Source organism: Rhipicephalus microplus, chromosome 10 (genome assembly GCF_043290135.1).
Source record: "Rhipicephalus microplus isolate Deutch F79 chromosome 10, USDA_Rmic, whole genome shotgun sequence".
Classification (NCBI taxonomy): Eukaryota; Metazoa; Arthropoda; class Arachnida; order Ixodida; family Ixodidae; genus Rhipicephalus; species Rhipicephalus microplus.
The window spans coordinates 102,374,365-102,662,722 of record NC_134709.1 but is presented as its reverse complement, the minus strand read 5'-3'; the positions used below and the strand labels follow the sequence as shown (position 1 = coordinate 102,662,722).

At 46.6% G+C, this 288,358-nt stretch overlaps 1 protein-coding gene across 4 annotated transcripts; it reads left to right on the top strand.

The window, feature by feature from the left end:
* The first annotated feature begins 83,404 nt into the window (after nucleotides 1-83,404).
* On the top strand, nucleotides 83,405-286,845 carry LOC119181414 (ELAV like RNA binding protein found in neurons). Of its 4 annotated transcripts, none has more exons than XM_075875967.1 (6): nucleotides 83,405-83,608; nucleotides 190,520-190,750; nucleotides 243,730-243,753; nucleotides 248,942-249,045; nucleotides 277,655-278,040; nucleotides 286,112-286,845. In XM_075875967.1, exons 1-6 carry the CDS (start codon nucleotides 83,551-83,553, stop codon nucleotides 286,434-286,436), a joined length of 1,128 nt encoding a protein of 375 aa, XP_075732082.1. In that variant the 5' UTR covers nucleotides 83,405-83,550; the 3' UTR covers nucleotides 286,437-286,845. The 4 variants fall into 4 exon arrangements, with proteins under 4 accessions (XP_075732082.1, XP_075732081.1, XP_037288541.1 ...); XM_037432644.2 differs by lacking the exon at nucleotides 83,405-83,608 and adding an exon at nucleotides 131,006-131,470; XM_075875966.1 differs by lacking the exon at nucleotides 243,730-243,753 and having other exon boundaries at nucleotides 83,454-83,608.
* The last annotated feature ends 1,513 nt before the right edge of the window (nucleotides 286,846-288,358 follow it).

Here is a 288,358-nt window from a genome sequence, read left to right as displayed (position 1 = left end):
CACACGTCGGCCCTGTGTCCCAGACAACTACACTCGTAGCGCATATCGATATGTTTCTTGTAAAGAGTGCACCTTATCACCATCCCGCCGTAGTTCATGTAACGAGGCACGTAGTAGCCGTCGAAAAAGATTATCACGTTGGTCGTATTTCCTATGCGCTTGGCAAGCAGGACGTTCGGGTTGCGGTGGTTAACCAGACTTCTCACGACGTCCGCCGGCTTTTCGTCTAGCGATATGCCCCTAATGAGGCCTTTGGACGTGTTCTCCGGAGCCACTCTGTAGGCATTCGCTTCGAACTCGCGGTCGCCAATTCGCAGCTTGCAAATGCCTCCATATCGTCTAGCGCGATCTTCTGACGGCGTGCTTACCACAATAACGTTTTGTCGCTCATTGAGACAGACGCTGTCCTCCTCGGCTACCTCGCGCCCCACCCCTGCAGCGTTGCGTAAGCAGCAGTGGACGCGGTCCTTCTGGTAGTGGGATACGTTGAAGCCATCCCGGGGTCGCACGATGATCTTGTAGTCATCCATCGGCAGGTTGGGCATTCGGCTCGTCATGGTGATCTTCGGCACGTACTGCGTCGCTTTCTGTATAAACGCCGCCTTCTCGGTAGACGCTGGCGTTGCTTGCTGGTTCTTCGCCGGGTCGGCGTCTCCACCCGCCTTCTTGGTGTTTCGTTTGATCTCGCACCATCCCTGCTCTTTTCCGAACTCCGTCGGCGATATCTCCTCCCCTTCGACTTGCACGAATTCCATTTCGGGTGCCGGCGCAGCGGATCGGGCACCCGCTTGCTCCGACGACTTGTCAGGCCTACCATGCCTTGTCTACTGGCTTGACTGTCGTGCCAGCGTGGTGGTTCGGGCAATCTTCGAAAAGTGACCGAAACACGGGCTCACCTGCACAAATGGTATCGGGAGAGACCGCAGGACTTTCGCAGTCACTTGGGAATACTCTGAACTGAATGGCTGGAAAGAAATTGCCGAAAACCATAGAAAATCTGCGGAGCCGATGCGACGCGCGTCCGCACACCGTGGCCCCCTCCACGTCGCGACGAGCCTGTAAACCAAGGAGGTTTAAAAATATTCCTGGAGTGGAAATTCTTGTCCACGAGTAAAGCCCTGCCAACCATACTGTAACGCTTCGGCAGCCATCTTACTAGGGGCATGATGACCTGTTGGCCTTTCAGCGATTGAGAAGGAGCGTTTTCCTCGCACACCCAACGAGTTTAACGTAGCAACCTTTTCGAGTCAAATAGTGCTCAAAGTGCGTCCTTGTGTTGCTAGTTTTTTTTAGTAAGCCTCGAATTCAGAGCAAACATTATTCGAGATTAAATCACCGATACAAAGCTCTGCGGATCGTTTCTTCAGAAACAGCTATCTTTTAATTGATAACTAACTTCGCCTTTACAGCGACAAATCAAAGCCATTTGATGTTGTAGTGGCCACCACCAGAAAATAGCATGTATCTGAGATCTTTGAAGGGCAAAAGCTGGCTTCACTACTGCTGGCAAAACAATGCTGGAGCTTCCCCTCCAGCAATTTTTTAAAACCTCCTTAGTGTAAACCCCGCAAGAGGGATGCCTGGAGTAGAGTGGGGAAGCGAGCGCTAACTAGAAGACGCGGCCAGCGTGCACGTTGTGAGGCGTGAAAGGAGGGAGCGTAGGAAAGAAGGGAGAGTGAGTGGGGAAGCACATGCCCAGCAAGGATGGTCACGCCGCGCACTGGATTGAGCTCGACCTCAAAACACTTCGCATCTAGAAGATAAATTGGTTTTTATTTTAAATGCGAAGCATTTCTTAGCGAACTTCTGCGACTTTGAGCGTATGTATCTATATATCTAGCCGTCTACGACTTTTAGCTCTCCTGGTCGTTTCGATAATGGTATCAATACCAAACATGGTACGACATAAAATGACTCTATGAAAAACATATTGGACAAGTCGTAATATGGAAATCATGATATGTATGCTATGAATGTCATGATTTACTTCTCGTGGTCCTGCAGCTCTTGCGGTGGTTTCGTTCACATGGCATGTTGCAAAAGTGGTATGGCATGGTATGACTGCATGGCGAACACAAGTGACAAACCCTAACACGAAAATATTATATGCGTGTCATGTAACAACCTGACTACATGCCACGCTCATGATGCGCTCGCGGCTGTTTCGCTAGCGTCACATATACCAAATTTGGTATTACAGTACGTGAATGAATGACGAACGTATGTGACTGGTGCAAACATGATAAGCATCAGATACGTGTCATGTAACAACGTGACTACATGCCACGCTCATGATGTGCTCGCGGCCGTTTTGCCAGCTTCACTTATACCTAATTTGGTAATACAGGACGTTAATGGATAGCGAAGGTATGATACTGGTGCAAACATGATAAATATGAGATACATGTCATGTAACAATATGACTACATAACACGCTCATGATGCGCTCGCGGCCATTTTACTAGCGTCACATATACCAAATGTGGTAAAACAGTACAGGAATTAATGACGAAGGTATGTGACTGGTGCGAACATGATAATCAAGAGATGCGTGTCATGTAACAACATGACTACATACCACGCTCATGATGCGCTGGTACCATTTCACTAGCTTCACTTATACCAAATTTGGTATTACGTGACGCCAATTTGATGACGAAGGTGTGTGAGTGGTGCAAACATGATAATCATGAGATGCGTGTCATGTGAGAACATGACTACATAGCCACAGTCAAGGTGCCAATACATTTAGACGTGACGCGGTGCACGTGCTCGCCGGCGTTCATTTCGTCGCGTCACGCCGGCGTTGCCACGCCGGGCGCCAGTCCTGCCATATGCTCACAGGCGCGCGCCGCACTGCGTTGCTTTGACGCATGCGCGTTTCAGCGCGTCCGGCGTCTCTCCGTTACGAAAAGAGGGAGACGCAGTGTTCTCTGGATAACGCGCATCGGTGCAAAATGCTGCATCGTGCCGGTAGCCGTCGGGCCGCACCGACAAACGCTGGTCGCGCCTGGCGTCAGACTACAAGGCCGCGTTCACACTAAGCATTCCGGCCGCCGAAAGTGCTCCGAATCCGGTTCAGCGGCGGCGAGATCCGCCGAAAGGCCCCTCTCCGCGCCGATCGCTCTCGGGCCGATTTTTCCCGCATTGTTATAGTTTAAAAAAAATATTAAACTATAAACAAGAGCAAACATAGTACCATCAAATTATTAAAGATTACAAGACATGTAAATTTGATGTTAGGCAATACACTGAATGTATGTGTATGTGTGAATGTATGAGTGATCCCAGCAATGAGATAAATGAACTTGTTTTAGTTTATATTTTGAACTTTGGCTTTTGGCAGGCATGTGAGAGTCGTGCTCCTTACATGTACCTCGAAAACTAAGGAGTGTTAACAACGACATTAAACTGTAATAGCCCTTAATCATCTATACGGAGGTGTGAAAGGCGCACCATATATCGTACATCGCGTAGGAGACAAGTACAGAGGTTCTGCTTCCGTATATATTGTAACGAAGTTTCACTGACCTTTACAGTGCATTTAGGAACATACCCTGACAAGGTTTCTAAGAGGAATTGAAGAAGTTGACGTTCGTGTGTGAGATTTGATGTGCCTTGATACCGGCTCAGTGTTCTTACCCCATAACATTGAATTTCCCTTCATTGCCTAAAAAAGCAGTTCACGTGAATTTAGAAATACAGCGTTGTTAAAGACGTTCCCTGTTTTCTTGACTAAATTGCCGTGGCTCTAGTTAGGAATGCCAGTGTCTGGAAGAGCTGAGGTTGAAAAAAAGAATGCTTAGAGAGCCACCAATACAGCAAGCTACTGCGTGCTTTTGCAGTGGGAGACTGCAAACATTGCAGTGCTTTATACACGGCTATAGATACATATTACTGTTTTTTTCCATTTCCTAGAATCATCTTGCCGAAAAAAGATACCCGGAAAGTAGACGCTATTCTCAGGAAGATAATCTTCTTCCTTCACGGCGATAATCCTCTTTGCTGCGGGTTCTCACACGAGGGTTCATTCTAGCCGCACTCGCAGTTTCGTACCCTTATTCATCGGAGCTCAGACTTCCTACACGGCATTTTGGTTCACTCGCGAGAAATTGTGGCGAGGCGTTCTAAGCCGGCTGATAGAAATAGCGAGGTTTGGGGGGGGGGGGGGGGAGAAACGACGCCAGAGCAAAGAAATCGATACGCTATTCAAGCAACTTGAGCACTAAGGAGTTGCGCCCGAATACGAGATACTACGCGCTCGGACTTTGCAGATGCGCAGATCTTGCTTCTCTAAGTCTTTTCACGGAGTGATGAACGATGACAAGCTTCATCTTTGTGAGCTAGTGTCTAGTGTTGAAAGTACCATGTAACGGGTAAATTCTCTACCAGAATGCTCGTGGTATGCTTACCAAGACGTATGAGTTTTTCGCTAATGTTCTGTCGTCTTTTTAACCTATTATCCCTATTTCTGAAGCCTGTCTGGGCCCTGAAATTTCCTCATGTGACTCCCCCCCCCTTTACCCTCTTCCGCAGTGACCGAAATTTGAGTGCAATCAAACAGAAAGGGTGTGGCGTGCTGATTTTCATTGACAGTTCACTGAATTCTGTTAGACGGAAAGACCTGGATTCTTAAAAAAAATGATCTAGTTACAAATCAGCTTGCAAAGCCGAGGTGAATTGTTGATTGGATGTTTCTATTTACGAATCAACATTTCGCCTGCCTTGATTATTGGTGTCATCTCTTCCATTGAACATGTGATTTTGTCTAATAGTGGCCACAGAAGTATTTCTCTTGATGACTTCACTGTGCCCGAAATAGACTGGAGCACACCTACTTTTTCTCTCTGTAATCATTTAATTTAAAAAAAATGTAGCCTGCACTTGGATAAATTGGCGTTGTATTTTCTACTACAACCTAACATAGTCGGCCATTGCAGAGACGTTTTAGACCTCTGTTTGGGAAATGATCAACCCGCTGAAGTTTCACGCTCCAACATCGCTCTTGCTCATCCTGACAAATGCCACACATCATTTATTGCGAGATTATTCATATGCCCTGAAACTGTGAGCTACAACGCTGATATTAACCCATATCCAAGATTTTCTCCAAAAATAGTTGACTACACGGGCTTTTATTAATACTTGTCAGCAATTATTTGGCCACAGGTTACTGACAAAACAAATGTTGATGATAAAGTTGAGAAGTTTATGGAACTTGTATGAACAGCATGAGTAAGTTTATACAGAAGCATGTGCCTAAACGTCGTGGACCCTCCCACTGGTTTTCCCCTGAACTTATAAGTGCAACGAAATACAAAGATCGCGCACAAAACGTCCGAATGTTCTCCCTTCAGCAAGTGGGAGAAAGATGTGAGCTCTTTCAAGACGCTCTCCATACACCTTTATAAATGGGACAACAGTAAATATACTGCATTCTTAGCAAAATATGGTTCTGGCTGGCCAGCTGAGTTTTGAAAGTATGTCCGCGAATGGTCTAGTGAAAGGAAGGAGTCCTTCAGACTCACTGTAAAAAATCGAGAATCGGGGACTGTTTCTGCTATACAACAATAATCGTTATCTACTTGAAGCACTTTCCTTGCGCTATCACCACTGTTCCGGTAGTTCCTAATCGCGAACGGCCAATGCCGCCTAGAAGAATGTTTTCAGGCCTGCTCAGTGCTACCATGACGTCACTCGTCTTCCTGTAGCGAGCGCGTGTCCGTGAGGCTGTGCATCCATTGCCACCATCATCTCCCTTTAAAAAAAAGCGTCTGCAGCAAGTTCCACGTGCTTAAAATCTTCATTCTGCCTTTCGCGCCAGAAAGACGTTGGTTTATTTATTTTATAACGCTTGAAAACATTTGAAGATTTATTTGTATAAGCCTCTTCTTCTACAAAAAGGTTCAATAATTTGCGATATCGAACGTGTCGTTGATCTGTAAAAGCAAAATTTATTAGACCACCAATGTCAAAAAATAAATAAGGTAAATTTTATTCATTCTTTACTTACACGCACACGCACGCAATATGTATGCCATGCAGAGAAACTGGTCATACTCATTTGAAAGGTTTCTGCAGTTTTTGTTGTTGTTTTTTTACTCTTTCAAACATCTGTCTTCATAGACTCGTAGCGATTCAGGAGAGTGCGTGGTGTGGCGTTTCTCTTGTGCTCTTGCCCGTCTCGCATACTACCAAAAAAAAAGAACACCAATATCACTAAATAAAGATAGCTTATATAAGAACATGGTATTGACCGAGTGTCGAGATGACATGATGAATCGCTCCTATAACTTAGAACCCAGGGGAGATGTTTATACTGGGTCTAGATTAAACCGTGTAGTCCCGTGGGCGCTTCTAATGCACGGCCGGTTCTTTTTTTGGTATATTTGGTTGCGGTTCTCAAATATTGTAGCTTAAAGTGGAGCTCACACACCTGAAAACTGCTAAGGAAGCACTTTACCGTAAGCGTCTACACACATATATATTTAAAAGAAACATTATTCGTTGAGGTGCTAGCAAGACTGGCGCTAAATTATGATACCACAATGAAGTGGTTGGAGCACTGTCAAGAAAATACTATGAAGAAAACCGATGCACAACGCAATTCGACAGCACTCCTTCCATTGTTCTCAACGAAATAAACAGAAGTATTACAAGAAGTCCACTGCACTAATCGCCAATAGAAAAATGTATACCGACCCTGAAAAAAAAACGCCTTTTCTGAAAACGTACTGCTACGCGCGTTTATTATTTTAATGCCAGGGCTTACTTTAACAAGTCCGAAACATATATGACACCTTTGTTTTAGAGCAAGAACAGAACGTGGTGAAGATGGTGCCTTTAGAACGACTTAGATATGTGTGATACGGACACACGTACGTATCTTCGGATTGCGAAGAAAATGGATGTTGATGTCAGCTTCACGAACGACACGCTGTCATTGCGTTATTCGGTTGTCCTTAGAAGTTAGCCGAAAACACTCGCGATTTCGGTCCCTTTACCGTGACAATTTGCCACGTAGCTTCACCAACCATTCGGATTTGCAGCCTTATAGATTGCCAATATTCAGTGAAGAAAGTGAATCACATATCCATGCTGCAGTTATTCACGGACCATGAAAAACACGGCTTTCTCCAGTCGCCAACAAACACACCAGCACGCCACGAAAACGTTCGTCAGGCTTGGCACTCCATGTCTGTCGTGCGATGACCGCAGGCAAAGGTACGTCTGTGCAGCGAAACGCACTGGTCTAAGTGGAGTGGCGTCAGAGCCCACTCGAGAAACAGCGAGCAGGCCTGATATTGTCTACGTGGCGTTGGAACGGTGCACGCGTTATCAATGTCACGACATAGCATTCCCAATAGGAAAGTGGTCAGCGCCGGGTTTTCATGAAGGACAGCGCGAGCAAGTCAGATGACGATTATTGTTGTGTAGCAAAACTACAAACCGAGTACTTGATTTTTTCTTACAGTGTAATGGACTCAGATGGTGTCGAGGTGCATGCCGTCGGTGACTGTTTTGCGGCGCATTTTTTAATCTTTTCATAAGACCCCAGACTCTAGGACTCGGGCAGGACAACAACACAATGCAGTTAGCACATCTAGTGGTCTGTAGCGGGATAAAAAGCTCATATTTTTATGCATTAGGTGATTGAAACCATCCTTATTGTGTGAACCAGATGGCATTGCTTCCGACATACTGAATGATTATGATAGTATATTTTCCCCAGTACTAACTGCAATATTTCGTAATTATCTTAAAGTTTCTCCATTTCCTAGCATGTGCAAAACTACGCGTTTTTTTTTTTGTATTTAAGTCGGGCTGCCAAAGATGTTCCTAAGTATCGCCCGATTTTTCTACTGTGTACCACTTCAAAGCTTTTTCAGCTTATTCTTCACGAAATATTCTATGTAAGCGTGAATAAATTCATTGAATCCCAATCAACACGGGTTTCTCCTTGCCCGCTCAACTACCGCAAGTCTTCCCAGTCTGAGTGCACGACGCAAATCTCCCCACCTATTTTTCAGAGATGACAGGCCGACGTTGCGTACTCTGACTTGAGCAAAGTTTTAGATGCGGAAGCATCTTATACTCGCGCCTTGTAGTGCGCCGTCCGCGCCGTCCGCACCGCTTCTCGAACATTCGACAGCTGACGCGCGCGCATGCGCCGTCGCGCCGTCGCCCACCATCTGTGCCGCGCGCGCTTCTCCTTCGAGAACATTCGACAGCTGACAGCGCATGCGCCGTCGCGCCGTCGCCATCTGTGCCACGCGCGCGCTTCTCCTTCGAGAACATTCAAGAGCTGACAGTGCATGCGCCGTCGCGCTGTATATATACTCAAGGTCGGCGCTCGCTCGCTCAGTTGCCGCTCGTCGGTTGGTTTGTACGGCGCGTCGACGTCCAAGGTCGCGGTGAAATGAATTCCAACGAATCCACAAACACAATGATCGACGTCCCTTCGACCAGCGCCGTCCTTGCGCATACGTGTGTACGTGTTCACTCATTTAACACCCCCTCCTACAACCACGTTAATCAATTTAGCCATCGACCCAAGTAAGTCGCAATTTAACACCCCATTTCACAACCACGTTAACCAATTTAGCCATCGACCCAAGTAAGTCGCACTTTAACACCCCGTTAACCAATTATATGCTCCGCATCCTCCTCAGTGTTCCCCCGAGGGAAGCTGCGGGCAATTTTTTTTCACGTAGTCAGCCACTCAATGTCTTAGGTTAAACTTGTAAACTTTCATGTTGACTCCTATGTTGTGAATTTTCTACACAACGGTCTGCTTAATATATCATGTTATGTTGCCGTAAATGCCCAAACGTCTTTCTTGTACAAAGTGACTAGCGGAGCACCTCAAAGATTGTGGTTAGGCCCACTCTTATTTTTCTTTTACGTCAACGATGTTTTTTTGCAATTCGTTATTCTTGTTTCCCCCTAATGCCCATTTCATAGAAATTCATTCAGTCAACGAATGTCACTTGCTGTGGATTTGTGTTGTTTTTCCGTATGGTGGGTCCGAGTAGGGTCGAACCTGGCTTGTTTGCGTGGCAAGCGGATATTGCCGATCGATCGGTGAGTCAGCAAAAACACTTTTCAGAATAACTAAATGAGTAAATTAATGAGCATATCTCGCAAAACATTCAACATGCCATTTCCAAACTTTGTCGGTACCATGCCTTTACGTAAGGTGCCTCTGTTCAGTGATCTTGGTGTTCTTTTTGATAGTGCCGCGAGGCGTATTGCGGATAGTGTTGCGCATGCCGAGACCGACAGCCCGCGGCCTTATCGTGGTCCAGGATGCACCGCGACTCATCTGCGAAGATCATGGCCCGCACGTCGACCATTCGTTGATAACGAGATAGCGCCAGATGCTACGGCGACTGTATCTCGGATGGTGAACGCGCCTTGCGTTCCAGTGGGACATTTCTGTTACCCGACGGCCGTCGAACGCGCCTTGCGTTCCAGTGGGACATTTCTGTTACCCGACGGCCGTCGAACGCGCTGTTCGCCTCCCGCTAAGCCGGTGTGTCTTTTTTGCTTTAGTGGGCGCAAGTCCGCCAAATAAACGGATCTCCTTCTATTTCTACTAACCTCCCGGTCTCCTGTCTTCGGGCTACCCTCACTCTTACGTGACATCTGGTGGAGGTGCGGGGGATGCACAAAAACGACCTTAAAACAGCCACTGCAGAGAACGAGGACGCTGAAGACACAGATACTCAAAGCAGTCGCCGCCTCCGAAACCTGCCACCTGAGCTGGGACCGCTACCGGACCCCACGCGACCACGAAAGGACGCTTCCACAGCCACCATGAGCACCCCGCAATCACCTACCCCTGTCATGCTGCAGCAGCCGCGGGTGCCCCCAAATTTTCATGGTTATGCCGCTGAAGACCCAGAAGAATGGCTCGACCAATTTGAGCGCTTGGCTACCATAAACAGGTGGGATGAAGAAATGAAGCTGTGATACGTTTACTTTTCCCTGGACGGCCCCGCTAAAGCGTGGTATGAAAACCATGAGACCACACTGACCACCTGGGAATTTCTGAAGAGTGAGTTGCTCAGGACCTTCACCAGCATCACGCGAGAAGAAAGGGCCCAGCTGCTGCTAGATACGAGGACCCAACAGCCCAATGAGACCCTAAACGTGTACGTCGAAGAAATGAAACGTCTTTTTAGGCGAGCGGACCAAGACATGACCGAAGACAAAAAGGTCGGATACCTAATGCGAGGGGTGAAGGAGTCGCTTTTCGCCGGTCTCATAAGAAACCCTCCTAAAACAGTCGCCGAATTTACTGAAGAAGCGCACACCATAGAAAGGACCCTGGACGCCCGGACTCGGCAATACAACCGCCCGTTTCAGCTCAGCTCGCTCTACTCGGACTCGGAACCGATTCGAGGTGGGCTAACCACCAACGATCTGCGGGAAGCTATTCGAGAAGTGGTTAAGGAAGAACTACGCCGATTGCTACCTCCTACCCCCCATGCCCCCCCAAGGAGCATCTCTCTGGACATAGTGCGTGATGAAGTCCAGCAGGCGCTTGGCTCTTCATCAGCGACGACTCGAACAGAGGCCGAAGCAATGACTTACGCCGCTGCAGTGAACACTAGGCCACCCCGACGAAACGAGCCCAATCCTCGACGATACGCTGCAGCCCCAAGTTGCCGTCCGCCCTTACCCGCCCACCCTACATACGAGAGACGCCCGAGCCAAAGAAAATGCGACACCTGGAGAACTCCCGACGACCGCCCCTATGCTTTAACTGCGGTGAGGCCGGCCACATTCTTCGACACTGCCCCTACAGGCGGATGGGACTGCATGGCTTCTCATATGAGACACCACGGCCACGCCCCGGACAACGACCTCCGGCAATCGAAGACTACTTGCGCCAAACAGAGTACTTGTCCAGCCGTTCTCCATCACCGCCATCCCCACGCTTCACGTCACCGAACCGCAGCAACAACGAACGAAGAAGGTCCCCAAGCCCCCGTAGGGGAAACTAAAACCAGCAACCTTTGGAGGTGAGGTTGCTTCAAGAGGAAAAGCTGAAGACCCTCCACCGACGACCATATAAGACAACAGCACATCATCTACGACGACGACAACGCACAACAACCCAAGCCGCGAGACGAAGCAAAACGAAGCAACAAGACGAAGCCGTGACCCGAACCCAAAACCAACGCGCAACTCCAGCCCACGTGCCACCGATTTTGAAGTATCTATCGACGGCCACCTGGTAACTGCCTTGATTGACACAGGAGCTGACTACTCGGTCATCAGCGGGCCTATGACAGCACAACTGAAGAAGGTTAAGACGGCTTGGGACGGCCCGCAGATCCGCACAGCGGGAGGCCACCTCCTCACCCCATCGGGGCGATGTACTGCAAGGGTGACATTCGATGGTCACACATACCTTGCCACTTTCTTGGTGCTCCCACAGTGCTCCCGTGACGTCATTCTCGGCATGGACTTCTTGACTCAACATCACGCGGTTATTGACCTGGCGTCCAGATCCATCAAACTTTCCTCGGATGAAGCCATAAATTCATACTCGGCACCACATAATCGCGCAGCCCTCCGTGTGCTCGAGAATGACGTGAGCGTCCCACCCCGATCAACGACCCTAATCTCCGTAACCACTGGTACTACCGAAAATGCTCATGGCGTCGTCGGAGGTAACATACAGCTTTTGCTTGGCCGTGATATCGCAATCGCAAGAGGCATTGCGGACTTCCGGAATGGACAGGGCCCAGTGCTGCTAACAAATTTCAGCCAAGAACACCGTCACCTGCCAAAGGCACGACCATTGCCTTTCTCGATGAAATCACGGAAGTCAGTGACACCCTCGCCTTCTCGAATCCAGCGACCATCACCCCACAGACCCAGAACTCGCAGCTGTCATTCGACATTAACCCTTCCTTGCCTCAATGCAAGCAGCAACTGCTCCAGAACCTCCTTCGACGTTATGACAACTGTTTCGCCACTTCTTCACAGGTCCGACACACTTCTCTGGCAAAGCATCGAATCATAACACAAGAAGACATCCGCCCTCTCCATCAAAGCCCTTATCGTGTGTCGGCACGTGAACGTAAGGCCATCTGAGAGCAAGTTGAGGAAATGTTACACGACGATGTAATTCAGCCATCGAAAAGCCCATTGGCGGCACCAGTCATCCTTGTCAAAAAGAAATACGGAAGTCTTCGGTTTTGTGTCGATTACCGACGGTTGAATAGTGTAACCAAGAAGGACGTGTACCCTTTACCAAGGATCGACGATACCCTAGATCGTCTTAGTGATGCAAGGTACTTCTCGTCCATTGATCTGAAGACAGGGTAATGGCAAATTCAGGTTGATGAAACAGACCGAGAAAAGACCGCCTTCATCACGCCGGATGAATTGTATGACTTCAAAGTGGTGCCATTTGGACTTTGTTCCGCTCCAGCAACCTTCCAGCGTCTAATGGACACAGTACTGGCAGGTCTCAAGTGGCAAATATGTCTCGTATACCTGGACGATGTGGTTGTCTTCGCCTCCAACTTTAGCGACCACCTGAAAAGGCTCCGGACGGTACTGGTTGCAATTAAGTCATCAGGGCTAATACTGAAGCAAGAAAAATGCCATTTTGCCTATGAAGAACTACAGTTCCTTGGCCATGTTATAAGCAAAGATGGCGTAAGACCAGGTCCCGAGAAGACAGCCGCTATCGCACAGTTTTCTCACCCGCAAGATAACAGAGCAGTGCGCCGATTCTTAGGACTGTGTGCCTATTACCGACGCTTCATCAAGAACTTCTCACACATTGCGGCCCCTTTGACGCAGCTCACCAAGTCGGACGCCCCTTTCGAATGGAAAGCTGAGCAACGTGAGGCATTCAAAGAACTTCAACAACGTTTACAGTCGCCGCCTGTGCTGGGTCACTTTGATGAAAATGCCGAAACTGAGATACATACAGACGCCAGCAGCATCGGCTTAGGGGCCGTTCTCGTTCAGAAGCACAAGGGCTGTGAGCGCGTCATCGCGTATGCAAGCCGCTCACTGTCGAAAGCGGAAGTGAACTATTCCACGTCTGAGAAGGAGTGTCTTGCAATAGTATGGGCCACCTCCAAATTCCGCCCATACTTATATGGCAGACCCTTCAAGGTCGTAACGGACCATCATGCGTTGTGCTGGTTGGCCAGTTTGAAAGACCCTTCTGGCTGCCTCGCTCGATGGAGCCTACGGTTTCAGGAGTTTGACGTGAAGGTAGTCTACACATCTGGTCGTAAGCACTCCGACGCAGACTGCCTCTCAAGAGCCCCTGTCGGCGCACCACCAAGCCATGAAGACGACGATGCCTTTCTTGGGCCTATCAGCAGCAGCACCTTTGCATTGCAGCAGCGCTCAGACCCGATCCTACAACAGTTGATCAACTACATCGAAGGAAAGGCCTCCGAACCGCCTGCACTGTTCAAGCGTGGGATATGCTCCTTCTGTGTGCAAAAGGGGGTGGTAGTTAAAAAGAACTTCGCACCGAATAAGGCAGCTTACCTTCTTGTAGTCCCAAGGAGCCTCAGAGAAGAAATTTTACAAGCGTTACATGACGAACCCACTGCAGGCCACCTCGGTTTTACACGCACACTCCACAGAATTCAGGAACGATACTACTGGCCCCGCCTCTCCTCAGATGTTGCGCGGTACGTCAAGAGTTGCCGCGAATGTCAGCGCCGGAAGAGACCTCCAACAAAACCAGCTGGATTTCTCAAGCCAATTGAACCCCCGTCGAGACCATTCCAACAGATTGGTATGGACCTGCTTGGACCTTTTCCCACGTCAACATCCGGCAACAAGTGGATCATAGGGGCCACTGATTACCTTACCCGATACGCTGAAGCTAAGGCCCTCCCGAACGGCACAGTCGTAGAAGATGCCAAATTTTTTGTCGAATCAATTCTCCTCCGTCATGGCGCACCTGAGGTACTAATAACAGACAGGGGAACAGCGTTTACGGCTCATGTTACTCAGGCAATCTTACATTACATTCATACAGATCACCGAAGAACAACTGCGTACCATCCGCAGACAAATGGTCTCACGGAACGCTTGAACAAGACCATTGCCGATATGCTCGCTATGTACGTGGACACAGAACACAAGACCTGGGACTTAATTCTGCCTTACGTGGTCTTCGCCTACAACACCGCGGTGCAGGAGACCACTAAAATGACACCATTTAATCTCGTTCATGGGAGGGATGCCGTTCTTACCCTGGACGCCATGCTGCCTAATGTCACCGATGAAAACAACCTAGACGTGCCGCCTACCTTCAGCGCGCAGAAGAAGCCCGGCAGCTTGCTCGTCTGCGCACAAAAGACCAACAGCGAAACGACGCAAGACGCTACAACCTGCGGAGACGCGATTTAACATACAGGCCAGGTGACAAAGTCTGGGTTTGGACGCCCGTTCGCCGCCGAGGATTAAGCGAAAAACTCATGCGCCGTTATTTCGGCCCATACAAAGTCATCCGTCAAGTGGGTGAAGTGGACTATGAAGTGGTCCCTGATGGGGCTAGCTCATCCCAACGACGCCACGCACGACAAGAAGTGGTACATGTCGCCCGTTTGAAGCCCTATCATGCGCGCTAAAGGAGGCTTCCTGTTTGCATCTCTTGTTTTGTTTATGTGTGCGTGCTTTGTGCTTATTTGCCATTTACTTTCGCACAGGCTGTCCTTTTGTTTTGGTTTTATTTTAAACAAAGCATCGGGTCGATGCTTACGTTGAGGAGGGGAGCAATGCCGCGAGGCATATTGCGGATAGTGTTGCGCATGCCGATACCGCCGGCACGCGGCCTTATCGTGGTCCAGGATGCACCGCGACTCATCTGCGAAGATCATGGCCCGCACGTCGACCATTCGTTGATAACGAGATAGCGCCAGACGCTACGGCGACTGTATCTCGGATGGTGAACACGCCTTGCGTTCCAGTGGGACATTTCTGTTACCCGACGGCCGTCGAACGCGCCTTGCGTTCCAGTGGGATATTTCTGTTACCCGACGGCCGTCGAACGCGCCTTGCATTCCAGTGGGACATTCTGTTCCCCGACGGCCGTCGAACGCGCTGTTCGCCACCCGCTAAGCCGGCGCGTCTGTTTTCTTTTAGTGGGCGCAAGTCCGCCAAATAAACGGATCTCCTTCTATTACTACTAACCTTCTGGTCTCCTGTCTTCGGGCTACCCTCAATCTTACGTGACAATAGTATGCTCAATTTCTCGGTTCACACTAAATGTGCTTCTTTGAGTAGACCTTGTTCCTTCGACAGTGTTTGTCGAATTTCTCGAAAACACAGTTCTACTACAGTCTTCCACGAATGCTACACCGCAATATACTTCCCCAACTGTAATGTGTATCTGTGATGTGTAATGGAATTGCTAAATCTGGCAGTGACGCCATTGAGTGAGTCCAGAAAAAACTTCTGAGCATTTAAAACCATCATTTGGCTAGAAGGGCCTCTGCATCTCGTTCTAACATAGCCAAGTTGTTATCATTTCCATCACTGCACTGCCGATGAAATCACGCTGGCCTGTTATTTTTTAAACTAGTTCACGGTATATTATCCTGTTGTTTACTTCTCAGTTCCTTAACGTTTTAGATTCTGCTAAAATAAGCACAGAGAATTGAGCAGTTTATGTACAGGGGGGGGGGGGGGAGGTGGCGTTAAAATTTCCAAGCCACGCTACCATAGGATTCCATGAAGTAGAGGCCTGGGAACTTTTGATTTGCCCTGTACCTCTCAACTTCTTTCCACGCTCTACCATGCACAGAACGCAAAGACTCTATTATGTTAACTTTCATGATCTTGATGCCTTTCACAGTCCACTGTCATCGTTTTTTGGGGCGAAGCTCAAAAAGGTGTGGGTCTGTCCATCCCTTGTATGTATGTATGTATGTATGTATGTATGTATGTATGTATGTATGTATGTATGTATGTATGTATGTATGTATGTATGTATGTATGTATGTATGTATGTATGTATATAAGTACGTACGTACGTTCGTACGTATGCCGCCTATAGTTCCTCTTTTTTTATAGAAATAGAGAATAAACGAAGGAGTTTTTGTCCCCGTTACTCGGTGACGGCTACCCCTTTCTACTTAATTGGTACAAAAAATATAAAAAGACAATAGCATATATACATATATACAGTCCTCCTTTGTCAACTGCCCACTACTTCCTTTTTGCTAACATCCCACCACACCCCATCATGGATCCACCAATTCGCCAACCATAAAGCAAGTACTGTTGAAAAGTAGCCAATATGAAATGCAAGATGGTCGTGTACTTGTATCCAGATACACGTTAAACAACCATAGATTTTAGGGGCGAAGCTCCTTATAGCGGCACCCGTTCATTCCTCGTAGTCGTAGTAGTAGTCGTAGTGTGTAACCAGTCTTACGCTTTGACCTCCAAGGTGGTGCCGGTGGGAGATTTCTCCTGTGCGTTGTTGAACAATAAAAAAAATTCGCAGCGTGCGCGTTAAATCAGAGCTCAATTCTTCTGTCATCATTCCCTATTAGCAGCCATTGGCATGTTCCAGTAGGAAACGTTAGTAGAAGTAGAAGTGGTAAAAGCCGACTTCTGCTGTCTTTCATTGATAGTCAGTCATTGATAGTCTCTCATTGATAGTCAGTGATATCGACTGATGCTTCTGTTTATGAAGAGAAGGCTGGCGTAGGAATCGTATCATCCTCTCTAGATTGGGCTTTCTCAATTCGATTACCCGACTTTACACCTATTTGCCAAGCTGAACTACTGGCAATAGTCCTAGCATTGCGTGAAGTGCCACAAGATCTATCAGCAGTGATTGTTCTAACAGACTGTCTTTCGGTCTGTACTGCCTTAAGCTCATTAACTTTTTCGCGTACCTTAGAAACTTTCTACTCGCTCATTCCTACACATGTGTGACTCGTCCGACTAGTTTGGGTACTAGGCCATAGAGGTTGAGCTCTGAATGAGCATGCAGATGCACTAGCTGTATCTTCCCTTGATTGTCCTGTTTTACCTGTTTTGCCTACTTCAGAATATATCACAGCAGCACGCTTTGAAAAACGCACAACGGCCAATAACTTTGAAAAATCTCCTTTGTTTGTATCAGACTACCTACCGCTAAAGTTCTCTTGGAAGAACAATTGGTGTTCATCAAGAAAGGAAGAAATAGTGATTACCAGGCTGCGTTGTCAAGTCCCTTCATTGAACTTTTATCTTCACAGGTCGGGTCTGGCACACTCGCCTTTGTGCCTCTATTGTAATGAGAGGGAATCTTTGGAGCACTTTTTTGTCATGTCGAAAATTCAAAACTCAAAGAAAAAATCTACTAGAAGAACCCCTACATAAATTGGGCTTAAACTTGACACTTCCGGTGATTCTTTCATTTGGCGCAGTCGACTTTGCATTCAGCCACAGGAGCGTTTTTACCGCTGTTACAAATTTCTTACGCGAATCTAAAAGAATAAAATGCTAAAAATAAGTAACTTCAGTTGTTTTATGTATAATTTTTTGCGTGTTTATTATGTTTTCTTTTCAAGGTTTTTTTTGTTTAGAAATTTAACACATTTATATTATTACCTATATAACCTAATTAATCTAACCCTCTCTTTAAAGAAGTGAATTAATTTAAAAAGCAAGACACCGTCCCATTCATGGCCTATACGTTTAGGTGGGTTGCGCCAAGGTGTTGCGGAACCAACCAACCAACCAACCAACCAATTGCCAGTCGCAGCCATTGTTTACCTCCAAGGTAGTGCCTGGTGAGATTTCTCCTGTGCGTGATTAGCAATAAAAAATTTTTCTTCAACGTGCTGTTGATTAATGAAATAAACCAACGAAAGACGCCAGATGTTTTCTAAAAGCAAAACGAAAACACGCCAGATGTTCCTAAAGCAAAACAAAAAGAAGACGCCAGCTGCTTAACGAAAGACGCCAGGTGTTTTCTGAAGCAATGGTTTTATATTCAAAACCATGTCGATACAGGTTTGTAGTTGCCGATGCTCGTTGCCATCGGTGTGTGCTCGTATGGATGAGGATGCCGAAAGGCGGGCGCGCAGGGCAGCGGCTGCGCGCGCTCGCAGACAGGACCCTGAAGTGAGAGCACGCGAGGCGGAGGTGCGCCGGGAAGCTGCTCGACGTCGCCGCCGAGATCCTGCTGTACGGGAACAAGAAGCCACATCAGCAAGGCAGCGTCGACAAGATCCCGTCGTACGTAAACAAGAAGCTGCAGCGGCACGTTTGCGTCGGCAAGATCTTTCCGTACGGGAACGAGAGGCCGAGGCAGCACGTCAACGTCACTAAGCAGATCTTGAAAACGTTCGACAATGGGAAGAGGCGAGGAAGAGCGCATATCGCCAGGCGAATTAACGGAAGAAAATTTTACGGTATTACTTCGAGGAGCTTCGCCCAATCTCCTCATCATTCACCTCGTGTATCTGCCATATATTTTTTTCCACTGCGTCTATCCCGTGTTTCTACGTGACCGCCTATTGTTTATTCTTTGCAAACTGCCCACTACTTTTTCCTTGCAAACATCCCACTACACCCCACTACCGATCCACAACTTCACCAAGAAATAAAGCCCTTATAATGAAGGGGGAACAGAAGCGATGTATAGCTAAAATTTCTTGTATAAATATTTACAGTGTTTGTTAACTCTTTGATGATGTAGTGGGCAATATTCGTGGATGGCTCACGGTTCAGCGATGAAACCCTCCAGCGCTTCGCCCCTCTCATCATCATTCACGTCTGCCGCGGTGGTCTAGTGGCTAAGGTACTCGGCTGCTCAACCGCAGGTCGCGAGATTGAATCCTGGCTACGGCAGCTGCATTTCCGATGGAGGCGGAGATGCTGTAGGCCCGTGTGCTCAGATTTGGGTGCACGTTAAAGAACCCCGGGTGGTCAAAATTTCCGGAACCCTCTACTACGTACGGCGTCTTTCATAAGCTTGTGGTGGTTTCGGGATGTTAAACCACACAGATCAATCAAATTATGATTCACTCCGTGAATATGCTATGATTTTTTTATCTCAGCTCTGCAATGTCTTAGCATAGTCTTTCCCAACGTACAGATTCTTTCCTCTTCCGTGTTTCATGATGACTCCTACATCGTTGTGTACATTAACCTGTATTTTGCACTCCCTTTCCATGATTCTTGTTTTCTCTTGTTATTCTTCTCATTTGCACTAATTTCTTTCTTTCTGTGCGTTTTACCTTTTTCTACTTTGTTTCTTTTGCTTAGACTGTCTGTATTTTATTGTTTCATTTCATTGTTTTATGTTTGCGGGCACCTGCATTCAGACACTATGCTTCTTCGAGGGCACGTTGAATAATTGATTGATTTATTGGTTCTTTTACGTTAGTATTTATAATATTATTATTTACAATAATAATAATGTTACGAGTAACTAGTTTAATATTCTATTTACAGCTCATAGAACTCGACGAGCAAGATTGTGCCAGTCCAGCATCAAACGAAAAACTCACTTTGTCCTCCTCTTTCTTGCAGCCGTGTTTAGCGGCTGTTATGTATCACAACCCGCGGCGGTAGAAGCACCGTCCCGGTGCTAACTCTACGCAGATTATGTCGAAAGGGGGTAATAGGGCTTCAGCCGAGCCACGTGAACAGTGTCGCTTTGAGCTGACGATGACTTTGTTGGATCGGTTGGAACAATCTCGTACGTGACGTCTGTCGCTTGGCGAACTATACGGAATGGTCCAGTGTAGGGCGACAACAGTTTTTCAGACTGTCTCACACGCCGAGTAGGTGACCAGAGGAGCACGAGAGAACCCGGGGAAAAGTGCACGTCCCTGTGGTGAGAGTTGTAGAGCTGTTGTTGGTGCACTTGTGAAGCCTGTAGACGGTCACAAGCGACTTGGCGCGTGTGGTCGGTTCGGGCATATTCAGTGGCCGCAGGTAGTAAAGTATCTAAGGGTAGAGTTGGGTCTCGGCCATATAGGAGATAGAAGGGCAAATAGCCGGCAGTGTTGTGACGAGATGTGGCGAACGCCACATACGGCAAATGATTGTCCCTATCCTTGTGGTCTGGCGCAACGTTTTTGGCAAGCATATCGGTTAGGGTCCTGTTGAGGCACTCCGTGAGGCCATTTGACTGGGGATGGTACGAAGTAGTAAATTTATGCTTGGTATGGCAAGACCTCAAGATTTCATGAACAGCTGATAAGAACGTGCGACCACGGTCGGTGAGAAGGTGGTTGGGAGCACCGTGCACTAATATTATGTCGTACAGCAGAAAGTCCGCAACGTAGGTAGCGCAGCTGGTCGGGAGTGCTCGTGTGATTGCATTCCGCGTCGCGTAGTCTGTGGCAACAGCAATCCATTTATTTCCGGCTGTGGAGAGTGGCAAAGGGCCCAACAGGTCGAGACCAACTCGAAAGAAAGGTTCAGTGGGAACGTCGATCGGCTGAAGGTAGCCGGCTGGGAGGGCAGACGGCGTTTTGCGACGCTGACAGGGCTCACAAGCGGCGACAGAGCGTCGAACAGAGCGGGCAAGTCCAGGCGAAAAAAACCGACGTCGTATCCGATCGTACGTGCGAGAAACGCCCAAATGGCCCGTCATGGGAGCGTCATGAAGTTGATGCAGGACAGTGGAACGCAGGTGCGCTGGGATGACAGGAAGTAAGTCTGATCCGAAGGAATCGAGGTTGCGGCGATATAGGATCCCGTCTTTCACCAAAAACATTCGTAGGGACGGGTCGCGAGGCGTTGACTCCAGTTTGCCAATGATGGCTCGTAAAGAAGCATCCCGACGTTGCTCTTCGCCAATGTTCAACAGCTGCGACAGAGAAAAAACTTCCGTGACAGCGTCGGTGTCGGTAGCTTCGTCAACAGGGTAGCGGGATAAACAATCCGCATCCTGATGTAATCGCCCTGTTTTGTACATTGCAGAGAACGTGTTTTCTTGAAGACGTAGGTCCCAACGAGCGAGACGTCCCGTGGGGTCCTTCAGTGAGGCTAGCCAGCAGAGCGCATGATGATCCGCGACAATAGGGAATGAGCGCCCGTACAGGTATTGGACGAAACTTGGCGACTGCCCATACAAGGGCGAGGCACTCACGCTCCGTGATGGAATAGTTGCGCTCGGCTGAAAATAGCAGTCGATTTGCGTAGGCTATAACACGGTTGTGTCCCCGTTGTTGCTGCAATAGCAGAGCTCCTATGCCGTGTCAACTGGCGCCTGTGTGAACCTCGGTTGGGGCTAATGGATCAAAGTGAGCCAAGATTGGTGGCGTTGTAAGCAGTGTCGTAATTTGCGAAAACGATGATGCTTGGTCATGGCCCAAGATAAACGAGGCGTCTTTCTTCAAGAGGTCTGTGAGGGTGCGTGCAATGGTCGCAAAGTGCTTAACAAAGCGTCAGAAATATGAGCACAACCCCAAAAAACTGTGGACATCTTTTAAGTCCTCGGAACGGGAAATTTCGTGACTGCGCGAATTTTCTCTGGGTCTGGACACACGCCTTGGGCATCGACAAGGTGACCGAGCACGGAAATTTGACGACAAGCGAAGTGGCACTTGGAGGCGTTAAGCTGGAGTCCGGCTCGACGAAAAACGTCCAGAATAGCTGACAAACGATCGAGATGCGAGTCGAATGTGGGTGAAAAGACAATAACATCGTCAAGGTAACACAAGCAGGTGGACCATTTCAACCTTTGGAGCAATGAGTCCATCATTCTTTGAAATGTGGCTGGTGCATTGCAGAGACCAAAGGGCATCACCTTAAACTGATAAAGGCCATCAGGAATGATGAATGTGGTCTTCTCGTGGTCCATCTCGTCGACGGCTATCTGCCAGTACCCTGTCCGAAGGTCAATAGTTGAAAAAAAAGTAGCACCGTACAGGCAGTTGAGGGCGTCGTCGATGCGAGGTAAAGGATAAACGTCTTTTTTGTAATCTTGTGGAGGTGACGGTAATCGACACAAAAGTGCCATGTTTCATCGTTATTTTTAACAAGGATGACTGGGAAAGCCAAGGGGCTGCATGAACGCTCGATAATGTTTTTCGCAAGCATTTTGCCGACTTCATGTTGTAATATTGCACGCCCCGACGCAGAGACACGGTAGGGACGTCGGTGAGTGGGAGTTGCATGCCCAGTATTTATGCGATGGGTGACAATGGTAGCTTGGCTTAAATAGTTGCTGGCAAAGTCTAAAATGCTACGATAGCCCTCGAGAACGTGGCAAAGCGCTGCAGCTTGCTCAGACGTGAGGTCCGATGACACCATTCGCTCGATGTTGGCGCCCCAAGAACGTGATAGAGTGAAACCACTGACTGAGCTGCCGAAATCGTCAACTCTGAAGGACTCGACATGGTCATTTTGGAGAGCGGTAACTTTGGCCAGGGAGATACCCTGTGGTAGAACTTGGGTGGTGAGTGAGAAGTTGACCAGTGGAAGGAAGGTGTGGGTTCTCGTAATCGTCAGAATCATATGCGGCACAGCAACCCCATGCGTAAGCATCACGGCAGGCATCGTGCCACCATGTAATCACCATTAGGTACTGGTGGCGTGGAGGATAAGTCGATATGTGTGGCAGAGTTAGGTGGGAGGCGCGTGAAATCAATGCAGCAGAAGCTGGTTTGCGGTGGGCTGGTCGGGTCGGAAAAGAGGGGTAAATCGAGATGGAGAGAGCCAGCGGAATAGTCTATGAGGGCAGAGTGCGTGGCTAGAAAATCCATACCGAAAATGAGTTCATGAGGGCAATGTTCGATAACGGCGAAAAGAACGACAGTGCTTCTCTCACCAAGAGACACTCGCGCAGAGTACTTACCAAGAATTGCGGCAGTTTCTCCATCGTCGACTCGTACAGCGCGGTTGAGGGCGGGCGTAACAACTTTTTTAGGTCGGCGGTGAAGCTTAGCACTCATAATGGACGCATGCGCACCAGTATCTGTCAATGCACTGACACGAACATTGTCGACAGTAACGTCCAAAAGGTTCCGGTTCGTCGTTACATTAAGCGAGGATTTCTTACGAAGGTCGTCAAGGCAGCTCCACCTCCAAAAGCTGCGCGGCCTTGTTTTCCGGTCGGAGGTGCAGTGAATAGGTCGGGGAGGCAGCAAGGCGTTGGGGGGTTGACCGGGACTGACGACGAGCAGGGGACGGTGACCGGTCGTAGCGAGGTCTGCTCAGAGGTGCTGCAGGAGCTTAAAATGTTGTCGGCGCTGATGGAGAAATGGATGGGGATGACTGGCGAACAGAAGTGGCGTGATACTGAGGTGCATAATGGGACGGTGGAGCCCAGCGGCTGCAGCAGAGACAAGCAATATGACCAACGCGTCGACAGTTGAAACATATGGGCCTGTCATAAAGAGGACGCCATTCGGACGAATTGCGTTGTATGCGAGGAGCAGAAGGGGGACAATAAGTAGGCTCAGCAGAGTATACGGCAGCAACAGGATTTAGGCCGACATTCGATAGCTCTTGACGAACGATGGCTTGTATCATAGAGATCGTGGTCGGGGAAGGCGCAGGCGTCAGTAATGGCGTGGCTACCGGTTGTGCTGCCTCGACCTCTCGACGAATGATCCGTGTAAGGTTGTCACGTCGAGGGGCGTCAACATCGAGGCGTCATCACACGAAGTGGCCGCTGTGTTAGGAAGCCGCAAGATGCTTTGGGCTTCGCGGCTGGCTTTAGCTTGTTCGAGACATCGGCATTCTTTAAGGATGGTGTCTATGCTCGAGACTTTGTTAAAAACCGGCAGGTTGAAAGCATCGTCAGCAATGCCTTTCAAGACGTGGTTAACCTTTTCGTCTTCCGACATGCACTGGTCGGCCTTGGAACAAAGGGCCAAGACGTCAAGAGTGTAGGAGAAGTAGGATTCGGTAGAAGACTGGGCCCGTGTGGCAAGAGCCTTCTTCGCAGCGAGCTGACGACCAGACAAATCGCCAAACAGGTCGCGTATCTTTTCTTTGAAGAGATCCCAGCTTGTTATGTCGGCTTCGTGGCTTTCAAACCACGTTTGGGGAGTGCCGTCCAGGTAGAAAATCACGTTGGCGAGCATGAGCGTGGGATCCCAGCGGTGAGTAGCACTGACGCGCTCGTACCGGTTCAGCCAAGTGTGAAGATCGATCGTACCATCACCGTAGAAAGTGCCGGGATCGCGGAGGTGCGGGAGTGTGACGTAGGTGGTGGCTTGGACTGACGAGGGCGGCGTAGAGGAAGTACCAGCAGTCGAAGCAGTCGAAAAGTCGCCGATGGTGCGACCGCTGCGCGTCTCCATCGAGGTACTGGGGTCGTCCACCTGCACCAATAATGTTACGAGTAACTTGTTTAATAATCTATTTACAGCGCACAGAACTCGACGAGAAAGATGCCAGCATCAAACGAAAAAACTCACTTCGTTCTCCATTTTCATGCAGCCGTGTTTAGTGGCTGTTATGTATCAATATCATCATCTGGAGTTCAATACTCCTTAAGCATAAGATAAACACGAGAGACGCCTAGTGGAAGACTACGGAAATTTCGACCAACTTGTGTTCTTTAACGAGCACTGCAATCGCTCAGCACACACTCCTTCGGCATTTCGCCTCCATCTAAACGTGACAACCGATGCCGGGACCCGCGACATTCGTGACAGCAGCTGAGTGCCGTAACCACTGGTGCACTTGGCGGACTCGTGTGGGAATTTCACAATATTACCGCAGTGTATACAAGACATTCCACATCTGAACTACATGGACAAAGTGCCATTTCTTATGTCATCTGTACTGCTTTACAGCGAGCCGAAAATTGTGAAAATTGTTACCAACGTGCATAAACCGATGTTCTGTAATGTAAAAAAGCGGCAGAAACCAAAACAATAAAAATAGGCAGCTCTCACGTACCATGGAACGCGATAATGTGCAAAGCACGAATGAGGAAGTTTGATATGTCACTTCAGAATGAACAAAACGTTACGTGGTGGACGGGAAATTTGCCAGCTATAACTTTCACGCCATGATTATTATGTTTCCTCGTGTCATCTACCTTCGTCACCTATTGACGTCACGTAATGTGAAATTTCGCATATGTGGAGCTAGGGAAACGGCCACGAGCACGCTTTGAGCGTACATGTAGTTATGTTTTACATGACACTGATTTCACGATTCTCAAGGTCTAACGTGTCATTTACCTTCGTCTTCTATTCACGTCACCTAATACCAAATTTTATATATGTAGAGCTAGCGAAATAGCCGGGAGCACGCTATGAGCGTGGCATGTAATCATTTTTCACATGACACGCATATCACGATTATTATGTTAGTATGTGTCATTTACCTTCGTCGTCCATTGACGTCACATGGTACCAAATTTGGTATATGGGAAGCTAGTGATCGAAACGGCCGTGAGCTTATAATGAGCGTTGCATGTTGTCATGTTATTACATGACACGAATCTCATTATTACCACGTTTGCACGGACATCCCGTAATACCATTTTAGGTATATCAATGCCCGTGGTATTGCTGAAAAGCTTCCAGATCTATTGTGACTTGTCGCAACTTATTCTTTTTATATCATTGGCATCACAGAGTTGTGGCTTCATTGCAACATTTACGATTGTGAGTTTACTCCGCCAGGTTTCATTGCCGTACGTAAAGACAGGAAACAAGGCATTAGTGGCTGTGTTCCACTACTGATCCGCTCCGATATCTGGTTCTCAGTGCTACCCTAGTTTCCTGAAACTTAATCCCTCTAGTGTAAGGTCCACCTAAATATTCAGTGTACTGTAGTTAGCTTTGTATATCACCCACCCGAATCATTCCTTGAAATTCTTCATGCGCTTGCTAAGTTGATGTGCCATATATATATTGCTTCATAAAGATTGATCTTTATGAGTGATTTTAACGCTCCTGACATTCATTGGCCTTCTGTGATTGTGATGGGTTGTGATGCTGCTATATGCCATGAATAATAAATATTTCTTTATCTTTTGGTCTTACTTAGGTCGTCTAACGTCCAACTATAGGCTGAATTGTATCCTACACTTCGTTTACTTAAGTACAGATCTAGCTAACCGCGACTTTTCTTGCGAGATGAATGAAGGAATATTGAACCATGAAGCTATGTTCTTAACACTTTGCTATCCCACGTCCAAATCGCCTTGTACACTTACCAGAGTCCCCGATTTAACTCATGCTGACGACATTTCCAAAATTGTTATTTTAGCTGCTCAGTTTGATACGTTTTGTGCGCTTTCTGACAGTCGGTATATATTTTCTTCGTTCAGCGAACTGGGAGCGCAGAGAAAACACAAAGGACGAAGCGAGGAACCACACAACACGAGCGCTCATGGCTAAAGGTATATAAACTGTCTTGTTAGTTACATTGAAGATCTTGTAAAGTCGCGTATCCGAAGATTCGTGCCAATTAAGTAAAAAAATAAAGCAGTGCTAACGTTCCCTGGAATACTAGTGACCTGTTACACTTATTTCGCCGTGTCCGTCGACTGAGCCGCTTTCGGAGACCTAATGACGCCGATGCCTGGTTTCTGAAGGCTAAGTGTGAATTTACATCAAATATGAAAAGAGCGAAAAATTTCTTTTATCATGTTCAGTTGCCGGATGTGTTAAGGATGAATCCACGCAAATTTCGGTGTTCTATTTTGCCTCATGCTAACTCGCCTTCTTCTTTCAAAATAGAGGATGACGTCATTACTGACCCCCCAGCTCTATCAAACGCTATTACTAACTACTTCCAGTCTGTGTTTATTTCTGGCAGCAGCGCCATTTCTTCTCTGACGCGTATTCCTCGTTCTGAACCAATCAGTGACATAAAAATAGCGAATGAAGGCATTTTCAGCCGTCTTTGAAACTTTGATGTACAAAAATGCATCGGCCCGGACGGGATACATAACACATTCTTACTTCGCTATTCTCTGTGGTTATCCAGATGTTGAACAATCAATCATATTCAACAAATATTTGTCTTCTGGCTCTGTTCCCTCTTCATGAAAAATGGCTAAAGTTCTCCCTCTTTTTAAATCAGGCGATAAGCAGTCTCTATTGAATTATACACGATATGATTGACTTCTCAGTCATGCGAAATGTTAGAACACATCATTCATAAACACATTACGCTCTTCTTGGAATTCAAACAATTACTGTCGCACAGAAAACCTGGGTTTGCGGCGTGGTTTTATCACAACAACTCAATTGATCGAATTCACGCATGGTGTCTTGCTTAGTCTTGATCATGGTGACCAGGTTGACGCTATTTTCATAGACTTTTCAAAAGCCTTCGACACATTGGTACATTCTAAACTATTTGTCAGACTCGATGTGATACTAGATAATCTTAAGTTGAATAACTGGTTATCTAGCTTTTTGTCATCTCGATCTCCGTTTGTTTGTTAGCTCTGATGTTATTGATGTAACATCTGCTGTGTCACAAGGGTCTGTTCTTGGGCCTTTACTTTTTTTTTTTACTTTACATAAACAACTTGCTGGGCCACACCCTCCCGTGCAGTTCATTTTTATTCCGACGGTCGCGTTTTGTATGAAGTGATCAAAACACACAGCGACCATGGCCACTTGCAGGAGTCTTTTTTTAGGTTTTGCAATTGGTGCAAATCTTGGCAGGTGAAAATTAACTTTAACACTTTAACTTTAGGAAAACCATGCTTACGTCCTTTTGTAACAAATTACCCCCTGTTTTATTACTCTTTTGGTAACTTTACAGCAAGTAGGGTTTACGAATACAAGTATCTTGGTGTTATTTTTTAACTCCATATCTCAGGTTCAAAGCACATCAACTATATATGTCAAAAGCATTGAAAAACTAGGCTATCTACGTCGCACTTAGACTAAATTCCCCAAAGACACAAAGCTTCTCTTATATAAATCGCTGATTCACCCTGTACTTGACTATGCGTCCGTTGTCTGGAATCCGTATAAGCAGTGCGAGATTCAAGAACTGGAAGAAGTCCAGACAAAGGCGGTGAGATTCATATGCCTTTATTATGACCGCGATTTCTCACCCTCTTCCACTCTATCTTCAATGCAATTAACTACACTCTATTCACGTCGCCGACTTGAATCATTAAAGTACTTGCAAAGCATCGTTTCCTCTACAACTAAACTGTCAAATAACAAGGAATACATAACCTTCGCCCCACATTCAACGACGAGAAGCTATCACAACCAAAATTTGAGGCCTCACTACGTTCGAACTAAAATGTTCATCTTACGTGTTTTCCCCGTTCCATCAAATATTCGAATTCATTACCTGGTTCTCTTCGTTCACTCCCATTTCAGAGTTTTGTAGCCGAAATTCATAACACATATGTGTGAAATAACCTGATCTGTTTGCAAAGGCTATTTTTTTCTTTTTTTCACGTTCTCATATTTTTGCCTTAATCTTCGCACGATGTTATTATGTTACCTGTCTGCGTTATGCTTATAGATTTTCGTTATGTTTTTGTGTATCTTTGTATACCCACTAATGCCGTAGCGCCATTAGCGCTGCCGCATGTGTTAACAAATAAATAAATATGTGAAGCTAGCGAAACGACCGCGAGCACACCATGAGCGTGGCGTGTATTCATGACTAGCCATAACAGGAAAATCACCGGTCCTTTTTGTACAAGCGCTTGTTCCCACTCCTGCATGGGCTCTGATTTGAGCCTGCAGTATTCTGTAAATAAATGAATAAATAAATAAATGAAACGCATGTCATGATTTCCACGTTAGCGTCTGTCACTGATCTTCGCTCTGCAGTCAAGTGATACCATACCAGTTTTGCACAATGTCATGTGAACAAAACCACCGCAAAAGCAGCAAGACCATGAAATATAAATCATGACAGTCATGACATGCATGTCCTTATTTTAATGTTACGACAAGTCGAATATGTTCTTCATACAGTGATGTTATGTCATACCAAGTTTGATATTGTCGTTTGTGTGATGAACGCAAAATTTTGTCGCAAACTGAAGAAAGTGACCACATCTCTCTGTGGCATGGTGCTGTCCACGGCTAGCGCGCAACGCATTCATCCCTCGGCTGTGTGTACGGCGCGCGTCGTCATCCAAGACGTTTTGTACATCGTCCAATTTTTTGTACTATCATCTTGCTCTCATGACCTCATCTTGGGTTGGGATTTCTTATCACGTCGTGAAGCTATCATCGATTGTTGCCGTGCGGAAGTGTCCCTAGTGCCAAGTTCTGAATTTCCACCGCCCGACCATTCACCACTGTTCTGCAAACTCATCGCTGACGACGACATCACCTTGCTTCCGGAAGCTTCAGTCCCTATTAGCCTTTCATGTGAGGCGCAACCTGACGCCACGGTGGTGTTCACGCCATCTCCTGTTTTTACTGAACGCAAGGGCATCGTGCTCCCATTTGCCGTTCTTACAATTGTGTCTAGTTCAACCGTAATGCTGGTTACCAACCACTACAGCTACCCCGTTGGCTTACTCCGTGATGAAACCTTAGGATATGTACAACCTGTCGACCTTATCGATGATATTATTTTTCCCGATGAATCCCCATGTCACATTGCCGCAATCACTCATGTGTCTGAGCCATCAAGCTCGCCAGCGTTCGACAATGCTGTTGACGCAGACCTTTCCCCCTCGCATCGCAGCCAACTTGTCGCTCTCCTTAACAAGTTTCGCTCTTCTTTCGACTTTCAGAAACCTGCTTTGGGCCGCACCACGACTGTCACTCATACTATTGACACCGGCTCACATTCGCCTCTGCGACAGCGTCCTTACCGCGTTTCTGCCGAAGAGCGCCGCGTCATTACGGAGCAAGTAGATGACATGCTTAAACGTGGAGTCATACAGCCTTCTCAAAGTGCTTGGTCGTCACCCGTGGTTCTGGTAAAGAAAAAAGATGGCACCGTTCGATTTTGCGTGGACTATCGCCACTTAAACAAGATTACAAAGAAAGATATCTACCCGCTACCACGAATAGACGATGCTCTTGGCTGTTTACAAGGCGCCGAGTACTTTATATCCTTGGATCTGCGTTCTGGGTATTGGCAGGTGCCAATGGCTGAATGTTATCGCCCTAAAACAGCCTTTGTAACGCCGGATGGCCTATATGAGTTCAAAGTCATGCGAATTGGGCTCTGCAACGCGCCTGCGACGTTTGAGCGCATGATAGATACCATATTGCGTGCCCACAAGTGGAAAACTTGCTAGTGTTACCTAGATGACATCGTTGTCTTTTCAGCTGATTTCCAGACACACCTTCGTCGTCTCCACGAGATTCTGACGTGTCTAGATTCTGCAGGCCTACAACTTAACACCAAGAAGTGCCACCTCGCAGCCCGAAAACTAACCATCTGGGACACGTCATCACAAGAGACGGTGTTCTTCCGGATCCCGATAAGCTTCGAGCTGTCGCTGACTTCCCAATGCCCACATCGCTGACAGCCCTAAGAAGTTTCGTTGGTCTTTGCTCTTACTTTCGTCGCTTCGTGCGCAACTTCGCGTACATCATCGCACCTCTGACTAGTCTGCTTTCCAACAGCAAAGGTATATCTGCATGTTCACCTGCATGTGACGACGCATTTCACCAGCTGCGCCGCCTGCTGACCTCACCACCTATTCTTCGCCACTACGACCCCACGGCTGCCACAGAAATTCACACTGATGCAAGTGGCGTTGGTCTTGGCGCAGTTTTGGCACAACGCAAAGGCACCCAAACCGAATACGTAGTCGCTTATGCAAGTCGCGCTCTCAAGAAGGCTGAATTGAATTTCTCCGTGACATAAAAGGAGTGCTTGGCCATAATCTGTGCGCTTACGAAGTTTTGCCCGTACCTTTACGGCCGTCCTTTCGACGTGGTCACAGACCACTACGCTCTATGTTGGCTGTCCACCTTGAAAGACCCGTCCGGACGTCTGGGGCGTTGGGCACTTCGATTGCAGGAATACGACATCCGTGTCGTATATCGTTCTGGTCGCAAGCATGCGGACGCCGATGCACTTTCCCGATCGCCATTAACACCAGATGTGGCTTCTCTGTCACCCCCTTTTACCACCTTGTCACCACTCGACACCACTGACATGCTTTCGGAGCAGCGTAAAGACCCATACATTGCCTTGTTAGTCAACTACCTTACCGATCCGTCTGCTGTCCCTTCCACGAGAGCGCTACGCCGGCAAGCAGCCCACTTTTCCTTACGAGACAACATTCTGTACCGCCGCAACTACATGCCTGGTGGTCGGAAGTGGCTCCTTGCTGTCCCAACTCATATGCGCTCTGACATCTGCATGAATTTCCATGCAGATCCCCAAAGTTCTCACACAGGTGTCCTGAAAACCTACGAAAGGCTGCGCCAACGATATTACTGGCGAGGAATGTATCGCTTTGTGCTGAAATACGTTCAGTCTTGCACCACCTGCCAACAGAACAAGACACCTCCGTGGCACCTTACTGGCATGTTACAGCCGCTCCCGTGCCCGGCTCGCCCATTCGACCGCGTCGGTATAGACCTCTACGGCCTCCTTTCATATAGTAGCTCTGGAAACCGGTGGATTATTGTCGGAGTCGATCATCTGACACGCTGTGCTGAGACTACAGCTCTACCGGCAGCGACCGCCCACGAATTTGCCCTCTTCATTCTCCGCAGCTTCATTCTACGCCATGGTGCTTCGCGGGAATTACTCAGTGATAGGGGTCGAGTGTTCCTGTCGGAGGTCATCCAAGCTATCCTCGCTGAATGCAACGTCATCCACCGGAAATCTACCGCATACCATCCACAGACAAATGGTCTCACTGAGCTGTTCAACCGCACACTTGGCGACATGCTGAGGATGTACACCTCCTCCGACCACACTAACTGGGATGCTGTATTGTCTTTTGTTACCTTCGCTTATAACACCGCGACGCAAGTGACTACCGGTTTTTCCCCGTTCTTTCTATTGTGCGACCGCGAACCTTCCCACTCACTCGACACTATACTCCCGTACCGCCCTGATGCATCTGAGTGCTCCGCGCTTTCGGAAGTCGCCAGATACGCTGAAGACTGCCGTCAGTTGGCTCGGTCTCTGACAAGTGAGGCTCAAGGTCTACAAAAGACTCGACACGACGACGCTCACCACATAGCTACTACGTTTCGTGCTGGCTCCCTTGTGTGGCTTTGGGTGCCCCCGCACGTTCCTGGCCTGTCTTCTAAACTTCTAGCCCGGTACCATGGTCCGTATCGTGTCATTGACGCCACCTCCCCGGTGAGTTACATCATCGAGCCATTAATACAAGCACCAGATTTGCGCCGTCGACGACGCGAGACCGTACACGTCGACCGTCTCAAGCCCTACTACGACCCCCTCATTGTGCCTATTCCCTGAATCGCCAGGATGGCTACCCTTCACCCCGGGGGTATTGCAGTGGAGTATACGCCTTCGAAAGATGACGAAAAGCCCCGTGCTCTGCTTGTGCGAGAGTCTGTGCCGCCTTTGCCAGACTTGCCGTACGCCCATTTTCCGTCGCGACCTAGTTGCGACTTTTCTGCTCGAATAAACGTCATCACACCATTATCAAAACGGCCAGGAGAGCTAAAAGTCGTAGGCGGCTAGATAGATAGATAGATAGATAGATAGATAGATAGATAGATAGATAGATAGATAGATAGATAGATAGATAGATAGATAGATAGATAGATAGATAGATAGATAGATAGATAGATAGATAGATAGATAGATAGATAGATAGATAGATAGATAGATAGATAGATAGATAGATAGATAGATAGATAGATAGATAGATAGATAGATAGATAGATAGATAGATAGATACGCTCTAAGTCCTTGAAGTTTGCTAAGAATTAATCGCATTTAAAAAATAGACTGCAACAGGCGTGGTAGACTACCCACTGACTTTAGGCTTATTAAAGCGTTAAAAAACCAATCTGTACATACGTGAAAACAGCAATCGCATATAAGGCGCCAGTAACATCATGCTGGAATCATCATCAAATTATTGTCACAATAATAGGAAGCGCGAGCATGCCAACTTACTCGCTACTGGCATGAGTAGAAAAATACCAATTTATTGCAAAATGTGAGCTTCCACCTACTTATTTTCAGCAATGTTCCGGTGATTGGAAGGGCTAAAGCAGAGAAATGGGATGAAATTATGGAAGCGCTTTAGATGTACAGCCTTCGTTCTCAGTGCGTGAGTTAGCCCTGTCTGTTTTTGAACAACAAAGACCTCCGGCTTGTGGATAAAAATTCTAACATACATATCATGTCAAGAGGCTTTTCAAGGTGATTGCCGATTCCGCACACGTTCATATCTGTTTCGCGTTCGCAATTTAATCAAATGAAAGTCAGTTGATAGCCGAGCATTCTTTCTACTCTTCTCTCAGTTTACCTGTCGAGGTTTGTTCTGTTTTGTTTTTTTTCAGATGCTATCATTCCTCATAAGAATGCCAAGAGTGCGGCATCCAACTCATGCGACGCCGAGGAGACCATCGAATAAATTCTATTCCACTGCTCAAGTTACCCACTCCATGACGTCTTCTTAGAGCCAAATTTTATCGTATTGATGCAATACCGCTGTCTACAAAGGAGATCCTGCGACCTCAACCTTCTGTGCCCGGGCATGCACAAGGCTCCAAAAGCCATGGAGAACTACCGAAATTGACCGGACTTGACGAGCGACTGTGAACTATCAGTGCGAATTCTGTTGCCTGTCTTCCCACTATTGCTGTACATTCCCTTCCCTCTTTTTTTATTAAGTTCATTCTTCTCTACGGTATCTGTTATTCCCCCTTTCCCGTCCCCACGTGTAGGATAGCTAACCTTGCCTAGCTTCGGGAACCTCCCTGCCTTTATCCTTTCTTCCCTTCACCCTCTCTCCCCAATGAAGTCGTAAAGCACTTCAGCACTTCGGAGACTAGAGCCGACGTGCTTACCCGTTGCGTCGCTGAACAGCGAGATTACGAAAGACGGGCCTCAGTCTTCCACGGCTCCGGATGTGTTGTACATGTACGCTCCACTACACGCAGACGATGAACGCAAGAGCAAAAGGAAGCGTCTCGCGTCCGCGCCAGACGCCAATAAACATGATTACAATGTATCGAGATAAAGGGCCCGGAACGATCCGCAGTTTGTGCAGAAGAGTCGGGAGAACGTTCTAAGAAGGCGTAGACAATGGCGTGAAGGGTGAGCGCACTCACTGAGTTTATGCCCCACGTCACTGGGAATTGTCCATGTCGAAGGGCAACAAAAGCGAAGCGAGCGAAAGCCAGACAAATTCACGACAACTCACATTTGGCTCCAGACCATTTTTTTGTCCTGGATATTCGAAACAATTTGTTTTGTAAGGGAGACAATATGAAGCGTGTTGTTGGTGATCGACATTAACTTCATGGGAATTACACGTAAAAAACAGCTTACACTACTAATCGAACAAGACGACGTTAGAAATTATGGTAAAAAAAGCGGTCTACGCTTGAATACACGTTCATTGCAGTTTACTGTATCAAGGAAGAAAACATTTCTCCGAGTCCGCACTAATAATTGTATTCATTCACTCGGACAAAAACAACCCGCACGATTTTACAAATACTAGAACGTATGTGCGAGTACAAATGTGAATGTTCGTAGTTTATTTGTTTACTTGCGCTTGCTCAAATCCGTTGCCGAAAAATTAGAAGGACACGAGTTGCGAAGCAGACAAGAAATCAGACATGCGCCAGGGAAAAAAAACTGTTGCAGACTAGAACAATGCAATATCGATGCAGGCCATTTCTACGGACTCAAGGTTGTTTCGCAGTATAATAACATCAATTTTGCCTGACCGGCATTTGAAGTCGCCGCATAATAAAGAGACATACACATTAAAAATGCGAAAGCAGCCAATTCTGAGGTAGTAAATAATTATCCAACATTCACTAATTACTTGATAGCCAGATAGTGAGGGTCACGTTGATAAAACTGTTACCAAGTTTCTAACTCTTCACACATACAGAAAACGCAATACAGATTTAGTGGCATTACTGCAGGAGAGACGATACATTTTTGTAACGATTACTAGGAAAATTGACCGCATTTACGCAGCATTAGGCGTGCGAAAATTTGATTTACGAGCGCCATTAGCTATTTATATTAGGTCGAATTTGCTATTAGAACGTAAGCGAGATTAAAAACTTGAAACATTATGGATGGTTAGTTTATGGGAGTTAATGTTAATTCCAGAAAAATGCAGCTTACGAAGGACGCCGTAGTGAAAGTGGCATTGCGTTCTTACAAAAATAAATATCCACTCCTTACAGTTCATGCCTTTCATGCCTCATCAAACACAGGGTCTGACCGTCCACGTCGGTGTCCGTACTGTGGATGCGAGCAACACAAAGAAAAAACGACTTGATGACGCAAATACTCGTCCAAATTGGGTGTGACACCACATGACAAAACACCAGATTATGACGTCATCGCGCGAGAAGGAGGAAGAGGCAGAAAAGCCACCATGCCTACGCGGTACGTGCAGCACAACCACAGCGAAAGCTGGAGGAGCGGCCTTCTGGAGCCTTTTACAACGAAAGCTGTTATACAATCACAACTCGAATCTCGCGTAGCCCCGTAGTTATCCGCCGCCATCGCCGGTGTCCGTAACCACATCGCGTGAAATTGGCAAAAAAGCATACCACCAATGACAACGTCGAGCTCGAGCCTGGGTCCGCTGGGTGCCAGCCCAGTATCATACCACTGAGCAACACCAGTGCTTGGGAACTTGCCTTAGGCAGGCTTGATGTCGGGAAAGCAATCACGTTCATACGACTTGTAAAGCGTTTTAAAACAGCCAAAGAACAACCAGTCGTCGCTAAATGCGAATAGTGTAACGAGTGGGTCGTGCAATGCTTCAGCCAATTAAGAAAGCTTGTTTTTGGTCAGCTGATCTGATAACTGTGGCGCATATCCACTTCAGGCATAATTCCTAACCGTCATCAGCCACTGCATTAACAACTGGCACGAAATTCCTCGCGATAGTTATGCGGGCCACGCTTCTGAGAAGAATCACGATAAATATAGCGAAAGCCGGCCTGCTTCACTCGAATTTTTATTACTAATGCCCTAGTGGGCATCAAGTAAGTGAGCTTGCAGCATTTACCCATTAGTGTTTAGAAAAGGCTCTGAGGAGCCACTCTTCTAGCTTTCGCTGTGACTGTGCTGCACCATCCGTGTAGGCCTGGCGTTTTTTTTTTTTTTAACAAGAAACATTTCTTAGCGAACTTCGGCGACTTTGAGCGTGTTTATCTATCTAGCCGCTTTTGTTTGGGTGCTCTCGTGGTCACCCTCTTTATTTGGCGTGAACCAAAACTAGCTAAGATAGTTTGATTAATATGACGCGCTGATCAAGACATGAATAATGTCACGATTCCGTCGCGTACGTCATCAAACATTTTCCGCCAGACAATGCCACATACGCACGGGCTGGTATGTGCCACGTCGGGAGCACACATGGGCAATTTTAAAGCGCGAGCGTTAAGAAATACCCTTTATCTGTAGGGTCGACCCGATGAAGCAAACAATAAATGTCAGGGTTTCAGCTGGAGTCAAACGCAAGAATTCTGCGTGGCAATGAAGCATTTTATCACAGAGCTACGCCAAGTGTCGGAACATCTTTTTAAATAGTTTCGCTTCGAGAAGGAGCGTGCGATAGCTAGTGCCATGATGGCGTGGAAAGCGAGCCGCCAAATGCGTGAGTGCTGTGATGTTTGTGTTGGCGACTAGTTCTCCGTGTCATTCGCTGCAATCGCGCCGCTTTCTAGCTTGAACGAGCTCCTAGTACTCTCCGATAAGCTTTCTGAGCTGCTTCCACTGCACAATCAGCAATATTATGTACCCTTCAACGGGTTGGACGAGCAGTTTGGCTTGTTATGACTGGCAATGCATGGATCCGGCCTGCACGAGACTCTCATCGGCATGCCCTCCCGACGTGGTCCGCGTCTTGCAGAAACTCGAGAGGTATCTGCGTGCGCTGCAAGAAACGCGCATCAGCGTCGCTGGAACAAACATCCTGTGTCATCTGCTGCGGTGTCCTCACAATGGCGGCAGACTGTAGTTCGCGTCCGCTGCGCTAGGGGCGCCCTTGTTTAAAAAGGGTTCATAGTGGTTGCAGTGCTTCCAACCCAATTTTATAAGCACTACGTATACACTCCTTTGATACAGCCGTCATGCCAGGTTGATGTCAAATGTAGTTAGTTGCCATGCGCTGAAGTTAATTTATGTAGCAGTGTCGAGGACCAACACGTTCGCAAGCATAAGCGCTTCATATCAGCTACTGGTGTTGCGAATGCGCATTTTTCAGCTGGCATCGTTGCGCAAGGGCAGACAACTGGTTATATAAACATCTGCAGCTCTTCAACATATGTCTGTACGTTCAACATTTGTTAATATATCTAGCGTCATTTCATAACCTGTCACTAAAAAAATCCAACATGGTCCCCTTCTCTCCACATGCTTCGCATAACGTCGATTCCCAGGTACGTGGGATCGGCTGAATTTTTTAAACGGGGTAACCCGTGTATCCCATGGCACTGCGGCCTGGGGACTTTTGGGCTTCTCTGTAGCTATCTCTTATCACCTTTCATGTTCGTGGGCTCATGTGGGCTCACCTTAGTGCTTCAATGCTTTCAGCACGTAGAATTGGCAAACAGCCTGGCAATAGGCGAGCCTTGTGCTGAACGGGCGTAAGAAAACGAGCCAGGAGACTGCACAATTTTTTCAAGGCACAGGCATGAAATATAATTGTGCGCTTTTCCCCTCCGTAAAGTTTCCCGCCATTAACCAGAGGAAACTCCTGCGCGGCGATCGTTGAGGCAGCATGGGAAGGACAGGTAGTTCTCCGATTTGCCTAACCTACGTACGTGCGGCTTTGAACTCACTTGTGGTTTCGTTTATTGTTGTGTTTTAGCTTTTGTTTCGGCTGAAAGAACGGATCAATGTAACCTTGCTGAGCCAATTTCAAACGGTGAGCGTAAATGTTGAGGTGGCGATGTAGAACTACCAAAACGTTGCTGAACTTCGTCATGCGTGAAAGCAGCTCCAGGCTTCACAGACCCAAATGAAGCCGAAAAAAAAAAAGGATTTGGCAAATTCATGTAATATTCATCGTTTCCCATCTTGGCTTACATGTCATGCGTTGAAGCTCCTATAGCACTAGCGCCAGAGTTTTCTTTAGTGCAATTACAGGAAGCTATGATTGCATCTGCTCCAATTCCTCTATTATTTCCGGTAATCACTTCATACCTGCTTTTTTTTTCTTTGCGTTACCGTAAAAAACATGTAATCGTGGTTCTACCATACATTGCTTTACTTTGGGGCAGCACACTTTGTAGCGCTGAGCAGTCACAAACTCGGGCGTTTAATCAACTTCTCGAACTCAGATTTTTATACCTTATTATTTCCGTATATATGTACAGTGGTTAAAATACTGTTCAAAGATTAGCCACGAAATTTAATTTGCCGTAGCCTTCCTTAAGTCTGTCGGAAGAAGGCGTAACAATCTTCAGCCAAAATAGGAAGTCACGTTTTCTAGCGTGTCACCTAAGGAAGCATTGACTTTGACCGATTGTGACATGCTGAGTCATTTATGACTTGGTGTACTAACTCTTAATATTTTTATAGCACTAAAACGTTGTCCACACGTAGTAAAGTAGATTAACGGTAGTCAATTCTGTGTCTATAAACCATTCACATACATTTTACACGTTAAATAAACAAGAAAAGCAAAAGAAGGGCTAGCGCTTATACCTTTCGTTATTCATGCAAAACAACAGTGTGCACGGTAATCTCTAAAAATTTTATGCAGTAACATGTAATATAAAAGGTGTTGAAAGTGCGCAGCCTGCCTTTCAACGACGTTCGCGCTGACGGGCAAGGAAGCACTGGCGTTCCGCATCTGCACCCTCCTCCGCGTTCATATGGCGGGAAGGGGAACCTTCGATTGTATTGTAAGGGCACCTTCTACTCGCCTCCATCCTTTCTTCCGTCCTACTCACCTACGCATCCCTTCTCCACCCAATGTCACACTGTACCATGCACGACTATGCTTTACACTGTGCTTGCTCGTTTCTGTCCTCCTCACCCACACATCTCTTTTCCTCCACTCTTTATTCCTCCTCCACTCTTTCATTCTATCATTCCCTGATTCGCTGACGTATGCTTTGGCATACTTCAGCGTTACTGCACTGTATATGCTCTCTACAAGAGCAGAGTTGTGCATAAGTCCGCCATTTGGTTCAATGCTGTGCAGTGAAGCCACTCTTCACGTGCACAGCTGAAAAATACGGCGCGATGTTCCGGTGCGGGAGGTGCGTGGAAGATCTATTCACGCGCGCTTAGCAAGATTGCACAGTTGCAGTGAGGCGGTGTAATGCTATAGGTAGTGATAATGCTTGAGAGCCGTGTGCTCAGATTTAGGTGCGCGTAAAGAACCCCAGGTGGTGAAAATTTCCGGAGCCCTTGACTACGGAGTCTCTTCTAATGATATGGTGGTTTTGGGTCACGTTAAACACAAAAATACCTAACTCTGGTAAACATGATTAAAAAGTAAACTCATTCATAATAACGCCGCTGTGTGGTTTTTACACGAGACATACGATGCACAATGTTTCGGCTATAACAATTGTTTGTTTGTCTGGTTCACTCCGACCCCACCAGATGGCGCCAACTGTACAGTGTGTCGGAGCTTCACACGTTTGCGGCTTTGATGATCTGGCCATTGTAACTTTCGTAATGTGGCTGAAACAATGTAATCACATTAGCGCTCGCACCTTGGCCTATTTTGATTCGATGTGTGGAGATCGAGAGTTCATACGAACGAAGATGGATTTCCGAGATAGCGCCACGAACGTAAAGCCTAATCAGCGGGTATTTTACTTCACACAAATGTTTACGGTCTTTAAAGACGCGTGCATGCGCACATTCTATCCGCTTACGTAAAAAAGTATACGCACAAGCTAAACGCCCCTAATGACGGTGACGATGAGACTGAAGCTGGCACTACCGCCCCACCATTGTGTATGTAAAGTAGGCTTCACCGCGCAAAATTAAACTTTGGGCGTCACTTTTCACCACGTGATAGCACTCGCCGAAAAGCGTCGTGAGTGGCGCAAGGAAAAGGTATGCGCAACTGTGCTCCCTATTCGTAGCATATACACTAACTCTAGTTTTCTGCTGCTCCGCCACGCCATCCTGCAAAGTTTTGTGGCCGACATTACAGGGCTTCGCTATCTATTCTGCACGACTGACATGCGAAGGGCAGCACTCAACAGTCTGGTTAGGCATTTTCACTCGGCATGATGAACAATTATACACTCATTCGTGCGCAAATTATATTGCACTGCCCACTGTGCGTCAAATTGAAACAGCATAATTGTGAGCCACTCAGTATTGCATCCCTATTACAAAAACAAATAAATGTGCTATTTTGTGAGAGTTTAGGAAGATAATGTCTTTTAACGTTCACGTCGACATCTAATTTTTCTGCAGTGAGTCAGTTTTGATTCTTGATGCATGATAAACAAAAGGGTGCGAATAAATTATTTCGATTACTGGTAGCGCGTTGTCTGCTTTCTTTTTTTTTCTTTGTATGCTGTATTTTCGCGCCCCTCAGTTCATAATAAACCCAAACCAACTCACCCAACTTTTATTTTACTTGGCATTAATTCTTACGTAAATACCTAATATGTACACAATGCATGCTAAGTTTTTTTTAAGATGTATTAGTTTCGTGAGTGAGACAAAAATATCACTATTGAGGCAGTCCTAGAACATGGTACGTCGAATGATTGTTGAGTATGGAAGTGTCACCAGCAGCACAATAAAGCCAAATCGCCGCTATTTCTTCACTCAGAAAGCCTAAACAAAGGCTAACACTCCGTTTGAAGTCTATTCAAAAAACACGCGGTGCGTTACGCGCCTACGTGGTTTCTGTGTACAATGTACACACAGCTGCTGAAGGGGATATTTCATGGCTATAGGCTGTGTGTATGTCGCTGCTTCGGTAAAATGGTGCGTATTTTTAAGCCAGAAAGCATTGTAAGCGTAATACCTTCAACATTTTTTTTCCCTGGTGCAATAAATCACGTAGGAAGCTTTCCGTGCTCCGAATGCTGCTTAAATATATAGATTCCGTCTTGTTTTTAAGAAAAAAAGAACGGGGTGATTTACGTTCAGAAAAACCATCCGACAGCGAAGGCTTAAAGAAGGCTCGCATGAGTGATGACCGAGTTTTGGGCGAAGATGGATTTGGGAGATAGGCCTGTGCATCAACGGGTTTTCGACCGTGCTTCATAGGAGCCATGAACTGAAGAAAGGCGACAGTTTAGTCTTGGCGTGTCAACTGTATAGTCCAGTACAAAACGTAGAGTTCTGAATCGATGTCGGTAGAACATCCTGCAGCGAAGAAATGTTTTTAGTTTTTTTTCTTTTTTTATTGTTTGGTTACCATCATTAGAGCTTGATCTTCTTGTGTAGGTATTAAAATGCGAAAGATTTTTGGTGAACTGTAGGCACTTTAAGCGTTTATATTTACGCTATCTGTTCAGCCTGCTGTGCCTGCGTGCCCTCTTCATCACTCCGGAGCTTGTTTTAGACCAAGAAAGGTGTGGGAGTGTAAGATAGTTTGAGTAATACGACTATTTGGCCACGAAATTATAAACAACGTAATCCTCTCTTGTACGTCATGAATATTTGTGTACCCCACATGTGTGGCACATGTCCGTGTACCACGTATCGCGGTACGCCATTGTATGGACTGACTGTTTATATCTACCGCGAAATGACGAAGACAGACATTAGTAACCTATATGTGAGGGCGTCAGAAGAAACTGACATCGGCATGGTAGACCCGATTAATACAAAGATAAAAAATCTGGACCTCAGTCGTAATTGAACCCAAGCGTTGTGACGCCTGGGAGTCCAGACCGAACGTCATTGCCTCTGCAAAGGCAATCTCTGTCAAGGCCAGCGAGCGAGCCCGCCTGACGCCATCACTTCAACGACGTCATCTAATACGGCGGCGCCGGTGTGTCTTACGCAACGCACGGCGAGCTCCCCCAACCCACGGGCCCGATAGCCGCCCGATGATGCAATCGGCGCTATCCAGTCGGGTGAGTCTTACGCAATGCGTGGTAACATAACTCGTCCATGGGTGCAACCAAGTGGTGGTTCCTGACTGGAGGATTCTGACACCACGGCCAGCGGCGGTTCTGATTGGGCGTTGCTCACGTAACAGATCAACCGGCGTCTATAAGAAAGGCGAGCGGTGCGTCGCCAAGCAGCTGACCTATGCGTCAGAGGAAAGACGACAGCGCTACAGCGTCCGAAGACACCTCGGCTCTTCGAGTCCCTAAGCTGTCGGCCTCAGTGCCGAGTATGTAACCCCTCTATTCTATTATTTACATAAATCTTGCCTATAGCTCACCGTCATCTTGTCCGCTCGTCTATCAGCTCTGCGCAGAAGCAGCCGCGAGCTGCGAAACGCGCCTTTGAACAACCATGGCAGCCCATGACCTAGGCACACTACGCAACAGTGTCGGTGGCGGTGCGAGCTGTAACAACGTATTGCTTGGGAAACAGGTCTATCCCATAGCCGTGCCAGGTCTCCAAATTGCTTTGTAAAGAGACACTATGCAGGCGTAAGGTTCGTGAAACTTCATTTCTGGTTTCAGTGTTGGGTATAAAATTTTATAGAAAAGATAGAAACATGACATACGAAGGGGACGTTACGCCGGCTTAACGCCACCTAGGGGTCAATTGTGAACTATAGCAGTCGATAAACATTACACTTGTATTCCTATGATTCAGCAAGCTGTATACAAGCATTTCTTGACTCTGGATAAACAAGCTAAAGAAAGTAACGTGAGATATCCACATCAACACACCACAAACAGCCTTTCGTTTCGATATAAAAATTGCAGACCACGCTTGTTGCTTTCACGCAGTTTAATTTTAAGACGCGAATACGACACGGACGTAGATAAGGTACAAACACACACACTAACCTTATCTCCGTTCGTGTCGTATTCTCGCCTTAAACTTCACATCCTTCTCGATAAAGTTCGCGTCTGTGCTCTAACGTTATGCGAAAGTTATGACAGACCAGCAGCTACCCATTGTATTCACCGGTAGAACCCATTGTGTAGTGCGCCTTCGTGTTTCACCCATGATGTGCACACAGCTACTACACTTAAAGTCAATCCACCTCGTAACACTTGTTTCAAAACCGAAAAAAGTTGAGCACATGTTTCACCACTACGCTTTACGTAACGAACATCGATGAGCAGTACAAGAACTGCATGTGAGTCTGCCACTGCTGGTGCTCGTAGTACGCACGTTAGTGGTATCGTCGTTATGCGGCTATAAATAACCAGACCTCACATGTCCATGTTTTTCATGTAAATCAATGTGCATAAAAGTTTTACATAAGTTTACTCTGTATTGCATCCATTGATCTGGTAACATCAGACCCAACACTACATGAAAATACATGAAAACTCATATTCCCACATTGAGCACACCTATAACGGTGAAGAACTAGTCCCTGTTGCTTGTGTTTTGTAAAGATGTTTGGCTGTATTACCCGTAAAGTATTTAACGCCATCGAACTAGCCCTTCGCGCCCTTCGCTTGGACTAATAGTTATCCAAAAGGAGAGCAAGCTATCTCTAGCTGTGGTCGCAACAAAATGAGACTCCAAATACTTATTAAAGTCACCGCAAGCTGTAAAATGACTTTTTCACCTCTTTTGAGTAAGTTTTGAATTATTCCATGTGCTATTCCACGTGCGATATCCTATGGTAGGTGTCCTATTGTACGCCAAAATACGGCCAGTGCACTGTGCTTACAAAACTGTCTGCCTAACGATAATAATTTACGAGAAGTGTGGCTTCGACAATATGCATGCCGTTGATAGCATGGCTGTGTGGTCCCTGCGTGTGTCTTCTCGAAAGTCCGCGTGTTCTTTTGCGGTACATCAAAGCTGTGAAATTTATTCACCAAATACAAAAAGAACCACTTTACCCTCAGTTTCTGCAAGCTATAGGAAAATTCCGGTGAACATCTCCGCCTACGCTCCGACCATGGCCTCTTGTGCTCTGGCAGTCCGACATTTGACTTTGGCGTCCGTAAAAGCCTACATTGTGTTTATTCGGTATTTTCTGCTTGTGTTCAAAACTGTTGCACGACGGAGCCCGTTGTGTGACGCCTTATATCGTGGTTTAGAGATTGAAATATTTATAATTCATTCTTTTCGGTAGGAAGGTACTTCCGATTGAATACTAAGTGGTGAACGCATTCTTGCACATATTTTAACATACTTTAAAGGTAGCCGCGTGCGCCTCTCTGAGTGACAGATTACTGCATATTCCTCAATATGAACGTTTTGTATCAGCCTCAGCTCTTTTGACATTTTTTCCTCATTCATGAGTGTCGTTGATGTGTTTTATAATGGTTCAAATGCCACCTTATAGTAGGTATCCTATTGTACGCCAGAATACGGTCAGTGCACTATGCTTACAAAAACTTACGGGAACCTGAAGCTTCGCCTTTAGGAGTTGAACGCGATAGTGCTGTTCTCTTCCTATAGTGCATACTGCAAGCATTTAGTGCATGAAACCTTTTCGAACTTGATACGCATCCACTGCGCCAACAGCGTCTTGAGATAATAGACGCAGTAGCGTAAGAACCTTTTGTAGTGACAGAGCGGTTTCAAACCACGAACCCATAATGATAATCACATGTCTTGACGCCCTTTGTTGCTGCAATATTATTTCAATATTTCAGGTTACATTGTGAAGCACGTATACAGGATGGATGTGTTTTTAAAGCATGAAACCTACTTTCACTGCATTTTGAAGCAGGTGCAGTTCTTTTCACTGTATTCACAAGCAGAAGCATGGCCGTGAGATAGAACTACTGCTTGCAAGCAAACAACCTGGGTTCAATCCCCCCTCGAACCATAACGGCCCTCTTTCGGTCCCTATGGTGACCCAGGATATTATCATTTATTTTATTAACATCGTTCTCGATTTTCCGATCACGCATAGGATAATGATTTTTCGCTCACAACCAATGACTCCGACGCCAGAATTTCTGAGAAACGAGCTCTTTAATGCTATCGCGTTAATGATAATTCCCTAATGTCAGCGCATTTCAAGGCACACGAAAGGCCCCAATCCGAAAATTACGCTATCAACCTTTCGCAAACTCCAAGAACACGCAAACACTTGTTGCTCCACATTTAACGGCCGCTAATTTAATCGCGATGGCGCTCTTCAAAGCGACAGCAGGGGAGATTGAAGTTTACGGTTTGCGAAGGTATGTGGTATGTTGAAACATTTATTATTCTACCTAATAATTATCGAAATCCACGTATTAAAATAGCCGAAGCACCAAAACCAATAATATAGCTTTCATTCGTCCTAACAGCCAAAACATTGTTATATCTTTATGCCACTCTTATTATATACTTCACGGGAGGATGCATTCCGCACAATCGCCGCCTGTTGGCGAGTGCTCTTTATAAGCAGAACAAATTGCCAGCAAGACAATGTGAATATTGTGGACTAGATCGTCAAGATGGCATGTTTTCGTCATAATTTTATTTTAAATCAGATTCGAAGAATAAATAATATCGGGACAAGGAAAAGAGAATCTGTAATGCGATTTCAGGTCGCTATAGAACACGTGTGTTTGTTGCAGCTCAAGATAGCCAAGCTCTACTCTATTTCTCCTTGGAACGAACGAATGCAAGGATACTCTTTGCAATGCAGCAAATAGGAGGAACCTGTCTAAAGCATGCTTTTGTAGCAGCTTCCTTGCTAAGCATTGACGTCAGCCAGCTGTGCCTAAATGTGCTGCTCCTGAGTATACGGAAGACCAGCTACTGTATAGCCCTAACAAGAAAATGAGTGCTTCAACAATGATGTTATTCACAGTCGCTAACAGCTGTATATAAGCTAAATATGGCTACCTTGTTTGCACCTAAGTTTTTAGTGTTTAGCTGATATTTGTACAATAAATAAATGAGCCTGACTCACTCATTCTTCAGCCACTGAACGTCACCGTGTGCCGTCGAGCTGAGCGCTTACTCCCTGTTCTGCGCTGCTGCGCTGTAGCTCGGCATTTCATTCGTGCTCCATCGGCCTGGGAGAAGCTAGAACAACGTTAATTCCCTAGGAGTAAAAAAATACACTCAGTGACCCCTCATGTCATCTAAAAACATCACAGCTTTGTTGCAAAGTCGAAGCAACGAACGTGATGCCTACAAAGTGGAAGTTAACGCGCAGAATGGCAAGCAGATCGAAACGTGTCCCACGTTTCTCACGCACAAATCAGACAGTAAACGTACGCACAGGTAAATATGAACGCAAATAAGCGTATCATTTGTTATTTCGCTGTGTCTTAAAAGCACGCCCTTTCGCAAACGGAGGCTGTGCAACAGCTTCAGGGGTTTTTATGCGTCCCGTAACTACAACAGAATCGTCACAGTGCAAGCAAAACGCCAGCCAAGGCGTATCGTTCCTCACCACCGGGAGATAAGGGCACACAGAGATCGTCCACTCCTCTTCTCCGCGTGGCAAAATATGCGGAGAGATGAGAGCTGCCACGCACTCATTGCAGCTTCTTGCTGATAATACTGAAAAAGCGATAGACCCCTCCCCCTTCGAAATGCCCACCAAGAGCGGTAAGTGATACATATAAATAGCTTGCCTTTGAATGTGAAGAGGTGCTCCTCGGTGGCTAAGTGGTTAATGCCCCACGTTCACGACGGGGAGGTCCCTCGTTCGATTTTGCGTGCCGGAGTCTTTTTTCTGGATTTCTTCTTTCTTTCTTGCGTTTATATATTGTTGCGTACATGCTCGAAGACAACGAAGCGTATACGGTGAACGCACTTGTCGCCCAGAGCGAAAGAGGAAGAAGAGGATCAGGAAGATCTTTAATCAGTCGGCCGCTTCTGAGCTGCCCCTCACGACCTAATAAACGGCCCCTTTGAACGTCTACCAGTCTCTTTAAAACGTAACAGAGTGGTGGAGGAGCTGAGTAAGCGCTTCAACTACGGAACGATCACTGCCACAGCTTCGACGAAGCCGTCGACTTGCCTGTCTCCCACCATCTGCCGTGAGTGACTTCGACATGCCCGAAGAAGAAGGTGTTTCCAGGATGGCACCATCTGGCCCGCTTCCGTACTACCGAGTTCCACCGCCCTTCGGAGGAAAAGCCGAAGAAGATGTCGACGCCTGGCTCACCAAGTACAAACGTGTGGGCAAGTCTAACGGTTGGGATGCAGCCGCTATGCTAGCCAACGTAGTGTTCTCCCTGACCGACACCACACTGGTATGGTACGAGAACCACGAGGACGCAATCACGACGTGGGATCTTTTTGTTGAAGAGCTCAGGGCGTGTTTCGCCGACTTGGTTGCTCGAAAGAAGCGGGCTGAGCAAACACTGTCGCAACGGGCACAGCTACCAGGTGAGACATGCACCACTTACATAGAAGAAGTGTTAAGGCTGTGCAAAGTGGTGTGTGCTACCATGTCGGAAGAGGACAAAGTTGGGCATGTGCTCAAAAGGATAGCTGAGGACGTGTATAATTTTCTAATTGGAAAAGAAAGCCTCAGTTCTGTGTCCGACGTCATTCAGCATTGCCGAACGTTTGAAACGCTCAAGATGCGTCGAATTGCGCCCAAGTTTGGTCGGCTGGCTAACGTTACAACTGTTGCCAGTGTGGACACGAATCCTGGCCTCGACCTTTTTTCTACCATTCGACAGATTGTTCGTGAGGAACTGTCCCACCGAGAAATGTCGCGTTCAACAGCTGACCACCGCGAGTTGTGTCTGCCACAAGAAGCTATGGAAGTGTCTCCTTTGACCCCATCGCAACCGACGATGAGCGCGGCAACTGTGGAGTACAGCCCAGCCCCACACTCAAGGATGACAACCAGATTTCCCGCGTCGCGGTATGACCGACGCTTTCAGCGCATGCCTCCTCGACACCCGACGTCTCGGTACGACGCACCCAACCACTCCATCTGTCACACAAGAGCAAATGATGACGCTCTATTCATCGACGAGCGACCGACGTTTCGAACTCGGCCGGTGTGCAATCCCTGCGGTGTGCCAGGCCACACATCGCGATTTTGCAACCGTCGGGTGACTCCTCGGTATCACCAACCATCCGACTTTTCACGACCCTTCGAACAGCCTCATGGTGTCCGGCGGCCGGCCCACATACCATCTGATGACAACTATTGGTCCAGCAGCTTCCGCAACCACTCCCCGGCAACTGACAGGAGTTTAACGCCCCCACCGCGACCTCGTGCTCATCGTTCTCCTTCACCGCTGCGTCGCAAAGCGCCCTCTTCGCCACCGGAAAACTAGCCAGCGCGGCCAATGGGGGTGAGGTTGTTGGAAACGTGCTACTGAGAGAAATACCTCCTGTGTGTATGTTTAAAAACAAAGTGCGTGTTTTGGTGGATCATGTGCCTGTGATGGCCTTGGTGGCAACAATTTTCGTGATGAGTGCTTCCTTGAAAGACATGTTAGGGCGGAAAGTTGTTTTTACCTGGAATGAAAGTTCGACGTTCTGTGGAGTGAGTGGAGAGCCATTGCGCCCTATCGGTGTGTGTAGTGCTGAGGTATTTTTGGGAGGCCTTATGATAACGACAGAGTTTGCGATTATTCCTCGGTCGACACATGATGTCATTCTCGGCATGGACTTCTTGCGAGAATGTGGTGCCACTGTAGACTGTCGCACGGGGAAAGTCTTTGTGAGTGGCCAGATGCCTTCAGAACTTCTGGAAACTCCAGCGAATGACCAAACTATGCTGTGTGTCTGTGGCGATACGTTCATACCTGCGTTGTCTACCGTACGTGTTCCTGATGTTTGTCGCGGCGCGGATTCTGACAGCTTTGATGCGAGCGTAGAACCAATGCACATAAACTGCGTGAAGAAGAATGTGTTGGTTCCCCATTGTGTGGTGTCGATTGATGGCGGACGAACTGGCCTATGGACTGTAAACCGTTCCCCTGAGCCCGTGACACTACCCAATGGTTTGAAATTAGCTTCGGTCAGCAAAGAACACGCGACCTTATCAGTGGTCGAGCTCACAGACGTGCCGGAAGAACGTGACGGAACTGGTTGTCACAATTTGGCCGGGCACTTATGGCAACGATAAATAAGTCGCTTAGCTCAAGCGAGCGGCGAACTTTAATGAATGTGCTGTTGAAGCACGTTTCGGTATTTGACTTTGCGAAGAAAGGCAAAGTAATCCCTATCCCTCTGTCTCGAACGTGCCATACCATCAACACTAGCGCGCAAGTCCGATTCGTCAGAAACCATATCGTGTTTCCCCGTCAGAAAGACAAATTATCAACGACCAAGTGCAGGAAATGATGCAAAAGGGAGTGGTACAAGAGTCAGCCAGTCCGTGGGCAGTACCGGTAATCCTTGTTAAGAAGAAAGATGAATCTTGGAGATTTTGCGTCGACTATCACCGACTGAATGCCGTGACTAAAAAGGACGTATACCCGCTGCCCCGTATAGAGGACGCAATAGACTGCTTACAGTAGGGTTGAGAGCTGGGCTAGTTGGTCGCCCAGAGCGAGAGAGGAAGAAGAGGATCAGGAGGATCTTTAACCAGTCGGCCGCTTCTGAGCTGCCCCTCACGACCTAATAAACGGCCCCTTTGAACGTCTACCAGTCTCTTTCAAACGTAACAATATATAGATAGATACGTATACATATAAGGTGCATGACGCCGACGCAGGCAACGAAATCCAGCAGAGAGTGTCCATGTGATTGCTATCGCAATAAAAAAAGGTTGAAAAGGCTTACAATCAGGCGTACGTTGCGGCGAATACGGCAGATGTAAATCTCCCGTGCATCTGGGACACTCGGTCGGACAATGGCGGATACCTAGAGCCACGCGCAACGCATACTTTTTCAGTTTGCTAATGTTATGCTCCTTGTGTTTCATCTGTCATGATATGGGCCTGCCTTCCACACTTCCTATGAAAAGTTAACTCATTGTCAACATTCACTTTAATAGACACTGATTACAAGTACAATAAACTCGGAAATAATGCGCCCTCAACAGACACACACGGCAGCGTGGGCTTCAAACTGTGTGATACAGCGAGGTACAGCTGTGAAGGTGGAAGTCATGACGGCAGTGCATGCTGATTGGTTATCATTTCAGCGAAGCACTTCCAGCGCCGACGCGTACGATCTCTGGAACAATCTAAAGAGGACGTTTCGGCGACTGTAGCCGACCACGTCGACGCCGAGTGGCGCGACAGACGCTAGGTAGGAAAATGCCGGCAAAAACATTGGATGTGGCCTTAGGTACTGTCCTAAAGATTGTTCCTCTCAATCGAAAATGCAGCCGGGATTTGATGCCGTGACTTCCTGGTGACCAGTGTAACACCGTAACCACCAGGTCAACGTAGCGGATACAACATAATAGTGTGCAACGTAAAGGGTTCGAGCAAGCTCCCTAACTTACGTGAGCCCTGTTTTCAAAGGTGTTACTCAGTGTGAATGGTTCGCTCTAGCGTGGTCGTTGCCCTTGTCCCATTTTAACATGTTCTTTCACTCGTCGTGTCACTAAGCATCGAAGTGACCAGCCGGCGCGTATCTCTCAAATTGATCGCCATATGTATAGGGGGATCCGTATGGTGGACAGGCGCCACCCGAACGCGGTGATGCACGCAACTGTAGATGCTGCTCATCATACCGTGTCCTGCGCACGCGTACAACGAGCCGGTAAATGCGCGCTCGTGCGTGCAGCCTGTTACGCCGCTTGCCGCAGGGGGCATCTGTCGCGAACAATTACCGAGAAAGCTTTCATAGAGTACAGTATACGGCCGACGCTTGTCATTCAGTGGAAAGAGAGAAGAGGGGGGGACTCCTAAAGAGGGCGGAGCGAAAGCGGTAAGGTGGAACCAGCCGAGCAGCCGGGACACGAGAAGCCGAGGAACGGACGGCCTGATCACGCTTTAGAGATAAGCTTACTCGCCCCGCCGCGGTGGTCTAGTGGCTAAGGTACTCGGCTGCTGACCCGCAGGTCGCGGGATTCAATCCCGGCTGTGGCGGCTGCATTTCCGATGGAAGCGGAATTGTTGTGTGCCCGTGTTCCCAGATTTGGGTTCACGTTAAAGAACCCCGGGTGGTCGACATCTCTGCAGCCCTCTACTACGGCGTCTCTAATAATCATATGGTGGTTCTGGGACGTTAAACCCCACCTATCAATCAATACCATGCGTAACGCTATTTTTCAATGTAAGAGAGAGCAATGTAACTGACGTCGTTTTATAGATCACGGGTTAAGGTTGCATTCTGGGGCAAAGGACACCAGCTCTCTAACTTTAGAATGTGGACCTTGGAATCTCTCATTAAGGAAAGACGCACTATGAAGTCGTCATACATCTATCACTCAAGGCTAATGAGTCAATCTCGAAATTTCTTGTAAGTGGTCGTAATCTAGAAGACTTGATGAATATAAGCATATATCGGCTCCAAAAATCGCGAACATGATTTGCTCTTCATTGTTAGGCAACATATTCGTTTTCTTCACTAGGTGATAAAGGGTGATGAACAAAAGCGAAGTCGCGGTGTAAAAACACTAACTGCACGTAGAGGCCATAGAGCTCTAATATTCATAAAGTTTGATCGAAGAATACAGGTCATGCTCACAAATGATTGTCATGAAAAACTGGCTAATGAATACAGTCGGTCTAAAGTCGCACATGCTTGGCTTAAATTTTGGAAGTTGCACTTATAAACAGGTAAATAGTTGACCTCCTCTTGAAACAAAAGCATTCCGGGGGCCATTGTTTTACCCGAAAGGGGCAAGCTCTAGACTCAATGTCTCCAGCACCAACAGCGTGCTCCGCACAAATGCTGTCTTCATGATTCTCAGTAGGTTGCCTAGTGCACTAATAAGTGACTGCAACTTCATTATGGCTTGGCGATGCTCAGTCATCTATGCAGAAGAAATTCGTGAGGACCTCGAGACTGTCGGGAGTCGATATTTCTCTGAATCAGGATGGGCTCGCCGATGACCGGAGCAATGTTGTGAGCGCTTTTGAATGGCTTCTCAAGAGTTAGGCCGTCTTCTGACTAAGATTCAGCACACCACGGGTAGGCAACATTGTTCTACCACTCTTCACGAGGTGCGAGTATTGGCAGTACTTTTGTTCTCACTGTAGTCATCTTCACTGACATCAGCATTGGGTGGCCGGTTTCTTTGATGTTAGATGACGCTCTCCACCGGAAGATGCGACTTTTCATGATGCTCTTAGGTGATGATGACGACGTTGCCTGACAGTAACAGCTTGCGGGAGCGTTGAATTGCCCCCTGCCGTACGTTTGAGTACCACTCTGATTCCGCACTATGGGGCAGTCCTTACATGATGCCTCATGAGCCCCATGACAAGCAGGCCCGGAGGGAAACAAGAAAGCCGACGTTTTTGCTCGAGAGCCCACGAACCAAGCAGAGCTTCGAAAGCACTCCTAATCCTTTGAAACACCCTAAGAGGAATCCAACGATGAGCGTAACGACCCATTCAAGATGCACCCTCAAGAACTTCTTGCTAACCAGTGAGCCACTCCACAAAATTACAGCGTCCCCCACAAATCATTAGAAGGGGAGAACGCAATGGAACTTTGCAGAATCCGAACGGGAGTCTTTCCCAACCTTCAATGAATGAACAAAATTTTTCCAACGCGGTATGAGCGCGCCTGTCCGTGGTGTGGTGGCATGCGATCGCTCTACCACATTTCCTGGGGATGCCTAAACCAACCACCAAATGTAGATACCTTTTTAGGTCAGTACACGCTCTCTAATACTTTCGAGCAAGGGGAAGCACAGCTCACCAGCCCTGACCCAGAAGTGCAGCTTGCACTCCTGGGTCCCGTCAGGCAGGTAGCAGCAGCCAGTGGAGCCCCAGACTTCAGCCCCCACCCGTCGAGCAACCACCCCTGTCCCAAACCCTCGTGAATAAAGTTTTTCCTTCCTTCCTTCCGTGACATTTTGGATACTTCTGGGTGACTTCCGAAGAGTTAGGCAGTCTTCTGAAGATGATTCATTGCACCGAAACCACACAACATATTTCTCACAGGCGCGCCTTATGTGTTCTATGTTGAGCATTTTTATCATTGAAGAAGCTTAGGCCTGTATGGACAGACTGAGGGTCTGACGTGAATAACATTGACGTCAAACGGAAGGCTGCCTGCTTCAAACGCTTCAAGCATCATGAGTGACTGCGTCTTGGGATGTGCGTGCTGAGGTCCTCTTATTTAAGTGGCTTCATTATTGTCGAAAACTTGTCAGTTTAATTAAGAGTATGGACATAATGAATTATGCCGACACTGCCGTTGCAGCCTGTGGTGGATCAGTGATCGCATTTTGACAAAGTCGATTTGCGTTACGTTTCGCAGACTTCGCAGCGCGTAAAATGCAGAACATCTACTGCCAAGACGGTTTTCTGTGAGTACATTTCTAGGCCTTCCATCTCATTCGGCATGATTCCACCGAGAAATAGCGAGAGGAATAATTTGTCACAGCGCTTTGTTGCGCGCATGGTCTATGCGCATTTTAAAAGCGTAGCACGTGGCCAGAGCTGTGGTGTGTAGCCTTCAAGATTGAGGCACTTCCCGACCATAATGTGAGGAGCAGTCTTCGTTTCGTATTTCAGGTCATGAAAATCGTGAAGTCATCGTCCGACGAGTCGAAGCTGTCCGTGTAAAAATGCGTAGCCTCGCAGCCCGTCTCGCTCGAATTCTTCCCGTCTTTCCTGGACGATACCAGAAACGACTGTTATGCGGCACAAAGGTCCTGGGAGCCGTCTTCGTCAATTACCACATAAGGGCGTTGCAATTCACACAATTTGCACAAAAGCAAAAGGAGACAAATAAATGCAACACAGGTACGAGCGTCCTATAAAAGAATGCAGATTGAATCATCCAAATAAATGTAAGACGAAGTATGCTCCATGCTATCTCAGTTGGTAGAAGGAGACGCATCCTCTGAAGGTTTTGTGCTCGGGCCCTGCGGACGAGTAACGTACTCTTTTGTCCAACTAATTCATTTTTATTTGAGCAATAATAGCCAAGCTACTTCTCAACACCACAAATATGGCTTCTATTCTTTCTTGGGCTTCATCTTCTGGTGGTTTTGTTTGGCAACATCATTGAAAGAAGCTAGGGTATTTTCAGAACAGCTGAGTAACGTCTGGTGTTCATTTTTAGTTGTTGCAATGCCATTACTGCCCGAAAACGCCGCAGATGAAACTGAAGATTGAAAACGAAGTAGAGTGGTGTTGTTAAGGCTGTTAGCGCTACTACATAAGCCCTAATCACATGCACGTGATGTCATAGCGACAGCGACAAGCCGCAGCGACAAACCTGCTCCAGCGCGCCATCACGTCCCGACGGCTGCATCCGTATATTGGCGACAAGGTGTCAGTGTTGCTTGAATGAGAACTGTTGCGTGCATACCAGTAAATTGCAAATAGAAGCTTAAAAGTTGGTCGATGGCAGCATGCCAAATTTATTACTGTCTTGCGTGGCATAATGAAGGCACAAAAGCATTTCACGACCTTCTTTTATCGCAATTTTTTATTTAACCACAACAGGCTGCCGAGAAGCGTTCGCTACGACGGCTACGACACATTTCGCACAGTGGTTTTACGTTGTAGAAAGCGACCGTATATTGTCACAAGCTACCGTCGGGACATGAAAAAAAGCCTTCTGCAACGAGATTTAAAACAAAAAACGGCTGCCCTCTCAATCTCCGCGTGAGACGTGAATGTAAAACAGGTAGTCGATGTATACCTTGCATTCATTGAAGTAGGCGCGGATGAAAAGCATTGATAGCAAATTTCGACCAAAGCGATGACCAGGGGTGCAGCCTTGTTGCGAGAATGCGCCGCGCTGGCTTCCGGGCAACACGCGATCTTTTCCAGTTTTCCAGAAACGCGCGACGCGACAAGCGGCGGCGACGGATGGGCCTCCGCGACAGCAAATCTTGTCGCTCGTCGCTGTCGTTTGCTGCTGTCGCGAAGAAATCGCGTGCATGCGGTTAGAGCTTTACAATGAATATGGTCCACAAATGATACGAGTACAGTGACAGTTAGAATGGTGACAGTGTAAATGAGCCCGTAGTTCATTGGCTGTTTTGAAAATGAATGAAACGGAAAACCAGCCACTGCGAAGGAAGCAAATTCACGCCTGTGAATAAACGCCTGTAAAACGCCTGTGAATCGAGTAAATTGAGATGGATCGCTGAATATTTGCATCCTACTTCGCTAAAAATGTCCGAAGATACCAGAAAAGATCACTGACTATTGATAACGCAATTCTCTCTAGCAAAACTGTACAAGAGCACGCCCCTGAGTGTTTTTCTGATATTGACAAAGAGTACAGCCAGTTTGCATTCTATACTCCATATAGTTGGCCCTAAAATTAAGTTTTTTTTTTAAATAAGGCCTACATAGTGTGGCCTATAAAACCACTAGAAGCCTCCCATGCCGACAGTGCAAGCATTATGAACACTTGTGCACTACGAAGCATCTCCTACACAAAATATAACAACCTAACGTTACCAGAACACCGCTAGTAATCTCGGCAGCAACTGGGCAGATCATCGTTACCGGAATATTCAACAAAACAAAACAGATAATGAACGACATGCATTTAGAAGTAAGGTCACTAGAATTATATTTCAATATGCTACATAACAACGGTGGTAATTAGGTGGATTTATGTATTATCGACAAGAAGCCATAGAGTTAAAAAGCCCGACACCACAAAACAACGACGTAGGAAGTCAACATAACCGTCTATTTATTGTTTTCAGTGGGAGCTTCTACGCATTTGTTGCTTATCGTCTTCATTTAGCTTTAATCACACGGCAGACGTGCGTATTCTCCTGAGATTTCGCCAGGTTTTGCGCGCACAAATAGACCACGTAATCAGCGTACCAGAGCTTCCTCGTTCGCAAGAGTAATTAGGCAAATGAAGATCTCCGGGGAAATACGAATGCTTGGCCTGGCTTGCAGAATGAGGGCTTTTCTTGATTTGGCATTTCCGTTTTTGTGCAAATCGTATCGGAACCGGTTTGCCGGATGTGATCTGGCTGACGTGTATATCGTATGCGTCAATAGCAATGAACGATCTCGTAAAGGTACTAGAAGGAGCAGTTGGGCGAGTTGGCTGGAGTTCATGTTTGAAACAAGCACCACAAAAAAACAGCACGGAGACACGAAGGAGACAGGTGGACGCCTTACTAGCAACTGAAACTGTGATATATAGGTACTTCGATGCAACTTAATCTTTGGCCAAAACGAGCCTGACTTTTCGTTTTTTTAGAATATTATACCTACTCTTGCTTTTTTTGTAACATGTCGGTATATTTTTCTACGCTTTTGAGTAAAACTTCATTTCCTAGTAGCGCGTCCTTCCGTCTTCTCAGTGATGTTCCGTACTACGCCGAAAAATTCTCATTCAGAGACATGAAAATTCTCTATTTCGGGGATTTTTCTCTACCTGCAAAATGTGACGAAATTCCCAGAAAAGTTCTATGCACAACAGTTTTAATTCTCGCCCCCATCCACACACACACATACTATATTTGCACGTGTCTCATGTACTGGCTACTTTTGAATTGATGACTAGTCCCTCCACTGCCACACAACAAGAGCATGATTTTAATAATTCATGCGCTGTTAGTACACAGGCTCCAAGTCTGACGCAATTAGCGAACTAAAAATTGCTCCACGTAAATATCAGAAAACAAATTTCATAGGCCATGCTTGCTTGGCGCATGCGTCAGAACCGATTAGAGTAGATGAAGGCGCACTGTGATCGTAAACTATTGGTCGTCAAAGGAGAATTTAACCATTCCGGGAACTCCCTACAATATCAGGAATATTCCCTTTGTGTCTTCGGTTCAAAATGGCGGGCCAAAATTCCCCGAAAAAAAGGAAAATTCCATCCACGGAACATCAATGCAGTTTCCTTCGTGCCTCTATGTGGTGCTTTCTTCACGCTTTTTTTTTTTTTTTCAAAGAAGTAAAGGTAGTTGCATGCAAAACGAAGTTGCCTCAAAATGGGCCTCTATTTGCGTATTGGCCAACCGAAGGCATTTGCTCTAAGAAAAATGTTGCATACTTTGTCTTACTTTATAGAGGTGGTAAACGTAATTCTGTTCGAGCGGCGTTGTATTATATACTTGATTACGTTATCCTCCGAAAACTTCAAGACACGTGCGTAGGATGCAAGCGAATTGAGCTCTGCACGCATAAGTGGCTTTTGCAACCATGTTTGCTTATTTTTATTTCGATGTTTCTTGCACTGCGGCAATTGAGCTTATCGCTCGCTTTTATCTCGCTTCCTCTGAATTTCTCTTCTATCAACAAAACGAAATGCTCAATACGCATTTTGTGATTTTTTGCATTCTTTTATTCGGATCACGCACATTCTTCTAGCTTACAGTAGACCCAAAGGCACGGTAGCGCGCACTATAAATGACCATGAGATTAACGCCATTCGCTGTTACACGCTTTCTTTGTCATGTTTTACACTATTCAGTAATCCTTATTTGTGCGTGCGTGTGTGTTTGCGTCTTTGTGTTTGTGTGCATGTGCTTGTTTTGCGCTGTATCCAAGAAAAAGAGGCCCCATGGTTGCCTAGTGGTTATAGTGCTCGACTGCTCACCCGCAGGTCGCAGGGTCGAATCCCAGCCGCGGTAGACATAGCCTCCGAGATGGAAGGCGCGCGGCCTGTTTCTCTCCGGCCGTCCCAATCACCGTGCTTCACAGCAAAACCAACGAGTATCGCCTCGCGCGCCCGGCTACCGCGAGAGGGCGCATTGAGTGAGGGTTCTGGTGGCGGCTGAGACGATGGCATGCAAAATAGCGCCCAGGATTGCAGCGCGCGCATGGTTTTTTTACATAGACGATAGTCTTTATTGGGTACCTTCGACACAAGAATTTCGGCCTTTCTGTCTGTCTGTCGAAAATTTTGGTTTGTCAAAGCGATACTGGAAATGGCCAAAGTCCAGCCCCATCCGCAGTGCCCACCATTGATTGATTTGTGAGGTTCAACGTCCTAAAACCACCATATGATTATGAGAGACGCCGTAGTGGAGAGCTCCGGAAATTTCGACCACCTGGGGTTCTTTAACGTGCGCCCAAATCTGAGCACATGGGCCTACAACATTTCCGCCTCCATCGGAAATGCAGCCGCCGCAGCCGGGAATTGAACCCGCGACCTGCGGGTCAGCAGCCGAGTACCTTAGCCACTAGACCACCACGGCGGGGCCCGCAGTGCCCACCAATACTGCTCAACTTTCGGCGTTCAATTTTGTGCAATTGTCGAATAACAAAATCGGCCCCGTATCTGCATCTGCATGTTTCACTGCAAATGTCGTCGAAAGACGATAGTCTTGCGCCTGAAGAGAGTGAACAAAATGTTAATTTGATATTCTGTGCAAGAAAGTTGGTTAATTGCACTCTGGGGGTGCTGCGTAAAGTGCTTTGATGCGTGCAGCGGAAGCGAACGAGCACATCAAGGCACGTATGGTCCCTGAAAAACAACTAAAGTAGCGTCAACCGCACTCCTTCACCTCTACCTCCTCTGGGTGGTGGTGAAAACATTTAATAACCATTAAATGGTTACAGAGAGGTAATTGGGTTGGGGCCTTATTGGCCTCCTACCCTCACAGCACTAGGTGGAACCCCTATTCCGGGGCTCCATTGGCAAGCAACGCCGCCCGCGCACGTTGAACCAGAGCCTCTTGGGCCTTCAGGTCTTGACAGCCGAGCAGGGCCGCCTCCCAGTCCTCTCTCGTGGGATTGGGGTTGGGGGGGATAGATGGATTAGACTGGCACGCCCAGACGATGTGAAAGGTGTCAGCCACCTCACCACAGAACTGGCACGTGCCATCAAAGGATGAATTGAAATGTTTTAGCACCACCGGGCACAGTACAGTATTGGTAAACAGTTTTAAAAGGAGGCGCTCGTCAGCGCGATGCAGTCCCTTACAAGGGTCTGGATAGCGCCGGTGCTCCTCCTTGTAGTAATTGGTAATATCTTTGAATGAAAGGGCCGAATTGTCTGATTGCGAGTAGGCTTCCAAAGACAGGGAGATAGCCCGGGAAGAGAGTGCGCGGGCGGCCTGATCGGCCTGTTCGTTACCCCTGAGTCCTTGGTGACCGGGTGCCCAAACCAGATTTCGCGGAGTTGGATTAACGTATCGGCAGCTAGGTTCCAGTATGCGCTGAGCAAGCGGTGAAGCCCACCCTAGCTGATAGTTCCGACAGGCCCCTCGTGAGTCGGTGATGATATGTTTAGAAGAGGGATAGGTGAGAGCCAGAGCGATGGCAACCTCCTCCGCGTGTGTTGCGCTGTAGGCTTTGAAAGTGAGCCCGTTTACGGTGTTTGCGTTGTGTATGACTGCGGCAGTATACCACCCCCCATGGTGCGGGCCGGCAACGTCCACGTAGCACACGTGTTCCTCTTGACCAAAGTGTCGCTGCAACGCTTCCGCGCGCGCCTGGCGGCGACCACTGTGGTTTTCTTTGGACATGTTGCGGGGAAGGGGTCGGACCCGGAGGGCGCGTCTCCAAGGTTCTGGCACTCTCACCCTTTCCTCAATATAGTAATCGTGTTTGATGTGTATTCGGTCCAAGAGGCGGCGACCGGAATGGGTCTGTGCAAGGCGCGTGTATTGGTTAACGAGGTGGGCTTCTCGAAGTTCCCGGTAGGTATTCACCACGCCTAGGGCCAGAAGTCTCTGGTTGGACGTGGTGATAGGGAGGTCGAGAGCCCGCTTGATAACTTTACGGTGGATGACCTCGAGTTGATCATCCTCGTGTTTGCGTAGGTGCAAGTAGGGAGTCGAGTAGAGTATTCTACTCGTTACGAAAGCATGGGCAAGCCGCATTGCATCCCTGCTTCGTAATCCGCCCCGCTTGTTGGAGACCCGGCGGACCATACGGCCCACCTGGTCTCTCACCGTGCGAAGTTTGGCTATTGTGGTGTCGGCCTTGCATTGGTGGTGTATGAAGAGGCCAAGGACGCGGATCTCCTTGGCCTCACGGATCGGTCCCGAGGGAAGACTGATATGGAGCTGAGTTGTGTCCTTAGGGGAGGGACGTGCGTGCACAAATTCTGACTTAGCCGGGGCACACTGGAGTCCGCAGTAGGTTGCGTAGTCGTCGACTACAGTCGCTGCTGCTTGCAGGCATGACTCCATGTGACCCAGGTTACCTTGCGTGGCCCAGATCGTGATATCATCCGCGTAAAGAGCGTGATGTATCCCTGGTAAAGAAGCCAATTTGGGGGGAAGATGAAGCATGGCTATATTAAATAGGAGAGGAGAGAGGACCGCGCCTTGAGGAGTTCCCCTCGAGCCGATGACGTAAGGCCCATGTTCCTCATCTTGTATGCGTATGTAGGCTCGACGGTCTGTAAGAAACTGTCTAACATAATTGAATGTTTTATAACCACAGTTGGTCTGACTGAGGTGGTCAAGGATTACCTCATGCTTCACGTTGTCGAATGCTCCTTTAAGATCCAAGGCCAGGACTACCTTGTCATTGTGGGGGCATTCAACAGGATCTAATATGTCATGGTGGAGCTGTAGAAGTATATCCTGGGCTGACTTCTGAGGGCGGAATCCAAACATGGTGTCCGCAAAAGTGTGCTGTGTTTCTAGAAACTCGGAGAGTCTGTCGCGCACCATCGTTTCCATCAGCTTGCCGACACAAGACGTGAGGGAGATGGGGCGAAGGTTCTCCACGTCAATAGGTTTACCTGCCTTCGGGATGAAGGTCACGAGAGCTGATTTCCATTCAAGAGGGAGAGGAGTTTCTCCGTCCCAAATGCCATTGATGTATTTGAGGAGCGTGGCGTAGGCTGCGTCGGGAAGATTGGCCAACAGTTTGACCGTAACCTGGTCACGCCCTGGTGCAGTGCCACGCTTCATCTTGCGTAAGGCCGCCTGGAGGTCGTGGAGCTGGAACGGGGTGTCCAACTGCGTGTTCTTTTTGCCTGCGTAGGAGTATGCGGCCGTCCGGGGGTCCTTGGTGGTGCACAGGTATCGGTCCCTGAGCGTGTTTGCCAGCTGTGTTGTCGTTCCTGTAAAGTTGTGCATGACCTTATGTAAGTGACGTTGAGTTTCCGTGCGTGTTTGTGTTGGATCGATGAGAGCGCGAAACAGGCGCCACGTGTTGCGACCAGACATCTGGCGTGCAGCCGTGTTGCACCTGTCCACCCAGTTAGTGTCGGCTAGCTGAGCAGCATATTCCGCAGCTTGCTCCGTGAGTTCTAGGATGCGTTTCTTGAGGCGTCTGTTATGTTTCTGTTTTTTCCATCGTTTGGTGAGGCTGCGGCGGGCCTGCCAAAGATGGAGGAGGTGGTTGTCCACGTCCGTTTGAGTTTCCGTGAGCTGTATCAGCTGTTCGTGTTGTTTCAGTGTAGACGTCAGTGATTTAGACCAGGTGTCGTATCCCGACTGGAGAGGGTCTACAATAGGTAGAGTGGTGCGGAAAGTTGTCCAGTCTGGGATACGAGCTTGTGTAAGTGGGCGTTTTAAGGGACGCATGTACACAGTTGTGTTTAATACACAATGATCACTACCGAGAGTGTCCTGTGTGTTCAGCCAGTCGGCATGGCGTATGTTGCGTGTAATTGTGAGGTCCGGGCAAGTATCTCGTTGAACAGAGTTGCCTACACGTGTTGGGCTGGCGGGATCAGTGTGGAGGGTGAGTCCAAGTGTAGAAAGAAGTTCCGCAAGCTTCCTTCCACGCGTGTCCTCTCGTGGGTAACCCCATAACCTGCTTGGGGCATTGAAGTCGCCGACGATCAGGAGGGGGTCCCGTCCTGCCACCTGCATAGCTTGTGTGAAAGTTTCGCTGAACGTGACGTTCTTAAGCTTTGGGGGACAGTAAATGTTTAAAATATGAACAGGTGGGTCAGATCGCCTTATAGGCAGCACCGACACCATTGTGTATGGGAAAGGCGGTGTTGTGGGGAGTGTGACTTCCTGGGCGGTATATTGCTTGTGAACAAGTATACATGTCTCCGGTTTGTGTTGAAATGTAGTGTAATTTGTGAGTTTGACGTCCGAGCCGGGTTCCTGAAGGGCAACCACGGCAACAAGGAACTCAAAGGTCTCAAGATAGAGGCGGAAATGAGCCCGCTTCTTGTGGTTCTTGAGACCTCTGCAGTTCCACTGTGTTAGTAACAACGGCTGAGTTGCTCTGGCTCGCGACCTAGGGTTGGAGGCCATGTTCGGAGATAGAGGGTGGGGTTGTGTTGTTAAGATTACTCAGTTCACCAGCACCCTGTGCTGACGTACTGGAGTCTTCAGAAAAGTCCGACTCATCTGGAGTCACTCTGTTAAATTTTGAGGGGCGATTAACGTCCCTAATTGGCCCTGCGCGCTTGAGGACGCGTGGATTGTCTTGTATCCACTTTTGGATAATGTGAGTTACTGTTTGTGTCACCTGTGCGATGACAGTCTCCATATGACGCGCGATGGTGTCGTGGATAATTTTGGGGAGGTCGGCCAATTGTGTTTCTATTGCATTCACCTGGGTCTCCAGGGTCGCGACGCGACTCTCTACAGTAGTAGGAATCTTCCTGTCTGTTATATTTTCCTCTTCGTCGCTCAACGAGGGCTTAGTAGTGAGATTGGTTTTGAGCGAGTCAAGTTCGCTGGCTAGTTTTTCATTCTGAGATCGCAAAAGGGCGAGCTCATGCCTGAGTTTTTGTGTTTCGGTAGTGCTTGTGGCAGAAGAAGGTGGAGAGGAGAGAGAGGAGGGAGAGGAGGCGACCTCCACCCAACTGCCCACCTTGGGTTGGTTGCGTGCAGCGTTGCCAGATGGAGCGCCGAGAGCTGGAGATTCCGCCGCGCCAGGTGGCAGCGTTGCCGTTGCTGCTTTGTCAGGAATTGGCACTTTGCCAGTTGACCGGTGCTTTGGTTTTGTTGGGGTCCCCGATGTCCTGGACCCTGGTTGCTGAAGCCTGATGAATTTTTCAGTGCATTCGCGGGAGCTGGTGAGGTGCGGACCCCCGCAAACTATGCACGTTGGGTTGCATTCGTGGGGGGCCATCCCCTCAGGACCAGCGCCCACGTTTTGGCCACAAAGGCTGCATCTTTCGGTGACCGGGTTGGGACAGATATCCGCCCGGTGCCCCAGTGCACCACAGCGGTAGCACGCTGGCACTGTCTTCTTGTACTCCCTGACGGGAGTCAGTTCTGCGTTATAGTGGACGAAACGCGGAACCTTCCTTCCCGCGAAAGTCAACACAGCTACGTTGGAGTTCCCCAGCTTGCGCGCATAGACTAGTTCACCGCCACGCCACTGCACACTATGTTTCAGAGACGCACTGGTTTCGAGGTTGTGCACAGAAATCACGCCGCGACACACTTCACCGGTGAGCTTGAGGTGACCGCGAAGCGGCAGCGGTCCTTTGCTGGTGTTGATTTGAAAGTCCGACAGCAGTTTCTGAACCACCTCGTTATTCTGCGTGCCACAGATGATGATGTTTTGCTCCCAATTGGGAGAAATGGTGATTTCATTCATGTGCTGCCTTCCGATGAGTTGGGAAATGGCAGCGCCGAGCTCACCTTGTTGAAACGCTGCCTTGAGGGCTACTGTGATGCGTGGCTTGAGCACGATCACGTAGTCGCCAGGATTCATCCTGACCGTTGGTTTCGGCGTCCACTTGGAGACTGGTGAAGTCTTTTGTGGAGCTTTAGGAGATGGAGCGCGAGCGTCTCCAGTGGCTGAATTGTTGAGAGGAGTTTTCAGTGCAGACGCTCCTTCCGCGTTTCTTCGGCGGCGACGCCGACCCTCGACGAGTTGAAAAATGTCGGCTTGCTCCGCCGAAATGGTGGATGGGCCGTCGTCTGATGGATTTGTCGGGATATACGACCACGACAGAGTCGTAGGGTCGTAGCCACGTTGTTCAGGCAGCGCCATGTTGAGGAGTTGACCGAGCGGCGTCTCCGCATCCAGCAGCGGCGGAGCCGCCGCCGTGAGGCTTAGCTCGTTCGCTACGTTGTGATGCAAAGTTGCTCGAAGTGGCCGAAAATTGGGCGTACCTGGGTGAGATCGGTGTCCCCAGAATCTTGCTGACTTGGCAGATGCAGTCACACAAGTTTTAGAGCAGCCACATTGAAGAGAGCACGGTTCCAGCCGAAAATCGACGGAGCCGATGAGCGTCGCGTCCGATCACTTCGCGAAGCGCCCGCGTCCTCCCTCTACCTCCTCTCCCAGCAACCACAGCAGCGCCTCTGAGTATCCACCAGGAAACTACGAATGCGAAAGCATGCGGGCGCACTGGATGTGCCAGACGCTTGGGCAACTCGGGCGGTGGAGGTGGTGGTGGTGGTGAAACATTTAATAACCATTAAATGGTTACGGGACTGCTGCGTCGTGTGTTCATCGAGCGGCCGTGCCTCAGATATGCTGAAAGGGTACGCCTGTAGCGTATGTTCGTGGAGCGCGCGCTCGCGAAAGTGGACAAACAATATGGCGTTTGCAATATCTTTACAAAAGCTAGTGCGTCATGCTGCAGACTCATAGCAACGCGGGGCTTACACGAACACTAGTGGCGCTGCCATCGAGAGCGTCACCGCTGAGCGCGTCTACACGCCAACGGTGGGGTATCGCGTTGAGTATTGCGTGCTTGCGGTTATATTTTTAAATGCGACGCATTTCTTAGCAAACCTCGGCGACATTGAGCGTATCTATCTATCTATCTATCTATCTATCTATCTATCTATCTATCTATCTATCTATCCATCTAGCCGCCTACGACTTTTAGCTCTCCTGGCCGTTTCGATAATGGTATCGATACCAAACTTGGTATGGCATCACATGACTGCACGAAAAACATATTTGACTAGTCTTATTATGAAAAGCATGACATGTATGTCATGAATCATAATATAGATTCCATGGTCCTGCAGCTCTTGCGGTGCTTTCGTTCACATGGCATGTTACAAATCTGGTACGATATGATGTGATTGCATGGCGAACACAAGCGATAGACCTTAACAAGAAAATCATGTCGTGCGTGTCATGTAACAACATGACTACATGCCACACTCATAATGCGCTCACGGCCGTTTCGCTGGCGCCACATATACCAAAGTTGATATCACAGTATGTTAATGGATGACGAAGGTATGATACTGGTGCAAACATGATGAACATGAGATGCATGTCATATAACCACATGACTACATGCCACACTCATGATGCGCTCGCGGCTGTTTCGCTAGCTTCACATGTACTAAACTCGGTATTACGTGACGCGAACGGACGACAAAGGTAAATGACACATCTAAACATGATAATCACGACATGCGTGTCATGTAACATGACTACATGCCAGACTTATGACGCGCTCATGGCCGTTTCGCTAGCTTCACATATGCCGAATTAGGTATTACGTGTCGACAATGAATGACGAAGGTATGTTACTGGCGCAAACATGATAATCATGATATGTGTGTCATGTGAGAACATGAATACATGCCACAGTCAAAGAGCCAATACATTTCGACGTGACACGGTGCGCGTGCTCGCCGGCGTTCATTTCGTCGCGTCACGCTGGCGTTGCCAAGCCAGGCACCGGTCCTGCCAAATACTTGCAGGTGCGCGCCGCACTGCGTTTATTTCACGCAAGTGCGTTTCAGCTCATACAGCGTCCCTCCCTCACGAAAAGAGCGAGACGCAGTGTTGTCTGGGTAACGCATCCGGCACGAAAGGCCGCTTGTCGCATTTCACGTTGGTTGCGGTGGGGCCGCGCCGGCGGACGCTGGTCGCGTTTGGCCTCAGACTATAGAGTTCTCGCGTTTTGCTAACGTAGCGTCACTGTGCCCAGTGTGCGCGCGCGTCAACGCTACATTGTAGTATATTGGACACTTCACGATGCGCTCGCGGCCGTTTTCCTAGCGACACATATACCAAATTCGGTGTTACGTGACGGCAATGGATGGCAAAATATATGACTGGTGCAAGCATGATAAACCTTACACACGTGTCACTTAAGAGCATGACAACATACCACGCTCATAGCGTGCTTGCGGCCGTTTCGCTAGCTCCACATATACTAAATTTCGTGTCACGTGACGTGAATAGACGACGAAGGTAAACGACGCAACCAAACATGATAATCATGACACGGAAGTCATGTACGGCATCATTTATCTCCACCTCGTAATGTCATGCTGATTTTGAAGTGACATATCAACATTTCTCATTCGTGCTTCGCATATCATCGATTCCCACTGCACGTGAGATCTGCCATTTTTTTTTAATTCAGGAGGAAACCCGTGCACGTTATTCATAAATAAAAAGGTATATGTTTCTGATGAAATAACTTACAGAGAAGAGCATTGCTGACTGAATCTCCAATAAAGATTGCCTCGAATTTGATGCTAACTAAAAAAACTAGTATCAGAAGGGCGCACTTTGAGCACTGTCTGACAAAAAAATGGCAGCATATTCATGGAGTGAATAATAGATAGTGGGGCGAAGCATCTGTCCGTCCATTCGTTCTTGCTTCCGTCCATCCATGCGTGCGTCTTTGGGGCCGCCCATGCATCCATCTACCCGTCCGTGCGTGCGTCTGTTCGTGCATCCGCACGTTCATCTATGCGTCCATCCCTGCTTTCGTCCATGCATCCGCTCCTGCGTCCGTGCATGCATTTGTCTGTGTGTCCTTTCTTCCACCTATTCAACACTCCAAGTACCACCACCTCGCATCTTTTCATCATATTGTTGCGCCCATGCACGAAGACAAAGAAGCGTATACGGTGAACGCACTTGTCGCTCGGAGCAAGAAAGGAAGAAGCGGATCGGGAGGATCCTTAACCGCTTCACTGCTTCTCAGCTGCCCTTCACGACCTAATAAACGGCCCCTTTCAACCTCTTCCGGTCTCTTTCAAACGTAACAGAGTGGTGGAGGAGCTGGGTAAACGCTTCAACTACGGAACGATCACTGCCACAGCTTCGACGAAGCTGTCGACTTGCGGGTCGCCCACCATCTGCCGTGAGTGACTTCGACATGCCCGAAGAAGCAGGCGTTTCCAGGATGGCACCATCTGGTCCGCTTCCGTAATACCTAGTTGCACCGCCCTTCGGAGAAAAAGCCGAAGAAGATGTCGACGCCTGGCTCACCAAGTACAAACGTGTGGGCAAGTCCAACGGTTGGGATGCAGCTGCTATGCTAGCCAACAGAGTGTTCTCCCTGACCGACACCGCACTGCTATGGTACGAGAACCACGAGGACGCACTCACGACGTGGCATCTTTTTGTTGAAGAGCTCAGGGCGTGTTTCGGCGACTTGGTTGCTAGAAAGAAGTGGGCCGAGCAAACACTGTCGCAACGGGCACAGCTACCAGGTGAGACATGCACCACTTACATAGAAGAAGTTTTAAGGCTGTGCAATGTGGTCTGTGCTACCATGTCGGAAAAGGACAAAGTTGGGCATCTGCTCAAAGGGATATCTGAGGACGTGTATAATTTTCTAATTGGAAAAGAAAGCCTCAGTTTTGTTTCCAACGTCATTCAGCATTGCCGAACCGAAAGATGCGTCGAATTGCGCCCAAGTTTGGTCGGCTGGCTAACATTACAACTGTTGCCAGTGTGGACACGAATCCTGGCCTCGACCTATTTTCTACCATTCGACAGATTGTTCGTGAGGAACTGTCCCACCGAGAAATGTCATGTTTGACAGCTGACCATCCCAAGTTGTGTCTGCCACGTGAGGCTATGGATGTGCCTCCTTTGACCCCGTGGCAAACAACGATGAGCGCGGCAACTGTGGAGTGCAGCCCAGCCCCACAGTCAAAGATGACAACCAGATTTCTCACGTCGCGGTATGACCGACGCTCTCAGCGCATGCCTCCTCGACACCCGACGTCTCGGTACGACGTAACCGACCAGTACATCCGTCTCACAAGAGCAAATGATGACGCTCTATTGATCGACGAACGACCAACGTTTCGACCTCGGCCGGTGTGCTATTCCTGCGGTGCGTCAGGCCACATATCGCAGTTTTGCAACCGTCGGGTGACTCCTCGGTATCACCAACCATCCGACTTTTCACGATCCTTCGAACAGTCTGATGGTGTCCGGCGGCCGGACCACATACCACCTGATGACAACTATTGACCCAGCAACTTCCCCAAATACTCCCGGCATCTGACAGGAGTTCAACGCCCCCACCGCGACATCGTGCTTATCATTCTTCTTCACCGCTGCGTCGCAAGGTGCCCTCTTCGCCACCGGAAAACTAGCCAGCGCGGCCAATGGGGGTGAGGTCGCTGAAAACGTGCTACTGACAGAAATACCTCTTGTGTGTATGTTTAAAAACAAATGCGTGTTTTGGTAGATTATGTGCCTGCGATGGCCTTGGCGGACACAGGTGCAACAATTTTCGTGATGAGTGACTTTAAAGACGTGTTAGGGCGGAAAGTTGTTTTTACCTGTGATGAAACTTCGACGCTCTGTGGAGTGAGTGAACAGCCGTCGCGCCCTATTGGTGTGTGTACTGCTGAAGTATTCTTGGGAGCCCTTATTATAACGACAGAGTTTGCGATTATTCCTCGGTCGACACATGACGTCATTCTCGGCATGGACTTCTTGCAAGAATGTGGTGCCATTGTAGACAGTCGCACGGGGAAAGTCTTTGTGAGTGGCCAGATGCCGTCAGAACTTCTGGAAACTCCAGCGGATGACCAAACTACGCTGTGTGTCTGTGGCGATACGTTCATACCTGCGTTGTCTACCGTACGCGTTCCTGTTGTTTGTCGTGGCGCGGATTCTGACAGCTTCGATGCGAGCGTAGAACCAATGCACATAAACTGCGTGAAGAAGAATGTGTTGGTTCCCCATTGTGTGGTGTCGATCGATGGCGGACGAACTGGCCTATGGACTGTAAACTGTTCCTCTGAGCCCGTGACACTACCCAATAGTTCGAAATTAGATTCGGTCAGCAAAGAACACGTGACCTTATCAGTGGTCGAGCTCACAGACGTGCCGGAAAAACGTGGCGGAACTGGTTGTCACAATTTGGACGGGGCGCTTATGGCAACGGTAAATAAGTCGCGTAGCTCAACCGAGCGCCGAACTTTAATGAAAGTGCTGTTGAAGCACGTTTCGGTATTTGAATTTGTGCAGAAGGGCAAAGTAATCCCTATCCCCCTGTCTCGAACGCGCCATACCATCAACACTGGTGCGGCAAGTCCAATTCGCCAAAAACTATATTGTGTTTCCCCGTCAGAAAGACAAATTATCAATGACCAAGTGCAGGAAATGATGAAAAAGGGAGTGGTACAAGAGTCAGCCAGCCCGTGGTCAGCACCGGCAATACTTGTTAAGAAAAAAAATGGATCTTAGAGATTTTGCGTCGACTATCGCCGACTGATTGCCGTGAATTAAGAGGACGTATACCTGCTGCCCCGTATATAGAGGACGCAATAGAGTGCTTACATTCGGTCTCTTATTTTTCCTTCGTAGACTTATGATCCGGTTATTGGCAAATTCCGATGCACCCAGAGGACAAGGAAAAGTCTGACTTTGTAACCCCTGATGGGCTCTTTGAATTCAACGTGATGCCATTTGCACTTTGCAATGCACCAGCAACATTCGAGAGGTTTATGAACACCATTCTGCGTGGCTTGAAGTGGAACATCTGCATATGCTACCTCGACGACATCGTCATCTTTGGCCACACGTTTAGTGAACACAACTCTCGTCTAGATACTGTTTTGAACTGCATCCGAAACGCTGGCCTAGTTTTAAACTCGAAGAAATGCCACTTTGGAGACCGCCAGACGCTTGTGCTCGGGCATCTCGTTGACAAGGATGGCATCCACCTTGACCCCCAGAAGACAGCAGCAGTTGAGGCGTTCAATGCACCGCGTTCCGTCAAAGAGCTTCTTAGTTTCCTAAGGCTTTGTTCGTACTTCCGCCGATTTATTCCGAAGTTTGCCGACGTTGCGTCTCATCTCACATGCCTCTTGACAATTCTTTTGAGTGGACTCCGAAGTGTGATTCTTCATTCGGTCACTTGAAGTTTTTGCTGACGTCAGGACCCGTCCTTCAGCACTTCAGTCTTTCTGCTCCGACAGAGATTCTTACGGATGCTAGCGGCATAGGTATTGGAGCCGTCAACGTTACGGTGACCACGAAGACGTGATCGCATACGCAAGTCGCTCTCTAGGCAGGCCGGAACAAAACTGCACTGTTACGGAACAACAATGCCTGGCGGTAATATTTGCAATTGAGCGGTTTAGGTCTTACCTGTATGGACGCCCATTCACAGTCGTAACCGACCACCACTCGTTGTGTTGGCTTGTCAACCTTCGTGAGCCTTGTGGCCGCCTTGCGCGCTGGGCACTCCGGCTACAAGAATACAGTTTTACCGTCGCTTACAAGAGTGGTCGTCGTTATGCTGACGCGGACTGTCTTTCACGTATGCCACTTAGCACAACGGACTGTGAATTCGATGTCCCTGACCAGCTTGTAGCATCTGTGTCACCTACGTTCCCGGACTACCCCAGTGTCAGATCAGAACAGCGAAAAGACGCTAAACTAGCACCACTATTCGCCGCTGCATCCGCTTGCACTATTGCACGCCGTTTTTGTATGCTTGATGGACTGTTGCTCAAAAGGAACCTCTCCAGCAGTGGCGTGCGTTTCCTTCTAGTGGTCCCGGAGAGCCTGCGAACAGTTATTATGAGTGTCATGCACGACGACCCTACATCTGGACATTTAGGTTTGGCGCGGGCGCTTCACCGGACTAAAGAGCACTTTTATTGTCCTGGTATGCAGAAGTCCATGAGAGTTGTGTGGCAAGCTGCATGCAATGTCGGCGTCACAAACGTCCATCAACTGGTCCAGCTGGTCTTCTACAGCCGATGTCAACTCCAAGCGCACCTTTTGAACAAGTGGGGATTGACCTTCTGGGTCCCTTTCCAAAATCGGCTAAGGGCAACCGATGGTAATTGTTTGCGTCGACAATCATACATGCTACTGCGAGACGGCGGCCGTCTCCTCCACAACTGCCAGTGAAGTCTCGTCGTTTTTGTTACAGTACAACATCTTCCGACACGGCCCGCCTCGCCCGATTATCAGCGATCGTGGACGACAATTCACAGCGGATGTCATGGAGGAGCTACTTCGTTTATGTGAATCCCGCCTGCGTCACTCGACACCATACCACCCCCATACTAATGGGCTGACGGCGCGTACGAACTGCACCATTATCAAGATGTTGTCTATGTGTGTCTCATGCGACCACAAGAACTGGGATGACGTACTGTTTTTCATTACTTACGCGTTCAACACCGCGAATCTTGAGATTATAGGTTATAGCCCTTTCTTTCTGATTTATGCATGTTCGCCCCAGCCAACAATCGACACAATCTTACCTTTCTGTGATTACGACAACGTCACTGTCGCCGAGACTCTCTGCCTCACCGAAGAGGCGCGTCGCATAGCTCGACTACCCACGTTGGCATCGTAAGACAAAGCGAAAGCAGGCTATGACATTCCCCATCAACCAGTGATTTATCGCCGTGGTAATCTGGTGTGATTGTGGACTCCTATGTGCAAGCGCGGGCTATGCCAAAGGTTTTTGGCCACTTATGATGGACCTCTTGTCATTGTCGACAGACTTACAGAGGTCAACTATGTAATAGATCGTCTCACGGCGAGTGGTCGGCGAGCTGCCAAAACTCAGGTGATTCATGTGGCCCGCCTGAAACTGTACACGCCACGACAACTCCACTGACTCGTCCGGCGGCCTTCGTCTGCACGGAGAGGAATGTTACGCACGTGCACGAAGACAACGAAGCGTATACGGTGAACGCACTTGTCGGCCGGAGCCAGAAAGGAAGAAGAGGATCAGGAGGATCTCTAACCAGTCGACCGCTTCTGAGCTGCCCTCCACGACCTAACAAACGGCCCCTTTCAACCTCTACCGGTATCTTTCAAACGTAACAATATATTCCTCATATAGAAGCACCGCCATCCAGCGGACATTCCAAGGACTGAACGAGAGGAGGCACACGCACACTTTCTTACGGCTTGCGCTTCGTGTCTACTTCCCACCTTTAACCACCTTGAGTTCATGGTTCACTAGTTCACTGTATTCATGGCACTGCGGCCCAACGCTCGCCAAACCTTTCTAAAACCTAGGAGTTTACGCCCGGCGAGTATTACGTAGCAACCCTTTCTTGTTTTCTGTGCGTTGTTGAACAATAAAAAATTTGCAGCGTGCGCGTTAACTAAAAGACGAATTCTCCTGTCTCTCATTCCCCTTAGCAGCCATTGGCATGTACATTGAACGTTATCTTTTATTGTTCAACAACACACAGAAGAAATCTCTCACCGGCACCACCTTGGAGGTCAAACTGTTATACATATTACACACTACTACAATGGCTACAATATACGAACAGGTGCCGCTATAAAAAACTTCGCCCCTAAAAGAATTGCCACGTTAAACTCGCTGAGCGTAACCTCCTTGGCTTTAGCAAGGTTTAGCAAAGATTGGGCCACATTGCCATGGATATAGTGAACTATAGTCAGTTACAACCTAAGCATAAATATAAGCTCCACCTACAACCGTAACTTTGCCGCGCCAAGGAAATTAGCATCAAACCACAATTATTCATTTGTGTGACGTCAAGTACCGTTGTCACAATTTACATCGGTGGTTTTTTTATGAAGACACAGGTAGGTGCCACTGATTATTAGTCAAAAAACGTTGGCTTCTTTCGCAATTTCCGCAAAGATTCCGGCATCACTCTCTGCCAAACATAGTTCTTCAAGCAAAGACGTCAAATTTTTAAAAATTATTGGGCGTATTAATTGCGTAAGCAGCAAAAAAGTAATTATGGTTGCAACGGAAGCCACGTAGCAAGACTATTGCACAGATGAATGGCTGGTGACCCGTGGTTTTCGGGGCGGCACTTGTTCTTTTATTTGTATTCGGATTTCTATTTTTAGGTTGTCACCGACTATATTATATAGCCATGAACTTGAGGTGGTCAAAGATGGGAAGTAGACACGAAGAGTAGGCCGCAAGAAAGTGCGCGAGTGCCACCTCTCACTTAGTCCTTGGAATGTCCGCTGGATGGCGGTTCTTCTATATGCTGAATCAAAAGATGTGGGATGGCAGTACTGGGAGTGTTCACTAGATCAACGGACGGATGGACAGACAGATGCACGGATGGACGCACGGATATATGTACGGACGAAGAGACGAAAGCAGGGACGGACGCACGGAAATATGCACGCATGGACGAACGGAAGGACAGATGGACGCAAGGACGGTTGCAGAGAGGGATGCATGAACAGATGAAAGCAAGAACGAATGTACGGACGGACTTTTCGCCCCACTCCTCATCATGCACTCTGTGGATATGCTGTGATGTTTTTTTAGGGTCCATTTTGTCAAGGTGTTAAATACTTTGGTTTGATAAATATACAGGCATTCTAGTATTTCTCCTTTCGTCCACAGACTTGTATGGAGGAAGACTGAATTAACTATCGCTGTTGCAATCTATTACTCTCATATTCCGACTCACAATTTTAGTATTATATCGCGCATGGATTTTTATGAGGTGGTCAACCGAAGCACAGTTAACAAATAGTGCAAATTGTCGCTGCAATTTATTAGCGCAGTTTTTCATACCAGGTGCTTGAAACTCTGAATGCTTGTTGCGTACTTGTTGAACAAGCAAAACATCTCGATGTTCGTTCTTACGTTGGCCATTGTATGTACTGAACATTGTAAAATTCACATTGCGAGTGGGCGACCATGAGTCATCAGAACGTGCCTGTAACCAGCCCATGGTCGTCACAGAACCAGCGACGTTCAGTCTAGACGTAGTGTAAACGCATGGCGACCGCCTGCACCTTTTTTCCTGTATCCTGCTTCTGCGGCTCGACTGGAGGAATGTTTAAACGGCGTTACAATGAAAAGCAGTGATATTTCCTTCAAAGGAAAGAAAAGGCATTCCTTTTAATCGATTGAAACCCGTGAGCGTAGAACGCGGCACTCTTCTGACTTCGCTTGTTAATCAGGTTGTCATTTTTTTCTTGGCCAGTGCCCTCCAAATTATAGAGCCTGTAAACTTCTAAGTAGAGTAAGTTTCCAGCACATGCAGATTTCTTGCGGAGGTATCGCGCTTATAAATACTCTAATACTGGCGGCACAGATCTACAGTAAAAAATTCATTTAAGAATATATACGTCCAAGCATTGGCTTTGCCTCTCGTACACCTTGGCCCGACATTCTCAAATGAGTTCGAAGTAATCTAAAAGTGCAAAACCATTTTTTTCTTTCGCCACACGCAAGCTCCGCCATCAGTGCGGTAGCCTTTTCGACCATATGAAGCAGCGCCGCGGTGCGGAGAAAAGAGGTGGCCACGCCCACCTCTGGAAACAGGCTCTCTCTGCGCGATTGGGACGGCCGGAATGAAACCCACCGTGTGCCCGCCACTTGTGCGCAAGTATCCGCAGTGCGAATGCAAAGCTAAAGTATAGTACGTTAAAATGAATTTCACAATGGTTTTGTCGATAAAATTACGGGAGGCGTAATCTTTGTCCCTACTTTGAACCATATAATCTAAAGCATTGCCTCCGAGATACGGCTCACAGCAATTCATTTGTAGAGAAGACGACGGATGACAACTTGCCCTAAAGCGCGTTCTTCAGTCTAATGCGGCAGTCTTCGTGCCCCAAATGATAAACATTTGTTATGGATCGTTTATGCACTCATTCAACATTCAATTCTCTTACCCAACGTGTTGCAAACACATGGCTGTCACAGCCGCTCCATTTGTGTGTCAGTAATGGAGAGGCACCACATATTAGATGTCTCAGTGCTCTACGTATAAGAGTGAATTCAGATACTGTAGAATATCGTGTTTAAAATAGTTACTCCTATCTGCTAAAACACGCTTTCTTCACCAAATGCGGTCACGTTTACTCGCGTTTGAAGCTCATTGCCGCTTTTCCGTTCCGATTTCCAGATTTCTCAACTTATCAGCACATTCTCGAAAACCTCTGATTTGTACCACGAATATTGTCGTTAAAAACAAAATAATGCAACATGTTTTTTTATATTGCTGTATGATGGCCTTCGGTTGTCTATTTACGATATTTTAAGAAAAATCGAAGTTGGGGTTTTTATTATTCAAATTTCAGTGGAGTACACTTCTGCTGATATGAAAACCTTGAGGCAATATATAAAAATTTACATTTGCCCTACGGCAGCAATAATTTAAATACCTAGTGAACACACTATATCCTTAGAACGTGTGAAGTTTGAAAACGCTGCTTGCATTACTTTCGGAGGAAAAAAAGTGGGGAATACGTAACTTATTGTAAACTGTCGCAAAATTAGACATTTTTAAAAGCTATTTTCTTAAGGTCTACAAACTTGAAACCGTACAAATTCATTTTTCATTAGACATGCATTTCAAGTAAAAAATATCTTCCTTGAATAAAAAATATTTGTCTTTTTATATCATCTGCAATTTTCGAAAATGACAGGTGACGAAATTGGTGCTTCCGTGTTGGTGAAGTTTGACATTTTTTTCTCGTAAGTTATGCCGTTAATCATAAAACGAAGTTGACTTTCGGGCTACCTGGTGAGAGGTGCACGATATATAAAATACTCAATGAAATCTAAAATATCAACTTTTGGACCCGTGTCGATCTCTCGTGGAATCACCCACTTGGATGTAACCAGTCATTCTGGCACTCCAGAATTAGCGGCAAAAAAAGAACTATCAAGTAGACTTACTTTTTATTGATGGCACAATACATTTTTACGTTAGAGGCCTAAATAGGTCATCGTTGGATTTTTGAGTTTTTCTTTTCTTTTTCATGCAGCTTGCTTCACGGGTTTTTTACGTATACTACCTGAGAGTAGTACGTCAGATATTGAAATATCGCATGCGTAATCACTAATCCTTCTATTTCATTAATTTTTATGCATCAGTGGAGAGAGGAAAACAGCCTTCGCCATTTCTAACGCAGAAGGAGCGGCCGCACAAAAGAAGCAATCAGCGCTGGAAATTTCCCAGAGTCGGCCTTAATATCCGCGGAATTCAGAGAACGTGGTACTTTTGAGTATTTACTAGAATAACGGCTTAATTTTTTTCAGTTGCTTCCTAATAATCTGCACCAAGTCTTTCTTTTTTGTTATTTCTAAAAAAGATGCGATGCTAATATAAACTGTACTTTATTTTCTCATCAGACTCGCGGAAAAGGCGGTTTTGAATGAATGACTCTGAAAGATTGCTGTTTTCATGAAGGACGCGAGAGTGTAAGCCTTCAGTGTAAGCGGTAAAATCCAGTGTAAGCGGTAAAGAGTGTAAGCGGTAAAATCTAATGCACACGCGAAAAAACTAGTTTTAAAAAGTTCCGTCGTGGTTCTATTGAATTGCTATTTTGAGTTCCTTTCTTGGAACTTAAACTACTCCTTTGAGCTCTCCACCACTGTGACATTACATTTTCAGCTTATTCAGATGCGAAATTTTTAATCGAACTGTTCAGCAGTCCGTGAGCGCGCCTTTTTCTTCAACTTCTTTGAGTCATGCTCCTTGCAGGCCGGTATGTGATTACTCCCCACCCTTTACCTTTCTTCATAATTTCTTCTTCTTCGCTGCACCTCTTCGGAAGTCCCATCTTTCTGGATATCATCTCGAAGCACGGCTTTAGGGAGCACATATATGTAGTCTGGGCCCTGCAAACGTGTAATTACTAGAAATCAGTTTAGTAATCTACTCCATTCGCCTTACTTCTCAAGATGGTACAGTTGTCACGGTGCTCGATGGCTGACACGAAGGACGTGCGTTCGATCCCGACTGCGGTTGTCCCGTTTGGATGGAAGCGGAATGGTAGAGGCCCTTCTAGTTGGATTTAGATGCACAGTGACTTAGTTTGGATTTACGAACTGATTTATTTGATTGATTTGTGTGGTTTAACGCCCCAAAACCACCATATGATTATGAGAGACGCCGTAGTGGAGGACTCCGGAAATTTAGACAACCTGGGGTTCTTTAACGTGCGCACAAATCTGAGCACACGGGCCTACAACATTTCCACCTCCATCGGAAATGCAGATGCCGCAGCCGGGATTCGATCCCGCGACCTGCGGGTCAGCAGCCGAATACCTTAGCCGTCAGACCACCGCAGTGGGGCTAGGTTTACGAACTCCAGCCTGAGAACCCTTATGCCCTATGTTCCACTATCGTGAGTGCGTTACTGGCGGAGAGAATCAAGTGTGAACGTCATTTTTAAAATTCACGCCGAAATCGCCATGCGTGACGTCTGATATTGAAAATGCAATTTTGTGTATTTTTGCGACATTGGCCAGATGAAAATTTTTGAAACTTCGCATGATAGCTCTATGGCACCTACAGATGACAACGTACTTTGTTTTGCTGATCAGAAGCCACGCAGGACCCAGTGTATGCCTTAAAAATATGCACCATTAAAGTGTTAGGTGCGACGATCTCGAGGTGGTTTCTCCGCCCACATTTTCTTTTCGCGCATTTTCTCCTATCCCAAGCATCGTCCAGCGGTAAGAGTCATGCTTTCGAGACTGTGAAACGGTACTCCACTTACTCGCAAAAAAAAAAGAGTTTTTTCTCTTTAGCGTTCCTTCAAATAGCACCGGTTAGTGCAAATTTCCGAAGCTCTCCACAGCAATAAGCCTCGCAGTCCTATCGTGGTTATGGCTCACAGAAGCCCAGATATTGCTGTTATTCCTGGAGCCAACTCCCGTCGTTTTCAAAGGTGAACAGTTTATGATTATCTTCATGATCAACTGTCCGCTTTTTCTGGCAGAAAAATTTATATATGGCGCACAATTTTGTTGTTGTTGTTGTTGTTTTAACTGTTTTGCTGTGGAGAGGTTGAGGAGCCTATTGCCTCGGCTACTCCATATCACAGAGTTCTGCAGCGAAAAATAAAATAATAATACAGAACGGTACCCAAAAATTAACAATACGGAAAAGGAAAAAAAACACATGATAGCACACTGAAACCAGTTCAAATAACATGTCAATACACAGTTTTCTTCACGCAGTTCACACAGTCATAAACTACTTTCACGCTCACCTTACTACTCTAATGCCAGTATATACATGACCACACTTTACATAATACTCATTTCTGGCTGTCAGTCATAGGCGCTTGTCCAGTCCGGTCTCCACTAAAAAGTCTGTCAGGAAGATTATTGCCTTTTTCTGAAGATGCATCTCAGGCCATGGTCCAAGTAGTTTTTTTATTGTGAGGGGCCGTCTGTCCAAACTTGCTAATTTGTTCTTTAATTTTTCTCTTTCTTTCGCGTATTTAATGCACTCCAAAAGAATATGGCGAACATTTTCTTCTGCATGACCACAATGGCATTCCGGTGAGTTGGATCGATGTATCTTGTGCAGGAAGCTGTTTGTGTATGCTACTTCCAATCTAAGTCGGTGGATCAATGTCTCTAGGTGTCGTGGAAGGTCTGTCGCTATGGAAAATTTTCTGTGTGGATCAACTTCATAAAGTACCGTTTCCTTTGATTTAGGGCTCTCAAACCACTTCTCCATCGAACAATGGTTAGCTCCTTGCGATATAAAATGTCGAATATCCGTCCCAGATATAGGGATTGTGCAATCCCGTCCTTCCTTCAATGCTTTATTCGCGAGACTATCAGCACCTTCATTTCCCTTTATTCCAATGTGGCTGGGTATCCATTGGAATACGATGTTGTGACCCTGCGATGAGGCATATTCCACAGTTTCTGTGATACATTGTGGTATTTCACCATTTCTGTAAGGTGATCTCACATTTCTGATTAGCTGAAGAGCAGGTTTGCTATCAGTGCATATCACCCATTTTCGTGGATCTGGATTCTCGCAGATAAGCTTAACTGCTTCAAAGATAGCCACCAATTCTGCTGTCGTCGATGAAGATTTGTGCGATAATTTGTACATCTTCTTTTCCTGAATTTCGGGTATAAAGACCGCACAGGCTGACGCTTCTTCTGTGCATGATCCATCTGTATATATCTTCGTTTTTTCATTATGCATTACATGAAGCTGATGAAGTACCAACTGTGCCGCTACTAGAGGTGCCATGGCTGCTTTTTTCTCTATGCCGTCTATTTCACGGATAACGTTGAGAAGTGGCAGCGTCCAAGGTGGTTTTGGCGCACAATTTTGTTTGAATCACTTTCTCAGTTGATATCTCAGATGCATAATTTTTATACGCTTAATCCCAAGGACACTTTGAATTACGTCGTGTTCACCTCCGGGAAGCTTGTACTGCTTAGCTTGAAACACCCAATTTAGCTAACAGACGACGCTTCATCTTCATGAATATTCAGGCTACGGGAGCGCCTTGATATGTCTGCCAGCACCTTTGCATTTCCCCCCCTTCCAGTATCTAACATACCTGTGCAAGCGTATGGAACTACCTTATTTAGTTTATATGCCACATTTATGTTGCAGAGTGACTGGCAACTAGCGTTAGGTGGAAAACCCACATTCCGTTTTCACCTCGATAACCAGTCTCAAATCAGATCACTGCAGAGGTGGCGTCTACAAATACGAAAACTGGCCCGCGCGTCAGCTTCTCGGCCGCACATCCCTGTTAGCGGAATTTTAACGACGGACGTGAAACCCCGCCACTGAAAGGCACGGTATACTGTAACTCTACCGGTGTAGCCTATGGAGCTTCCTAAATATACACTAGAAGCAACTCTGGCGCTAGTGTCTGTGGGAGCTACAACACGTTGCGCTTCAGCGAGCATGGGAATTATGGACTCTAGATATTTATTCACCTAGTCTTCGTACTTCACGTTCCTTCTGGCTTCGCGGGACTGGAAGCTGTTTTGTCACGAAACATTAGTCGGCAAATGTTCGGCAGTTACGCTTCACCACCTTTACCATTTAGGAGCACCATTTCAAATCGGCTCACCAAGTTCAAAACTGCTTATTCTTTTATTCTAATCAAAACCAAAACACGGCAACAAAGGAAGCCACAAGTGCGTTTGCCGCCCGCAAGCATGAATACTAGAAAAATCCATGTCTTAACCATTACTCTCATTGTCGCCTAATGATCGCAGCGTCAGAGTACCCTCCAGCTACTTTTAGAAAACTTAATGGCGTAGCCCTCCCCGCACTTCTTCTTCGAATAGCTGCGTCAGCCAACGCCTCCTTTATTTCAATGCTTGTGCAAACGCGCGCACCCCAACGGGAGCCGTCGGTCCGCCTTAATTCAAGGAGCGGTTGTGATGCGGCACTATATGAGGGGTCGCGCTAGAGTTACTGTGTATGCTGCCTTTAGGTAGCAGAGATGCGCCAAGGTACACCATTCTGGGTTGAAATGTCTTGCAGGAAAGCTACTCACCACCCACGTAGGAGCAGCGCTCGCACATATAGCGTTGCTTTATTCATTTTTTGCTTTCTTTTCTTTCTATTTTTATGAAGTTAGGAGACAAGCTCAGTAGGTCTGATCACGCCTAGAAGCCGTGATTTTATGTTTACGTTTTTGGTAAGTAATAATGAAAAAACGTGCGTCAGCTCACTGAACCAGCAGTACGTACGTATATTTATAGTAGGCCACACTTTACCTTCGGCTTCTTTTGAACTGGTTTTCCCATTTACATATATAACATTATTTTTCACTCTTGATCGCTATTGAGCCAGGGGTACACTATTTTCATTCTGTTGGGCTCGTTCATTAACTGTGTAAGTTGACCAGCTAAAGCTTTGTAATCTTCAACTGAATCGAGCTGGATAGCGATCGAGTGTGGCCGTTGGTTGGTTGGTTGATTGATTGATTGATTGATTGATTGATTGATTGATATGTGGCATTTAACGTCCCAAAACCACCATATGACTATGAGAGACGCCGTAGTGGAGGGCTCCGGAAATTTCGACCACCTGGGGTTCTTTAACGTGCACCCAAATCTGAGCACACGGAGAGTGGCCGTTCGACGACCACGTTAAGCGCGCATCTCGTACTGCGATCTTCTTACAATCGCGGCTCACGACAATTGATGTGAATCGTCGTTCAACAACCCTGTCGTGTCGAACATTCTTTTCGCTTAGGGTTTCAAAGCTGCATTTGATTCACGCGCTAGCAGCAACAGCTTGCCGATTCAAATAGTTCTAGTTCAAATTTTCTCTTTATTTTTAGCGTTTTAACCGCCAGACTAATTTGAACGTTTGCAGCTGACACACGCTGCTCAACTCTGCATGTATAACGTATTCCCTACTGCATTTGTGGTTAATACAAATAGAGTGACTTTTGCAGTGCCACGGACAGATTAAAAAAAGGCCAAGCGCATGGGTGTCAGCAGAGAAGTGGAAAAGGGGCCCTTGACCCCCTCAAGCCACAGCAGCACTTGCCTTCACCCAAGCTAGACCTGTGATCTCGCTCTCCCTAAACCGCAATGCAACAATGGTTTGCATCCCCAAGAGAAAATCTTGCCGGTGACAATAGCCTAGCGTTTATTCCTTCCTACTGAACATTAATGTTTGTCTAGCAACACCCGCTGCACCCGCGTCTAATCGCATTCGCTCTACGTAGTACAATTCAGCACAGAATGCATTTGCTGCCGCATTTCTCGTGACTAACGGGCAGCACGGCTACATTACCGAAGAAGCGCGGCGAGAATGACAACAGCCGTTGCCAACCCTGCTTGATTTGCCCTGAATCTTCGTAGTGTAGGCTTCTCCGCAGTGCAAATGAACCACTTATGACTACATGATGGCGATCGGCGAATAGGGGCACTCAACTCCTGTAGGGGGAGAGAGCGGCACCCGGAAAACAGTGGCGCCACTCTGCTACATAATTGTAGAATATACAGTAACTCTAGGTTGCGCTGCTCGCGTCACACGTGCGTCCGGGCGCTTTCCCCCGAAGATTCTATAGACCTGTTTCCCACACTAATATCATACGTCCGTCAGATTCACTCCTTCATACTTCTTCTATCTGGCTCAAGACAATGCCGCCACCACGTCACAGAGCAGCGCATGCAAAAACGTTCCAGTGACGCTTTTCCATTGGTTGACCGCATAGCGCCACCAACGGTGACACGCTGTCTCAATATACCGTATATTTCACAAAGCCAGCGTGACTGCTATTATTGTGAACACGAGGAATGCAAGGCGCTACTACCATGGATCTGTACATAATTGAACAAAAAATTACTTTATATTATTCCCGTCATGAGGCACTGCATAGGGTGATGCTCTTCCTCATGACCGCGAAGACCGCCCAAAGGCAAGGCGATAGGAGAGAACAGGAAAGGGCTAGAGGAGAACAGCTGGATCGGGCGCATCTCGCTGGCATCGATGAAATAGAGAAGCCCTGCGCCAGCAGTTTTTTTTTTTTTCAAGAAAAAAACACGCTGAGATACATAGTGTCACGAACACCATCGAAACAAGCGTCTACTCGTTGAGCATCTCCGATTAACACTTTATCGTGGATCGGAAACGCAAGGAGAGGCAACGAAAAAAAAAAGAAAACTGGTGTTTAGCACCTGAAACAACTATTTTTCTCGTATTATCAAATTAAGACAGGTTACTTTATTTTGGCAATTAAATGTCCTTAAAGTGACGGTCACTTTGTGGCGTAGCAACTGCCATACTACAATGATTAATTTTAAAAATTCGGTTGTAATTCTTCAGACGCACGCCTTACCAACATCGTCAGTCACCTTTTTTTTTTCTTTTAGTTTAAAATGTTCCCTTAGCTTCAACCATTACACACGCAATCGTCTGGATTTGGCGCGCCGTCCCCATGACGAAGCAGATATCGGAAGCAGACGACGGTGAACAGACGGCTGTCGTGCATCCGTGCGACCGAGGCAGGCCGCAAGCTGCCTGCAATAGTCTGCAGACGAAGCGCTTTTCTCTCGCATACCATCGCCGCTTTGTTCTAGCCCTTTTCTTTCTTTCTTAATTTTATTTCACCGGTCTCCGGCAAAGAAGCGTGCCTCGTGCCCAATTCTACCACTTATCGACGCGATCTCGGTTCAGTACGCAAAGCTTGCTGGGTAACGACGCGATATCGGCGGCCGCTCGCAGAATACCGCCACCCCTCCCACCCGTGCGTGCGTCCAGTTTTAGCGTCGTCGAGCATTTTTTCTACCTTTTGTTTCCGCATTCGCTTTAGAGAAAAACCGCGTACTATCTTTTAAGCTTCCATTATTAGTTGCGGCTTTTAAATCCTTTCACCCCCTCGCCATTACGCACCTTCACCTGGAACACGTCAACTTAACTAATCTCATTATCGCCCGCGTGCTGGGCACTAATTGACGCCGGGACATTAGCCTCCAGCCGCACTCATCGGGAGTGGAAGCCATTTTTCTGGCGTTAAGCCTACCAGTTCCCACCGCAAGCGGCTTACCCCAAGGAACGTCGGCGAAAAGGAGGCTTCTTCTGGGACTACGTGTAGCCTTCGGGTCGTCTGCTGTCACGTCGTCTGCTCCATCACCATGTCCTCGTGTCTGCAACAGCCTGAGGACGACGGATGCATCTTTTTCATGGATGACTGTGAGTTATATTTTGCCTTTCACTGACATGACTTGCACGCTCGCATAAGGGCTGCAAAATACCTAAACGGCGGTCGTCTAATAAGCCTGGTTTTTACATTAGGCCTTTGCTTAGGGAGTTAGTTGAAGCCGTGTACGCCGTCTCTGCTGCGGACACACATTCGTTGCCGATGCGAAGATTTCGAATGGGATGCTCCGTAGCGTGCCCTTCCTTATTATACCACGGTTTAGGACAGGTGTTTAAGCAGGATAGGTTACTGTCTGTCATGTGACAATATTTTTTGTCAGTCATGCACGTCTGTTTATGCCTATACAATTTCACTTTTGCACGTGGCAACTACGGCTCTTTTTTTTGTGTGTGGACGTATGTAATTATTGCCCTAAGTATTTTTTTAATCTTGATATCGTTTTACTTTCTGCATAGGCGACAATTTACCTTGACTTGTATAGTTTATAACGAGAAGATGGAAATGCTGCCTTTATTCTGTCGCATACTGCATCGCTTTTCCGGGTACGTTTTCTGGCGGCTCCAGATATTTTACGATAGTGTGTGCCGCATAGCACTACCATACCTCTTGAATTTACTCAAACGTTTTGTTGTTGCCTCTCCTATTTTTCCTCTCGCAGTACACGACATGTTAGCCCCACGGAAAAGCATTCTTTCCTTCCAGAACCGGAAAAGAAAATGTGAAATATTTTGTGATGTTCTCTCAGCGAATGCGATGAAACCCAATTTGCATAATCTATAGCATGTCGGTCCATTGTCATTATTATTCATAGTCAATCCGCTTCGCTTTCATTTTTAATATAAACACATGCAGGTATTCGTGGACGTCGTTATCCCTGGAAACAGGCTTGTTGTTGTCTCCTATTGTATTGAATTTTTTAACCTCTCTTTTTGTAACTGTGAAAGATAATTAAAATTATAAACTCAGTGTACTTGCCTCTCCCAGTGCATGCATGGCTAGTATAGGAGATTCTCATTATTTCAGTTTGCCTTTAGGTTCTATCAGATTTTCACACTCACTGAAGGCCTCCATTGTGCGACGTACCTCAAGAAAAGTTATTCACACACTTTCTTTTTCCAAAGTCAAGAAAAATCGGAGTTGCCAATGGCGTGGTAACCAACCTATCATTGATTTCGGTATCTCTTGCACGTGCTATCACATTCTGCACATCCTATCAGGTTCTCACAACAAGATTTCTGTTGCTGCCGTGATAACCAGCCAATGGTAATTACGTTCAATAACACTGAAATTCGAGAGTTGGCGTTGGTTCATAGTTATGAACGGTGCACAAACACACGGGTCACAGACGGAAAAAAAACACACAGACACGGGGGCTGGTGTCTGTGTGGTTTTGTTCATCTGTGTTTCATGTAGTTTTTTTTTGCGTCGTTCATAACAATGGTAAATACATTTCATTCCTAATCACTTGGGTTAAATATTAGTTCTCTCCTTCCTATAGTACACTTTGTATGTGGAAGGCGGGGGGTAAGAGAGCGGTAGTTAGAAGCTAATTTAGTTTCATGAAGCATAAATCAAATCCAAACCATGGAAACTGTCAGTGTTACCCGCATGCAGTTGCACACTATATCCCCTTTCACAACGGGATAGTGTTTCGGCAGTATTACAACCCACTGCAATTATGTGATTCCGTCGCGCGCACGCTTACTGAGGCGACATGTGCGTTGCCGATGTGGATGGAAATGGTCGAGCACATGGTGGTGCCTTCTTCAAACTCGCGAGCTCTGCAAAGTTTTGTTAAATAGTCTCATTTTCTTTTCTTCTTCAGTTAAAAGTAATATTCTTGACTTCGTGTTTCTTATTAGTGACACCTGCACTAAAGTGGAAAACTGAAGTTGCGTCGCCTTGACAAAAACACCGCCTAAATAGGAAGAGCAGTTGGTATCATCATTTTGTACAGCGTAGGAGTCGCTACGCGAAGGTTGTAGAAGTGGGGCTGCAACGTTACTGTTGTGTGCACTTCGTGTCATGATTAATATGCTACAGTTAAAAAGATGAAATTATAGCACGCTCGATCTTAGAATAAATCAGTCTCTAAAGGACTGTCCAGAATCACTTACAAACCCTGGTAGATTGATTGATTGGTTGATGAATTGATTGATTGATTATTTGTTTGATTGATTATTTGATTGATTGATTGATTGATTGATTGATTGATTGATTGCTCAAGACTGACAAATGTAGTAAGCATATGGAATCTCTGCTTCGGCCTGAATGGCTTTTAGACTCTTCTGCATTTTCAGAAAAATTTATTTCCGCGGACGTCAATAACACTCAACAGAACATTTTCTTCTTAGGCATACAATAAGGATGATGACAAACAGACATGCGTTGCCTCTACAGAAAGAGCACTGCGTTTATTGGAAGTGGTCCACTATAAACGAGTCTCAAACCCTTCAAGGTCGTGCATATAATATTCACTGCTTTTTGCTTGTTGCCATCGATACAGTTTTATTTAAGTATCCGTTGCGATATTTGTGCTTCCTATTCAGTGATTGGGAGCCTAACGTTCCATGAGCTTTTTTTTATCTTCCTTGCTTTTTTTTTTCTCTACTATATTGCTGTTTGCTATTTTACCATGCAAAGTGAAGTGGGCGGTCGCATCAACGTCCCCCGCAAGTGCGTTCTTGGTGAAACTCGTGTCCTTGCTACAAGCACACGCGCGTATACATTAACGCACACATACACAAATGCACACACTTGCACGAAACTCGTATTCCAAAACTCCAGTACGCGCGTAGCGAAACAACTGCCCGGGCCGCGCACTGAATTTTCCCCTGCGTTGAGCGAAACCTACGCGGAGCATTAGCGCCTCGCCCCATATGCGAACCTTGTTTGCGGATGCGTGCAGTGTACGGCCAGTGTGCCGTTGGCCGGCAGCATTCGCGTGTTCACGGCCCGTACACAACGGAGCGAGTTTGTTCGAGCGAGCCGCCATTTTCTGGCGGCGAAGCGCGGAATCGCTTCGTCACCGTCGCGCGTAGCTGCACTGGCGAGCCGCCTGCTCGGAGCGCGATAGCGCAGGGCCGATATGCTCCCTGAGCCAGTCGTCCGAGCGTCCACGTTGCTCGGGCCTAGAGATAATTGCGTGCACTGCTGAAAAGGGCAGTGGTCTTGAGGCCTACCTCTTCCGTAAGGGGTTCTGGGCCGTGCATGGTACTGTCGTAGACAGCTTAGAACTACGTGAGCACGCCTGATTGCCTCATTACAACTCAATACTAACCATATTTGTAGTTTGGCCCGAACAGACTGCGACGCGATCGCCAGCCACACTGTACTGCAAGGGCTTCGAAAGTTTTCACCATTTGGTGTTCGATAACCCGCTGTGACATGACACAGAAGCACACGTGTCTCTGTCGGTTCACCTTCGTCGGAACGTTACGGCCACGACAGGAATCGAACGCGTGACTTCCGAATCGCTAGCCGAACTCGGTGTCTGCTACTCCAACGCGGCAGGTGGCTATCTGTGAAAGATGCGCACGAAAGAAACATATTTCACGTGCGTGCCCTCGTACGATCTGGCATATAAAGTTTCAGGAACCGCGACTTTATTGCACGCACCCGTGTGATATTACATAAGAGGGACATGGGAAAGAAGGCAAATGAAGGTAAGGAGCACGGTAGGGCGTGAAGCATAGACTAGTAATGTCTAGTATAATAAGACAAAGGTTGAAAAAGCGGAGATGGGAGCGTAGAATATCCATCTAGAGTTTAGTATACATAGCAAGAGGTGATAAAGCAAAACGAAGGCGTGGAGGAGGATCAGATCATTAGCATCGCTGTATCCTCATTATTCGGAATAGTGTGTAACTACTCCTCTCTGTATTACAATGATAGTTTAGAAACCTTAACGGGACTACCGTTTTTCGAAGCGTTTCTTGGATACCACACACTGAGTTATCTTAACGGAAGTTCGCTGATGCTCTAGTGCACTGTTAGGAGCCGTAAGCAGTCTATGGAAGCACATCACCATTATCAATTAGCCTTGTACTACGTGACAGCGTTAGATCTGCTAGGAGGCATGAACGGAAATTGAGGGAGGAATCTGAGTTGTAAACAGATAGTGTGTATTGGCGATCTTTCATCTGATATCCGTACGAATAAATTGTCTCAACATGTGCATTTATTCAAAACGCAACCGGTGGAGTATGACATAGATTCTTGAAATAAATTTCATGAAGGAGCACAGGGCAATCGAGAACCACAGGTAATGCGATCAACTTGGTGTGTTTTCTAGTGTAAAATTACACACTATTAAGTTTTGAGTAACGGGAATTCTCATGGGGCTGGATGCTATCATTCACCTAGTATATCGAACACGCTAATTAGGACGATTACCATCTCAACTGCAATGGCAGTTGCGCGCAGCACTGTCAGAGAAACACATACAGTATACACAATCTACAGGTATAGGCAACGGCGCGGCGCTGCACGCAATTATTGGCTAGGTGCCTGCGTTTATACGCGAGCTCTCGTGTTCATAGGTGGTACAACCAAGTGAAACACAGTGCTGCCGCGCGCGCACATGCAATCTTGGCCGTCCACATGATTCATGGCGGACGCCGGCCGTTCCGCGAGAAATTGAATCGGTTGGACGGCGCACTTTATGGCAGGAGTAAGAGAATTACTCTTTTCGCTTCCAGGCCGAAAATGTTAAATAGGGATGAAAGCTTGCAGTGGGACATGCTTCTTTCTATTTTCTCGAGCTGCTATACTCATGCGCGCGGTCTTCAGCGTTTTCATTCTTTTGACAGGGAAATGTAAGCTACGTATGGCTAGGCAAAACGCAAAAACCCGCCTGTGCCATGCAAGCAGCTTCTCCCAGCGCACAAAGGACACATGAAATATCTGGAGTCCTGCGTTGCGCGGTTCCTCATAATCGCATCGTGGTTTTCGCACGTAAAACTCCGTGCAGCTATGATCATTAGGGCAAAATTCTCAGACCCCTCATAAAATGCAAAAACTGATAATTGGCGATGTCGGCGGCTTCAACGCGGGAGAGGCAAAAAACTCAAGTGATGATGGCCCCACATGACGTCATCGCGACGTCGCATATCGCGCCTTTTCGGGACTTAACTCTAGCGTCAGCATGACTTCGCAGTAATTGAAGTCACCACTTCGTCAAAAGTAACGACGACAGTATGTGAAACCAAGTTAGGGGCTGAAAGCTTTCTCTGGTGAGGGCAGTGGAGGATCAGCACTGTCTTGTCGTCTTAGTTGAATACATAAGGAACAGTGGTAACAGACAGACAGAAAGACAGACAGAAAGACAGACAGAAAAACAGACAGACAGACAGACAGACAGACAGACAGACAGACAGACAGACAGACAGACAGACAGACAGACAGACAGACAGACAGACAGACAGATAGACAGATAGATAGATAGATAGATAGATAGATAGATAGATAGATAGATAGATAGATAGATAGATAGATAGATAGATAGATAGATAGATAGATAGATAGATAGATAGATAGATAGATAGATAGATAGATAGATAGATAGATAGATAGATAGATACTGGAGATGCACAGCGGATACTTACCAGTATTTTAGTTGACCTAATGAAATGAAACAAAAGTTACTGCTGCTTCTCATTTATCTGAGTTGTTACCTGAAATATGTTGATTTTGTCTGTCACTTACACGGCATACGGTTTATAGACTAACCATTAAGATCTTAGTGACCACCCGATACGTTTCGTAGTTATTAGCACGATATTAGTCGCACGCTGGAAATCGCATGTCTGACTAGCGCTTTTGAAGATTTCTTTCCTTGTTTCCTTGCGTGATTTATGAGGAACACCGGACTTCACAAGTGCTTGTGAATGAACACCGTGAGACCATATTGTGTAGCTGTGAGCTGACTACTTATCCATTGCTCACTTACTTTTCGTCTCCCTTCTTTATCCTTTGCTTTCCGTTATTCCCCTTTCCTCCCCCCCAAGTGTAGGGTAGCCAACCGAGACAAACCTTGGTCGATCTTCTTGCCTATCTTCTCTATTTCTTTCTCTCTCTTTGTCTTCTTCTTCATCAGATAACATTTTCCTGGTGTTGGGGTGGTCGGCAGCCTGCATTGCCGTGCCATCACGTTCAAGTGAAAATAATTTGAACGGTATACCTGATAGACACACCGTTCCTTTTCAATGGATTGCGCATAAATAGGCAACATATATGTTCTCGGGAAGGCTAACCACACTTTTGTGTTGCGCACAGACCTTGCTCTTCAGGGATTTCTCCAGTGGCTTGGTCGTCAGTTCTCTAAATGGCAGCCCAGCGAAGATTGTATCAAAGGCTGCTCACTGGGGCTGAGCTCGAACACGGGTGCTTTATGCCACGAGAGTCTTGTGGTTATGGCGCTTGACTGCAGCTTCATGGTCTCACGGGATCGAATCTCAGTTGATGTGGCCAAATCTCGAAGAAGGCAATATTCTAGTGTCCTGTGTTCGTAGACTTGGGTTCACGTAAAAGAACCTCAGGGGGGGGGGGGGGGGGGGAAATTGCCGAAGCCCTCTGCAAAGGCATCTCTAATAACAGTATCGTGGTTTCGGAACATTAAACCACGAGAATTTCTATGCAGGCTCACCACAAAACGCTAAGCCAAAGGGACTGTCTCTGGTCTGCAGCGCTCACGGAATGGAACGTGCAAATATTCTGCTAAGTAACGCGCGTATTTGTGTTTCTCGTTGTCCGTCGTTTGTCTCACGTTTGCGAAATACCACTTCGTACACTTACCTCGGTGCCAGTATTACCTTTAGTGGCCTAATTTATAGCGACATGACGTAATTATTTCGAGCAAGTATGCGCAGCACTTGTTACACCTAGTCTAGAATGAGAACTGGGATGACGCTTGACATTCGCCTTCAAGAGTAGAACGCAATTGCGTAACAGGCCGCATGCCTATCGCATTCGAGAGTGCCTCATGAAATCGAACGTTTGTGTCCGTAACATAGGCAGTTTAGAACACAGAAAGAGACGAGAAAAAGGGAAGGCACATTGGTTAACGAGATGCTAGCATCCGCAATGCAGTTTCTAAATATCACAGACTACCTATATACTGCAGGCAAACTTGCGAAGTGCCAATTTTGGAAGTCAGGGATGGAACCACCTACTCGTGCGTGAGGTCCCACGCATTCCTGCGCGGCAGCACAGTTAGTAATGGCTGATTGGGTGTGAATGTCTCACTCGAGAAGTGGAGCCAGAAATTCATTTTTTCGGTGGGGGGAGGGGGGATGCTCACCATATTTTAAGTGCGTGCGTGTGTTTGTATGTGTGCTGTGCGTGTATATGAACGTAAACAAAATTAATTTCTTGGGGGAGTTGTGTTGAAACACCTCCCCCCCCCCCGGCCCATTCCTCTGGCTACGCCTCTGTCTTGTTGTGCAACTTTTACGTTTGGACGCCGAGTGCGATTCCGCGATACTGCCGCGTAATATTACATGCGATAGAGAGGATCCTCGCAATACGTTAAATTGATGTAGAGTTTTTTTTCTTTTTTACGAACGAATTTTAAGCACTGGGATGTATCTGTAAGGAATTACCTCCTTGCCAAGCATAAGGCCTGAGATTTATTTTGACTTTCATTCAAATTTTTTATAACTTATTTATTTACACTGATCTCAAATTTTCCCTCATGCGCGGCACCGATTTTTAGCTCCCAACCAACGTAGCCTACACCGACACAGGAATTTCCTTGAAACTAGCCACTTAAGGGCGTTCGTTTATAAATTCTGCTTTTTTTAACTGAAAGCCTGATATGATTTTATTATGTGAGGCTATGTCATAGCGGAGAGTTCTCAAAAGTTCGACTTCTTGCGGTTTTCCAACTTACGCCTGAATCTAAGCCCCTGGGCAACTTTAATTTTGCTGCCATCATTATGCGGCCACTACGTACCAGAATATATCCCGTGACCTTTGGGTCAGCAATCGAGCACCGTAACACCGAGGCCAACGCTGCGGGTTTGCTTGTTTTAGTGACCAGGGTATAATGCCAGGGAACGGTGATCGAATGGCGAGTTTGACTTCTTCGTAAACGTTTATTATGAATCTTTAGTTTCAGCCTTTGAACACCTGAACAAGGGCCCTCGGTCCGGGTACAGGGTTTCCCTTTGGGTATACTTTTCACCAAGTTCGCTACTTGTCGCCCCCGTTGGGAGAGGAAAAATGTTTAATCGGCTCTCTGGCTCTCACAGCGAAAGCTGTTATGATACCACAACACGGGTCACGTGCATGCCGTAGTTCTCCACCACCGCCGGTATTCGTAACCACCATAGCGCAAAATAAGCAAGAAAAATTGTGGACCCTCGCTTCGCCTTTGGGAGGTGAACGCGATTCGACTTGCTATTCCTATATAGTGCATGTACTCCAAGCACTTAGTGCATGAAACCTTTCCGAATTTGCTATGCATGTGCACCCACTGCGGGGCTCTCAAGTGAACAGGCGCCGTAGCGTGTGTGCATTTTGTAGTGTGGTACCATCTCTCAACTACGGAGTCATTTTAATAATCACATATTTTGACGCCCGTTGCCAATGGATGCTTGTACCACGCATTAATAAAGCAATATTTCATGTTGCATTGTGAAGCATGTATACAGGACCGGTGTGTTTGTGAAGCACGAAAGCTACTTTCACTGCATTTCCAAGCAGAGGAAGTTATTTTCATTGTTTTTACATTCATAGGCATGAGTGTGTGGTAGGACACCCGCTTGACACGCAAACAACCCGGGTTCAATCTCCCTTTGGACGCAAACAACCCTAGTTCATTCCCCACTCGGCTCTAGGATTTTTTATCATTTGTTTATTAAAGACGATAGTCTTTCTTGGGGACATTCGACGCAAAAATTTCGGTCTGTCTGTCTGTCTGTCTGTCCGTCCGTCCGTCCGTCTGTCTGTCTGTCTGTCTGTCTGTCCGTTTTTCTGTCTTTCTGTCTGTCTTTCTGTCTGTCTGTCTGTCTGTCTGTCTGTCTGTCTGTCTGTCTGTCTGTCTGTACATTTGTCTGTTTGTTCATTCTTACCGGCATCGGGTACTTGAAACGGCTGACCCCATCCAGAGTGACCACCAATGTTTTTGTTTGCATCCCTTTCGATTTTTTGGTCACGCACAAGATTATTTTTCGCTCAGGACTAACGACGCCGACAGTAACACTAACACGGACGTCGACGCCGGAATTTCCGCGAAACGAGCTATTGTGGTCAAAATTGCCAGGCCTACATATGCCACTGAGTCATGCCTATGCTTGAAACAACTTTGAAAAAAAAAACCCCTAGGCAGGCTTGGTGTCGAGAAAGGAATTGTAGCGTTAATAGGAATAATAAAGCGTTTTAGAACAGCGAACGAATAACCAGGTGTCATGCAATGCAAACTGCGCAACGAGTGGGTCGTCGAATGCTCCAACCATTCATAAAAGCTTGCTTTTTTTTTTCTTCACCAAATTATAGTCGCGCATACCCATTGCGGAGGATTGTGGGGATCGCAAAACTTTCTGGTATAATTCATCACCTTGAGACAGCACAAAACATTGCGCAATGTTCCTTGCAAGTGTGCAGCAGGTACAATGCATCTGCGAGGAATGTCGAAGAATTGCATAGTGAGTGTCCGCCTACTACCCCATCAATAATGACGTAGTGGGTACCCTGCAGGTGTGCTTGCAGCAGCTATCGGAAGTGGTAAAAACAGGCTCTGAAAGGCCAGGCTGTATGCGTTACGCGAAGGCCTGGCGGTTTTCTGGCTACCTTAAGCTTCCGTTTTGTGGCAATAGGTCGACAATTTTCTGATGATTTTCCTTAAAATACGCCTCTTTTTTTTAAGCTTCTCAGTAGTTTGAGACTATTTGAGTGCGTATCCTGCCCCTGCTGCCCCACCGTGGTGGTCTAGTGACTAAAGTACTTGGCTGCTGACCGGTTGGTCTCGGTATCAAATCCCGGCGTCCACGGCTCCATTTTTTATGGAGGCGAAAATGCTTAGGCCCGTGTGCTCAGATTTGGGTGCACGTTAAAGAACCCCCAGTTGTAAAAATTTCCTGAGCCCTGCACTTATGGCGTCTCTGAAAATATTATGGTGGTTTTGTGACGTTAAGCCCCACATGTCAATCAATCCTGCTTCCGCTAGCAAGTTGGTGCGCATTTAGGCTGCCTTAAGCAATGCTTGGCACGCTTGCATGTCAGCTGTAGCGAAGTAACGTGAATATGGTGAAGATACGCGCAAGTTCCTACTAGTGATTCCGATGCGCAGGGCATGTTGTCGTTTACACTTGATAAAAGCAGGGACCTGCAACAACAGTAAATTGGTACGTTCATCTTAAACCGTGTTTTTATGGGAAGGTAGACTCGTACTATGAACTATCTACTATACAATCAAACTTAGTCTCATAAAGCAGAAAATCAAGCAGAAAAATTGACGAAGCTGGCACAGTTAATTATTGAAATAGCTAAACTGGATGAACACTAAGCTTGTGGCTGATTCCCGTCCTTAGAGCTAGGTGATGCTATGTTACTCGAGCATTGAGTTTCAACGCAGAGAGTTTCCAGTTTAACCACATCCCGTCAGACACGGCATGCGTCCGTCGTCGTTTGCGTAGGCTTTCCAACGCTCCAGGATCTTGCCGCAGTAGCCGTGGTGTTTCCCGCTCCCTACAGTATTCTGTCGTTGCACCTACTTGGAATTCTCAGCTCACCACCGTCGTTTTGCTGCCATTTGCTGGGCTAACTGTCAGTCACTTTCTTCCTTCTTAGTGTAAGTTGTGAGTGTATAGCGAGAGTTACTTCATTTTATTGGAACATAACCATTTTTAATAACGATAGTTTTTTTTGCGATAGGCCACTTGATGGCTAATACCTGACAGGCCACCAAACTATGGCTCGCCTAAACAGCTGCTCTATTCAAACTGTTGGAATAGTTAATGGTCCTGTGTTGACTTGCTGGCGGAAACGTTCTTTGTTACTCTGTACCAGGCAAGAACTCTATCTTTTTCATATAAAGTCTATGCGTGCTCGAGGCAGGAGCAATCGACGCTGCAGTGCGTGTGAGAACAAGGTGGTGTCCACATTGCGATATTGTGCGATTGAGGACAAGTGAGGCGTTATGCGATTTCCGACAATGAATGGTCTTAAAGCGGCGACTATTCATCGCCTGGAATTTTCACGTTTTCCGTCTCTTTGAAAACACATCTGAAATGGGAGCGCTTCGACTCAGACGACGGACTCAATGACGGTGTCTACCATCAGGTTCCGTCAGGGCCAAATGAATTCTAGGGACAAGATAGCCTTCAGCTCCATCAATTAGATTGTGATGAGGCTTACAGTGTACGCTTTGAATAAGTTCATTTACGCTCGCACCTTTGTTTCGTACATTTGAACACCCCTGCATTATTTATTGATTGATGCTGAAGACTTGACTCATTATCGCTTCAGTTCTTTTTGACAACTAATTCATTGATAATGCAAACTGGCATGACTATTTGACTACGGCAACCCTGTAGTACGGCCCCTGGTTACAAGAGTATGTTATATCGTAGCCCAAGCAGGCGTTGCCCCCCCCCCCCCCTTAAGTAACAGTTTCCAAAAGAGTAGACTGTTGGGTGAGTTGGTACTTTGAGATAGAAACCATCGCGAGAACGCAACTAAACCTGACACACAAGGACAAAGAGACGGTGACTGATGGTTGGTATATAGTGTGCGCCTGTTCTCGTCTGTTTATCCTTGTGCGGCGTGTTGGGCTCTAGCGATGTTTTCTATGTCAAAGCAATTGCCAGCTTCCTCTTTCCTTCTTTTCCCTATGTGTCGGTGTATGCGAATCAAATAACTGCTCTCCAAGCACAATGCTAAGTGTGCAATGTCGGATGACTAGCTTTCACATCCAATCAGTAGTTGAATGCATTGTTCATTGTGTTGCGGGCACTCTAAGATTACGTCCTACTATGATGCGTCTGAGTTATGATGGTGGTTGCACTGTGGGAACGGTATTCGTTCAGTGCGGCACGAGAACGGGCAATAAAGTCACAACTTATCCAGCACCGCATTTTCGCGTTTTCCTGAAGGCGTGAGTGGAGGTTGGACTGGGGGTATCTATTGTCGAGGTTACGCTGATCCTAGTCTGTGACTACCTCTGGACGCACGATTACGGCAGCAATTATGGTGTACGTTGCCCTGCAAGAGTAGAAGACGTTAGAACGATATATGGCGTTCGGTTGCAAGAGTAGAAGACGTTAGAACGATATATGGCGTTCGGTCTGGCTTCTTCGGCAATCGACAGCTTTCTTTACATTTTTATTTCTCACATGTATAGATTTTTTCCTATCTAAAGGTTCCAGGTGCAGTCCCGGGTTTCGGTGCCACAATGTAAAGAAAGCTGTCGATCGGCGAAGAAACCATATCAAACGCCTTTCATCCTTCCAACTTTTTATTATCTTCCAGTGCTTGTCTCCATGAGTTCAATACTTTATCTTTTATAAAGCCCACTTTGCGATGCCCGAATCGTGATTGGTCTCTCCAAAGCACGTGCCGTTTACTTGTAGGTTACGAGCAGGCATATGCTTTATTCGCTTCCTCCGGGCGTAAGGCATCAGGGCTAGCCGACCAGTCAAAGATGACCGCTTATTTGGGAGACTATTTAAACGCACAATTTTTTTTTACTAGAGAAATTCTGACGACGCCAACCACCATTACGAATGAGCGAAAGCTGAAAGCGTCACTCGCAACCTTCCTGAAGACTAATATCTTGGTTGTTTGCGATTGTCAAAACTTTTTGTAGGACATTCCAACTGGCCCCAAAACAGCTTCTACTGTACGCTTGTTAGACTTTCATATTAAAAAAATGTATGTTAATTTATGTCGCCACTTTGCGCTATGCCTGAGGGCAGGCTATCTTAATTGAAAAAGAAAACAGTTAGTCATGCCCATTATGCTCTTAAACATAAACGGTGCAGGAGTTGTCAAGCCAATCTTCTTAGGCTACAAGCCTAAGAGGCCGTGCAGCCTTGACAGTGTTTGAAAGTAACGTGTGAAATGAAGTGTGAGTTGCACCCTATAACGTTCCGAAAGCTCCATTTGACCGGTAACATGAATACTGGTCTCCAGCGGTGCTCAAAAGCAAAATTTGAAGTTAAATGACGTTCATATAGACACCAATTAGAAAACTGGCATTTATGGGTACGTATAGAAATTTTGGCAGGAACGGGAAAAATATAAAACACTATAGGCCCTATAAAACACTATTAAATCTCTACTTGACCTCTAAGTCACGCTCATATAATAAAGTGGCACTATAAGAACGAAAGAAACAAAATAAGCATTAACCTATAATCCGATGTTCAATCATGAGGCAATAAACTCCTGTAATAAGACATTGCATGGTTATTAGATGCGAAGCAGCTCTTTGGCTAGCCTGTGTAACGCTGTTCCTCCGTACGAATGCGCTGCGCGCCGGAGGTGTTGGTGCGTTGCTGAGTAGGCCACGACCCTGCTGCGAGTTGACGTCATGCTCCCCTCGCTGTGCGTGCTGACGTCATCCTCTTTCTCGCCTGCCACCCGCTCGCAGATTCGCCCGCAGCTGCCACCTCGTCCGTTCGCCCGCATCACCTACCGCGACCGCCGCTCGCTACACCGCTGACTCGTCGGTTCACGCGCAATAAACCGGACGAGCGTCTAACGTACACGTTGAAATATGTCTGTACGTGTCACCTACAAGACCTACGCCAGTCATCGCTTCAAACGAATCTTCCAGCGCTCAACGCAGCACCCACGTTAGTGCCGTCCGAAACGTGACGACACCCGTGCTCAACGCTTCTGCTTCGCATCCCGCCAGGGTTCCCTTTCTGGAGATGGCCCAAGTTTTTTTTTCTTGAGAAAAGTGTTGCAGGGCCTCACTAAGTAATCATGTTTAGGAACTGCCACGTCGCAACACGCCTTTTAGCCCCACTTTTAGGAGCGAAGCTCCTTAAGTCGTGGGCTGTGCGTCCCCTGTATGTAGCCACCTCTCGTTCAGTTCTAAGTATTACGCTAGCCACCGCCCGATCTGAAGGGTACAGCCATATCCATTCGTCCATCCGTCCATCCGTCCGTCCGTCCGTCCGTCCATCCATCCATCCATCCGTTCATCCATCCGTCCATCCGTCCGTCTGTCCGTCCGTCCATCCATCCATCCGTCCATCCGTCCGTCCATCTGTCCATCCGTCCGTCCGTCCATCCATCCGTCCGTCCGTCCGTCCGTCCGTCCGTCCGTCCATCTATCCATCTATCCGTCCGTCCATCCGTCCGTCCATCCATCCATCCATCCATCCATCCATCTGTCCGTCCATCCGTCCGTCCGTCCAAAAGATGCAAGATGTTATAAACGAGACGGCGGTACGTGTAGTTGATTATGAAAGATGCGAGGTGTTATAAAATAGGAATGATGCCACATATGGCGCGTGTCATCGTTCGATATAGTGCGGCGACGTACGCTAGGGGGAGCGTTGCAATAAAATCGAGTGGGCAAAATGTACGGAGGATTCATGGTTTACCAGGTTTACCTCCGGAGCTTCGCCCACTCATCATCATTCACTTCGTGGATATGGCGGCATTTTTTTAGTACGAGTCGCATCTTAAACGATTCCTTTAGAGCATTTCTTGTGCGCACAAAACTGTGTTGCGTGAAATTCGGCAGTTAGGTTGAGCATGTCTCGTTCTTGCGAGCGGCGCTCTAAGAGAAGTGTTCTTGAGGTTATAGTTGCGTTGGAAATGGGATACAGGATATGCGAAACTGGAATCATAACACAACGAGTCGCTTAAAGCAGTGTTCTAGTAATTATAGTGCTCGACCCCTGGCCCGAATGTCGCGGGATCAAATTTCTGCCAGCGCGGCTGCATTTTCGATGGAGGCCAGAATGGTAGGTGCTCATTTACTCAAATATACACGCACATTAAAGAACTCCAGGTAGTCAAACTAACCAAGCACTACCCTACTACTTACCTCATAGTGGCATCTTGGTTTTTGGACGCTCATCATCAACAAATATTATTAGGGATGACACATTGAAGTTCGTAGCTCTCCTTTCAGAGCGAAGACATATGCGCTTATTTCCCTAAAAAAGCGGCGAAGTGCACTAAAAGAGAGATAAGGACTCAGCCATATCTCACACACACTCCGACTGACGCGAGCTTAGAGTGATAACCTAATGAGAACGAGAAAGCTTACAGCGTGCAAACGCCACTCGCTGCGCACTCGTACAACGCGGACCTGCAAAGCTCCGACAATGACGACAACGTGGTGCCAGTCCTGTTAATTTCCCGCCTCGTCGCTGCCCAATTAGTACGCCCACCCAACCGTTCGACTCCGCACCATTACTTCTCTTGCGCGCGCGCCTCGTCTCTTTATTTTTTCTTTCTCTTCTTCGCAAACACTCTCTCTCCATGGTTTTTGACAGTTCGAAAAAGTGATTATTTCGGGCTGTTTCGGGCACATTTGACCACGCTACGCATTGTCGCTGGGCTGTCTGCAGAGTCTGCCCTCGTTACAACGAAATTTTGCCGACGACACAACGATGATTCAGCCGAGGGATTTGTTTCGAGGGAGAGGAAATGACATTTCGTTCACGGATAGTACACGGCTGACGTAGCACTTCAAGGTGCACGTTGGGACTAGCGTAAGTTAGAAGGAAAGAAAAAAGTACAATGGAACATGAATACATAAGCAGCAGATACAACAGAAAAAAAAAGAATCAACAGACAACTGGAATAAATTACGAAGGAGACAGCGACGATTTAATCAGAATCAGCGCCATATATGTCACAACAAAATGAAAGAGAGAAAGATAGTGAAAGTATAGCCGGAGAGTCACTAGAAAACAGCGTGCCCTGTGCTCAGCCTTAATGAGAACGCGATAATGAAGTTTTCTCTCTTCTTCTCCTCCCCAGCCCGTTCCTCGGCACGCTGTGTCCATTTGTAAACGTCCAAAGAGCCGTCCGTGGCTCGGGCTGTCTTCTCTCGCAAGGGGGAGCACGTGGGAACAATTCTTTATATGCAGAAGCAGTTCTGTGGAAACGCGGTAGGGAAAGACCGATTGTGATAAGGGGGAGGGAGAGAGCTCAGCATTTTCATTGGCGCCAGCTGTCACTGCGGTGTCGTTCGGCTTTCCCGCTGGGCTTCCTTGCGATTTCGCTTGCGGCCGTCGCGACAGAAGGCTGGACATATTGAATTGCATCGAATGGGACGGCCGAATAGCCGCAGGGTAGTAGGAAGAAAAAGGAAAACTGTTTTTCTTTTTCTTTACTTTGTTTTGGGATTGATTCTCGACGATGTAAGGCTTACAGAAGGTAGTTCTGTGCCGCGAGGTTCAATTTCGGGTCAATGAATGAAATCAAACGCTTCTTGCTGAATTGTGTCTACTGATAGAGAGACTGCCCGTATCACCTTTAAGCATTGCTAAAGACATTGGATTCTGGTCGTAATACGCTATGGAAATGTTGAACGCGTCTAGCAATATTTTATTATTATTGGCTGCACTAGCCACGAGCGCCACTCTTCTTTCTCCTCCAGGCGCGTCCGGTCCAGCACTTCATTTCGCTTTTCCTGGTATTCAAAAAAGGGCCTTTCGAGAAACAGAATTGGCAAGAAATCAATGGTTCTGGTTCGGGTGAAGTTATATCAGATGTGATACCACACTGTTAATTTAATTGAGGTTCAATTAACTGTAAGAATAATAAATGAAACTCTGAATGAGTTCATTAGAAGAGTAGACTGATTCAATTTTAGCGGCAGGGTTCATTGCAGCCCTTGATATATATCAGATCTTCCGAGATTTCCTATATGACAACTGAGATCGTCTTCAAAATTACGACAAAGCGCAATGTCAGCTTAAACAACAAAACAGAGAACGCGAATGTTGACGTGCGAATACTGCTTCCGGCCACTGAGGTTGTTGATTATGGATCACGTTTTACTTTTCCTGTTGTCTATCGCGTCTGCCTCTATACTGCGTACACCTCCACCCCTCGTAAGGGTGTTTATCGAATGCTGTTATAAGCGTGGACTCCGAGCACGAGCAGCATCCATGAGCAACGCATGGTATAAACAACGTTAAAAATGCTTGTTAACAACGTTAACCCGCAATGCTTTGCGAGCGAAAATGATGCTTGCTTTTGCCCACCAAACATGCTCTGGTCTGGTGGTGCGACATTGGAGATCAAGCGACTTTGATCTGGTAATGCAAATGGTACGTTAGTAATCCAATGAAGAATAGTTGTTCTCGACGAAATACTTCACCGAGGGTATAATTCGTGACTTAATCCCGCATAAAATTTGCCGAAAATTAGAAGCGTACCGAGGAAATTAGTTACAAAACTACATACTTCGTGCAGTATCTCACCCGTAAATGTTGACAACAATTTCTTTCATACCAAAAAAACCAGAGACAAATCTGGCGCTATAGTTATACGGGCTATGTATACTTTAGCGGCACTTGTATCATCGTGGGAAGGATTAGAAGTGCATGCTTCGGATCTCTTTCGGAGGTGTTTTGTTCCGAGATTCGCCAAAGTTATTCTCCCAATGTAAAGCAATGTAACGTGAAGTTATTTCAAACTCAAACTTATTTCATCCACTGTTACGCAAAACTTACAAAAAAGCCTTCCTTGAGCGTGAGATGGAAGGGAAACTTGGGCAAATTCAACCACCAGAGTATGCATTCTTCAGCCATTGGGCCTCAGATTTGGAATCAGGTTATAACGAAATATGTTTTGCAACACTTGTAAACAAACACACTTGTTTATCCCTTGAAAGTACGCATTATCCATTTATAGAAATAACAATACTGTATTGAGTTGCAAAAACTTTACGTATCGTCAGCGGCGAAGCCAGGTGCGTCTGTCCCAGCGGCCTGCCCCGACACAGCTCTAGTTTTTTTTTTTTTTTAAGGAAAATAAGAGTCATGCGAGCGTGATGGCGCGTCTACTTAGGTTCAGTTTCAGTTTATTTCAGTTTCAGTTTATTTCAGTTATTAGTACAGAAAAAGGAACAGTATACAAAATATATATACAGGAGGAGGTCCGAAAGCACAAGGCTGCAGGGGGACCTCCTGTTCAAAATGGGATTACAAAATTTACTCAATTAGCAGTAGCAGTGAAAACAGAGAGATGAGTAAATTGATAAAACCAACACTAACTAAGAAAGAAGTAAAAAGAAGAGTGGAATAAACAATATAACAAGATAAAAGCATCTAGTAGTTTATCAAGTACGAATACAATTGTTTTTTAAATGTGCCAATAGTCGAGCATTGCTTGATGTGAGATGGCAATGAATTCCATAATGACAATGCTGAGAAATATGCAGTGTTGCGACCAAAATTAGTGCGGATAGTAGGTAGTAGAAAATTTCCATTTGAAGCGAATCTAGTACGGTTTAAGTTAGACAAAGCATTAGGATGAAAGACGCTTGATGGGACAAGATGGTGCAAGGACTTGAACAGCATGATAATGAGGTGATATTTAAATAAACTAACAGTAGAAAGTATTTCGAAGTTACGAAGTAATGATGATGCACTAGAACGATATGAACTGAAAGTCATTAGTCTGATGGCTTGGTTTTGAATGTGCTGAATGGGAGATAAGTGGGTGAGGTATGTGTTTCCCCAAGTGGTGATGCAATAATCAATATGGCTATGAATAAAAGCATAATATAACTTAATTAGAGTTGAAATGTTAAAGTAGTAACGTGCTCTGATTAGAATCCTGACACCAAATGCTAGTTTTTCACCGTCGTTTTTGAGAGGGGAAGGAAAAAAGCCACTCCCTAACGTTCTTGATAACAATGCATGATTTCCCTTTGGTGACCCTCTTGATGCCGCAGTTCGTGCTATACCAGCATTATAATTACAGGGTTTATAAGACTAAATTAGTTCCTTTATCATTGGTCAGTTTCAGTTCAGTCTATAATTTAGTCAAACACAATGGGTGATTGTTAGTACTACTAGATGCAGAGATATTCCTGTCTCTGCATAATAGCCGCTAGCAGAAACTATGTCCTTGTTTAATTTTATTAGCATAACTTCAGCAGCCCTTGTAAGAAAATCTAATTTCCTTCCATTATATATTGCTCTATAATGCGGGCATTCTTGTTATTGCCTATGTACCCGCCATGGTGATCCAGCAGTGGTCACTCGGCTTGGCTGCTGACCCGCCGGTCGTGGGGTCGAATCCCGGCCGTCGTGGCCGCAGTTTCAATGGAAGCGATAGTAATCGATTCTCTTGTACTTAGATATCTATGGGGTCACGTTAAAGAACCCCAGTGGGTCTTAATTACTCAGAGCCCTCTATTATGACATCTCTCATATTCGAAAGGCTGTTCAGAGACGGTTAACCACAGTTATTGCTAGTGCACTCGTTTTATTCGCTGCTAAATTAGGTTACTTAAGAAGAGCGCTAAAGGGCGCCACAAATGAATGCAAGCTTATAGCCTTCAAATCACTGGTCAGGCCTCTTCTTGAATATGCGTCTGTTGCGTGGGCACCACATCTTGCAATTGACATAAATTAACTTGAGGCCATCCAGCGAAAAGCGGTAAGATTCATTTTTAACCGTTATGACAGTGATTTCTTCCCTTCTGAGCCCTATATACCATGCTTTATCGCTAAACTGTTTAGAACATAGACGTATGTGTGATCGGCTTACCATGCTACATAACATCGTGCACAATTCCGTCCGCATAGCCACACCCATTTCGTTCACCAATCATCCTACCTAGGTGACTCGCCGATACGATCCGTTGAACATTGTGCCATTGAGAAGTTTTATTGATTGTTATAAATACTCTTTTTTTCCGTGCACAGTTCACACTTTGAATAATCTTGACGCTTCTTTGAAACGACTACCGCATGCGCTGTTTGTTGCACAAGTGTCCAATTATGTAAATTGATGTTCTTAATTTTGCCGTTGTTCCTTTTGTTTGATCATTTATTGTTTGTTGAACAGGTGTCTAATTATGCAATTTTATATATTTTTTATTTATTTGTGATGTTTTTGTTTGTTTATTGTAACCACTCCTGCAATGTCTCAAACATGAGACAGCAGTATCTGTAAATAAATATATGGATGGCGCAAAAGGTAGCGCTCACATACACACCGTCTACACAACTGCGTCGTATTTGACCAGCATTGGTGTATGAAACTGTGTCAGTACACCGTGTTCTCGCTCTTTCGTGGCAAGGGTGATGATTGAAACTATCGTTTCAAACTCAAGCACTTACAGTCGAGCGGTTACTTCCGTTCTAAACTTTGATCTTAGCCAAAAGGCCGTTGAAGTTTCTGTGAGCGACCCGGCTCGTCGAATGATGATGATGATGATGATGATGGTGTGTGTGTGTGTGTGTGTGTGTGTGTGTGTGTGTGTGTGTGTGTGTGTGTGTGTGTGTGTGTGTGTGTGTGTGTGTGTGTGTGTGTGTGTGTTTGGTTTCCTTCATTCCTCTCTTTTCTATGCCCCTTTCCCAAGTGCATGGTAGTAGACCAGATACCTGTTTCCAGTTAACCTGCCTGTTCTTGCGCATTTCGCTTCTCTTCTTTGCTCTATCGTACCTTCCGTTATTTTGAATATTCAGAACATGGAGTTAATACAGACCTTTGAAAAGGGATCTCGAACACGCAACAGGCAGACCTTCTGGCAGTGGCTCACGCCCACACATCATTGTCTTCGTTCGATCTTTTTATCACTTTGATGTGACTAAACTTTGGTGACCTTGCTCAATTGCGCTTGCATTATGTTCTCGCCTTAGTTTGGGTATGCTACAGAGACGTGATTTACCTCAAGCGGTCTTTTCTTTTTTATAAAACATTTCATGCGCCCGAGCCAGAACTCTTTCATTACAGTGTTCGTGTCTAGATTTTAGTCATTGTGCCGATTGGTATCGAAATGCTGTTCAACTTCTCCATATATGAAACATGAAAAAGGTCTAGCGTCTTTCAAATCTTTCGTTCAATCCATCCCTTCTAAGACAAGAATTAAGAGCGTTGACATGAATTTAAGGCGCCCAAAGCTGATTTTTTTTTTTCGCTTCCATGGCGTGCGCTATGAACTCATACCGGATCCATACAACACGCATAAAATATTCCATTTCAGTTGAAATGTTCTTTTTTTACCCGCATCTGAAAGCCGGTCCCACTGCAATGGACATTATCACGACGAGTCAACGCACTTCACCGGGTTTGGGAAATCTTAGTCTAGCATGCCTGCAGAAATTGCTGTCAGTCTTTTTGCACAACCATCCACTCGTCGCTGTTTACATGATTCACATGCGACTGACAATGAGCTGACAGCTGTTGCTAGCATGTCGCGAGTTTGTTTTTTCTCGTGACGTCAAACTTGCGTAGGCACGTCATTGAGAAGCCGCCCCTTTGATGCCGAAATCAAAACTGCTTTTTTTTTCAAGTTAGCAGTGTCAAAAATTTATTCGATGCATTTCCAAGCTATTACTATATCTTTAGGGTTCTCGCCACCCGTGTCTCGGGACCCACGCGACAACCCTAGAATATTTAAAATTGGTGTCAATACTATATTGGAGGTTGCCTCCTTGTTTTTTGAAATTAACATTATATTTACTCTGGTTGTGTAAATGCTTGTTACGCTTTGCTATTATCTTTCAATATACGATCTCGACGACCAACATTGTAGTTACCAAGCTTCTATGTATCAGGGTTGAGATTTCGCCATTAGACTTCCCTTTTTCATACACTCGTAGTCAAGTGCATGAAAAAAAAATATTTGAACAAGTACTTCGTAGTGGATGTAAGCGATGTGGAAGGGGAATCGCTTACATTGTCTTCATGGCGTCTATTAGGGGGTATTACTTTTCCAAGCTTCTTTCGTGTCAGATAACAGGTTGGAAGCTGTCGTCTCCACAAACGTGCGTAAAAGCTGACACGTCACATTCACACTCTTACACTGGCGGACGCGATATGATAAGGCTTTCGATTGGTCTTCTTTTAAAACGCCAAGGAAATCGACAAATAGATCACGTACGCAGAACTGCATTCTGCGCGATATTCTCTCTCTCTCTCTCTTTTTTTCACCCGGAAGCGTGAAGGACTACGCAGTAAATGCACTTAGTCGAAATTGTCAATAATAAAAAACGATAAAGAAAATAGCTCTAAAGTTGGTGGGTTGCCTATTTGAGATGATAAAAATAAGCAAGAGTGTGTGTAAAGTCAGGCAGTATTTGCTGTCAGCGATAAACGAGCCGATGCAGAATCGATGGTGAGTGCGGCAGCAACGAATCGCTCCGCCTGCGCCATCTACCCTCTGTGCTCAATGTTTTTCTGGGCCACGTCTCAGCGACGCTCTTCAAGGCCGAATCTGAACGAGAAGAGCCCATCGAGAACAACGCCGCCCTCCACAGAAAAAAAAAAGCTATGCAACGAAAGAGTACCCCGAATTTCCAGGGAAAGGGACGAAGACTGCTCACACACACTTGGCTCTGCATGTCATTTGCTGTCCGCCGTAAGATTCACATTTATCACACGGTGGGCCCACTCTCTCGATAGTCTCGTGCAAACGATTTTTTTTTTTGGCTTCTTTATCTTCGATACCTACGCGGTACAAACTCCGGCTAGCCTTCGGCTTTCACGCCTTTTCTCACTTTTCGAGTGCACAAAATAAAGTGTAGAAAAAACGTTAACGGGGAAAAGGGGATACGAGGAGGGGGGGGGGGGATTTAGACTCGAAGATCGACATCGTCCGGCCAGCGGGCATCTGCCGCCTTTCTCCAGTCATTTATTTCCTTCCTCGTTACTCCATCCCTCCGCCCCTTCCCTCCGCCCCCTTTTTCACCTCTCCCTCCACACACACACACACACACACACACACACACACACACGCACACGCACACACACACACACGCACACACACACACACACACACACACACACACACACACACACACACACACACACACACACACGTTTCCTTTGGCCAGTAAGTCCTCGGCAGTGGTCGGCTCTTCGCCAAACACTCCACGTATAAGAAGCACATCTTCAGAGAGAGAAAGGGGGAGGGCGAAGACAGCGCTGACGATTAGGCCTCTGCTGGCCCCCGAAGAACTAGAACATTCGACAAGCCCAAGCGAAGGAGAGGCGAAGGGTGTTTCGAAAGAAGCGACTCTGTGCTAGGAAAAGAGGAGAAGGCAGTTAGTGTGTGCCGAGAAGGTGTTAGGCTCCGTTTCGGAAGATAGGAGAGAAGGAAGGGAGGAGTGGGCGTGGCGCCCAATCCACCGATATTTCACGCGCCGGACAATATCTCTCGCGTCACGCCCGGGACACGGTCTCCGTTTGCCCTCCGGCCAGACGTAAGCTTGGCACATCTCCCCTACCCCCTCCATCATTCTGCTCCTCATCCTCCACACTCCGTCTTTACGCACTTTCATACTTGTCTTTCTGCTCCTTTCTCTTTTTTTTTTCCTTTTTGCACTTCTCTCTTGCCAAGCGCGACCAAGTAGAGGCCGATCGCTGGCTGCGCCATCTAGGAGAGTGAAATCTTCAGCGGCTAGTACCACTACAGAGCGCCTGTCAGGCATTACAGGCGTGCGGGCATTCACTTGGTAGACCCTAATGCGGGGTTGTTTTATAACTTGCGTACAGAAATCAGGGCAGGCGGGTTCGCTCCCAAACGCCAAGAGTGTGCTGAAACCTTGCTTTCGGCATATTACAGTGTTGTGATGCAGCAATTCGGCTGCACATTCTATAGAGAGAGCACGCAGGTTTTATTGCGACAACAACTATACCCAGTAACAGAAAAAGACAACTGCTATAATTGAACATTTCGATACAACAGCGTTCCCAGGCTCCGCTAGCATACATTTATGTACACATTGGAAGTCTCATACAAAGAAGTCGGTAAAATGAGCAATTAATTTACTTCACTTTGTTCAAACGTCTATAAATCGAAACTCGATCTTTCATGCTACGTGTAGTCGCCGATAGGCTTATTTCTACACTGAACGTGCCCGATCGCTACGTTAGAGTATAGAAAGCGCAGCGAAGCTTAGAATAAGTACCGACTATAGACGAAAAGCTGCGCTTATGGCCCATGCAGTAGGATTTCTAAATGAATGGCCGTTGCCATTGCCGCCATTACGTTACGCTGCAACCATTACCAGCCCCAAAGGAGTGAAGCCAACTTCACATAGTCTTCGGTTCTTCAGAGCAATTAATAAAACAGGGCTCATAAGTAGGGGCATATATAAGTACGTGTCAATAGAAAGCGTGGACGATGACGCGCTGCCACTCGTAACTCAATGAAAAGACGCGCAAGCGGCCTTGATTTCGAAATTAGTTGGGTATGGAGGTGCCATCTAGCAAAGGTACCATCTAGTTGGGTATGGAGGTGCCATCTAGTTGGGTCTGCAGTGTCATCTGCAGACCTAACTTCCTGTGCCACGAGTCTTATACACAAGAACACAGCGAGCTCAGTGTTTGCCGCCATATATAGGCTTCGTGCCATCTACATGTCGTGCCATCTGTCGCCAGTGTGGCGAAGCAACTCCCTGAACGGCCACGCGAGCAGAAGCTGCGCACATCAAACGCGAAACTTCCCACCCTTAGTCCGCCTGTAAGCATGTTTTGAGCTTTCCCGCTTGTGTAATTGCGTTCGGTTTTCCTGCGAAACGCGGTGAAGACTTTCCTCGACCGACCAGCATGCTTACAACGAGTGCATTGTAGTCTGCGGAAGAAACTTTATCAGCTGCGTAGTATCGTGATGGAAACAAACAAGAACAGCGAAAAGAGGCTTTAAACGTGGTCATACTGTGACATGCCTTGACTGTCGCTGCAGGCATAACTTGTGCTTTCATTGGGCGTCATTCGTATGGTTTTAAGACGTTAAACCCCACATATCAACCAAGTGGGCGAAACCATTGCACTAAAATCGCGCTCCGGATTGCGCTCGTGCACCACGTGTATTATTTAACACTCATGTCCGGCACTACCTGTGCAAAAAACTCGTTGTGTGGGAGTGCTATAGCCATAATACGACTTTAGAGTGCTATGTTGGCGCCGGCTGAAAGCACAGGTTCGCCAAGTGACAGTCAAAACATGGAGTGATATGTGGGGTTTCACATCCCAAAACCACCATACGATTGCGAGAGGCATCGTAGTTGAGGACGCAGTCAAAGCGTGTGACAGTTCGATTGAGTCGAAAGCCATGCGTTGCGGTGTTCACGTTTCTTTTCATATATAGTACGTCATTACATTTGTATACTGAACGTGCACAGTGTAGCACGCGTCAATCGTAATGTCTCCTAGCATCGGCATGCGGCCTGCGGAAAAGTTCGGCAATGAATTCATGCAGTATATTACAGGCATACTGCACGAAAATTGCTGCTGCAAAGTGATATAGCTTGCGTCACGCTTGAATATACGCAGAAAGTGTATTTGCATACTTTTCCTGGCTTGTAGTATTTCCTGTTGATTGCAATTATCCACAGGAGGCGGAGCGCGACGCTTTTTGTTGCGGATGGAAATCTGTGCATCCTGAAGGCACCACACCGACACAATTCCCGCGTCATTTTGTCATTATCACAGACATTGCTTCACAAGATCTTCCTGTAGCGCTGATTGTTTTCTTCTTCGGGGATGGCGCAATTGTGCCCAGACGATTTGTTGCAAACGCCAATGGCGTGAATAGGCGCTTTCTTGTATTCTAAGGTCCCAGAGACACCGCTTGTCATGTTACCTTGGTGCTACTGATACACGCCTTGGCAGTTCAGAAGCAAATGACCGTCTCAGTGCAAGAGTATTCGCTGGTTTCATAGGCGCTCGAATGCGATAATGGCGTGTTCTGGTCTATTCGCTCAGAAATTATCTGAGTGGCGTAAATTAATGCAGAATTTTTGTCGAAATAAACAAGAACGACTGCCGACACGTTACCGCAATGCTTAACAATGCCCGTGTTGGATTTACAGCACTGCTATGACTCGCGATGAATAACGCAAATTGAGCGAATTGCGAATATTTGCAAAGCCAAGAATCACAACGCGGTATAATGGCGGTGCTCCTGAGGTCTCAACCTCTCGGCCATTATTTCACTCCGAGGTTTTACCTAACACTGTACAGAATACATGTTAGATAAGCATATAAATTTCAATAAATGATGTGCCTTAGAATTCTTCAAGCACTGGCACCCGTACATCTTACTTTGTGGGTTTGTAGATATCACTGTGCGGCCTAGACTCCACCTTGTTGGAACAATGACTATGATGCTCGGCTGCTGACCCTATGGTCACAGGTTCGACCCCGGCCGTTTGATTGCATATCAATGAAGGAAAAAATGCCAGAGGTTCGTGTGCTGTGCGGTGTCCATGGAAGGAAGGAAGGATATGCAAGAACAGCACGTGAGAAGGCGGGGAGGATCGATAACCAGGCACAGGCCCGGTTTGCTACCCTCCCCTGGGGGAAGAGAAAAAGGGAGTATAAAGATAAAAGATAGAGAAGGGAAAGAGACAAAAAAATATTATCAGTCAATTACGAATATGCAGTGGTGGCAGCACACAAAAGTTAAAGGCGTTCTCATAGGCCAGTATAGTCTTGAAAAAGCGCAAGAAGGCTTTGACATCCTTTTGAGCCGACGGAAAGCGAGGATGGTGCTTTGGCTGCACAAGGTATTATTTACTGGATTCCTGCTGTATAGCCTACCTGTAATACCTAACACGTGTAAAACTAACCAGGACACATTCCAAAACATTCAAGCCCAGGCTTTTATTATAGACCTTGGTTTACCGCACTGTCCATCGACAGCAGAAACCATTGTCATTGCACAGGACTACCCGGTCAGGATGCACATCACCCTTGAAACGATGCCTACGTACCTTAGGGCCAAACAACGAAACGTTCCTTTCCTCAGTGAGGAAGCCTTCATTTTTGTGAGGCCGCCTTATGTCTCTCTGAAAGCTTCCTTACTGAGGAGCCCTCGGTAAAGGCTTCCTTGGCGCTTCCTCAGCTTAAGGTTGCTTTGGGGCTACCTTCGTGCGCCCTTAGGTCCGCTCCTTGCCCTGGACGAGCGCTTCGCCTCACAGCTAGCCCACGTGATGTTTTCGTTTTCGAGGCAACCCTTCCACCCCACCTCTGCGGGGAGACACGAGCGGCGAGCGTGCGTGCACGGTGCCAGGCACGATGGCGCGCAGTGTTGCTAGAATGCACCACGTTTTGCGCTCGACTACGGTGGCTTTTCACATTCAGTAATCGTAGTTGGAAGAAAGCGTACACGCGTCTCTATATTAACACTTCAATTTTGAAGTGATGTGGTGACCCAACTTTTTTTTTACAGAATAAACGCTTGTGAGCAAAGCTTATATTTGATAATCTCGAACGCAGGAGCGCGGCAACCATTCCTCCCGCGAGGACGGGTTAAGGGAGCTTTCAGAGTACGCTTGCTTCCTCCGTCGGTCCTTGGTTGTAAGGAAGCCTCACGTAAGGAGAGGACGCGGTCAAAGGAAAGGAACGTTTCGTTGTTTGGGCCTTAGGCACCATACTAAGAACCCTTACTACCACTTGGCGGGTGTCGCATCTGAGAGGCCCTGCACAAAATCTAGTGCAATTGACTGAGCACATCGTGCATCATTTACATCGTGCATCATGTAGCGTTTGCCTCTGTGGAGAATTGGTGTATGCTCCGTGGCGCCTGACCCTTCCACAAGTACGTGTTACCATTCCAGGAATACAGAAGAAAACAAATGTGCCTTCATCACTCTTAAAACAACTGAGCCTGTACCTCATGCACAGAATGTACAATAACCACGTGCACATTTACATCGATGGTTGAACCACAGTGTCTACTCCAGGTAGTGTGGTGGTGATACGAGCTAGAGGAATCACTCTGCAAATCAAGCTGTCACATGCCACTACGTCTACAGTGGCAGAACTTGCGGCTTGTCATGATGCCCTAGAGTACATCACAACCCAGAGACCGAGAAAACGGGCTGTGTTTTCCGACTCGAAACCCGCCTTACCGAGCATACAGTCAGTCCTTCCATGAGGTTGCCACGAGCACTTCACGTACAAAGTTGTTAAATTTGTTCACCATGTCACAGAAACAGGCCACGAAGTCAATTTTAAGTGGTTACCTGGTCATTGTGGGATCATTGACAATGATTCCGCATACAACGCGGCCCGCACATCCCACAAAGAAGAGCATACTCTTCCGATTCCTGTCAAGGACAGACGTTGCTAAGCAACTTCGTCACCTGGCACGTATTCTGTGTCTGCTGTAGTGGAACACCTCAAGCATAAGACGTACGAGACTATACCAAATACACCCTAGACTGGAATTTCGACCTCCATCCGGACTTCGTCGACGCGAAGCTTCGCTTCTTTGTCGCCTTTGGTTGGGGTTTGCCTTCACAAAAACGTATACGATCCTCATTGAATTGACCGAAAGTGCAAAATGCGATATCTGCGGCAGCGAAGAAGACAGCGACCATCTGCTATGCCGTTGCCCTCGATTTGCCTCTGAGAGACGAAAACTTTCTCACGCCTTAAGACAATGGAGGATCGGCCACACTCTGTGCGATGTTCATGCAGTTTAAAAAGCACCAGGTGGTCGCAATTTTCGGGAGCCTCGTCTACGGCGTCCCTTATAATCATATCACTGTTTTCTCATCTTTCTGCAACCTCTTTTATCCCCTTTATCCCTTCCCCAGTGCAGGGTAGCAAACCGGATGTGCGTCTGGTTAACCTCCCTGCCTTTCCTTGCATCTTTATCTCTCTCTCTCTTGAACAGAAAATCACACAAGTACTTATTATTGTGCCACATACAAAATTCTGACTTCTTTGTCTGACAGTACGCATAAATGAATTCATCTCCAAGCCATACACGACAAGAATAGTTACCTGGCGTTGTGGTAACTAGTTATCACAGCGGTAAACTATTGTGGTAACTAGTTACCACAATGCTAATCCTCGCGGAAAGCAGTACTTAGCGGGGGTTTAGAGCAAAAATAAGTAAATTGCACCAGTTTCTCAAGTCCGCTCAAATATATTGGGCTAATGCAAGCTCACGAGCACGTTGCACCTCCCCCTCACCAAAAAAGCATAGATAAGGTGTAAATCAGTCATTAGTCGTCTGCTACAAAGCAGGCGCTGATTGCTGCACTATTATGACAGATAAACTCGGCGTGTGCTTGTCACTTTGACAACGTAAACCGTCGTGGCTATGTGTATAGTTTGAAATTTTTGCGCCATTTTAAAGTTCCTTTGGTGGACCTAGAGTTTCGTTCATCACGGGCACCTTGCCCGACGTTAGCGTGTCCTCGCAAGTGAAGCACATCATGAATTCATTGTAGTTCCTGTTGCTGTTACTCGTTCTAAACACTCTTTGGAGCACATCATGCGGTTTCATCGCCATGCCACTTGGGAGCACGTGGGTTCATGCGGGTCTGCAAAATCTCGTTCCCTGACGCCATCACGTGATTACTGGGAGAGTGTAAAGGGAGCAGCCACAGACTCTTACACAGCCACTTGCGCAGGGCCTAACGCGCTAGCGTGTGCCAGTGCGTTCGGACCAAGATACAACGCGTTGGTTCATCGCGCGTCTGCAGAATGCTGTTCTCTGACGCCATCACGCGATTGCTGAGGGAGTGTCATGGGGAGAGGCCATAGTGTTTAACCCAGCCCCTTACACACACTGAAACGTTCGAACGCGTGAGTGCGTTTTCTTATTGATTGGGTCAGCTGTTGCGCATGCGCAGTAAGGGTTGCCACGCATGCCTGATTGAACTCCACCATAAGCTGCTTCGCATCTATAGAAACGCTTTTGTGACTGTGAGGAAGATTTCACTGAACGTGCGTGCTCCCCGTCACACTCTTGTTTGCTCTTACCATCAGCCTCTGACCGTCGAATTCCCCCATCTCTTTCTCCAGTATAGGTACTGCACACCGGTCATTCTATACTAGTGAACATCCCTAATTTTTTACTCTATTTTGTTCCTCGTTCCTTCCCGCTACTCCGCGCGTATGTTTCTTCATATTTTCTTCTTTTCTGTCTCTTTTCTCACCTTTCTTTCTCCTCTGATCCGTTTCCCATTACGGAATAGCGAACTGTATATTGAACTGAAGAATTAACTCTTTGACTGCAGCGGATCTTTCATCCGTCTCTCCATTTCTCTCCTAATGCAACTGATGTGGACATCTGGAAATCGAAATGAGCTCAGAGTAAGACGAAAAACCGACAAAACACATGACGACATCGCCAAGGTCAGTGCGAAATGAAGGGTTGTGTGAAAAGCATTTATGAAAAAAAAAATCGGACGAAACAAAAAAAAATAGGGGAGAAAATAAATGATCATGGGAGCGCGAGGTTATATAGCCTCTGAAAGCGGCGAGACTGATAAAGGATTAGGTATATCCTGACGGCGGCGAAGAAGGGCCATCGCTCGTGGAACCAATAACGCGGGATCCCCATATAACTCGTGCTGACGTTCTCGATGGGCTGGCGGGGCCACGAATAAGGAGGAACAGTGCACCGGGTCAAATCAATAGGCACAAACGGGAGGCTGCAGAGTCGGTGCCACACCTTCCAAGAGGACGTAGAGAAGGGCAATGGGGACAACTGGCCGCTGCACACACACACACACACATTATCTATCTATCTGTCTGTCTGCCTATCTATCTATCTATCTATCTATCTATCTATCTATCTGTCTGTCTGTCTGTCTGTCTGTCTGTCTGTCTGTCTGTCTGTCTGTCTGTCTGTCTGTCTGTCTGTCTGTCTGTCTGTCTGTCTGTCTGTCTGTGGCTTCAGTAAGTTCGCGCATGACTTAACTGGAACACAGATAGGGACGGAGTAAGCGAAAGTAGCGCCTCCCCGATTTCGCAAGACCAACAGCGCTCGTGTCGCCTTGCCTTGTCCCTACATGTCCAAGTGCTTGCTATCAAACTTCCACAATGTCTTCGCTAGACGCCGTGTTGGTTCTATTGTTGCGGTACTCTGCTATGAACCCGAAGAACGCGGGCGTTTTCCCGGCTGCTAGGCAGTGTTGGGTTTGGATGGCGGCGGCATACTAGCCCTTACTGTGCGCCATCTCAGTGCACGCTAGAGAACGCAAGAAGGTCACAATAATGTTCTCTCTACAAAATACGGCATACCGCATAAACATATCGCTCTTCTGTGGTGTCAAATAAAAAAAAATTGTGGGTGATATTATTCGCTCGGTGGCCTGGGAACATGCACAATTGCTTTGAACGAAGTTATCTCTGCTATTATTGCTAAAATCACGCAGTTGCAGCAACGCGATGCTATAATTATATGCAGCATGACTCCGTCCACGCGTAAGCAGTTAAGGACTGTCTTTTTCGCGTAAAGAAGGAAGGAAGCAAGAGCGACAAGAGAGAAGGCAGGGAGGTGAACCAGGCACATACCTGGTTGGCTACCTTACGTTGGGGGAAAGGGGAAGGGAAGTATAATAAAGTAAGAGGAAAGACAAAGAAAAGAAAGAAACGAGTAAATATTCAATACAGATGCTGACGAGTATGCAGTGGTGGTACTATGCAAAAGTCAAAGGCGTTCACTTAGGTCAGTAGTCCTCAGAAAGCGCAAGAGGGTTTTACTGCCCTGTGAGCCGACGAAATGGGGGTGATGGTGCTCCAGCAGCATCTGCACAGAGCGGTCGGTCATCCAATTGCCGCAAGGCATGAGAAAGTTTTCGTCGGCAGAGGCAAATAGAGGGAAATGTCACAGCAGATGTTCGATGTCTTATTCGGGGCCGCAGACCTCGTATGCCTCACTGTCGGTCACTCTCAGTAGGACTGTATATGCTTTCGTGAAGACAACCCCCAACTAAAGCCTACAAAAAGGCGAAGCTTCGCATCGATGACGTCCGGATGCAGGTTGAAGTTCCAGTTGAGGGCTTATTTGATGTAGTCTTGTGTGTCTTATGCTTAGAGTGTTACACTCCAGCATATATGGACTTACGTCTATGCACATAAGAATGGGTGACACCTGAATATCGGTGCAACAAGTATACGTTGTAAGGCGTGCTGAAGCAACAAAAAAAAAAGAGTGAAACTTGCACTAAGTCACACGAGGTTTGGCACAACGAAACTACGAAACTATTCTGGTTTGTTGTTGGGTGGTTGTTAGGCTGGTGGTTTTTAGGCTCTGGCTGGGTGGTAAATCGGTAGATTATGCGTTGATACTCAGCGAAAAGGAGTTCTAGTCAAACCAAACACAGTTGCAGACACGAGACAGATTTGCAGACTCCACAGATAGAAACCGGCTCTGAAAACAAGCTCGTAGATCTGCGGGTGCGTCGTCGTCGGCACGGGCCTACTATCGATTTGGCATCTTCAAGCAGCCGTTGTCATTTTTCCCGTTCCCCAGTATGCTCTCGTTTTACGTACTCGGGGTTTTCAGCGCACCGCCATCGCTTCTCAGCCATTTGCCGGCTAACTACTGCAGTCTTCATGTTCAGTGAACCAGTGGTGACTTGTTGAATTCACAAAATGTCTTTGCTAATATCCGAATCCCCCGCATATTACGGCTAGCTTAAGCAGCTTCGATGTTCTAAAGAACATGGCTGATTCCCCTGTATAGGGGTCGGTATAACACGAAAGTGAAACGTGTCTTTACAGATGGTATTTGAGCGTTTATTGTGAATTGTTTCAGCAGCAATTTGCAAAGTCACTTTCAGAGTAGCAAGCACCTTCATACTTGCAGCGTACACCTTAAGCAGAACGCACGCACGAAATTTGCTTGCACAGGACAAGCACGGGCTAACAACTGTCCGAGGACACTTAAAGCGTGCTGTTCAAACAGAAAGACATACGAAACGAGCGCAAAAGTACACGCAGAGCAAGCGCGAACAACTTTCACAATCCTTTCTGCGTCGTGTATCAGCAGCGTGCTCCTTTCGTACACGCGGCCGTGGCAGTGTGCGAGGCGACCTTCATCATTTCTCGTATTACGATTCTGATAAGCGTGCGCGCAGGAGTGACCATGTTCCGTGGGGGCGGCTCTTCGTGAAAGCTACAACCTTAGAGCAGGCCCAACGCGAGCCCTTCGCGCCATGTCACCACTGATAACGAAAACACGCTAAAGTTTCGAGACTCTCAGGACTGCTGAACGGTGTATGGTGTATGTAAATGGCTTGCCGTTATCACTCCACACAAAGTACTTTTTGTGGCGGACTAGTTAGGGTCACGCGCTGAGAATCGAGAGGTTGCCCGTCATATTGCACGCGGCGAACGCTGGCCTAAAGAATTTTTTTCTCTTTTTGCAATCGCTTAGCTTAAGTTTTCACTGTCACTTCCGTGACGGAAGTACGTCAGGGGTGCTGTGGTGAACCCCGACATAAAACACTTCCGTGTTCCAAAAAATTGCTTATGGATGCCTTTTTTTCAAAGTTGCACATACCTATTGCGCGACTTTCTTGCGGCACTCTCAGCCTACATCTTCTCAGAATTGCGAACTCCATCAGCAAAAATTTCGCAAACTCCTTATTGAACATTGCTCTTTGTTGTGTAAAAGACCGTTGTGTATTATTGAACAGGTAGGATCACATTAGTCCGTTCGCAGAGGCGCGGGAAGGGGGGCAATCTAAACCATAGGGTTCCGTCCGTTTTCTTCATTAACACTATGGGTGACGCCCATGAACTCTTAGATGGCTGGGTTATGTGTTCACGTAGCATTTCGTTGACTTTTTTTTACGACCTCACGTTCTCGCGTAGAAATCTGTAGGGCTCGGGCGTGGAGATCTTGCACTTTACTCTCTTATAATGCGATGTTTGGCGACTAGGGTCTGCCGAATTGTCGATGACGACAAAAAACAGTCCTTGTATTGCTGTAGCACGGCCTGGAGCTGTTCTTGCTTAGGCTTCGGAAGGCTCAGATTGACGTCGAAAGCTGCGTGAGGAGCTTGGTTTCTCGGAGTAAGCTCTGCAGAATCGGCAATGGGGAAAGCATTGGTAGCTTCCATAATTTAATCGATGTAGGCGACCATCGTACCATTGTTGAGGAGCTCATGCTGAAGTTCATCACTATTACCTTCACTTTCTCATGCCTCTTACAACGCAAATATGGCGGCTAAGGAACAAGTGCCCGTTGCCCTCGATGATGCTTAAAAAGTCTGTGCGTGTTTCCATGTCAACGAAAGCGATGACGCCTGAGCAAAGTGGAATGGTGACTTCGTCTTCCAGCGCATTCAACACGCGATTCCTTGACGTTGTTGCGGTCGGCAGCCTGTCGGGGGATTAGTGTTTTTGACTCGGGCCTGAGGTCGATGACAGCGCAGTGTTGACTTGGGAAGTTCATACCAAGTATCACATCCCTGGAGGGATGTTGTAAGATTACAAAGCTTGCAGGATAGGTCTCGATATTGATGGTGACTCTTGTGGTGCAGACTCCAGTCATCGTTAAGTGACCTCCAGTGGTCCGAATTTCGGGGCCCTGCAGTCCTCACGTTCTTCAACTTCATCGCGAAAAGCTTGCTGACAACGGAATAATCAGCTCCAGTGTCGACGAGAGTGGTGACGTAGTGGCCGTCGAATATTTTGTAGAGGTCGCTGTATCGTGGTCGTTGCGTCGTAATATGGCAACATCGGTTTGCTCCATTGCTTCCACGTTGCGTCATAAGGTCTTCTTCTAGCCGGAAAGTTTCGATGTTGGAGCGGCGTACGAATTGGCCTTGATTGGTTCTTGACGTTTCGTTGCGTAGTCTTTGGCGGCGGCGGCGGAGGATCTTCGGAAGTTCGTCGTACAGCAGCCGCAACTCTCTCGTTTGCTGCCCTTAGTTCTGCGAGTAAGGGCTCGGAGATCAGTGCCGAGCAAGGGTGGTGTACGGCCCACGGTTCAATGAGACGTAGCGGCCTCGCGGAGGTTATCGGAAAGGTCGTCGGGGCATACCCTGCACTCCGGTGAGGTAGTCGGCGATGTCGCAGCGGAGGCGGTGCGCTTACGGCGAATCCACGTAGGCCATTCTGGTGGTAGGGGCAGTGACGGTAGGTGTGGCCTGCTTCCCCGCAGTGGTAGCAGAGAGGGCGGTTTTTAGCGGCACTCCAAATGTCAGGGGCACGCCAAGCGTGCCAGAGTTTTCCTTGGCACGCTGCGCTTTCATGCGCGCGAACGGTATGGGGGAGAGGGGGGCGCAGCGTCGTGTAGTGGCAAAAGCGGCTGTGCGGCATCTTGACGTTGTCGCGAAGGGGAAACGGCATGGCAGACTGCAGCTGCGTAGCTCACGGCTTCCAGTTAAGCAGGCAGTTCTTCGGAAATTCAATGCAATTGCCGAACTTTCTCGCGCACAATGTCGGCTATCGAATGCTCCTGAGGCTGCAGCGATGGGAAAAGTTTCCGTAGCTCCTCTCACAGATCTTTCAGATGGTTTCATGCAGGTCGTCGGAGTGGTTGAACATCTACGTACCTTGCGTCGAGCGGCAATGCAATGGTCGGGTGTGCATCTCAATTCATCTTTTCAATTGTTGTCACTTCGGAAATGTATTCCTGGGCAGTACTCCATGGTTTCTGCATTAAACCTACGAACGGCTCCTGCTTGACTGCTCGCATGAAGGAGCGAACTTTCTTGTCTTCTTGCGTTTGAGCGTCGGCGTGGCAGAAGAGTCTGGTCATCTATTGCCGGAACAGGACAGGTGTAGGCGGCACACGGGCAGTCATTGTCGCTTTGGTTGAAGTCAGGGTCTTTGTCTTCCTGGTCATTTCAGGTGGAGGCCCGTACTCCGGAGGAAGCCCTCGCTACCGGTGGCTGGCTCATTGCTCAGCGTTGGTGTAGATTGTCCCTTCGATGGTGTGGGCTCGGCTTCTGACTTGAAGGGGGCGTTCGGTACATGGGCCAGGAAGCACCTCCACCAGATGTCACGGGGTCGCGACGTGGACGAAGGGAGCAGAGTGTAGGTCGGACATGAAACTTTATTTCGGCGAAACTTGTGGCCGGGGAACAAAAAGTCAAAATACAGCGATACAACTGGTGCCGATAACGACGAACGGAGCATCAGCCGTCAATAAACTGACGAGTGGCAAAGTGCGTCGGCATTTATACATATGCCATTGAATATTCTAGCCTTGTTCCTGGTCTTTGACAAGCTCTGGAATAATTTTGAGTGTTCATGTCTTGGCTCGAAATCTTAACAGAATGATCTACAATAATCGACAACCTTCTGGAACAATGATGCGCCGTTTGCACTGAGCATTCAAGACATGTTCCGCGGGCGAAAACTGAATGAAACAAGAGTGAAAATAAGGAATGCGAAACTATGAAAGCGAAAAACGTATATGTAAGCAAGCTGTTTGTGGTCATTCGACGCGGTCGTTTTAAGGGGAAAGCCGCTGCAACCTTATCATTAAAGGGAAAACGTGGTAGGGTGTTCCCATGGTTCAGAAGGGCATATCATTTAGCATGCGATCTTTATACTTGTTTTGTGATTTGGTTCAAGAAAACGAATGTTGAGCTCTCTGGTGTATGCCTGATTTTAGGAAAAACTGTGTTGTTGCCCTGCAATTGTTGAAGGGCTCCTAAACAAACCACAGGTCGAAATTCAGCTGTGGCACAGCAGTTGTGCACTAGTCTACAGTTAACGCCAGAACACACCGAGATCATGCTGCCATATTTATAATGGCCGTCCCGCCATCTGTGTCGAGCGCGGTGAAACAAAACACTCTAAAATGCCACGTGAGCAGATGCTGCGCAACTCAAGTGTGAAACTTCTCACCCCGAGTCCGGCTGCAAGCATGCTTCACGCTTTTGATTTTCAAGAAGTTCGTGCTGTTTTCCTGTGAAACATCGAGACCTTCCTCGACAGACCGGAGGGCCTACAGCGCGTGCATTGCAGGCAGCGGAAGCAATTTTATTAGGTACTTACTATAGCGATGGAAAGAAAGAACAGCGAAATGCGAGGCTTTTGACTCAGTCGAACTGCGACATGCCTTAGCTGTGGCAAGATAAAATTTGTGCAGTAAGCCGGTGGGAACGTAGCGCTGGAATCCCGTTTCGGCTTGTGCTCATGCGCCGCAAGAATTTATGATTCGCCAGTCATGCCCACTTGAAACACACACGCGTTACAAAGTGTCCGCGATAGCAAGGTTTTATAGTGCTACGGTAACACTGGCTGAAAGCACAGATTCGCCTAGCGACAGTCGAAGCAAGTCGCAGTCGAAAGCCACGGTTTTCAGTGTTCACATTCCTTTGCATTGCGATAGCACGCCGTTACATTTGTACAAAACATGCACAGTGTGTGCCTGTACGCGTGAGTTGTAATCCTATACTGACATGCGGCGTGCAAAAAAGCACGGCAATCATGTTGGGCCGCAAACTGGAGGCATACTGCAGGACCTAGAGTTTCATACAATAATATCTAGAGAGGAATCTGGCGCCGCGATCGTGTACCCTCATGGGAATTATGGGAAGTACAGGCTTCGGATTGGATCGAGTTACCAGCGAACTGTCTACGGATTTTTTTCTACAGTTTCAGTTTCGTTCTTCGCATAGAGTGGGTAATAGGTGCAAAGGACTGCAGCTGTGTCTTTCTTGTTCAAAGGAGGTGAAAACTGCTAGGCCTCTCAATTTCCTGGGACACTGGAGCTGTATAAGTCATGTTGCACAGTTTAAACGAAGCATTGTCTATTCACCACTGCGCATAGATGTAGCGTCCCATGCCAGTGCAGGGTAAGGTCCCTAGATGAAACAAGTTTTCAAGGTAGCGACACCCTCCCTTTTCCTCCTCGCTTATTTGCCTGAAGCGCCCCCTAGAAGGTTTAAAACTTTCATCCAAAAGCGAATGTTTGGGTTCTGTTGCTACAGGGAATAGATGTAAATGAAACAAAATGGAACGAAATAAGACGTAGAATAAACAGTTACCTTTATGAGCATAAACGGCACAACACAAGAGCAAGCGGGATGTGCGTTACTCAACCGGCAACGTTGGGCAGTTCTATACTTTACACCACTAGCCATGGCGTCTCGCGTAGTACATTTTAGTTCCACGGCCGCGGTGTTTCGTCCAGTTCTAACTATAGTCCACTTCTCCGAGTGTGTTTTGTTCGTGCTGTGACACAGTGAACGTGCTTCTTGCTGGATCCTGTAAGTGGTCACAGGGCGTGACGTTGTGACGATTGATTACAACCGGCTTGTGCACACGCAAAAAAAAAACTACGACCAGACTGGTACGAACACCCGTCCAGCAGCACTGCGATGACGTTTTAGATGCGGAGCATCTAATACTCGAGGCTTGTAGTGCGGCGCCGTCCGCAAGCTTCCTCCTCCTTCTTCCACCATCTGTGCATCCCTTCCTCCTCTACACACCGCGCGCGCTTCACTCCTCCACCATCTGTGCACCCTTCCTCCTCTACACACCGCGTGCGCTTCTCCTCTTCACGAACATTCGCTAGCTGTATAATGTAGCGCGCATGCGCCGTCACGCTTCGAGAACATCGGCAGCTGACGCGCGCGCATGCGCCGTCGCGCTTCGAGAACATCGGCAGCTGACGCGCGCGCATGCGCCGTTGTGCTTCTCCCCCTTCTCGAACATTCGACAGCTGACAGTGCATGCGCCGTCGCGCTGTATATATACTCAAGGTCGGCGCTCGCTCGCTCAGTTGCCGCTCGTCGGTTGGTTTGTACGGCGCGTCGACGTCCAAGGTCGCGGTGAAATGAATTCCAACAAATCCACAAACACAATGATCGACGTCCCTTCGACCAGCGCCGCCCTTTCGCATACGTGTGTACGTGTTCACTCATTTAACACCCCCTCCTACAACCACGTTAACCAATTTAGCCATCGACCCAAGTAAGTCGCAATTTAACACCCCATTTCACAACCACGTTCACCAATTTAGCCATCGACCCAAGTAAGTCGCACTTTAACACCCCGTTAACCAATTATATGCTCCGCATCCTCCTCAGTGTTCCCCCGAGGGAAGCTGCGGGCAATTTTTTTTTAATGTGCCCATTTGGACAATCGTGATGCCAAGTGATTCTGATGCGGTGCTGGGAACTTCCTGAAAAGTGAGAGTTCTACTGGTGAGGTGTCTCGAAGCAGCGCGTTTCGGCTCAAGCGGGAACTGGTCAAGAGTGAAATGTTTCTGAAGGGGCGTTGATTACAACCTATAGCTGTTCTGTATACGTGCATACCCACATGTATTTGTACCAACTGGCATGCACTAGACACGCATTAGACGCGCGCCTGGCATTTCAATAAAAACCGACAAGTGAACTCACTTCGCAGATCCGCGTCGACATACGTTGACGGAGTTTCACAAAAGCATTCGCGTGAAATGGTTCATAGTTGCACTTTGTGGTGCGCTTCATCTCGGAAAGCACGAGGTAAATTGAAGAGAGCGAAACCATTTTCTGTTGTTTACGGCAACGCAACATTGCTGAAAAACGCAGATGTTGCATTGAACGAGCATGGCGAAAGAATCTTGGTCGACTTAGCGCACACTGAAACGCTCTTCCTCTTCAGTTTATGTTCTGGCTACGATTTTGTCTTTGGTCACGGCGAGAATCCGGCTGGAGCCATATGCGCATGCGTACTCGTTTTGATATAATAATGAATAACACCACCAGCCATTTGCAAGATCACGTGCAAGTAATGCACCACTTACAGACGCGTATATCAGAGAAAAAGAGGAGTAATCGAGAGAGTGAGGAGGACGGCTCGAGAACAATGAGTGACGCTACCTTGTTTCATCTAGGGACCTTAGTGCAGGGTATTACATCGAGTTCACTTTGGTTGTTAGTGCGTCTTGCCAAAAGTAATTGAAATCATCTGCAAAACGATGGCGACGCAAAGCAGACGCACCGCCATGCCCTTCTAACTCGACTTCACAACAGAGAGAGAGAGAGAGAACACAACTTTATTGTCGTCAGACTTAAGGAGGTAGGTGACCCGCCAGGCTGGACTTCACAACAAAACGAGAAGTGCGTTGGGGGCAGACCACTTGAACAGACGCACCTGGCATCGCAGCAGACGAAACGCCAAGTGTTTCTCACTTCATACTGTGCCGTTACTTCCGTGAATAGATATTGCGTACTTTCGAGGGCAATACAACAACGTTTGTGTTGAAATTTCGTAAAGAATAAGTCATTACATCTTTAACGCAATCTGCAACGCAACGGGAGAACAAGGCCAACGCCTCCTAGAAAAAACTATGCCTGGAACGTCACTCCCTTTTCAATTGGGAGAATCCTGCCAGCACGCAATCTCGGAGGCCATGCCTCATGCCTTGTGATGCGACCGGCCGCCGCATGAGACCGCTCGCCTCCGTACCACTCTGTCACATGACATAGCCGTACCACTCCATCACGTGACATCATGGCTGCTCGGAGGCAACTGTGAGAGTATTGCTGTGTTCGCAGGGGGCGGCCGTCGGAGACGCTCGCCTTCGTGCAGAAGGAGGAGGGTAAAGTCAGAGGGTAGGCCAGCGCGTTCGCGGCTCACATTCCAGGCGTAATTTTTTAGGAGGCATTGGCAAGGCATACCCTGGTGGCTAAATTTGTCCAGGTTTCACTTCTACCGCCTAGTCACAAAAACGTTTCGCAATAAAGTTTCCGTACAAAAAAATGAAGCAAGTTTCAATTAGACATAACTTCACTCACTTTGTTTTACATTCAGCTAACAAGCGACACGAATCTCAAGAACGTGATCCATCCGAAGCAGATCCGAAGCCTGTACTTCCCGAAATTCCCATGAGGGTACAAGCACCACTGCATGAGCCCACGCAGACACTATAGCGCCAGATTCCCCTCTAGGTATTATTGTTTGAAACTCTATGCTGCACACAAATTACTTCTGTAAGGCGAAATAGGTGGCATCTTGCTTGAATACAGGCAATAAGTGGATTCACTCATGCACTCTTACTGAGGCTCGTAGATTTCTTTTTCTGTTTATTGCACTTATCCACTAATGTTTAAGCTCTCTGTTTTTCGTTGCGGACGGAAATCTGTGCAATATGAAAACATCATTCGGCAAGATCCTCGCGTCGAGTTGTGATCTCCAGATAAAGTGCTTAGTGATGTCTTCCTCTTGCACTGATTGTTTTCACGTTCAACGACGGCACAGTGGTGCGCAGACGATTTCTCGTAAACTGGAGGAGCGTGAATAGGCGCTTTCTCGTATTTTAAAGCCCTGGAGACGCCGCTTGCCGTGTTAACTTGGCGCCATGAATATACGCTTAGCAGTTCAAAACGATATGCCGTCTGCGTGCGAGAGTGTGCCGCGGGGAGATTGGGCGCCTGGGTGCGAGATAGGCGTGCTGTGGTCCGTACAGTGAAGGGGTTAGTCTCCATCTCTGTGAATGCGCTACCTCTGCGTCCAAGATCAGAGTGCAAGCAGCGCGCACATTTGCTAGCAAAGCAGGACATTAGTGTGAGCGTCTGTTGGTGATTTATGTGCCTGGCGTTTTTTTTTTTTTCATGCTGACAAAATCACTATGAAGTAAAGCCATGCAGCTAAGTAGTAACAAGAAGTGGTTACTCAAAATAAAAAATGAACAATAAAAATATATAGCAAAATGACTTGAGTTAAATATAACATGGTGATTTACAGTCCTTTTGCCTCAGTGTGCATTGTAATAGTGTGCACAGCCAGTCCTGTCGAGACTATACGGACTAATACTAGAAGACATTTAAAACTGAGTGGATATTAAAATCATTCATCTTGCGAACTTGTTGACATTCACTTTCTGGCTCATACCGACTGCAGGGGATTGGCTAATAATTGAGTGGTGCTATAAAATACTATTCGATTTTAGAGTAAGGGAAGTTAAAAAATGAAAACATTACAAGTTTTAGAACGCTCCTCTTTTTGTCTTCTTCTAGTCTTCCGCCCATAGCACATACTCATTGGAGAAGATTGGCTGAGTGAACGGTTAATTATTCTCTTAATTACAGTAATATGTTATCTAGTAATTACTGCAAATAGTTACTGACTTGATGTACCAATAATGTAATGCGTGCATGACTTTAGCCGGACATTCTTTTAATCTCCTTGATATAGGACTGAGCGGCAAAGAGAACGTTCCTGTGGCTGTACCCCGGAGAAGTGGGCCCAAACGAAAGACGAACATGTTCTGATAGTTCCAGTCCCAGTTTTCGAAGATGTGGTACTAGTATGTTCCTCCTCAAAGCATTCAATCAGCGCCAGTATATTAAAAAATGACAAACACTTTCATCCTGAATACAGAAAAGACACAAAGAGTAATTCAGTAAGCTGCACTCTTTCCTGTCTCTCTTGTTTTTTTCTTCAAGTTTGTGCAGCAATTCAATTTTTCAAGTATGAACCAACTAGTCTGCAAAAAAGTATTAATTCAGTAAACCTGATCTATGGAAATGAAAATTTAGGGTGGTAACGCGGCAACGAAATTTCGTAATGATAGCTTCCATTATCGTTGAATTAGCCCATCACTGCGCCAGGAAAATCAAAGTTGTTCGTAATCCGGAGATGCACTCATGCACACCTAGGTCTGATAAACATTGCCTCTTCTCCAAAAATATTATGTTCTTCTCCTTTCCTCAGCCCTTGTATGCTGATAGCTGTACAGCTAGGTTAAAAAAAGATCACCGACGATTGCGATACTTCTACTACGAATTCTGAACGCAACTTCTTGATGGAGCTAGGCCAATGGTATTTCAAGTTTTGGCTATCCGGAAGATATCCGCTACACTACAAATCACAGTTTTCGTAAAGCGCGACCAGCCCCAATACGCTATTTTTCGTCTTTCTGCGGATAAGCCGAAACCGCTTCATATCTGTACGTAGCGCATCTTCTTGATGCTTCAAGTGGCGGGTGACGATGAAAAATCACGGCTAGGTCCTTGACACTGGATGGGAAGTAATAAACCCCACACTCATGTAGCAATTAGAAATTGTGTTCTGACGGGTCGTTTACTATTTTGCCGCAATATATTACATAGGTTAGCGCAATTGCTTGCTCCGCATGATGCCTATATATGGTCTTTTTGCAAATGAATTTCAAGCAACAGTGTTTCTTTGTGGTAGGATAATGAAGAGCCACGCAGGGCACCCAAGTTGCAATCGCGCATTGTCCTGGGTTATTCTTCCTCATAATATTTGTTCATGTCTATCGGTTACTGTTTTCACGTCTGTTGGTTACACCACCGACCATAACGGCAATGGTGACGATGAATACACTCAAGGCGAGAACGGCTGCATGACTCCCCGCATTTTAGCACATCCATTCACTAAACGCTTCAGCTCGACTTGATAAAGGCGATGAGTGTCATCTCTAGGCAGAGGAAATCGCCGCATATCAGCGATAATATGCAGCGATTTTTGAGAAGCGCATCGTCATTTTCAGCCGAGCCGGGGCTCAGTGCTTAACACTGAAAAGTGAAAGACGCAATTCGAGTCCATTTATAAACGCGATAGTTCCCACCTGTGCTCTAAAAATTTTTATCCAGTTCCGTGCTGCGGAAACGATCGGTACAGCGAAGCTGGTTTATTTATTGATTGATTGAATAATTGACTGATTGATTGAATTAATGATTTGTATTTAGGGTTTAGCGTCCCAAAACCACCATATGATTGCGAATTTGAGCACACTGAGTACGTGTGCTCAAATTTGGGTGCATGTTAAAGAACCCACAGCACAGCCTTTTCGCAACGACAAATCGAAAAATGCAGCTGCTGCAGCCGGGATTCGGCCCTGCAACCTGCGGGTCAACAGCCGAGTACCTTAGCCACTAGACCACCGCGGCGGCGAGTACAGCAAAGATTTAAGCCTACGATTGTATGTGGTTCACCAGCGATATCACGTATTGACGTAAATCCGCCGCTAGCATAGAGCTTTCTAAACACACTCTAGGGGAAAAGCTGGTGCTTAAGGGAGCTAAGATGAATGGTGCTACAGCCAGCACGGGAATAATGGATAGTACGCAGATTCATCCAAACTTCAATCTTCAGGCTTCGTTTATTTCCGCGTGGACTTCAGCTTCTTTCTCGCGAGGCCACGTTCAACAAAGGTTATGCAGTTTCCCTTTACTTCTTTAACCTTTAGGGCACACAATTACAATTCGTTTCACGAAGTTCACAGCGATGTGTTCTTTTATCCGAAGCAAACGCAAAAGCACAGCCAGGAGCAAAGCCAAAAGTGCATTCCAATCTCCCAAGCACGGAGATTAGGCAAATTCGTGTACTGCCCATCACTCCCATGGTGGCTCAGTGATCCCAGCGCCAGAGTTTCCTCTATAGTAACCATCGTACGAAGCGTTACGTCCATGCGCTTGCACATTTCTAGCACTTTCTTAATTGTAGTGTTTCAATTGTTTATCGACTTCCATTCGCTATTCACGAGTGCGACTTTCGTGTGACGCTACACGACTGTTGTGACGACGGTACGAGTTATGGCAAAATATCTTCGCCGTAAAAGACTTTGGATGCGCTGAGACTTATACCGCCTTTTGGTCAGATAATTTGGTTTTGGAATATTGCAGCCACCTGATAGAACTGTTTTTTGTCTTTCAGACAGTTTCACACACTTGGGCACTGGCGATATCGAAAGTAAATTTTGGTTTCTTTTCTGTGACATGTTGGTACCCCTACTTAAACTCTAAGCTTTTCTTGAAACAGCATTTTTGGAGGCTTGTTTGCTTTTTGTCAAGAACTCTAATACGTGATCAAACAGAAATTGTTACATGTTTTCTGGACCAAAATAAAGATTTCATCATTATGATCATCACCATGTTTTAGTTGGTGGGGTTTTACGCCAGTGGAACTTGAACAAGTAGCCCGATTGCATTTATAACTTTCAGTTTAAAAACAATTATAAGCGCAAATATACACTAGTCGGCGTAAAACAACATCGTAAATATAGTTGTTGTTGAGTTGGTTCCTAGTTGAGTTGGTTCCAGGTTTAGTGCCAGTTTTATAAGGCGTTTGTCACTATACATCTTGGTGCTAGATGTGAAAGCTCTGTAAGAGCAAATTTTGAAGAAAAACTACCCATGTATAAAAACTAATAAAGAAGAATGCAAAAACACTAAACGCAATTTCAAACTACTTTTAAGCTCCAACGCAACTTCCGTAGACTGTTCAAGGACCTTGCTAATTTCAAAGCCATAGGCTTTTTTACCACTGCGAAAATCCTAAATTCACGTTGAAAATATCCCCACCTTAAATGTCTTAAAATGTCTGAGAAGGAATCGATAGTGTTCTGCAATGGCGTCTAGAGTAGGTCTAAATTTAGCAGCAGATAAACAATGGTGAGCACCCTCTACAGCACGTGGGAGTCTGTAAGCGCTGAAGAGGATGAAAACGCACTTAAAGGGGCACTCTAACGCTTGAAAATGTCGGTGCCGATTTCATAACTCGTACTGGCGCGCGCCAGAACTTCTACGAGCGGATATGACCACCGGAAGGTTGCCGCCATATGATTGGATAAATTTAATGTTAAATGTGATCGTGGCATTGCATTAAAACACATATTACTATTGGATTTATCTTTTCATTAGCATGACTTTTCACTCAAAGGGAAATAGAAAAAAGCTCTCCGACTTTTCCAGCATGAAAGCTGCAAAGCTGGTCAAAGAATGCGCCGAACGCCATGTGCTGGAGAAAACACGCAGGCGACGCTCGGGGCACCCTTACTTGAAGAAAATAAAATGTAAGAGCGTTGATATATATATATATATATATATATATATATATATATATATATATATATATATATATATATATACGTAGTTGTAAAAACAAAGATCAGTAAAACTACAAAACATCATAGAAGCGTTCGCAAGCTGGCTCGTTTCACACGTGTCGTTCCCTCTTCATGTATCACAATGTTTGTTACCATCGCAACGGCGTCCTTAATACGGTGGACGTAACAGGCAATATGTCATGCGAGCCTCCTGCACGGTAGGGCTTTCAGTCATTTCATTGGGCAGCCTTCCGACGACAGAGGGCAAAGGAAACACGGTAAAGTGAGCCCGCAAACATTTAGTTGAGGGTAAGCATTAATTTCATTCTATTTTGATATCTCTACGCTGAATAACTTTGCACTGCGTGGCGCTATCGCTGCCGTTCTTGCGGCACTTATCTGTTAAGCCGTCAGTGTACGCAACCAGCAAGAAAATCGTGTAAAACTATGAAGTCGTGAAAAGTGTTTCAGGGCCCGTTTAAGAGCTTGATAGTTTTGTGTGTCCAATTTGCAGTATTGGGCAATGAGAGCTTTCGAAACACAAGGCGAAGTGACAGCCATAGACGGACCTCAGTCATAGCCAGCCGACAAGTAGTGGTCTCTCTGGAGTCCGTCTAGTCGAGCGAAAAGGAAGGAGCCACTCCTACCGCCACACGCGCTCTTCCGTCGTCTGCTTCGGAAGTAGCAGACGACGAACGTGATGAAACGACGCTGATGAAAAGATCTCAGAGAGGGTGCAGCGCCAGGACGGAGAGAATTGGGGGATGAATGGTGCAGGAAAAAAAAAAAAGGTGCAGAAGGGGAGGAAGTGACCAACTAGAGAGATGAGAGGAGAAAGAGCCCGATGGAAAGAGGATGAAAGATGGACGCGCGGTAGAGGAGGAGGATTGCGGGCGCGAGCCGCGGCGCGCTCTTCACCCTCTCCCGGCTACGGGCCGGTAATGCGCCACTGTAAATAGTGCGCCCGTGAAACGCTTCGCGGCTCTCACAAGAAGCGCCGTTTTCGCAACTTGACACCTCTTGAACGCTTCTACGTGACCTTCGGGACACCTGGAAAATTTGGCGACGAGACTTTTTGGACCAGCGAACGCCGCGACACACGCTAGCGCGGAGGGCCACCCGTGTGGCGATGAGTGAAGCGGCTCCCCTTTTATCGGACGCCGGGCTCTCGGGTCCCGTCATTTAGTTGGTACGGTCGACGGAACGTCGGTTGTGTTGTGTTCTGCAGTAGACACGTCGGGGTACACCGGTTTCGTTTTTTCTTCTGTTTTTTAGCTCCGTTTTTTCTCTCTCTCTGTCTCTCTTCTAATATCGGCTTTTGCGTTCTTCCCGCGTGTCTGAGTTGCCTGCCTTTTTGGCGTGAAGTTTTCCACCAAGATCATCAGCTCCGGGAGAAGAAGATTCAACTGAAGAAGGAAAAAAAAAAGAGCGCCCTCATCCAACCTGCCTGACTAGTTTGTCTTCGTCACGTTCAAGAAACAAAAGAAAGGGAAAAAAAAAGAAGCAACAGAGAGCAGGAGAGAGAACAACATCGCCCGTCCTCCCCCATCCAAAGTCCTTACCTCCTTTGAGTGCTGCTACGGTGTGCTTTTTCAGCGTCGTCTGCTACACAGAAGAAAAATCGTCTGCTTCCCGCGCAGGACGTGTTTTTTGTCGTCTGCTTTTCGCTAACCACGGTCGGTGATTGGACGCGTGGGCCTGCTTCGTTGACCGAGTGCGGCAGAAGGCCTTTCACCCGGACCACCACCTTCACAGCCACCAACTCACTACGAGCACGTCGCTAATACAGCGCGATCGAAAGAGTTTTGAAGAACGTACGCAGCGCATAGAGGTCCAGCCTCCGTCAAATCGCTTTCGTTGCACAAGAGAACGCACAAGTTGCGCGCCGCGTGGTCACTTGCCCCATCCCCACGACAGCCCCAACCGGAGGTGACAACGTAAGAAGCAAAACAAATCTCAAGCCCCTTGTTTGGCTCGCTCAGAAGACGACACAGGTCGCGAAAAAAAAGCCCCTTCAACCGGGATTTTTTGCCGCCGTGAGACCAGCCGCTTGGTGTTTCGCGTGGCCGAACTTTCGTTCCTTTTCCTTCAACTGGTGATCGCCGACTCAGAAGATAATCCGCGTCTCAACAACTGTCCCTTACCCTCGGTATTGGCTACTCCAAACACCTCATCACCACGACGACTTTCGCTTGGGTTAACTCTTCGGAGAGCGGTCTTTTGAACCAAGGTGAGTCGTCTGCTCTCTCTCTCTCATACGCACCTGCTTTTGTTACGTATTTACGTTCTTTTCTCTTCGTGAAAATCACTGTGTGGGACAGTCTAAGTAGTGTTAGCAATAGTTACTGCATTGTATGCACCCATATATGAAAGCTAGGCGTATGGCTGGTCGAGACCAAACTGTCAGCGCGCGTTTTCTTCAAGCGAGCTTTTCCAGACGACATTAATAGGGGCGAAAAATCATTGCGATATCTGCGCATCTCCTGGGAGACGCTTTTCTGTCGGGCGGTGTGTTTTTGTTCTTCTTCCATAGTCCTGTTCACCAATCGTGCGGCTTACCGGAAATATATATATTTTTTTTTGCGTTTATCATGACACGCCACGCTCCCGACTTTCACGATGATGCCCACTGTACTGTATTCTGTTGACGTGTTTCGATTTTGCCACTGTCGCAGCGCCACTGTGGCGTTGTCAGCGGCGACTCGTCAACTTCACTGTCACTTTCAATACAGTTATCCCTCACTCATGTCACCATTGTGTAGCAGGCAGCAGCGATCGTAGCTTCACAACAACATTAAATTAACCGTCACATCGAGTATTTGAGGAGACAATTTTCCTTAGCCGTCCGACACCGCATACGACATGCATGCGAGGTTCCAGAGAGCTCATTGGGGCATGCAGTCAATGCGAGAGACGCGTCAGCCTTGCTAAAAGAGAACGTTGTAAATAGCTATCGATTACTGTAGCCTCGAGGCTGTCGTGGCGAGCGGAATAACGGTGCGGCCTGTCTGCCGCTATAAATATCTCACTTTCAAAGGTGCATATACCAGCTCATCACACACGCAAGCACTCGTTTTGCTGTCACACAGCCAGCGTAAGCCGACCAGTATCGCACCACGCCACGCGAGCCGTTGTTCCATCGAACCGCGTCGGGGGCGTCGCTGAGTCAGCGTGCAGCGCCCCGTTCCTTTGTTCCCGAAAAATCCCGCTATCTCCCTCCCCACCCCGGCGAGCGAAGCACGCGTGTCGGCCGCGTGGTTCGCAGCACGACATCTGTCCCTGGTGGTCTGGACTTTCACGTCCTTCGTCGAAAACGACGCCGAGCAATTCGAGGGCGTCCCCGTTCATCCGCTTCACTGCGATTGCCGGCGTGTTGACGAGAAAAACACGGCGCGACCACGTTTTTTCGAGTCGGAACACCGGCGGATCTCCAAGATGGCTTCTCCGCACGGCGTCGCTGTTGCGGGAGGAAGCGTGCGCTCCCGTTTCCCTCCTGCTTTTCGAGGCGCGGCGCCAGGGACGACGGGAAGGCCGGCCGGCCACTTGCCATTTCCTCCTTTTCTTTATATTTCGTTCGCATCTTCCCGTGTTTGCTTCGGCGCTGGGTCGCCTGCTTGTCCCTTTTTCATTTTTCCTTTCTCCCTACTTTATTCGATCGTCCCCCAAAGCGAAGGCGCTCCCTTTTTTGTCGTCTGCTTCTTGCCCGTCTGCTTTGTTTTGTCGTCCGCTCCTGTCGATCGTCTGCCACGTTCAAACGCGTCACTACCGAGAACCGGGCACTCAATTTCACCTTCTTTCTTCTATCTTTATTTGCGTCTACGAACTTAGTTCGCTTCTTTGTTCTTCAAAAAAGCCAACAGCCCGAGCGACTATGTAGGCTCTGCTTAAAGCCGATGCTGTGGGCTATTTGTCATCCTTCAACGCACGCGAGTCTGGTGCGCTTGCGATGCGGCCCAGGATTGCATTTTTCGTTCTCCCTTGATTTATTTTTTTTTTATTTTTTGCGCATCAGGCTTTTTTAGACGATCGGGCGTTTTTTCAAGCGCGGTATCGTCCCCCGAGCTATATAGAGTGCGGATTCGACGCTGTCCGCCAGCGGAGCTCAAAACCGGGGGCCTTGGTTTTATGGAAAGCACACACACGGCCGGCGGCGCGTGCTCACTTTCTTTTGGGCCGAACGTTACGCGATCTCCCCCATCCGCGCCCGCGGTCTCTCGCGTCGATGATGAATTCGCGGCGATCCTTTTCTTCCGTGCCACACCACCTCTACCACCCCGAAAACCCGCCTCCCTTTTTATATCGTTATTCGCAACCTACAACTAAAGCTCCGGCTATTTCCTTTGTTCGACACCAACCCCGCTACGTCGCCGCCAGCTCCCCCCAGCGGGCTCTCCGCGCAGTTTCTGTGTGTCTTTGTCTTGCATTCCTTTTATTTATGTATTTTTATATGTCTGCTCACTCGAGCACGTTTGGAAGTGTGCCGCCGCTTTTTTGTGTTCCCCCTGAAAACGTGAAAAGATACACAAGCGAAGCTAAAGAGACGAGCAAGTTTCCTAAAGGTTGTGCGGCTCGTTGAACGACGCTTGTTTCGCGCGCGCGCGTGCGCGCGATCTTTGAGTCAGCGTGTTTTTTACTTTCTTCGCTGTGTGCAGGGCCGTTTGCTCGCATTTACAAGTTTTGGCTGTCGTTTCCACAAGCGGGCAGCCTCGGCCAGGTACCGTTAGTAGTGTCTTTGTGATTCGGTGCAAACGCGAAGCCTTATAGTATAGAAAGAGGGGGGGGGGGTGCTTTTCTTTTGTCATAGCGTTGCCCTTCGATGGCAGTTTTGATTTCTTTTTCCTTCATCTCGGTATACGGGAGAATTTACGAACCGGCGCTGTTGAATTGGTTGATGGGGAGGAGCTTTCAGTCGAAGCGCCGACGGTGACTCTGTTGCCTCGCTGTTCCTGTCAGAGGGAGCATGATGAAGTGCTAACGCGAGCGTCGAAAATTTCGCGTGAAGTCCCACTGGGACAGTGAATTCAAATAGGCGTTCTGTCGCAGTTCATCAACCTCTGTATATCTTTTTTCGGGTCTCGTGCGCGTCTGCGTACGCGCCAATGTAGCGCGTAAAAAAGTGGGGCTAAGTAATGCAAATTCCGTTTTGAACTTGTGACACACGCTCCGAAGAACACTAAGACACTCAAGAGGTCTTACGTGTAAGAAAGAAGGAAATAGGGCCCATATTAGCAGAAATGTCTTAGTCTAAGACTTTTCGTACGAGACTATTACAGCTATTCACGATGCGCCCTCTATATTCAGTGTAGCAGGTGAAACAATAAGAAAAGCCACTCAGCACAGAAAAGTCTCATAGCCTAACGAACTCTGTGCCACAAGAGCAGGGGGCAGTGATGTTAACCAGAGCAGCTTTTGCTTCACTACCCCATATTGGGCCCTAAAGAAAGGGCATAGAGGGAAGAGGGTGGATGAGAAAGAGAGAAGGCAGGAAATTCAATGACAAGTGTGGGACTGCACCGCACGTGCCACCGCATATGCGAGACTCGCCGTCCTCAAAAAGAGGAAAGTGAACTACAATACAATTATGAAAAACACCACGGTGTGGGACTCGGGTGCCAAGTTTGTGCACTTGAGGGAATTTAATTATCGCACACTTCATTGCAAACACTTAAAATCGTAATTTTGAAGATTTCTACGCGTCAACTAATACGACACGAGCCGGCAACACATTGCTCCACCCTACTTTGTATGTATGTATATATATATATATATATATATATATATATATATATATATATATATATATATATATATATATATATATATATATATATATATATATATATACACTTGATAAACTACTAGGTGCATCGTGTCGTGTAATTTGGCGGGAAATCGCCGATGGATTCATTCGCAAAATAAGGAGGTTGGGGGGGGGGGTACTTTCGGTTTTGTCATTTTATTCATTTTTTATTGCAATACTAATTTGAGTTGATTGAACACTGTATTTGTTTCTGTTTTCAGCTCATTCTCACTTTTAATTAGGCCATGCGGTGCACGACCGCTTCAGTTATAATAATATGGTGGGGCCATTCAAATTTGACAGCCGTCGTGCTCGCTATCTGGCGACCTCCAGCTAAGAAAAAAAAAGCACAGCTTGAACCGTTATTTTCGGTTAAGAAAATAAACTCCTCCTTAGGCTCATGGCCACTGCCATCCGCGCTGCTCCTTCAGCAGGGCGAGTTCTTTTCTGCAGCCGGGTCGGTTGTATATATAACGCCTTTGTTTGCTCTCGATTTTTCGTTCGTTCATTCTTCTTCAAGAGATGCACCAAAATGTGGAATTTGGCCGTAGCTATTTCGATGCACTTGATGTGCGTTAAGATGACTGCTTATTGGTTGAAACCTCACGAGTCCTACAAAACCTCTTACGCATTGAGAAAAAGAGAGAGAGAGAGAGAGAGAGAGAGAGAGACAGAATTTCTTTCTTCAGTGTGTGTTTTATAAGCAATGTGTCACAGGCGTAAAGGTGCTGGCCCACTGGCTCCACGCTTGACCCCCCGATTTTGTTTTTGCACCCTGGTAAACAAAAGAGAAAAAAATGACCGAGTTTAGGGTGCCCCCCCCCCAAACAAAGAGGTGTTATGCCCCCCCCCCCCTTCTACGACAAAAAACTTTTGTGTGCGCCCCTGCACTGTGTACAACTTTGTCGTCTTGACATGGCGTAACCCTGACAAAATAACGTGTAGCATAGCAACCGCAGTAACGTTCAACTTTTGCCGAGTTGGTGCTTTGTCTCCATGTGCATATTGAGCGCGTGTTCGCGCCGAAGAGAAGTGCTCCTCGTGTTGTCTCTCGAGTTCCTTGGAGACGATATTAGGTGCGGACACTACTACTTTGCCTAGGGAAAGAGGACAGTACTAGCCAGGTATAAAATATATAACGAGAAACAAAGCGAGAAATAGAAAGAGAGAGAAAGATAAGGAAGAAATTAGAAGTGATCGGAAATGACATGAAAAGAGAGAAATGCGGAAAAAAAACCTATCAAATAGAACGGGAAAGAAAGAAAAGGAGGAAAAAACTGAACAAAGAAAAAAAGACTGCCTAGCTCCGCAATTCAGTCAGATTTAGTAACGCTTGGACAAAGCTGCCTCACTTTTTATATTGTGTTGTGCAGTGCTCCATCCGAACCTTTTAATTTTTTTTTGTTCGTGCTCACTCTCGTGAATTCGAAGTGCATCCACGTGCCTAGAAGCGCGATGATTGCATTGTTACTGGCAACGATCGACTGTGCGTGAAGCAACAGAAAGCAACAATCCAATAAGGTGCCGTGAACTGATGATTGACTTATTAAAATGGATAGATTGATATACCAGAAACGACTGTTCTCCGGCGTGCCCGCGATCTGCATGGCATCCATTATTAGGAAATGGAGCGGAGAAATCAGAATGGGAACAACGCGCTTTCGAGGACGTATTTTGTAGACCCCATTTCAACGCATGCCACACCACCGGGTTATTTGGAAACTATGCCACCGCGGCATTTTTAATGTGTAAGCCACACAACTTCCGCTTGAAATAACACAAAAGTCATACTGGGACGTTATTTAGATTGATTAACTGTACTATGAAAACCGTAATGTCACAAGTTTCATGATCCTTCATTCATTATGGAGGAGTGAATCAAGACTGAATATTCATTTTGAATTTCGCGCCAAAATCAGCCTTGGTGATGTCACTAAACAATCAATATATTGGTTCTCAAAAAAAGCTTCTCAATGAAGCTTTCTGAAACCTCGCATGATACGTCTATGGGCCCCACATATGACCATGTACTTCATCTTTACTTATTACAAACTAGTGTCACTCTGTAGACACGGTCGAAATCTATGACGTCATGATGTTTGGTGCGGACACCTAAATGTGCTATCACCACCCAAGTTTTTTTTCTCACTCTCTCTCACACGTTCCATCGCTTACCAAACGGGGTTTCGTGGCAAGAGTGGTGTTTTCGGGATTATGAATTTCTATATTGCTAATACGCGAAAAAAATCGTATTTCTCTTGAGTGGCTTTGAATAGGATGAAGGTATAATTTGGAGTACCATGTCGGAGTATCGCTACTTGTACCTTGTGAGGTTGTCTCGGTTGACCTAAGTGTCGGATTGACAAAGACTCCTCGAAAGAACAACAAGTAGCACCAAAAGAAGCTTTTGAAATACTACTTTAAAAAATGTATGTCTATAGGTACTAAGTTTATTTATTTTGCTTCGGTATATTGTATAAACACTGGACACAAATTGTGATGTTACACGGTACACTACAAAGACACTACACAAGTAAAAATATTCGTGTCTGTTTCTGACAATTCAACGAAAAAACAAAGTTTTCGAGGACTCGTTTCTCTCTTCGACGCCATGTTTAATGAAACCTAGAAGAAAAATAGGTCAATGAAGGCATATGTGATGTTAACTGTGCTGTTTTGAGGATAGTAACATAGATGAGAATTGTGACATAGATGGGAAGACTAAAACGGGCGACAAGACAACTTGGCGCCGCCACGGACCGAACCTGCAGCTTCGAGGCCTGAACACATGTACGCGTCGCAGCGCGGCTACGCGAAGATGCGCGCCCTCTCTGGAGAGGGCGCGGCGCTGCGTCAGAAAGTGATGCGCTGACACGCTGCAACGCGTACGTGTGTTGAGGCCTTTAGGGTAGCGCGGATGAATAACTCGTAGAGTTTGCGTGCGCATATCCGATGAAGAAGACGAGGAAGCGACTACACTATAAAAAAGAGCGAGTAAAAAGGGTGTCTTTTTGTCCCACAACAGAAATCGTCATCAATATTGCGTTCCATCCTTGCGCTATCGCCCCGCGCCCAGTACATTCCGGTCACGATCGACATGCCCATTATCAGGGTTACATTGCATTCTTGATAGGAAAGTGACCAGCGCCGAGTTTTCAAGAAAGGACGCGCACGCAAGCCTGATGACGATAATTGTTGTGGGACAAAAAGACACCCTTTTAATCGATATTTTTTTAGAGTGTATCATGTTGCTTGAATGCTGCAGCATCAGGCGAGTTTTCTGAAGGTTGTGGGTTCGGTATCTGCGGGCACCACTTAGAAAACCAGAAAAAAATTGGGGGACGGTGGAAGTGGCTTGCGCGATGTAAGAAGTGTACCTCTACACGCCTAGGTCTTGACGTCTGCCTCCGTGATGTCATTGAAAGGTCTAATTGCGAAAAGCACGTGTCACGTCTTTTGTTTTCACTGTGACGTGTTTAACCGTTTTATTCATCGTAGCTCAGGGGACGAATTGTGACTCATGATTACGGAGTTAGACAAGGAGAGCAGAAAGGTGGGTCTTAAAGTTAACCTGCAGAAAACGAAAGTAATGTACAACAACCTCGGAACAGAGCAGCGCTTCGAGATAAGTAATAGTGCACTTCAAGTTCTAAAAGACTATGTCTACTTAGGGTAGGTAATAACCGCAGAGCCGAACCACAAGATTGAAGTAACTAGAAGAATAAGAATGGGGTGGAGCACATTCGGCAAGCACTCTCAAGTTATGACAGGTAGATTGTCAATATCCCTCAGGAGGAAGGTATATAACAGCTGTATCTTGCCGGTACTTAGCTATGGAGCAGAAACTTGGAGACTTACAAAAAGTTCAGCTTAAATTGAGGACGACGCAGCGAGCAATGGAAAGAAAAATGGTAGGTGTAACCTTAAGAGACAAGAAGAGAGCAGAGTGGATTAGGGAACAAACGGGGGTTGAGGATATCATAGCTGAAATCAAGAAGAAGAAATGGACATGGGCAGGGCATGTAGCACGTAGACAGGATAACCGCTGGTCATTAAGGGTAACTGAGTGGATTCCCAGAGAAGAGAAGCGGGTTAGGAGGAGACAGAAGGTTAGGTGGGCAGATGAGATTAAGAAGTTTGCGGGTGAAAATTGGCAGCAGCAAGCACAGGATCGAGTTGACTGGCGGAACATGAGAGAGGCCTTTGTCCTGCAGTGGACGTAGTCAGGCTGATGGTGATGATGATGATGATTCATCGTAATGTGTTCCTCGAATACACCTGCCGCAGGGCCTATACAACGGTTATGACCATGGTGTTATGATGCTCGACAGCTGACCCGGAGGTCACGGGATCGAATTCCATGCCATGATGCCGACGCATTCCGCATGCCGACGAAAGTGCACGAGGCCCGTGTGCTTAATGTAGGTTTAGGTGCACGTTAAAGAACCCCAAGCGCATAGTCTAAATTTTGCGGAGCCCTCCATTACGGCGTCTGTCGTACTCATATTTCGTCAGGACAACATACGGCAAGAAATGTGTAATAATTATTATTCCTTCATAATAATTTCAGGGATCTCTTGAGGGTCCTTCCGTATATAGCCATGACGCTTCAAACACTTGTAATCTCTACTGTTATTTTTTGAATAACCCGAGAACCGATTGGCCACTCCTGCTTCTCTTCCAAGCATTATCGTTCAAACCCACTTCCTTTTATCTGACCCTTCAACATCCTCAAAAATAGAACTGAATGGTTTTTCTTCGAGTTGAGTCTATATGTTGAGCGTAACATGACTTAACGGCCAATGAACAATCAGGGTAGTCACTAAAATTCACTAAGTGCGTTGAGAGAATGGGTGCAACTGGTAGCGTTGCGGCTCAAAATAAAGCTGATATTTACCATGCATAGCTTCATGTGTGGCTTCTTAGATGAATATCACCAGCGCGGCGAAGCACAACGTTAACCAACGTCCATGTGTAGGTGCTTTAGATGCCACATTCTTTTGATGTCACTTTTCCTGAATTTATCTTTCTCCACTTCCTAATTACTTTGCTTAGACACGGAAGTCGTTTCCTTTCATGTCCCAACAGGCGGTCGCGCTAAAGGCCGAATTGCTTTGGTGAGGGTTGGCTGCTGGTGTGGCTGTCAGCGTCAAGTGTAATCAGTGGTGTCTGATATATCGCCTTTAGGTTATTTTTCAGATATTCCTTTTTACAAAGATAGCAGCAGATGTCTGTGTTTCCCCCAGAAAGATCTGCATTTTCTTTTGCACAACTGTTCTTTACGCTCTTTTGTTCTTGAGGAAAGGACTAGAAAAATGTATAATATACCACTCTTGTGTCATCATGCTGTGAAGGTAATAATGAACTATAGTATACTAAATCCAGCGTTACAGTCTCTTGTCTGTTGACAATGTTACAATTAGGACGTGAAATTCCCTCAAGCCCTCTTTAACACGTATGGTTTTTTCAGTAGATGTAGTAGCACTAGTCATAACGGCACTTATTAACGGAGCTTCAATTATTATTATTATTATTATTATTATTATTATTATTATTATTATTATTATTATTATTATATTTTGACATACCCTTGCTGTTAAAGCATGTCTCGTGTTTTATTGAAGTTAGTTCTGATTTCCCGTTGCCGCATATTAATTGTTGCTTGTTTGTTGCTTGTGCATAAACTCGTAGCTGGCGTTGTTCAAGTCGGGTGACCAAATTGAGAATGATCTGCCCTATTAGTCGAAACAAATCCCAAAACACATCGATAAGCGAAGCCACGAGTGTGTTCCATGTCGAGAGTACGACGATTAGGAAAATCCGTGTACTACCCTTAACTGGCTTGTTTGTTGAACGATCGCCGAGTTCCCTCCAGCAAACATCGGGAAATTCTACGATCATGGTGCTTTTTCTCATGGGTAATACCTTATACGGCGAACACTCGGGGGAGTCTCGCGATGCTGGCGAGAACTAACCGAGTAGCTGACCGTTCTAGCCACTTCGTATAAGCGCAGATCTGCGGCGCTCGCTATGCGGCTCCGTAACGAAAATGTTTACCCACCGGCCCGGAGCGACTAAGCTAAACATCTCCCGCGGGGAGGCCGCCCTTTTCGTTCGCCGTATCTTTTCCTAAGTGGCGAAGGTGTGTGCGCTAATGCGCAGTTTCGTCGGCGCAGCTGACGTCATCGACCGAGTTATTTCTCTCTTACGCCGCCTCCATATTGCTATTTTCGGAGGAGGTCCTCGTCTCGCCTAACGAGACGGTCGGCCTCGCGTCTCGGGTGTTTTCTCAGGTCGAGGGTTACGCAAGCTTCATATCGAATACCCAGTTCAGGAAAGGCCGGAATAACACCGACGAAGTCACGCCGGTCCTGCCCGAACATTGATACAAGCGGCCAGGGTAATGAAACGTGAGTTGCGTCACGTTAACCGTTTCCGTGGTCACCTTTGTATCTTGATCAAAGGAGGCCTTCAAGTATAATTATTACAGTATATTCACGTTAACTGGACTGATTGTGTGAGTCCACTTTATAGCTTTCGTCATAGTGTCAAAGTTTGTTGTTCAATCTACTAGCTCCGGCCTGGGGGGAGGGGTTCGAAGCCCTGCTACAGTTTTTCATATGCGCATATGTATGATAAAAGCACACATACAAACGCACGATTGATTATACAGCAGTTGTGGAAGACACCCTCCCTCAACTTTTGAAAAACATCGAGGCTGTGGCCCTCGTGTTCAACCATTGCAAGTCCTCCTCTATTTTAATAGTGCCAGCCAGAAGCGCTTGATCCAGCTGTTAACCACCCTGTTTTCTAGCCCTTTGCTGCTCTCACCCATCGCCTATCCTTCGCGTGTGCTTTTATGTCACAGAGGAGGGAGCTTCCTCATGCAGTACCTCACGACGGAAATCATACGAAGTAATTTTCGTTCAGTTGTGTATACACATCCGTGGGGTGGCGTCTTGCATTCCTCGTGTTCACTATGTTGGCGGTCACACTGGCGAAGATACGGTGTTTTGAGATAGCATGTCGCCGTTCATGGCGCTATGCGGGCAACCAATGGGGAAGCGTCACTGCAACGCTTCTAGATACGATGCGCCGTGATGAGGGGCGGCGTTGCTTCGAGCCACAAAAAAGGAGCACGAAGGAACGAATTTGACGGACGTACGATACTGTAGTGGGAAAACACGCCTACCTCGTGCATCTATGGGGGAAAGCACTCTGAAGCACCTGTGGTGCAAGCATCGCGATCCCTCATCAGCGTCGTATCAGGACCGTTACCTGAACTTAGGCGGACCGACAGTTCCCGTTGATAAGCGCGCGTTTTCACTGGAATTGAAATAAAGGAGACGTTGAGCTCTGACCAAGTATGGCCCGGGTACGTGTTGGTAAGGTTGGTTCCAGAGGTGGTTGCAAGTTATATGTACTAATAATATCGGTGGCATAAGGTGAGAAACGGCCTTTTGGTGTAAGGGGAGGGGGGGGGGGGCACAGTTAGTCTTCCACTTGGTCTTTCTCAGCTATACTGGTTACTTCTGTCCAAAATCCTCAATCAATGTTGGCCGCTCTTGTGATATTTTCACTTTAGGGGACCGCTGATCGGACATGCCCGATGCCCGTAGTTCCCAAGCGCTAGAAATCTTGTGCACACATGGAGGACGAGTCCTGGTATCACCTATAGCCGCAATAAACGTGCACTTCAAAATATTTACCGCGTGAAATTCCATGAACATGCTTCAACGGGCAAAAAATAACTCGGAGTTATCAACGCAATCAGTAATACTAAGGTGTGCAGGACTATATTTTATTTAATCTCCTCTTACTGTTTTCAATCCCGTTAATGCATGCCTTAAGAAGCTTAACTAAAATATTAACTCCGAGAAAGGTACACTACAAAAATAAAGTTGTGTGAGTTCGTCAACAAGCATGCTTTTCAGAATCTACCGTATGGACAGTGACTTCACCGAGGAGTGTGTTTGGCTGCCACCTATAGGCACCGGTTACAACTCTCGCGACGCATCTCGCTCACAAAAATACTCACGTTTAATTGTCATATTCAGAAACATACACAAAAGATGCAAACGTACCATCAGATGCATGACGTACAGTAAGAAGTGGTCACATGACAAAGGTACAGAGCCCCGGAGAAGATGAAAGGGCCAGCGAAGGCCAGAGAGAGGGAGAGCGATCCGTTTGAAGAGGTTTGGGCACGCGCTTCTCATAAGCGACTTTCACAGGACTCGGACAGAGTGTAGCAGCGACACAGATAAGTGTTTCATGCAGCGCACGAAGCCGCCTCTTGCGTTCCTGCCGGACGCGGACAGCGTTTGAAAGATTAGAGTCCCTCGCAGGCGGGGTCTTTATGTTGCCGGCTATAACAACTGGCATATTACAAACAGTGACTGCCGTTTGCTATTTTAAGTTCGAATGCACTTTAGCAGCGACCCTGAATCCGCCGTCTGCGGTGCGCCTCCTCCGCTCCCTTAGCAACGGCGCGAGGAGTAGAATGGAGCGTCTTTAGCAACTGCGCAGCGACGTCACACAGCACGTGATTGCGCGCGCTCCGCCCTCCGTCCCGTGGCTGCGCGCGCCCGCGCAGCTACGACTTGCTCGAGATCGGCAAGTCGTCATAGGTATGGATCCATCACAGGCATCAACCTTGACTGCGATACCTCCAACAACGAGTACAACGCAATCGAATGCGAGCATTGCACGTGTCGTTGGAGATGTCGCGCCGGTTGAAGACAAGGTGGCATGGCGAAGGGCCCGTGATGCCGAGCGCAAGCGGGCGAAGCGGGCCACGGACATAAACATCATTATAGTGCGAATTTGCTCTCACATATACGCGTAAAGTCACCAAAATTTCCTGAGGGGGTCTAATGGTTCCTGGGAATCGCAATGTGATCACACAAGGGAGTTGACGTTAACTCACTGGCGAATGCCAACGGATTTTAACTTTATTCCCCCTAATAGCATCACCCCGTGCATTCACACTTAACCATGTTCACCCTCGGGGAAATGCTCGGGATTTTTTGGTAAAACATTTATTACACGCAGACGGGTATTCTGTGCGACGAAAGCTAATTAGCTCACGTTTCTTTTAACGTCACCTTTTGCCACTAGCACCATGACAATCTTGTATTGGTGCACAAATGTTTAAATAAATAAACTCGTGTTTTCCGTTACCAACACAATCTTATTCTTGACGAAAAGAAAGAATACACGGACATAACTACGCGTGGGCTTAACGTCATGAAAACTCGGGGACTTCTTGCTGTTTAAAATTTGCCGCTGGAAATTTTAATGATAATCTATACCTACTCTTTTTTTTTAAGTGAACTGCCAGAGAAATGACCTGTTGAAGTGTGGTTTGAAAGTCTCACTTAATCCCGCAGAGGACATGAGTGCCCCTTGTTCAATAAATGTCGTTCCATCCATCCATCCTTTAATGCAACCACATGACGTGACCTAGCTTCCTTCTCTTTCTTTCTTTTTTTTTTTTGTTGCCGGATTGGAGCATTTTCTGACGGTTAAAACAAAACGGAAAGAGGTTTTTTTCTGCGTGACTGTGGTGCGTGCGAAGAAGCCTAATCAACGTAAAACGCTCGTTCAACTTCAAGCTTTTCTTTTTTTTTAATCTCGCTCCATTTTCGCTCCGCCTCTTTTATTTTTCTTTCTTCCGCCCGGCGACAGATGGCGCATTTGGGAGGGGCTCTATCGTGAAAGCTCGCCGCGTACGGCACCACACGCGATGGCGCCCCACCCGTTTTGTTAATGTCACGGTCATACCTTCTTTTAGTTTTGTGTAACCCTCTTTGTCTCTTCTAACGTTGCTTTTTTTTTTCGCGCAGCTGTACACAGAGAACCCGTTTCAGCCTCCCATGTTCGTGAGTGCGGCAGGGTACGAGGTGAATGCACGACAAGTGACCTTCCGAGCACTGTGCCACCGCGACCTATTCCACGCACCAGGCGCTGCGATGCTTACTGAAACCGCGATGGCAAAAAAAAAAAAAAAAAAGGAGGGGGGTGTGGTTGGACGCGAGCAGCTGTTTTGTGGCACTGCTATTTTTTTTTACTTCTTGTGACGGTCAGCGACTGACAACACTCTCACTTCTTGAACAGTCACTTCCGGTCGACCACTGGCTTCCGTTTTCTGTGAGGCCGAACTTAGAGAGCGCTTGAGCTTCACCAGCAACAGTAGAACGTGACGGCGTAATCGGGAACCGCGAGCATTGTCTTCTCAAATGCTAGCCTCACTTGCGTGCTCGGTAGATGGCTCAATCACGCAGCAAGAAAAAGAACTTATGTGCGCGTGACATCGGCCGCTTCAAACTATTTCTTTCTGGTAGCTAGAATCCTTTCCTTCGGGGTGTGGGGGGATACTTGCGTAAGGCAGAACGCTGACCTACGTAGCTCTTCACAATTTTAATGGTTCTGGCCCTGCCGCGACGGTCTAGTGGCTAAGGTACTCGCTGCTGACCCGAAGGTCGCAAGTCGGCAGCGGCGGCTGCATTTTCGATGGAGGCGAAGATGCTGTAGGCCCGTGTGCTCAGATTTGGGCATACGTTAAAGAGCTCCAGGTGGTAGAGATTTCTGAAGCCCTCCACTACGGCGTCTCTCATAATGATATGGTAGTTTTCAGACGTAGAACTCCACATACTATTTTGATTGATCTACTCGTGATCATTAATAAATGTCAGACTGAGGTGTGATGGTAGGTCTTTAAAACACCGACTCGCTGCTTCATTCACAGGTTTTGATGCCTGACGCTATTCTACGGTTCTGCCACGCAACATTACATACGTTCGGGAGACTCCTCTCACTACGAGACATTGGTGACCTTTTTTCTCTTGTCAAGTAGTGTCAAGCAATGACGGGGCCCCAAAGCGGGTGTGCGCCACAGGTACAGGCACACAAGAACAATTTGGAAGGACTAAGAAAATTAGATGCATTTTGTTAGAACTACCCTGTTCTTCGCCCCCCTTCGTGGGTGTGTGGCACAGATTTTAGGGTCTACTACTAATACTGCTGCTACTACTATTACTACTACTACTACTACTACTACTACTTCTACTACTACTACTACTACTACTGCTACTACTACTATTACGACGACGACGACGACGACGACGACGACTCTCACTCGGGCAATAAATTTTCATTATTTAATTTATTTGTATTTTTCTGAATTGGTTGTTCATGCAAAACTCTGATTTTTTCGCTCACAACCAACCATGCCGACAGCCTAATTCAGGCGACATGCTTTAACAAATGTCTCTACATTAAAAGTATGACACTAAAAAAATCGACTGATGCGCATAGAGTTCTTTTTTTTTTTTAAAGGACACTGTAGCCCCGCCGCGGTGGTCTAGTGGCTAAGGTACTCGGCTGCTGACTCGCAGGTCGCGGGTTCGATTCCCGGCTGCGGCGGCTGCATTTCCGATGGAGGCGGAAATGTTGTAGGCCCGTGTGCTCCGATTTGGGTGCACGTTAAAGAACCCCAAGTTGTCTAAATTTCCGGAGCCCTCCACTACGGCGTCTCTCATAATCAAATGGTGGTTTTGGGACGTTAAACCCCACAAATCAATCAAAGGACACTGTACTATGTGCGCAGTCTTATATTGCGCATATCCGTTGCATTGGGTCCTTATCGTAAGCGGCTAGGACGGTTGCGTGAGTGCGCGACCTCTAACGGCCTCTCCTGCGCTGATAAAACGCGGCCGGTCTGAGTGTGTGTGCACAGATCTGCCCTACTCCGTCGTGTCCGTTGCAGCGATCGACCGCGTATGGCACGTGCACGATTACGCTGGAGAGGCACGCAACATCTGCGCACACTTCACGGGCCTGGCTGGAAGAAAGTTTTAGAGACAAGCTTCACGTCCTTAGAATCCCTCGTTGCACACGTGTATTTTTTTTCTTCTGGCGTCGTTCTATTTCGCACTTATGTTGGATTGGCAATGTGCATACAGGATAATTGTTAAAGCTTCACGTCTCTGAGGCAGGACATGATGATTATCGAGGGCGAGGTAGTGGAGGCCTTCAGAAATTCGGACCCCGTGAGGTTCCTTAAGGTGCACCTAAATCCAGCTACACTGCTCTGAAGCATTTCACATCTATTAAAACGTGGCCGCAGTGGCCGTCATTCGATCCTGCTACCTCCGGGTCAGAAGTCTAGCTCCGTATCTATAGGCCACTGGGCGGTCCACTGCCTCGACAGTGCGCCACCGGGCGCTCTTTCCGATGCAACCTGTTAATTGGGCCGCTCCGTTGAAGAGCGCAGGCACTCCCTCTGCGGGCCGTCACCTAGGGGATACTACACGGTGCCGGTAATACATCAAGGAACGCAGGTGGACGGCCTCACTTTCAAATCCACAAGCTCAACTAAGGCGGAGGAGGTGGCCATTGCACTGGCAGTATCCCATCCAAACTCAAAACAAATAGTTACAGACTCTTGAAGAGCCTGCGAGAGCTATCTTGCAGGAGAATTCTCTCCATTGGCTAATAGACTTTTACAATTCAGCATCAGGAACCGCGATCCTACCCCAAAACGTCTTATATAGACTCCGGGGCATCAGGGTCGACAGGGTAACGAGGCTGCACATGCAGCGGCCCGCGTGCTTACTTCCCGGGAAACTCCCCGTTCCCCTGATAGACCTGAACGTCCCACACCTTTAACACGGTTTCGAGAAATCAACGAATTTTACATTTAGCAACGCTGCTTGTATCCCGCACCAGCGATGGGACTCTCGAAAACGGAGGAGCGCGTCCTGCGGCGCCTACAAACACGCCACTCTGTCCAGCCATACTCAAATATTACGACCCAAAAATAAGTGGGCAGTGTCAGTAGTGTGGGGAAGAGGCCAACACTTACCATATGGTCTGGGCCTGCCAAATCAACCTAAAATGAACCCCCTTTCCCAATCCCACCAAAGAGAACTGGGAGACGACCCTACTCAATAGCTCCAAACTAGAGAAACAGTGAACTCTAGTCCAGTGGGCTCGGGTGGCGGCCTCGACTAATGACGTCCCGGACTAGGGATGTCAACCAGCCCGGTGGAGATAAAGGCTATCTGGCACAGCCAGCATCAATAATTGTTTTCCCCCCTCCTGCTCCCTCTGCAAAGCTGTGCTTCTGTTCCGTACTCTACAGTGCAGTACTGGTTTTATGACGTTAAATCTAGCCATGCTCTTCACACACACTGGGGCCCGATATTCACCCGTGTTGCCACGGCCACCTTGGAGGTCTCCGGGATTCACCGTGTGACTGATTCGCGTCTTGGTTTCATTTCTGAAGGGCATCACCATGGACGCTTTTATTTCGGCGTTGTCCCCTACAGGAAAACTGGATGGATGAGTGTAATGGTGGGACTACACCTTCCACCTCACTCCCGCTTGACGTGAATGCAGTGTGTCTGTATGCGGGCTGAATTTTTACTTACGTAACATTACTCTATTACGGAGGTTCAGAATAGCGCACCACAATGTTGTAGGCCCGTGTGCTCAGATTTGGATGCACGTTAAAGACCCCAGGTGGTCGATATTCCCGGAGCCCTCTACTGCGGCGTCTCTCTTATTCAAATGGTGGTTTTGGGACGTTAAACCCCTCATATCAATCAGAATAGTGCACCACAAGCCCTTGTGGTGTGGTCGCTGCCACTGAGCATGCGTCGTAACGCGAGCCGTGGTTCGCGTCTGCTTTACGCCCGTAGAAAATAGGGAGATCTAAAATAGCGCATCGGAAGCCCTTGCGGTGCGGTGGCTGCTAGTGCACATGCGTCGTAACGCAAGCCACCGTTCACGCTTGTGGTCTGCCCGCAGGAAATCCACAATTGCGTGCATCGCGTGTGTCCCGCAAAGCGCTGGTATCGAAGCTATGGTGTAGCTTACGTGCATTTGTGCTTGCAGGGGGGTCAAAGTCCCTAGATTTTTCCCTAGCTAAAACTCATATGGTGCCCAAAACACCTGCTAACGAATTTCTAAATATCCCAATTGTTCTGAATCGCCGAGGACAGGGCGGGTTCATACGGCTCGCGCTAAGTTTACGTTTAGCTTCTCGTCGAGCTTGCCGCGACGTTACGGGGTGAATAAGGATATCGTGAGCACAGTCGATTGATGAGTACAGCGTTAGTACAGCTGCGTTTGAGAGAAGTCATCAGACAGCTTTGGTCGGGTGTCCGCCCGGAAAGCGTTGGAGCGGACTACGTTTCGTGACACGCTGAATGTCTGTAAGCTCAGCGTTGTTAAAGGACGCACGATTGTTGCATGAATCCGCAGAATGTTCTGAGACGTGCTATCGTCAGTTGTACGTCACTGGTTGCCACTTTTTGTTTGAGCAGTATACTACGGAATGATTTTGTTAGGTATATATAGTGTGTCCTTGCAGTGAACTCTGATTTCATTGTGCTCATTCTGGTCTCTCTGGTCAGCTCTTTGCTTGTTCGCTGTTTTCCAACGGGAAGAGAAAAAAAAAATCTTCCTGGCAAACTTTACGTGTTCTCTCCAGAATAGCCCGTGCTCTTCTGGACAGCCCATATTTGTTAGTGAAGTCAGGTGTTTGACTTTGTCTCATTGTTCCCATTTCGTCAGTTTAATTTCAGCTAAGGGCTCTAGCATTGCCTCGACCTTTACTCACGTGTATTGATCAGCTTCTAGCCGTTCGTGTATTGGCTTTCCGTTCAAGTTGGGCCATTACTTTCGGTATTTTATTGGTCTGTGCACTCCTGTTCACCAATGGTCAGCAAAGGTAAAATAAGTCTCAGATCATCTTTTGCACAATTCTCCTTCACATCATTTGCCCAAGTGCAACGTTTCTCGGTGGTCACTAGCGTTATTCCTCGCAATTGCGTTAATCATATCGGCAGCGTTCACCGACGTTTATTACATGCCGTCAGCCGTCATTCCTTCTCCGCCATCTGCCGCGAGTTGAGTATTCGAGGTGACTCCGGCGGGCGCGTCGACGGGTGATCGTGGAGTGATTTGTTGGCAAGGCTTCGGTTTGAAACGACCAGGAATCGAGCCGCCTCGCTCGTCGCTTGAGTCGAACCCTCGGAGGCTTCGACGTGAGGAAATTCCGCTCGCCGCCACCTCCCTTCAATCGACGACGCCTGCGGTGCCCCGTTCCGCGTCTCGGCGGTTTTCTTACGAGGACATCTTGTTGCGCTGCGACGAAGCCTCGCGGGAGTCGCGCAGTCGACTCGAGCTGTAGACGACGACTTCGACCCTTCTGCCAACGTCCCGTGCGTGGCCATTCGCAAAGTTGGTAAGTGGGCGCTGCTGCTTCTCGTTTGAACGTTCGCGAACTTTTCTGACGGCGGTTCTAGGAGCTATATTCTTGGCGAATTACCTAAAGCCTGCACCCGGGCAGTGCTCAAATGATGCATCTCTTTGATCATAAAGGTGGTGTAAGGCTATACACTGTCGACTGAACTAACTTTCCCATTGTGCCTGCTTTATATCCCTGTGCGGGGGCCGAAGCTAGAATTTGTCTTTCTTTTCTTCAGGGGTGTGGTGGTACTCTTTTTCATCAATCTTTCAGGTGGCCTGGGTTGGACTATCGCTCGAGCCGAAATTTGCATCTTCCTCAACTTTTCGGTTATGAAAAACAGTGATCATTCGGTCACAGCGTAGCGATGCCGGCAGCGTTATTTCTGCGACACGAGCTCAATACCACTATACACTTTGAGGTCTTAGCTAGAATTTGACTTTTTTTTTCTTCAAGGTAGAGTGCGCCATGTGCTTCTTTGTTGTCCTTAGTTGTCTCCCGTTTCTCCTTTTTTCGTTCGTTCTGTTCATCTTTCCCACGTCTTCCGCGATGACTTGAGCGCCTCCCTCTGTGGTCCCGAGGAAGGGGCCCCATGAAATGGCGATAGTACGGCACCACGCGCCAAGCTGCCGCGCACTGTGGCCAAATCGATGGCTCCACCAACAGAGAGCGTGCTTGCTTTTCGGGTGGACGACCTCCCCTTCGTAACCGGCCCTTTCTTGTCGAGCCACGGCGGTCGTATTGGCTTGCGAGGGAACGACACCCTCCGAACCGTGGGGTTCCGAAATAGCAAGGGAAAACGATGGGAAAGTAAGGGGTGCTGTACGAGGTCGTTCGATCGCCTCGTTTTCCCGTTGCGTTCCCTGGAAAACTTTTGCACGCGTGTTTAGTGCCTTCTGACAGACGCCGCGTAGTTTATTTAATTAGCACGCGGAACTACATGGTGACTTGACATTTGATTGCTAATGAAGCACTGATACCGATTTTAAACATTTTCGGGTTGTTGCTCTGAGTAAAAACGCGGTCGTCTAGAATACCATAAACAGTTTTGTGGTGCCTGCGAATGCATTAATCAGAACTTATAGGTGAAAACTCAGTCGAGTGGATGATCGCTTTTATTCTCAGAACTTCCATCAACTTTGTGTTAGTGGAAATGAAAATCATTATTATCGGTTTTATATTTTTATTACCCTTATCTAAAAATACATTTTGGGTTTCACTTTCAAAAGAGGATGGCTTCTCAATGACGTGTCATCGCAGCGTGACGTCACGCGGAAGCCACATTTTTCGACGAGCTGGTGCCAGACCCGCCACGTGCCAGTGGTGCTTATAAGCCACGATGAATAAATGGTCATCCAGAGAACTTGGCGTTGATTTTTTGCAATGTAGTCCTCAGGCTAGACGCAGACTTCGCCAACTCAGTGCTACTGCGTTGGATCGTCGGGTTAATGTTCATTACGGGGGAGGGGGGGGGGGGGAGGCTGGCTGGCACTTGCAGATTTTTGGCGTGGCGAAAACATTAAAAGCAAAGTGAAGTGCTTTTATTGCCTGTTCTATGACTGCGATTTGGGCAGAGCGTTGACACCGCGAACAGAAAAAAAAAGGTCTCTGTTTTGATGTCTCAAATCAGTGTCAGTATTCTTTCAAACTAGGAGCTAGAGATATGCAGAAATTCTTTTTATGAGACAGCGACCCCACTTGTTTTTACGTTACCTTACTTGTGCATTTCACAGAGTCGAATAGGAAAAAAGAACCGCAGAATATTTATACGTCTGAACAAACACAGATAACGCAGTGCGAAACTTCCCGTGAGCAGGAATCGAACCTACGACCTTCCAAGGACGTAGGTTCGATTTCTGCTCACGGTAAGTAACTTTTTCACTCACTTTTTGTCTTTTTTTACATAACATTGATTCTAATAAATTTCCATATACATTACTTGGCATTATTGTCTGTTAGATCTCATACCATATATATATATATATATATATATATATGTATATTTGTGCAGTTGTATTGCTTAAGCAATCATAATGTTTAGACCTCCGTTTCAGAATATATATATATATATATATATATATATATATATATATATATATATATATATATATATATATATATATATATATATATATATATATAAAGAAATCAAGCCTGCAGTTCACGCCCATCAGTGTGTCCCTATACTTCCGAGCGCAGAAGCGGTCCCCGCGCGAGTGTTGACTCGTTGCCATGGCGACGCGGCGATTCCCAGCGGCCGGTGCAGTTTTCCCGAACCCCCACGAGCAGATTGCGGGCAGCCGTACCGGACAGGGATCAAACTGTAACGAACGCGGCCCGCGGGGGCAGCTGCTGAGTGTGCCAAGCACGTTGCCAGGCTGGGTTCTCGTGCGCTGCTCTTGAGCGGTGGAAATATATGGAAACAAAGGGGCGTGTGTTACCGTGAGCGCCGGCAGCACAAAAAAAGAAAGAAAAAAACGCGGGGGACGTACTGGCTGGGCAGCTGCAATGAACGGCTGCATTTGGTCCTACATATAAGTGGTGTACTGAATGAGTCGCTCGATAAATTGTACATTTGGATCGTGACGAATGTAACTAACGTTGGATAACTTCCAGGATACGCATCTCACCCCGCCGCGGTGATCTAGTGGCTAAGGTACTCGGCTGCTGACCCGCAGGTGGCGGGATCGAATCCAGGCTGTAGCGGCTCCATTTTCGATTGAGGCGTAAATGCTGTAGACCCGTGTGCTCAGATTTGGGTACACGTTAAAGAACTCCAAGTAGTTCAAATTGCCGGAGCTCTCCACTACGGCGTCTCTCATAATGCTGGTTCTGGGACGTTAATACCCACATATCAATCAGGATAAGCATCTCAGCTTTGCAAGAAGATAACATGGAGGTTGATACAGCATACAGCTTTTCAAATCGGAGCATGCACTGTTAACCAGCTATACTTTATTAACTTCAATTCAGGGGCCCCCAAATAGTTTTTTTTCAAGGGAACAGGTGGTGGGGCTCGACCGCTCATTGGAGGTGTTTGTGAGTGCGTTCGTTTGAGGGTACGTCTTTATTTACTGTTTCAAAATGTTTGGGAGGGGGCTGTTCGATCCCCTTCGAATCTTGCTTCAGTAGTTTCAATTGGGTTCATCTCTTGTTTTATAATATAAAAACTATAATATGAACCAACTCCATTATATCGAAACGTAATGAGCCTTCGGTCACCCACAAACTTGTCCGAGTAGCCTCGCACTTTCGTAATGTCGACGTTAGTTTTCTAATCTGTAGTTGTAACCAGAAGTATGGCAAATTCGTTTGCATACGTTATCTCAGTGGCTACGGAAACTGCGTGTTTGCTCAGCACGAAGTTGAAACCTCGCTTTTCTTTTGACTGAAATTGAATTGACATTGATCCGGAGGGCGTTTAGTTTCAACGTATAAGGACGTGCTTAAAACAAAAAAACTTCACTGATTGCCATGTCATGGTCAATCCCAAGGATAATCGCGATTTTATGTGATGTGGGAGTCTATTGAGAAAGTGGACATTCATATTAATGCCAAAGTTAGATATAAGCATCAAGTACAAGATTCACGAATATATGGGCTCACCGAGGTGGCTAACCACGTCGGCACCTGAGTCATCTGACACAGCGGTCGCGAGTTGCAAGCTTCCCTCACCGCTGCCCGGTTTCTACTGCCGACCATGGCGTGAGAATAGCTGCCATCGGGCTCCCCATGCGTGCGCTGTTGGGCTTTTTTGTTTTGGGGGGTGGGGGGGGGGGGGGAGTAACCAGGGCACGCGTGTCATGCATAATGCATGGTTGTCCAGCCAAGGTAGCTCTGGTTGTTCTTTATCGATAGTCGTCTCTTTTACGTTTACTTGTTTTATTTGTGCGTACATATACGCTGATGCGAATGTCTGGTATATTGTTTCACAATATCAGCATAATTGCCAGTGGATGTAGTGTGTGCGTCCACTTTTGTTTTTGTTTTTTTCTCGCTCAGTTTACTTCAGTCTGCCTCCGAAGTGTTGCCATGTGGACGGTTACTGAGTCGTTGTTGACCCATGTTGTTTCCACTCGGCAACACTCAGGGTCGGAGTTTTTTTTTTTTTCTTTAAGCAGGATGTGAAGGGTGTGGGTCGGCGGAGCTGATGTTCTATACCTGAGCGAGAAACACAAACACCCGGGACATGAGTGCTATCCGCACGAATTCGGTCCACTTAAGGCCCGTGTATGAGTGTATTTTACGTGTATATACTGTGCAAGCCGTCGCACTGGCTTCGCTTTATTTTCGATTTTCCTTCAGACTGGCATAGTAGCATGGCCTTGATATCGAAGTCTTCAAGATCGATATATTTTTTTCTCTCCTTGTATTTCTCTGATGACTCGAGAACGGAGTCACCCGAGCTGAAGATTTTTTTCAGTACCATCTTTTTGCGGAAAGTTCGTTCCTCCGGCTTCCACTCCACGAATGGTGATCTCTGTTCTGTACCTACGTTTTTGAGAATGGCTTTAATCAATAATAAACTTTTACGCTTCATTCGTCATTGTTTTCTAAAGCAAACCATGAAAACGTTCAAGTGCGATCTACCATCGCATTGTGATTATTTTTCTGCTCGTCCGTCCTTATTTCGTTGTTTCTTTGCTTTTTACTTTAGATTTCTTCAATTTTCGTAGTTGCTCTAGTTTTTACGACTGTTTTTAAGGTCGGCGCAATCCTCCGTTGGCGAATTTCCCGAACAGCGTTACATGTTTCGCAAGCGTGACAAGTTTCGCTTGCCTAACCGTTATTTCGCACATACATCAACGCCACCTTAGACAAGACAGCGTTAGAGAAGCGTGCCTTCCGGTAAAACACGTTTATAGATAGGCGGCCTCGCATTTGGTGTGATGTGCAGTTTGGGATGCCGCTGCCTGAGAAGCGTCTCGCGGCGATATCGAGCGCATAGACCGTCATTTGTTTCTTCTATCTGGCTTGTTGCTTTTGTGCCGGGCCCGAAAGGAAAAAAAAAACTAAGAAATGCCCGATTTACCAAGCTGATACACTCGGCCTCCGATGCACCCTGTACCCTTAACCATGCATGCAAGGGCACATGTAGTTCAGCTAATAGGGAAACCTTACCAGCTCTAACCATGGGTCGCCACAACCGTGGTCTGCATTGTCATCGTCTTGTTGTTTTCTTTCTTTCTTATACACCTTACTCTACGTAGCTGTTTTTTTTATCTGTCGCCGTCTCGCTCCCCGGCTCACGGGATGTTCGTTCGATATCGTGGGGCGAGAAATCGATTCATCGTCGATCGATTGTCTTCGGTGAGCGAAGCCTCGTGAAGAGCTAGCTCGCTGCACGACGCGTGATGGGAGCTGCCCCCGGGAACAAAGGAAAGAAAGCTGCGGCCCCCTTCGCTTCTGTAAATGAGCCCTCTTTCCATGTTCCCGTCTCTCCTCATCAATTTTTCACATCGCGGGGGGCGTTCTTTCGTAATGTTTTGTTTTCTCTGCAGCCCCGCCCCCTCCCGCGTTTTTTCAAATTTCTTCTTTCTTGTTCGGAGTCGTCGCCCCTCTTGTACACCTCATACGACAAAGGTGTTCGGCCCGTCCACTGTATTCAGATTTTTTTTTATGGGGTCCCTGTAAGAAAGACATGGTGGACAACGCGCCGCGTGCAGTATTTTAACGCGAGCGTTGAAGAGCCCGTTTCGCAGACGTTCTGGCGTTGGTGTTGGTGTCGGCAGTGTTGGTTGTGAGGGGAAAATAATCTTTGCGTGACTGAAAAAAAAATGAGGACGATGCAAATAATAAACGATAAAAAATTCTGGGTCTGAGTGGGGATCGAACACAAGTAGTTGGCGTGGCAAGTGGGTGTTCTACCACACAGCAACGCTTATGCTTGCGAATTTATTGAAAATAAGTTCCTCTGCTTGAAAAGGCAGTGAAAGCAACTTTTATGCTTTACAAACACGTGCGTCCTGTACATGCTTCATAATACACCATGAAATATGGCCGTAATGGTGCGTTGTACAAGCGTACATTGTTATCGTGCGTCTGAACAAGGGATTATCACAACGACTTCATAGTTTAAGCTAGTCACTCTCTACAAAAGGCACACACACTACTGCACCCTTAAGACCACGTATAGTGGGTGCATAGCAAGGATGAAACGATTTCATAAACAAGTGTTTGAAGTGCGCACTAGCAGCAGAATATTGCCATCGCGTGTTCAGCCCTTGTAAAGGCGAAGCTTAATTGTCCCTCAATTTTTTTCTTATTGTGTTCACCTATTTCTTTTGTGTGTGTGTGTGTGTGTGTGCATGCTTTTCTGGCGCCATTCCACCTCTACTGGCAATTGTGTGTTGACGTCAATGGAACTAACTCGTATTTAATTTACCCTTCACTCGCGTACTGGCTGCACCGGCGTATACCCTCGCACAGAGCTTGACGCAGATGTAGGAATCGAAAACTGAACTGTCACCCTCTGTGCATTATTCATAGCATTTCGTTGTGTAATTGAACTGCCCTCTCACGTACAGTACTCACGAACTAAAACACACAACAAATTTTTTAGATAATGCGCATACTTTCGTTTTCAACATCTACGCTTCGTGTCATACGGACGCAGTTTCGATTCCGTTAGCCGAGATACCTATAATGACTTGTATTTACAGCGTCATGACGTAGTCGTATCTAGTGATTCCTCGTAATGTTCGTTAGGCTAGAAAAATTAGGCACCGCATTGCAATCTGTGGGTACTGTTAATGCCTACCTGAGATGCCAACGATAGCATATAGGGTGCGACTATTACCCCAGACATAGTCTGTGTTTTGAATTCCAAATTTACTATAACAAGTTCTACTGAGGTCCGCAGTTCCTGTCTCAATACTCAGCGGGATGCTTCTGTAGCAGCAATACAATATCTACAACTTGCAAGAATGCTCGCGTGCATGTGGCTGCCTTCGTAGCCTTTCTTTTTAAATATATATATATATCAGCAGCATGAGAAAATAATCACATAAACCATACGTCGATAAATCAACAAATCAATCAGGCTCTTCAGCTTGCAAACTGATGAAAGAAGTTATATCGTGAAAATGGATCCACAACTTTCGTATCTTTTATGGTTATTGTGCATCCATTTCCGTGTTAAACCTGTTGCTAAGTTATATGTATGCATGTTACATGACCACGCTGTGTTTAAACATCAAGTCCATTAACTGAGGTTGCTTTCTTAGCAGGAGTTATGAAAAGCGCCTATAATCAAGCTTTTTTCAACCGCGAATACAATCACTCGCTTTGTGGGTCTAAGGTTCAGTTGACCATCCATTCAGTTGGTCGGTGAATGAGTGAGGTGAGTGAGTGAGTGATAGTGAGTTAGTTGAAGAGATATTCAGTGTTTCTATACGATGATGAATGTGGATGAGGGATCGCAATGGAAGGTACAAAAAAAATATGTGCTGTTACACTTGGCACGCAAAAGTATAGTTCAGCAGCTCAGAAGGCTAAGGAAGCGCATCCCATGCACGGTTGTCCTCTCGGGGTGCTTAATGTTGAGTGACAACTGCTCGCTGACGTTCCTTGGCGTGGCGACACTGTTACACGCCGTACTCCCGACCGTGAAGGCATACAGCTTGTCAGCCGGTCGCCGGGTCTTTTAAAATAGACATCCACCCCTCCACCACCGCCGCCTAGGCCGCGGAAGAAAACTGGCGCGCGGGCTTGGGATTCCCCGGCGTCTAGCTCACTCCTCTGCCGAGCTGTGGTGAGGCGAGAGGAGAGGCAAAAAAAAAGTGGTGAGGGAGGGTAGGAAGAATGGCATTCGGGTAGGAAGCCTGAGTGAAGGAACATCCCAATTTGTTAAGCTATACAAGACGGAAGCTTCGGGGAGTTGGATCACTGCTAAATTACGAGAAGCAGTGCAAGAGGACGGAACACGGGTAAGATGCGCATGCTTGGCGTCCAGGGGATCGGGGGAGGGTGTAGCTGGGGGGAGGAGGGGACTGTCGCTTTTCTTAGGAGTTGTAATATTGTCCCATGCAACAGCAGTAAATGCGCAGCTTGATTAGCATACCCAGGTTCCGAATATCCATCTGAAACGGCCTCTTTGATTAACAGTCTTAACAGCCAACCTTGCACGTTGCATGCTTTGACCAATCTCGTTGAGGATGTAACGGCCTGCAGGGTAAGAAAAGCTGCCGATGCTGAATACCCCTCTTCCCACAGCCACCAGAGCTACTCGCTTCCTGCGAAGGCAGCCACCGGCGAAAAAAGAAAAAAGTGATCTAAAATGATTGCTCACTGCTTGAAAAACAAATGAACTAACTTTTGCGGTTAATAGTGTCCCAAAATCACGATATATGAGTATAATAGACGCCGTAGTTTAGGGATTCCGGAAATATATAATGGTGTTTTTTTACATGCACTTATATCGCAAACTGCACAAGGCCTAAACCGATTTCGCCCACCGTCGTAAATGAGGCCATCGCGGCCAGGATTTAATCTCTCGACCTTCAGGTCATCAATCCAGTGGCATAAGAACTAGACCACCGTAGTGGGCATGGAAAATAAATCGCGTACCTACTAAAGTGATAGTTCCACCCCCACCTCCTCTCCTATTTTTTCCGTATGTTCACACAATACATTAATCAGTCTCGCATTACATTGCTGATTACTTCGTTTTACCCTTCCTACTTTCTTCGACTTTATGCAACAAGGTTTACCAGGAACTTATCGACCATGCCATTATAGTTGATTTCACCAGTTCATCCTGTTGGGCGCCAATGCTGGTGTCATAGCTCTCGGGTTAGCGTCGTTATCTAAATTCTACGCCAGCTTTACACCACCCACAAGTGCACGGTGCCGTTAGTGTCTGACGGCGCGTAACGTGAAACTACGGCACTCACTCATGGCATGGCTTATGTAATTAATCATGGCCCAAGCTACACGAATGCTCGCAACGGCAAAGTGACCCGATGGCGCATAACTTTGGCGACAGCAGGCGGCCGACGGCGTATGCCCGCTAATTCGTGAAAGCGCGCTACATTATTGGGTCGACCTGTGTTTACGTAGTTATGCGTTCGTTTTTTTCTTTGTTTGTAATTGTCATATTTTTTTTTCCTTTTCGCATCTGGTTGACTTGCGAGAGCCTAACGAGCCCACCAATGTGGTCACCGCAAATGTGCCCCGCCCGGCCACCGGCCAAATTGCCTTGACTCGCTGGGTTCATGGCAACGACCCTTCGAGTCAAAAAATAATAAAAATGACTAAAGAAATCTCGTCCGCTCTTTGCGTGTGGTTGGTATGCGCTGTGTGCGTTACGGCGGTTACGCATAGGCGATCTCGGACACCGGACTTTACCAGCTGTTCCTACTTTCTTTATTATGGTATTAATCGCTGGGGTTGCGCTGCCTATTCGAGGCAACCAAGCGGGTCTGCCTCGTCTACCCGCGAGGCTTCGTCTGTTACGTGCCTGAGCGCGTCGTCTGTTACACGTCGCTCGCATGCTGCAAGCGTCGTTGTCTGCTCAAGCGTGCGAGCGCAGCGCCGCCCTACTCTCGACGGCGTGAAATAAAGTTGCGCCGGTGATCTTGTTTCTTTGTACACTGCGTCGGCACAGGCTGTTTAATCAGCGCAGCGCTCGCAGTACGTTTCACTTTTGGAACGGCCGAAACGAAAACTTTCATAAACCCCTTTCCCTTTATTTCCTGAGTCGTGCCGCGCGTCCTGGCGCTCATTGTCTTCTGCTACCCTACCACCCGCCCCACACCGTCTGCTAAGCGCTGCCAGCTGCCATCGCTCGTCGCGTTTCTCACGAAGCCAAGCTCGCACCGTGTACCGTTATTATTCCGTTATCCCTTTATCCCCCCTCCGTAACACCCCCCCCCCTCCTACCCCCCCAGCCGGCCCACGCGCGAGCTTTTTCGCTCTTTAAAAACTGGGGTTGCCTTATGTATTATTCGTTTTGCGATCCCTCGCCTGGCGAAGCACCCCCTGTCTCATCGTCTGCTTCACCGCCTCCCAATATCGCAAGCTTTTTTTTTTTTTTCACTTGCCTGCTGGCTCGCGTTCGTTTCGTATAACTCGTACATCGTTCGGAGGAGAGCCCGGTTCCAGAGCCAACGCGCGGTGTTTTACTAGATCGACCAGGAAGAAGCCGGGCCCTTATATTACCGCTTACTTCTTCTTCCTCCTCGGCCTTTTGTCTCGAAAGTATTCTTCCCGCCTGCAGCCATCCTATAACGTCGTCTGCTTCTAAAAAACTCGCTCCTCGAGCAGACGACTCCCCACTCCTCTTCGATTTGGCGCGGTTCGCTGCCCTCGAATCCCTCCTTCCTTTTGCCGTTGCCTGGTGCTTCGTAGCCTTTTTTTTTCTTCCTTTTCCTCTCTCTTGCGTTCGGAAATGCTTCCTTTCTGCTGCAATGAGAACGAGGCAATCCAATCCAATTTCGGCCCGACACGACCACCTTCCGTGCTATTTTTCTTCTGCACCTTCTTTTTTCAAAAGTCCTAGTGATGTTCTTGCTCGTGAAACTTGTTACAATCATTCCTTTCTCCGCCGCGAATTCCTCCGGCCCTCGCAACGTTAAGCGCTGTTGTTCTTGTTCGATAAGAAGCTAAAATTCGAGTTGAGAAATAGAAAGCAGACGACACACACCGCAGGGTTCCCGAGCGGACGACGCCTTACGCGAATATCCCCGATAAAACCATCCCTTTTCTGCGCCATAGCAAACACCGGCATTGCAGGCGAGTTGAATTACGGTAAGACCCTAACGGGATGGAGGGCCCCTTGTCGTTGTTCGGCCGCGCAAGGATCTAAACCACACGGTGCGGCGTTCGGGTGGGAGAAGGTGACGTCATCGACAGGTGACGTCAGCTCTCCCGCTATCTGGTCGTTCTGTATATACCGCTTTTTTTTTCCCCTGTCGAGCGTCATACGAGCGGCAGTATCTTTCACTCGCCTCCCTTCGTAAAAGAGCGCCCAGCCGTACTGTACCGCTCTTTGCGTGCTCTACGCGAAAAGCGTACCCCGCCTCACCGCCTCCCCTAACCCGAGGGAAATCCCGGCAGCGCTGAGATCACTGGAGCGTGTCACTCCGCCATGTTCCCCCGCCGCGCGTGCCCTTCCTTTTGTTGCTAAGCCTTCTCTATAGCGCTTTGTTTTTACCGTTTATCTGCTTTATTCGTTTATCTTTTTCGTTGTACGGTTCGCGAAGCTGTTAGCGTGGAGTTCAATGCCACTGTCAGCGTCTCTGAATAGTTCTACGAGCGTTCTGCGTCTGAAACACAGCTTGCATCGTTTCTGACTGTTTGAATGCTAGCGGAAAAACTATCGCTGCTGTACCGTTCATGCCGACGCCAGCGAAACAAGTTTGCGAATTCCTTGCGAAGGTACTTCACCGGATCTTTAAGCTGACTTTGCGAGGTTGAACTTCTTTTTTTCTTCAGGTGTCGATCGAGTCGTAAATTTGCAAACTACCGAAGAAAGGAGATGGCATGGCGCCTGTCAAGAGAGAGAGATAAAAGATGCAAGGAAAGGCAGAGAGGTTAACCAGACGCACATCCGGTTTGCTACCCTGCACTGGGGAAGGGATAAAGGGGAGAAAAGAGGTTGCAGAAAAATGAGAAGGTACACACAATCACGAGCACACTCTGGGAGCACACACAGTCTACAGGCGGTCGCTCAGGTTTGTTGACTTAAGGTAAAGTAGCAGTGCTTTAGTTGCTTTCTGCGCAACTGAGGCAGATGCCCAAGGTCCTAGGAATAAATGAAATCAATGGTCTTTTTTCTTTATAGTTCACCTCCACGTTTTGCGTCCGCGGTGTAGCTTTGAGTGACGCCTCATCAGCTATGACGCTTTCGAATCTAAACACAATAGGTCTAGTGTTTGCTTTCCGTCCGGTACTTTCGGTTGCTGCTTCGGACCAGATTTCGCCGTGGGTAGAATGAGCGAAAAAAATTGAATGCAGCATATATCTAAAATTACTCATTGCGTATAGGAAGGTGACTGTTGTGGGTGACGCCTATGATGTATTCTTACGGTTTGAACGGCGCAAACGCAGATATTTAAATTGTGCTCGTCGTTGCGAAATTGGTGGTACGGGAAGTCACGTAAACCACTCAGTCGTTTGATTAAACTCGATTGCAGGTAATGTTGCTAATTTGAGGCACTGTTTAGCCGATATTAGCTGTCATTTGTCAAAGCTAGCAAAAGGTTTCAAATTGGCGGTAACTTGTGATTAAGACCGCTATGCTAATCAAACGATCGTGAACAACTACGCGCCTTCCCATATGCTGAGCAGGGCAATAGTGCAACTTCCGGTAGTCTTGACGTGCGGAACAGTCACGTGGTTGGCAGAAACGTGACCCAATTGGTAGAGAACGAAATAATGTCAATAAATCTAAAGTGTCTCGTGTTGTTGTTAGACACAACTTAGTAAAAAGAGAAGACTATGCAGCCAAGGAAAGTATAGGGCGTATTAGTCATTAGCTGTAGTGTAGTGTTTATGATTATTAATGTATTTATGCTAATTGGAAGAAAGATATTTAACTGTAGCCAGGGACTGATTCCACAACCTTCGGAGCCGTCAACTCATGATAGGCGCGTCGCTGTCGACTCTGGTTCTGGCAGTAGGCGATGAAGGCAAAGTTTAGTGTGAACCAGCGAAGCTCAGCTGGCCTATAGGTCACCTACTTCCTCAGTGGTGCGGACCAACCACTAGCCTAGCCCTGGCGAAATAGTTATCACTTATACGATGACGCCAGACAGAACCATTCTCCTTTCAATCAAATTTTATGCCAGTGGCATGACGTCACGCCACTATACAACATGTGACGTTGACCGGAAGTCTTGCTAATGTGTCATTGAGGGTACCTCATGTTCACGTTCCGTTTCTCTGATCTATCGCGCTGATTTCGTGTACTTTACCTGACGTTTTCGTGCGACTAAGTGGCATAGTCTAAATACCTTTATATTATTTTCAAGTAATTGATTTATTAGGTGATTATCTATTTTCCGTTTTATGGTCTTATTTCTTCTGTTTGCTGCTAAGAGTGGAAGGCATTTAACGCAGGGCACTAAAACGTTCCTACACTCTTAAATATAAAGGTCAGGAGATTCACTAACTAAATATTAACCCTTGACTTGTCACGTAAAGCACTAGCCTCTTAGTAAATGAAGCTGGTAAATTTCAGGTTAGCGAAATTTACTACTTAGGGAGTAAGTGAATAGTGTTGACTCGAGTGGTTAGTTCATTACTAAATCATTAGTAACCCCCGCAAATAAAAGTTTACGCGTATTTTGTTAAACATGGGTGTGCGTTGCCATATCAAAATGATTCTACTGCAAAATTAGAGGATCGAAAACGAATTGACATGGCCCTTGTAAATGATATAGTTACTTCTATTTCCATCAATAATTAAACCGTGGTAAGGGCGCATCATGGCGACTTACCTATTTATTTTGTTTATTTATTGACAGGTTCTGCAGGCCTATACTTAGCTCCTAGTAGGAGGGACAAGAACAACAACACAAAAATAGAAAGTTGTACGCTGTCACAGCACATAATCAGACGACTTATAGAGCTCTTAGCCAGCAGTGCTATGGCAGATAAACAATGAACATACGCAGCAAAAGTATACAAATAATTCACTCGGCCACGGCCGACACGCAATATTCATACCTCTTTCGAAACTAAACTAGACAAGAAAGCTTCTAGTTGTTTTTCAATATATTCTGATTGAAAAGCAATAATTTGTAAGGAGTTGGTATAGGTAAGGCAGAGAGAGAGAGCTAGAGAGGAAAGGGAGGGAGGTTAACCAAGCTTGGCTCGGTTGGCTACCCTAAACTATTTCTGAAAGCAGTATATGCAAAAATAGAGAACTTACAACATGTTCATATGATCAAATCAGATTCACAAGTGATCACCATATGATAATGATCGATCATCATAGAAGCACACACTATGCTTATTATGAGTTCTTATGCTCATATGATTATATGTTGATATGACTATGAGAAATCATATGAAGGGGTCACAAGCGAGAACTCGCACGAAAACGCATGCACAAGTATATCTTAGACTAGTACAAAGCAGATTTATACTCTATAGCAGCAGCTTGAAGGCTGTATTTACTCTTGCTTTGGGATCGCACACCGCGTACGGGTTGGCAGTCGTAGAATTTATAAGATGATTGTTATTTTCTACACAGCATCATGTCCCCTTTTATTTGCTTATGTGTGGGCCATTACGTAGCACGAAACTTCTATTGCAAAGTAGTCAATGAAATTATAGCTTGCGTAAATTTTGCTTACGATGTCACCATTACGGCAAAATGTACTGCGGCATCTACGAAAGATCTGGCAACGTAGGTGGCTTAGTAGTTGCTTAGTTAAAAAAAAGAAAGGTTACCTGGTAGTAACGGCTTCACTTACAAGATGTACTACCTGCTGGATAGTACAAGTATGCCACGAAGGTAGTAAAATACCACGGAAAGAAATAAGCACACGCGCCTACTAACTGAGTACTTTTTTTTTTCTTCAAAGAGTGTTGCGTTTCGAGGTCAGTTCGCTGGCCCAAGCAGACCAATGAGCTCTTCGGCGACGATGGCGCATTTACAAGCGAGCAGGCGCTGACGTCACACGTGCGCACGCGGCCTTTCTCGGCTTATGTGTGCCAAACGTACGGAAAAGTATGACGCCAACGCTATAGACACGAGATTGCGTTAAGCTGACGCGAAACATGAGACAACTGCGCCATGTACCAAACTGATCCGCGGTTAAAAACTAAAATGACTTAAAGCCATGCCAACGTCTCTCTTTAGCTCACAACGAACACGGGGGAGTCGATATAAAGTATCCTGTATATATGGTTAGTGATTATAAACTTTCTTCGGCTTGTTTAGTCTGGCTGCGGGCGTCTGTGCTCGGAAAGGCGAAGCGGCCGTAGCCTAATATAGCGCCTCCTGCCGACAGATATGGGTTCGTGTGATTTCGGCCAGTCACTAACTTGTGCAAATTGGCACTCTTTGGCCATCGAAAGGCCCTTGCGCCACAAAACACCAAATATCAGCAAATAACTTATGCGAATACCTGTAACAGCGTGCCAAAATATTACTTGATTGTCATGGGATTTCGTTCACTGCGGAGCTGAAGCAAATATAACGAGAAGGCACGTTTCTCTCGTTCAGCGTATGTCTTCAAGCACTTTGTTTGCATGCGCTGGTAACATGATGCTGCGTACACACCCATTGAGCAGCGAATTGTCAGATGCGCGAAATTCAAGAAAGTGGCGCTATCGAGCAATGTTTGAGAGCCAAAAATACGCCAACTCTCAGTCAATCGCCAGTTCTGTATCAATATTTAAGGGTTCACTTTTCCGAATCACCATATAATTATGAGCGATGTCGTGATTAGGGGCAGCTTCGGAAGTTTTGACGACCTGGTGTTCTATTACTTGCCTCTCAATTTAAATACACGAGCCTCGAGCATTGCGTGAGCAAAAGGGCACCATAACAAACGCAGCACCATGGCGTGTTAGAAACATATCTGCGGTTTAAAGTCCGACAACCCCAATACGATTATGAGAGACGCCATAGCCGAGGCGTAGTAGAAATTGCGACCACCTGTCTTTAACTCTAGCGGGTTTAAAAAAATTAAATTAGTAATCGGAAGACATACTTGGGAGCGAGAAGCATATACTAATATTTATTGTATAGACGACCTTATAGACATGTGTAGTTGGTTTTGTTTATGTCTTCAGTTCTGTGAGCGCTAATGAAGACTGCAGGGTTCTGCGCTCGATGAAGATGGTTTAAACTAGAAGATACGATTGTTTATAGGCAGCTGCTGTCCGCTACGGCGGGATAATTGTTTCGGGGCTTGGATGCTAACCTGAAGGTCGCAGGTTTGATTCCGGCCGCGGTGGTCGACTTTCGTCGAAGGCGAGACGCCACTAGACAATGTAGCGTGCTACGTCGTTAGCACACGCTACAAAACACAACATATTCGAAATTTTCCCAAGCCCTCCACTACGTCGCCCCGTGTAATCATATCGTTGCGGTGTCACGTAAAGCCAAAGTTATTCTATAACTTCAATGACTATAAAAATAAACGTACGTTGCAACACCTTTCGCAGTTGTCATTATATCGTGGATTGTTTGGGCATGATTATTTTTCACTGCTTATTTCAACTGGCCAAGCTCCGGTCGACAGATACCGTACTTAGAACTTACAGCCGTATGTACTCTGACCGTTTCTGTTGCTACGCAATGGCGTTAGGGACTACCAGCTGTAATGTAACCGATCCTTCCACGTAACAGTGGCTCGCAGCATCCACCGCCTTTTTTGCCTAAAGTAAACGAAAAGGGACGAGCGCCTCGGATAAAAGCCGTGTTTACAGTGTGCTGAAAGAAGGGCCCGTTTTACGAGCCCGTTTTGCGTGAGACAACTGTCTTCCACCGGCGGTGCGTTTCTTTGATCTTGGTGCAGCGAATCGACACCTTTCATCGATCGCCACCGAGGTGCGTTTTCGGGGAGAACGTGGACGTTGCGGGAGAGGAAGAAAAAGAAAACCCGGTATTGCCTCCGAACGGGACTTGTGTATACTGGCGACAAGTAGAACGCAGGGGAAGGCGGGGGGGGGGGGGGGGTATGTGAAGCGGTTTATGGTAGGGCTGCTGTACCACTTTTTCTTTTTTTTTTAATTCTTCCTTCTTTTCAGTCTAACGGTGCACTCGCACGCAAACACAAAGCCACCCCCCACCTCCCGGCGTATGAAACGAGGGAGCAGGGGGCTGAGAAAGAAGAGAGCCACTAACGCGCGTGCCCGTAAGCTTTATGGGGGAGGGGGTTGTACGTGAAGGCCTTCCTCCCGCTCCGGCGCGTGCGCACACAAACGACAGCTGGTCGCGTACACCCCCCTACCCCCACCGACAACCCCTCCAGTGCCCCCACTCGCCGCCTGTTACCCCACCACCGCCTCTTACGGAACAACGAAAAGATATTAATAAAAAAGCGGGGTAAATCCCCTCTTTTGTACGGCCGTCGCTGTTGCGGTGGCTTGCCCGCCTGGCGCGGTGGCTCGCGCGGGTCGCGTGGTGCGAATCGGGCGTCTCCTTTATTTTTCTCCCTCTTTGTGTCTTAGTTGTTCCCTTTCCCCCGCAACATCAACTGTACGAAGCCATTCCTAACGATTCGCACACGTACAGTCTTCTTCGTTGTTTGTAAAACCCTCTCTTACAATCGTGACCCTCCTTGCACGGCATCCACGACGCTGCCTTCTCCTTCTCCCTCTTGTTCCTTCCCCCATTGTCCGACCTATTCGATTCGCAGTGTACGCTGTTTCGCACCGGGAGTCGCTTCGCGTGCTCTCCCTTCCTAAAAACTGAGCTTGATTTCGGTGGGCACCACGTGTGGGTCACTATATGGGCTTTCGCCGCTCTCTCCCTTTTTTTATATCTCTCTCCCCTCTTCCCTCCATCAGAGAGTTTCGTTTTTGTCTGCGTATCTCGGTCTCCTGTGAAGCCCTGATCGCTACTCCGCCGGCCACCCCACCTCCTCTTACATGATCTCTTACTCTCCTGTCCGTCGCCGCGTTGGCGATCGGATATCGGGTCGCCGTCTCTTTCAATCAATCGCTGCCCTTGAACCGGGAGTAACGTGGTTACTGCGTCGCCGCTGCTGGTGACGGTCAGATTACTCCCCTGTTCGCCGAAAGATGCAGCGTCCATCCCTGCTCCGCTGACCTTATCCGCCGGCGTCTCGATGCATAGGGCCGGAACCCGAGCGCATGAATGGCCCCCAGTGCTCCCATTTCCTATTGAGTTTCTCTGTTCATTCTTTGTTTTCCTCGCGAACGCGAATTCGGCGGGGCTGCTATGGCGGTGCGGTGTCGCGTTGCGCGCCCGCATTCGCGTACCATGCTCTACTCTTGGCCTTTGTCAAGTCCTGTGATTGTGACATGGCTTGCCACTGTCGGACGTCATCACCGTCCACAGAATCTGTTTAGTGCGGAACCCTTTAAGAATCCAGGCTGTCGTTGATGATCGCTTGATATGTGGGTTATAAACTCACAAAACCACCATATGATTATGAGAGACGCTGTAGTGGAGAGCTTCAGAAATTTCAACCACGTCGAGTTTATTTCTGTGCACCCAAATCTGAGCACTTTCGCCTCCACCGAAAATGCAGCCGGGATTCGATCCCCCGACCTGCGGGTCAGCAGACGAGTACCTTAGTTACTAGACCACCACGGCGGGGCACCCAGGCTGTCATATGCTGTAATCGTTTCATGTAGCTTTGCGTATACCGCATGTAAAACCCGCCATTGCGTCGTGAAGCATATTGAGGGTGCGCTCGCACCAAGGGAAGTCTCCTTCCTCTTCTTCTTCTAGTGCTCTGATGAGCATATCAAGTTCGTTTCTCTTGAGAGGCTCGGGCTGTCGTGTGCTCTGGTCGTTTGGCGTAACGCAGGCAACACCTAAAATAAAATTTGGAAAGAGAAAAAGCAAGTGATCAATTGAAAGAAAGAAAGAAAATACACGGAGGAAAAAAAGAAATTAACACAATAAAGGGTGAGGAAAAGGCAGAAAAAAACTGAGACGCAGAATGAAAAAGGACTCGAGGCCGCTTCGCACCTTTGGAAAGACTGGGAGGTGGGAAAATGGGCTGGTTCGTGATTGCGCGGAAGCTATCATGAATGAGCAATGTTATCATGTTCTACCTCGAAGGTTGTCTGCGCTTGCACTATAGTTTCTCGTAACATTTTGTCCACATTTTGTCACATCTCTGGGAGTATGACCGAAACGCCACATTATTGGAAATCTTCTTGGGCAACGCCATCATAACTTTTTTGGAGCAGTGGGAGGCACAATTTGCCAGCTCGAACCGAGAGGTGCAATTAGCGCTTCTGATTTATATTAGTTAAATGGCGCAAGCCAGTGGAGCCCTGCACTTGGGGCCCCAACCAACATGCTCCTGAGTACCCCTTTTCCAGCCCTTCTCTCAAAATAAAGTTTTGTTCTTTTTCTTCGTCAACATATACAGCTAGTGTGGGTATCCGTTCAGTTAGAAATAAAGAAGCGGTTGCAAGTCGGGGCTCGAATTTGTCGGTTCCTTGTACCGTCGTTGCCAACTAGTGCGTGCAGACAACCTACACTGCACCATTACCCGCTACTCACGAAATCCGTTTTCATGTCTTCAATGTCTCTGAAGCCAGAGGTGGGTGACCTTTCGAGGCGCAGATTCAAGTTGCATGAAACCGTGGCACGCGGGGGTGGGGGGGGGGGGGGGTGGGGAGTGCTGTCAGGTTTATTTTCAACGCGCATATCCACCGTGCTGTGGTCTGGTGGGGTTACGGCACTCGGTTTCTATGCCGAAGCTCCCGGGTTTGAGCCACACCACGGTGGGGGTTGCGTTTCGGTGGAGGCTAAATAGTAGAGGCCCGTGTATTTTGTGTTGTCAGCTCACTTTAGATAACACCACAAGGTTGAAATTTCTGGAGCCCTGCACAGTGGCGTCTCTCATAATGATAGCGTCAATTTCGGACGTAGAACTTCACATTATTATTATTATTATTATTATTATTATTATTATTATTATTATTATTATTATTATTATTATTATTATTATTATTATTATTATTATTGCATAATACCACGCTTCAAACAGGAACGATGGGTAGGCGAATAAGTTTGCTCGTTATTTGTGTTCTGAAGCCTACCATCGCAGTAAATAATCGAGAAAATAAATGTTAGAGACGCGCAAGGAGTACAAACTCTCGAGAAAAGCCGGAAAGGTGTTGAAGGCGCCACCGTAACAGTGACGTTCTCCTGAACAAGTCTCCAACATATCAAGAGCCCAGATGAGCACGTTTCGTTTAATACTTGTTTAATATTTCAGAACTTCGTGTCAAAGGTTGTTTAATGTTTATAAGGCGAGCCTTTGTGTTTCCAATAGGCGGTGTTCAATTGCCGCGGTGAGCCACACGGTAATGTGATAGAAAAAAAAAGAACAAGTGAAAACCACACAAAAACAGCGAAGAAGAACAACTACACGGTCCTGTGTAGTTGTTGTTCTTCACTGTCTTCATCTGGTTTTTCGCTAGTTTTTTTTTTTCCAATCACTATGAACCAACTCACCCAGAGAGGGGCTGTACTGAACTTGTGCAATGTGATACTGCAATGGTGTCAAAATGTTCCAGAGCGCGTTTGCTGCACATGACTGGAAGTGGTTTCCCTGGGGAAGGGAATTCGGAGAAGGACCTGACCACATGAACACGTTACAGCGCGTCACCGCGTGGCGTTTAGACTGGGTGCCACGCGCTCATCCTATGAGGGTTAACAGGGCGAGTGGCCACATACGCTATACGTTTAGGTAGCATATATACATAGCTCCTGTAGGGAGCATATACAGGAACTCTATGGCCACACGGACCTGCGCGCTCTTTCTTCTCATAAGGAGAGGGCGTGACGCCGAATCCACAAGCCATATACGCGCTTACTGCCGCCCGCCCTTTTTCTGACTGGGCTGCGTCATGTGCCGCTGTGGTGCAGAAATGCAGCCGCTCGCACACGCTAAAGTCAAACGATTTCGGCGCCTTTACAATTAGCTTGACATCACAGCACCACGTTTCCGTACGTTGTTATCTGTGACAACCGCCCGGTGCGTACTGCCGCGTCCGACGTAAGCCGCGGCTGATAAGGCCTTCATCCGTGAAACTCCGTCTGTACACGCCTTATCTCTCAACGTCCACGGGGCACTACCTGATGGCCTTGTGTCAACATGTGTCTGTTATCACACCAGGTGCAGTAATCTTTTTTTTTATTCATGTTTCAGTTACCGCCCCGTTATGCTGCCAGGGATATGGCTTGATTTTGTTTGTCTAGCCACCTTTGTTATTGTTATTCTTTGATTTGTCAAGTTTCTTCGTCTGATGATTAGTCGGACGGTTATCTTGGCACGGTGTACTTTTTTGTTTGTTTGCTTGGTGGGCAGTATTTTTCGCGAAGAGTATCGCATTCCAACAAATGGAGGAACTTGGTAATAGGAAGTATAACGCGAGTTTTTAAAAACAGGAAAACGAGCGATAGTATGTACTAACGAGCCAGCCCGTTCCTGCCTGAATAAACAAGGCAATCATATAGTCTGCGCTCGAGTCTGATTGGATCCGCGCTCGCTTTGTAGCCATGTTTGCTTTTCTATTCGTTTACTAGCTTCTTTTTATCTGGGTCACCCGGTCCGCCCGCTTCGCATCTGTCGTGCCATGTTTGCACGCGAGGTCCCGCCCTGCTTCACGGCAAAGGGAGCACCAGTTAATGCGATTAAAAGTGCTCTGCATCGTGTATCGGTGGCTGCGAGGCACTTTAATCATCGTAACGCCTTCAGTCTTTCACGGCGACGCTATAGGGTTGCACCCTAGCGACGCTGTAGAAAAATGATGGCGAAAACTGCCATTCGCTCGGTGAAGAACAGGCTGCCACAAGATGCTAGGAAGCAATCGAAGACAGACGCTCAGTCCATAATTTTGGTTGGTTGGGGAAGGCGTCAGTGCGATTGACAGAAAAAATCAACGTCTGGATTGGGCATATCAGTTAGTGTCTCATTACCTGCGGAATCGGTCCATGCCACCTAGACTATCAGGCCTGCTCACTGCCACCGTGACGTCACTTGTTTCTGCCCGAGTGAGCGCTCGTACGGGAGGCAGTGAATCCATTTCCTCCATCGCCACCCAGCAAACAATAAAGCGTGGGCAGCATATTTTACACACTTAATAGCTTTATTCCGCCTTTTGGGTCAAAAGGGGTGCTGGTTTAAGTAATGTTTTGCGCTTCAAAGCACTTACAGATTCACGTGCGAGTCATTTCTTTGTAGAAAAAGTCAAAGATTGTGCGCTATCGAACGTGTGGTCGATCTACAAGAGCACAATTTGATGGAAAAACAAAGTGACGAAATAAACAAGGTGAATTTTATTCATTCTTTATTTATATACACACATGTACACATACACTATATGTAGAGCAATGCAAGAAACTGTTCCAACCCATTCCGAAAGTTTCTGCAGTTTTATTTGTACACTTTTGAACATCTGTATTCGTAGACATGTAGTTATTGAGGAGAGTGGGCTGCTGCTACAAGTATGTTATTCAGCACATTATCATGGTCAAGACCATAACAAGAGAAGACAAAATCTTTCGTTTCACAAAAACATTTTGTGACCGATACAAGAAGCGACGTTCCCTCGTTTGCTCTTGGCACTCTGGCATTGGGTGCATCGTCGGTCATACACCTTAGGACATGAAAAATGTTAGTACTGGGTCTACATTAAACCGTGTAGCCCCCGTGGGCGCTTCCACTTCACTGTCGGTTCTCGGAACAGTATATTTAGGCAGTTGCTTTTAAATATTCCAGCTTGGAGTAGAAATCGCTCCTGAAAACATATCAAGAAAGTACTTTACCGTAAGTGTCTACACGCATCTATATTTCAAGAAAACATATTATGCAAAGTGCCGACCACAACAAAGTGCATGGTATGAATACTGGCAAAAAATTTTATGCTCAAAACCGATGCATTACGTCGTTCTTTTGATTTTATCAGCGAAGTGAACAGAAGTAATAAAAGTCCACGGCGCTAATCGCCAATAGCAAAATGTTTACCGACCCTGAAGGAAAAAACGCCTGTTCTGAAAATGTAAATGCGCGTGACACCTTTATGCACGTGACACACATGATACCTTTATATTAGAGCAAGAACGAAACATGATGCATATCGGGCCATTGAAACCAATTAGAAATATGTAGTATGGACACACGTACCTTCAGGTCACGAAAAAAACGGATGTGAACGTCAGCTCTAGGAACGACTCATTCCCATTTTCTTCTTCGGTTGTTCTCAGGAAACGAAAACGTTCGCAACTTAAGACCCTTTGGCACGACTATTTGCCACGTGGCATCGCCCAGCCGTTCGGATTTGCAGCCGTACAGATTGCGAATGTTCAGTGCACAAAACACATCACATATTTACGCTCCAGTTCACGGACGCAGAAAAAACTGCGGTCTTCTCGAGTTACCAGCAAGTACACCAGCACGCCACGAAACGTTCGTCGGGCTTGCTAATCCATGTCTGTCGGCCCCGCCACGTTGGTCTAGTGGCTAAGGTACGCGGCTGCAGACCCGCAGGTTGCGGGAGCAAATCCCGGCTGCAGCGGCTGCATTTCCGATGGAGGCGGAAATGTTGTAGGCCCGTGTGCTCAGATTTGGGCGCGCGTTAAAGAACCCCAGGTGTTCGAAATTTCCGGAGCCCTCGACTACGGCGTCTCTCATAATCATATGGTGGTTGTGGGACGTTAAACACCACATATCATCATCATCATCAATCTATTCATGTCTGTCGAGAACCGAGAGCAAGCACGTAGGCACGTCTGTGCAGTGAAGTGAAACACGCCAGTCACAACGGAGTGACGTCAGAGGCCGATGCAGACACAGCGAGCAGGCCTGAAGTTATCTAGATGGCACTGGATCGGTCCGCGTATGACCAAGCGACTATGCAACCCAAGACGTTATCAGATGACGTCGTCGCATGAATTGGTGATCTCACCTTAGAATATCATCCGTCCATCACGTGAGTTTTTGTATACCATTTTCGTCCACGTCGCCACCAGATGCCGTATTTCTAGACTAGTGATACATACATAGAAGGCTCTCATAATAATATAGTCAGAAGGCTAAGAGACAAAAACATCTTTTTCGTTTGAGTCACTTTTATATTCCAACCACACCCTTACCTTCCCTCAAAAAATCTTTCTGCACTGAATGTGTTTTTTTTTCTCTCCAAAATCGTGATAAGCCTACGACCAAGTGACGTCATGCGATGAAGTTGGGGGCTGTGTGTAGAGTTACGTGACGTCATGAAGTTTGGTGCCCTATGGCGTAATGGTGACATTATGAGGTGACGACGCCACGGCGTTGTAGTCGTTTTGATCACTCGTGTTGCCACATCATCAAATATTCAAAGCTTTCACCTTGTAAAGAAAACTAAAGTAAAATCAACCACCCAAAGGTTCGGTTACCACTGATTCAAAACGAAAAAAAAATCTATCATCTTCGCCTGTTGCGATCCATGCTTATCGGCCCATTCGACGCGCTGCACACTCGCCTCAGTCAAGTCCTTCCGGAAACGTTGGTTTTTCGAGTGTCCGAGTCTCTCTCGAACCTAACAAACTGAGGCGGTCAGACGAGGGGCCACCAAAAAGAAGAAATGGCTTGAGTGAACGTCGTAGTCTTCGCTTCATCGAGTGAGCAAGAAATGACAAAAAAAAATAAACTCGGTTTCTGCTCTGCGCTTGGTCGATTTCTGCCCGGCGTTCGGCACGCTCTCCGGCCGCTGTGGGGTACGGCACGCTATTTCGGGAACCCTTTTCGGCCAACGAAGCCCACCCATTCCCAGCACGTTGCCCACAATGCCGGGCAGGGGACAAAGAAAAACAAAAGGACGAAAAAAAGTGATTATAAATCAAGAAAGAAAAATTTAAAGCAAGAATCTGCAGGCTTGCAAAGGTGGTTAAAAAAATTTAAAGGAAAGAAATACAAATAGGAAGGAGCTGGCCGAAAGGGGGAAAAGTAAAAAAAAAGAAGCTATAGGGTATTCGAAATGCTGCACCGGGAATCATGGCAACGAGAAAAAAAACAAAAAAAACACTAATAGTGGATCTAAATTGCTGCAAAGAAACCAGAAAAGAAACGTGCATTACATCGCCACGTTTGCTTCACAGTGTATCCTACCGGTGAAATATCCAGCGGTCGTATGTTTCCTTCCTCTTTTGCTTCTACTTGCATGGGGGAGTCTTTTCGGGGAGGAGAAGAGGAGAAAAGAGGGGCTGGTGTGAAGGGTCCCGTTAGCTATCAATGCTGCCTCCTTCTGCTTTTTTGTTTTGTTCCGCGTTTGCTGTCATCAATGTCGATGTTTCAGAAAGTTGCGTGCTTCCCCTGTCACCCGCTCTCTGCCTGCGCATTGATGCCGAGGGTGGTGCAAGTTTCGGTCGATTGTTGCTTTACTTTCTTTGTTTTTTTTGCGTGTTTCCAGGACTTCAGTTTTTTTTTCTCTTTTAGCCTCCGTAACTCAGCAGTTTGCCGGGCATTGCCGCACACTGCGGTGGTTGCCAAATTATTGGTTATTTTTTCTTTGCTTTCTTCCTTCATCCCACTTGCTCATCGAAGCTCTGCGCTCAGTTTTCGCCGTGAATACGTGTTGTAGGCTTTACAGCTTACGTTAACTCGCGCAGTTTTTACGCGTGTTTTTATATACGTATATTTTTTGGGCGGTGGGGAAGGGGAGGGGGCATTAAAAACAAAAAAAAATAACATCTCGCAGATGGAAACTCTCACCCACTTTCGTTTCGGTTTTGCAAGCTCGTCTGCCTGCACTCGTGCCAAAGGTTGTATATTCCTTCTTCAAGAAAAAAAAAACAAAAAAACTTCGTGCAGGTGTTTTTTTTTTTCTTCATCATTGCGTGCGGCCCGAGAAGAGAGGGCACAAAGATATGCCGCCCAAAGCTGCGGGGAAGTGGCCCCGACCTGTGCTTCAAAGTAAACTTCTGCGACAAGTTTTCAAATATATATTTTTTGCGGTTTTTGTATTCCTATATCTGCATGCCTTTTTTGTTTGTTTTTTTCATTCAAGCCTCTGTTGGCAGCCTTGCTGCGTTCCGTGAACTCGACTTTGAACAGCTCGTATATTGTAGAACGTTTATTTTTCCTACCAAGGTTCTAAAAAAGAAAAAAGAACTAAAAACAATAGAGTTTTAGTGTTGCCTTGTTGCTGATTTTTTTTTAAAGTTCGCTTCATATGAATTGCATAATTCGGTGGCCTTGTCTGCACACCAAAAAAGCAGGCTTCCGGGGGCGTACAGAGATTAGCACTGTCTCAGCTGCACCGGTTAGTGTAGTGCGTACTTGTGTGTTCCGTTTCACAATATTCGATGTTCTCTAGACCACGGACTTGTCGGCGATGAGCCGTTACTTATGTGACAGTCTGATCTTTGATCGCGGAAACTTTTTTTTTGTTTTACGCTGCCCCATTTCATTGCTGAACCGATGTATGTGAACGCGTTACCATCGTTGTTGCATGTAGCAACCTGAGGCGTTCAATGCTAGGGACGTCGATGAAGGTCTGATTTCAGGCATGAGCATATAGTTAGCAGACGGCATTGCACACTACGACAGAAAGAAAAAAAATGAAAGGAGAAAAAGAAAGATAGAAAAAAAGGAAGCGATAGAAAACACCTCGAAAGGAAGACGGAAACTTAGATAGATAGATAGATAGATAGATAGATAGATAGATAGATAGATAGATAGATAGATAGATAGATAGATAGATAGATAGATAGATAGATAGATAGATAGATAGATAGATAGATAGATAGATAGATAGATAGATAGAAAAACATAAAAAATAACATAGCGGTACGTCGAACACTCCCACGATAAGCTTCTCTTGCCCCAATTTCAGCGATAGGTGGAAGGCTTCTAAATTTTTGTGTAGATATCCTTACGATATATTGATTGCTGCACTTGTAACGCTTGAGAAAACAGCCGGATGTGTGTTCCTGCGTCATTGCTTCAGCAACTGCGTTTATCTAGAACGTGTCCCCAAGTTGGCACACAATGATGTGAGAGAAGACCATCAGCCGCCATAAGGTGCCGGCATGTCCCCAGGTGCATACGACGTTCACGAATGAATGCACGAGCTCGTACCTTCTCTCACTCCGTTACCTCGGAAAGTTGTCGGCGAGTTTGTGGCGTGTATGGTGGCTTTTAAACGCGGAGCTTCTAGCAACTGCCCTACAGGCTGAAGACTCCCTTGTCTCTTAAGGGAAACCCGTACAGCAACCTGCCTGGGCTTCGAGAACGCCACGCCGTCCGTGCTTTTACCGCGCTCCATTCTCGTCCGTTTATTTACCCTGCACCATCCACGGCTCACACGAGAACGAACCCTCCATCCTCGCGTTATATTTTTTAATTTTTTTTTCTTTGGAGCTCGCTGAGCGCGCGATCGCTCCGCAAATACCCAGGCCCTCGTGCGACCTGGTCTCGCGGTTTCTTCGAAGCTTTCTGCCCGGCAGGATCGTTTTATTTCGCTTTCTTCGGCGTCGTCCTCGTCATTTTCTTTGCTGCTCGAGCGTTTTTGGTTCATTTTTCCTCCTCTCCGCCAATGAAGGATGAGCACGGGTATCCCGAAAAGAAGCGCGTGGAACGCGGAAGCTATATGCCCCGAACTCGGCGCCTAAGCGTCACCTATAACGGGCGCGTTCGAGCGCGCGTGCACGATAGGGACGCGCATTTGCGTTTCGCAGAACGCTGGAACACCACTTTTAGTGCAGGGTATGCAAAGCTTTGCATTAGCGTTCCTCGCCACAACCGCACCGGACGGGAGACGCGCGCGCGCGTCTGGTGCAGCCGCTCTTGTTTGTCGGCCCGCGTCGAGCAGACGACAGTCGGTCGAGCAGACGTGGAGAAAACGACACTTGCGCTCATCGCGACGCCATGTTTGCGATGCAAGCGTACTGCGCGTCTGTTTGGGGTGCCTCGCTCTCGTCGGATAACGACTACTGGAGTGCCCAGTTTGTGTCTTCAATGGCGTCGCAGCTGCCGTCTCGTGCCTTAGTGTGGAATGATGCCCAACGTGAGTACGCTAGTTGTAGCTTGACTGAGTACAGCGCTCGTGTATGTCAAGCCTCTTCATTGACTTCGTCTCTTGTTCGTTTACCTTGTGTCATGCTGCACAAACAAGCCTAGATTGTTACTCTAGTCAGCTCACGAACTTTCTAGCAACTAGCAGCAGCTAACTAACGTTCGTGAAGGAGAACGCTTCCTTTGTAGACCCTGCACTGTCTACTCATATCATCAAATCTGGTGTGGGCTAGTTCAGCATTTTTCAAGGTATTCATAAGCAGAGCGAAGGCAACAAAATAGTGCTACGTGAGCACGGAGTTTCGCCTGGCTGCTGCAGCCAGGAGGTCGCAGGATCCAATCTAGGCCACGTTGGCCGCATTTAGATGAAAGTGAAGTGCTCTATGCTCGTGCGTTTAGATTTAGGTGCAGGGTAAATAACCGCAAGTGTTTGAAACTTGCGGGGCTCTCCACTGTGGCACCCGTGCTAGTCTCACCGTGGTTTTAGGGTGTTAAACTCCGAGGCTTATCTCATTATATCGTGTTTCTCATTTCTCTACGTTTATGCTATGTTTTCGTGCGCTTGTTTTATGAAGTGTTGCTGTGTTATCGTAACTACAGTGCACTGAGAAGAGGGTTGGTGTGCTTGCTGACGTCAAGCACGTGATGATATCGATGTCATTATCATGAAAAGTTAGTAGCCCAAACTAACGGAAGAAATTAAGAAGGTGCCCAAACAAGCGCAGACTGAAAGAAAAGGAAGAGAGAAGAAAAAAGGCAGACGGTTAACCAGAGAGAGAAGCAAAGAGACAAGACAAAGATATTGAAAAGCAGAAAGTAAGAGAGGACGAGAAGGATAAGAAGAAAAAGAAATAGAAAGAGGGAAAAAGAAAAAAGTGTAATTGAGAGGACTAGTGAGAGATGAAAAAAGATTGAAAGAAGAAAAAATAAGTAAAAAGAAATACAGAAAACAATGAGGTTGAAGAAATGGAGATAAGAATAAAATGAGAAAGAATGGAGAAAAAAAATGAAAAGGGACAAGGACGTCTGCCCAGCACCGTTGTTCCTTGAGGCGTAGTGTTTCCAAGACTAGAGGGGCTCTGGCGCTGTGATCGCTCAGCTACCGTAGGAAAGATTGGTAGCGCACGAATTTGTCTACTGTTTGTGCTTGTGGGCTGCGAACGCACTTGTAGCTTTGTTTATTGCCGTGTTCGTGAGCCGATTTGAATTGGCCAGCCGGAAAGGTCAAGACAAGTTAAGTACAACTGCTGAACGTTTGCTGATGGTCATTTAGTGACAAAGCAGTTCCAAGCCACGTGAAGCGAAACTGAGCCGGAAGAACGAGGATTGGTTAAAAAAAAGAAATGTTCTACCCATAATTCTCATGCTCGCTGAAGCGCCGTTCGTTGGAGCTCCAATAAACACTAAGCACTGCCACTACCTCATTTTTTTTTTATTTAGCGGCCGTTGTTGAAGCTTCACAACACTATATTCTGCTTCACGGGATCCGTGCAGCAAAGCCAAGGCTACCCTGTTTTCGAGCGCGGTTTCTTGCGAAATGCTATGTGGTGCGCATGTTCAGAATCAGTTGCGTGTCCTCAGTTTTACTGGAAGGCTTCTCGTCCCAATAATTTTACTGGAAGGCTGCTGTACGTTTTGGGATTGTAATGTGCGTAGCGATTTTGCCCCATTTTTCATAGAAATTATTTTTTCATGGCTCTGTAATATTGAAGAAAGCGTTCTCGCTTGTTCGGGTTATAACATGTAAATGGCGGAATAAATAACGCAACTGTGTCTTATACACCTGAAGTTTTCATCTATAAAATATGAAGTATTGGTGTAACATTGTCTGAAATTTTATGGGCAGCCAGCCAAACCACCGCGTTCACATCGCCGCTGAGGAACCGGCATTGGGTCTGAAAAAAATGGCAGCATATCCACGGGGTGAATGATGGGGAGTGGGGCGAAGCACCCGTCCGTCCATTCGTTCTTGCACCATCCGTCCCTGCGTCCTTCTGTGTGACCGTCCATGCGTCCCTCCGCCCGTCCATGCGTGCATCTGTTCGTGCGTCCACAAGTCCATTCATGCGTCCGTCCCTGAGTTCGTTCATGCATCCGCCCCTGCGTCCGTCCTTGCGTTTATCCGTCCGTGCAGCCATCCGTGCGTCCGTCCATGCACCTGTCTGTGTCCCTTCGTCCATCTAGTCAACACTCCAAGTACCACCATCTCGCATCTTTTCATTCCGCATATAGAAGCACCGCCATCGAGCGGACATTCTAAGGACTAAACGAGAAGTGGCACACGCACACCTTCTTACGGCTTGCGCTTCGGGTCTACTTCCCACCTTTAACCGCCTTGAGTTCATGGTATATACTAGTTCACTGTATTCATAGCACTGCGGCCCAACGCTCGCTAACACTTTCTAAAACCAAGGAGGTTATACCCAGCGAGTGTAATGTAGCAACCCTTTCTTGTCAGATAGTGCGCAATGTACATGCCAATGGCTGCTAATTGGGAATGAGAGACAGGAGAATTCGGCTTTTAGTTAACGCGCACGGTGCGAATTTTTTATTGTTCAACAACGCACAGGAGAAATCTCCCACCGGCACCCCCCTGCAGGTTAAAGCGTAAGACTGGTTACGCACTACTACTGCGACGAGGGACGAACGAATGCCGCTTTAAGGAGCTTCGCCCCTAAAACATGGCTGCGCTGCAGACAGCAGGGTTGTCACCCACCTCAAATCTATCGAGTGTACGCCGTGCGCTCTGTCAACTGTAGCTTGTGAGCTCTTAACTGATTTTTCCATTTCTTTTATATCCATGTCCTTAGGCTTCGACAACAGTATATTCATGCGTATTCAGCACTGTTTTTGAGAGCAGCGCTCGAACAACCGATTTTGTTGGCTTAGCTGGTGGCGATGGGCCTTTTGAAGGTCTCGGAAAGCGTATATATTACGCGTTTGTTAGTTTTTTTTTAGATTTTCTAGAGCCGTGGTCATTTAGCTTGGTGCCAGCTTGAGAACACCTTATTTGGTATTACGCTGCGATTTTTGGAATGCCGGGCAGAGTAAGATGCTCTATTGGCTGCTGAAATCATGCCTGGAAACTGTGAAGATGACGTCCGCTCTTATGGAGAGAAAAACGTAGAGCCAGAAGCAAGCAGCTCGAAGCATTTTGCAGCAAACGCCGACGATGTAGAAAGCCAAAAGCAGACGACGTGGTTCGCCTATCTATTGCGGTCACCCAAAACTATTTTTCGCGGTGCAAGGGGTCGCGATCAAGCAAATGCGTTAAACGACGTCGACATGGGTGCGTTGTGCAGAGTTAGGCACAGTTTCTGTGAAGGAAATTCTGATGGTGGGCTGCCACACCACAGTGCTCGTCGTTTCTAAGCGACAGGGCGCCGAAGGATACAGTTAGATGTGCTCACTCTGTTGATTGGTCGATGAAAACTGCTGCTTCTACAGTTTCCTACGTAGCTCCTGGAACAGAGCATAGTGTGAAGCTATCTTAGTTTTTTTTTTATTTATCATTTGCATACCGTCTTGACGTGGGCTTGTGCTCAGCTCGTCCGAGCGTTTACAATGGCGAAAGCCAAGCGCGACACTCGCGGACTTGCCCAATCTTGCTGACCGGAGCTCTTGCATAGGTTTCAGTGCGTTGCACCTTGTATATAAAGTATAGTTCTCACTTCGTTAGCAACAAGTCTGCCTGTAGCATCGCGCTCAACGTCGTATACCGACTAACGAGGTGCACGTTTTGTCGCTTCACCTGCATCGCAGATGCCTTTTCCATTCTTAGTGAGTAATGTTGCCCAACGTGAGTACTCTAACAATAAATGGTTTGCTAATGAAGACGTTGAACTCGTAAAACCGTGCACCCCTAATAGCGGCAAAGTTTGGTTGAGCGCCTGCCGCGGTGGTGTAGAAGTCATGGTGGTCGGTTGATGACTTGAACGCTGGATTAGGGTCGCGGCGGACGCATTTCGATTTAGGCAGAACGCTAGAGGCCCGTTTACTGTCACGGTTGCTGGCTAAAAAACAAAGTACTGTGCAATCGCAGTCCACGTCAAAGGAGCAGTGACACCAAATTTCAAACACGATATGTGGTGTTCATTCTACTACTTGGTATGCATTGGTTTATTTACCATAAGCATGAATCGCGTCCTTTACTTAGAAGTTGTTCTTTTCGAGCGCACATAGTGTTCAAGGCTCATCAGGGCCTTCTAGGCCGTGAGAAATTGACAGTATTTCGACGTTTTTAAGAAGCTCCTATGCTACGGCTCAAGCACCCAGTGACGATGAGCGAGCAGTGATGACGTCGAAAATTTCAGTGTTGTCATCGAGGTGCCTTCATGTGGTCCCATCTGGCGGCAATGCCTGGCCGTCTAGCAACGGGTTCACTTGCCTTGTTTCGCTTGGTTCATGCAGCGCGTTCTTGTAAATCCTGCGGTTTTGTTATGCCACTTCGTGTTAGTGGTCGTGGTGCCATGAACGTCGTGAATGTTCTTATTTAATGTTACGCTCACCTTGGACACGTAACACGCACGCAACGTTCACATGTCTCACCAGCCAGCGTGGCCCAAGCGTGCGTCTCCAGTTGCCTCGTCGCTGCTCAGTCCGGCGCCGATTTCATAAGCACTGCTCAGAAGTGGATTGAACCGAAAATGATTCGCCACGCCGCGAGTCTCCACAATTCCATATTTCTCGGTGTTTACATCGTCTCTTGCGGGCGCTGATCACGGCGGCGACGACAATGGAGGTGGTGACGACATGCCTATACACGTGAGTGCCGAGCAGACGAAAAATCTATTGAAACTCAATTCACCATTTCGTGTAGGTACGTAAATGAGGCGACTTCGCAGAAGGGGACCTCTTGGCAGCACTGGCAGCGTTTCCGATTAACGGGCTTTTCATCCGTTTTGAATTAGGTTCAATACTGCTCATACTAATATAACGAATGTAATAATCGGCCCCTATGTTGCGTTATTAGTACCGAATCGTTACTATGGGCACGATAATTACGCTTTGCCGCAAAAAGCGCGACATGCACCAGGTTGATGTCACTGCACCTTAAAAAAACAGCAGATCACCAAAATTTATGCAGCCCTTTACCGTGGCGCTCTTCATAATCATATCGTAGTTTCGGGACGTCAAAGAACAGATAACTTATTAATACAAAAGCTTGGTTGGTATAGCTCAGCGCAATTAATGGTTAACAGCGGTACTTTTTAAAGCGATCACAAAACAAAACTCAGAGCTCCAAGAACAAACGCTGGCTTTCCTTATTTATACCATTATCAATTGCTGTTATTTCTTTTTTCGCGCCTGGTTTGTCAAGTTGCACTCGTTACCGGAACATATCCTGAGAAACGCGTTGGAGAGAGTTGCAGGCTTTGTTGCGAAAGAACTTATGATTCAATGGGAGCCTAAGTCTGAGCGAACAATCACGACTGACTACCGATCGGTTCCTAATTCTTCAATCGTGATTTCCTCTATTCGATGGCTAGTGAAAATGAACCAAGCAGAGCAAGAAAACGCTGCTCCAATCGGTCTCGATCACTATGAAAAGAGCATCGTGTGACGCCCATTCTTTAAGTCAGCGTTGCATACAAAAGAGGTGATGAAATTGTCAGACGCCTATTATAAGGACTTCTTAATGGAGTGTTGCCGCAAATACCGTGCTTTTATGACAAGCAATATTGTGCTTACTTCATGCTTCAAGCCTCTTAATGAACTGAATGTACGTGTGGATAAACAGTTCGGATTTAGTGACGCTAAGGTTAATTAGTGGCATTCCTGCGGCGCCTTCGCAAAACTGAGCAGGCAAGCTCTGCGAACCTCCCGTTTTCTTCGGCCTCTCCGTTCTTGTTCTGCACATCTCGACGATAAAGAACAAATCATGGCTTAAGACGAGACGAGATAGGTGAGGCGCTGAACTGATAACTAAGGCTTATTTCAAAACAACCACAATGTATAGGAAGTATGTTTATGCACAGTACAATTAAACATAAGTGGAAGTGCACATACATGTCGTGCACGACATACAGCAATGATAATTAGCTCGAGCACATTATCATGTCACACTGCTAACTGCGACATTCTAATTTCACTTCACTCTATTCACACAAGTAACGTTGACGAAAGAGAGGAATAGCTATGGAAATAAGTGAAAGTAATTGATTCTTGAAGTTGTGGCGGTTATTACAGCTTTTCTGTAGAGAAAGTCGTCGTTGTAACGATTAGAGGTTCGCTGTTCTATGGTTTGCATGGCTTGAGCCTTGCTGATTTTTCCCTTCCTTTCTTTTATCTTTTTGGAGAGGGGGAGGTGTTTGTGTGATACTAATTTTGTTTAGGAGCAGAGCGCAGCTGTGTGGATTCACTGAATAGGACTACCAAAAATAGAAAAAATAAAAAATTGACACGATCTTAACAACACGTGACCTGGGAAACCAATTTCGTCATCGCGAAGACTTTAAAGTTGTAGTCGCCGCAGTCGGTTGGCTTCGTTTAGTGAAGCCACTTTTGACGTTGAAACTTAACGGCGAAATTGGGTTCTTCGAATATTCTTTGAACTGTAGAAGGTAATCGTTTGGACTAACCCCATGAATGAACTCCTTTTCAAATCAGTGATGCACGACGCAGGTCTTCGCCGGGCTTCATTTTTCCACCCCCCTCCCACCCCATTTATTACCCGTTAGCGAGCGGCCGTGGCACAGCTTAGCAACAACTTTAACAGCCACTCGCCACTTCGTTTGCGAGACGGGCTTCTGCGTTAGTGGTAGGCCAAGGATGTCCAAGGATGTTTCTGTGCTGTAAACATATCTAAGCGTTATAACCCTAACAGGTCCTTACGTTTAAATTGGTCCGCCGCCTGTGGCGATGTTTCTACGTAATAGCGCGTCGGAGAGTCGGAGGAGGTTCCACACAGAGGACACCACTGTCCAAAGCGCTGAAATGGTTTCTCGAAAAATCGGACAGCTTTCTTTATTTGTTCCGAGCTGTCTTTGCCACATTTGTGTGGTTATAGTAGTAGTAGTAGTGGTAGTGGTTATACTACTTCTACTACTACTACTATTACTACTACTACTACTACTACTACTACTACTACTACTACTGCTGCTGCTGCCACCACTACTGCTGCTACTACTAGTAGTAGAAGTAGTAAAAATAGCAGCGGTCGTCTTCTTATACAACATTCCATGAGCGGGTAGGTCACGTGATCGTGCTTTGACCAATCAGGAGTAAGCGCGTGCACTTCGAATCTGTCGGCCGATCGACAACACCTCGTCACCACGCTAGACAATCCTGTAGTCTCCCGCACTTCCATTACGACACGCCATCTCGCTCTCCCATGATAAGGACTCGCACGCCTAGACGTCACCTAACTTGAGATTGGTAGACCTCGAGTAGTCCGAACCGCCGCGAGACGCCGAGTAGCAAGCTGCTTATGTCCGCTGTGTTTCTTACTCGAACATGCTAAAAAAACGCTGCTAAAACAGAAGACTAACAGAAGAAGACAGAAGACTGATTGAACACAGGGAACGGAAACGAAAACGACGGCACCGTCTCGAAGACTGGGCACTATGTTAAAGGGCCAGTCAACAGGCTTGGTTTTTTTGGGTCCGTGTGACTGCGTGTCACCTGCACGCGCTTTGGCGAAAGGCGAAGTTCAGCAAATGTTCAATAATACCGCTTCACCACTTCACTGCCTTTAGGCTGAGAACTCAAAATTCACTCACGAAATTTGACGAGGATTCATGTTTTTATACGAAGCAAACGCCAAAACGCGACTATACGTAAGGCCACAAATTAGTTTGAGTCCGCAAGCATGAAGTTTTAGGTGAATTCATGTACTACTATATTAGTGCCCCTTAGCTAACAATCGCAGCTTCAGAGTTTCCTATAGTAGATATGGTAGAAAACTATTAAAACAGCTTGTCCACTCCTAGTTCCAGTGAGAGTGCGTGTCATGAACGACAGATTCTTCTTTAGCAATGGCTGGGCTGAGAAAAAAATAATGAGGCTTGACAACCGCTCAGTAATGTATTGAAAAAAAACGTGTTTGATCTCTCCGTCATAAGAATTGGTAGAACACAAAAATAAGACGTTTCCTTACAGAAGTAGTTTAATGTTTACTGTACATTAACGTGAGAGAGCTTGCGCAATGTGTATTTGTATTTGACATCTATACCAGCGCCTAAGGTGGGTGCAGTCATGTTAACGCTTAGTCACATGTCTCCATTGCGAGGACTGACACCCATCACTAATGATTGAACAAACCTTTTCAGTCATAGGTAAGTGCGGAGCCAGAGAAAGCGATGAGACATCCAGAAGAACGCGACTGAATAGAAGCAAAATTTGGGCTAAGGTCGTCTACTCGCGGCGTGTTGGGTTATTGAACACCACGTCCCGACCATAGGGAAATGCTTTGCGCGTTCTACCTGGTTTTCTAGCTGGCCCCGCTTTTTTGCGAGGTGAGCGTAAGTGGAGTTAGTACATCTATATAGACGAAGCAGGCGCCTTACTCTATGCGCTGCATAGCTATGTTTTCGTATGGATGAATGCCATGAGAGGCACCGACGCTTTAGAGTTGCTGCGCTACCGAGGTAGCATATATACGGTAACTCTACGACCCTTGGGGTGCGATCGCCCTCTGGGGGTGTGTTTGGTGGTAACCAAGTTGCGCATACTCCTATTAGAAATGCGTCGAACGAGACGGACACCTAGAAACGGCGCGTTGGAGGAACTAATCGCAGATACCACGGCCATGATGGATTACTGCACTTCACCAAAAACGTTGAGAGGACTGTGGTAAATACAGAAGGCGTAATTAAGGGTTCGAATTATGTGGCCATGCATTGTGCAGTGGACAGCGTGCCCGGCATCTGTTGCCATAGACTCAGAGGTCACGGGTTCAACTCCCGATAACAGAACGTCTTCTTCGAGTTCCTATCGCGTATTTTTGACGTCATTTCCGTGACAGCTATACGTCATTCAAGTCTTGGTGGGCCCCGGCATAAAACACTTTCGTGTTGGAAAAAAACTGTGAGGTTGCGCAGCCGTCAGTGGAATTACAAGCAGAAAAAACTACAGTGGAGAGTTGGGTAATAATACCGTAGCGAATTGGCGTACTGCATGCATGTTCATAATAGGCTAAAATACCCGAATTTCCGAAGCGCTCCAGGTGAATATCAGATCCAATTAAGGCAAATAAAGCTTATTTTTCGTTCTGTCGTTCAGAAAGAAAGGACTGTGAGAAAGGTGTGTTTTTAAGAGCTTGACTAGTTCACATCGACATGAAAACGATAAAGGAAAATAAACACAACGTAAAAGTCGGAGTGGTAGCAGCATCGTGGTAAACATTGAGATATAGCGCCTCACGGGCAGTTCGCCACAACAGGGCGTACATATTGTAGTTGTGATTCAATACATGTATCAACTTTATATTGAAAAGCTAAGCTATCACATTGTGTAAAAAATAAACATGATACGCGATTATAATCTGGAAAGGAAGCATAAGACCCATAATACGCAACATAAAAACGACATAAATTACAACATTGTACACTATATAGATAATAATCCCACAAGTATCTACATGCAATCGAGAAATGGAAATATAATTCTAAAAGCTTTATTTAGTGACTAAGAGGAAATGTATGTAATTGGGTGTGCTAAGGTTTTAAAGATCAAATGCAACATTTGCAAATAACACATGGATTTTGTGCACGAACAGTTAAATAAGTCAGAACCTTTCAGATCGAAGTGATATGAAACAGCTGGAATGTGTAATATAAGCGCTCTAAGCCAGAGTTCAACCGAGTTCTCTTAACCATCATATCCCCCAAGTCCTGGCTCTTCAGTAAGCCCACGACAGAGCCAGGAGGCTTGACCTCCTAGCCCCGAGATGAGTTTAACGTTGTTGTGAACAAGTCAAACTGGTGACTGTGAGCCAGGCTGGTGGCCATGCAGGGGGAAACACTCTGTACAGGACGTACAAATAAAGTTATTTCCATCCATACTTTTTATTTCTCTCCATGACGGGTGGGGTAGTTTTGACTCCTTGCACGCAGGTTGGCTAGAATGCGTAAACTTTTTATGCGCTTAAGTTTCCAATCTGGATTTTCGGCTTAGCGCATAAATGAGCAACAACATCGGTGACCGGTGCCAGCCAAACCAAATTTCCGAGCTCACGAGTGTTAAAATCACAGCCGCAAAGTGAACGCCGTGAGTCGAATCGCATTCTGCGAAACTGCGTTCTCACACCGCCGTCCTGAAGCGCAAGGGTCGTGCATACTATACCGGGATTAGCCGAACGCTTCTTCGGCCACGTTGTTTTATCATCCAGTGGAAGGGCACGAGGCATCCGGCAACTTGGCCGATCCCGAACGTTAGATACGTCTATATATAGACAGCCTGACCGACGCCTGCCTTCGGCATACAGGAAGGCGACGGTGCTTAGGCCACACCGCCATCCGAGTGCCAGCTCTCCAATGGCCGGCAGCTGCTGTAATGATGATGACGCCTGTAATCCTCGGGCGAGCCTAGACCTTGGCCGCAGCGGGGGTCGGCTCTCTGAGGCCATTTGCGTCTCTCCTATCTTTTCTTTTGGTGATACTCTCTTTCTATCTTGTGGTGTAAGAGGGGTCAGTCTCTTTCGCTTTCTTTTCCGTTTTCCCGCTTTACCATCGTCTCTCTCGGGGACTGTTTCGGGAAATGAGGAGTGCTGGCAGCAACAGCAGCAACACCATCTCTGCTGCGGCGTCAAATATAGATCGCGGTGAATGGAACAGTGGAGTTTCCGACTGGCCTGCGTTTTGGCCGTTCGTTTTCTTGGTGGCGGCTAGAGAATGTGAGAGTGTATACTGTACGCTATGGCCCGAGTGAATAAGAAGGGCAGCGTTGCTTTATTTACGCTGCGCCCATTGGCTTGTTCCATCGTATTGGGTCGTCAGTTACTGCCCCGTGTTCCGTTCGCTCTCATTTATACCCAGCTGCTTCCAGCGGGAGCTGTTCTCTGCGCGGTGGTTGCTGATTGCGGTCACTGGTTAGAACCGGATAGTGGAACTTCTTTTTTTCTACTTTGGAGTCGCCATCTTGCCAGGATGAGCCGTCGATAGTGATTTGATTCACTTTTCTATGTTGTTGCGGATACTCGGTGTTTAGTATTATCGGCACGTACACTCTTGAGCAGGAGTATACAGACCGTGGAAGCAAGTGCCGGTATCACTGTCTGCGCCGTCTACTGGCATGTCATCTGCTGTCGGGAGCATTGCTCTGACGCAATTCATCAAAGAAATGTCCTCAACAGTAGATGGCGTGCACTGACAACAACGATCCGTATATATTGGCTCACGGATGTAATATCACCAGCAAAAAATTGTGGGTCGTCGGATCCATAACAAATGTGAATTTCTGCTATATCAGTGCTTAATGCTTGTAATCAAGCTGGTGACTGTATAGGTTCGAATGCCAAGCGCAGTATGGAACATTTATTTCAAAATTACATTCCAAGAAAAAACCAAGAACTTAGCTTTATTCAACATTTCGCGTCACGCAAAATTTTGCTTTGGATAGTACGTTCATAAGGTCTCAAGTTTTCAAGCATTGGCAATGGCGGGCCAATTGTCAATTTCAGCGTAAGAGAGTATTGGGCGGCCAGTGTTGATGTGATCTTGATTAAGTTAACCAAAAGGTAGACGGGCATTTCGTTGCGCAGTCATGGCCCCCTCAGCGGGCTACGTAGAGAGCGTGTTTGTAGTCACGTAATAAACTTGGAGTGTCGTGTGTGGAACGCAGCTACAGAATGGCAAATTCCACAAAAAACAAGACTAACCTGCGAAGGCCTCTGTTATGGACGGATGAATTGACAAGCCTGTTCGTAATTTTGACTGCAGTGAAATCAACCGATTAATGTTTGCATCATCAACATTGATTCATCCACCTGCAATTAGGAACGCAACACTTTCAGTGTTAGCTGTATGAACTACGAAGACGAGTGGCGGCAAAAAATGCAGTGACCGTGAGTGTTGAGTCATGAAATTGATGTCGTTGTGTTACAATTTAGTTGGTTGCGTATATAATCGTAAATTGAGTGTGCGAAATGTCAAGACTACAAGTGAAATAAGCTGTTGTCGAAATTTCGGCGAGTTGGTGATAGAACATCTTAATCTGCTAAGCAAACACAACACAGATTGAACGAAACGACTCGACAGGGTAGGCCTCGCACTCGGAACTTTCGTATGTGTTAACAAAAAAAGGGGGGGGGGGATAGGAACGAGAAAAAGGCACATGAGGAACAGCAGCACATCCTATGCAATGATGACTTTTGAAGAAGAAGGAATGAAAAACGTTTAGGGCGATCTTCAGAAGAAAATATTCAAAGTCTGTAATTGTGGTTGTAGGTCGTCCTGTGTGGTCATGTTGTTCCAATTGCGTCCTGTTCTGTGCGCTAATTCAAGCGTTAAGACGAGTGCTTATCAAGTCTAGTAACGTGTGCAGCGCTCTGTGAAGCTACTTGCCCCGGTGTTTAAGAGTGTGTCCCACTCTCCTCTTTCCTCGCAGCTTCCCAAATGAATGGCATGGACACCGGTCCGTCGGTGCAGTCTTCGCAGCAGAATGGTACGCTGCATGGCTCGTCGGCGCAGCAGCAGCAGCAGGGCTCGGCCGAGGACTCCAAGACGAACCTGATCGTCAACTACCTGCCGCAGACCATGACGCAGGAAGAGATCCGCTCCCTCTTCTCCTCCATCGGAGAGGTCGAGTCCTGCAAGCTCATCCGCGACAAGGTCACTGGTACGTGTGGCTTTTGCAGAACAGCCATCTATTTCTTTTAGGGACGAAGCTCCTCGTAGTCTAACCTTGTCAAGCGTCCCGCGTTACCAAGAAAAGAGACGAGAAAGGAAAGAAGGCAGTAGCTCCCGAACAGTATAATAGACGGCGCTGTCTTATAGAAGTACATACAAACTTCAGTTGAGTGAGCATATTCTAGATGGCGCTGTACCGCTACTCTCCGACTGGCTGCTGCGTGAGCTGTGCCTGAGTACGCGGAAAACGTGTGCTTATCTCAATCTCCTGGATAGTCGCCATACGTGGCGGATCGTTGGTGTGGCGTGGACGAAGCAGAGCGGCGGGCACGTTCATGGCGCTTGCGCTCGGCTTCCTTAGATCGCGTCTCGTCGGTGTTACCCACGCGCCGTCTGCATTCTCGAACGCGATCGGATGCATGAACGCCTGCACGGACAGATGGACACACAGACAGATGGGCGGGAGGACGTTTCACCTTACTCATCATTATTTACTCCGTGGATATGCTGTGATTTTGTTTTTTCAAGTTACTTTCACCCTCATTCGAGAGTGTTCAGCTTGAATTGAGGACTGCGCAGCTAGTGATGCAAAAGAAAATGGTAGGTGTAACCTCATGTTACAGGTAGAGAGCAGAATGGGCCAGAGAACAAACGGTGTTTAAGGACAACATAGCCGAAGTCAAAAACAAACAATGGATATGGGCAGGGCACGCAGCGCGTAAACAAGATAACCGCCAGTCTTGAAGGATTACTTTAACTGACTGGAAGGTATACGCGACTGGAAATTAGGTAAGCAGATGAGATTAAAGAGTTTGCAGGTGTAGTGCGGCAGAAGAAAGCACAGGACTTGGTTGACTGATGGGACTTGGGAGAGACCTTTGGCCTGCCGTGGGCGCAGTAAGGCTGCGGCTGATAATTATAATCGACTACGTGATGCACGAGCAGTAGTATGCTTATTTAGTCGCAGATTAAATTTTGGTCGTCTGGTAGAGCGAACCCTTTTTCATGATGCCAAGAAATACCAGACATAGTTCGAGAAGATGCTCGGTAAGCGACACAACTCATGAAAAAGAAGTGCAGGCTGCCACGTCACTTTGAGGCTCACGGACCTGTCGTCTTCGCGTCGTAAATGCTTGGCGGTGTTCACTGAAGGGCCTACACAGTCCCGAATAAATAAAAACAAAATAAATTGTCTTCAGAAGGAGCTAAATAGTTTGGGAGCGGACGGGCAGTCGCGACCGAGACTCGGTGGACTATAGATGGCTCCCTGTGTGTCTTGGTCTCGTCTCTTGAGGGTTTGCGGGCCAGCCACTGCCCAGAATCCCTCAATACTTGACCCAAGTTGCAGGAAATTTTCTTGCGCGAATGTGGCCATTGGTGACTTCTGCGAAAATTTTAATTTGGAAACTTCTGACATTCATTTTAACATTTATTGTTAAACCTGTGGCTGTGCAATTAACTACACTAAAGTTTTCGGAGAGTAGTTTATTAGTCCAAACTAATCCATTGTTTCTCTTCGGTCGCCCTTTCTGACTATAGATGCCTTACAATGACGCCTCTGCAACCAACTTCTTAGAGCACGAGCACGGGTGGAAGCGATGCTAAAGTGAGCTACTTTCTAGCTCATTTTTGAGATGATTGTAATGTTAGTGTTATCGAAATGGTACACTTAGCTTATTTCGTTATTCGCGCACAGAAACGTTGGCAATCATGAGCAACCATACCCAGGCCACCGGCTTAGACATGGCTGCGTCGCGCAGCGCTCAACGTGCTATAGAAGCATGATCTCACGTCGCTTTAAGAGAACTGTTATAGTTCTCCATTACCAAAAAAAAAAAAAAAAAGGGAACCGTGCGGGGCAGTTGCTACAAATATTGCAAGGTTCGATCGAGCAACAACCTGCAGACATCCTCATTCTAATCCCAATCAGATGGCAGAACTACATCTTTAATTTGCATGCGAAAAGACGACAATAAAAACGTTTGCCGACTGCAAACTTTCTGCTTTACTATGGCTGTTTATTGTAGAGTCGGTTATAGCGGCCTCGTAAATGTGTATGGACACGCCGTCTTCAAAAATCTGGTGTATTCGCCATTCGTCAGCCGTGGCTACTGAATGATTAAAGCTACTCATCATGTGCTTAGTTGTGTTTCAAGTATCATAGTGCATAATTGTGCGTCATTAAAATTTGCTGCGCCGGGTGACGCAATAAGGCCAGCTGCTCACAAGAAAATTGTGTCCTTATTCAGTGTAATCAGTCAAATCACTTTATTAATTATCCTCACAGTAATTGCCATTTATCTTTAACAAAGGCGTGCTTCGACATCAGAAGCATCCAATGTAACATTTATCTTCAGTCATAACGACCATTTACTGAGCATTTTTACTAGTATTTCACAAGAGATTCTCTGAAAATGCAGAGAATGTGAAAAAAAAAATGCTCAACCAGAAATCCTTGGAAACGCCAAAAAAAACACGTTTTTGTCATTAAAACGATAGTGGAGATAAATTTACGACTATCATTTTATGAATTCCTACAAAAAGAGTTGTCGCAGCAGGCTTTCTTGGCCTTCTCAAGTTCTTTAACTGTCAATTTAAAAATCGCACAAAGTCAATGTTTAGACCCGGAGAAGATGGTAAGTTGAATGCATGCAAAATTTGTTTCGATTGGTTGCAGCGTCAAAACATATCGTTGTTGCTCCTGGCATTCGCGCCTTCTGCGATACCTCCACCCAGGCGGGAAAAACACCTCCGTCCTGCACACTGCACTTTAAGGTTCCAATCTTTCCCCATGCAGTGTACAGAAAAAAAAATCACGCGCCGTTGCCTCCGTCGCCACTGCGCAACACCTTTCGAACCGCTGGTCAACCGAATTCCATTTCCTGCTCGTGGTGGTGGACTTCCAATACTCCCGTCTCACTAGAAAGCTTTGCCGGGAACTAAGTCTCTTTTCAGTAGTTTTGTTTCCTCTTTGCCTTTTTATTTTTACTTTACGCTTTAAAGCTTATGCATTTTCGTTCTGCCTGTTTTCCCCGAGCGCTTCACACTGCCTATCTCTGTTTTTGTTTTTGTTTGTATCTTCTGGCGAAGGTACTATAGCAGCAACATCCAGACTCTCCATTCACCCGTCGCGAAGGGGTTGAACGCGAGCATATTTTCCCGCATCCCTTGGTGGTGCGCTGGAACTCTCTTGTCTCCGGTGTTGAGCATTGGGTTTATCGACATTTCGCATTCGCGACGGCCTCGTATACCCCAGCGTCGATTGGTTCTGGCCCCCTCCGGTGCCGTAGTCTCCTTTCCCCGGGGCGGAAATTGGAAATCGGAGTGTCTTCTCTGCAGCTCGGGTTAGCGGTGGCGCGCATGCGTGCATCGGGTGGATCGGCACAACTTCGCGCCAGGTTTCTGTCCTTTTTTGTAGATAGCTTCGAGCTTTGTGGGGATTCGTTTCGTAAGAGCTCGCGTTTCTGTTTCTCCAAAAAGCGGAGATCGCAAGTGACGTTGACCGCAGTCTCACGAGGTAGACTGAGAAGCATGGAGAGCTGAAGAAAGCGTTCGAAAAAGCGGCACAGTTGGAGTGAAAGCGACTGATAACTAGCCGGATAGTCCGGCCTGGGGAAGCAGCTTTTACGGAGCTCGGCTGCTTACCCGAAGGTCTCGGGTTCAACCCACGCCACGGATTTTGATAATGGCGAAGTGCCAGAAGCCAACGTACTGTCCGATGTCAATGCACGTCAAAGAACACCAGTTGGTGACATTTACGAGGTCCACCACTACGGTGTGCCTCTAGACTAAATCATAGTTTTGACATGTAAAGCCCCGGATATAATTACCGCAAGCTGTATACATAATGATTGATTTGTGGGGTTTAACGTCCCAAAACCACCATATGATTATGAGAGACGCGCACGCTGTATACATAGGGAAATAAGGAAGCAGATAGGTAAATATAGAGTGAAGAGTAGTTGCCAAATATATTATTCTATTTGGTCGTTCGGTTAACCCTCTGTGGAGGCTTGTTACAGGGAGGGTGGAATGAAATGTTTTCAAATACACATGCGTTTAGCACCGGTGAGGTAGTAGGCGACTGCGTGGTTGTTAAATATACATAGATCCCTAACCGTAGATATGCATTTAGGGCAGTACGAGAGCAAGAACTTGCAGTAACAGCACTGAGGTGGCCAAGTAAGGTTTTAAGACATTGAGTGTCTAAACTTACCCGAGTCATTTCATCTTGAATCCGATCAAGCTTGCATTCAATGTAATTGTTATTTCACTCTGAAAAAGCAGCATGCTGCAGGGCACACTTCGTTTTTTTATCACCATAAACATTCAAAGTGATATGGGTCTGGTGTTTGGACACGATAACGTTTTTCTGCAACCACGACCACCTTGGGATAAGTGCCTCGCATGCTCGCGCTACAACCTACAGGGTCGATGGCGCATTGCTCTGCAGTGTTAGGGTTATCGCAAGCTATGGCTGCGGTCTACACCACGAGAGTGGAAATGAAACACAGCCTTCACTTTTCAAAACGCCCCTACACCGATGGGGTTTTGATGACCTGCGTGGAAAAGCGAGGCGTCCTCATCCTCTCGTTATGATGGAGTGGCCGCATTTCCGTGACGGGGCTATAGTGCTGTCCCTTTCGTGGTTTGCTGTGCCTGTAGTCATGGTGATACGAGGCAGTGTTGGGAGGGGTTCGGTACGAAGCCGGGTCTGGCCGGCTCTTCATCGATTTGGTGGTTGGGAAACAGCGAGCAGCACCGCATCGAGCCGAGTATTTTCTGCGGAAGTCGGGCCGTATTAACGCGGAAGTTGTGGGCTTTATTTTTATCTTCTTGCACTTAAACACAGTAGAAGGGGTAGTATGAGGCCTTGCAGACTGTGTAATTGATAAGAAATGGCCAAATTCGAATGCGCGGTCCTCTTCCTTTGTTTCTCTGAAGCCAAAGAGTTCACCCTCGTTCTTTTTTTCGTTGAATGGCAAGTGCGCTTTGTGGATTACGGAGGTCGATTAAGGACGCGAATGGTAATTTCGCGCGCCGATAAGGTCTGCTGAGGTCGGCGTGTGTGGATACTTAAATTAACTAATTAGCGTGAGAGCCTGCTCGGGAAGGTCTGGGTCTGAAGGTTCCAATGCGTAGTCTACGGCATTAATATATCTATTGGAAACGACACAATATATACGACAATTCAGGTGGACGGGGTTTACGATACCCTCCCCCTCCCACCTCCAAAAAAAAAAAAGGTTTGTGCACAAAACTTCCTGTATATATAGCGTTTCCGCGACGGCTTCGCATTTTGTACATTGTAAATAGTGCGTACGACCAACACACTGAGAATGTTCAGTAAAGATTATGTTTGTGCGTGTTGGTATTTTATCGTACAGTGAGAGCCATAATGAAAAAGTCAGTGTAATATTTCATTTTAATACATAAACAAGAAGTGGCCCAGAGGAATCATAGCAGGCCCGTAGCTATATTTTTCGGCGAAAGCGAAAGAGGAGGCACTTGTTGAAAACCTTGAAAAATGCCTATTTTGACCACTACTCGGTGAAACGCCTCCTTTCATTCGAACTTCGGTTTTGGGGGGGGGGGGAGGGGGGAGTGAATGGGGCACACTTTTGAATGCGGGCCTGAATCATGTGGAACCAACACTAGAGTTTGCGTGGTGCCCTGGCGGCCAAAGCGCACACTTCTCAGCTGGCGGCTAGTAGAGGCGGTGCGGGCGCACAGCGGTGAAACAAAACCAAAGGGCGCTGGTATTCAAGTGCGACAATAGGTAGACATGAGGGGTGACGTATCGTTGTACGGTTTTCCTTGTTTATAATATCAATAAGAAAGGAGGTGGCAATACGTTCAAGCGATCTGACGAGCAAAGTATATTATGCTCTCGCTCTTCTGTGTACAGGTGTTGGGCTGGCTTCTAAACCAAATTGTGGTTCCTCAATGCAATCGTATATCTTGGGTCACTATTGTTCTTCGTATTTCGACCCGATCTAAATGTGGCCGCCATGGTCGGAAATCTATCCCATGCCATCAAGCATAGGACCTTCAAGTTCTCGGTAATTCAACCATAAATTGCGATAAAATGATTTCTTTTTTTTTTTAAAAAAAAACTGTTAGTTCCATTAGTTCGTCCCTACGCAGGCACTTTCTCCTATACAGGGATAACTTTTACTCCTTGACATTTTGTCACTCAATACTACTGAGGACTAAACAGTTCGTCCAAAGACGGTTACTCTCAAAAGGACAAATCGTTCATTTTGGGGGAATAATGGTTGTGGCAATGCAGTTACTCCTCAAAAGACAAACCACATACCCCTTTTTACCCTCTGCGCCTTGGAGTGTAGTCATTATGAAGCATGCGTACTGGCATCCAAATTCTCCGCTCGCGCCATTATCTCGGCATGGTATCTGTGACTCTCGTTAGAGGCTGTGCAGTTGCGTGTTACGACACTGGGTGCAAGTGATCATAGATTTTTATTTCGCCTGCGGAGAGGGCAAGGTAATTGTTATTATGTATGCCTATGCTTCCCCCCTCTTCACACCCTAAACACCACACACAACAGGAGCCTCACTTTAGAGAGAAGCTCTCCGCGGACCCTCACCCTCTTGCATGCGTAATCATGCGGAAGACAAACTATCCAGTCGCATACCTCGAAGCACAAACGTGTAAAAAACAATCTTCCATCTGAAATTGCGTACAAACACCACTGCCTACATTTTCCCAATTTAAACATGCTAAATTACTACAGCCAGTAAAAAGTTAATTATTGAATTTTAGGTAACTGGGCGGCTAACAATGACAATTGTCATCTCCGTCCCTGCCCGCTAATTTGCACAAGTGGTTCTCACATGCTTTCGAGCACAATTCAAATTCAAAAAGTCATAATATATATATATATGTGACGTATGAAGTGATGGTTGGTAGAAGCAGAGAAGGAAGAAGACACAGTATGGAATAAACATGGGGTATGAGCCAGGCCACGTCCCCCATTCATCATAGCGTCACACGAGTCGACAGGATGAAGACCTCCCAGCTCCTTCATCAGTCTCTCATCATCTACGCTGTCCTCCGCACGACACCCTGAGCATACATGGACTACTGTAAAAGCGCCTAGCATTACGCATCGACCAGCATAATGTCAGAAGCATCTACTGACCTTCCCATCCCCAAGTACACCGGAGCAGCGGACGATGGACCCGTACAAGACTGGTTCGACCTGTTCGAGTTCCACGCTACCGCTGCATCTTGGTCGGAACGGGAAATGGTTACGAACTTCAGCGACTACGTCACCGGTGAGGCATTTAAATTTTACCTCACCCACGTGTTCGACAATGACGAGTCTTGGCAAAAGATAAAACAAGAAATGATCGTTTGGTTTAAAAAATACGATGACGACTTGCTTGTAACCCACCATCCACAGACAACTGCACTCAGTCGTCAATTTTGCAGGCAGTCTTGAACCATTCGAACGCACAACAAGATCCGACCTCTGACAAAAGACGAAGTGGCACACGAGTTCAGTGGCAGACGACAATGCGTATTTTGGGAAAAACACAGCCATCGAGCGCGCCTCCCTTCTGCACGAAAGTCGGCATTTGCGAAGTCATCGCTTCAGCATATGACCCGAGACGTTGCCCAACCACCTGATGCCCTTAACTCTTCGTCTCGAATACGTGGTCTACCACCTGGGTTTTCGTCACGCGGTTCTTCAAGTGCTCCTAGCCCTCACCACTTGCCTTGTAAGGACGTCGTATTCATGGTAGATGACCTGGCGCATCGGAAAAATACCCTGTTAAGCCATTCTTCTCCCGTACGGTTTCATGCATCGCCGTCCGGTGCACACACTCTCGAGAGTCAAAACAAAACAGAAGGCTCAGACGCATCGAACGTCGCACGCTACCAGGCGCAAGAACTACTCGCAGCGAACAGCGAAAAAGAAGCCCCTGAAGAGCTTCGTGTCATTTCTGCGGCACCGCAGACTTGCCAAAATCTGCATTTCAAACCTAGTAATGCCACGCCACCTGTGGCGCCCACATGTGAGCTCACCAATTCATGAATCGAACAAATTCAGAAGTACATGATACATCAAACCTCGCACACAGTTGTCTTTCGGAAGCGCCCGTAATGAAACCCGTCACTGAAGCCTCTGAAGAGCATGCTAGCAATGATGACGCATTACCAACTATGCCAGACAAGCAAGACACCAGTTCACCATTCATCAGCTGTCTACAGGACGCGTTAAACACCGAAAGAAATGAGTGCCCCATTTTGGAAAGGGCGCCACTACAGCCATCTCCCAAGCAGCCTCAGCAAAGCAAGCAAAGCCAAGTTCACAAACTCATGCTACAACAAGAGAGACTGCAGCGAGGGCATCGACGAACGCAAAGTTCGACGGAAGCGCACTCTCCATTAGAAGAACATCAGAAAATAAGATCTCTCATTAAAGACGTCAGGCACTTTCGCACAAAGAAAAGTCACCAGAGACACTCCCTGCACTTGCTATTACACCGACTGCACCACCACAGAAGATGCCGAGAAAGACGCGGAAGCACTGCTTGCGCACCGCAAGCACTCAGGCAGTTCATCACAGTCTGTCAAAAAGCACGAAAGCAAGAAGCACTGGGATTGCACCATTCACGACAAAAAATACAACCCCAACGACATCCGAGCTGCCGATGCAACATTGCGTTCCAACCTTGCTCAGTCCCCAGAACAGTTCAAGCAGTATTGTTAGTGTTCATGTGTAGCCCACTCTGTCCGGAACGCAACAGTCAAGCTCGTCCACCAGAGTCGTCATAAAAATCACCGGACTGCTCCCTCGGCCTTGAAGATTTAGTGAGATTGTGGAACTCCGTAGGGACGTGAAACTGCGAATTTGGCCATTATTTTGTTCATTTTGTTTTCAATTTGTTGTAGTTTGTAACCAGTGCCAGCTTTCGGGGGGAGGGGGAATCGTGTGACGTATGAAGTGATGGTTGGTAGAAGCAGAGAAGGAAGAAGACACAGTATGGAATAAACATGGGGTATGAGCCAGGCCACGTCACCCATTCATCATAGCGTCGCAAATATATATATATATATATATATATATATATATATATATATATATATATATATATATATATATATATATATATATATATATATATATATATATATATATATATATACTTTGAAAGGCTTATAATGGCATGAGTATAGTCTATGGACATAGTCCAGTGCATACAGCGTCATCACAATATCTCTGATCGAGTCCGTTCTGATAATGGCTGGTTGACAGAGGCTGGTATAGCACCTAATCAAACTTAACGTCGAAGCCCCGTGCATCATTTCTTACACAAGATGTCATGTTTAGCCAAATTGGTACAACACTAACAATAATAATAATAATCATAATATTGAAAATATTAATATAGTTAATAATAAAAAGTCACAGCTTTACCCCAAAGGTGGAGCAACGAACGCGATAGCAACAAATTGGAAGGTCACGTGCAGAATAGAAAGCAGATCGAAACGTCGCCCTCATTTCTCACGCTCAAATGAGGCGTGAAACACACTCGCAGGTAGAAATGCACGCTACTATGCATCTGGAGTGTTACTTAGCTGTGTCTGAAAGAGCGCGCTTTTCGGAAACGGAGGGTGTAATGATTTCAGTGACCTTTGTGCGGCACTTAACTACAAGAGAATCATTCCAGGTAAAGCCCAAGGCAAGGCAAGACGTAGGATTCTCCCCGCGAGGTAAGGGCGCTAGGGGGAGCGTCGTCCACCTCCTCAAAGCAGGGCAAAGTACGCATATTATGTGCGTACTTATTAAAGTAATAAAGTGCATATTAAAGTATATTAAAGTGCGCGCCGTAGCGCGGTGTGGTGACGGGTTCTCATTGCGTCATCTTGCTGGTAATGCTGAAAACACAATTCCCCCCCCCCCCTCGAGTCCCGTCAGCAGAGGTAAGTGGTAGACAGAAATAGCTTTCTGCTTGAATGTTGATGGACGTGCTCCTCGGTGGTGCAGTGGTGAACGCTTTCCGTTCACGTCCCAAAGGTCCGACATTCAGTTCCGCGCGCCGGAGTGGTCTTTTTCTGTATTCTTTTCACTCCTTCGTTTCCATATATATAAATATATATATATATATATATATATATATATATATATATATATATATATATATGCTGTGGGCGAAGACAACAATGCCAGCAGCGAAATCCAGGCGAAAGTGTCCATATAATTACTATCGCAATAGTAATAATGATGATAATAATCAGTTATGCGGCAAGGAACGCTGAACAGTTGTGTTCCTCTTGTGTTGGCTTCTGTTATCTTTACGCGATATATATTTTTTCGATCAATTTAGTACATCGTTGATGCCTTTTATTTTTCTATAGGGTTGTTGGGTCGCCTAAAACGTCCACTTTAATTTGTTCTAGGAAAAAAAAACACGAATGAAAACAATGAAAAATTTGTCGCTAACAAAACGAGATAGCGCGACCAGCATCCGTTTCATTCAAAGAAAAAGGGGAGGAACGACCCAACATGCGTCATCGCCCTGGCAGCGGTAGCGTTATACCGTAATATTTTGGGCGCGGGGGCGGTATATAGGGAACTGAACTGCGCTACAGCGGCAGGGTAGCACGCATGCACGCTCCCACGTACGAACTGCACTTTTTTTTCTATTTCCAACTATTCTTTTATGCACTTTTTCCCCCTTCTTCGTCGCTTCGGCGTAACTGTATCGTGGTGTCTAATGTATTTCGGGAGCGAGGAGTCTGCCCCCCCTTCCCCCTTTTCCTCGCGAAAGCGTGCAATCGATTTTCCCGCCCCACTGAGCCTGCAGCTTCGTCTCTCTTCCCAACCGCGCTTTGTGCAGCTCTGTGTTTTTTTTATTTTCGTTTGCCACATCTTTCCATTCCTTCCAGTGGGCCACCGAGTGGGCTCTCCGATCTATATTTTCGGGCTTCTGCTATACACTGTGTACGCCCTAGAGATATAGCGCTATCTTCGCAACGGCCGTTTCTTTACACGGGCAAATAAAGTACGACTCGTTCGAGTGGGTACCACTTCGTGTGGCCTACGAAACGTTGGCCATGCAGATGGGAACGATACGAAATAAGGAGTGGCGCTTGTAGCGTCGAGCTTTTTTCATGAGCGGGAACATATGTACTAATCTGTCGAGAAGCGTACCACTTCGTATCATATTTTATGAAACGGCGCGCATCCACACAGGAGAGAAGAAAGCCGGCACGAGGCCGTCTGGTGCGTGGGCTTCAGTGTACAAAGTCCTCGCTTTATGTAGTCGTTTTCTATTACGTACTATGAAAGCAGGAGGATAAACTACGTAAACTTTATTGACAGTAAATAATTTCTGTAACTTTGCGGACCAGATATATGTTATAGTTATGAGCAACGGTGTTGTAAACGGTTTCGAATATTTTGACCAGCCATGGTCACTTAGCATGCACCGACATGATACAGTGCAGTGAGTTTCTAATATCTAATTCACCTCCATCACCCGGCAGGTTGATATAATTGTCATCGAGTGGAATATAGTGGTTATGGAGTGCTTATGGAATGATCTAGTAAAATTTTCTACGCAGGTGAAAATTCGCGAAGCCCGTGTGCTTACATATAGGTGCACGTTAAAAAGTAATCCAGGTGGTCGATATTACTGAAGCCCGCAACGTGGCGTCTCTTGTAATCATATGATGGTTTCGGTATGTTAAACTTCAAGTATTACAATTACTAATGGAACTCAATCAAAACACAATCGCCGCACGTTAAACAACCCCAGGTTGTCGAAATTTCCGGAGCCCTCCACTACGGCGTCTCTCATAATCATAAGGTGGTTTTGGGACGTTAAACCCCACATATCAATCAATCAATCAAAACACAATCGCCGCGGCTCGTATCGAACATGTGACCTCCACAATTTAGAAGCCGGGCTCCGTAACCACAGTAAACACCCTGGCAGCCAGCGTGATTTATAGTTGGGCGAGTTGTGACAGTTCACATTTTCATGTGAAGACTGGGCTTTTGCACAAAAATAGCAATTGTCCCGTCGAATCTCCTTTTTTTTCGTTTTATGCATTGGCTCGTGTTCACAAACCAACCTCATTGTTATCTCTCGTTTCCACTAGCCCCTTTGTGTCATTAGTATGGTTACCAAATAAAGTTGGTCACTATTCAAGAACACATATAGTAGTCATCCTTTTTTGCGGCTACCGTTTTTCATGCCCTTGCAACGCACGCATAGTGTTAAGAAACTTAAGGAAAAACACGGGATAAGTTCAGTATCTGAATACGGGCTGTTGTTTCCGTGCGCTACTAGACATGTAAAAAATAACCGAAGTTTCGGTGACCGTGCTTTGGTGGCACTTATCAGCGATGTCACATGTGTACAAAGGGAGCGGGTAATTGCCGCCACATCGCATCTATTTTTTGCGTGGTCACCATGCAGCCACCTTGTAACCATGGTGAGCTCTCGGTGTTTACCCGTTTGCGATCTAGATCAGTATGTTTGCCCTTCCCCAGTGTAAAGTAGCAGGCTACAGCTTACTATCACTTAGGTTGACCTCTCAGTCGTTCTGTCAACGAACCCCCCCCCCTCTCTCTCTCTCTCTCAATTTGTTTGCAAAGAAGTGTACGCGATTATCTGCCAGGCTTTGCACAGACGCTGATCACTCGTTAAAGTGCATGAGCACCTACCATCCCAGGTGTCAGTTCTTGCTTGTAATGTTGAATAGACGTCCGCCATTTTTGCAGCGACGCACTCATTGCGCACCTCAAGTCATTAGCCGAGGATTTCCAAGTTGACTAGTTTTTGCCTGCGCCCTTATTTAGGTCTGCCAAAATAACTTTCATAGGAACGTGACCTTTACTGTGGCGAGTAGGCACGCGTACGAAGTGGCGGTCGTCGTTCGCGCTCCTCCGACGCCAGGGCCATGGAGGTTTTTTTTATTATTAACCTAGTTTATTTATTCGTTTACCATCCTCCTACTCTCATTTGAAACCATAGGTGTTGGGCAGTACAGGAAGTTTTTGCGGAAATGTACACAGAAAGGAAATGTATGAGTAGAAAACACGTGCAACTATGAAACCCGGGCATGATGATCATAAACACGACTGAAGAATACAGAAGGTAAATGTTGCCAGTAGTTGTAGCACGCTGTAGCTGTCGTAATAATGTGGTGAATGGGCAAATGGCTTGTGTGGTGAATGGGCTTGTGTGGTGAATGGGCAAATGTAATGGTGATAACATCACTGCGAACTAAATTAATTAATTGAATAAAACGAGCTGAAGATTCAAGCACTGAATTCAGATTTGAACGACCAATAAACCACCGTAGATAAGGTTTAAAAGAACATTCTGCTGTTATTTCTGACTTCCAGCATTCGTTCCATACGTATACGCCCCAAATGGTCTGCCCGGGGCTGTGTTTCGCTTTTTTTTTTCTTCTTCGATGGGGCTCTGGAATCCCACAGCCTGGCCCAGTAGCGCCTCCCACCTCCGCTTTTACATCGCCGTCCCCATCTAGTGTGGGAGTGTGTGTTTTTTTTTCCTCAACCCGGCGCTATCTCCCTTCTGCATGGTTGTTTACGACCAACACTTGCGCAACGATCTGACTGGGCGCATTCGCAAACCTCCACCCCGCCGATCTTTTTTTGCCGCGCAGCTGGTGGTTTTTCTGTTTTTTTCTTCTTTTTCAAAAAAGTTTTCTTTTTGCAGAACGCATCTCGCGTTTGCGTTGCTTACATTTGGTTGCTGTGGAAACCGGAACGCGCTTTTTATTAGGAATGGTAACCTGTGGTGGTTCATCGGTAAGGCTACGCTTAAAAATAGGGTGAAACTTTGGGTTCTGTGGCATCCATTGAGGACCAACTAGTGCCACTCTGGAAAGGCAGAGAAAAAGAAACATGTATTATCTTTATGGCGAGGCATGGCTAGAATAAAAATAAATTGTAAGATCCCACGTACAGTGGGAACCGACGATATGCGAAGCATGAATGAGGAAGAGTAATATGTCAGTTTGAAATCGGCACAGCGTTATGAGGTGGAGGTAAATGATGCCGTACATGACTTCCATGTCGTATTCATCATGTTTAGAGCTGTCATTTACCTTCGTCGTCTATTTACATCACGTGATACCCAATATGGTATATGGGGAGCTAGCGCAACGGCCGCGAACCCCTCATAAGCATGGTATGTTGTCATGTTCTTACACGAGACGCGTGTCATAGTTATCATGTTTTCATCAGTCATATACCTTTGTCATTCATTGACGTCACATAACAGCAAATTTGGTATATATGGAGCTAGCGAGATGGCCGCCAGCGCATCATGAGATTGGCATGAAGTCATGTTGTTACATGACATGCATCTCACAATTACCAAGACTGCACCAGACACATACCTTCGTCATCGATTCACGTTCCGTAATACAACTTTTGGTATGTGTGAAGTTAAGAAAACGGCCGACGTGCATCTTGAGCGTGGCATGTAGTTATGTTCTTACATAACACGCATCTCATGATTATCATGTATGCACCAGACACATACCTTCGTCATCCTTTCACGTCCCATAATACCAAATTTGATATATGTGAAGCTAGCGAAACGGCCGTGAGCGCATCATGAGAGTGTCATGCTGGTACTTGACGCGTATGTCATGATTTTATTGCTAGGGTCTGTCGCTTGTGTTCGCCACGCAGCCATGTCACACCATACCAGTTTTGCAACATGTCATGTGAATGAAACCACCTCAAAACCAGCAAGACCATGAAAGGTGATTCATGACATTCATAATATACTTGTCATAATTTTCATGTTATGACTAGTCAGTTATGCTTGTCATACAGTCATGTTATACCATACCAAGTTTGGCATCGATACCGTTATCGAGACAGCCAGGAGACCTAAAAGTTGTATACGGCTAGATAGATAGATAGATAGATAGATAGATAGATGGATAGATGGATAGATGGATAGATGGATAGATGGATAGATGGATAGATAGATAGATAGATAGATAGATAGATAGATAGATAGATAGATAGATAGATAGATAGATAGATAGATAGACACGCTCAAAGTCGTCGAATATCACGTAGGAATGCTTGGCTTTAAAGAAAACACAAGGTAATCGTTTTTTTAGTCTAACAATTCACTGACGAGAGTATATAATGATCTTCAACGATAGTTAACGGATCTCCTTATATAGAGTATTATTCTTGGTGAGTCAGAACTGTAAAAAAATAGTTAAACGACTCCTATGTTTTTTTCTTATAGTGAACGAGACACTACACAGAATAGAATCCAGATTACGAGGAATGGGGAGTTCACAGAAGGAGCATAACATAAGTCTCGTGTGTCGTCGGTGCCTAAACCGTCGTCACCTAAATTTTTGATTTAGTACCCCAGCCAATATACATTTACAGCGAGAAAGCTGCCGAAAAAAAAAAAAACTCTCAAACTTTCTTCGGTTTGTTGTATTAAGGTGAGCGTCCGACATAAAAATTATAACATGAGATTTGCGCGTTTGATTAATGACGACCTCGTCACATTAGTCTCTTATCGTTAGTGGTAGTCTGCGGAATTCATAAAGTTTACGTAACAAATTGTTAGGAGAATAGATATGTAGAGACGCTTCTCCGGCAGGGCTTTCTGCTCCAACGCCATTCAACCTTTCATCTTCAGTGTTACGTAATATAATTTTCGTAATATATGAACCACAATGTCTAAAATGATAAACCTAGACTCTTTCGCGCACACGTTACAAAAGAAGGTGAGACGCCAAGCTGTCACGCCACATTTCATCTCCGTTGCTTGATAAACAAAGGCTAGGCCCTGCGTTGGCTGCCCTTCCCCTAGTCCCGTTCGAACCATCGCTCGTGTGTTATATAACGTGGCAGAGACATAAGCTACTTGTATCTGCTACGCTGCCATGAGGTACGGTGCCTCTCTTCGCCGCTTCGGGTACCCCAATGCTTGAACGTTCTCGCGTCAGTATGCTTGAGTGAGTGTAGGGAAACGACACAAGACTCGACAATGCAGGGAGGTTTCTTCAGATAGACCTAAGAGACTGTTACTTGTTCCGCCTTTTCTGTGTTCCCTATTCTCCCATTTTGTTTCCTCTCAGACTCTGAGGAGCCCCCACATTTTTTTTCGGCCATCTCACGCGGGCATCAAGCGTTGGCGGTGAGTACTTGCCCTATATAGCGCGCTCTGCCTCGTCTGGTGTGAGGCTTGAATTGTTGCTCCCTAATATGTTTCGTTGCTTTTCTGCTTCTTTCTTGGTCGCTTCCTTTCGTGCATTTTCGTATTTCTCGGCTGTCTTTTCTGCACACTCCTTCCTCTCCATACATGAAGAGCTTGTTCGATCTCGCCCGTAATGCTCACTCATTTCCTACTTTCCCGCAGCGTCTGCCCAATACGTACAGCTTTCTTTTTCTCTACTCTCACCTTCCTAGACCACCACCATATTCTTCTTTACTGCAATACTCCTATCATCGAACCATAAGCTAACAATGTTTCATAAATCTTATCATTCCCGTAGCACTCTCCCTACACTGAAACTTGAGATGGCGTGGTTATTCTCGTTTTGGGTTTGTACTTTCCGCAACACGTTTCTCACCCCAACCTCACGTTTCTATATTTTGCGAAGCTTCTCACTGCCGGCTGACAAATCCCCCTTCAACACCTCTTTCCCGTACCACATTCCCCATTAGGGAGAGAGCTGCAACCACTTTGCCTACCCTGTCGACCTTTCAACTTTCTTCTTACCCGCGGCACTTTTCCTATACGGGGAGATTCCTTCCAATTCTCTCGCCCTCTTGTACCGCTCTCACACTCAATTCACTTCAATACGTTTATTATATTGTGATCTGCCTCAGTTTTCCAGCATAACGCTCTCACTCCCGCAACGCTCTCCTCACGTGGATAGGTGCGTTATCTTCCGATATTTCTGCGTTCCCCCATGCCTTTTTCACCCCAATCTCGTCTTTCTCTCTTTGTGAGGCTCTGTAATCTCGAACTAGCAGCTCCCACGGCCGCGCCACTTTCCCGCACCACATTTCCCATATACGGAGAGCTGTCTCAGTCTTCCCCCGGGGCATTCGGGGAGTTCCTCGGTGGAGTGGGCTCTTCTGCCACCCCACTTTTTTTTGTTCCCGTGTGCCTTCTGTCAAGAAAACTTGGCGGCAGCCTGATGCGCGCGGAGAACAGCGTGGCGCCCCGGTGACGTTGACGGGGAAGAAATTTTCGAGCAGCGCGCTTCAGTGTAGTAGCGAACTTGTTTCTCTTTTTCTCTTCCTGCTTTTTTCCCCTACGTGCACTATTTCCCTAAAGACGGCACTGCGGCCGAAGTGGAGGGCGAGGGTGTGTCTTCCCTCCACCTAACCCCTGCAGGCGTGTTCTGATTATGCGGCGCACCTGCTGTTGCGTTCTGTTCAGCCGTTCTAGGGTGCCTCGCGTTCTTTGCGCTTACGCTGATGACGTGTTCCATTTTCTTCCTTCAATTTTTTCTTTTTCCCCTGAGGGTCATTGAGGCAGAGCACTCAAACTGCGAAGACGATGAATACGCCGGGTTCGCTAGCGCTAGAGCGTTCAGTGTTTAATTCTTGCCTCTGTCGCTGATAGCAGCGGTGTGATGAATGGGTTCCCTGCAGTGAATAACGTCTACCTTTAGGGAATGTGGGAAGATACAGCCGGCTGGGTGATTGAGGTTGAACATAGCTTTGCCTCTTAACGAAGTAGTGGTGGAAATCGAGTTCCTTTAGATGAAAAGAAAGATGACGTGGGTGTAAGATTGGAAATTTCGATGGCAGAGGGCTGCTTCTTTTTATTTTCAGCCTGTATATAAAACTCTTGCCTGAGTGGTACTGCATTTTTAACAGGCTGAGCGCTAAACCTATAGTTGGTAGATATTTGTAAGGGGAACAAGCACGCAAAGAAAGACGAAGAAGAGAGTCGAACACTTCCTCTTAGTTTTTGTAATATTTTCTTTCTTTTACATGTTTGTGTTGGTAAGCAGTAATGCAACTACCATCCATAAGCTGCTGCATCTTTTCTTGAACAATCCCTGAAAGTGGGTACGTGCCATAGTGCCCAGGCTAAAGCAAGCAAGCAAACAAACAAACAAAAAAAACCAAGCAACTTTGTTGTTTGTCCATCTTGTACTTGTTCGCCTTATCTTGTGGCTCGTACCCACTTTGGGGGAATGACTGATAATGTAGTGGTCTTAAAATTTTATAAGAATTTTCGAGTAATGGAGGTTATAGAATGAAACATCACAATTCTTCATGGTCTTGGGTCTTTCCATGCTTCTTCCTTTTGCTGGTTTGACACTAAAATACAGCGCCCTTTCACTGTTCTTTTCGTATTTGTGAGAGTCATATGTGTAACTCTTTTGATAAAGTCACATTCACTATTCTTAGGGATGTTAGTCGTCCGAAGACTCTCAAAACAGAGTGCTACCCATGCGACTCCCGCATGGACAAAAAATTGGCCCCGTATCCGCATGTTTCACTGCAGATTTCATCGAAACACGATAGTCTTCCGTCAGGAGCGAGTAAATGAAAGGTTATTTGAGGTTCCGTGCGAGGAAATTGGTGAACGAGATTCTGGAGACGCTACGTGAGCCATGAGCGTCATCTGACAGTAAAGTTGAAAAACGAAAGAATGGCCTCCAACATAGCATGCGCGCGGCGTGCGCGCGCCAACTCGGAGGCCATAGGGTGTAGAGTTCAAGGCGGCGGGCAGGTGGAAGCAGCGTATCGTCTTAGTGAAGCCTATAGGAAACACCCGTCTTTTCGTACTCAGTGTCGCATTGTCAGCGCAGCGTAATAAACGCTTCGGTCCTTAAATTTACTTATGGATGCCTTTTCTAGCATCGAGAAACACACTACAGAATATTGACGTGTTGATACTATATGCCTTAGATATGTGCAATATTCACTTTTTGATCGACAATGCACCCAAATATAAATTCAGAAACCAGATGAAGATCGGTGGGCGTTGAGGAAGTGGTTAAATTTCAGTCTAGTAGATGAATCGTTTCGGTTGACAGATAGACACATCGAACGAAAGACGCACAGACAAACCAAACTTTTTGCGTTGAAGTATCGCAAGAAAGCCTATTGTGTTTATTATAGCATTGAAAGTGCACTTTTCTTCTTGGAGTGTACAATCATTATACGTCACGCTCTTCTCCTCGCATTGACAATGTAACACTGGTGTCACGTGATGATTTGGGAGAGCGTGGCCCAAGTAGTTTCGGTATCGTCGCGGCATTCTTTGTGTGAATGTATGGGACTATAGTGTGAGCCTGTGAGCCTGAAGTTCAGGGGAATATGGAAGCTTGAATAGACGAAAATTGTTCGAAACGGGCGATGTCGCTGGAGGCATCGATTCGAAAAGCAGACTGCTATCTGTCGAGGCAGCAAGCAATACACCCATGACGTTGCTCTGCTAAACTCGAGGAAGCGGGTTCGCCTCCCGGTAGAGAAACTCGAAACCACTGAGTTGCCAAGATCTCTGCTCACCTTAATGACGCCAGCTGGTCCACCCCAGTGGATCAATGGCTAGGTGGCTCGGCTGCTGACTCGAAGGTCTCGGGTTCGAACCTAGCCGTGGCGATCGCGTTTCGACGGAGGCAAAACGGTAGAGGCCTGCGTACTCTGCAATGGCAGGGCACGTTCTGGCGCCCGACGCCACGGCGTTTCTCATATTCATAACGTGATTTTGGGATGTAAAATCCCGCTTGTTATTAACAAGGACTTCAGCTTGTCAAGATTATTCCATAGTTCCCCATTATTTAGTGCCTCGTGTTCATATCTTGTTCGAAGAGCTCGTTTCTTAGACGTAACTAGGAAACTCAACCGCAGGGGTTTCGTTCCGGCAGACTGGATGCCTTGTGTAATATAAACAGGGTTTAGTGGTCCGCCGCCTCTTCGCAACAAGGTCACGGGTCATGCTCTGGCAGAAGAGATTTCCACATTCGCACCCTGGCCTACGTGCGGCGCTGGCCAGCACTCCTCTGGAATAATCGCACATATGAGCGAGTGCCCTCCGTCGCAGCGGAGCCGGTGGAGAAGCGTATTTGTAATTCGAAGCTTGTTAGTTGGCATCCCACCGGCAAAAAGAGCGGGCTTTGTGTACACTTTATTTCATTTGAATTCAGCTCAAAACCAGTGCAATATTGTAGAAAAAATCACAAATATTGCCTAGTATTTATATATATGTGTAAAATTGCCACACCCAGAGCGCCTCACGGCAATACAAAATCTGAGCACACAGTGTGGTTGCATGATCTAGCAGCATCAACTATTTTATGTCTTCATTGGCTTCATTGTTTGTTTGTTTCATTAGTTATATAATATCGTTGTTTTCGCAAGTGAAGCTTTTTAACTTTACCCGTGGCACACGTGGCGGGTGTTGACATTATTTTTTGGTAGGCGTTCAAAGTACGCGTGGTCAGTGCGTTAATTCTTCGTACGGGGTGCGGTACACGCACTCTTTTTGTGTAGGTGCTGCCTCGAAAACTTCATTTCTCGCATATTCTTGGGATGCCTCGGTGTGTCCCTAGCCTTTCGATGGCGATTCGTTCAATACGCACGGAAACGTTTCGCACCGGCACTCTAGCGACAATCGTTGAGCGCCGTATGGCGGTAACAAAGGACCTCTCCACGCGAAACCCGCCACCGTCTAGCGGTGTTTGGGAACATCTCCGAATGAACCCGTCGCGGTTTGAACACCACCGCCACCGACGCCTTTTGCGGCAGTTTTCGGCCGCGTATGAATAATGCATATGTGGGACTGCCGTGTCTCGCTTGCAAAGGAACGCGCGGTCGACCTCGGGCTGCCACGAGCCCAGGGTTGGGACGCGCGCGTGCGTGTTCAGCCGGCCATGGATCGTGGAGTGCAGCGCGCGGGCCAAATTTATGCAAATATCCCTCTGTTTCCTACGCCTCCTCTTCTTCGGGCCTCTTGTGGTTTTGAAAAACAGTCGAGAAGAGGTTCTGGCCCCCCTTCACGCAGAAACATTTCTTGGTTGGAAGACTCTGTGGGCGACAATGGTGGTGCGATTCGCATAAGTGTCCCGTGAAAGAGCTTCAACTGAATGGGCATGTGTAGTAAGCGTCTCGTACACGCAACGGTGACGCTACGCGCACAAGCCTGCTCTATAGGGCGAACAATGGGCTGGCGCAGCCGGGACGGCCCTAACTTTTCGAGAGACTACCAGACAAGCACCAGTGGTACAATTTGCAGGTGCTGCTAACTTCGTTCGGAAGACAATGCAATCTGCTAACCTGGCCGACTCGGTATGATATACTCGCTATAAAAAGCAGTACAAGATACGGTAGTTGTGTGGAAGGAATGCACACAGCTTAGTTCTCTGCGTCTTTATTTCGCTTGTCTGCAGCAAGCATGGGTGGAAACCGGAGGGCTTCGAATGTTCGCAGCCATATCACAGTATTCTGATTCGCTTGGACCTGAATTGAAGTTATTCAAAGCAAACGAGGTATATGGGACCAGATGTGCCGCTCCCCTATCCCCGACACGCTCACCCTAAATCTGCTTTTAAAGAAGCTTCTAGCTGCCATGCCGTGACATTGCGAGTTTGGTCAAAGTCTGCCCTGCCATGAAGACTCCCTTCAAGGCTAATTGTATCTATATTATTTACTGCGATTAACCACTTCTTAAAATTTAAAAGCGTGTATACAGGTACATATACTCACAATATAGCAAATTTTGAAAGTTGCGGCTTTTGAAACTTATAAGCTGCACCCTATTACTATTCAAATTTTGGCAATATGGGAAGTTGCTATCACTTCATATTGAACAAATAAGTTACACGTGCATGTTCGTAGTTTCCATTCTTAAAAATATTCCTCGACTTAATCGAATCATCGTACAACTACTCGCCTTTTTTGCAATGCCTGGTATGCACTATGCGAACAGTCCGATTTGAAACTTTCGGCAAATAACTATATATTTAGTGTATCTTTTATTGCTCAGTATAGTGAGTATATTCACTATAGCAACATTCCCAATACCAAACAGACCTTAGTCACAGCTTTCAATTCTCAGTAATGACACTAGATGGCAAGTGGTAGTTTTGAGCCATTTCGTATAGGTTCCTTCGCACTTGAAACAGTGTGTCTGTTTGCAGTCTTTCGCGTTGTTTTAATATACAAGTTCAAGCCAAAAATTAACTAAGTCTAAAAAACAGATTATCGTCTTGTATACTTTGGTTATTGTGCAGCAGCTACTTGCGTATGCGCCGGCCGAAGAGGAACCTTAGGTGTGCAAGTACGACCCTTTTCTAATTTCGAACCGCAGGACTTCCTCCACCATCCTCTTCATACTCGGTATTTGCATGCTGAGCACTCGAGTGTGCGACCAGCCACTGCAAAGGCGTTGCTGTAATTTTGGTCCTCCGTCGGATACCGGGGCGTGGCCCTTCGCTTACGCGTCTGAAATTAGCGCGGGAAAACATCGTAGAGTGCCCGGGAAATGAGGCGCGTTGGCTGAGCTTCAGGGAAAGAAAGGGAATGCGAGGAAAGGTGTACAGAAAGAGGGAAGGCTTTGTGACTGGTGCCGCTATGTTTGGGCAAGGAAGGGGGAAAGAAAATTGTGAGCAATGCAAAAAAAAAAAAAAAAACGTAGGACGCATCGAAATAAGGGGGTCGTTGACCGCCGCGTGGACAAACCACGGCTTCTTGAGAGAACGGGCGTGTGTTTGTGCCTCTTCGTTAGTTTCTATGCGAGATAAACAAAAGTAGTTTGCTTTCGCTTTCGAGCGTCTTCTCGAGTGAATGCACTGAGCTGCCACAGTTTTTTTTTCAAGTGAAGCTTGTTATAACTTAGACTTCCCTTGCGTGCCGTACGTGTAAAACCTAGCGCTTGTGACCGTGTAGAGGAGTGCGGCCCTGCAACGTGTGCCTTTCACGTGCGTATTCATACCCATCGTTTTCGAATAACCAACGTTAGCACGATTGCTGGCTTGCCGATGATGAGCAATTTCTTATATGGAAATCTGACCTCATTTGTCATTTCACGTGGCCGCATTGTGTGGGCCTGTTCGTGGGCTGTTGTTGCTTGTAGCAGCTTGAAGCGTCGCCCAGTTAAGCATGCGAATGAAAGTCTGTTCCTGACACGGAGAAAGTAATTCATTAGGAGAGATTGTTGTGCAACAAGACAGACAGACAGACAGACAGACAGACAGACAGACAGACAGACAGACAGACAGACAGACAGACAGACAGACAGACAGACAGACAGACAGACAGACAGACAGACAGACAGACAGACAGACAGACAGACAGACAGTCGGACGGACGGACGGACGGACGGACGGACGGACGGACGGACGGACGGACGGACGGACGGACGGACGGAGACATAGAGATAGATTATTAGGCCCGGCAGGCTTACTTGCTTGATTTTCCCACATTTCCCCAGTAAGACAAAGCCCTCCCAGTTTTTTTGCAATTTCCACTGCGAAGAGGGATTGGTGAATGATATGTAGAGCCACCGTCGATTTCAAAAGATAAATGTCTTGCACGGCAGGTCTGAATGTCTTGTATACGTGATCCCCTAAGCTTATCCCTTCTTTCCACGGTCATCATCTGAACTGAACGACCTTACCCACAGGATTTGCTCCCATTACCTGCCCGCACTTATTAATGCAAACTGTAAGACATTACCTGTCTCGCAAATAACAAACGTGGCTACCATTTTGTGCAATTTATCTACGTTCATCTCTTACGTAACAACCCCGCGAGGGGTGTTTAAGGTAATTAAATGAAATAAGACGAAATGAGATAGCTTATCTCAAACGGCAGAACTTGCGAGGGTTGGCGAAAATTCTAGGACGTGCTCATCAGGGTAATCGCTACCTGGTAAGGTGGGAAACACTTAAATAATCGCTACATTTTGACCTAATAACGGCTTTTAATAAAGATGCGATCGGTACATTGAGTCCGAGTTTTGAAATTGATGTACCGGTCGCATCTTTGATAAAGGCTGGTACCCGGCCAAAAGCTCCAAGTAAAGGTTGCTTATTTTTTTCACTGACTTTGACTCATATAACCTTACCGGGTCTATTTTGCAATCAACTAAGACGGCTAGAACACTAAAGCCATCTTCTGTTTTGTGTACGTTTTGTACCAATGCTGCCCCACCATTCTTCAAAGCTGTTTTCATCTAACGTGATTAGCCACTGCGTCCAGCATCGGAGGCATCTCGCCTGATTTTGCACGGCCTTTGCGATCGGCACACTTTTTACCAAGCTACGATGTCATGGGATAGCATCATTCGAAGTTACGTCGTGGGACGTCACGCCTCTGACGGGCAATAACGTCGTGGAAGGCCAGTCAATTTTCGCGTTCGGTGAGGCATCTCTCTCCACCAGCATATATTGAAGTTCTCCTCCTAAAATTGAGCTTCATTTTTCCGATGGAAGTTCCCTGAAACGAGATGGGGCAAATTGCTCGCGAGTAAAGTAGTTATATTGGTTTCACGTTATGCGTAGTCACTTGACATTTTCGCGGTATGAGAGAAATTTACGCTTTTTACTCGTGCCTCAAGCGCCAAATGGCATCTGTGCCTTCTGCTGATCGTCTATCTCATTCAGGCCTTTACGTATTCTCGCGCATTGGCGATGAACTTCACTCACGAATTTATGTCTAATACGACAAAAAAAAACAGCGAGAGAAGCCCGCCTCCCGTAGAGTTTCCTTCGGCGCCAAGAAAAATTGTGTGCAACTATATCGCTAAATGCGCGGTAGTGAAAATGGGTACTGCTGAAAAAGTACATATTTCGTTTTTGGTTGGCATGTTTCACCGCACGCATTGCAGCGTTGCACAGAGCACGCTCTACAGGTGAAGTGAAGAGTAGCGTGTAGTCTGCCCGGGTTAAAGCAACGCATCAGCAGCGGCCGAACTACCTCGGCACTTTTCGCGGAAGCTGGTGTCAGCAAGCATTCAGTTATTTATTTTGTTGGTAGCGTTAACGAAGATTGATTACTCCTGACTGCGCTTAATGCTTGACGCGTCCCCAATGGAAAGGTTGCTCAAAGGAAGCACTGGCCGCGTGTATTTATCTTCGTTAGCAATTGGCTCTTCGTGCCTCTTTTTCGGGCAGAAGTTGGTTGCGTCTATTTGCATTACTCGTGCGCATTTTTTTCATAATTTTTACGTATTAACTTTTACCACTAATTAGTGATAAAACCTTAGGCATTTTTTTGTTTATTTTGCTGACTGATGATAATAGTCGTGATAAACTGCATGGGTTTTGTGACATAGGGGACGTGCCTGCTGCATAATGACTTAGCGTAATGAGACTGTGGTTCCAAATTAACAATTTTTGAAGCGCAACCTGGAGTTTATTGATCCATAACCACGATGTATGTCCCCTTCAGGTGCGAGTTATAATGCAATGTCTACAAACTTGTCAAATTACCGTACCATAGATTTGAATGCACGCAAAATTAGATTTCAAGTAAAAAATGAAGTAACGTGTTGCTTCTGTGAGTTTCACTAATTTTCACAATCAAGTAATTAAAGTCGTCATTATTCAGCAGTCGCTAGCATTTCATTTTTATATAGGCAGAAGGCTATTATAGGCTCTAAATGTTTACGCAGCCAGTTTTTGGTTCAATTAGGTTCGAGAACAAACATTCCTTTGGACGTTGCTCCTGGATGACTGGTACATGTTGAACGACCCATCGAACAACGCATTGTCTTACCTAAAGCCATCAACCACGGCCTTACGCAGCACGCTGGGGTTACGTCAATGCATATTAAGTGTGCTGACGATTTAAATCGTCATCTCGGCTGCGGCGGCTGCACTTCCGATGGAGGCGCAAATGTTGAAGGCCCTTGTGCTCAGATTTGGGTGCACGTTAAAGAACCCCAGGTGGTCGAAATTTCCGGAGCCCTCCACTACGGCGTCTCTCATAATCAAATGGTGGTTTTGGGACGTTAAACCCCCCATATCAATCAATCGATCGCTTTAAATCGTCGAATGAGGGATGTATCTTTTTGTTTTTCGGCCACAAGTATAAAGAGCTAGCATGAACGTGTTGCGTACAGAAACGTCACCATCGTCGCTGAAGGGGATATATTTGTCACAGATGCTGTAGCGAGATTACCCTCGACACCACTCTTCGCTGTTATTATCGCTGTTCCTATCATCTAATCGCTGTTCCTATCATCTCGATTATCCGTTTTGTATGGTCGCCTCTTTTTTTAAAGAAACACACCTACAAAAACAACAACAACCACAACAACAACAAAAAAACTGGCGTGCAGCTAGAAAGGGGAAGTACAAATAGAAAAATCAAAGTGTAAATGTGAACGGGTCGTTGGAGTAGGACGTGAAACTCGGGTGAGTGATCCCTCGCGCGTCCCCCGGTCTGTTCAGCAAAGAGTCTCGGGAATGGTGGCAAGTCAGAAAATCGGATTTGCCTGGCTCTCCTAACCTCTGCCTGGATACATTCTGACAAATTTGTTTCTTTTTATTGGTGTTTGTAGCTAAGGAGAACGAAATAGTGCGTAGGCGAGAAGCCAGGAAAGCCACGTTCTTACTCACGAACAAAGAAAAAAACAAAGAGAAAATCAAGCGATGGCCGTTTGAAATAGTATTGCTCGGCCCTAAATATTCGAACAATTACTGCTTTTATATTTATCAAAATTTTTCATGTGCGAATTGCACCTGCGTACCCCCCCCCCCCCCCTCATACATGTTTGCTATATGTTAAACTGTCTCGCCCAACTGAAAATTTTCTTGCAGGAATTACAAGGCGTAACAATTTTGAAGCTTTGAAATTCAAAAGTTCGAGAAATTGCTTCAGCACCCGGCCTTGAATCATGTATTCATATTATGGGTTAATGGAGGTGTCAAGTGTATGTACATTTCTTGGTCCCTTCAGTTTCTTTCTTTAGCTCTCTCTAGTGTCACAATAAGTCGCATCGAACTTTTAACTCGGTCTATTTTCTTAGAGTTCGCGTCGCGACATCGAGTGAAATTCTGGTTTCTATAGTCAACGTGCCCAGAGAGACACAACATAACGCAGGTATTCAACTGTCCGTCCGGCGTGGTGTTGTAGCGTTTCCGGCGTTCAGCTGCTGAGCTTCAGGTCGCGCATTCTATTTCGGTCGGGCGGTTGCATTTTGATGGAGGTGAAATGCTACAAGCCCGTGTCAGTGTACGTTAAAGAATGCCAGATGGTGGAAATTCAGGAAAGCTACGGCGTTTCTTATAGCGTGATTTCTGCGCGTTAAACCACAGATAATACTATTACACCAATTTCGAGGCGTGAACGTCACATTACAAACGACCGTAGTGGCTGTTTGCGGCCGCGTTGTGTTTTCAGCGCCAAGTGACGAAAAAACACTAACCTTCGGGTGATGACGTGATTGTGACGTCGCGAATCGCCACAAGTTGCGAGTTTACGTCACGCTGTCTATCTATCTTGGCGTGGGGGCCTCGGTCGTACGTAGACCGACTCTCGGAGGCCCTAAACTCAAGCGAGTTGTAACACTTCTGACCTAGAAAGCAGCGCATAACTACGTTAGTTACATAAGGCACTTCAATGCGAAGAGAAAAGAAAGAAAGATGTATATTTCACCTTTGAATCGACTCAGGTGAATGCACAAATGGCCTCGTGATCAATAACTTTTTGGAGTGGCGGAAGGTTCGAGCTTCCTACCAGAAAGCGATGAAGGCAATACTGAAGTTTATGTGGTCAAGCGGACTCGCTGAACGACTATTCCACCACTGTGTTTGAGTGTGCGTGTGTTTTTGCTCGTACGTTTCACACTTTCTTTCCCTTTTTGTTAGCTTTCTGTTCCTTTTTACTCTTTGCCCACTGCAGGGTGATAAACCGAAAATGTTTAGCCTAAATTCCTCGCCTTCCACTCAACATTTCTCTCATCTCTCTTTTTTCTGGTAACAGGGGTAAGCTGGCGTTTATATTGAGCCAGCTTCTTTTCTGTAGCGCTCGTTTTTATTAGCTGTTTATTAAAGAACGTGGCTTCGACCAAATCTTCTGTGCGAGGATGGAAATTGAGCTGCCTGAACCGGTATGAAAGCTTAAGTTTGGAGCATCACATGCTCGGTTGGTGGCGTCTGCGTCGTCGTACACCGATAGCATGTCCCATCTTTGTTTTGCTTTTCGCGAACATAGAAGCGCGCTTCCGTTTTTGTTGTAGCAAAAGAAAGAAAAGTTAAAGAAAAGTTTCGAGGAGAAAAAGAAACAGCAGGCGGCGGCGACGCAGATATGAGCACGGCGGCAGCAGCCGTTCGCCTTTGTTTCGGGACATTCCTGGCGAGAGCCGGGAGCAATTCGTTTCCGCATTTTACCTCCGGCAATATGTCGCTTCTGATTCAAGTGTGTGGGAGCAGTGCGGTACTTTAGCAAGAAACGCACCAAAGAGGGAATTCTTTTGATCAGACACCTGGAAACGGAGATGCCTCTTGGAAGAAAAAAAAGTGCGCGTGGGGGCCTCGGAAGCCTGTTTACGTTTATCTCGACGGAGGCAAAAGAACATGCAAACTAGGATTGGCTCCGTTTTTTGCCGCCAGACGTCTTTCTCGTGATCTGGACGCGAGCAGTGGCAGGACATGTGGAGGGGAAGGACGGAAGTGGCCCCGGAATTTTCTTCGCTTGCACGTTGAGCGCGTTGTTGTTCTTGTTCTGCATTTGTTTTGTTTTTCTCCAACTTCTCCTTCACTACTTTTTGACTGCTCTGTTATTTTTGGTGAGATAGTTTCGTAAAGCTGATCTGCCTGCGTGGCTGGTTTTCAAGCATTGGCTTGAGAAAACGCGCCTTGCTTTCTCTCTTTCGGAATTGTTCCTGGGCGCAAAGCAAGCCGAGCACGTAGATGCCAGAAGCTTATTCGAGTGGAAGGGGTAGAAAAAAGAACTATCGGGATAGAATTGGCCGGCAAAATTTTCCTAGGGTACCGCTTACGGGAACTTCTGTTCGGCATTCGTCTCGCTCTTCTTTCTCTACTTTCGTACGCGAATGCGAAAAACAGATCCTTCATTGAAGTTTGGCTTCCTACGAGGGCCGGCTGCAATACCCTCTAAATGTGCCTAGGCGGGACCATAATCGCTCATTTGGGTTCGTAAGGAGTGGTATCTAGCTAACTAACTAACCAACTAACTAACTAACTAACTAACTAACTAACTAACTAACTAACTAACTAACTAACTAACTAACTAACTAACTAACTAACTAAATAACTAACTAACTAACTAACTAACTAACTAACTAACTAAATAACTAACTAACTAACTAACTAACTAGCTAACTAGCTAACTAACTAGCTAACTAGCTAACTAACTAGCTTACTAGCTAACTAACTAAATAACTTATTAAATGACTAACTAAATAACTAACTAACTAAATAATTAAATAACCAAATAATTAAATAACTAACTAACTGAATGACTGAATGACTGACTGACTGACTAACCAACTAACTAACTAACTAACTAACTAATGGACTGACTGACTGACTGACTGACTGACCTGTGAACTAACTAACCTGCGAACTAACTAACCTGCGAACTAAAGAAGCTATATATTTATTACCCTTTCCATATACTCTATAATCACTATCGCCAATTATATATCCACCTAATGAATTGGAGGCATACGCGTGGTCGAGTTGTCATAGACCCAGAGTGCAAGAACTCTGAATTTCATAGGAGTGTTTAAGACGTATTCGAAAACCATGCAATTGTTTATCGCGTGTCAGCATATGAACTTAACGACGTCTCACTCTGCCGCTATTCACTGGAAAACGCTACTCCGCTAGCCAAGGTGGCCCCGCCGCGGTGGTCTAGTGGCCGAGGTACTCGGCTGCTGACTCGCAGGTGGCGGGCTCGAATCCCGGCTGCGGCGGCTGCATTTCTGGTGGAGGTGGAAATCTAGGCCCGCGTGCTCAGATTTGGGTGCACGTTAAAGAACCCCAGGTAGTAGAAATTTCTGGAGCTCTCCACTACGGCGTCCATCTTATTCATATGGTGGTTTTGGGACGTCATACCTCACATATAAATCATATCAATCAATCTAGCCAAGGCGGCTGGCCACGTAAATACGTCAAGTCAGTAAATCACCCCTTGGTCTGTGACCTGTATTGTTTGGTAGGTACGTCGGATGCGATGATGTATACGTCACGTCTTTAACCTCGACGGACTTACTCGCGTATAAACAAACAGGTGACGGTGTAATACACCACTTGATGTGCCTAAAAGTAAATAAGAAACATCTATTCACATAAGAAAAACAGAAGAGTTGCAGCGATTCATCTTCAACCCTAACAGACTACATGCTCCACAAGTTGAGCGACAGCACCGTCTCGCAGCAATTCCTCCTCCCCATCTGTACGATAGCGTTTTTGCCGATACGTGGTGTTTGCCACTGCAGTTTCTTACGATGCTGCTTTTAAATATGATTTAACATCTGTACGTCAGCCATCAACGTGTCTGCCCTGCGGGGGGGGGGGGGGCGACACTGGGTATTGATGCCTCAAACGGGTGAGATTTATATCGGGCACCGGCTTTCACTGAAGGCTATCTTCGCATTAATATTTGTCAGCAACAGCGCACAGGTCTCTCTTTTCTTTTGTGTACTACCCGTGTTTCCTTCGTGGCAGGTTGCTTGCGCTAAGAAACTAAGACTGGGCACGGAAGATAAAGAAAAGAGACGGATGAGGGGTTCAAGCAACTTTGGGCCGGATCCGCAGGCGCTAGCTCGGAGGATTTGTGTCCTCATCCATAAGCGATGGCACTCCGCTCAGACGTAGATGGGTGGAGCGGGGGAAGGCTGGCAGGCGCGTTCATCCGAGGGGATATCAGCAGGGGTTTTAGGGGAGAGGGTAACTGGCACCTTCGACGTATATAGGCGTTAATCATCGGGCTAGCTTCTCACTCGCCGCTCCTGTCTCCGCCATTAAAAATGAATGTCCATTCCGGTTTGGTGCTTCCTCCGTTCAGTCTTCTCTCTCACTCTCGTTCTCTGCCTGGGGAGATGACAGGAGAGAATGAGAGACGAGGAAGGCCGACCTATGCCGAGTCACTTGTGAGGATGCCTACCCGTAGCGCGCTTTCTGCACTCCTTCAATTGAGTTTACCCTCTGATACTATTCCCCGCCTGAGCTCCTGCACGTATACACGTATATTTTCTTACCAGCACGAGCAAAAAGTGGCTCTCTTCTTTCACTGCAAAGCAATGCCGGTTGAGAACTTACAACCTGTTTTCTGAATATTATGAAAAAGTCTTCTGAAAAGAAAACTCGTGCCTAATTGGTGGTTATTGACATGCTTTGGCCACAAATAACACACACACAAAGTTACTTTGTGTGTATGTGTTATTTGCGGCCAAAGCATGTCAGTGAGCAAGCATTAACTAGGCCAACAATCAATATTGTTATAATTGGTGGTTCTGGTTCAAAACAAAAAAAAGTATACTGAAAACACATGGTATTCAGGGTCAATTAACCGTTAGGATAATTACTGAAAGTTCAGAACTCATCGAAACACCAAACAGTTTTTTTATGCGGAATGAAAAAAAGGTTCCCCAAGAAAGACGCGGTATATATGAAAACACCACAGGTGAGTGCGAACTATCATCCGAGTTTATTTGAGAAAACACGAGTACTCATACACGATAATAAAAAAAGTATGAGCAGCAAGTTTTGATTACGTGCTTATTCCTAAGTGGCTTCTGCGATTCCGCTTCGGCAGTGCTATGGAACGCGAAAGTTAACCCAAAAACTACAACAGAGCGCATGAAGGCCGAATGTTAGTGCCGCTACAATAGAACTAATTCAAGAGTTGAGATTGCCTCCACTTTTATTTGTACTTCTATCCTGAACAGTGGACAGGCATCGTACTGCTTTCTAGTTGGCATTCCGCTGCAATCCTTTCGGTGTCGGTTGAAATTCGCCCCGTTTCTTCAGAAAGTAACTGTAAGCAACTCAGCCTTCAAAATGTTTTATTTTTAAAATAATATTTTCGAGCTATTTCGATTTACGTATTTACGTACACCTATACCTCGTCCTCCTTGCTATATCCTTTGCTGCGCTATTTTCCTGCCATGCGTTCGGTAATCGTCTGTCTCGGTGTTCTCTGCACCATGGCTGTCTCTTTGGTGTTCGAGACGTTTCTCGTTCTCCGTTACGAACATAAAAAGGTTGCCTCGTGTTTTCCTTTGTACATCTTAACGTGTTATACTGTTATTGCCACTGAAACGCCATCCACAGAAAATCAGTTCGCAAGTTCGGGCTTGTATGTCACTTTTCTGATGCATTGACGACACGCTGCGCGCGATAGATCGTGCAACGTAACGACGCGTTGGGATGGAAAATTCCTCAAGTTTTGCGTGAAAGAGTTGCGGCGTGATGAACAAAATAAATAGGCGATTAGAATTGTAAAGTTCGCAGACAGCTAGGTCCTTGTGCCGCACCAATGCAGGCGAGGATCATAATTGATTCTCAATCACCGTTGTTGAGACAGTGCTGTTAAAGACCTTGCTTTAAAGCTTCACCACAACGCGAGACCATACGTTGATGGCGTACACATTACGTTACGTCAATGAAATGTGATGAAATCGGTGGTCGCAAGGTATTTGACCGACATATTCAGTGTTCATTAATAATTTTGTGGCAGCGCCCACGTAGACAAAAGGGGCGACCAACGAATGCAAGCGCTCGTCGTCATTTGCGCAATATTCTCGTTGGCGATGACATATGTCACGGATATTTCAATCGAACGTGAGAGCGTTAAGTATAGTTTTGCGCCGCAATTGATGGTTGAGTGTTTTTACCACCTGAAAGTATGTTAGCAAGCTTCTAAATTTTGCTTCGAGTAACCATTATGGTGCGGAATGTAGAGCTCATAAAGGCTTGTTAGTGTTGGAGTTTACCTCCAACACGGTTTCTAGCAATATTCGTCACCTAGTGTGCCTGTTTAGCACGATGATTTAGGTGTTCGGGGGCTCTCCCATTAGTCGTGGGTTCAACCCCTGCTCTCCTTGGTCTTGGTTCAATGTAGGCAAAATGTTCAACGCTTATGTACTGTGCAATCTCAGTGCACGTTACAGAATACCAGATGGTAAAAATTTCCGCAGACCTCCATTACGGCCTTCCCATAACCGTATGCTGCTTTTTGGGACATCGAATGGCAAGTGGGTGTCTGCTTCCTTCCCCCCTGAAGCTTAGAATGCCGCGTATTATTAATAATGGTCCTCTGTCTTGCGTGCGTCTTGATTCATTAACACTTTTCGCCTGGTAGTTGCAGGTTCCTAACGGCGAAAAGGTTATCATCGTGATGGAAGCATGCTTGATAGAAAACTCCCGAGTTAAGAGCTTCCAACGCAATGAATTTGAGAATGATGATTCCTCAGGAGAAAAAGAAAGCTAAACCGCTGAAACTGAAAAATGTATGTGGTTTTCATGGTTACTAATATTTCACATATGCCGCTTACCATTAGCGTCAATGTGTTCATGGGTGAGCGAAAGGCTATTCATGGGGCGGTTTTTAGTGAGTGTCGCCCTTTTAGTGTGTGGCATCATCTGCAACGTTTCCCAGTCGTATCTTTTTAAAATGAATGTCCTTTGCCGCTGTTCTTATTTTCTTATATTTCTCATAGGTCGGTGGCTACAATTCGCCTGTTTTATGTTATCAGTAGTTGCAGCAGTATTTAGCGTAGTTTTACATTATCTTGTATGTGCTTCAACTATTTCTGGGTCGTTAGAAGCGTTTCGACCAAACTTTTCTCCTTGCCAGACTGCCGCGGCAGCTGTAGCCATTCGGAATTCATTGTCTTTTAGAAAATGGAGTTATGTATGTCAGCAAAACTGCGAATTTCGCTTTCAATGACCAATATGGTGTGAACTAAAGGGTTCACAAACGCTCGTGATTGTTTTTTTGTGAAGAGTTTCTCTACCGCTGATGCTTCATACATGCAGTGTTTCGGTGGCTGCGCACCTAATGAGTTAAGTGCGTCGCACCTAAAGCTGCTTACACGATGTTATTTCGTCATGACTTTTGTGTCTGTTCAACTATAGCTCTTGGTACATCTTTCAGCGAGAGCATAAAAGCTCTATTCTTCAGCTGGTAGTGCACATAGGCCTTCGAATAAACCGCATTATTAAAGCCACGATACTGATGTGAAATTATGAGCAGAAAAAATATTATAGTGAAGCTATCTATAGCTATATTCTGATTGATCGCGTCCGTGGACAGAACGACACATAAAATAGTTATCGGCATGCCTCACCCCTGCCGCAAAGAATGCCCTCGCCACGGCCTCTTTTACAAGCGTCTTTGTGGACTTATTCTTAGGAGGCAGAGGAAAAAATGCCTTCATGCTGTGCTGCACACGACAGTGAAAATGCTAACTTGACGGCCTCAGCAGTGCAAACTGTGCCTCGACAGTGCACAGCCTCTGTGTTCGATGCAGCCTAGAGGGAACTATGCTGGCATCCAGGGAGCCGTCGGTGAAAAGGTGTATACCAAGTTGTATAGTACTTCCCACCAGTCGTTGTGTCTCAGGGAGCACCGATCGCGATGGCGTTATTATCAGCAGTTTACCTTCAAGTTCTCTAACCATAAGAGATGAAAGTAGAGTGGGTCAAGGAAAAATTGGGGGTTAGGACTGTCATACTTGAAATCATCAAGAAAACATGGACATGGGCCAGGCACGTAGCGCGTAGGAAGGATAACGGCTTGTCATTAAGGTTAACTGACTGGATTCTCAGAGAAGGCAAACGCACGAGGGGTCGAGAGAAAGTTAGGTGGGCCCATGAGATCAAAAATTTCGGAGGTATAGCATGGCAGAAAAAAGCACAAGACCGGATTTATTGATGGATCATAGAAAAGGCCTTTGTCCTGCAGCGAGCGTAGTGAAACGAATGATTATGATGAAGTTTAGGTTCGCAACGGGACGGTGACACGGAGGAAGAAGAGCGGCAATCGAGTGTGTGCTGACGGGCACAGCAAGGTGAATGGGTGTGAGAACGACGTGAAGCTATGGCCGCAGAACGTGCAGCCGCAACCGCTGGCTTTGCTGTCTTCCGCACTCACATTATTTGAAGGGTTCTGTATATTTTTCGTTATCTGTAAGATAAATTTTTACGCGGAATTCGTATTAATCTTTTTTTCTGTGCGTGAAAGTTTCCCGGCCTTGCGAAATTCCTCGCGAGCGATTTGCTCGCTCGCGGACTTCTCTCCGCCTTTAGTTGAACGCGCATAGAGGTGCGTTCTACGGAGGGTGCTTGCCTCGTGGCACCATCTATCGTCAGTGCCGGAAAGCGCAGAGCGTCGCGTCGATTTGCGAAAGGCGCGGTCTCTCCTTGCTAATGTACTTCATTCCAGGTAGCATGGCGTGCGATGCTTTGAAGGCTAGCATGACTAGTTATGGTAACTTTACGATCACGCAAAGAAATGGTTTGGTGATTTTGATGCTCGTTTCTTTGTTAAACAAGCTGTGTCAGAGATGAAAAGATTTTGCACCCAAAAGTAGTTTGGCACCTTGAAAATGTATTACTTGAAATTCTTTACATAAAGTCAATAATAAACGGAAACGTATTGCGCCAAAAAGTAGTTTCGTGCTTCGAGTAGTTATTACTTGAACTTCTTTAGGTTTAGCCAGAATGATATATGAAAATGTTTTCTACCTTTCTGATAGGCAAACGACTGCGAAGAGCTGTTTTTGTCTAATTTTAAACTGCAGTGCGCATAGTTGGTTTCCTTGTAGGTTGTCACTTTTTATTTCGTCGCAGCCTGCAGCGTCTGCGTGTAGACACATCGCAGGGCTCACGCAAGTATTCTAAGAAAGCTCAACACGAAATGAGTATTAGTGTGTGTTCATTTCGACAACGAAACGGCCTCCATAACTACCACAGCGCTGCCCGCCATATTTTCGCTGCCACAAGATGAATCAACCTTCATCAAAGGCGCTTTGAGGCGGTGAAAATAATTTGTCAAAATGGCTCATAGTGCGAGTTGGTGAAGAAAATAACTGCCGAAGCACTTTGACAAAAAAACGAAGAAGAAAGAAATGAGTGGCCTCGAAATATTTTTACGCTTCGGGTTTCCCGCTTAATTTGAGTGGGCACAGCAGCTACTCTGTTCCAGCGCTGAATTTGTTTTAAGGCCAAAGCTCTTAAGGTGTGGGCTAGTCCATCGTTGCCCATCGTAGGCCCCTAGTACTACCCTAGTACGCTGGGATCGGGCCACGCATGACCAAGCAACGACGTCTCATGATGTCGTCCCCATGCGGTGTCACTATGACGTAATGATGACGTAATAAAATTTGAGCTACGGGCGATGCGTGGCGATCACTTTGTGGCTGATGATGCATCGAGAGCTTTCTTCCAGTACAATAACTTATGGACATTTACGCACCGAATCCGCAATATGATCGCGAGGCATGCCCTGGCGGAGGGCTCCGCAAATTTCGAGCGCCTCGCGCAGTGACGTCGCACAGTGCATAAACTTGTAGCATTTCGCCGCCGTTGAAAGGAGCCTGCCGCCGCCGGGATTGAACCTGTGAACTTGGTGTCGGCAGACAAGCTCCTTAAGCAATGTACCACAGCGGCGGACATTGACGGTGAATGAACGCCCTTAGGGAGTTTACGTTAAGTGAGTACTTCTGTGAACGTTTTCGGAGAATGTTTTGTGCAAGGCGACATAAGGTGCCAAAATGTTACGTGGCATCAAAACACAAGCGAACCCAGCTACGTGGTCGTTAGCCGTGTAAAATTTCTTTTTCGACTACGGTGGTTATGGGAACGTTAATATTTGCGTTGTAAGCTATGTTTGTTACCATGAGTACACCACACAAGCCTGGTAAGTGGCACCTTCTCGGCCTTTATAAATTAACTTGGAGCAGAGTGCGTAGAGATCGCTTATGGAGGTCGTATTTTATCAGTGCCCGTAAGATAGCCGGGCCGCAACTTTCCTTTCGCACCGGTATCATTGAAAACACTGTTACACAAAACATTAGGTCAAAACTGGAATACGCAGCTTTAATTTGAGACCACAGCTCTGAAACTCTCATTAAATTATTAGAACTAGTCCAGAACAACGCCGCTCGTTTCATTATCCGCAATTAATGCAGAACACATAGTGTTACATCCATGAAAAAATCCTTGCAATTAACTCATCTGGCTACCCGCTGAAATACAGTAGGCTTTCCTTGTTCTATAAAATTTATTACCACAACTCAATTTCATGCCCAGCTTTCATTTCCCCACCTTCGTATGTTTCGTCCCGCACTGACCACCCTCACAAAGTAGGCATTATGACGTGCCTCACTAATACTTGTTTTCAGTCATTCATTCCTCGTACATCGAACCAACGGAACCACCTTGCCGGGCCAATTGCTGGCATTCAAGATAATGATCGCTTCCGCACTGCATTATTAACAATGTAACAGATGTTAAGTGTATATGTTTAGTTGTTGTTGCTGCTGTGCTTTATTTTTTTGCTGTATTGCTCCCCCTACATGAACCCCCACTCCCCTCTGTAATGCCCTTGGCCTTGAGGCTAAAATAAATAAATGAATAAATAAATAAATACATAAATAAATAAATAAATAAATAAATAACTAATAACTTATTATTTAAATAAATAAATGACAACCTTAGTAATGACTTTATTTGTGCCCGGACTGTACGGTAGCGTGAGCTGCGGTGGTCGCTACACTTTCCCACTCACTTTCAGTAGTAAAACTGCACACGCATTAGCATGCCCATGAACCTTAACGCCCTACCTCGTCGGTGCGCGGCTTTCTGTCGCATGCAGCCCAACTTATTAACAAAAAAAAACAAGCATAACCTATTCGCATTTCTGATGTCTGCCAGGGCGCTTTAAATCCTGAATGTGTCGTGCTCATGTAGAATATGCCACATTTCTACAATCGCAATTACACGGCTTTAAGCTTCAAGCATTTTTCTTGGCACCACCCAGCTTTAAATGACAGTCTGGAACGCTTATTGCGAAAACACAACTAAAAGGTCGCTCTCTATTATGCCGCTGTCTAGCGCTATTAAAGATTACTTCATTAAAGCCTTGTTCCGAAGTAATCTCTTTTAATGGCCTTTTCATCGGGATTCTTAGAGCGTCGCCATATAGTTCCAAACGGTGGCCCAGTAATAAATAAGCGTAATTGAAGGCATGTAATATAGCTATGTAGATATACTTTTAGCGAAACAGAGTGGCGTAGATCATGTTTCGATCACAGAAATTCCCTTACCAGAAAATAAGCACTCAAAACTTCTCCTTTATACGTACGTTTCTCACAGCAAAGCACGCTTCACAGAAGCAAAGAGTACTGGGCGGCCGTTCGTGTGATTATTGCCGAGGCTTTTTTTTTTTTTAGCGTGAGAATCGAGAGCTTTTAGCCTGTCTGCATTTTATTGGTGTGCACTATGAGAAAATATTGACTATCATAAAAATTAAAACAGCGTTAAGTTCATTATAATGCGTTCGCAATGTCTTGGTTGTTCCTTAATCACTTGGCTCATAAATGAAGTGATGTGCGATATCTACTTGCACGAATCCTAGCTTACAAAAAGGGACAGACATAAGTATACAGCAATTACATGAGAAGCCTTTGCGTTACGAAGCTTTTGTCTAAGCTATGTTTTCTGTTTGTCAGCGTAAAGGAAGACTCGCAAGCCTGGCCAGAGGGTATCCTCTCAACCTTGTATAAAATTAACCTGGACGTTGGATCTAGTTGCATCCTTGAAGCCTTAAACACTCGGCTAGCTTTTACTTTCAACCCTTCTGGGGTGATCAGACGACTGAGAGGGCACGCTGATTACGTCAGGAGTTGTTTGGGGTATCTGAACTGTACCTTACAAAATTGATGTGTTTATTAACGTTGAACTGAATTACTCGAATTGCTGCGAGAACCACGATTGTTCGAGCAAACGTGCGCTATCATGTTAGCGTTGTTTGATATTCGTAAGGATATTCTATATTCGAAGCCAACAGGCGCTTTTCTTATTCCGTGATCAAGCATCGTTGCGCGCTCGATTGCACCGAATTTGCTTGAAAGTTTGGACAAAGGTCATAATTAAACAGCTCCCGCACAGTGTTTCGTAAATAATTCGCTTCATATCGGTGATGATTACTTCACTCAGTCACTTTCATTGTAATGTTGCATAATGATTGATATCAACGTTTATGTTCGTAATGTAAAAGAAGTTATAAGTTAACATTCCGGATTCCACCCCTCTCCAATTTATCGTGGTGCGTGCAACGAGTGACACTCATCCAGGCACTTCCAGTTTCACAAATATTCAGAAAAATGTCTTAAAAAGCAAAAAAAAAAAACTGGCCAAAGTGGTGGTTCTGGTTTAAGTTAGCAGTTGCATAGGTGGCATATTTTGTCTGGGCGTAAGAATATCTATATTATCGATGAGATAACCGTCAGGGAGACTAATGAAAATGAATAAATTGAGTAGATTGAATGATTAGACGCTTTGGTTTCTCTCTTTGCGTATGAGCAGGTGGTGTTGTTGCGACACATGGTCGAGCACATCTAAACCACGACCTTTTTTTTTCCTTCGTGAACTCTGAAAACTACTTTGGCATTGGGACGAAACGAGGGGTTAAATCGACGAGCAATTCGGAAACATGGTCGTGACTGATGGAGCCTTTATACGCTTCGACAAGTGGGCGTGTCTTCTTCAAGGCGGAAACTGATTTGCTTAGCGCTTGTGCGTGTGTGCTTCATCTCCTCTCCTCCACTTCAAACAAAAGAAGACGATAAGGCAGCTAGTCTCCGTCTCCTCCTCCTCTGTTTCTGATTATAGGAAAGGATACGATGCTACACACAAGCGCCAAAGAAAGCAGTTGCCACCTTGTAATAGAAAAGTCTATCTATCAAAACGTAGAAGGGCACCAGCATCCAACCTTGTGTTTTCCGATTACTCATTTGAAGCCTCCATCTTCCCCTGGTTTTTTCAAAGGTAATATAAGAAATACCCCGGAGATAAGAAACAACGAGAATCGATTGCGACGAGCAGACAGCCGATTCAAGAAATTAGGGCCGCCTTCAACACTTTCCCGTTCACCTTTTTGTTCTTTCGACCGGCCGTTTCAGCATTTTCCCTTTGCGTACTGCTTCGCTACTTGAGCTTGCTAAAACTCACGAAACTCGGTGGAGTCATACGCGAAAAACCCGGTGCCGGTAAGCGTAAAAAAAAGTGCGCCGGTCACGTGCGTGTTTCTACTACGCGCAGATTTCCTGTAACTGATGCTCTCGCGACCGTGGGCTTAACTACGGCCAGTCGTTTTCCTTTATGGCAATCTGATCTTGCCATTTCATGTTACCGCATTTCAGTGTTGCTCAGGGATCAATGCACGGTCTTTTTGTTGTTGCCTGTATAGTAAACGAAGTGTTCCGCTGCTAAGCACGCCGAGGAAAGTCTTATTCCCGGCATGTATAAACCAACAAGTTAGGAACGAAGACAACGCAATGCGAGAGAAAGCAGGGAGGAAATAAGAAGAAAATTGTTCTAGCAATCTAACGATCTATCGAAATTCTGTTCGCACTTCGCGAGGGCGAAGCAATGGACACCTTATACTGGCAGGAGGGTGCTCTCTATAGCTCCAACTTTTCAGGCCAGCTTAGCCGACATCCGCTGATGGAGGAGAAGCAAAATGTGTCAGGAGATCAAAAAAAAAAGACGCGAAAACTCGTTCACCGCATGAAGCGCATGCGCACTCAGAAACTCTCAGATAACGGATACTCTTGCCCATTGGTAAGAAACACAACGTTATGGACATTGTGATATTATCTGTCCAGGTTTGTTACTTTTAATCACTGTGCTATGCGTTACGGCGCTGTTGTCGCACAGTAAACTGTTACTGTTTTGAAGATAAGAATGGTTAGGTTAATGGCTCGCTTTCTTTCTTAAAAACAATATTATTTAGAACTGACAGGCTATATATATTCCAAGGAAAGTATAAGGGATATTTTTAAAGAAATTTTTTCGTAAATGCAAAGAAAGTAAAGTGGATCAAAAGATAACTTGTCGTAACCCAGGACGGAACCTGCGATGGTATATATATATATATATATATATATATGCACACACACACAAGTGTAATGTGTATGAAACTGCGTTCGGACAATGACGATGAGGACGAAAACCTTTAGTGAGTGTGCACATGATTGCTACCAAGATAAAAGCAAGCAGAAAAGAAAAAAAAGTAGAGCATTAGGCAAACTCACGTCAAGATTGGCTTACCCCAATTCCCCGATAGAAGATGGGTTGCTGAATTTTTTTTAGGCTGCTTTTCATACCTCCTGATCCTCCCTTTCTACGGCTTCCGGGATGACTCGATCGTAGGTCTTCGTAATACGAGCCACGGTCTTGTGTGTTTTTTACGCTGGTAAAATTAATAACAATTCCCCGATCATCGAAGGGCTTCCATCGCGGTCAGTGTAAGCATGCTTCACCGGAAATTCAATTTCGCCTTGTGCCTCACGTGGTTATACCATGGGAGCAGCCTTTCTAGAATATGAAACTGTTGGGTACGGCTTTTCTAAATGCTCTAGCCCATATCCTGCGCTTATGTACTTTTGCGAAGTACTGCTCCCCCGAAGCATCGTTTGCTTTAACTGAACCGCGCACTCTTGATTTTGAATCGTGATATTGCGCGGCGTAAAGAATTCGATTGTATTCATATGTGGGTGTACCTTTGCATACGCGGGCGTACATGTAATCTTGTTGCAAAAAAAAAATCACCACCCTAACACTTCATATAGAGATGGTTAACTATCGCAGTTGAAACACCCCGCCGCGGTGGTCTAGTGGCTAAGGTACTCGGCTGCTGACCCGCAGGTCGCGGGATCGAATCCCGGCTGCAGCGGCTGCATTTCCGATGGAGGCAGAAATGTTGTAGGCCCGTGTGCTCAGATTTGGGTGTACGTTAAAGAACCCCAGGTGGTCCAAATTTTCGGAGCCCTCCACTACGGCGTCTCTCATAATCATATGGTGGTTTTGGGACGTTAAACCGCACATATCAATCTATCGCAGTTGAAACGTACGGTCCCCGTATTCATAACTATAATAACCCCGATGGTTCCTTAGAGGCTTCGTTCCTTGTTCGTTACAGTCTCTCATTTATTGGTCGACAAACACGTTTATGTGCACGGTCAGGTGATGTCGAGCTCGCAAGGTACGAATAGTAATAGTAAGATGCATCGCTTGTCTAATTAGAAACCCGCCGTGGTGGTTCAGATGTTAGTATGCCCTGCAGCCGACCCAAAGGCCCTTGGCTGAAACAGCGCCACGGTGGTAGCGTTTTCATGGATCGCTAGAGGCCCCTGTGCTGTGCGATGTCGTTGCTGGTTAAAAAAAAAGGATGATCAAAATTTCCCGAGTCCTCTGCTACGCCATCTCTCATGTTTGGGACGGTAAACCCCAGCAATTCATTGGACTAGACAAATATACAAATAGACGAAGACTGTGTCAAATACGCTTTCCCGCTTTGCTGTCACGCTTCACGCTGACATTTCATTTCGATGCAATGACCTAGCCGAAGATGGCTGCCATGATGACTTCCGTGATCACTGCAGAGAAACCATCGACTCATAGGACGAGAACTAAAAGCGTGACTATATATCAATATCTGCCCAACCAACCACGAAGGTGTTGCGGTTATGCTGCTTGAGGGGCGATCCTAAGGTCACGGGATCGAAACCTGGCCACGGTGGTGGCACTTCGATGAATCGAATGGCTATACGCGGGTGTGCTTAGGTTTAGGTGCGAGCAGAAGTTTCCAGGTGATCAAAATATCCGCAGCCTTCCGCTACGGCGTCGCCCTTAGCATGGTTTCTGAACTTTGTTATTGTCGATGTCCACCCTGCATTCGCCATTTTTTTTGTCATGGGTACTAATTTGAGTGCTCGCTAGTTTCCATTCCATTCGCCGGTACAAAAAGGTTTGTGCACTTCCAGTTAAGGGTAGAGGGTAAACAAAAATAATAAAACAATAGTTTTCTTTCTTCTTACGTTATTTAAATTTTTGGACCTTTTTTGAGCCAGAATTAGTGATTTGTTTGCCTAAGAGGTTTTTTTTTTCTGTAAAAATGACATGCTTCATAACTAATGTGAAGGCGTGAGCCGTGATCATTCTTATAAAGCAAAAGATTCCTTGTAATTCAAGCATTATAGCCCTACGGAGAGATCACAGTTTGAAAGCTGGAGTGAATTTGGCACATTTGGAAAGGAATGGGTCGATAACTGCGGAAACGAAACGAAGCAGGTACATCAAGCTTTCTGTCGGGAAACCTATATCTGGTCGGGGACGTCTTAATAGCGACATCATCGGTAAGCACCAAAGCTATTATCGTTTCGCTATTACAAGAAATAGAAAAGGCTCGGAGGACATGCGAAAAGCTGCCCGGGCCAGACATTTTCACGTTGCATCAAATGAAACTCATTCGTTCCATGACCTTCACCAGAACGACGCCTAAACTTGGCGTTAGTCTCACAAAGCACAGTTGAATTGTGAACTATTTCTTCATAAAAAACACCTTCCAGAATTGGCTATCGAGGCAGTTCAATCATCTAGAATCACCTGCTAAATGTCTTTATGAGAGAACTCAAAACCCTTACGAGTCATTCGTTGGACTGTCGTGTGGGAGAACACTCCGAAAACGTTTTTCACGGACATCAAACACTGAATATATGTACTCTTGATTTTTTTCATGGTGGAAATATAGTCCGTGTGAATGTGTTGAACTCCTTCATAATTTCGCCAAAGCACTGCACGTGCAGGGTCTACGCACTCTTGACTTGCGTCGACAGTACATTGCTGATATAGCAGGCAACAAAAGGGGCTCGCTAGGCAAAATGTTTTGGCCCAAAAAGATAAAATTGTATTGACGATGAGTATCTGTCTAGTGTCTATTGAACAGACCTGTCAATTAGTTATCTTGTTGTACGTTTTAAATGATGCATATTTTCAACTTGAAAGGCAAATACCTCAAAACGTGCCTTTCTATACCTATGTTTCTTCATCTCGGCAACCACAGTAATTATAATCATTAGTGTCAGCCTCTTATTTAGATACGTAGTAAGCAACATTCTGAAGCAGAATTATTGTTGTATGTCAAAGTGCTTTAGTTCAACACATCGAATAACTATTACCGAGTGATAATTAGGTACGTGATGTAAGAAACTTACAAAACAATAATGTTACAATTTTCAGCGCTAAATCTTCTTCAGTAAAAAAAAAGGGAATGACTCGTGATCATAATGATAACAAAATAATTATTGTAACTGTTATGGTTATGAAAAAAACAGGTAGATTAACTTCGCCTAATATACATCGGAGGTATGAGATAATCCTGTTCCATCAAACTGGAAGCTGAGTAATCCGCCCGGTGCAGGGCGGTAGCTGCACTTTGTAGAAAGGCTGGCCGGCAGCCACACTCGCGTGGGGTTCGTTATTAGCGAAGCAATTTGTCTCCATTTGGCGGCGGGCTATTCCGGGGTCTGGACCCTCCACGAAAAACTCGCCGGTTAGCCGACAGTTCGGCAACTGCTGGCGTACCGGGTCAGCAAGTTTGCGCAACGTGCTCTGCCATTATGGGGCACTGGCTTCGTTGGCCGAATACCTGACTTCTGTCATATTTGTTGTCTGTGAGCCAGTGGCGCAGTTTCATTACGGGCCCCTGTACGGTTGCCCTTTGGCCCTCCCCGTTCTCGCCTGGGCTTCCAATTCGCCGCCTTAATTAAAAAGTGCCTCGTCGCTCGCGCTACGCAGCGCGCCGTCGGTTATGCAGAGAGAGGCCCCGGGAAAGCTGACGAGGCGACCGATTGTGGGATGGGAATGGTATGCTCCTTCGCCGTATGGGAGAGTTCACGAGCTTCCCGGCGTCATTTGATCACTTCGGCGAACGCCCTCCTACATGAATATGGCTTCCTTTCAATTCACGGCCGTTGGATTCTGCCCTAAACTGCCTCGTTAATACGGTGCCCTTCGGTTTCGTAGAGCTCTGGCTTTCGCTACGAAAAAATTGGGGTGTCCAGGAAATACTTGTGGCCGAACAATGTCGTTTCTTTTGATAGCCTGCTTGTGAAAAACAAAAAGAGGGGCACGTGTAATGAGGTACAGTTGCCGAACATTGAATGGCGCGAAGGTCAACATTTTCAGACCGATTCCTGATGAAGACAGGTTAAAACTCAGGATTTAGGAGCATCTTTTGTTGAACTAATTTTCATCATATGGAACCTCTATTTCCTGCTGAAATTTCATGTTTTCTGCACTGAAAACAACGGCACACGTGCACCCTTCGAGGATTGCTGGGTTTTGCACTGCTTATTCCCCGAAATTTCCATTGCTTGTTCGTGCTTTCTTCAAAACTCATTGTTGCCAATTTATTTCTCCACATCGCTATTTCATGCTTTATACACGCATATTATTCGGGATGGTAAAGTCGCGGGAAACGACTGGTCACAAACATAGATGCCTTAAGATGTTTTGTTCTTCATAAAAAAACCCACTAGTTCATAATGAAAAAAGAAAACTGCAAGACAGCGGGCAATGAAAAGGCTATATAGCGTGTACGTATCACAGCGAGATAACTTATATACAGCACTGTCTCTGTGCTTTCTGGAATCCTGTCGTGTAGCGCTAGTCTTTATTTTAGGTACGGAGCTCCTTATGGTCTAGGACAGTCCCACGTCCGTCTGGCATAGCCAGCACATCATATGCACAGACAGACCGACCGACAGACAGACAGACAGACAGACAGACAGACAGACAGACAGACAGACAGACAGACAGACAGACAGACAGACAGACAGAGACAGACAGACAGACAGACAGACAGACAGCAAAAGACGCACAGATAGACAAAGACGAACAGACAGACAAAGACGAACAGACAGACGAACAGACAGACAAAGACGAACAGACAGACAGACAGACAGACAGACAGACAGACAGACAGACAGACAGACAGACAGACAGACAGACAGACAGACATAGACAGACAGACATAGACAGACAGAGCGACAGAGACAGACAGACAGACAGACAAAGACGGACAGACAGACAAAGACGAACAGACAGACAAAGACGGACAGACAGACAGACAAAGACGGACAGACAGACAGACAGACAGATAAACAGACAGACAGACAGACGTACAGACAGACAGACAGACAGACAGACGTACAGACAGACAGACAGACAGACAGACAGACAGACAGACAGAGAGACAGACAAAGATGAACAGACCGACAGACAGACAAAGACGAACACACAGACAGACAGAAAAAGACGAACAGACAGACAGACAAAGACGGACAGACAGGCAGAGACAAAGACGAACAGACAGCCCCGCCCCAGTTATCATCATTCGCTCCGTTGATATGCTATTATTTTAAGGGGCAAGAGAGAGAGATAAAGATGCAAGGAAAGGCAGGGAGGTTAACCAGATGCACATCCGGTTTGCTACCCTGCACTGGGGAAGGGATAAAGGGGAGAAAAGAGGTTGCAGAAAGATGAGAAGGTACACACAATCACGAGCACACTCGGGGAGCACGCACAGTCTACAGGCGGTCGCTCAGGCTTGTTGACTTAAGGTAAAGTAGCAGTGCCTTAGTTGCTTTCTGCGCAACTGAGGCAGATGCCCAAGGTCCTAGTATCTTCTGCACACAAAATGGTCCGGGGTCAAGTCGATTCAAAACCATCCGGAGCTGGCATCGCTGTGTGTCGTAGCAAGCGCAGCTGCACAGGACGTGTTCGATGGTCTCTTCAGGTCCGCAGTAGCCGCATGTAGGAGTATCTGCCATACCAATGTGAAAGGAGTACACCTTTGTAAATGCAACACCCAACCAAAAGCGGCATAACAGTGTCGTATCGGAGCGGGAAAGTTGTCATGGTAGCTTTAGCCTGAGCGAAGGATCCAGTTCATAAAATTGACACCTTTGGAAGCTGGTAGACGACCAGAACGTGCGTGTGAGATCTCGAGCCAGCAGGTAAAGTTGTCTTGCTGCATCATTCCTTGATAGAGGAATCGGGACTACACGGGTTTCTTCATGGGCTGGGCGGGCTGCATCATCGGCTAATTGATTTCCGGTAATATCGATATGTCCAGCAGCCATTGATATCTAATATCATGCCCTCGTGCTAGAGCTTTATGATGGCAATGTCTTATTTCTTGTACCAGTTGGTCATGACTCCTCCTACGCATGGCAGACTGCAAACTCTGAAGCGCTGCCTTCGAATCACAGAATATGACCCATTTTCTTGGACGTTCTTGAACGAGATATTGTAAAGCAGCCCTTATAGCAGCAAGCTCTGATGCTGTAGATGTAGTCATATGCGACAACTTAAACTTGATTGTCATTTCTGCAGCCGGAATTACAGCGGCACCTGATGAGCTGCTGGATGAAACGGACCCATCAGTGTATATCTGCGTTCGGTCTAAGTACAACTCATGTAATAGTAGCAGTGTTGCTTGTTTCAATGCTACTCAGGAGTGACTGCTTTTCTTTTTGATTCCCGGAATTTCTAGACGTACTTGCGGCTGGTCGAGGCACCACAAAGGACATGCCGTTCTCGCAGCTGGCGTATATCCTGATGGAATGCTGTTTAGGTGCTTGGCTATGACGTCTGAAAACGTAGCACGTGGTCTTCCGGAAGGTAGAAGGGCCAAGTGGTGGTCGGGGACATGGCTAGCATGTCGAATGTGCGCTCTGAGGCAATCCACAACTATATATGTCCTGACCGGATGGTCAAGGGGCAAAGCTCCTAATAGCCTAACCTTGTCACTAGTCACGTGTAACCGAGGGGAGACGAGAAAGAAAAATGGATAACCATTTCTTGTCTCATTTCCTAGATGACATTACTCTTCTGGTACTCTCCGATTGGCTGCTGCACGCGCTTTGCCTGAGTGCGCTAACGAGTGCCTCCCTTAGTCTACTGGACAGTCGCCGCACGTGGCTGATCGTTAATTGGGCATGGACGAAGCAGAGCGACGGGCACATTGAAGAGTCTTGCGCACGGCTTCCGTAGCTCGCGTCTCATCGGACAACCCACGCGCCGTTTGCATTGTCTAACGTGATCGGACGCATGGATACATCATGCATGGACAGACGGACACACTGACGGACGGATAGATGTACGGATGAATGAATGGACGCTTCGTCCCAGCCATAATCATTATCTCTGTGGATATGCTGGGATTCCTTACTTCGCTAATAATGAACAAACTAGCCTGATTGTGTGCCCTGCCCGAAAATATCTCGACTTTTCCTGAGATTGCGTGTACTGAAATGAAAAGAATTAGCGAGAGTGGGACATCTTGTGTCGCGCGGCAATAATCACCGCCTGTATCATATTTTATGTTCTGTTTACACGAGTTATAGCAGCGAGCCAGGTATTTCCAAATCACGAATCCCCTGCACGTTTTCAGCACGACAAAGCATTCGTGTTGTGAAAGTGGATAGTGCAGAGTTTTCGACAGAGCGAGCGCAAGCCAGCCGGAAGTCAAACACTCTAACACAAGCGCAGCTACGCGGCCTTGGAACTCCGGCCTCCTCACGGAAGCACACACAAACTCCAGTATCTAGAAAAAAGCGTGGACCTCATTGTATTGCAGCCTCAAGCTGGCAGATTGGCGAGTGTTGCCTCCGCTTACTCAGCAAGACTGTCGGTGACACCGTTTCGGTCGGCGTTGCGCTGATGACTCGCGAAAAGTGCGGCCTCTGCAGCCGCGCCGTGGAGTTGAGACTGAATCAGCAGAATAGTTACGTTAGTGCCCGGGGCGTTTCCGCTGGTCCTCGCCAAAAAGGGGCTGTGCCGCCGAAAAATAGAAAAAAAACTCGCACTGAGCGGCGTAAGGCTTGAAACAGCAAAACCGGATTACTCTGTAGGCTAATATGGTTGCTTCAATGTTTTTTCCTAGGCTTTAGCTAAGTGATGCAGGTTATTCCTAGGATTACTCGAGGTTCCTGCTAGTCCTTAGCTGGGCGATGATGGGTAGCTTCTGCGTTCATTCTTAGCGCAGGTAGGTTTGAGCTAAATCGCGGACGGTCACATATGTACGACATGGATGTCTAATTTTGAGAGAGAGAAAATGGCGCTGAAAACAAGCGATCACATCTCTTATTATAGATATGCGGGCACGACGTCATCGGCGTAGACCCCATCGCTTTAGGGCCTTCCAGAAGCCGCCATTGCTTTTCCTGTTACGTTGCACACGCTCCTCGTTGTAGGCACTACTCGGTGCTAATTGCTGCCTCCTTAAATTTTTAGCGATCCTGATAAGGTAATGATATTTACCCAATTTTGATGACGCTGGCAGTTTTCTGATAGACCGTGTCACTCGTTTTTTGTTGGGCGTCACAAATAACGGCTACTTTGAACAGCCTCGCTGTTCAAATTTCCTATCACCCCCCCCCCTCCACACACACACACACACACACACACACACACACACACACACACACACGCGCGCGCGCACGCACACGCACACATACACACACACACACACACACACACACACACACACGCCCACACACTCGCGCACACACACACACACACACACACACACACACACACACACACACACACACACACCGTGCAATATATTTGCAGTACGCTTGAACTTTGACCTAAAGGGCACAACGGGATAGTTTAATCCTCATTGCCATATCAATCGCTAGCCTAGCTTTGCTGCTCGGCGGGCACAATGTCACAAAGAAAGGAACGCCTAAGTGAATAACGTATGGCTGTTTCAGACTATCGTGTAATGCCTACTGCGAGTGCAGTTGCGAGGGGCCCTAATGTATACCGTTGCATTTCGGGGAAACTACTTGGAATTGCGCGGCTTACGATAACGTTTCTTGGACTCTAAATCTTGTTTTCAACCACATTGCTTATTCAACGATTTCTGATCACAAACCCTTATTTCTCTCCTAGATTCAGTCTTGTTCGAAGTGACATATTTAACGACATTCGCACGTATTCCTCTTTTACTAAACATTTTAATTGACCTTACTGAGTTTACGTGTACTGTGCAATTTGCTGTTGCTTTTATGCTTGCCTTATAAGTACCCTGGGCGCATTAATATAGGTGGTATGGCACATTACATCTCCGCAATAGAGAACATGCCGATCCTGCTGTGGAATAAAACATGTACGGTGTTGCGTCCCAAAATCATGATTATAAGAAGTGCCGTTGCGGAATGCTCCGGAAAGTCCGACCATGCCGTGTTCATTAACGTGCCCTGGCATCGCATCGTACACAGGCCTGTGGCATTTCCTTTCCATCGAAATGCGGCTGCCGCTGCCGGCAACGAACCCACGACCTCTGGGTAAGCAGCCGAGTACCATAACCACTGATGCACCACGGTTGGTTCTACCTATGACGTGGTAGCTCTTGCTGTGGCTGGCATGGCTTGCTAAGGCTTGGGACTCTTGCTATGACTTGGTACAGTATGAATACACGAGACACTGAGACCATAGAGTTTTCCAAAATTAACTAGAGGGCACTCTGGCGCTGCGATCGTGCAGCGACCATGGGAATGATAGGTAGTACACACATTTGCCTAGTCTTCGTACTTGCGGGTGGCGAATCGTACTTGAGGCTTCGTTTATTGCTGTGTTTCAGTTTAGTTTTGAAAGAAAAAAACAAACCCTTTTCAACTTAGTGACTTCATTCAAAATGGTAAGCCTAAAAGAATAAGGTTGTGAAGCGCAAATGGTGAACATTTGCTAATTTATGTTTTCATGAAAAAACAGCTTCAAGCCACACGAACCCACACGGAGCCAAAAGCAGGCCAGAAGTGCGAAAATTAGATAAATGTGTGTACTACCCATCATTCCCATGCTCGTTGAAGCGCTGTGTGTTGGAGCTCCCATAGACACTAGCACCAGAGTTCCCTCTAGTGTATATTGAGAAACTATGACTGAGACAGAACGTTTTTTTTTTCGTTGTGATTTTAGCTTCCTTGATGATTCGCTACTGAGCTCGCACAACATAACGAAGCCCTTCTGCACTGCGAGACTTTTGCAAATGCCTGGTGAATTACAGAACACTTATAGTACTTGGCTGCCTAACCCGTCGGTACCCCTAGCTGTTGCATATTTAGTTGTAGGTGGTTCTTGACGAAAAAGTAAGTCGCCTAATTAGTGACATGGTGTAGTTTCTTGTAGGGTGGGGGCGAGAGGAAGAGTGGGTCAAAAGAATAGACGGAGCACTCGGTGCACACGAGCGAAGAAAAAAAGAGAGAAGAAATATAGAAAAGATGGGGCACATGGTCGAAGGAGTCCGAGAAGAGGGCTCTGCTAGGCGAGCGCTTCACTGGCGTCGGAGATTGCGGGCGACGCAACCGTTCATCATGAAATCGGCCGAGCGAGGCCTTGCATTAGATATATTTCAGTGGTTGGGACAAAAGGACGTTCGGCACCCAAGCTATTGCATCCTTTGTGTTCTTGCCGCCATCTTCTATTCCCAAACCACGCTTAAGAGGTGTAAAAAAAAAACGCGCGGTAAGCTGAATGCTTGAAAAGTCACTACTAGAGATCTTTGTTTGTACATCTCTTGCATTGTTCTCCTTTGCAGCCGGAGTGCAACAGAGCAAAAGAGCTTACGGTCCCCACGCTTTGGGGAGCCCTGTACGAAATCCCTAATATTACGAAGCGTCTGCCATTTTTTTGGCGATTTTCTTAAATTGCACTCCAAATGGCCACTTGTATCGCTTGCAGCAGTCTGTATTTAAGTGTATTCACTTGCGTTGCGCCTGTAGTAAATATGTTTAAGTAATTTATGTTAACAAACAATGCTAATTACTTCGGATTATTCGTGATAAGGCTCATTATGATTTAAATAGACTGGAGGCTGACGTGTGGTGTCGCCGGGTAGTTTCTGTATTAGTAAACTAACCGCATTTGTATCTCCTGTCGGACACTACAAAAAAAAAAAATATTTCAATTTATGGTGACCCTGTCTGCCAGCCTGAGAATGGAGTTCACTCGCTTAATCGCGGCGATAACGCTGGTTAGATGCTTAATATTTCATTTTTGAGCGCCACTCCCCTGTTTAATATTCACGCGTTTCTTCACGTCTATGAATGAGCTTGCGCGCCGCAATAAATGCGTCCCCATTTTTCCCTAATGAGCGTGTCCGAAGCGTATCTGCATGAAAGGGTTAATTCATGCAAGCGAAGAATCGCTGCTGCTGTCTGTATTTTTTGCTTTTAGTTTTTTTAATGGTTACATTTTCTTGTTTTATTTTCTCCTGCGTTATTTCGTGCATTGCTGAAGTGCACAGTAAGTTATTGTGAGTGTATTTTTTGCTTTCTAATTCATTATGTTGTCTTCTTTTTTTTCTCCCAACTGCCCCACCCATTTTTCCCTCATTTCCCGTTCTGCTACTTACCGTAACACTAAATAACTCTGGTTTTCTTTTTTTCGGCTATGCTTTCGTTTTTTGGTTTTTTGACACTCCGCACACCTCGCTAAAATTTTTATGACACACCTAATTTTTTCCCGCATGCCGTCCTAACGCACTTCTCATCGCTTCACTAAAACACTCCAATAATTCATTGCCCCTTTTCCGTGATTTTTTCTTGCGCCTACCACGCTTCCCTTCAAACGTACCTTCTCTTCCCACGTACTGCACGTTCTCGATTTCGAACGAATTCACTTCATCGCTGTTCGCACTAACTTTGGCTACATTATGGCACGCTCTTTACTGCTTACTCACTTTCACTAAAACGCACCTCGGTCCCCCTCTTTCCTCTGCCTTAATTTTTAAATCGCACTCGCCTCCTCTACGTTAACTTCAACGCTTCTTTGACTTAACCGAACGCTGCCTCTCCCAACCTGCCCCTTGAACCCGGATCTGAAAAACCCACTCCCGATTTGGTGAATCGCTTCTGCCTTGGTTCCGGTATCTCTAGAAGAAGGCACCTCACCACCGATCCGTATGTAGTCATTTTCTTTTGTTTGTTTTGAACCCACTGCTTTTATTGTTTTGGTTGAGTTTCACAACGTAGCTGTTGTTCTGTTGACCTTGTTTTGTTACAGCGCCACCTGCTACTATTTCGCTGTAGTTTCTCCAAGTGGCTCTGTGTGGCGTTGATGTACACCTATAGTCTCGCCGTTTTTGTCATGTGGTACAACATCTTGGTTGCTATACGTAAAATTCTTAAAGAGGAAATGTTTTGAGAAGTAATCTGGAATTCTTCAAAGCAGCCATGCAGCAACACAAGGTGTGTGTGCTGCCTTGAAGAAGCGAACACCTCTCATCGGAACCTTGTCTCTTGTGGCACTCCCTCTTAAAGGATTTCTCATGTCTACATACATCGTTTTCATTCTGTTGAACTTCGTAGCATATAAGCCACATCGTCAGTTTCCACGTGTTGATTTGTTTTCTTATTGCAGTCCTGAACAAACGGGCTGCCGAAAATTTTTAGCTTATTTTTTTTGCAACATTTGTTGTTTTGGACTATCTTTACGGATGATTTCTCATTACCTTTCTCTGAGTCAGTGATTTATTGCTATTTCTTCCAGAAGTACACAACCATCGCTTCTTTAGTATATACAAACCGTAATAAATGTCGTAGTTAATGTAATATAAAAAAATAATGACCCCGTCAATGCGTATTTTTTCAACATGTTTTGATGTACTAGACGGCGACCTTGTCATCGTCGTGAAAACAAGTTACAATGAACAAAGCTGTGCATTCAAGCAGCAACAATTTGGGTTCATAATGTGTGTGCTACATCCCTACAGTTATTTACAGCTTACGCTATGGTTAGATAAGCTATGCATAAAAATACTTACTTGACTTTTTTATCAATGGCACGGGGAAGGAACCTGTATATCGTCTTTGAGTCCACCTTGTCTAACACCGGTACAAGCTGTCCGAAAACAGCAGTTAAAATGAGATATTTAGAAGTGATGGATTTTGTTAGAATAACAGTTGTGTGTTATAAGCTGTACATTACGATATGTCTGAACCTAAAATTAATCTTACATTTTGTAGAAATTAGCATAAACAGAAATTACGTCTTAGAACCACACAGGAAGGGGTTCGCTAGGCTATTAGTAGATTGTAAAAACCACAAGTATACCAAAAGTGTACCCATACAATTTCAACACGCACAGTTTACAAACACTGTATCAAGATATGCTCGTGTTCATTCGGTTTACCTAAGTTTACCGAAGAACCACTGCCAGTGCCACTTTCACACCCATAGGTATTGCATTTGTGTCGCCTGACGCAATTTTAAAGACGATGACTTTCGACACCAAACTTTTGATCTGTCTGTCTGTACGTTTGTCTGCTTGTCCGTTGTAACGATACCTCTAACGGCCTCAAACGGCTCACACCATCCACAGCGCCCAGCAATATTGCTCAAGTTTCAGCGTTCATACTTGTGCGATTGTAAATTAAAAACAATTACTGAGCATTTCTGAGGCACCATAACAACACGTCGATGTTTTGTACGTGTGCTTTTATACTAGGGAAGGCACACATAAATGTAATTCTAAGGACCGTAGCGTTTATCACGCTGCGCTCACAGTGCAATGCGATGCTCAAAAAGGCAAGCGTTTCTAAGGCTTTGTGGCACCTGCCCGTTCCGTTGCGTTCTACATGTTGTCGCCTCCGAGACAGGCACGCATCTTTCTCCGTGGGCGCGCACGCTTCCCTTGGTTTTTGATAATTTATATGTGGGGTTTAACGTCCCAAAACCAGTATATGATTATGAGAGACGCCGTAGTGGAGGGCTCCGGAAATTTCGACCACCTTGGGTTCTTTAACGTGCGCCCAAATTTGAGCACATGGGCCTACAACATTTCCGCTTCCGTCGGAAATGCAGCTACCGCAGCCGGGATTAAACCTGTGACCTGCGGCTCAGCAGCCGAGTATCTTAGCCACTAGACCAACGCGGCGGGGCGTTTGGTTTTTGAAGATATCTGCCAGATAGCGGTCCTGTCTAACGTCCCTCGATGCGCTCATTCGCCTTTTTTATGAATGTTTACTCTGGAAATATTTATATTTCTTGAAAATCACGCGTTAACTCTGCTTGGAGGTGTCTGTGTTCCCATTAGAAAGTCATCGTATGAAGCTCTTTAAGTAGTTACGTATTTGGCAGGCCAGCACTGAGAGAAGTTGACGGGTGCTCTTTCTCTCTCTTTTCGTACTAGCAGACTTTTTGTTCTTGTGTACGTAGCGTTTGTTTTATTAGTGATGAGTCATAGTTGTTTAGTTTTAGTCCCCCTTCACGTGGTTGGGTCGTCGGTTTTTGAAAGGCACAGGCAATGACGGAGTAGCATTGATTTGCAAAAAAAAAGCACGATATGGATGAAACAAGCAAAGTCCCACTCGAATAGATTGAGACAAGCTCACTCCTTTTATTACAGTATTACTACTACGCAACGCACATCATACGCAGTATATAGTGTACTGACAAGAGAAAGAAACGAGAAAAAAGGAAGGCAGGGAGGTTAACCAGATGATGTGTGTGTGTGTGTACTGACAAATCTACCAGAAAGAGTAGTAGGTATACAATAATATTAAAAAGTAGATATACAATAATATTAAAAAGAAATGAAACGCATGTACAAGTGGTTTTATTTGTGTAAGAATGCGGCAGTTAAGTACATGATACAGTCGTATCCGCACATTTCCATTTCAATTCGACCTAATATTTTTAAAATTTTGCCGTATTTTTGATGGAAATTTCGCTGTGTAAGCCGGCTTCGTTGCAATATTCTTCAATAGGGCAAAAAAGGCGTCTTACGGCCATACGCGAGATAAATCTTTAATTTTTTTTTCATTTTTTGGAGATTTGTAGTTGTGGGTGCGGGTTCTGTGAAGGCGTGGTTTTTAAGGCGAAAAAAGTGTGGCACACATTTGAACATCCACTCGGGATATTCCAACCCAGCTGCACCTATGCGTCGGGCATCGGAAGCACGACTGCCTTGGGCCTAACGTTGGCGTTGTATTGCAGATTCATGCTCCACGTGCTTCCCGGGAAGCTGTACGCTGCGGCGACGTCGCAATTTTTTTGATAGCGAAGCTGAGCTTGGTCGAGATTTTCATGTCCGGCATGCGTGGTAGCACTTGTAAGCATAATTAAGGGGTGTGCGCCACAGATATTACGTAAATTCCACTACTCATCAACAGTGGTCCAGTAAAAATAGAGCTAACAGTTAACAAAACAAAATGGTATGCGCCACAGAAGCATTTTCGGACTATCAGTTAAACTATATTCTACATAAACGCGTATGTGCGATAGAAATCGCACAAGTTTCACTGCACACAACTTTTACTAAAGAAAAGGAAGGCAATGACTAGCCCAACAAATGCTGAGTGCATTACCACAATCACAACACCATCACGTGATGCGCGAGGGGGATTAAGAGGGGGTGGCTACGCTACCACCCCTCAAGGGATAACAAAGAGTGTTTAATAAAAAGCAGTGAGACACCGCAGTGAGACACCGCAGTGAAGCATCTCAATTGACGACTTCTTGGTAAGCATGTATATAAGAGGGGTATACTCAAGGTGCAATGAAAATACACTTCCACCTCAAAGCTTACCAAAGAGTATTTATTGATGGGTAGATGCACAACATATCTTGAAGACTCGCGAAACGTAGAAGTTTGACAGCGTCACGAAGGCAACGCCACAAGCTTCGCGGTTTAATCGGTGAACGCGAAGAATAGCTGGTTTAATTGTCTGCTACAGTCAAGTGCGTTGACTATCTCCAGCTTCGCGCAGAAACAACCATGTTCTTCCGTTCTACGGCAGGCATTGCGTTAACAAAGGCTGTATAAGGAGAAGTGGATGGTGACGCTGCACGACGGCCGCAACGTCGATGAGTTGCGGGAGAAAGCTCGCGATGGCAAGCGATGGTTTGAAGTCGCTCCACGCGCCTCCTTCAGACGACACCGCTCATTCTCTCAAATGTAGGTTTCCTTCCGCGAGCAAAAGCGAACTTATTTTTATGGAAAACCAACATATTGGGGTGTAATGCACTGCCCGACGTTCGATATGCCAAGTGCTACAGCTGTTGGAGCGCAGCTATTAGGCGGCCGTTCCTACATTTAGCAGTATCGGCGTGGACGTAACCAGCGGAGCGAAAGAGGACGAAAGAGAGCGAGCACGGAAAGCAGTAGAGGGTGAGAGGCGGCAATAGCAAAGAGAGCGCAAGGAGGAGGGAATGACCAACAGTGGCGAGGCGGCAGGTTCCGCGGCTTTACAGTTATGCGCGCCGTCGTGTGGTCGTCGATTATGCCGTGGCCAAGGTATGCGGCAAGGGCGCCCACAAATACCATATATGTAAATGAAGTGCTGCATGATTGGAGGCCTGTCTGTGGCGGCTGTTGTGGAACGCGTCCACGCGCTGCCTGCCGTGGTCTCTCGGTTAGTGAGGCAGTCACCCCTCAACATATTGCGAAATGAAAACACCTACAGAGCAAATTTCATTAGGCTGTATCGTAGTAGTCGGCGCTTGGTTCGATGTGGCAATATAGCCCATGATTTTTCCTGTGTCTGAATGGTAAACAAGTGTCACCTTTGAGAATTGCTCGATATCAAGGACAATTCGGCTCACCGCAGTTTGATACAGATTGGTTTTAAGGTACGACGTATAAAAATTAGGTATTGTGGGAGTGTTCCCGCGCACAACTCAAAATTACTACGTATATCACGTGCTTCACTTACGTTATCACCGCGGCCCCGGCCTCTTGACTGTCAAGGAACGTCTCCGGACTATCAGTGTGACATATGTGTTTCTGGCAGGAAACTGGCAAAAAACAATTTTCAACAAAAAAAAAAGAAAGAAGGGAAACAAAGACCGATGACGATCATGGTTTTGTGGTGAAAATACTCCCCGCATACTCTTTTTGTCTTGTTTCGTGCTTTATAACATGCAAAAAACATAGAATTGAATTACTTACTGAATTAACTTTTAAGATGCTCATTCCATAGAGGTTTTTGGGGGCTAAAATATAAAATGAAGATATATGATCCTGTGTTTTTTTTATGTTTGCCATAGTGACTTGTCGTGGCCCTGACTTACCTCGCGCCTCTTTTCGTTTTCAGTCTGTGTTTTGGCCCCACGTGGCTCATGCATCTCTTTTGTGCGCCCTCACAGGTCAAAGCTTAGGCTATGGCTTCGTGAACTACGTCCGGCCCGAGGATGCCGAGAAAGCAATCAACACGCTGAACGGACTGCGATTACAGAACAAGACCATAAAGGTGAGCTATGCTGTGTTCTCCTTTGCATGTCCGAGGGCAATATAGCTGGCTTCATGAGTGCCTTTTACAAGCACATTAAATTTAATTTGATGGAAGCATCTATATTTCTGGAGAACGTAACTGTCTAGTGGGCGGCTTGGTTTGCTATATCTGGCCCCCTGTGAGAGTGCAGAAAAAAAAGATTGCTGACATTACAGATAATTAGTAAATATTCAGCGACATCGTTTACAGCTTAAATAGTAAGTGAAGAGATGAGGAGCCTTTTTGTCGCCGTATTCACGTAAGCGATATATACGATTTTAATAGAAACACTTAGCCTGTGGTTAGAGCAAGATTACAGACCATTCACAAGTTGAAGATTTTAAATATACATTATTTTCAGCTACGTTGCACCACAAAGATCGGCAATAACAGAAAATGCCACTTATCAAGTAATTGTCGTAGTTAATATTAAACTAGTATTCTTGGCTATTTATGCGAAATCCTGACATTTCTGGAGTTGTTGGAAGTGAAAAGCAGAGAAAGTTTTAGATACGATGCTTGACCGATGAGGGATCGTCTAGCACTGAATTTTGGCATTACGTAACCTTTGTGTCACTAGAAAATACGATTCCTTGAAAGTGCCTCACCTACACGTGATTGCTAAACGATGTCGCGCGTTAAATTAGGGGCTTTCTGTAGCTTAACGCAGAACTTCGTATTTAGTCTTCGTTCACAATCAACATCCTACCTAACTAAAGCGACAACAAACCAAGCAATGTGCTTCTAAGCACAGCCCTGCCACCTAGTTAGTTAGCGTGGAAACATAGCCAAGGCAGTCAGGTAAGCACATATACCAGGTGTCATAAAAACAGCAGCTTTTTTTTTTCTTTTAGTATGGCAAAGTTAGAAATGAAGAAAACAAGTAATGTTCTGGATCTTTCGTGATTAATAGCGTATGCGTAAATGAAAATAGGCGCACCTCTTCTGAAAAGCCTGTCATTCTGCGTAGTAGTTATTCTTCCCTTTACTCAGTGTTATTACCGCATTAGCCATTATCATCGAATGTTAGCCGTACTAGGGCGCAGTCAACACTGCAGTTTATTCGTGGCGCTGAGTCATGTGACCCATCGCGCAAACGTTCTAGAAATTTTGTGAATAAATGATGCGTCGTCTCTTGGCAGCCAAGTGGCAGACAAGTTAGGGAAAGTAGCAATCTTCGGAAAATACCTATGTTAAACACGTCACGACCGGTTCATCAGACAGTTGAATGTTTTCTTGTGGTGCATCACAACAAAGTGTTGAAACATCAAACGCCCTACCGCTTTCATCCGTATGCGTCTACCGTAGCAGTGTTTATTTAGTTGTAGACTGCAAATGGCACGTCTGCAGCTAACTTTGGTGGTACCTAAACTCTTCTTCTGTAAAGTGGTCTCAAAACGTGTCATGAAGAGTGCACTGTTTTGTGGCTGTATTGATACCCGCTTTCTTCTTTTTGCGGCCTATTCGTGGCTGTCACGCGCCGATACGAACGGAGGACGCCGCAGACCCCGGCTGGACTGAACGCTTTATTTTTGATAGAAGACGTCCTTGGGCAGTAACTCGCTGAACGCCCAATTCTTGAGACACGGGGACACCGACTGTCTTGAACGCCACCGTTAGACCTTCCCCCTCTCTTTTATATGTGAGGACGCTGATGCTAGAGCACATTTGGTTCACGAAGTGCGCGGACCAATGGCGAACGGGAAACCACGCGGCTCAATACCTAATGAGCCGCCCCGCAGGCATGAAAGAGAGCAAAACAAAAGGATGAGACGTCCGCTAGCCGAGACAAAAGGACTCGCCGACAACCGAGGATCGAGCGCGACAGAGTCTCAGTTCGAGAGGTTTCTTTCTTTCTTTCATCCTTTCTTTCTTTCTTTCTTTCTTTCTTTCTTTCTTTCTTTCTTTCTTTCTTTCTTTCTTTCTTTCTTTCTTTCTTTCTTTCTTTCTTTCTTTGCGTGCACAGCCTGTCCATATTGCCGTCTTCTATTAGTCCTCTTCCATTTCTTCGTTCTCTGCACAACTGCGCACCATTCGCCCTTTCCTGCCGTCTCTGATGAAGCTCTATTCTTTTTTTCCGCGCCATTACTCCGGCTGCCGTGGAAATCCGCGGCTTTGGTTGGCGGCGCGCGCCGTTTGTCAACGGGAGTTCGCGGGGTGGGACGCGACTGTTTCTCGCTATGCGCTCATTTTTCTTTAAATCATTCTCTCGGATTTTGAGCCTTCTTTTTAATGCGTATGTACAGTAATATTCAAGTTCCCCATTGCAGTCATGCTTAGTTTGCCTTCCCTGTTTTCTCGTTTCCTTGCTTTGCCTGTTAGGGACGAGTGGTCGGTCTCATGACTGTAAAGTAGCCCATGTCATGGACCTCTGAACTGGATGAATATTATTGTAATGAGAACTATACGGACAGTCTTGGTGTGTCACTGCCATCACCATCATGTTCCGTATAATGTTCCAATTGGTCACGTTACCTTGATCCTGGATATACTGACTGCATCACGTGGAGATGCTGTACTGACTGCCAAACGTATATCGTAATAGCCAAATTTAGTATGGTTTCCGCACCAGCTTTGCGCACACAGGTGCCAGCCATTTCCAATATCAACGGGCGTCCGAAGAACTGCTGTAGATGCCCAAATAAATCTGTCTATTAACTGTCGTGCGTTACCTACAGCACTACGTATTTTGTCGGAATACCGTGATTCCAGAGAATAAAATACTTTATTTTCACAGTGCAATGTGCTTAGTTTTCTAAATAGCTCAGGTCCTGGTGAACACTCTTGATACTTCATATGTATTTTACAGCTAGGCCAAACCTAAACACGCCTTTTATTGCCATAGCAATTACATAGATACTCCGCTGGATTTTGCCGCCAGGTTTACGTCGGCGTCACGTATGTATGTATGTGTATATATATATATATATATATATATATATATATATATATATATATATATATATATATATATATATATATATATATATATATATATATATATATATTGGTGTGAGTGTGTGAGTGTGAAAATGCAAAAAAGGAAAAGAAACAGAAAGACTCAGGCGCGCTGAATTGAACTTAGGTCCTCACTGAGCCGCCAAGGAGCACGTTCTGCACTGCTTAAACGGTAAGCTATTTATATCCACCACTTACCGCTGCTCATGGGAATCTCGAGGGGAGTTCGTGTTTCAGCATTACCAGCTAGATGGTGCAATTAGCGCACGTTGCCACATCGCGCGGCGGCGCGTGCTTGAATCTCCCACGCGTACTTTGCCCCGCTTAGAGTAGGGAACCGACGCTCCCTTATCTCGTGGTGGGGAGGAGGGGAGGCTCGTACGTCTTGGCTGGCATCGGGCTTTACGTGGAAGAATTATGTTGCAGTTGCCGGGTGGACAAATGTAACTGCAATAGCTGCACAGTCTCCATTTGTAAAAAGGGCACGCTTTTCAGACCCGGGGAAGTAACAACTGAGACGCTTATGCGCGTGAATCTGTGAGTACGTTTAGTGCATCATTTTTGCGTGGGAAATGCGGGGCACATTTCGATCCGCTTTTCATTCTGCGCGTGACCTTCCAATTCATTGCTATCACGTTAATTGCTTCAACCTTGCAGCAAAAGTGTGACTTCTTTTTCGAGTTGCTTGAATACCCTCTTAATTGATAATTTCTAAACTTGCCTACATCACAGTCGTTACACCTGCCTCACCAGCTTGCATCGCCACCATATGTCGCTTTTGTTCTTTGCTGTACATGTCACCCGGCTTTCTTCGGCTTTTGTTACCCCGCTTGCCTTATATTCACTGAGTAGTTTCTGTACCACCTAGATATATTCCGGTACAGCAACCTGTATTTTAATGAAGTGTCGGTATTTTGCTGCAGGGGTGAAGTAATGGTTGCGATAGCAATAAATTGCAATGTTATGCGAAGTACGGCTAGACGCTGACTTCAGCAGCAAAGTAACGTTCGTGCTTTCTGGTTCTTCAATGCAATGTTTCCTATGAGAGCACAGCACGTGCAAAAGTATACGCCACCAGGGCTGATCGCCTCCAAGTATTCACTGTGTGCGACCATGCCGAGTCGCTCAAAGCACACGTCTGCTTCCGAAGGCTCGAAGCACCCCCCCAACCCTCCCCTCTTCAGCTGTTATCTGCATGCGACTTTTGCTCTATGAAAAGCAGCTAGTACCTTCCTAGCAGTGATGGGCGGTAGGGTTCTACTTTGCGGATAGAACATACTACGCTCAGGATGATGCGATATATTTATACTTCTTACAGACCACAGCGGCGGCGGCAAATATGCACTATACAACTCTGTCAGTAGTGTTGTCAAAGTCTTTTTTCTAATTTCTCATATTTTTTGTATTACAGCCTTTCTTCACTTAATAATCAGTTATTTAGCGAACTCTATGGAGACTAGACAAAGTCCCTGATCGGAGTCGCAGACTTCTCTTAGTCGCAGTCGTTGTTTTCGGTTGCTTCGCGTCGCTTCACTCCAGCGTTTTGTTCGTCGCCTCTTTGAAACATTCCAAGCTCCATTAGGTCACTTTTATTTCTCGCCATTTTCGATCACCTAAGTGTTCTATTTTCTTGAATGGATGTCGTCTATGCAGCTGTTCATTATCAGCGTTCAACCGTTTGTGTTTTTTTTTTGTTTGACAGCCACGCTAATGACATTACGTGTACTTGATTACAGTGGTTGCCATATATTTCAGTCGAGAAAAAAACAAGAAAAAATAAAACAAGTGTGAGCCCCCCATATCAGGCGTATAAGCGTGTCATGCGATTACACTGACTGCCTCACGCATTTGCGTTTTAGTTTTTGGTGCGAGTGAGCCATAGAGCTACAGTAGGCTGTTTTCAAATAGCGTACGAAAAGCTTGCGCGCGTAGCGTTAGCGTTCGTCACTTGTGTGGGATCTCGCAAAGGGCGAGCGTACGACGCATCCGCAATGCCAAGGCAAATCTTTACATACACTATTCGAAAACTCCCTAATACTACAGCCTCACTTTTGCAGGTAAATATAGTGTAGTTAGCGCATTGCCGGCCGTGGCTTATTTTATACTGGTCCAAGTTTTGCAGACGACAGATTCTCTATATTTTCCTCGTGCTTTTAAATCCCAACTTAGCAATAATTCATAAGGTCTGAAATTCATTGTCGTGGTAGTACCATAGCTCCACCCATAGGGTTGGAAAATAATACATCTCTCTAGTCTGCTTGCGGAAGCATTTTGCTTTCAAAAACAAAATAAATATCAAAGTGGTCAAGCTGTGTTTCTGGCACATCACACAAAAGAGGGGCTGGTGAAGAAGCTTATAGTAGAACTTCACAATACTCTGTAAGAAGAGTCATCTCTCTCTTTCTCTTTTAGCAGTGGCTTAGTACATATAAACTATTTTGAAAGATACGTATAAACTTGACAATCATTATACTCCGGAGCATTGTGGGGAGTATACGTCTCTCTAAGAGAGAATTTGCGTACCTTATATCAGGTGTAATTCATAGCAGGTATATACCAGGTGCCAAGCCAGGAGCGCATTGTATAGCACATAAACCATTTCGCATATCTTCGATAGCCTAGTGATCAACCCATGCCAAACGTCCCAGCCATTTTATTGACCATTTCAAATATCATCATCATCGTCGTCGTCGTCGTCGTCGTCGTCGTCACCATCACCATCACCATCAGCCTGACTACGCCACTGCAGAGCAAAGGCCCCTTCGAAGATCTGCGAATCAAGGCGGTTCTATGCTGTCTTCTGCCACGTTGTTGATGATGATGAAATAACTTTATTGAATATCCGGCTAATGGAAGGTATAGGCCTGGGGCCGCCTAGATGGGCACTTGGAGCTGTTGCTCCTGCGCTGCCTTCAGGGCTCGCTGGATGGTCCAAAGTTGGTCCATGAGTTCTGAGCTTTGCAGCGCGGCCGACCACTGCACCTACAGATCTTCCGAGGAGACCGCCATTTGATCTTGCTATACTCGACATGCACACAACGTTACACCTGAACTTTTTAATCTCATCGGTCCACCTATCTCTCTCTCTCACCTTCGTGTGTTTCCCTTCTCTGGGAATCCGGTCAGTTACCCTTAATGACCCCGTGTGGTCAGATTGTGGGGCATGGTAAAGAACCCCTGGTCGACAAAATTTCCGGAGCCATCCACCACAGCGTCTTCATAATCATATGGTTGCAGATTGCCATACATGAATTGAAAATTCATGGCGAATGTTATCCACATCATCCTTATTTTTCTAATTATTTTACTCTCATGGTTCCTTCCTGTCCTAACTAAATATATTCCTTTACTAATAATAGCGTTGACCCACCTACCGCGAAACGATGTTTTCCGCGGAGTATATTTCTAATTAGTTTTCTGTATGCTATTTTCAGATCTACTCTTCAGCTTTCCGTGTCCACTCCAGTAATCATGAGCTTTGATTCGTCTCCTCAGTTAGTCGTCAAGGCATTATCATCTGCGATTACTCTGATCCCCAACTCTTCCAAATCTAGGGCCCTGAAAACCTCCTGTCACCTCCTGTCAACACGCGGTGAAGAACATTAGAGAGATCGTGTCTCCCTGCCTTACACTCTTTTTTATAGATATTCTGTTGTTCTATATAGGGGGATGTATAGTGGCTGTAGATCCCCTGTAGATATCTTCCTGTATGTTAATGTAGGGTTCTTCGATGCCCTGATTCCGTAGTGCCTGCATTACTGCTGATGTCTCGACTCAGTCAAACGCCTTCTTGTAATCTATGAAAGCTATGTAAAGAGGTTGGTTGCATTTCGCGCATTTCTCGATTACCTATTTGATGGTAGGAATATGGTCTGTTGTGAAGTAGCCTGCACGAAAGTCTGCTTGTTCCTTTGGTTCATTGAACTCCAATTTCACCTTAACTCTACTAGCTCCATTCTAAAAGGAAATACACAGTTTTTTTGATAGGGGAAGTCTATTAATGCAATTCATGTTTTCAGAAAACGTTTTAGAAATGTCCCTTTGACATCTATCTTTCCATTTGGTCATATGGCAGGTTCCGCCTTGCAAGTTCCCCGTTGGCATCAAAGGAAAACTTCAAACATGATTTCCTTCCTAAAAGCAAACACTATGATGATGATGAAACTTTCTATATAAAAAGGACTATCTATTTGCTTTCAATGTACGTATAATTAAGATTTATAATAACACTGCCACATAGTTGAAACTGCATGTCAATGTAGGCAAAATGACAAACTTTGGGACGCGTCGCATATTTTTTTTTTCAAGTTTAGCGACTTGAGTGGTCGAAAGACATTTTTTTCACAAAAAATACCTTCTGTGTGTGTTATTCATTGCTCAGATGAAGTGCGGTATTGCCATATAAAAAGTGTGAACATAACACAATTTTGCTACATTCTTAAAGGTATATGTGACAGAAAAAATGCGCTATCATTACTGCGCGTCAAACACTTACACAAGCACCTTTGCTAATCATGTAAACCAACTTTGGTATAGAAAGAAAAACTGGTACTTTCAAAATAATGTTTTTTACAGACAACCTATACGACATTCGGGAAGTTCAGAAGGCACCCACGCAACCCAAAAAATTTTTTTCTCTCTGATGTATTCTAGAAATTCACTCTCTTTTCGATGCAATAATTTAATGCATTTTTTTCGAATACACTGTAGATGGTCACCAAAATGTCTAGGACGTTTGGCATAGAATGACCCATAGACAAAATTTCGATTTGCCTCTCCTGCGGAAGCTGATTACCTAACACTAGTCCTTTGAAACTTGGGAATTTCAACAGGAATTTATTACTAGCCGAACACTGTTATAACATTGCTTCCACACTGAAGAGGTCTTTCGAAAAAGAAAAAAAAAACATCGTAGCTCTGTGCGCACGACAACTCTCCAAATGATTCTTGTACCTACTCTCCGATAGGCTTCGTGTAGCACATAAGCTTGCTTTTTTTGTCATATTTTTTCCTGGCTGACTCTTCGACGGGCTCTTTTCATCTCACGTAGCTCTTTTTGAGGCCTTTTGTAGGCGGACGTTGCTCGTATTACAAAAGAACACGCGTACGAAACCCGTTGTATACGGCAGAGTACCCGCACGGTAATGATATTCTTTTGTGCAGCCGAGCAAATTTATTCGCCAGCCTTTTTCTTATTATTTTTTTATTTGCGCATGAAACGATTGCTTTCGAGATGAAAATGGTGAAGGCCACTCTCGAAGTAAGTAGATGTCGGCTATTTTGGTAAAATGTTCGAATAAACGTTGAAAGGACAACGCATGCATGCTCCTCTAGTGAGACCAGGAGTGGTTGGCGTTGTTCGACGAAGAAAAAAAAATTTAAAAAGGGGAACCAGTAGACTTAAAGGTTTTGTAGAAGTAATGAAAAATATGCGAAAGAAATAAATACGGAAAAACGGGGTGACCTCTCAGCGCAGTTAGAGCGGGCACGGAAGGGTTTAAGAGGTAAAGGGTGTGGGTAAAGCGGTGGCGATGGCCCGAGGGCGATGAAAAGAACAAAGGAGGGAAAAAAAATACCCAGACGTCGAGTCTCGCCGTCGCCGGGAGCATCGAAAAGACGCGCGACATGACGCGCATTGCCCACGCCTTTGCTTGCCTCGCGCGTCAGCGCTGAGGGCGCGCCCGTGCGTTCGGTTCCAGGGTCGTTCCTTCCCTAATCGATGCGTCTCCATGGAAACCCTTTTCTCTTCCCCTCTTTCTCTCCGTCCGTATTTCTTTCCCCATTCCCTCGTTCTTTCCCTAACGGTTCTTCTCCTCTCGAGGTCATGCTGTTTTGTGCCGTTCGTTTTCCTCTTTTTTTATAGCCGATATGTCTGCGACCGTGCTTCCCTTTTTTTGTACCTTTCTTTTCTTTAGGAAACGCCGAGCCTCCTCTCGGCTTCACTCGCATCGTCGTTTGCTTCCAGATACACGTCTATACCGTTCTGGGGCCCCGTGTCATCGCACGCCTCTATCCCCGATGCTCGTCCCTCTCGACTCGGAGCACGTGGCGAGCGCCGGTGTGCACCGGAACACGCCGCGCTCTCCCGCCCATCTTCGCTCTGCCTGTTTCGCCCTAGCCCCCCTCCCCCCATCATCTTGGTGTTTCGGATTGACTCCCCCGCGTGTGACGAAATGAACGATTGGTGCTTCTGGCGAGTGCGTGGTTGGGTACGCGACGCGTGAACATTTTCTCTCTACACTCCCTGAGAAAGAAATGAAAAAAAAATTCCTTTGAATACTTTTGCAAAGTTTAGACCTGCACGTATGTCACTCATTTGATTCTCTGTGAGCACTGACCAGGGTGGGCGTTGGTGGCTACCTTGGTACTATTGGCTGCTCTACAACCCAATCTGGTGGCGGATACATGAGGACGGTGCCGTAAGGCTACTTTGAACTTCGGTTCATGCGCATTTTGCCGCCGTTTTTCTTAGTAGTAGCGCATAAGATACTGAACATGCTTAATGGCTGCCCTTTGAGTCCGACCTCTTCTGACGTGTCAGCCGATGCATGTTGCATGTCGTCCCGCTGCCAGCGGTCTGGTGCTCATCTAAACACGTCAACACAACGTGCGGCCCACCTGCCAGGACGGAGTGAAGAAGCGTTTTTTGCCTATGTGACTCCCACTGAGGAGTAGTGGCCGATAATTCAGTGCTTTCAAATTCAAGTAAAACTAAAAAACAAACTCACAGCTTATATACAAAGTTAGTGATGACGAGTGTGTGAAGCTGTGGTGATAATAACCTCTGTACATTTCCCGCTCAATCGCGCAAAGACGTGACAACACGAGTATACATTGTATACAAAGCTCTTTATTGTGCACAATGCCCATAGGGTGTTGAGATGTCCGTATGGATATACATGAGAATACCCATTTGGATGTACATATGGATATCGATAGCATGTCACGTCGACGCACAGGGGACATTACTCGAGCCTCAGGAACTTCGTCACTAAAATGGCATTATAGCTTCTGAATAAAAGATGAAGTTTCAGGGCGCGCATTGGCACATTTAAACTCAGATCCAACTGACGAAGTTTCGCGCCTGGTGGCAAACACGGTTCCAGCACGTTGCTGATGCTGCCCGCCTTCTTTTTGAGCTTTTTTCACACGCTGATACACAGAGCGTGTTTTTGTTTTGAACTGGACAGAAAGAGAACCGAAAAAAAAACGAAAATTGCTCACCTCTTAAGCGGATATCGCTACTTGAAACAGAACCCACATAATGGCAACCACTAATCAATCTGGTCCTTATTTAAGCATAGCCTACTTTCGTGATTAGTGCTACTACTGACTAGTTAGCTAGAGTGTTTCAAACTTAAGGCTTCACCACACGGAGCCGTTGCACTGCGTCAGCGCATTGTTTTTTGACGTGACGTCGTGCCCTTTCAATAGGGAGAGTGGCCGCACAGGTTCGCGTAGCCACGCGCCCTCTCTCTCTCTTTATAGGGAGACAGAACGACGCCGCGTCAAAAAGCCCGGCGCTGATGCGCTGCAACGGCTGCGTGTGGTCAGGCCTTCACTATGGCTGTTACTGAGGATTACTCTTTCTATTCTGCGTAGACTGCAGTGCACGAGCGATGGAATTTATATTTTTTCATTTATTTGTAACTGCTTTTGGTTTGAATACCAAGCAAGAGTTTGAAAAAATGCACTCTTACTTTTGCTTCATTGCTTATTCAAAATGACAATAATCATTCCTAAATCACAAAAAGACTAAGTTCAAAGTACCGCTTATATATATTCTGGCTACTAAATTGTCGATACCTTTAAATATCGCAGCTTCTTTTTGTACCATTACCTTCAGTTCTCCTTTCGATCCAAAAGTATTCAATTTATTCTGTCCTTGTGCTGACTCATTCAGGTGTCATAATAAGGATAGACGTTTACGGGTGGAACTCTTTTTATGAGCACTTAGAGAGGAGCTTCACAGTAACTGGTGGCAACGCTTACGTAGTCGCTTTCGTGTGTTTTTTTTTTTAATTTTTTATCGGTGGCGAGCGGCGTGGTTTGGTTGTCTCTGTGCAGAGTTTGGCGTTGCGGACTTGTGGCTAACTGATGTCGCGAAGGAAAAATATATAAAATGTAGAAAAACAAACAAACTTAAGGGTGCTATACTACACCTAACTATCCTATATGTAGATTACCCACGTAGTATGCTTGATACTTTCAGAAGCTCAAGTGTAGAGTCTCAGGGACGGCTTTAGGCTCTCCCATAGTAAAATACACTATACTCTAAATCGTTACTCGCTTTCGCTAACCCCCTCCCCCCCCCCCCCCCCATTCAATTCGCTAGCATAAAGCAGGGCAAATGGTGCTGTGAGGCCGACGGGACGGCTCTATGCTCTCCCATAGTAGAGTACCAAGTACTCAAAATCGTTAACCATTTTCTCTAAACACACTTTTGTCAAACAGGAATATTCACTCCCCTTCAGCTTACTGCTCGGTAAAGTGGTCCACGAGACGGCTTTCAGCTCTCTCATAGTGGATTGCTAAGTACTCTAAATCGTCAACCACTTTTTTCTAAACAAACTTTTGCTTGTGCTTTTTGCTAACATCACTTCTCTTTGCCCCCACTTCCCTTTCCCACTACCTAATGTACTATATGTGCATGGCTACGCTATTCTGGGAGATGCTTGGCTCATACCTGTGCTCAGCGGCGCATAGCAGCCCACTTTTTTTGCAAACACTATGCCTGTATGGAGCTCCGCTGTTAAATTGAAGGACACTTCGTAAATTCTGAAGTGTGTTCGGCGAAAGCCTGTGGCAATTCGATAGACTATATACGCCATGTCTTTTTTGTTCAACTTTCATTTTTATTTTTACTTACTGTCTCTGCAGCCACGGAATTATCGAGAGAGTGTAAGGGGGAAAGGCCACAGCTGTGGTGTCGCAACTGTTGCTGTGCAGGGCGGTGCCGTCGCGTGATTGTTGAGAGAATGTGAGGAGAAGTGTCCACAGCTACAACCGTTGCAGGGCACGGACGTTGGTATGCAGGGATGGACGCGAGTACGGGAAATCAAATGATTTCGCCTGAAATGTTGAGATGAAGGCACGCCATCGTTGTTCTGCTATAAATGCCGCGGACTCGCCACGTTCTGGTGCACTAAACGTTGCTAGTTAACAATTCGCACTTACACTCAAATATTTTTCTCAACTCTTCACAAAAATGGGTGGCGTTCAGGCCTGGGCTCTGCACTGAGACGCCTCTTCGGCTCAACGAGCGATATTCGAAGGGACGTATCTATACTACGAAGAAAACTTACCAGGTCCTCCGGTAAGCTCACTGATAATTCGGACTGTCGTCAGAGATGTGATGACGCGTTGCCGCCGTGGTCTTGTGGCTAAGATACTCGGCTGCGGACCCGCAGGTCGCGAGATCAAATTCTGGCTGCGGCGGTTGCATTTTCGGTGGCGGCGAAAATGCTGTAGGCACGTCTGCTCAGATTTGGATGCTCGTTAAAGAACCCCAGGTGGTCAAAACCTTCGGAGCCTTCCACTAGGGCGGCTTTGGTGATCATATGACCCCACATGTCAATCAGAGATGCGATAACGCCGTGTCCGTTGTCCCTTTACCTAGTATTTTTAAGCGAGGCGCTTTGCTGGGGCTTTGCTCAAGGCGTTTTTTTTTTTTTGAGAAGGTGATTCTAAAGGCACTATAACGTGAAAAAAAAATCAGTTGTAGAAGTAAATGACCATTCAACTTTAAAATCAAGAGTACTGACTTCGATTTCTACGAAGGAGGTACGCTTGCGGAGATAGAAACGATGCTAAAGACAAGGTTGAGGGAAGGGGTACGTTTCATTGATCTTCTTGTGCCTCCGTAACATGTCCCGAATTCGAACGAATGCTCACGTGGCCAGTATGCCTGTTTATTCGAAAAACTGAGTTTGGGATATCTTCATTGTATCAGCTACGGGGATTGATTTATTGATATGTGCGGTTTAATGTCCCAAAACCACCATATGATTATGAGACACTGTAGTGAAGGGCTTCAGAAATTTCGACCACCTGGGGTTTTTTATGCGTGCCGAAATCTGAGAACACGGGCCTACAAAATTCCGCCTCCATCGGAAAAGCAGCCGCCGCAGCCGGGATTGAATTCCGCGACCTGTGGGTCAGCAGCCGAGTACCTTAGCCACTAGACCACCGTGGTGGGGCCAGCTACTGGGAACATGAACGATTGCTGTAGGACGAGCTTCACCACGTCGCCAAGGGCTTTATTACCAGTGCATGACGCCACCCGGTGGCAGGCTTCTCTGCATGCATGCACAATGCACGAACCGTACACACGGAAAAGCTACTGCGCGGGTACGTGAAAGCCAACATGCAAAGAAGAAATTCAGTAGACTAGCTGGACGTGTTCTGATGTGTTGAGAAGTGGTTGTATTTAGCACGCTCGCACGCGCCCACGCACTCACACACGCGCGCGCATGCGAACACACACACGCACACACGCTAGCACTCACACACAACATTGTTCGCTTAGGCTTTCTTTACGTTGCGCCCTTTGGTATGTGAAAAGCCGACCGATAACTACGCGCTGGATGAATTCGGCTCTTAATTGGGATAGCGGAACCAACGGAGGGGCGACGGTTTCCGGTACATCGGAGCAAAGCTGTGCAGGCCGAGTCTTTCCTCCATTCACTGGCTAGCTCGGAGCGGGCGCGCCTCGGCGAGAGATAACGGATGACGCCGTCGGCGACACAATGACGCCCTCGCGGGACCCGCAGGCGTAACTCTCCCCACGGACCTCGGGTATGGAGAGAGCTGGTGTCGTCGTGTAGAGCTAGGGCCCTTGGTGAGGTCTCTCGGGACCTACAAGCGTAACTCTCTCCACGGACATCGGGTACGGAGAGTTGGTGTCCTTCTGTAGAGATAGGGCCATATGCTGAGGCCGCGCTATTGATGCAAGATGCTCCTTGTTGGTTTTTGCTCCCGCTAGTCTAAAGAATCAAGACCGATGAAAGGAACCAATGCAGACTATGTGCGGCAGCCTGGTAGGGAAGCGGGTGGCTCGAGAGTGCACTGCAGGATATAGATTTTTTACTAGCCCGCCATCGAGAACACATGCGCGTACTTAGAAACTCCAGGCTTCGCTACAATATCTGGATTCTAATGTAACGATATTATCATCGTTTAAACAAAGAGGTGAAAAAATGTCCAAGGGGTTGTTGGATAGCTTTGCGTACGGCGGAGTGCAAGTTCAGAAGTGGCCGTTAGTGGTTTCGGCCTCGGGGTGTATATTGGCGTTTGTTGCTATGCATGTTTGAGGTGGCCGCGCTCTTCGGACTTGTACTTCAAAATGGTACTCTTCATTAGCCACTGTACAGTTCCTGCGGGAATCCAGCTGGTTGAGCGCTCCTGGTCCTGACTTAAGGAAACTCGTTTTGCTCTGGTGATTTCTTTAGCAGTGTACGAATGAGAATCTTCTGGGTGGTATCTCGTACCCTTGTGTGTCTGTTTGGGTTTTGAACGTTCTGTTCTGACGAAGAGGCTCACGCGCGCTACGCCAAAAGAGTTCTATCGTCATCTACCATATGGCTTGTTTCTTGAGAAATGAACGAGGTGCAATGGAACGTTTAAGAAGCCAACAGTGTTTTTCGGTTCATGTTATAATACCACTGGCTTATTTCATCAGGGGGGGGGGGGTCAATTCAGAACATGCTAGTTATTTTACCCCTGGTTTCGGCATTTTCCAGTACTTACGTCCTGCACTGCGGTGTGCAGAGTGGCAAAACTAATGCATTTCTTGCTATGCACACATTCTTCAACAATGGCTGAGTGCATGGCCGTATCACACTGGCTTGTACACATATATATGAAAAAAACCCTTGCTGTATCGTGTGCAGTTGCTGAACATGGCTGGAAGGCAAAGACACCTTAGTTTTGAGTGAATTGTAATGATTGCCCCCCGCCGCCTCCCCCATTCCCCTGGAATTCAGATTCAGATTAGCCTTGACTGGATTAGCTGAACACGCAATCGTCCATATGCTGAGTTGCTGTGAAGCAGAGATGACATAGACGTCCCACGGCGAGCACACGCTAACTGACTTTCCACGGGGCTACTCCGATTTCTCGTCCTGTGGTGTCCTCAAAGTCACGCTTCTTCAAGCTTTCAGCCTGGTTGCACAGAAAGTTGAGCAGACCATGCAGTCTCGTTGGTGTAGCGTCACCTTTCAAGCAACGTGCCACCTGAAGGGCACACGAATAATAGAACTGCACGATTATGTCCCTGTGGAAGAGCACGCAGTAGAATACCTCAGAGCATAGATGAGAATGATGACTTTTGTACACCCAGAGCCTCGAAAACTTGGTCGTACAGTAAGCGTGAGGATTTACTGTCATTTGATGAATGAACAGGGCTCACTATTCGTAACTTTGCAAAATATTCTTGCTCAAGGCGTTTCTTGCCAGCAGTCTGACTCCAGTTGCGTCTAGTAGGGCTGCAACTGTTTGGGCGATCGTTCCTCCTGTTAGTGTCTACGATCCTTCTGACTGATCTCTGCGAGACCACGATAAGCATTAACTTCGCATTCCAAGGTGGCACTGTACTTGGCCTCGAACTCTTCGTTCGGAATATGCCATTCGATTTCATTCTCCAAGTTCTTAACCTCGTCGTTGTAGGCCTTCAGGCTATCATACATTGAATCGAGCTGGTTATAAAATGTGGACTCAGAAAGGAAAGGGCGTTTGTCTTGTTTGTCATTCTCGTGTTCTGTACTCGTCACAGCGTCAGATTCAACTGCAGTCGGTTCATGCTGGTGCAGTTGATCGGTGACAGTTCGTAGGTTTCTGGTTTTCGGTGCTGGTTCTTCCTCTTCAAATGTTTAAGTGATCATGGCACGATTACTGCGATCTCTCAACTTCGTCATAGGGGGCAGAAGTCGGGAATAAGTCGTGCTCCTCACTCAGACTCACTCTTAGACTATATTTTGCGCTTCAAGGGCTATATTCGCCAGGTTCCACAATTTTGAGCTGACAAACGCAGTGTGTAGATGAGGCGTTTACGATTACGTCTGCCAAAATTTGCAACGCTATGCGCTGCGAAGATGGTTCAAATTTGAAGTTGAACGCCGCTCCCCCGTCCTTTTGCAGGCGCGCGCCCAGATAATGACAAAAAACTTCAGATCGAAAACCTCCGACCAATATCCCTCACTTCCTGCATGGGTAGACTCTTCGAGTGCGTCATCACTAATCGCGTGCAAGATTATTTCGAGGACAATGACCTTTTTCCGCACTCAATGTACGGGTTCCAGACACATCTTTCAACGCAGGATGTAGTGCTACAATTAAAAGAAGTCATTGATAACGCCCCTGAGCAAGGAGAAAACATTATCTTGACATTAGACATTAAGGGCGCATTCGATAACGTTAGCCACCAGGCCATACTTGAGGGCTTCGAGGCTCTTCATTGTTGGCAGCGCGTCTACAGTTATGTTCAGGCCTTCTTGTCGGACCGCACTGCCACAGTCGGTCTCGGCTCCATCCGATCACGTGTTATCAGGGTTCCGAACAAGGGCACCCCGCAGGGCTCAGTAATTTCCCCGCTACTCTTTAATGTAACTATGGTTGGCCTGGCACATGAACTCCGCCGCATCGATGGCATCCATCACGCAATCTATGCGGACGATATCACCGTATGGGCCACGTGGGGGTCCCTTGGAGAAAAGAATATAACCTGCAGCAGGCAGCCACATGCTTCGAACAATACGCGCAGGCATGAGGCCTGGCCTGTGCAACAGAAAAATCTTAGCATCTACGAATTTATCGACGCGAGCTCCCACCATCGGCGCAGAAAAACCCAGGCTCCCGCCTCCAGGTCGTCCTTCCTGGCAAACAAATGCCAGAGAAATCCACCATTCGAATATTAAGCATGTGGGTACAGTCGAACCGCCATGTGAATCACACACTTTGCCTTCTCTGCACCACTACACTGCAAGTGGCCCGAATGATATCTCGGGTAGCCACTCGTCGCCATGACATGCGTGAGGAGGACACCCCGAAACTCATACGTAGCCTCGTGGTCAGAAGGGTGACATACACTTTGCCCTACCAACGCCTCACCAAAAGCGAACAGGGCCAAGTAGACGCAATGCTCCGGAAGGCCTACAAAGTGGCACTCAAGCTACCACTGGGCACCCCCTCTAGCAAGCTGCTCGCATTGGATCTACACAACAACTTTGAAGAACCTTGTGAAGCGCAGCTTGCCACACAACTGCGGTGGTTCGCGCAAACACCTACAGGCCGTGACCTGCTCCTACGCCTTGGCTACATCAGCCAGTTTCACGAAGCAGCTCGTCGCAAGCCCATTCTGGACCAACTTCGTGCCACTTATAAGGTCGCTCCCATCCCCCACAATATGGATCCCTGACTACATCAGGGCCGGCGGGAAGCCAGAGTGGAAGCCCTCGAGCGGACTTATGCACACAAGAACACTACGTACTATGTTGACGCCGCCAACTACGACCATTCAAACAATAAGGCTGTAGCCATAGTCGTGGACTACACACTCACAGAACGTACCAGCGCTTACGTGCGGTGCCACATCACCGAGGCTGAAGAAACTGCCATCGCGCTCGCTCTCGCCCTCAGCTACAGACAACGAAGGTCAATGACAGTTCTGACGGACTCTCAAACAGCTTGCCGCAACTACCTACAGAGGTGCATCAGTCAACCCGCTCTCAACGTCATCTTGAGCGCTACAGACACTGGCGAGCATTCCATTACACATCCACTCAGAATTTGACATCAGATTATATGGACTCCGGGACACATGGGACTGGAGGGGAATCAGGCAGCGGATAGGGTAGCTCTAGGGTATGCGAGCCGAGCACCTTCCAACTCCACACCTGAGGAACTCGTTCCGGTCCCTTGCGACTATTCAGCCATCCTAAACCATTACAGAGGACTTAGGAAAGCTTATTCGCTACAACCCCGAACACTAAATAAAGAGGAATCGTCAGCTGGAGGCTAATTCAAACCGGCACGTTTCCAAATTTGCACATCCTGAGTAAAATGCACCCCTCGGCATACTCTCGTCACTGCCCATGGTGCTCAGCTAAAGCCACTATGTACCACGTCATGTGGGAGTGTCAGGCCATTACAGCCTTACAACCAGTACAAAATCCGACAGCGGTGCGATGGGAGGAGCTGCTGGCCAGCGAGAACCTGGAAGATCAGTTGAGTCTGATCAGCCGGGCCCGCAAAGCGGCTGCTGCAAGCGGAGCCCTGGACTAAGAGCCCCCCCACCGCAAGCCAAGCATCTCCGACTACTCGGAGCTTCTCCGCAGAAAATTTCCTGTATATAAATAAATAAATACGTTTTCACCACCCAGATAATGAGGGTATGACGTGCCCATATAAATGGCGCTGCTTACACGCAAAGCAGTGACATTGGTCCTCTAGGTAGACGACTATGCTCTGACGTTGCCAACAGTGGCACATGACATGGCGAAAATTATTTAATTTGACACATGCAGTTTATGTATTTGTTGCTTGAAGAGAATAATTAATCTCTAGATAAATAATGAGACGCAATAAGGAAATGTGAGTGTTATTTTTTTCTCCCCCCGTCAATGCCAACGAGATGCGGGGCTAATGTGCCGGCGTCTCACATGCATTCGTGTCCCCGCGGTCAGCGCATGAAGCAGACGACCACCGTAGAACGCTCCTACGCGTTCACGCGCTCATTGTGCTCATCTATTCTACCACGTCTAAGCCACCATCTTAAAACCATTCCGCAGAAACAACCTCAAAACAACGCTGGTCAAAAAAAAAAGTGCTGTTCGCATGCATGGGGGTTGGGCCTTTTCGGGTACGTCATGCGAACATGACCATTTGGTCGGATGCCGGAGAGGGTAGGGAAGAGATTTGGCTACGCGTAGGAGCGGTAAGGGTTTCGAGCTCATTTCCTTTCATACTAGTTTCGTGCCACTTAAAAAACAGTTTTCTCTGCTCGTAATGAATGGATTAAAACAATTTTTGTGGCAAAACGTTCCTCATCGGACACCCAACAACTTCCATGGTCTGAGCTTTGGTATGGGGCCTGATGAGTGGCCCTTCAAGGCTCACTCGGACTAGGACTCAAGCCAATTTCTTCAACCAGACTCGCTTGGAGCTAACCAAAATATTACTCACCTGGACTAAGACTCAGACTTGGGGATCAATCTAAGTGAGTCTGAATGGGTCGACTCGTGTACAGAGTTTCCTCAAATTAACTAGAGGTGACTGTGGCGCTGCGATCGTTCAGCGACCGTGATGATTATGGGCAGTACATGGATTTCCCTAGCCTTCGTAGTTTCGGGCCTTGAATCGCACTTGTGGCTCGTTAATTGCAGTGTTTCGTTTTTGTTTCGAATAAAAGAACAAAGAGCTTTGAACTTCGTGACCCGATTTGAGATGGTGAGCCTAAATGTCTAAGATGGTGAAGCGCAGCTGATAAACTATTGCTTGCTGATTGTTCTTTCATGATAAAACAGCTTCAAGTCATGGGAAGCCTGACGGAACGTAAAGTACGAAGATTAGGCAAACGCATGTACTACCCATAATTCCCATACTGACTGAAGCGCCATGCGTTGAAGCACCCATAAACACTAGCGACAGAGTTCCTACTAGTGTAAGACTATTTCTGCAGCTGCTTTGCTCATTTATATATAGATGGTGCCGCAACATTGAGGACGTCTGCTTACCACGGTCGTTCTCCTGCCGTGGCCTTTTGCAGCACTGCTCAACAACCGCTTCGCGTCACGTGCTCGGCGTCCCCATAGCGTCTGCACGCACGGGAGTAACAGCCAAGCAGACGCTTTGGGGACGCCGAGCACATGACGTGACCCGGATGATCAGCAATGCTGCGGAAGGCCACAGTAGAATGACGGCAACAGTAGCAAAACTCAGTTTCCTAAATATACACAAGAGGGAACTCTGGTGCAAGTGTTTATGGGAGCTGCAACGCACGGTGATTCAGCGAGCATGGGAATGATGGGTAGTACACAGATTTGTCTAATATTCGCACTTCTCGCTTTGAGTGTGTTCGTATGGCTTGAAGTTGTTTTCTGACGAAGCGAAAATCATTATATGTTCAGCGGTTGCGCTTGACCTTGTTATTCTTTAAGGTTTACGATTTAAAAGCTGGTAATGAAGTTCAAAAGGGTTTAATCTGTCCTTCGAAACAAAAACGAAACACACAATAAACAAAGTCACAAGTGCGATTCCCCGCCAACAAGTACAAATTTCAGGCAAATCCGTGTCCATCATTCCCAGGGTCGCTGAACGATCGCAGCGCCAGAGTCCCCCCCCCCCCCCCCCTTTCGTTACTTTTAGGAAACTCTACGGCAAAATTCAACATGGCGGCACCTACGGGTGCCGTATCCTTCCGCCTCGATCTTATCATATCGTCGTCCTGTGCTGTGTGGCCTGGAATTTCGCCACGCACACGCTTATTTGCTTTGTATTTAGTTTGTGAAGCTTCGAAAACAGTGCAATCGTCGGCATTTTGCAGTTTTTTATTGATTCGTTCTCAAGTTCTCGGTGACAAGGCTTAGCCGTGCAAAATAAACACGGCTGATATCCTTAATAAAGACAGTACATACCTGATGTATTGTCCTCAGCGTGAGATGACCCCAAGTGGTATTTGATTTCACCGTTTATTTATTGCTGTGACGACAGTGGACGACCAGCAAGCGTGAGCTTGGATCAAAGTGGGCGGCCACGTCTGCACGGAGGCTGCCATGTTGGCTTATAAAGCCAGCTACCGGTGCTTACGGCCATGGCCGCTTCGATTGCCCAATGCGCTCGCTTGAGCAACTGGCTAGGAGAAGGCCAGTTTACAGTCACGTGATCAAACATGGCAGCGTGCAGGTGCCGCAGGAGAAAACTATGTATAAACGGGAAACTCTACCGACTCATGAGTAAGTTCGCCGACCTATGATAGAGGTGTGAGGCTAAATTACTTCTTATTGCGCGGATCTTGGAAGCACTCCACCTCGTTCAGAACGTCTCCTTTTCTCCTGCACGTCTTACTGCCTGGTTCCGTGGCCCAGCCCCGAACCTGGAAATAAACATCAGACCTAGCTTTAAACACGCGACGTCAAATTCTGATTACCTCTGAAGTGACGAAAACGCCAAATGATGACATCAACACAATTATGATGATTTCTTACAACGAAGCTGGGTAAACACTTCGAATAAAAAAGATGAAGATTGGATTAAAAATCATCGGCCTAATTGACTGTTTCTAACGTTCTATTCATTAAGCATTATTCATTTTCACATGTACTCACTACTGTATAAACTTCGACCTTCAAACGAAACTATGAGATTGATCACTGAAAGCTTTATTGTTGAGCCCCATATTCGCAAGCGAGATGTAAGGAATGGGGATCGAGTGTAGAAAGCACCGCGCGGCGGCTGCTGACACACTGCGTTGCAGTCGATCGGGTGATATGGCACTGCTACTGAATCATTGCACGGCGCACTGAGGTGACAGCGGTGCTTCCCTCTGCCCTCCCAGCCGCTTCCATCAACGACGACTCTGCTAGGGCAGTGTTTGCGAAAGCCGGGATCGTTCGTGCAGCAATTGCTTTTTTCCCCACCAGTGCTGATGACGCCAGAGGGAGAGAAAAAGGGAGAATGAGAAATAGTTTACAAAAGAGAAACAATAAAAAGGGAGAAGCAATGAAAGAAAGAAGGAAAGAGAAAACAACGCAAGAAAGAAATAGAGAAAGAAAGTAAAATGTAAGTGAGGTCGTAAGAGCTGACAGTGGTGGGCCTGCACGGTATAAAAGTTCAGCGGCAAGCGCAGATTGTATCGTCGCGGACGAAATAGATAAGAGGCAGGAAAGAGATGATCGGAAGCAGAAATATTGTCGGGAAGCCTGCCCTCTATGGCTTTGTCCGCAAATGGCCGGGCATGCTTCATCATTGGTCGTGGTGGCTTCCTTATGCGCCTTCTGTTGACACGAAAAGAAATACGATGGTCGTGCTTCGTTTTGGAAACTAGCGGGCGTCCGTGTGTAGCGGTGCTATGTTGCGTTGAATTGTTTTTATACGGGGAAGAAAACTGGTAGGAAACTTTGCAGACTCTTCCTTTTCTCACGGGCTTCTGCAAGGCAAACAAATGGAGGGTATGCGGGGTCCAACTTTTCGAGCCATTATGCCATGCAATGACGTCATGTAGCGCTGCATCGGGGGGCACGTCGCCGCACGAAAGGTCGATATGTCTCCGAATAATGTAGCCAGGCGACGGACAAACATGGCAGTTGTGATGCGATTGGTAAGTTTGCGGATTCGTGTACGATATGTATTAAGCTAAAAGAACCACAACTTTTGTTTGTCATTGCCACGTGGTATGCCTTCGTCCCGATGAACATAAACTCATGCGGTCATTGATGATTTCTTCATTGCGGGCCTGTAGGCTATCAGCCGTTCCATGTATGACCACCAGGTATTGGGAAGTGAACTTGTTTGTGAGGGTGCGGTCGCGACCGCTAGCGCGTATGCTATCGGGCAAGCATTAGAAGGCGGCTCCCATACCCTTCGATGGGATGACTTCTTTTCGAGGTCACTTCTCTTTTCCCGTCGACAACTTTTACTCCTGCCTGCACACGGACGCATGACAATTGTTATTGCCTGTATACCAGCAAAAGCGTCGTTCCGCTAACTCGTTGATGACGGTCATAAGAAAAAAAAAAGTTGTTGGTCAGGGACACGCATGCTATAGCTCCTCAGTGCCGCCATTTTTTTCTGTAGAGGTTTTCTAACTTTCTTTTTTTTTACTACTAAGTGCTGTTTTGAATCCCTTCCAATGATTAGCAGCGCCATCGGGAACACTATAGCTCGTTCTGGTCAATTTATCCGCCGGACATATCAGTACCGATGTTGCAGAATGACGCTTATCAGTGCGTGTGACGTTTCTTAACGTTGCATCACCGGCGCCGCGCGTCCTTCAGCCGTTAAGAAAGGCCACCTACATCGCCACTAAAGTTTATTCCGCCATAAAACACACAACACAAATAAAACAATGAATAAAATACAGGGAAATAAAAGTGGAAAACTGTTGAGTTAGTCTTTCCAGCAGCCATTGCTTTTTTGAGGACTGTCCAAAGACACCCGAGTCACCGAGAGAAAAATGCTCTTCGGCTCGGGTGGCAGGTTTTTAGATCCCCCTCTTTTTTTCGATTTGTCGTTCTGTTTCTTTCATACCATCCCCAATTCCTCAGAGCGCGCTATTTCTGGCCTCCTCCGCACTGTATATACAGCGCGAAACGAGTTCTCGAACCGTTTTCGTCGCGGTACCCGATTCCTTCTAGCTGAGCAGGCCTCTGCTTCGCCGCTGCTTCCCCATTTTTTTTTACTTTTCCCGTTTTGAGGGAACAATGAAGAACGTTGGCTGAGCTACGCGTAGCGATGATGGTCGTGCGAAAGGAAAGAAGAATGATGGGGACAGGAGGGGGGTTGAGATAGGGAACGACGTCCTCTTGTTCCAGCCCGCCGTGTTCCTTCCTTCCTTCCGGTCCGCGGCAGAAGTGAACTTCCTCCCCGGGGAGAGAGAAAGGAGAAAAGCGAAAAATTGGGGAAACAGAAGAGAAAGGCGCGGTCGCGTTACCGTCCCCGGGAAGTTTTTAACGGGTCCCCTTCCGAGGGAAGGAGGAGAAGGCGACGACTCGACTGATGGCGGCGCGGACTCGTGGGTTCGCTCGCAGGTCCTTTCTCGATTGTTTCTAGGGCCTACTGTGTTGTTCTGCCTCGCTCTCTTCATCCACCCGTCCAACCTTCGCTCCCTAATGTCTTCTTCGTGGTCGTTCCCTCGGGGACGACGCAGCCGCGTTGATGCCTCGCCTCGTTTTGGTGCCCCGGGCCTTCCTTCCTTCTTTGGTTGCTATCCGCCTTTGCACACAGCGGGCTTTGCCCCGCGTTCCACCGGTTCCGTGCCTGCAGTGCGTTTCAACTGCGAGCGCATTGTTTCTGCACCGCGGTGTCATCGCTGTCGTCTCTGCCCGCTGTCTTGATGACCGCGTGATTGTGGATGTCGCAGTGGTCTCTGCCGTCTTTTCCCGCGGTGCAGATTGCGACCTTTTGTAGTCCGGTTAAAAGAACACTTCGCGGACCGCTGTGTTATTTCTCCCTTTGAACCTCATCAAAAACGGTTAATAAGAATGTGTTGTGTCTGTTTTACATTTTTCCTCTCTCATTGAATGACGCGGCAGGTTACAGAGGCACCCGGGGTTGGTGGGATTTTTCTCGAGAAGTTGTGCTGGCTTTGTTAATTGGCCAAGTGTTTTTATTGTGATTGCAGTTTTATGGAAACTCTGGACAGGTTTATGCGATTGGCGTTACTGTCACCTTCCGTATAAACTCCAAATCGATAATATCCCCCCGCGCGTTGCATATTTCATCTGCAGCTGAATGAACGCAAGCGGGGGCCGAGAAACGCGGCTGAAGCGAGCCCGACCCATCTCAGTAGCACTGAGTGCGCATGCGATGACATTATCCCACGTACGCGGCCTGCTGTTGATTGGTGCTCAAGAAGACAGGAAACGCCCCACCCGTCTTGCAGAAGCATGAAGGAACACGTGGGGGCTAGGTGAGCTTTGAGTTTAAGGGCGCTATCTCGGCAGGCATCAGCGGACAGTTTAAATATCCTTCTACGTGCTGTGCTGTCCGCTAGAGGATACTTTACGAGACGTGATTCTCTCTCCTAAGTGCCGTAATATCTTACACCAGCGTTTTTTATAATTGCATGACATCGGCCCAGAAACGTTACTTACCTACCGGCATTACTACGTATAGCATTATAGTTTGTTGCAATCACATTGATTGCTTCGTCCTTGCAGCAATGTTCTTCTGTTGTTTTTTGAGCATTTAGTGACCCTTGTTTTTCTACCAAGCGCTTCTGCTAGATCGCTCACTAACGTTTTTCTGAATATTCTGAAAAAAATTGTTTAGAGGAAGAAAGTGGTACAATAATTATGGTAATTTTTCAAGTTATATCAAATACAGACGGAGCTCAAGTTTACTCAACATTATGGCAAGTTAACTGTGATAGTCACAATAAAATTCATTAGGGATACAATACCACACCTGCAATAGTCCAGCCACTAAGCCGTGGCATTTAAAACCAACGAGATGAAGTAAAAATATAGGCCTAGTGATGAATTGTGGAGTCAGTGTGCCAATGAATACAATCGGCTGAAAGCTGGCTATCTCTCTTGAGTCGTTTTAGGCAAATGCGCAACGGACAGCGTGATTTGAATATTTACTTTATTATATTCTCCCTTTCGCGCGAGTAATGTCTACCGCCAGAGCTAGTCACTCTTCAAGAAGCACACGTCTATAGTGTACCTTTGAGAACTTGAGAAGTCTGCACTAAGCCGCGCTATGTTTGAAACAGTCACGATACTGAAAACTCATGTGGTTGTTCCTCCTTTCTAAGCTTTAGTCGGGTGATGCAGGCTGTTTCTAGGTTACTTAAACGTTGTTACTGAGCCTTAGCTAGGAAATGCCACGTTATGTCTACACTGATTGACAGCACGCAGAGAGGTTCCAGATAAGGCATATAAAATAACAGACATGACACGGGCACGCCATCATCACCGTATAGGCCTTCCGTGGCTTCGAGGTTCTTAGAAGTGTGGCACCTTGGGCTAGTTGGTCCTCTCGCATTTGCCGTTGGCTTTCCCGTTTTGTAGTAGCACGTGCGCCCATTTCATTGTTACTGTGTCAGTGGAGAACGATAACAATTACCCGATTCCTGTGACACCTACTCGTTTATGATGAAGGCAGCTTTCTGACAGACCACACAAATTACGGCTTGCCTAAAGAGCTTCGGGGTGAAAAAAAAAATTGTTTTGTGTCAAAACAGACAAAAAATTACATGATATCGCTACAGATTTCATTTAACTCGCACGCCATTAAAAAGCTGACAGCATCATATATCAACTACACGAGCATCGTGAATGAAGTCGCAAAAGCCTAGCGCCACTTTCGCGCAGTTTGGTGCACATCGTTTAAGGAAATTACCTGCTTGCGTGGCTCCACAGGAAGGGTAGCCGGACGCGAGAAGTTTCAGGTGGAGGGGAGGTGCGACTGCTTTAGAAAGGCGTATTACTTTGGGCAATCGATCTGTTGTGAACTGTAGCTCTGCGTGCACTTCCTTTCACACTCCTCATTTAAATCTTCGACGCTTTCTTGGCGTGTTCGCAGATGCTTCATAACCGGCCTGAGGGCCGACTAAAAAGTGAAATAGAAAAAAAAACAAAATTAGAAAAAAAAATAAACACGAGATTTCAATGAACTAATACAGGCATCTAATATCTGCTAAGCCAGATCGAGCACAATGCTAGCGTTCTGCATGATAACAAAAATGAAGCAGAAAATACGTTAAAAGAGAGTGGCCGAGCTACGCCGAGCACTTGGCTAATAACTGCAAAGCGAATTTGTAGCTCGATGTCGTTACAGAGCTTGTTTCACTAATGTGCTTATATGCGCGCGCTTTTTTTCCTCTGCCTTGCTTGGTTATCTCTCTTAAGCCTCCCGCTGCAAGTCTCTTTGTCATGTTTTGTAAGGTGTGCTTCCCCCCCCCCCCCCCCGCCCCTTACCTCACTCGCCTTCTTACCTTTTTTTTTTTGAGGCAAGATTAAAAATTTGAGCTGGTTTCGTTCTCTGCGTAAATTCACTTTACCATCGTCGTCGACTTTGTTGTCAACGACCGTTTCTTGTCTTTTAAAGTTTTTTTACTTGTTGATTTCACTGGCTCGTTCTTATACTCTTTTTCTTTTCAGTAATCCCGTTTTTGTCGTCTCATCTCTTCGTCGACAGTATGTCGCGGAACTCGTCTGAACTTGTTCCTTTTGTTTTCTCTGGTAGTCTTTTACTTCTTTCATAAAAGAAAAACAAAACAAAAAAATCGTGGTGCAGGGTGCCTACTGGCGCACGCAATTTCTTCTTGCTCCAACACCGTGCTCACTCTATGTTTTCGATTTTTTTGCACTGTTGACACCGGGAGTCATGTTACGCAAGCCGAGATTTCTTTCTCTTCATTTATTTCATAAGCTACTTCTTGTCTTGCTGATTCTTATTCACGCTTTATTCGCGCACACTGTCTCCCAGCGTAAGCATTGTGGGGCTAATTAGATTCCTCTACCGCGTTCGCGTAGTCTGAGTTATCTCAAGTTTCGCGTCATATTTTTATCAGTCCTGCCTTTCTTTTATTTAATGTTTCCCTGAGCTCGTGCGATAGATGGCGAACGTAATAATAACGGACGCTTCTACTTTAGGATCCACCCACCGCTGTTCTCGTTGGCAACACTGGTGCTTCAAAAAAAAAAAACTTTTTTTTGTCCGGTTCTCAGTTTTTTTTCCTTTTCGGCGTTTCCGTAAACATGTAACGCTGTTAATAACAGCACTCTTCGCTCGCTGGTGACTTTGCGCGTGAATGCTTCTTCACCCAGATTTAAATTTCTTGCAACTCGCTGTGGAGCGTCAGGTAACACTGACGCCGTATATGGGGGTGAGGACAGGTGTGCTTCTCTTGCATTGGTTTTCTTTTTTTATGTTTTTGCGTGTTGCGGTCCTCCTCCTCCGAGATAAGCACGTATTCGAATATCTCGTCCTGAAAGACGAAACTTGTTACTTTTTTTGCCTGCGCGTCTCTGGTCGCTGAAGCGCAGTGTATTCTATGTAAATAAAATTCAATCTGAAGCTTTTGTCGCGATGGAGCGCTTTATAAAACGAAAAATTTAAGAAGAGTAACTCGAATAAACTTGGAAAACTGTATGTGTGTGTTCATAAGAGAAGGCCTCGACATATATACATTTTTTTAGTATTGCCTAGTGCGCGAAATATATTTTCTTGTGCTCGGCTCTAAAAGGTGGTGGTATATAGTCGCAGATAGAGTTTGTTGTTTTCATTGTCAAGTCTGTTCAAATGTATCTGGAATTATCTTGGTGAGTTCTTTATCAAATATTGCATGTTTAATTGTGGTTTGTCCTTACTGTGTCTTCAACTCAAGCCTTGTGCAACCGTGAAAACGCTGTTTCATTGGAAATAACCTACATATTTCTGAGGGTGCAATACGTTTTTATGCAATTGGCAAGCACACCCTTGAATTTCGTGAGGTGTATGCTCTGCACTCACTCCAGCCAAAGTGCTGTTTCTTTCAGCTTACGAAAATAATCGATGCTACCTTCCTTATCAACTTGTTTCAGTGTAGATGTGTAAATTTAACAGACAATTACTCCCGAATGGGCGGAGGAACCACTAATTTTTGTCTCTGTGAGTAGTCATGACGTCAAATGAGTGGTAGCAGACGAAAGATAATCATTTCTGTCTCCCGAATATGAACCCAAGTCACGTAATTCAAAGAATATGAATTTGAATTCCACTGACAGAATCGATGGTCTTTCGTCACTTTTAATTAGTTGAATTTACGTCGTAATTACTACATTGCACTTAGAGACAATTACTGGGCCCGATTATTCCTTTGACGTAACTGTTTGGATCGTTCTTCTTGTTTCCTAGTACAAAGAAACGAGCCCTATATCTTGGAAGGGTGCTAAACGGAGAGAACTTTTTCAATCTTCCTTTTGCGCAGGTGTCGTATGCCCGCCCTAGTAGTGAGGCTATTAAGGGTGCCAACCTGTACGTCAGCGGACTGCCCAAGTCCATGACTCAGCAGGATTTGGAAGGGCTCTTCTCTCCCTATGGCCGCATCATCACTTCGCGCATCCTCTGCGACAACATCACCGGTCTGTCCAAGGGCGTCGGCTTCGTGCGCTTCGACCAGCGCGTCGAGGCCGAGCGCGCCATCAAGCACCTGCACAACAGCGTGCCGGCCGACGGCGGCGCCACCGAGCCCATCACCGTCAAGTTTGCCAACAACCCGAGCAACAACGCCAAGGCCATCGCGCCGCTCGCCGCCTACCTGTCGCCCCAGCGCCGCTTCCCGGGGCCCATTCACCACCCGGCTAACCGCTTCAGGTATACGGCCATCATCTCTACTACCTGTATACTTATGTGCCTATGTAGGTATAAATCCATTGGCAGCCAGGCTAACCAGATCATCTATTCTGTACGCTACCTAGAGCCTAAATATATGCAATACCGCTACGTACGTCATACTATCGGTAGTTTCAGAGTGGCATCCCGGATGAAGTGTCGTAACAATCTGGCGCACGAACGTGTCAGCTTTGATGGCGCAAAGACAGCATAATCACATCGTGGTTAACCTGCTTCGTTATTACAACGATGTAACCGCTATGTTATCAGCCTCTGTGCGTCAATAACGAAATAACATGTGAGTCATCGACTTATATGCAATAATTCCTAAAGCGGAATCGGGCGCAGCGATTGTTCTACACCCATGGGAATGATGGGAAGAGCAGGCTTCGAATTGGATGGCGTTAGCCAGCGAACTGTCTACGGACCTTTTCCACAGTTAGTTTTGTTCTTCGCGCAGCATCGGTGGTCAGAGGTGGCGCAAATCATTGAATCAATGTTTTTCTTGTGCAAAGAGGCTGAATGCCATTAGGTCTGAGATACGCTGCCACATTGCAGCTTTACACGTTAGATGTGATAGTTTAAGGAAAGCGTCGTTCTCTTACCGCTGCGCATAGACGCAGCGTCCTATGCCAGTGTAAGTTATCGCGTCAAGTTCGCGTTTTTTTTTTCATTATCCCTTTTTGCCAAAACTCATTTAAATGAACTGCAAAACGAAGTCAAAGCTTTGTTAACTCACCGTGACGCTCGTCTGACTCCCTTCACAACAAAACGAGAGGTTCGTTGGGGGCAGACCACTTGGACAGACGCACCCGGGATCATTGCAGACAATACGTTAAGTGGTTCTAACATAATACTGTTCCGTTATTTCCATAATTAGATAATGCATTCTTTCAATGATAAAACTGGAATACTTGTTTTCAGGTGTTGGAAAAAAGAATAATTTATATCTTGATGCTAGGTTTGAAACGCAAGGGCAGTGCAATGCATATACCCGATGGTCAAATTTGTCAGGTTTCACTTTCACCTCATGGTCGTGGAACCTTTTTGCCGTAACGTTAACGTACAAAAATGAAGCAAATTTTAATAGGAAATAACTTATTACTTTGCTTTATACTCGGCAAACAAGTGTCGTTAATATCAAGAACGTAATCCATGCGAAAAAGATTCGAAGCCTATGCTTTTCACAATTCCCATGGGGGCACAAACGCTGCTGAATGAGCCCACGTCTATACTAACGCCAGATTCCCCTCTAGGTATTATTGCATGGAAACTGACGTAGCGAGTGGTTGATTTATGATAGCAACTTGACGCCACGAACTTTGTGTTCTTCCCCGTAGGACATCATTAGGGCGGTTTCAGTGATGGCCGTACTAACCATCTCTAATCGCGAGTTCATTCCTGAGCGCTGTGCTTATAGTTTTCAGTGACATACATTCTCTGAAGCTAGTACGTAGATGCTACTGTCATTGAAACAGTAAAAATGAGGACTCGCTCACTAGATTTCGTGCCGACCGGTTGTGCCTTCGCTATCTCCGACGACAGCGCTGCTCTCGCCGACTGGGCTCCCCCTACGCCATTTCCTGACGCCGACAAGAGCTCTCACTAAGTGGTGCCCCGTCCTGGAACTCTTACGACCGTTTCAATCTTTCCTAACTTCTCCTTATTTCCCTATGTGGGTCACTCTGTGCATGCCCCTACCTCTATCTCGATCTCTTTAATCTTCCCTAACCACTTTTCATCCCTCTTTACCCCAATCCCTCGTGAGCCACTGTTGAGGTGTCGCACTATAATGCAGACAGTTACGGGGCTCACTTTTATCTTTTTTTTTCTTTTTTAAGAACCACTTACAGTAAAAACGATTGCTGCCGTTTTTTTCTATCCCATGATCTAAATACGGCTATGAGAGTCGTCGTCGATCATAGAAGGCACCGCTAATTTGGAACGCTTTCTCTCGTGCATCTAAATCTGCACGCGATGGTGGCCTTCAGCTTTTCGCCTCCTTCAAAATGCGGGATACCACTACGGCGGATACGCGTCTACCCCAGATCCCTACGCTCGTATACGCAATGGCGGATGTCCACTATTGACAGAAGCCGGTTTCGGTCTTGCAGGAAGCAACAGCGTGAGGATTTTAATTCCAGGGACCCCAAGCCACTCGCACTTGCACGCTCTTGCGTTCATTCTTTCTCGCAGCCACACCCATCGCAAATACAAAAGAACGCAAGGGCTTTCGTACGCAATCCGCTCTGGTCTCCGGCACTGAAGCTCTTTATTTCGGGCGAGTTGCTTATACGCAGCATTGGAAAATCGCGTTGTGTAGCTTGTCAAGAAGATTTTGCACGATGTTGCTTGTTCAATTACATTCGCCCTTTTGCCGATTTCATTAGCACGGCGAGAAGCAGTTTAAATACTTCGCGGAAACCATTTATCTGGGCGCTCAATTCCGCGAACCCGAAAACGCGACACACCGGATGGGCAGTGCTACCTAGCGGGATAGAGACGAACCAGGAAAACAAATTGTCACTGCATTAGCATCGCACACTGTACTTCTCTAATGACGTAAATTCTAGGCGTGGCCTTACACCGAATGAGTTCCTTATTGAATTCATAGACCCCGCAAGGGCACTAGGCGGAAGCAAACAATCCTGTATATAGTTTTAACTTCCATGAAGAGCCGCAAGATGTCGATACCATCGTTGGCTATCTGTTATTTTTCAAACCTCTCTGCGAGCACCGGAATGTCTGAGAAAGTAAAGAAGTTATATCTGGTTGTTGTACGCCACAAAAAACGTAAATGTCGCCTTGTTTGTCAGATATTACGTTTTAATTCTAAGGTTTCTAAACCAGGGCTGCACTAAAACGATATTGATATGTGGGGTGTAACGTCCGAAAAGCACCATATGATTGTGAAAGACGTCGTAGTGGAGGGCTCCGGAAATTTCCACCACCTGGGGCTCTTTAACGTGCACCCAAATATGAGCACACGGGCCTACAGCAGTTTCGCCTCCATTGAAAATGCAGCCGCCAAAGCCGGAATTCCATCTCGCGACCTGCGGGCCAGCAGCCGAGTACCTTAGCAACTAGACCACCGTGGCAGGGCGTGCTGTAACGCTATTGGAACTTTCTATTGCGGCCTTGGCCCATTACACGCGCCCTTTCACCCAAAACTCCCATTTCTGTCACGCGGAACAGACGCGCAAGCGTCTTCGTCATCATCATTTAGTGTCATCATCATTATTGTTTCATTTCATTTTATAGATCAGCTAAACGGCTTCTTTATGACGCCTTATAGTACTACACCTAGCGCCATTACTGCTATTACTACTACAAGCAGTATTGGGAGTCCATAGCATTGCTTTGGTGGAAACGGCACTTGCTTGACTAAGATAGCTCCACGGTTGAAACCTCTGATATAATGAGCACCAATAGGGGCATAGCGAGAGGTATGGGAGGGAGAAAGAAAGGCGGGGTCCGTTAGATGGCACCCTAATGACGCTAATTGCGGTGAGCGCGGCAGAGTCATGCCGAGATCCGCTTCGTTCCGTCCCCGTTTTCTCGCGGTTCGGTGCGGGAGGATTACTCCGCCTTCCACCGTCTTCATTGTCGCCCTCACCTCCCCACTCTTAGGGCTCTTCCTCCTGCTTTCCAATGATCGCTTTCCTTGAGCTCCGTAATTGAGACCCGGTGATCGCCGTTGGCGAATCACGTGTTGCGGGCTCACCCGCGCATCACGATGAAGGCCATCCTTACGTATCCATGCCAATAGAAACTCCACTAGAAACGTGGCCTGTTGGGTACGAAATGCTCGTTGGCATGTCATTGCCGACCACTGCACGTAAGGTCGGCGACATCGATATTGCTTTCTGAAATCGTGGTCATCCAGAGGACAAGCGTGAGGGCCGCTATAGGTTTGACCTAATCTGACGTTCCCCGAGGGGGCCTAGTCAGATGACGGTGAGTTTACTTGCATTCATTCTGAAACGAATAAATCTGTTTCTCTCGCTCGACGCTTACTGATGTCTCTGAGAGGGGCTGAAAAAGGGGGGGGGTACTAAATGAACGAAGAAAAAAAGTCGCGTGGTTACTTATATATTTCCTTAAAACGACTCTATGGCAAAAGCAATCTTGACGACATCTGGATTTAGCCCTTAAAGGACGAGAATACTGCGAGAGAGACAACCGGGCAAGCGCTTTCTGTCGTCTTCCATGTGATTGCCTTTTGTAGCGCCAAATCATGATATGAATCGTTTACAGACTGGCCCAGCATCTTGCCACATTCTTGGCTTTTGTTTTTCAGTCGACATTAGTGACCCTTACGCTTTTCCGGAAGCTTTGTGCGCGTGGAAGATTTGTGTGGTGCAGCACATCCCCGGGGATGTACTTACTGTTGACCGGGTGATTTCACGCGATTACGTCATCACGTGATGTATTTGACCACGTCACTTTTGGGAGCCTTTGGGCTCACATCCTCACTGCTGATGTCCACTTTCGGGTTTCGTGAAGCGTCAAACGGTTCGCGCTTTAAAAAGAAACCCGAAAGTTACAAAACAGCTGCAGTAGACTCTCTCTCTCTCTCTTTTTATTAGAACCGTGATAGGGTCGACTGACAAATTATTCAGCGCTTTTGAACGACACAAATCCTTGACAAGAGCAGTGATGTAGGGCATGCACACCTATAGTTCACCAGTTCACTTAAGGTGCTTGATTCGTCTGCTATACGCCCTTCCCTTTCGTTATAACAATGAAGATTAATGCCGCCCTAACGTGTTCGGCTTGAGTGGAACATTTATCGGAATACTGAATGGTCTGGGTGATGTCTGGTTGATCGTAACTAGCGTGTCACGCACTGACCGCCAAGGCCTTCCCTTTCACTGCTTCGCTACGTGGCACATCCCTTCCTCGCGACTAAGGTTTCAGTGCACGTCTAATGTATTCGGAACGAGGACTCGGTGCGGTGCGAAACGACCATGGTGAAAAATTTTGCCTGACGGCGCGCTTCCCCGCGACACACCGTAAAAGGGTGATGAGCTGCCGAGGCACGGAGGCCCGTCGCTCGGCCGCCCACTCCGCCGCCCATCAGGGTTAATGCCAACGTCGCAGTCGTAAACCTGAGCGACGCATCAGAGCACCGCCGCTCGACCTTCGCGAGTGGTGCGCCGCTCCTCGCGCCACTGAGCTTTCCAGCAGGGTCGCCGCCGCCGCATTAGGGGGTCTTCGCGCTTGGTCGACGCTGCCGGCCCCGGGTCTTTAGCCGGCTCATTTCGGCCGTGCTCTCGAGCCCATGTGCAGTTGGCGGCGCTGCCTCTTTTCCTCCGCGCGCTAAAGCTCCCGGAGATGTTGGTAGTTAGGTGGATTGCGCACTGTCGCAAACGGAGGTCAAACCGGCCCCGTGGTGCGTGCTTGGCTTCTGTTAGGCTGCGTTGTTTTTCACGCCGACGTTGTTCGGCTGAGGGCGCAGTATGCGAGGAGTGACCGCCTCGTCGGAAAACTTGCAAGCGGGCGTACCACGTTGTCAGAGTTGTTCTCGCGACAGCTGCTAAAGCTTCTACGAGAAATTCGGGTCACTTTGATCCGGAATGAAAACAGGGTTTCCGTGCGATTTGAACCGCGAGGTGCGGTAACCGATTTTCGCAGCGAGCGCTAATCGATGGTCTCCAAAAGGGTAGTGGTCTTACTGCAGGCAATTAGACGGGCATTGCGTAGAAGCCCGTTGGGGTGGTTGCTTTGTCTGTTGGTATATTTAGTGTAACAATGAAAGAACTCTGAATGGGAAGAGTAAGCACCGAGCCCCCCCCACCCCCCCAAAGGAGAAAAAAAAAACGCCGACACGAGAATGCAAAACGGGCCAGGGTTTTCTGTGTTGCTCTATTGCTGACCCCAAGGTCGAGGGATCGAAAGCCCCGCCGCGGCGGTCACATTCTCAATTGGGGCAAAATACTGTAAGCCCATGTACTCAGATTTAGGTGCACGTTAAAAATCTCCAGATGCTTCAAATTTCTGGTTCCCTCCACTACCACCTCTCTCACCATCATACAGCATATAGCTATTTTGGGACGTTAAAGTCAGAAGCTGTTATTATTATTATTATTATTATTATTATTGCTGTTGTTGTTGTTGTTGTTGTTGTTGTTGTAATATTATTATTGGAGTAGTAGGCCTAGCACTAACTTCAAGAACGGATTTTTCCATATACTTACCCAAGTTTCAGTTCTAAGAGGCACTGCGCCAAAAGTGGCCCCTTTCTATAAGTTATTATACACATGTGCTCCAGGAGGCCACATGTAGGGGCACCGCCGAGTCGTATTGTTAAGGCGCCCTTTGCGCTTTGGATGTGAACTGGCAGCCGGCCGTGCTCTCGCGACTGATCTGACTGGCTGCGAACCAAAAAACAGGAAATCGCCAAGGGCTTCGTTTCTTTGTGAGAAAGAACCTACTGAAAACAAGCTAAAGCGAAGCCAAGGAAACTGTAGGAGGCAGTGGTTGTAGTCTAGTCAAGTGCAGTAATCGTATTATATATATATGATAACCTGAAGTAAAAAAAAATGTATTGGTTCTGGTCCCAGGGCCTTCGAAAACACTACATTATGCTGCGGGATGTCTACAATGCTAATGTCTATAGGCTCCGTCAATAATGGAGCATCTGGGCCGTCCTTGTGGACACACACGGGATGGAAGAGGCAGCGAGATGCGTTCACCGACTGATTAGAGCCGTGGATTTTCAGAAGTTCGAATCGATGGACCATCTTGATAACATTTAAATTATAAAGGTATTTCTAATCATATTCATGTTTTTGTACAATTATGAAAACTTCTCCAATTATGATTACAAATATGAATAAAATTATGAATTGTCGTACAAGTATGCACGCTTACTTTGTCCGTTCACTATACATCCATGAACGTTGCTAGTTGTGACGAAGAGTGGTCGTTCCCTTCAGGGTACTTTTAACGTACGTAGTAGCACACCTTTGTTACTTGTTATTGCGCTGCTCGACAAGTTGAGGAGCACTGTTGGTCATTGACTGCTTGATCGAGTCAGGCTGCTCTGAGAAACCGGAGACATGCTGCAAGAAGTGCATGTTGCACTTTTTGCAACAAATGCATGCGTGGTTTACTGCTAAAAGGAACAGAAATTGGGTTCCCATCCAGCAGCAAGCAGACGAAAAGGGAGGTGGTGGAAGCCTGCGTTATAAAAACGTCTGCGGGGGAGGGGGAGGGGAGGACTACGTGTCGAGGCTAGATGGCGTTGGTAGCCAGGTCACCTCTGCGCATGCGTGTAGTTTTCATATATATTAATGTCCCTTACCGTAATATACAGCTTGCATGTTCAATACGAGTCCTTGTCTGTGCACGACGCTTTCAGATTTTTGCACAGGATGATCACACTGTCCGAAACGAAATCATTAGGTTTTGCCATGTTCAAGAACAAATTACTGCTCATGTCGATATCAATACCGAGTGTCTTGGGTAATAAATGTGTTTTATTCCTGAAAAACTGAGTTGAGCAAAATGCGTTGAATTCAAACCTTTTAAATAAGGGTACAAATATATAAATATTATTTGCCGATTTCGAATTCATGTTTTTTTCATTTTGTCTCTTTTTTCTATGCTGAATCGCATGTATGTGTGAAAACTGTTGTATGTGAATAGATGTGAATATGTTGTGTTAATTTATACAGGGAAAGTGTTCAGATGTCGTATATACATGGATATGTGCTTTCTCCCTCCTTTCTCTCTCTCTCTCTCTCTCTCTCTCTAATATATGAATATATATATATATATATATATATATATATATATATATATATATATATATATATATATATATATATATACTGTCTGTTTTGTCAACGAGCCAAGGGGGCAGGAACCTCGTTAAGCTGCTGCTGTTGTGCAGCTTTTTGTTTCTTGCCCTGGCGTTTTTTTTTCTTGAAAAAGGAGTTGGGAAACAAACTCGAAACTTGAAAAAAAAAACAACAGCGAATAGCCCATTTTTCTTGTTGAGTCATTTGTGCAGTACGAGAGACGCTTTTTGCCTGTCCTGGCGCAGCCGGTACTCTCCGCTGGCGGGTGACCTGCTGGCCAACCCGCTGCTGGCCGGCTCGGCCATGAACGGCTCCGGCTGGTGCATCTTCGTGTACAATCTGGCGCCGGACACGGAGGAGAACCTGCTGTGGCAGCTGTTCGGCCCGTTCGGGGCCGTGCAGAGCGTCAAGGTCATCCGAGACCTGCAGACCAACAAGTGCAAGGGCTTCGGTTTCGTCACCATGACCAACTACGACGAGGCGCTGGTCGCCATACAGAGCCTCAACGGATACACGCTCGGCAACCGCGTCCTCCAGGTCTCCTTCAAGACCAACAAGTGCAAGTCTTAAGAAGCGCTGGCCGCATCCCCCGCACACACACTCACACACACGCTACACCACACAACACAACACGCTGCACCGTCCGATACAAGCGCCCGTAAAAGACGAAATAATTGGCGTTCGCGAGGACCCCTTTAATGTAAACATGGCGGCCTTGTACCGGACGGTGTGCCCGATATACACTCTTTCTTTCCCTCTTTTTCTTTTTAAAGAACCTTCTACCCCGTAACCAAAAAAATGTTGACTAGAGTAATTCTCTCGCTCTTTTTTATTGAAACAGGAACCGGAAATGAGACAGACCGAAAGAGCAACTACACACATACGCGAGTACATACACCCGCGGAACAAGAGACACATTTCGCTCATGGAGATGCTGGCACAGACCGATATGGAGACCGCGGAGAACTCTTGCCGCTAGCCCTTCACACCGAACGACTCTTTTTGACAAGAACGCGCAGATGACCTTTGACGCTGAAAGATGGGAAGCGAAGGAAAGGAAAAACTTAAAATAAGCATCCCGGGGCACTGGAGCTTAAAGAGCCGAACGCTGAGGGCCCTACGAACGCGATACGCTGTGTGTTTGTCGATAGGAGTTAAAAAAAGCGACGTATTATTATTTTAAAACAAGCCAACTTGCCCACGCATCTGCGAACCTAGTTTTATTGCAAAAAACACAAAGACCGCGTGTTCAAGAATATTAGAGTGGGAACCAGTTTAATCAGATGGTATAAATTATTTCACACGATCTTGATTGGCGTCCTTGAGCTACCGCAAGATACGTAACTTCACGATCAAGCATTGTATACTACTACGAAACTGTCGTCTGTGTTGTCGAACATCTCGTCAGTAACTGACAAAGAGCTGGAAATCTCACAGGAGACAAGTCTCATAAAAAAACGTGAATTTGCGTGTTTTGTACATAAACACGGTATGCCTCTCAAAACTCCACGTTTTGCGAAGGTTTTCTGGAGTGCATCGCTGAGCAGGAATTTTGGGTATGTCGGAATGGGGTTGCACTTTGGATTCCCTCGCCAGAAAAAAAAAACTGAGAAAAAAAACTAAAAACGCCGTACCACTCGTTCATTTAAAAGTGTTCCATAACGTGGGCTTGAATGAATATCGACTTAAACCTCGCAAGAAGAGCTTACGTGCCTTCTCTGAGAGCTTTGGAACTAGTTTTTGAAATTGCGAAAGCAAAACAAGAGCAAAAAGAAGGCGTAGTAGGACGCGAAAACGTAGGTGCCCGAGGCTCGTGCTTCACACGCACACACCAAACATACACGCACTAACCACCCTCAACACACACACAAAAAAACAAAAACGACTCGTTTGATTAGCCAGCCTATGATGATATACTTACGGTACCGTTGTGTTGTCGAAAGCAGCCCAAGTCGTGATGACGACGTAGCAGAGACGGAAAGGAAAAGAGAGATATACAGAACCGTGACACCTTCATTTATCGTCTGCGAAGAGCTTTTGACATGCGGGAATAATCTCTCACTCGTTGCGTTGGCATGCCGGAAACGACTCGAGTATCGATGATAGCCATTTCGTACGTTCAAACTTAACGCGAGGTCAGGTACGAAATTCAGATGAGCTAAGGGGCTTTATTTGGTTTTCTCGGGGTATACATCGACTAGAACTGTTTAATACCCTTGACAACCTAAAAACAAAAACGCAATTTTTATTTCGGTGACTCAGCTATGGAAATAGCACGTACCAGGCGCAGTTTGGTGAAACAATTCGAATAACTTGGGGCTCTTGCGACAAAAAGAGCTAACTTCAATGACTCCAGAATGAGTCGAAAGAGGTCACACTTTGTATGTTTTAATTTAAAAGCTTGTCGTGATTTGCGGCTGCGCACCGGAAAAACAAAACACAAATGTCTGAGTCCAGGAACAGCGATACAAACAGAAAAGAAGATCGCTGAT

Coding starts and splice junctions, on each gene's coding strand:
- LOC119181414 (XM_075875967.1), top strand. CDS start 83,551: ATGTCCTCGTGTCTGCAACAGCCTGAGGACGACGGATGCATCTTTTTC. Junction 190,751..243,729: donor CATCCGCGACAAGGTCACTG/GTACGTGTGGCT, acceptor CGGTATCTCTAG/AAGAAGGCACCTCACCACCG. Junction 249,046..277,654: donor TACAGAACAAGACCATAAAG/GTGAGCTATGCT, acceptor CCTTTTGCGCAG/GTGTCGTATGCCCGCCCTAG.